The sequence below is a fragment of the Pinus tabuliformis genome, chromosome X, assembly GCF_031772625.1.
Source record: "Pinus tabuliformis cultivar Carrire ecotype Pingquan chromosome X, CPIR1, whole genome shotgun sequence".
In the NCBI taxonomy this organism is placed as follows: domain Eukaryota; kingdom Viridiplantae; phylum Streptophyta; class Pinopsida; order Pinales; family Pinaceae; genus Pinus; species Pinus tabuliformis.
Window position 1 is genome coordinate 901,762,700 of NC_142308.1, and position 288,358 is coordinate 902,051,057.

Genomic DNA, 288,358 nt, shown 5'->3' on the forward strand with positions numbered 1-288,358 from the left:
CACATTACACAATTCGATTGGTAAGAATTTATAAGAGAAAGTTCCCTAGGGGAAAGTAAATTTAGTTTTATCTTGGTCCTCGAGAACAATCTGTATTTGATTATACCCATCGAAACCATCTAGAAAGGAGAAATACTTTTCCCCTGCCAAAGCGTCCAAACTTGTTCAATAAATGGTAATGGAAAATTATCCTTCCAAGTAGCTTTATTGAGCACCTCTCCATAGTCTACATATATTCTCCATTTACCTCCTTTTTATCATAACTATAACAAGTGGTGAAGCCCATTCACTATTAGAGATGATATAAAAAATCATGCAGTTAAAACTTTTATAATTCCTCTTTTACAATGTCCTTAAGAGCTAGGTTCATTTAGCGTTGTGGTTGCCTGATAGGAAGAGCTCCATCTAAAATATAAATATGATGCATGCAAACTGAAGGTTCTATTCCTACCATGTCTTTGTAATCCCATGCAAATGTTTTTTTATTGTTTCTACAATAAATTTTTGCAGGTTTTGTTGTTGAATTGGCTATAGATGATTGTTGATATTAAGTGCCTTTACTAGTAATAATTCATTTTCTTTAAGTCTAGAATTTATAGATTCTTTAGTAAAATATTCTTCTAGATATTATTGTTCATTTCCTTCTTATGTAACAAATTCAGGATGGTCAATATATAATTTGTGTGATGAACTTGATTCATGAATTGGATTTTCTTGAGCTTTTTCTTCTTGGATATTGAATTCTTTGATTTCAACTGAAGAGGAATAAATGTTTTGCATATAATTATATATCAAACTATCTTTATTTGGACCTTTTAGAGCTAATGCTCTGTCTATAGTAAGGATTGGTGTGGAATAATCATCAAGACAATCATTTTCATCATCCGTTGGAATCCATAACGGTTCTGCAATTTCTTCAATAAATTTTGCAGGAGGGTATAACTTTATTTTCTTCATTGATTCTCCTTGAGAGATTGCCATATTTCCTAAGTGGCATTCAATATAAGCATCTACAATTGCTAACCAATGCCATCTGAAGATTATTGGATATCCTCATGTATTAGTTTTGGTATGCAAGATTAGAAAATCAATAGGATATTCCTATGAATCTACAGTGACAATGATATATTCAAGAATACCCTATGGTTTAACAATGTACCTATCAACCATTTGTAATAAAGTTGGGGTTGCCTTAGGATATTTTGAAGATTTAAACTCCTCATAATTTCAACAATCATTAAATTAATGGTTTCTTCAAGATCATTTAGAGTATTTGGAATGACTTTCCTTCCTATTTTTACTTAGACAACAAGAGTACTAGGATCCCCATATTTTTTATTTAAAGTTTTTCCAAGAATAATTTCAGATAATTGACTAGTTACTTGGATATTAGGAGGATCTCATTTCTTTCTTCCTAGTTTCCTAATACATAAATCCCTTATAGCCTTGTTATAAATTGGTATATCCTTGATTGCTTGGATTATAGGGATTTTTATATACAAAATTTTCAATTCTTCTAGGATATCAAAAGATGGATACACAATTATCCTATTCTTTGTAAGCCTCTCATGAAATGGTGGGGATTGAAAATGATCAGTTTTTATTTATTTATTTTATGTTTGATTTGAATCTTAAGAGTTCAAAAATAAAGATTCATCCTTTTCTTCTTTATATTTTTTCTTTTCTTCACTCACATCCTTAATTCTAAGTGGCTTTCAATCTTCTAAAATTTTGCCTGATCTTAAAGATATGGCTTGACAATTAATTACAACAACAATAAGGGTCAAAGATTCAATAGAGTCATTGGTCTAAATTACTTGAATTGATTGAGAAACATGATTAGATTGTGGTTATTGATTTTTGTTGGAAATAATACTGAGAGGGGGGGTGAATCAGTATTATCTAACTCTTTTAATAAATCTTCCTTATTTGTTCTTTGAATTAGTTTTGCATGTCAGTACCATAAAATAATGAGCATGAACAAAGAAAACAAATAGTCACACCAAAGAACACAAGATGTAAGGTGGAAACCCAATGTGGGTGAAAACCACCTGCTGCAATATGTCTCTATCTTCTTTCAAATTAGAAACTCCTTTTACAATGGTTTTGTACTAGTGCAGTCCTTTACCAGTACGCAGGCTGCAACCTGCAGAGAGCTACAACTCTCTCTCATTTTCCAGTCTCTCCTGGAAGGGAGCTACAACCCCCTACTTCTTTTCTTACAAGGACCACTTTTCATAAATTTTCAAACTGGATCCATAAGCATCAAATGATCATAAAGTATAAGAAAATCACCCAGTCAACTGTAGTAACCAGATCTACAATAATAGAACCAAACCCAGAACACAGCAATGATAAACAAAGATCTTAAGAGAAGTAAGCACCCTGCTCAACTGCTCGCCTGCTTACGTAAGCACCCTGCTCAACTGCTTGCCTGCTTACAGTAAGCACCCTGCTCAACTGCTTGCCTGCTTACAGTACGCACCCTACTCAACTGCTCACCTGCTTACAGTACGCACCCTGCTCAACTGTTCGCCTGCGTACCTCGCTCTGAGTCCATTGAACTGCCTGCGGACCTCCGCACCTGCAATCCTTCTGTGCCTGCGTATGTACGCACCTGCAACCCTTCTGTGCCTGCGTATGTACGCACCTGCAGCCCTTCTGTGCCTGCGTACCTCCGCACCTTCAACCCTTCTGTGCCTGCGTACCTCCGCACCTGCAACCCTTTTGTGCCTGCGTACCGGCGCACCTGAAACGCTTCGTTCCTGCGTACGTACGCACTTTTCTTTCACTGTACCTGCGTACCTTCGGGCATAGATGATTTCAAGACTTCAGAAATAACCCAGACAGTCAGATCTACAGATCTGAACATGCGCCGAAGAGATCTCAATCCATCAGTAGATTCGCCTTATTTAGATCTAGACATACTCCCAAGAGATCATAATATTTCAGATCTAGCCCTCATAAGATATTCAACCAAAAACATGCTCAAGCCAAATGATCTCCTTTGCTTTATATAGGAAAGCTCTTCCTTAAAACATGGACCAATACCACGAGCCGACACCATAATAACCCAATACCGTCGGCTAAATACCAAGAGTAAAACATAAGAAAACCCCACATGTGAATTTCTTTGCCTTGAAATGTGTGCATTGGGGGTACGCACCTCCTGAATGGCTGACCTGCGGGTATGTACGCACTCTATGTAACTCCGACCTGCGTGTACGCACCTTATGTAAGGTGTACCTGCGTACCCCTTATTTTCTTCAATATTTGATAGCTGATCATCAATCTCTGCTGCTGACTTGAAGTACTGTGATCTATCACCTGAATGGGTTGCCATCAAGGACAACACTTTAGCCATAATGCCAACAATCTCCCCTTTTGGAATTGATGGCTACCTCAAAACTTCAGCTTCATTCTCCCCCTTTGACATCAAGGGCAAAGGGTTATGCTCCCCCTAAGAACATGCTCCCCCTGAATATGAACCAGATCTGCAATAAAGAACCATAATCCACCATGAAAGAGATAGAGACATATTGCAGCTACTTCCAAGATCTCCTTCTGCACATCCCCCATAATGCCAACAATGCATTATATGCTCCCCCTGAACCTGTATCATCAATCAAAAGAGGTTCAGCAATAAGATGATGCATCAACAACCCCCAGCTTTTGCCTGAGGTATTCAAAAGTGTCCCTGGGCAATGGTTTGGTGAGAATATCAGCAACTTGTTCCTTAGAAGGAACATATTCCAACTTGACCTTCTATTCAAGCACTTGTTCCCGGAGAAAATGATACTTGATTGGTATGTGCTTGGTTTTTGAATGCATAACAGGATTCTTTGAGATGCTGATTGCACTTGTGTTATCACATAAGATGGGGATAGGTGGCGTACAAGTGATTTGAAAATCCTGCAAAGTCTGCATCATCCAAAGGAGTTGGGTGCAACAAGATGCAGCAGCAACATATTCCGCTTCAGCTGTAGACAAGGCAATCGAACTCTGTTTCTTGCTGAACCAAGATACCAGTCTGGAACCCATGAAGAACGCACCACCACTTGTGCTTTTCCTGTCATCCACGCTTCCGGCCCAATCTGCATCTGTATAAGCATGAAGTGTAAGATCTGTATCTCTAGGATACCATAAGCCATAATTTTGAGTCCCTTGAAGATATTTGAAAATTCTCTTCACTGCCTGAAGATGAGTCTCCTTCGGATTTGCCTGAAATCTCCCAACTATTCCAACTGCATGCATGATGTCCGGTCGGGTACCTGTCAAATAAAGTAAACTTCCAATCATAGATCTGTAGGTTGGTTGATGTACTGCTGCAGATTCATCATTTGCACTGAGGCTACATCCTGTGACCATGGGTGTACATACTGGTTTTGCATCTTCCATGCCATATTTCTTCAAAATCTGTTTGAGATACTTGGTTTGAGATAAAAAGATTCCTCCTTCTTTTTGTTGGATTTGCAAACCAAGGAAATATGTTAGTTCTCCTAGCAAGGACATTTCAAATTCTTTCTGCATAACCAAGGCAAAGCTTTGACTCATAGCTTCTTCATTGCTGCCAAAAATAATGTCATCTACATACACAACAAGTATTAGCAATTTGTCATTTTCAACTTTTATATAAAGATTGCTATCTGCTGATCCTTTTGAAAAGCCTTGTTGATGAAGATATTTGTCCAAGCGGTAGTACCAAGCCCTTGGAGCTTGTTTGAGACCATAGAGAGCCTTTTTCAATCTGCATACAAGATTTGGATCATTTCCAAGAATGAACCCATCTGGCTGTTCAATGTATACTTCTTCTTCCAAGTCTCCATTCAGAAAGGCTGATTTCACGTCCATTTGAAATACTTTGAAGTTTTGAAAACTTGAGAGAGCAAGGAACATTCGGATGGCCTAAAGTCTTGCAACAGGAGCAAAGGTTTCTTCAAAGTCTATTCCTTCTTGCTGCGCATACCCTTTACAAACAAGTCTGGCTTTGTTTCTAATTACTTCCCCATTTTCATTCAATTTATTTTTGAAGACCCATTTTGTTCCGATAACATTCTTATCCTTTGGTCTAGGAACCAGTTCCCAAGTGTTGTTCTTTTCGATATGCTCAAGTTCTTCATCCATTGCCTTCACCCAACATTCATCTTTGCATGCCTCTTTCACATTTTGTGGTTCAGTAGAGGAGAGTAATGCCAAATAGCTTGAAGCTTCTGCAACTGTTCTTCTTGTTTGTACACCTGCTTCTTTCTGCCCCATAATCTGAGATTCTGGATGATTCTTCTGGACATATCTGGATGGAGTCTTTTCTTCTATTCTTGTTTGCTCCTCTGGTTCTTCTTGGGTTTCTTCTTGAGGTTCTTCTTCTTCATCATTCTGTCGTTGGGGGTAGCCTTCATCTTCTTCGATGTCTTCATGATGTACTTGCCTAGGAATGTATCCCTTCTCATCAACCACTACATCAATGCTGTCAACAATTCTGCCAAGTCTTTTATTGTAGCATTTGTATGCTTTGCTATGTGGAGAGTAACCAAGAAGAATGCCTTCATCTGCTCTAGGTTCAAGTTTGCCAAGCTGCTCATCAGTATTCTTGATATAGCATTTGCTCCCAAAGATTTTGAAGTGCTTTACTGAAGGAGTCCTACCACTCCAGAGCTCATGAGGAGTTTGAGTGCTGTTCACTCGGACATTTGTTTTGTTGAGAATAACAACCGCAGCATGTGCAGCTTCACCCCAGAAAGTTGCGGGAGTTCCTGACTCATCAAGCATAGCACGAGCCATTTGTTGGACTGTTCTGTTCATTCTTTCCACAACTCCATTTTGCTGAGGAGTTCTTGCTGTAGAGAATTCTCTTCTTATCCCATGTTCTTCACAGAAATCGAAAAATTCATTTGAAGTAAATTCCCCACCTCTGTCGGATCTGAGGCACTTAATTTTGTGACCTGATTCATTTTCAACCAAGGCTTTGAAGGATTTGAATTTTTCGAATGCTTCATCTTTGCGCTTCATAAGTCCTAACCAGACAAACCTGGAGAAATCGTCAATGAATAATATCAAGTATTCTTCTCCTCGAGGTGTTCTTTTCCTGAAAGGACCGCATGTATCTGTATGTACTAGTTCAAGAGGCATGCTAGCTGATCCTTCTTTCTCTGGAAAGTTAGTTCTGGTTTGTTTTCCAAACTGACATGATTTGCATATGGTGTTGTCAGGAATTTTGATATCTGGAAGATCGCGAATTGCCTGATATTTGCATGCTTTCCTTATTTGTGAAAAGCTTAGATGTCCCAACCTCCGATGCCATAACCAGTGCTCATCATCCTTGCTCAGATAGCATTGTTGTTGTCCTTCTTCAAATATGTACAGATTATTTGGAGTTCTTTTGCCTTTGATCACTGTTTTACCTGTATCAAGATCACGAACAAGACATCCATTTGATCTGAATATAACCTCGGTTCTTTGATCACACATCTGGCTGACACTTAGAAGATTATGCTTCAATCCATCAACATACAAAACATTTCCAGCCTTGACCTTTTCTTTTAACTGAGCAATGCCTTTTCCTTTTATAGTCGCAGGTGTATCATTTCCAAAAGAGACTTTCTTTCCTTTTTCTAGAGCAGAAAATGACTCAAGTTTTTCTTTATCACCTGTCATATGCTTCGAACATCCACTGTCAATGTACCATAGATTTTTTTGTCCCTCTGCATAAAATGCTATCCCACATCTTTCTGTTTGTGGTTCCTTTATTCTCCATGTTTTGGTGCTTGAGGCTTGTTCCTTTTTCTGCTGAAACCTGCTCCTGCATTCAGAGTCTTCATGACCAAAGTTATTGCAAATAGAACATTCAACTTCATTTTCAAGAACCGAAAAGTTGTTATAGGTCCTTTTTGTAATCCCGGTCATACTTCTTTGTTTTTGAGCTTCCCTAGTCATGATCGTTTTATATGCAACACATTGAGCTGCTTTGTGACCAAAGTTATGGCAAGAAAAGCATTGTCCATTGAAGAAACTTCTGCGGTTATCGAATCTACCAGCCAATTGATTGTAATTTCTATTGTCATCTATTCTTGAACCAAATTGAGAAGATTTTACCTGTGGCTGGTTGTAGCTTTTGTTCACCCTTAAGATGGATTGCCCCTGATAGTTTCTGTTTGTAATTCGTCCCTGCTTTACCTGATGATTTTCATTGTGCTTTTGCTCATTTCTTCTTGCTGCATCAAGATAACTTTTTGAGGTGGATGCTTGAGAAGTTTCTCCATTATAGCCCAGACCTGTCTTGTTTAGTGGAGACCGCTGCACATTGATAATCTCATCCAAAGTTTCAGATCCTTTGACAAACTTGAGATTAATAGCTTTTGTTTTCTCAATCTCTTTTCTAAGACCAACAATTTCACCTTCTAATTTTTCAAGATGTTTTTCCTTTTCATCAATTTGAAATTGTAGAGTATCAATGATCATGTTCTTTTCTTCTATACATCTCTTGAGTCTAGTAATTTCATCATAAAGGTTATCCACATCTATAGCATCCATATAATCATCATCTTCAAATGCCATTAACAACTTATATTCATTACCTTGTTCATCTTCATCATTGTTTGATAGACCATCACTATCTTCATGAGTGTAGTAGCTTTTCTTATTTGCGTTCTGTTTCTTGTTCCATCTAGCAGGTTCCTTTCCTTTATCCTTATAAGGACATTTTGCAGCATAATGACCTACTCTTCCACAAGCAAAGCATTTAAAAGGTAACTTACCTCTGAACCTTCCAGAAACCCTTTGAAGATTTCTGACAAAATTTGATTCTTCTTCCTCTTCTTCTGGGACATGGCTTGCTTCATAATAATCTCCTTTGCCTGATGCCTTGAAAGCAGCTTCTCTTCTGTCTGATGGACCTCCCTTTCTCATTTCATAAGCAGTTAGAATTCCATGTAGCTGAGACATAGTAAGAATTCGTAGATTTTCTTTTTCTTCTATTGCAGATACTTTAGATTCAAACTTGGGGGACAATGATCTTAGAACCTTTTCAACCACAATAGCCTCTTTTATTTCTTCACCCAAATTTTTCATACAATTAACAACCTCATCTACCCGAAGAAAATAGTTAGCCACACTTTCATCATTATACATTTTGAGAGTCTCATACTGAATTCTGAGAGTTTGAAGTTTAGCACGCCTGTTCATCTCCTTCATAGCTCGTGACAATTTTGTCCCATATCTCTTTTGCGGATTTATAGTGCATTACCTTCATGAATTCTGATTGAGATATACATCCTAATAGAGTACTGACTGCTTTCGCATTTGTTTCATACTTCTTTTTCTCGGCTGCATCTGTAGGAGTAGCTGAAGGAAAAGCGTAGCCTGTCTCTACGATGTCCCAAACTTCTGTACCAAGAGATTGAAGATAGGCAGTAACTCTTACCTTCCAATAATTGAAGTTTGTCCCATCAAAAACCAGTGGCCTGATTGATGCTTCTCTCTCGTAGTTGCTCATGATGAACGATCTACCTTCAAGCGATCAAGCTTCTCTGAAGGACCTGCTCTGATACCAATTGTTGGAAATAATACTGAGAGGGGGGGTGAATCAGTATTATCTAACTCTTTTAATAAATATTCCTTATTTGTTCTTTGAATTAGTTTTGCATGTCAGTACCATAAAATAATGAGCATGAACAAAGAAAACAGATAGTCACACCAAAGAACACAAGATGTAAGGTGGAAACCCAATGTGGGTGAAAACCACCTGCTGCAATATGTCTCTATCTTCTTTCAAATTAGAAACTCCTTTTACAATGGTTTTGTACTGGTGCAGTCCTTTACCAGTACGCAGGCTGCAACCTGCAGAGAGCTACAACTCTCTCTCGTTTTCTAGTCTCTCCTGGAAGGGAGCTACAACCCCCTACTTCTTTTCTTACAAGGACCACTTTTCATAAATTTTCAAACTGGATCCATAAGCATCAAATGATCATAAAGTATAAGAAAATCACCCAGTCAAATGTAGTAACCAGATCAACAATAATAGAACCAAACCCAGAACACAGCAATGATAAACAAAGATCTTAAGAGAAGTAAGCACCCTGCTCAACTGCTTACGTAAGCACCCTGCTCAACTGCTTGCCTGCTTACAGTAAGCACCCTGCTCAACTGCTTGCCTGCTTACAGTACGCACCCTGCTCAACTGCTCGCCTGCTTACAGTACGCACCTTGCTCAACTGTTCGCCTGCGTACCTCGCTCTGAGTCCATTGAACTGCCTGCGGACCTCCGCACCTACAACCCTTATGTGCCTGCGTATGTACGCACCTGCAACCCTTCTGTGCCTGCGTATGTACGCACCTGCAGCCCTTCTGTGCCTGCGTACCTCCGCACCTTCAACCCTTCTGTGCCTGCGTACCTCCGCACCTGCAACCCTTCTGTGCCTGCGTACCGGCGCACCTGAAACGCTTCGTTCCTGCGTACGTACGCACTTTTCTTTCACTGTACCTACGTACCTTCGGGCATAGATGATTTCAAGACTTCAGAAATAACCCAGACAGTCAGATCTACAGATCTGAACATGCGTCGAAGAGATCTCAATCCATCAGTAGATTCGCCTTATTTAGATCTAGACATACTCCCAAGAGATCATAATATTTCAGATCTAGCCCTCATAAGATATTCAACCAAAAACATGCTCAAGCCAAATGATCTCCTTTGCTTTATATAGGAAAGCTCTTCCTTAAAACATGGATCAATACCACGAGCCGACACCATAATAACCCAATACCGTCGGCTAAATACCAAGAGTAAAACATAAGAAAACCCCACATGTGAATTTCTTTGCCTTGAAATGTGTGCACTGGGGGTACGCACCTCCTGAACGGCTGACCTGCGGGTATGTACGCACTCTATGTAACTCCGACCTGCGTGTACGCACCTTATGTAAGGTGTACCTGCGTACCCCTTATTTTCTTCAATATTTGATAGCTGATCATCAATCTCTGCTGCTGACTTGAAGTACTGTGATCTATCACCTGAATGGGTTGCCATCAAGGACAACACTTTAGCCATAATGCCAACAATTTTCCCGACGCATCCTAATATTTTGACTTGGATTCGATTGAGTAGGTAATTGATTTGGTTTAGGTGCTTGATTAAAATTTTTCATTTGTGGTGAAGGGAGCAATTGTTGTTTTTGTGGCTAATGTCGATATGGTCGGTTAAATTGTTGTGTAGGGAATTGATTAGGAAAACGTTGTGGATTGGAATAAAATTGTTGGTTGTAAGGAAGTGTATAATTCCAAGGATTTCGAACAGATGGTTGCCAAGGTTGTGGATTGTTGGAAAATTGAGAAGAAGGCAATTGTTGTCCTTGGTTGATCTGAGAATTATACAAATGTTGATTAAAATATTGAGATGAACATCATTATTATGTTCTTATTTCTATGAATTATTTGAGGAGTTACTATGAATTATTTGAGGATTTCCTTCCCCTTTAGAGTCAGCGACCTTGCTATGCAATGGAAAAATTAGAAGAAGGAGATATATCTACCCATTTGAACAGATCGTGATTTCCTCTAGGAAATGGTGGCTGAAATAGTCCAAATCATCATTGATTAATAAAATCAACTTGTTCAACATGTTGATCATTTATATGGTAAACTAATTTCAAGCTTATAAGTTGTGGGCAATTATTAACATTATGACTTTTAAAACAATGTTATAGACTTCTAATGTAGGTAATGGACATTCATTCCTAAGATGTTTATTGGTGCGTTGAGGACAAAATATATCCAAATATTTTCGTTATCTTCTTGTTTTTTATTTGTCTATAAAGTGTCTAGCTACATAGATAATGAATTTAATATATCATATTTCATAACTTCTAATAAATTTCCAATCTCAACTTTTGTTACTCTTGAACTATTCTTAGATGTATGAGTTACTGAACTTTTTGTTCCTCTACCTTTCCTCATGTTTTCTCTTGAGTAGTTCTTAAAGAGTTCCCTAATATCCTCATAAATGAATTGATAAATGTCTCCAACAACTATAAGATTTAAGGGCTCTATTAATTCCTCTCTAACTCCTCTAAACAAAACTAACTTAAGTTATTCATCATCCAATTTGCAGTTGATTGTACTTTTATAGTTGAATTGAAAACTTTCAATATAATCCTCCAAAGTTTCATCCGATCTTTGATTCATTCTAAAGATTTCATCTCTAGTCTCTCTTCCCTGCAATAATCCTTGTATTTGGTCAGAAAAGTATTTTTCATTTCTTCCCAAGGACCTATACTTCCTCCTCCTAATCACATGAACCATGTTAAAGAGACATCTTTCAAGGTTGAAGGAAACAACCTTAACTTCTGAGAGTTGTCTTATAGTCATAAACTCTACATAGAACTTAAAATTCAAATAAGAAAGTTTAAATATATTTTGTAGGTAATCCATAGAATACTAGAAGAATAAAGGGGTTGATATTCTTCATTTTGGCATTGTCATTACTTTCCGTTATTGGAAAAGGAGATCCTTCCTCTTCTTCTTAATCTCTTCTTTCCTTCTATTTCCTCCTCTATTGCCTTCCTCATGATCACCCATATTGAAATTAATGGACTCTAGTTCAAGGTTAGCAGGCTCACATTCTTCTTTTATATTTAGTCCGAAAAGACTTTATTGAGGAGGTTTGTACTTAATGATTGCTTGTGATTCTTCTTTAGATGCTCTTGATATAGAAGTAGTTTCTTGCTTTAATTATTTCTTTGTAATTGGTTTTGGATGGGTTTTTGGAATAAATTGTTAGAGTAGGTTAGTTTGTCAGTCGAAATGTACCTTGAGTTAATTATTTTCTATTTAGAAGAAGGTCAAAATCATAAAATTTTCTCACTGTTATGTTTTGACCTGTCACTGCTAAAAGCAGTCATCTTCAGTCGGGTTATCACTTTGTTCATCAAGGTCGGTCATTGGGAAGGAATGTCTAATGTTTTTCAAGGGTTTATTGTTGATTTTGGGTATTAGGTGATGATAGGTGGGTAACATGGTCTAAGTGTCATCTATTGAGGAAAGGATCTTGAAAATATCCTAATTATTAATGCTTTGACCTACACCTTTACTAAACATTTTATTAATCCCTCCACCTATATCCTTTCCCCTCATTTCATTCCTTCCCCTCATTCCCTAATGTTACATTACTCCTATCAATTTATTTTAGGCCTAAACCTTTATCATCGTTTTCACCTAAACCACATTTCCCTAGGCCTAAAACTATTCCCTTTCCTAAACATCATTACCCACCATGATTCATTTATTGTCCTATTCACCCCCGACATGTAGAATTTCCCACTGTAGATCAACAGATTATGCAATATACTAAAGCAAAATACAAGATCTACTTCTACAACAAACTTGCGGAAGCTTAATCGATTTTGAGCAAGATCAAATAGAACACATATAACTGAGAATGAGAAAGCAATCACACATGAACACAGAAGAATACTCTGGGGAAAGCCTCAGCTAAAAACCCTGATCTCTGTAATATCATACAAGTGGAAATATGTCTGGATTACACAAAGCTTTAGCTCACAAGCTATCCAGCTCTCAGTACAATCCTACAATGCTGCTCATAGACTGAATAGACACAACATATGCCTTCCCTCAGCCCTCCAAGCCTCCTATTTCCTTGCGCAGTTTCTCCTGGGGTCCAATGCTGCCACCTGTGTGAATGTTCCATTCACACAACTCATCAAACTCAAAAGTAACTGCGTAGTCTTGAAGGAGATCATTCCTTATGCATGGATGAGTTTCCTTTATAGGAAAATTCCTCCAATTGATAGTACACTGTCCCTTCCTTTAATCTCAACTGGGTCTTTCTCTGAATTGACATGCATGAGTTATTTATGAGAGAATATTCAGTTATCTAGAGAACATTAGTTGCATGCATGCATGCATTAACTGACTAAACTCACAATTAGTTCCTCCAACTGTTTGGAACTAATTTAACTAGACTTAACTCGGTTAACTGAGCTAACTAATTACATCTCAAATACAACTCATCCTTATCTCCTTAATTAAGGGATAACTTCCTCAGTCAAAGGGATAACTGTTGCATGTATTCACAAAGACTTCATGTTTTATTTTCTCCAACTAATTAACTCAAAATGAATTAATTTATTATTTTTCAAACAGCTAGTGAGACTAAATTCGAATTTTAGTTCTCAATTTTATTTCAAGGACTAATTAAAATTGGAATCTATCCCGAAATGCTATTTATAGCAATTCTATTTTTTGCTATTTCCAACAGAGTTGGAGTGTATCCTGAAATGTTATTTATAGAAATGCTATTTTTAGCATTTCTTGTTGCTATTTTCAACACTCCCTCTCAACAAGAAAGGCATTCAACTTGAACCCGATCCTAAACCTTTGGAATGTTTTGCATGCAACACTTCTCTCAAGTGTTGTTGCTCCAGAAACTCTAGGAACATAAAAAATATCCAACCTGAATTAGAATGATGCTTTTGTCATCAAAGTTTCTGACTGTTATTGTCTCTGTCGACTGAAAACTGTGCACCTTGGTGCTCTTCAGTATCTGACTGCTCTAGCCTCTGTCACTTTGATCTCTGACTGCATCAATCACACTGATTCCTCCTACTACATCTGTGCTACTACTGGTCCTGTCTCCTAGCACTGCATCCGCACTGCACTTCCTTTCATCATGTTGCATCGTGTTGTCCATTGCTGCACTGCAACTTAGTTACTGAGAAGTAAGTAACTGATCTCCCAACTAACTTCCCTATTGGGCTAGAAACACCCTCTGATGTTGAAGCTTCCTCTGCCATTCCATCCACACCTGTCTCTACCCACTCAGCCAGTCCTGCTACTCCTCATCGAGGCTCCCGTAGCAAGGTCTAATCAAAGAGGCTGGGTACCTCAAGAATCCTACCCCTATTTCAGCCTTCTTAGGACTATCACTCTACATCGCCCCACCTCCCACCTGGAGGTATGGATGCATGTGATCCCTCTGTGCACTTGGCTCAAAATTCCCCCCTACTAAAGGTCTATGCATGAGTGGATAACTCCACTCGATCTCCTCTCGGATTATCCAATTGTGGCTGCTCCACAGCCTCCTGGAGATGCTTCACCAATTGTGGCCCCTCCACAATTGTCTGAGACTTCTTCTGGCGCTGCATGTTGAGAGGTAATGTACTCTCCCTCTCAACCACCAAGTCTCCATCAGTTTCCTTGCTCCTCAAGGCTTTGCATGCATCTTGAACCTCAAGAGCATATAGGTTCTTCACTCATGAACTGATCTGCTTCACCTGTCTCGTGGTGATGTGTCTAAGGAAAACCTTTCCCTTACTGAAGACTACATCATAGCCTTTGTCTTCCAGCGTTGCGATCGATACCAAGTTTTTCTTCAATCCTGGCACATACTTCACATCTGTCAAGGTAATGCGAGCTCCATGCTCCCTCTGAAAAACAACAGTGCCTACACTTGAGACACTATACTTTTCCTCATTACCCATCGCTATGAGTATCTGGAGGTATTTCTCCTCTAAGGTACTGAACAAACTCTTATTGCCGATCATGTGGAATGAAGATCCACTATCAAGAAACCAACCACAACCCATCATCGATGAAACCATGCATGCGATGAGGGTGAAAACCAAATCGAACTATGAGGCCAATGCCTCACCTTCTGATCCTTCCAAGGATCCCTTCTTGGATTTATTCTGTGGACAATTTGTTGCATAATGGCCCACCTCATGACAATGAAAGCATCACACTTTTGATTTGTCAAACTTCTTCCCACCATGGGAAGAACTCGATTTGGGATGAGAATCCCTCTCCTTCCCTTTCTTTGTCTTACTCACTAAGGTGCAATTTTCTTCATCCTCCTTGGATGAAGAACCATCTCTGGTGCTTCTTCTTATCTCCTCCTACATTAGATCCGACCAAAGTCGTTCCTAATCTGGCCATTTCTCTCTTCCATTTACGGAGTCTTGGTAGCTATGCCAACTCTTAGGAAGACCGAGGAGAGCAAGACTCACCATGTCATCATCGACTGTCATGATCCCTACACCTCCAAGCTCATCGCTGCAGGTGGTGAGCTTGTTCAAATATGTAGAGATCATGTCGCCCTTTTCACACTTGATTTTCCGAAGCTTGTCTTTCAGCGCCAGCTTCCTCTGATCACTGCTGTTCTTATATAGAGCTTTAAATGTTTTCCACATTGAAAACGATGTCTCCTTCCCATGGAGACTCGAGACTATGTGGTCTCAAACTCCCTCCAGAAGGATTCTCCTCGCTCTAGCCACACATTTCTTGCATTCCGCCAATTTTGTAGCATTAGTTGCTGCCGGTGTTATCGGGAAATCTAGTGTCTATGCAGAGCTGTTAGTCCCACTAAGACTGGTAGCTATCTTAGAAACAAACAAACTAAAACTACCTTCGTTTTCCTTTATGAGAAGTAGATAAGAGGGGAACTAAGGAGACCAACCTCTGTCTTGCGCTTGGTTCCTTGCTTGATTCCTCTCCCTTCCGATAGATCTTTGCCACTCGCTTCCTCGTCTACCCAGCTTCAAAGAGCACCTGTGGAATCAAAGCAGCATAACACTATCCAAGAACAGAGATCTACTATCATAAACAATATAGGACTAGATATATATTGACCACACAAATGCATATATCATCAATCATACAAGAATGTGGAGGAAAACTTGAATAGCTTTATTAATATCAAGAATAACAAAGAGGATTACAACCAATTTTTCTAACCCAGCGCCATCCTCTCAGCAAGAAATCCCTTCTTCACCTCATGAAAAGATTAGATCACCCAACACTATGATGTTATACCAAGAAACCAGCAGCACTTCCTTATGAGATACAAAATTCCAGCCTTTGGATCTCTGGGATGAGGGATTCATATATAGATGATTGCAGGGAGGTGAGTTAGCTTCTGAGATTTGATTAGTGTCCTCTCTGATAGTTCTTGATTCCACTTGGAGATTGATGATCTCTTACTCATCCCTGGGCGAATGCAGAGAGGCAAGTGTCATAGGAGAAGTTTCTGGAAGATTCCATGATCCTCCACCTCGCAAATTGACTCTACCATTTGTCCACTCTCACCCATCGCACCCCATAGAAGGGATTTTTAGTATTCATCGCACCTCCCGTGTGCATTTAGGTGGGATGCAACGCACTTTGACCATGGAGCAGGTGAGATGGTTCAGTTTTGACCAGTTCTGAGTAGTTTTTCATGGAGAACTTCTGGGAGATGATGTAATCAACTGACCTTGTTCTTTTAGGGGATGGAACAACACTTTTAGGGACTTAGGAGTCCTTGGTTTATGGACATGTTTGATTGGGGTTGCAGTGCCCAAAAATGTCTATAACAGTTGCCCCCTAAAGCATGAGGTCCTTTAATCTTTTTGATGTCGGGTGAAATGCTTTATCATGAGGATCCGAAGTTTTTCGAGCTGGAAGGCGACTTGTAATAAGATACAATACAATACATTATATTTTCATGATCTAGCTGAGGTGGGCATTCCCATGCCCAACTTTATAAATTCATTTTCATGTACATAAGACAGACAATCGTCTGTGTGCAGACTGATGATTCTGGTAGAGCCATCATCCCTTAGATTGGATGATTATCTGTGCAGCAATGATGTACATTTGATGTCTTTATTTTCCTGAATATATATCACAGCCCGGATGGATGAAACTAGATCCGGGGTCTTCAATCTCATTCGATCTTCACTCAAAGTACAAGTCGATCCATGTGAGAGATGTTCTGGAGTCGAACATGGAAAGACATCGCCTGATTACCAACCAGTGATGTAAGCTGTTAACAGGCGCGAGAGGAATCACTGATAATGATGATGACCCTCAAGGTACGACAGTACAATTCACGTGGTGTGAAAAATGGACTTGGTGTCAAACACCACGCAAAATCTTTTGGTCGAAGGCCATTGATGTAAACCTGTCGCCGGAAGTGAGAAACTTGCCATTGAGGCATGCAAGCTTCAAAGTACTGAAAGGGTTGTTCCTAGATCGACTTCCTGGATAATGAGCTGATGTCGACAAGAAGTGATCTGTCATAGGAGGGCCTTAATGAATCCCACATCTACGACACGGAATGGAGCAAATGATTTTAATGGAGGTGAAAACGATCTGATGATATAAGGTTCAGGGTGGCGGTCATGAAAGAATGGAGCGTAAATGTATTGCAGTGGATGAGACACAGGTGAATTCTCTAAGCGACTTCTCTTGAACATATCAGCGACACTGACATGATGGATTGGTAGCGTTAACCCCAAATGTGGATGGTGTGATGGACCAATGGTGATATGACCAGTGAACGGAACAACCCAACCCGACTCGGATGCGGAGTGAAAGTGTCATGTTCAAGAGCGACTTGCTACCAATAAAGTTTCTTCAAGTTTTCTTCCCAATTTTTCCCCAGTCATTGCTGACCAGTACCTCTTTATTTTTGTCAAGCTTGAGGAGGATAACATATGCTTGTTCTATAATTTTCCCTTTGGGCAAACCCATCGCTATGTTTTAACGAGCTTAGCGATAGTGAAACTCGTTCTTGTCTGTATGGACAAGTTTGTCGCTATTCGGTTTTAACGAGTTTAACGACAAAGATAACTCGGTCCTTTTCAATTTTAGAGAGTCTGAAAGGGACGTAAAGAAAACTATAATAATCCTTTTTCGTCATATAATCCCTTAAGTCTGAAAAAGTATAAAATAATACAAAAGGGATGAATTTTCGGTAATTTTAACGAGCCGAACAAAACAAGCGCTCGATCTTTTTGTGTAATAATCCCTCAGGTCCAAAAAGATTAAAATCTAATGGAGGGATAGCACTTCTGGTCACTTTAACGAGCTAGAGAGGCCAATTACTTGGCAATATTTTCATATTTTACGAGTCAGATGAAAAGAGCTTAAAGGAGACTCGTTTTTCAAGGAACGAGTGATAAATTCGGGTAGCAGCTAATTCCAGGTAAGGTTTGGAATTTTCCAATCATGGCAGTGTCATAAGGATGGCTAACAGGATCACTCTTTGCAGCTACTCCTCAAAAAGGGTAAAAAATCAAGTGGATGTGAATGATCGGCCAATACAGAGTGGAGGTGATGATGAGAACATGACCAAGGCTTCAAAGGCTGATGATAATGCATTCACAATGGTTATTTACCGGAAATTGGTTCATTTTTTAATGAATGAGCTTAAACTCTGGGGAAAACATTTGCTCACTGCTTATGTTTAATTTTTAACGAGCTTGAACTCCACATAAAAACTGCTCGATATAATGGTCATTGATTACCTTGATTTTACCATTGACAACTTTGTTCCTTCAAAGGTTGTACTGCCTACTCAATTGCTTCATCAAACTAGTTAGAAACGAATAATATATGCTTGAAAAATGAGTCAAAACACTAATATTTTACTTGAATTACGTGAAAAGTAATTTAAAAGTGGTTTTTACCTCTCATTTTACCATTTCATTTGAACTTTGGTTTGTTGGAGCTTTGGAGGTGCTTTCCCCCTTGATTTTCACTAGCTGATTCCGGGAGATTCTGTGGACGATTCTTGGCGCCGTTTGGACCAGGTAAGAGCTAAACCTGAGCTCTTCAGTTTCATTCTTTCCTTTTTGAATTCTGAGCATGTTTCCTGGTTTTTCTGAGCCCCTGGGGTTTGAAGAATTCGCCCTGGCTCCATTGCACCTTTCCTATATCGAAAAGTGCGATGCATGCTGGCTTGGCCATTGGCCAGTCAGCATGCATCCCACCCAGTACACTGCTGGGGGTGCGATGGGCGCAAGGAGGGAAACTTGTGCACAATTTTTCATGGAATTTTTTGCCTGTTTTTCACCAAATCAGGATCCTAACTCTTCTCTTGTTTTTTTTCAGAGATTCATCGGAGCAAAATGCCTGTTACATGGTGAGAATGTGAGCATGAAGAAGAGGACATGCTTGCTTTGCATGATCTAGTTACGGTAAATGCACTGCGGAACTGTGGTCTGTTCAAGTTTTTCCGCATCTCTAGCATGAGGAAACAAATCAACTTGTTGCAATATTTTCTCGATGCATGGGATCCTACCAACCAGGTGTTCCAGATTAGGGGAAAATCCATCCCCTTGACTGTCATGGACATCTATTTTTTGACTGGTTTATCGAGGCGTGGTGCCCCTATCTCATTATCAGGTTCGGCCTGTGGGGGTGAATCTGTGAGAGATTACATTCGCCAGTATTGCAGAGAGGGATCTCAGCCGAGTAAGGACGACAAGATCAATATCCGAGATGTCACTGACAGGCCCTTGAGGACCATTCTATTCACTTTTGCTAGACTGGCTGGTAGTGTGGCTCTTCATGTGGCCAACAGGTCTTATATGCAGTATGCCTTGGAATGCCTTGAACCAAAGGTGTTCAACTGGTGTGATGCAGTACTCTCTGTGATGAAAGAACAACTGACCAAGGTAAAAAACGGAAGATTGAAGAACTTTGGTTATGGTTCCATTTTGACCGCTTTTGCCTTGGAAAAGATCCCACTGATGCAGCCACAGTATATTCCACTTGGTTTACCTCCACCGACCGAGCCACGGATGCAGAGATGGGTTGACTTCATGGCTCGACATGCGGGTCAGTCCTAGATTTCTTTCTTTGATACCTTCTTTGAGTGGTTCAACCATCAGCAGATGGTTTTTGCTGAGTGTCCATATGCTGGTATGGATTTCCGGGGTGATCCGGATTTGGTACTACCGGCTGGTGAGCAGTGGGGTGTCATAGGTAAATTCTCTGACCATATTCCTGTTTATTGCTTTTCATAATGTTCTTATATTTTCTTTACTCAAGACTAATCAAAACTCATGCGCTCATGCAGACATTGGACCAGTCCGACCAGCAGCACGTCCGAGAGCGCCAGCTGCCGCTCCGGCAGGAGAGGCTGTGGGGAGGGCTATCCTTCGTGACCTTGACGTGGCTGAGACTCTTTCAGCATTGCAGGATCAGGTCGAAGGTCTCACTCTTGGTATTCCGGACGTGAGGACCGACGAGCTGCCTCTTAGGCTGCAGCGACATACTACTGGCGTGCCAAGTCAATGGACTTGACTTTTACACATGATTGCACATTTGGTGACTTGTTATCATTAGCACCAATAGACTAGGGTGCCCCCTTAGCATTTTGAGTTTTGGGTCATCTGACCAATTTTGTCTTGGTTACAGAAAATTATGTGTAAACCATAAAAAATTATATATATATTTTTGATTTTCGGAGTTTTATTTTGGTTAAGTTACATGATCCTGATGCAAATATTGATGAAATGCTTCTTTTATAAATGTTGAAAATGTCTATCTAACACATAATTTGCCAATGAGTCTATTAATGTGTTTAAGTTTCTGGAAATATGCTGATATTGAATAAAATCAAACTGTCTTTCCAAAATCTTGACCCTTAGGAACATGCGATAGATAGCTGGATTCCATACAGAGTAGATACCAATGAGCTGTAGGATGACGAGTTGTGAGTCTAGCCTGACGACTAGTCGGAGTATGCCATGCATAATGGCATCATAGAGGAGTTCTATCAACGCGCTGTATTCAACAATGTTATTTGTAGACCGACCAATACATACCCCTCCGAAACTTATTAACTTGCCACTTGGATCAAAAATGGCCCAGGCCGTAGAAGATAGGTTCCGCGAACTACGTCTTGCCCCGTCGGCATATCCAACAAATGATTCCAATAGGTTCGACATCTGCAACAAATGTAAAAAATGGATTACCTGACCAAAATAATTACCCTTAGCAAAAACGAAAATTTAACAAAAGCATAGGGGTTACTACACTGCATCATGCGTAGTAACGCTTAAGATACAACCCGTTACGGGGTTGTGCCAGTGGAATTCCATCATAGTCCACTAACTCGTAGGCTCCTTTTGCTAATACACATTTAACAATATAGGGGCCCATCCATAAGGATTTGAATTTACCTGCTCCCAATTTATCGGATTCCTGGTCGTAAAGTAAGACCAAGTCACCTTCTGAGAAGACACGGGGTTTGAGATTCTTGTCGAACTGCGCCTTGACTCATTTCTTATGGGCTTCGTTAGCCAAAGTGGCATCATGATGGGTTTCATCCAATTGGATTAGTTCCAAGAAACGATCCTCCTCTTCTACAGTTCCAGGGAGAAGGTCGACTGCGAGTTTGAGGGACGAGATTTCACACTGAACTAGTAAGATTGCTTCTAGGCCATACACTAGTTGAAAGGGTGTAAACCCGGTTGCATTCCTTACCGATGTTCGGTATGCCCACAAGGCTGAGTACAGGATCAGGTGCCAACTCCTTTTGTGGACTCCAATCATCCTTTGCAGCATTCACTTCAGGACCTTGTTGATTGCTTCAACTTGTCCGTTGGCCTATGGGTAATATGGAGTAGAGCTGTCGTGGGACAACCCCAATTTGGCAGCCAATTCAACCATCATGTGATTGCGAAAATGCGATCCATGATCTGTGACTATGGCCTGTGGAACGCCGAATCTGGCGACTACATGATTGAAAAAGAAAAGGGCAGCCATTTCGCCGGTGTTGTTTAATGTAGGCATCGCCTCAGCCCATTTGGTAAAATAGTCTACCACGACTATGATATACCCATGCCCCCCGGTCGAGGTGGGGTTACATGTCATGAAATATATGCCCCATTTGGCGAATGGCCCAATAACAACTACTGGTTGTAGGGGTGTGGGTGGTTTTCTGGTTTTGCTATTGAAAATTTGACATGCATGGCAACTTCTGACTGCGGTTATGCAATCTTTGAACATTGTTGGCCAGAAGTATCCTGCTCGTAAAATTTTTTGTGCCGTAGCATAACCAGATTGATGCCCCCCACACACGCCTGAATGGCAATCATTCAGGACTTTTTCGGCCTCCTCATGGGTGAGGCACCTCCTCAGAACTGTATCGACACCACGACGGTAAAGCGTATCACCGACGATCATGTAGTCTTTTGATTGGTATCGAATACGTCTTTGTTCCGAGTGAGAGGTATTAGACCTATATTTTTGGGTTTGGAGATAGATAATTATATCCCCATACCATGGATTGCTTGAAGATATCAGAAACAAAGATTCATCCACGATGGTTTCTCCGGATGTTTCATCGTTGGACGACGATGGGAGATCGCATAGTAATTCCGCGAAAACCAGGGATTTCTTCGATTTGGATTTTACAAATTCCAGATCAAACTCTTGAAGAATTGCTATCCATTTTGAATATTTTCCCCCCAGCAACTGTCGCAACAAGATATAAGTCATGGGGTTGCAATCTGACAAAATGGTAGTTTTTCGAAAGAGGACATAGTGTCGAAATCTCTGTATCGCTTGAACAGCTACGAGAGCCAGCTTTTCAACGTAGGAATACTTGCTTTCTGTATCATTTAAGTTTCTACTCAAATAATATATAGGATGTTCACTTCCATTGTCTTCTTGAACTAAAACCATTGCGATGGTTGTATCCGCTACAGCCAGATACAGGTTAAAGTCTTTTTGATAATCAGGAGCGTACATTAATGATGCTTTTATTAGGGATTCCTTTAAAGCATCAAAGGAAGCTTGCGCGACCTGATCCCAGACGAAGGGTACTTCTTTTTTCAATAGACGTGTATAACCTTTAGCAAGTTCGGCGTAATTTGGAATGAACCTCCTCAGAAAGTTTGCTTTCCCTTGGAGTTTCTGAATCTGAAGCAAATTTGAAGGTGGAGGCAAATTTATGATTGCCTGAACCTTACATGGGTCGAGATGAATCCCATCCTTTGAGACTACAAAGCCAAGCAAATGACTAGAACTGACACAGAACACACATTTGTGTGGATTGAGTCGTATCTTGTAGTGTCGGCAACGTAGAAATATCGCTCTCAAATGCTGCAGATGATCGGTCCGCTTTCGCGAATGAGCCGGAAGATCATCGAGATATGGTTGAACGATGTTTTTGATGTCATGGAAGGCATAATTCATTGCCCTCTGAAATGTTTCCCCTGCGTTCTTTAAACCAAAGGGTAACTTGCGATATGCAAATGTGCCCCACGGACAAATAAATGCAGTCTTTGACTGGTCCTGTGGGCGGATATTTATTTGATTATACCCGGAGAATCCATCCATAAATGAAAAGATTTCACATCCGACGCATTCATTAATTATTTGGTCAATAAAGGGTGTAGGGTAGTTGTCTTTTGGACAAGCTTGATTTACATCCCTATAATCGACGAACACTCTAATCGTTCCTTGTTTTTTCATTACAGGAACGATGTTCGATACCCAATCGGTTAGAGGAATCAGGTAAATAAAACCAACATGGAGAAGTTTTTCAACTTCTGCCTTTATGGTAGCGGCTTTCTTGGGGTGCACCTGTCGTAGCCATTGTCATACTGGTTTGACATCTGGATACATCTTGATTTCGCGTTCAACTATACTTGAGTCAATGCCTGACATTTCATCATATGACCAAGTGAAGACATCTCTGAGTTTGCGAAAAAGAGCTTTGTATATTTCCAGTTCTGAAGGAGAACAACATTTTCCAACATAAATATTCTCTACAACATCTGTTTTGGTCAAGATATTTATGGCGATAGTCTCTTCGATATTGGACAAGTTTTGCTCGGAATCCACCGTGTTTACAGTATTTGATAGGAAATCAAAAACTGAAGGATGATGAAGGTCATCGGGAGTATCTTCTTGACAATCCGGAAGATGGGAACAATGGTGGTAATCTTCCCATGGTGCCCCATCAATTATCATTGACTGAACAATTCCTTCGTCTGTGTAATGTACTTGCGACCAAGGATCTGAAGGGGTGCCATATTCCTTAGACCTATCTATCCAAACGCTTGATGAGCGTTGATTTGGGTTTGCCTCCCATGCCAAAAACATTGATTGCTACAATATTTCTATTGGGCTTGGAGGCAATACCTGCAGATGATCCATGCTAATATCGTTTTCTGAGATCTTTTGAATAGAAGATATCATATTGCAGGTTCCTACCGTCGCCACTTCCGCCAGATTGATTGGAGGTGGGAGGGCAAAAGTCCCCATTAATATAGGGTCTTTTAGTAGGCATATTCCGATATTTTGAAGCGAATGGGGGCTTCCATGGATCATCGGAATGCTTCCTGTAACTTGGGAACTATTGGGGAGAAATGTTTGTTGGTCGACGATTGTAATTCCCCCTTGAAAGGGAAATGCAATCTTCCTGAAGTAGGTCGACACAACCGCAGCCATATCATATATCCAGGGCCTTCCCAGTAGGATGTTGTAATCGAGGTTTCCGTCGATTACTTCAACATCTATTTCTACCGTTTCCCCCCCCAGTTCAACTTGCAAGTTACTTAAAATCCCATATGGGGTATATGTTCGTCCATCAAATGCTTTTAATGTCGTTGAAGATCGTGACAAGGTTGGAGATCCTAAAGTTTTCCAGCAACTCATCGACATAATACATGTAGATGCCCCCTCATCAATAATTGTTCGATGAATAGTTTTGTTGAGGGCTTTCACTTGAATGAGGAAAGCTAGTTGAGCTGGTAACTGAGGATCATATCCTTTGTGATTAAAGGACACAAGATTAGAATCCTTTGGGTCAATCCCACCTATTGCTGATAATAAAGCCTGCTTTTGGGAGGGGCAATTTTGCAGTACCTCAAGTGTCGACATAGCGGATGGCGATTGGGCCAGATATTCCACTATATTATAATGTTGTGCTGCTCTAGCACGAGGATTAAATGTCGACTTGTGTACTACTCCCTTTGGCGGTTTTATTATTAGCTCTAGAATGATGGGCGGCGCAACTTCTGTCGAAGTTGTCGTCGAACTACTAGGTTGATCTTTATCCTTATTGCTCGACAGCTGTGGATTCCCGTAAAATTTATTTCTTGTTGTTATCAAAGCATCATTTTGTTGCTTCGAAACCGACAACATCAGCACTTGGGATGGGGAAGCATTGTCACCGGCAACCAGATTTGTTCCTGGATTTGGAAACGGATCAGTTAATACCGCCGAGGTTTTCGAATTCTTGAAGAATTTTTTAAGCTCAGCTTTATATGGACAATCTTTTACCCAATGATCCTCATCACATATAAGACATGGATGATTTGGTTTCTTATCTCCAGAAGGGTTTGCAGAAGATTTTTTAGGTGATGATTCCTCGTTTTTCTTCTTCTTCCCTTTGTTTTTCTTCTTGCCTCCTGGTTGTTTGGTTTCTTTGCCTTTTTCTGTTGAGACGTCATTTACTTCCGAGGCGAGAATTTCTTCTTTTGCATTTTGACTAGAAATCTTACGGGCCTTTTTAGATGTAGCCTTTGTTGATTTCGTGTCTGTCGTACCAATCATGCCATCGCCGGCATGAGAGTCATTGTTCGATTTAGGAGGAGGAGGAACGAAAAATTCCGGTCTGGGAGCGTTAGGGATTTTATCGTAGAGCGTGCCAGACTGAGTATAAATCAAGTCTAAATATTGCGCACGAGCAATAACTTGCTCTTAAGTGACGACTCCTCCCTTTTCCACATCTTCTGTAATGGAAGGTAATAATGACTTAATAAACCATTCAGCTAAAAGCTGATCAGGAACATATGTTTTTACCATTCTACGACGACGTTGCCACTCATGAATATGATTGGATATGTGAGTGGCCATCGTTTGTTTGAAATTGGTAAGAAGTTCTGTTCCCGTTTCATACCTTATGGGTCACTGAAAATGGGTTAAAAAGGTTGTGGCTAGGGCACTGAAGTTATCAAACGAAGCTCTAGGTAATTCGATATACCATTTTGCTGCCAGACCAATTAACGTTCTCTGAAAAAGGCGAAACCTAATCGAATCATCGTTTAGGGTGTTTGATGAACACCACAGATGAAAGGTCATAACATGATTCGACGGGTCTTCACCCGGATTTCCATTAAATTTAGGAATATCTGACGGAAGTTTATGCGGAATCGCTGGCCACCAAGGGGCGTAAGCAATTGGATCGTTCGTTAGCCGATTTAGATCCGGTAACTCTAAAGTTGCCACGAAGGGTAACTGTTGATTCAGGTTTGGCGAAGCATACCTAGGATAAGATGGAATTGCCTGAGCAGTTGGTCTTTGCATACCATCATAATGTATTTGATGCTGGTAACTTTGGTAAGGTTGATGGGCATAACCATTATAAAATGGTTGATTTTGACCGTTTTGAATATATGGCTGCCCATTATTTGCAAAGATTTGTTGCTCAGACCCTTGGTAAACTTGTTGGAATTGCAGTTGTTGATATTGCACCAGCCATGGTTGTGAAGCCATGTGCTGTTGTCCAATACTGGCTGTTTGACCAAGATGAGGGGTAATTGTACCCGTTTGGGCCTGTGTCATTCCACTAGTTGGCGATTGTGGTTGAGTCGCAAGGATAAGAGGCTGTTGCATTACGACCTGAGAAACCTGAGGTTGACATACAACAGGCAACACTTGTACTTGCGACACCATCACAATAGCCGGCGTAGTTGGTATATTTGACATAGGTAAACATTGTTGCATCGAGTATACAACTCTTGGTTGTTGAGGCAGTATTGGCACCCAACCGCTAGATGTAATTCCAGCATAACCTGAATTTTGTTGTGAACTCTCGTATGGTTGTTCTCCCAGAGGAGACAATGAAAGGGTGTATTTCCCCCCATACGGCAGTAATCTGGTACTCAAAGGAATTATTTACCCTTGAGGACCAGACTGCCCAAATTGACACCGTGAAGTATCAATTTGCTGAGACTCAACATAAGAGCTCCCGGATATTACTCCGGATGAACAAACGGGAACGGACCATACTGTCGAGATAGCCCCTGAGTGGGCCCCATCTAGCGATTGAGAGCTAGTTGGGACAGATGGTATGCCGACGAACATTGTTGGAGTGACAACAGGAAGTTCTGCCATCGCTGTGTTAGATGACACAATCCTAGATGTCGACGGTTGTTCAGACATTTCTAGTCTATCCAAAAGATTTCCTAGCGATTCTATAGGAGCTTCCGATAACGATAGACTAATTTCTGATGAAGAAGGATATAGGGTGATCTCGACACCAAATTGCGATGGAGTACTAGATGGAGGATCCTCCACAATCTCTTCTATAGCAATCATACCAGTTGGAAGAGGTAGACCGTTAGGTCCGTAAAATATTTCCGGTGTCGAAGAAGGTATAGATTCTGTAACGACAGATGTTTGGGGAATAACACCTTCCGAATCAGCTGTAGGTGGAGCTGGTTCAGTAATACAAGTGTTTACCTTCACACTAGGATTAACTCTACTGTCCTTTGGTGGCTGCGGAACTTCTTCTATAGAGGTAGGGATACCAGAAATGTTTGGAGTAACCAGAGTCTCCGATGGTGTCGGAACACTTGTTCCAACTTTACCAGGGGATTTCAAACCGGTTAAACAAGTTCGCTTCGTCCGTAACAGTTTTTATTTTGGAGACAAAGACGGTTGACTTGTAAGCCTCTGCGAACGACAGGGTTTCAATTGACTTTCTTCCACGATTGCAGATTACTCGATCAACTAAAAATCAAGGGGAAATATGTTTCCGAATTAAATGAATTTTAGACGCTTTGACACAACTTGTTTTTTCAATTTTTAAGAGTCGAGAAAAAACAAAAGATGACTCTATTCACCTTCGATTTTTAATGAGCCTGAAGTGACAAGTGCTCAGATGGACCTTTTCTTTTAAGGAGTCTGAAAAGGAACGAAAGAGACTACTTTGGAAATCTAGACAGAGGGATTACCAAACTAATCGCAAAACTGCAGAATACTTTTTACAGTACGGTAGTCAATCTTCCCGAATGCTGTGTTCAGTGCATTGCGATCGATAGGGCAGCAGATACGGCTTCCTATGGATAAAGGATATAGCCTATTTTGGTCTCCCAATATATACTCGACGGTACGTGGGAGCACAAGTCCGTACTGGCACTTGTCGTCTCAAAGTGGAGGAATCACCCAACAAGCAATGAAAACAACAGTTACGAGGCTTTACGACGCCGGAATACGTCTCTAGCCTAGACTTCTAAATGTTGTGCGTTAGGTTCCAAAGCGTTTTTAGATTCATTAAATTTATTTTACAGTTGATCTTGCTTAAGAAATTTTCCTTTCATGTTCACTGCGTGATGTAGATGTACAATTCCTAAAATGCAATCTAAGATGATAAACAATCGTTTAATCTTCTTTTTGCAATGAAAGTCCTAGCTACTAAAGAAAGAGAGATGATATTCTTTCAACATAGAGCAGAGAGCACACACTATATGCACTATCCTAAATCAAACCAACAAACAGTCTAAATGAAAATGCACATGCATGTATTTGTTTTCAGCCTTCTTAATGTGTGAATGATAAAAAGAAAGCTAAGCGCAAATCTGAATTATTTTTTGAAGCGACATTACTAACAAGCTTCTTTTCAAGACAAAGTGAAGACAATAACGACACTTTGCGATTTGGAATAGAAATCTTGCTTTCAACACTTGAAAAACTACTAATTCAAATCAAATACAAGAGTAATAGTGTAATCGACTATCAAGAACAATCGGATTCTCTTCTATGACTGAAAACGACACTTGCGACACTTCCAAATCAAGAAACGACAGTTCAATAACGCTACTTCTTTGTAAGAGAGAACTGAAAATGGCTCACAATAGATAAAAACATTTACAGTTCTTTGCACAATAGAGGTGGAATAATGGCAAGGAGGGGGTTTCCAACAGAGGTATACTAACTACAGACAGAATAACTCCTGAATAGAGCTGAAAAGAGTGAAGAAAAACCAAAGTTTGGAGGCAAAATTAGCTTTCTCTGATCAGCGCACCTATTACACAGGGATTCCAGTATGCATCTCACCTACAGCACATGGGAAGTGCGATGCATACTGATATCCTTGAAGAGAGGGTGCGATGGTACAGTGCGAGACTTTTGATCCAGCTCTTGATCACAGTTTGCAGTACAGTTCAAGGATTTAGGCTGAGAAAGTGATAATCAGTAAATAAATCATAGGGGTAGATCTAAGGAGGTTACTAGAGCCACCACAAGGGCAATTAGAGAGTTTGTAAATCGATTGTTCAGTTCATAAACAAAACCTGGAGATAGACTGAAGCAGCATTGATCTACTTTGCACTTGCATAGCAAATGCAGTTCGAAGGCTAGCTGGCTTGACTTTAGGCTCCGTCTGTAAGTTTATAAAGCAAACAAATATAGACAAACAAACAATCTATTCGCTCCCCAGCGGAGTTGCGATTTTGTTATCGGGAAATATTGTGTCTATGCAGAGCTGCTAGTCCCACTAAGACTTGTAGCTATCTTAGAAACAAACAAACTAAAACTACCTTCGTTTTCCTTTATGAGAAGTATATAAGAGGGGAACTAAGGAGACCAACCTCTGTCTTGCGCTTGGTTCCTTGCTTGATTCCTCTCCCTTCCGATAGATCTTTGCCACTCGCTTCCTCATCTACCCAGCTTCAAAGAGCACCTATGGAATCAAAGCAACATAACACTATCCAAGAACAGAGATCTACTATCATAAACAATATAGGACCAGATATATATTGACCACACAAATGCATATATCAGCAATCATACAAGAATGTGGAGGAAAACTTGAATAACTTTATTAATATCAAGAATAGCAAAGAGGATTACAACCAATTGTTCTGACCCAACGTCATCCTCTCAGCAAGAAAGCCCTTCTTCACCTCATGAAAAGCTTAGATCACCCAACACTATGATGTTATACCAAGAAACCAGCAGCACTTCCTTACAAGATACAAAATTCCAACCTTTGGATCTCTGGGATGAGGGATCCATATATAGATGATTGTAGGGAGGTGAGTCAGCTTCTGAGATTTGATTAGTGTCCTCTCTCTGATAGTTCTTGATTCCACTTGGAGATTGATGATCTCTTACTCATCCCTGGGTGAATGTAGAGAGCCAAGTGTCACAGGAGCAGTTTATGGAAGATTCCATGATCCTCCACCTCGCAAATTGACTCTGCCATTTGTCCACTCTCGCCCATCGCACCCCATAGAAGGGATTTTCAGTATGCATCGCACCTCCCGTGTGCATTTAGGTGGGATGCAACGCACTTTGACCATGGAGCAGGTGAGATGGTCCAGTTTTGACCAGTTCTGAGTAGTTTTTCATGGAGAACTTCTGGGAGATGATGTAATCAGTTGACCTTGTTCTTTTAGGGGATGGAACAACACTTTTAGGGACTTAGGAGTCCTTGGTTTATGGACATGTTTGATTGGGATTGCAGTGCCCAAAAATGTCTATAACAGCTTGCTTGGGGACTTTTTGATCATTGAAGTCCTTTAGACCGTTGTCCTCTAATACTGCTTCCATACGATCCTTCAAGGCTATATAATTCGAGCTGCCATCAAGGGCATACTCGAGTCTTAAACCGTTGAACGCCATTGGTGAAATTTGAGATGTGATAAGAATTCGATTTCTATAATCAGGAAAACTAAAACTTCGAACTTCTCCCTTCTTGTATATTGTTCTTCGCTTTGATCACCTTTGCTCCGATACCATGTAAAATTTTCCACTGTAGATCAACAGATTATGCAATATACTAAAGCAAAATACAAGATCTACTTCTACAACAAACTTATGGAAGCTTAATCGATTTTGAGTAAGATCAAATAGAACACATATAACCGAGAATGAGAAAGCAATCACACATGAACACAGAAGAATACTCTGGGGAAAGCCTCAGCTAAAAACCCCGATCTCTGTAATATCATACAAGTGGAAATATGTTTGGATTACAAAAAGCTTTAGCTCACAAGCTATCCAACTCTCAGTGCAATCCTACAATGTTGCTCAGAGACTGAATAGACACAACATATGCCTTCCCTCAGCCCTCCAAGCCTCCTATTTCCTTGTGCAGTTTCTCCCGGGGTGCAATGTTGCCACCTGTGTGAATGTTCCATTCACACAACTCATCAAACTCAAAAGTAACTGTGTAGTCCTGAAGGAGATAATTCCTTTTGCATGGATGAGTTTCCTTTATAGGAAAATTCCTCCAACTGATAGTACACCATCCCTTCCTTTAATCTCAATTGGGTCTTTCTCTGAACTGACATGCATGAGTTATTTATGAGAGAATATTCAGTTATCTGGAGAACATTAGTTGCATGCATGCATGCATTAATTGACTGAACTCACAATTAGTTCCTCCAACTGTTTGGAACTAATTTAATTGGACTTAACTCAGTTAATTGAGCTAACTAATTACAACTATACAACTCATCCTTATCTCCTTAATTAGGGGATAACTTCCTCAATCAAAGGGATAACTATTGCATGTCTTCACAAAGACTTCATGTTTGATTTTCTCCAACTAATTAACTCAAGATGATTTAATTAACTATTTTTCAAATAGCTAGTGAGACTAAATTCAAATTTTAATTCTCAATTTTATTTCAGGGACTAATTAAAATTGGAATCTATCCCGAAATGCTATTTATAGCAATGCTATTTTTAGCATTTTTTTTTTCTATTTCCAACAGAGTTGGAGTATATCTTGAAATTCTATTTATAGCAATGCTATTTTTAGCATTTCTTGTTGCTATTTTCCACACGACACACTTCGGTTATCAAAGCTATCATAGCTAAATCCTCCACCACCCTACAACATCTGAACAACACCTTTCGAACATGTGAAATTTCATAATAAACGTGGGTTACGCGTTCATCTTGCTTACATTAGCACCATAATTTCAAATCATTATGCAAGCCACCAATTTTCTGTATGGCTGCTTGCGGGTGATATGTAGAGGATGAGATGAGTGGTTTTGATTTGGATTTAACCAAGAACGCAACAAATTATAGAGATAACCATAAATATAGAGATACAATAGAAATAATACTTCATTTCATTTATCTAAAATACTGAAATATGCTTACAAACAGAAATGGAAATAAACTAGCTCGGGCGCTAATAGCTTATCTCTGAGGAGAGATGTGGCGGCTACATGCCTATGAACTATCTTACAATGAGGCTTGAAGGCCTATTTGTTATTGAGAAACAATGGAAAACCATAAACATCCAAAACCCTAACCCTAGGAGATGAAACGCCAAACTATGGGCCCCGTTTTGGGCTGTTTTTAAATGTTGGATGTGTCTGGTAATGGTAGAAAGTATGGCCGAAGGCGGTCCACATTGAACATTGGGTGCAGGCCAAGGAATGGAGGAATGCTGAGCTCAAATACATTGTCTCCCACAACCTTGGTAATGGTGTAAGGACCATATCAGAGTGGTCTGTGTTTCCGATAGGCTCCGGTAAGGCGTTCCTTTTGCAAATGCAACCAGACTTTGTCGCCCACCTGAAACTTGTGTGGCACCCGATGTTGATCATGTCGCTACTTGTAATTGGAATTTGATTTCTCCAAAATGTCATGGACCTACTGGCGGATATGTTGGATGTGCTCAATGAAGTTGTTTGCCTTATCTATTTCAGATTGGACATGAGCCAAATATGTTTGAGTAGCTGCAAATGGCATGGCCACATCAATGGGACATAGTGGCTGGAATCCCAAATGCACCTCAAAAGGGTTATGGCCAGTTGAGTTGAGGAGAGCCCGATTATAGTTGTGCTGAACATAGGGGAGGCTCTCATCCCATGTGCATGAATGCTTTGAGTTGTACATGCACAGAATGTGTACGATCATCATGTTGACAACCTCTGCCTGGCCATCAGTTTGGGGATGGAAGGCTGTGAACTTAGTGAGTTTGGTGACCAGCATCGACTAGAGATTGGACCAAAATGTACTGAGGAACCTGCTGTCCCGATCTGAGATGATAGACTGTGGGATCCCAAAGTGTACCCACACTCGTTCAAAGAAGAGTTTAGCAGTGGCTTCTGCTGTGATATTCTTCTTGTAGGCCGTCGTAATGGCTGTCTTTGAGAACCTGTCGACAACCAAAAAAACACAGTAATTTCCATGCTTAGTAGAATGAAGGCCCGACATGTAAGCCATGGAGATGGATTCCCAAGGTCGACTAGGGGTAGGTGGCGGAGTATAGAGGCCTTGCTTCTTGACGGTCTGTTTGGCAATGGCCCAGGTAGTGCAGGATCTGATGTACTTCCCGACATCCTATCAAAGATTCAGCTAATAGAAATACTTCTGCAATACTGCCATCATTTTCTCGACCTCGAAATGCCCAACAGCCCATCTGTAGTGTGCTTCCCTTATCATCTTGGCACGCTTGCTTAAAGGAACACAAAGGTGACCTGGGTGGCATAACAGGGCATCCTAGAGGTGAAAATCTAGAACGTGTCGACCCTCCAAGAGTGTCTGGTATGTGTGGCCGAATTCTAGGTTGCTTTTGTAGAGAAGGGGCCATTCAGAAATCTCGCGCCCACAAGAGTTGAGCACGGTTGTTAACGCCATGATCGGTTGTCAACTGAGGCAATCTGCAACATTGTTGGTGCTGCCCTTCTTATACTTGATATTCAAATGGGACTGTTGCATTTATGTGGACCACTTCTGATGGTGATCATTCTACAACTTCCCTTGCGTCTGTATGAACTACAGGGGCTGGTGGTCTGTGTGGATGACCATTTCCTTCCCCAAAATGTAATGCTTCTATTGTCGGCAGGCCTTTACAATGGAATACATATCTTTGTCATAAGTGGGATACTTTCAGACTATGTCTGAAAGTGTCTCACTGTGATATGCCACTGGATGCCCATGATGAGTAAGGATTGCCCCAATAGCATAGTCAGAGGCATCTATCTAGATCTCAAATGGTTGTTGCAACTCTGATAATGCGAGCATTGATGTCGAGCAGAGGTGATGTTTCAACACTGTGAATGCCTTCTATTGATATTCAAACCAAAAGAATTTTGCTTTCACTCCTCCCTTGGTGACTTGACTTAAGGGCCAAGTGATATGAGAAAATCACAACACGAACCTACAGTAGAAGTTGGCAAGACCCAAGAAGCTATGGAGCTCTGTCAGAGTGGTTGGAGACGACCAATCCCAAATGACTTGGATCTTTGCTGGATCCACGTGAACCCCCTTTTCATCAATAATGTATTCTAGATACTGAACTTGGGTCATGCCAAAAGTTCATTTCTCCAAATTAGCACATAACTTGTGTTGCTGCAGTGTTTGGAGAACCTGTCAGATGTGGTGTAGGTGATCTTCCCAACTCTGGCTAAAGATCAGGATGTTATCCAAGTATACCACTGCAAATGAGTTGGTGAATGGCCATTAGATGTCATCCATTAGCCTCATGAAGGTTTCAGGAGCATTCGTCAACTCAAAAGGCATAACCAACCATTTGAAAAGGTCCTCCTTAGCTTTGAAGGCAGTCTTCCACACATCGAAGGGTTCGATTGGTACCTGGTGAAATCCAGACTTCAAATCGATCTTGATGAAATATTTTCCCCCCTTCAGTTGGTCCAGAAGGTCATCAATCAGTGGGATAGGGTACCTATTCTGAACAGTGATCTTGTTCAACGCCCGATAATCAATACAAAGTCTCCAAGTCCCATCCTTCTTCTGTACCAACATGATCGAGCTCCCACACGGCGATGAACTCGGTTGGATGTGACCTTTCTGTAGCAACTCCTGAATCTGCCTCTTGATTTCATTGTTCTCCAGAACGGAGTGCTGATAGATTCGTCCATTGGACAATGGCTCACCTGGGGTCAGATTGATGGAGTGCTTGATCTGACAGTGCAGAGGAACCCTTGCAAGGGAGGTGAAGATGTCCTTGTACTCCTCCACGACCTTGTCCATCTATAGTTTTCATGCAGAGGGGCCCTGTCTATGTTGGGTTGTGTTATATTCTTTCCATGACTAGCCCACGTAGTTAACCGGGGGGTTAGAAGGGGGGCAGAGCCCCCCCTTCATTGCATCAATTGTGTAGCGGGGGGAGTCATAGGGGGTTTGAGGGTTGTAGGTAACCCCACTCTATGGGGTCTGGGGCAGCACCCTGGAAAATTTTGGTTTTGAACCCTATGTTAGGTTGGACAGACCTACCTATGGTTTTGTGGATGATTTTCGCACATGGTTTTGGACGCGATGGTTTTCGGTCCATGGTTTTGGATGCAATGGTTTTTGGTCCATGGTATTGGATGCTTCGGCATGCATAAATATGTATTGTAACATTGAAAGGAAAATAATGAAAAATCAAGCTGGTAGTCCCGGTTTTGGGATCCAGGGGAAAATCTCTGTGTATATGTGTTTTATGTTATATTCTCTTGCATTGTTTATTTTCTGTGTTTTAGAATTCGTATGCAGGTAATTTCTATATGGGGTTAAAACATACACCCACGGGGCGATGAACTCGGTCGGATGTGACCTTTCTGCAGCAGCTCCTGAATCTGCCTCTTGATTTCATCATTCTCCAGAACAGAGCGCCAATAGATTCGTCCATTGGACAGCGGCTCACTTGGGGTCAGATTGATGGAGTGCTTGATCTGACAGTGTAGAGGAACCCCTACGGGGGAGGTGAAGATGTCCTCGTACTCCTCCATGACCTTGTCCATCTATAGTTGTCGTGCAGAGGGCCCTGTCTGGAAGTCATTGCCACCGTCTTCTTCTTTCCTTGAGGGCGTATCATCAGGAAAACAAATTTCCCGGTTTTGGAAATGAGCTTACTGCATTGTTTTGCAGTAACCAAAGAGATGGCGGTAGGCGGTGCTACCTTCGGTATCCTGTACAACTTATTTCCCAAAGTAACAATAACAACACGAGGCCTTGACTCATATACAACATGTCGCTTCCACAAGTATGGTTGGCCTAATAATACATCACAAACATCAAAGGGAGCAACGTCACACAATACCTCATCCATGAAGGGCTTGATGTTGTATGGAAGGCGACACTGCTGGCTCACGCGAAGATCCCGTCCTTGGTGAAGCCACCCGATGGTGTATGGTTGTGGATGTGTTGTGGTCAGTAAGCCCAACCGCTTCATGACCTTTGCCGAAATGAGGTTCTTTTGGCTCCCGCTGTTGACAATGAACTGTAGCGGGGAACCCTTTACCCACATCTGGGAGTGGAAGAGGCGCTCCTCCTCCTCTGGATCTTCGAGTTCCTCCTTTTGGATCTTCATGGTGGCAATGGTGGCATTGGGCTCCGCATCAATAATCTGCTTCCCTTTGTCATTCCACTTATTGGGTTCTAACTCAAAGTCTGAACATGCATATGATTCCAAAGACTTTAGCTCGACCACCAGTGTCTGCTTGGCCCGACACTCACTTGTGTTGTGAGTGGAGCTCTTATGGAACTCACACCACTTTCCCATGTCCTTCTTCGGCTTCGCAATGTTGTTCTTTGCTTGCGACTTTGGCAGGTTGTCCTGGGCCACCCCGCCTTAGCTTCGTCCTTTATTCAACAGTTTTGGGTGCCTTTCCCTTACTTCAGATTTGCAGATCCAAAGTCTTGCTTCTTCTGTTTAAACTTCTGCTCGATCTTGACAACGTATCGGTACGTCATGCCGAGCGAGGAGATGTCCACGAACTCCATCTCATCCTGGATGTACCTGTGTAGGCAGCCATGGCATTTGAGTACCAAATGCAGTGCATAATCCTTGATACACAACTTTGTGCGAAGGGTATGAAAAATATTAGTAAATTCTGGAACATCTTGGTCCCTTCCCTACCACAACGTGGTCCACTTTATGTATTTATCCTCATAGCTTCTGACAAGGTAGTAATTCTCCTTGATGGCATTCTGGAATGAATTCCAAATGGGTGCGGCTGAAAACATTGAGGCCGTACTTTCATCCTTCTACTCGCAATAGGTTTCCCACCATTCCTTGATGTGGGGGGTAACTTTGAGAAGAGCGGAAGTATCCTTTCCTAGCCGAAAAAATCATGAACAAAAAAATACCCTTCTAGCAGATTTAACCATTTATCTACAACGTCTACATCTATCTGACCCTCAAATATGGGAATGTCAAAGTTAACTTGTACCTTAAAGGGTGCAGCACTTCTAGAGTAGCTGTTGGAAGTAGATGTGTCGCCCCTGGGTAGCCGCTCAAGGATCTGGGAAAAGTTGTCCATCATCATGTTCCTTTGTCACTCGAGGGCCTCTTTGAGCAAGATTTTGATAGGATCTCCTGCCCCTCATCTTTCTTTTCATCTGCCATGGGAGGCCATTTGGATTTGCGAGGCTGGTCTTGCAAAGGTTCGCCTGGTTCAAGTCCTAACTCCTTATATCCCAACCTCGTTGGGGACATGCAAAGAAAAACAGAGAAAGAGTAGACCGCTCTGATACCACTAATCTAAATTTAACCAGGAATGCAACAAATTACAGAGTTAACCATAAATATAGAGATACATCAGAAATAATACTTCATTTCATTAATGTAAAATACTGAAATATGCTTACAAACATAAATGGAAATAAACTAGCTCGAGCGATGGTAGCTTATCTCTGAGGAGAGATGTGGCAGTTACATGCCTCTGAACTATCTTAAAATGAGGCTCGAAGACCTATTTATTATTGAGAAACAATGGAAAACCCTAAACATCCAAAACCCTAACCCTAGGAGATGAAGCCCCAAACCATGGGCCCCGTTTTGGGTAAATTGGTACATCAACTTCCCGAGGTCGTAACTTTGGCATACGATCTCTGTTTGATGCGCACAATACCTCGTTAGAAATATCTATCCGAGGACTACCACTTTGGGATGAGAAACAAATGGGCCCATGGACCCATGTTGCTCCCAATTTTCCCAAAAAACATTGTTTAGGGCCTCAAAACGGCTACGGAAGTTCAAGACGCGAAAAACTGCCAAAAATAATAAATTCCGCTACAAATAAGGAACTGAAAAATTGAAAGAAATAATGTTGGGGGTCCAAATGGAATTGATGGGTGGCCACCAATATCCACCTAGATCAGGTTTATGTTTAGAGCAAAGGTCGCAAGAAAGTTCAAAGGCACAGAGAGGCTCAGGAGTTGTAGGGAGGTTTACAAGTTGCAAATAATTTGAGCATGGCGCGACATTTTTCCTATACAGAGAAATGATTAATCTCAAGCTACTCTTCAATGTACAAATTGAATGAAGAAATTGTAGAGGTAGGGAGTCAGTCATCCTTCCTATAAATTCTTATTACTAATTCTTCTGGTTGCAGTGCTAAAGGCTTGTCTGTCACTGTTAAAAAATGTGTGCTGTGCACACCCTGTCTTGTTTGAAAACAAAGTCTTACCTCTAAGAGCATTGTTTTACTACTTTTAGCTTAAATTTTGAATGATGAATGCTTCATGAATTTTTTGACTTAAATACCTTTTAAATTTTTAAAGCCTCTTGCTTGAATTCCATCGCTGTTCTATCACCTTCCTATTGTTACAACTGCCTGAGTGGAGTTTTGCCATCATTCGAGCCTATTTTCATTCCTTTGGGTTTGCACATGTAGCCATAACCCAAAAGTCAAAATCAATCAGCTAGTTGTTTAGATAGGATGGCTCCTGCTGGCAGCAAAAAAGGAGGAGACCTCGTTCGCACCGAACGTAGTACTTTGAGTCTGCTCAATTCATCCCCTCCCATTAGAGTGGCTTTTGAGAACACATGGTGCATTCATTTCTACTAGAGATTCAGAAAGTAGGTCATAATGCCAAAATGGCCAACTTATTTTCTCTAAATTTTCAAGACAACAAAGTGAAACTAGGAGACCTGGAGATCATATTGGGTTATAAGCAGTTTGTAAAACCAGAGTATCTTGACAAGTTTGCCTCCACCTTCCCTAGCATTTATCTCCAAGGGCAGTATGTAGAACTTTTGAAGGTTATCCAAATATGTTTCACTTGCAAGGGTAGGTTCAGTAGAATATGCTAGTATTATCTCAAGTTGGTATGGCATTTCATCAAAAGGAAGCCCATGAACCTCCCTTATTTCTTGCTTAAGAGTCTAGAAAGAATGGCCACCAAAGTAAAGATTCAAAAGGATAACCATGCTTCAAGTCTGTTTCATTTCTCTTTGATCAAAATCTTGGTTAAACATGTTGTTGAAATAAAGAAAATGCTTTGGTCTGATTTTCTTGCAAGTATTGACCTCTTGCCACAAACTGGGTCACCTTCAATCAAGGCAGATAAAGAAGAGTCCAAGCAAGAACATCCAAAGAAGGAGACCAATCATTCAATTATGGAAATGAAACCCATAAAGAAGGAAGGTGCCAAGTGAAGCAAGAAATTTGCAGGCAAGGAGCAAGAAAACTAAGTTGCAAGGCATAAAGGATGATAAGGTAGACAAAGGAACAGGAAACATCAGCTCAACAAGCTAGACTTAAGGTCAAAATTGAAGACACAATCCAAGATGAATTTGTGATGAGACCAAGAACAAGGTTTAGAGTTAAGAAAAAGTAGGAAGAGGCAGCCCCTCAAGCAATTGTAGAAATCTCTAAAGATAAGTAAACAGATGCACAGGTGGATGAGGTCAAGGATCTAGAAATGGTACAATCATATTATAAGAAAGACATACCACCACAAGAGATAAGTGGTGTACAATACAAAGAAGACGATCCTAAAATAGTAAAGATGAGAGAGGCACTGTTTAAAAACCAGATGAGGATAAAATTTCTGGAGAAGCATAATAGAGATATAAAACAGGCCATTAAACCAATAAAGGACAAGACAGAGTCACCCTCAAAAAGTGCCAAAGGGAAGAAGAAACATGTTACCTTTGCTGAACAAGCTAAGAATGTTGTAGTGGGGTCTAGTGAGCCAACAATCAGGGTGTTTAAATCAAAGTTTATGTATGTGCAACAGATGAAACAAATAACTAAAGCCCTTGGTACACCCCCATTCAGTCAATGGAAAGAGTATCAAAGGTGCCTGGAGGAGTTAGAAGAAAGAAAAGACTAGGTCAATCAATTCAGGCAACAAAATCTGGAGTATAAGAATTCTATTCAACATATTTTAGAAAATTGTGACCATGAAGTCAAAGAGGCATCCAAAGCTCTTGACAGGAGTAAGAATTTTGTCAAGTGGTCACAACCAGTTAGGAGATAGTGCAGAAATTTGTATGTAAGAAACTTGGTCCTGAATGCACAACTGAGAACTATGAGCCAGGATTTGGAGGAGGCACACAAATTGCTGAAGAGGTATGAGGGGGATGCTGTAATACCTCCGCTCATGAAAATGCCTAAATTTGATCCTAAATCCAAAACCACACCTGCTTTATTGCCACCTTTGAAGAAACAAGACCTCATTACTGCAGATCCCAAGTCTAAGACTCCTAGCATCAAGGCTTCTAGCAACAAATAATTAAGCAAGAGGAAAAGAAAACAATCAGGCTTTTCTTTTTATTCTCAAGTTTTGTTTTAATTTTCTGATGTAATATGTTAAGGTTGATATGATCGGCATAATAGTGTCATGACAATGTTTAGGAGCAATGAAGAGCATTCAAGGAACAATTGCAACAATTTTTCTATGCAGCCATTGTGCACTCGCTACGCAGCCCATGGTTTGATCATTTCACCTACACAGTAAAATGGTCATCTATTAGGTTTTGAAGATGCAGGCATGGAGTACATATGGTGTCCAACTCACCACCCTAGTTTCTTGCCACGTGTTGGTTCTAGAAGCATGAATATTTGGGCACTGCACACCTGTTGCTTAGGCTTTTCAGCAGTCACAAAAGCAACTTTGAGACTTTTTTCTATTTTAGTAAGTTTTATCAGTCTGAAGACCTTTTTAAGATAATTTTTATTTAATTAGGTCGTTTTTGCTTTCAAAAAGACACAAGGATGATTTATGCTTTATGTTTGGGTCAAAAACATGGAAAAAACAACAATTTACTATCTTTTCCCGGTTTTGAATCGATCCTTTGTGGGATCGAAGATGCAGTGAACTTGAAATGATTTTCCTCCATGTATCTACTATATATTTTGATAAATGAAGACAAAGAAGGTTGTTGTTGGTTTTCCCAATTGCTAGAGGAATTACTATTGTTATGCTTGTGGTTTGGTTTTAATGAACATGCCTGAATGTTAAAGGGATTCTAGTTGATTTATGCAGATTCTTGTGGTATGAATGTTTTTGGAATAAGTTTTTCTCTTAGTTTATGTACCTTTCTCTTGTATGTGTTCTTCATACTATTTTCAAAGGTCTAGGGGGCAGTTGTATTTGAATTCATCTTATATGCTCATGTATGACTGAACCAAGTATATTTCAGTTGCAAATGAAGTATGTGTGCCTTTAAAGTTCTGTCTTTTCTTCTTGATGGTCATCAATATGAGTTGCAGTGATAAATGTTGTTATTTCTTCTCTTTGATAATGTCTTGATAGTCTACGTTTTCTATACTACAATGTCGCTATTCATTCTGAAAACTCTGCTAATTAAGCCCCCATATATGAAGCTGGTTGGAGATACATGAGCATGTTACAATAGAAAGATCACTCATACTGTTAATAGATTTTCATAGAAACCCTCTACCACTTTCTTGATCAAAATCCAAATACTCCTAGAATTGGTCTTTGTATGTTATAGAGTAAAACCTTTAGTTTTCATTAGTTGAGGGAGCCCCCTCTAGCTAGAAAGACTAGTTTTCTAGCCTAAAGTGGTTTGTGGTTACCTTTGTGGTCCTTTCCTCATCCTAAAGGGATTTATGGAGTGATAACATAGTGGCGCCATTGTCGGGGATTCAAAAGTTTAAATTATCCTGGGAAGTTTCATGTCCAAAATGTACATCATAGGCTGAATTGTAAATATCCTTTTGATTATTAGGAATTTTCATTGCATGCATTCTTATCCGAGAATATCTGGCATCTAGGAGGTTCACCAGGTAGAACCCTGACCCAAATCCTCTTGTAGTGGTTTCTGATCCTAAAAAACTCCTCAGGAAGGAGAGAGTGGTGCTGGAAAGTCAAGCTAGCTATTGTCCTATCAGGAAATCTACTTCCTCACCCAAAATTTCTTCTGAAATCCCATTGTTTAGGATGAGTTCTTATTCTAGTATCCCTGAAATTATAGAAGATTCAGATAATTTAAGTTCTTGTGTATCATCCCCAAGAGATGAGTTTAGTCAGAATATCATCTAGCAGTTCAGTAAACTCAAAGGTCTAGTTAACAAAGTTCAGAAAGCTGCTGAAAACATAGTCTTATCTCAGAGAAATATCCGTGTTCCATCTATTTTCACTACTGGCTCTATTTTGACTTCAGTTCAAAATCCTTCATCCTTAGTTTTGACTTTCATTCACCCAATTCTTCCATCTTCTACTGTTGTTGTTACACCGTCTGTCAGTCACCAAACTACTCAAATAGTAGTTATGGCAGCAAGGTATGCTCCTTTGGTGTTTCTTACTCAACTTCATGATTTACCTCTCAATTATGGGCAGAGGCTTCCGCAATATGATGGCACAGGAGAAATCACTGCTAAGTAGCATGTTGACAAGGTCAGCGATTTTGTGGATTTGGAGGAAGTAGACCTTTGATGATGTTAAAATCAGATTATTTGCTCAGAGTTTTTCTGGTGATGTCAAGAAATGATTCAGGAGCTCTCTCCTAGGAGCCTTCGTAAATTATCAGGAGTTAGAAGATGCTTTCCATGCAAGGTGGGGTGAAAATAAGAACCCTTTGTAGATCTTGGTTGAGTACAACAACTTGAAAAGACAACACAGAGAATCTGTTCAAGACTTTTCTACAAGGTTCAACAAACTGTACAATTCAATTCCTGCAAAGATTAAGCCTCCTCCTGGGCTGGCCTTACTACATTTATTGGATGCTTTTGACCCTAAAATGGCTTATCATCTCATAGAAAGAAATCCGGCAACATTGGAGGACATGCAAAATTATGCAGTTAGTGTGGACGCTAATCTATTAGCAAAAAATTCTAAGTTTAAGTTCGAGAAGAGAGTCATCATAAAGGAGGATCCTGCCACTTCCTCAGATGCTAAATTCAAAACATTAGTTAGGAAAATGGAGAAGATGATGGAGAAGATCTCCCTGGCTAACGGACATCAATACGAGAGACCCAGATTGGTCCACAAATCATAAATCCTGGTTTCCGAAGGCAGCCACAGTTTCCTAACAAACCTCGAGAGCAGAAAGGTCCAGAACAATCACAACAACAAATAAGACCACCATTCCAACAAAATTTTGCTCAAGATCAAGATGAGGAAAATGAGCAAACTCTTGAAGATTAGATTTTATTTTTTGGTGATGGGCAGCAAGAGGTTTATTTGACCAAAGAGGATCAAGAATATGAGCATCTTGAAAATTTTGAAGCGGAAGAGGAAGAAATATTGTTGTCCCAATCCCAAAATGATGCATTGATGATTGAATTAGAGGAATATAGAAAGGGTTTTTAGAATTCTATAATGCAAGTGCAATGATATTATAATTTGAGAAATAGAACTGTGGGAGGTAATGCAGCAAAGAAGGACGCACCAATCAACAATGAAACAAGAAAAGAAGTGCATGCCAGTGGTGTTAAAAAGATCCTCTGTAGGGCAAGTGCTCAGAAGAAAGATATTCCTAGCACAAGTGCCCAAATGAAGGAGCCTCCCGTCACTATTTTACAATGGAAAAACAAGATACCCAAACACAAAGAAGTTGCAAATAAGAAGGATGTTGTTCACAAGGAGATTGAAAAGGTAACAAGTCTATTTAATGTTGAAGTTGAAGTTGCTAAGTTGAAGATTTCTATTCCTCTTGGTGAATTAGTGAGAAATGATCAATATAGATTTGAGATATTAAAGGCACTTAAAGTAGATAAAACCTATGATACCATAAATATGGAGGATGATCATCCAACTATCATCTTTGGGCCAAAAATTGAGGATAAAACAATCGATGGTGATGTTCCTCCATTTTATGTTAGTTTGAATGTACATGAACAAATCCTACACAATGCTATGTTGGACTTTGGGGCAACACATAATTTGATGCCAAAGGTGATTATGGAGAAGTTGGGATTAGACATTACATGGCCATACAAGGACCTTTATTCATCTGATTCCAGTAAGGTGAAATGTCTGGGCTTAATTAAAGACTTAGCAATATCCTTGACTCATATTCCTTTCAAATTCATGGTGATGGACATTATGGTGGAAGATATACCTCCAAAGTATGGTATGCTATTGTCTAGATCATGGATGGAAAAACTTAATGGAGCATTATAAACTGATATGTCATACATTACAATTCCAGTTTTTGGAGGATAGATGAGAAGGTTATACAAAGAGACTCTCATGCATTATATGATCAACACTAAGGATAAGCCTATTAACCAACCAGTGTGTGCTGTCCATTCTGATGTAGATTCATTCGTTTTGTTTAATTCAAGTTGTCCCGTTGATGAAGGTATTGTTTCATAGATTGAAGAAGAGGGGAATAACACTTAGGAAAATGAATTTCGCATGAGGATTTAGGAGAAGACAACCAAAGTAAATTAGATGTCAAAAAGAAGGAAGACATAGAAATAAAATCTGATTTTTTGATTAAGGATAAAGAGACATATGTAAAACAAATTTCTGAAGCAGACAACCTTAAGAAAGAAGGGCAAGACAACAATGAAAAAGAGAGATAGATCATCCAGTTTGCCCTCAAAAAATCTGCAAATTCCAAAGTTGAAATAGATGGAAAAGCAAGGAAGAAACATCAAGTTTGGACCATGCATTTTGATGGGGCAACAAGCAGAGAAGGAGCTGGAGCAGGGGTGTGGATTATTAGTCCAGAAATTGGTAAGTCAAAGTTGTGTTCATATAAACTAGAGTTTGATTGTACCAACAATATGGCGGAATACGAAGCTCTGATTTTGGGCTTGAGGAATTTAAAGAAATCAGGGGCTAAAAGAATTGTTGTTTTTGGTGATTCTGAGTTAGTGGTTAGACAAGTTAAAGGTGGATACCAGACCAAGCATTCTTTTATGCGAGTTTATCAAAATGTTGTACTTGATTATTTGCAGATCTTTTTTGAATACAAATTTTCGGTGATTCTGAGGAAAGACAATGTTGTTGCAGATGCATTGGCTACTTCGACCTTTGATTTTGACATGCCTGGGAATGTTTAAGGAAAGTATAGGGTAGAGGTAAGACATAGACCTGATGTTCCTGATAACAATGGTCATTGGCAAGTGTTTGAGAATGACAAGCAAGTAGAAAATTTCTTGCTAATGAAAGAAGAGTTTGCTAGAATGAGATGGGAAAGGGACAACGAGTGGGGAGATGCAAATAAGGAAAGTTTCATAAATTAGATGAAGGAGGAATTGGATCAACAAGGTTTTGAGCTGAAGATATTGCAACTTAAGGACAACATTCTTCCAAGAGGTATGGTACCTTTGGAAGAGTTGTTTGACCAAAATGATGTGGCCAAAAGACCGAAACTAGCACCGGCTGGAGAAGGAATTGAAGAATGCAATATAGGTACAACAGAACACCCCAAGATGATAAAGTTGTCCAAAACCTTGAGCCCTGATATGAAAAGAAGATATTTGGAATTGTTTACTGAATTCTCTGATGTTTTTGCTTGGGGGTATGAAGACCTGAAGGTGTATGACAAAGAGATCATTCAACATATAATACCAATAAAAAAGGATCAAAATCCATTCAAGCAAAAGTTGTGGAGGACCAATCCGGTATTGCTTCCCTTAATCGAAAAAGAAGTAAGGAAACTTTTTGATGCTTGTATTATAGTTCCCCTCCATTTTTCAGATTGGTTGTCCAATTTGGTACCAGTCAGAAAGAAAATGGGTGAGATTAGATTGTGTGTAGATTTCAAGAACTTAAACAGGGTGTCCCTCAAGGATAACTATCTGCTGCAAAAAATGGTCCATGTTCTCCAGAAAGTCGTGGGTGCCAGAAGAATGTCACTACTAGATGGATTCTCTGGGTATAACCAGAGGACCAAGACAAGACCACCTTTACAACTCCTTGGGGTACTTTCAAGTATGCTAAGATGCCATTCAGTTTGATGAATGCGGGGGCAACATTTCAGTGGCGATGGACATAGATTTTGTAGAAGAAAATGATAAGTTTATTGTCATATACTTGGATGACATTACTGTTTACTCACAATATGACGAGGAACATTTGCAACACTTAAGAGAAGTTTTAGAAAAGTGTAAGAAACATGGCATCTCATTAAATCCCAAAAATTCCTTGTTTGGCCTGGAGGAAGGCAAACTGTTGGGCCATATTATTTCAAAAGATGGCATAAAACTAGACCCGAACAGAATTGCAGCTATTCAAAAAATGAATGTCCTAGGAGTAAAAAGGAAATTCAGTCATTTTTGGGTAGAATTACCTTTTTGAGAAGGTGCATTCCCAATTTGGCTGAGATTTCTAGGAAAATTACAGACATCCTGAAGTGGGACAATGAGGTAAAATGAAATGAAGACGGTAAGAAATCATTCAATGAAATTAAAGCATCTTTGTCCCGTGCTCCTACTTTGGCCAACCCAAATTATACAAGGGATTTCATAGTGTTTTATTTTTCATCTGAACACAGTATCGTTGTGGTTCTTTTGTAGAAAAATCAGCAGGGAGTTGAGCAACCTATTGCATTTTTCAGTAGGGTGCTCAGAGATGTTGCACTCAAGTATGATATAATGGAAAAACAAGCATTTGCACTTGTTAAGGCCCTAAAATATTTTTGAGTGTACATTTTACATTCTCATGTTGTGGCTTATGTGCCTAGTGCTGCAGTTAAAAATATTTTGACTCAAAGTGACCCAGATGGAAGGAGGGGCAAGTGGATCGCAACAATTCTTGAATATGACATAGAAATCAAGCCAAAAAAGTTGATTAAAGGTCAGGGTTTGGCTCGGATGATGGAAAAATCAAATTTACAGTCCCTTCAAATTAATTTTCTCATTGTCCTAACAAAGGAAGAAATCTCAAATGTTGTTCAGCAAGTGCCAGAGAAATTCGTTGCTTCACCATGGTATGCAGATATCCTATATGTTTTACAACATTTGCAAGCACCGCCAGATTGGCCCAAAACTAAAGCCCGATTTTAAAAATTAAAAGTACTGAAATTTTGTATGATTGACAAATTTTTATACTGGAAAGATCCTAGTGGGATGTTTCTTAATTGTTTATTGGAGGATGAGCTTAAACATCAATAGAAGATTTTCATAAGGGTGATTGTGGTGGTTGCTTATATTGGAAAACTACAACAAATAAGATTCTCAGAGCTGGCCTTTATTGGCCTAGTCTATTTTCTAATGTTTATAAGAAGGTGGCCAGCTGTAAGGAATGTCAGATGTTTGAGGGTAGAAAGAAGTTGCTTCCCTAGCCTCTAAAGCCTATAGCAGTTGAGTCACCATTTCAACAATGGGGACTAGATTTTATTGGAGAAATTCATCCTTCCTCTTCTAGTCAGGACAAGTGGATTTTAATAGAAACAAATTACTTTACAAAATGGATTGAAGCAATCCCTGCTAGGTAGGCCACAAATACAACTATCATCCAATTTATGGAAAACAACATTCTGTCCCATTTTGGTTGTCTGTAAAATATTATCACGGACAACGCTACCGTATTCAAGTAAAAAAGGATGATTGAATTCTGCTACAAATATGACATCAGTTTGGGTCATTCCACAACGTATTACCCTCAAGGAAATGGCTTGGCAAAGTCATCCAACAAGAGTCTGATCAACATTATTAGAAAATTGCTACAAGAGAATAAAATGAATTGGTACAAAAAAATTATCCATGCACTATGGGCAGATCAGGTTAGTACTAAAATATCCATAGGTACGTCTCCATTTAAATTAGTGTATGGAACAGAGGCACTGTTTCCTTCATCTCTCAGTGTCAGTCATGATATTGCTACAAGAAGCAGAAAAAGATCCCAATGACATGCATCAGAGAATTGGTCAAATGATCCAGCTCCAACAGTTAAGAGAAGAAGTATTCAGGAACACACAATTGTTACAAGATTGGATAAAGAAGATCTATGATAAAAGAACAAAGGCAACAGATTTTCAGATTGGAGATTTGGTGCTGAAATGGGATGCCTAGAATGAGGATAAGGGAAAGCATGGGAAATTTGAGAATTTGTGGAAGGGGCCTTTTAAATTTGCTGCATTTAGAGGGCAAAATGCATATTTACTTGAAGATTTGTCAGATCATCCAGTTGGAGTAGGGCTTGTGAATGGCAGGCTGCTCAAACATTTCCTCTCTTAAGTTGGATGTTGAGAGATCATCTCATTGTTTATACCATTTTAGTTTTGAATAATGAAATTGTGGGTAGTTATAGTTAAGATTTGAAGCCTGAAGTGAAGGCCATGAGATCTTAACTGATCGTTGCCGTAAATATTTGAGTTAGTCAGTCAATTTTTACATCATTTGTAGTCAGTCTAGTTAGTAAGTTTGCATGATTCAGAGTGTATATTGGTTTTTGTATGTTATGGCTGTATTGTCCAATGGGAAGGCTACTAGTCTGATGTGTTGTTCTTGGCACCTCACAGGGAGGTTTCCATCCCCAATGGAGCTCATGTTAGAATAGGTTAGTTTGACAGTCGAAAGGTACCTCAAGTTAATTATTTTCTGTTTAGAAGAAGGTCAAAATCATAAAATTTTCTCACTGTTATGTTTTGACCTATCACTACTCAAAGGAGTCATCTTCAATTGGGTTATTACTTTGGTCATCAAGGTCGGTCATTGGGAAGGAGTGTCTAATGTTTTTCAAGGTTTTATTGTTGAGTCTGGGTATTAGGTGATGATAGGTGGGCAACATGGTCTAAGTATCATCTATTGAGGAAAGGATCTCAAAGATATCCTAATTATTAATGATTTGACGTACACCTTTACTAAAATTTTTAGTAATCCCTCCGCCTATCTCCTTTTTCCCTCATTTCATTCCATCCCCTCATTCCTTAAGGTTACATTACTCCTATCGATTTATTTTAGGTCTAAACCTTTATCATCATTTTCACCTAAACCACATTTCCCTAGGCCTAAAACTATTCCCTTTCCTAAACATCATTACCCACCATGATTCATTTATCATCCTATTCACCCCCAACACACTTTGGTTATCAAAGATATCATAGCTAAATCCTCTGCCACCCTGCAACATTTAAACAACACTTTTTGAGCATGTGAAATTTCATAAGAATTGCAGGGTGCACGTTCATCTTGCTTAGATCAGCCCCATAATTTCAAATCATTATGCAGGCCGCCAAGTTTCTATATGACTACTCCCAGGTGATATGTATAGGATGAGATGAGTGGTTTATGTTCAGAGCAAAAGTCGCAAGAGAGTTCAGAAGGCGCAAAGAGGCTCAGGAGTTGTATGAAGGTTTACAAGTTGCAAACAGTTTGAGCATGGCGTGACATTTTTCCTGTACAGAGAAACAATTCATCTCAAGCTAGTCTTCAACGTACAAATTGAACGAATAAATTGCAGAGGTAGGGATTCAATCATCCTTCCTATAAATTCTTATTGCTAATTCTCCTGGTCGTAGTGCTAAAGGCTTTTGTCACTGTTAAAAAACATGTGTTGTGCACACTCTGTCCTGTTTGAAAACAAAGTCTTACCTCTAAGAGTGTTGTTTTACTGCTCTAAGCTTAAATTTTGAATGATGAATGCTTCCTGAAGATTTTAACTTAAATACCTTTTAAATGTTTAAAGCCTCCTACTTTTATTCCATCGCATAAACTATGTTGTCACCATCCTATTGTTACAACTTCCTGAGTGGAGTTTTGCTGTCATTCAAGCCTATTTTCATTCCTTTGGGTCTGCACACGTAGCCATAACCCAAAAGTCAAAATCAATCAGCTAGGTGTTGAGATAGGATGGCTCCTACTGGCAGCCAAAAATGAGACCTCATTCGAATCGAACCCAGTACTTTGAGTCTGCTCAATTCATTCCCTTCCATTAGAGTGGCTTTTGAGAACATAAGGAGCATTCCTTTCTACCAAAATATTCAGAAAGTAGACCACAATGCCAAACTAGCCAACTTATTTGCTCTAAATTTTCAAGACAATAGAGTGAAACTAGGAGACCTAGAGATCATATTGACTGAAAAGTTCATAGTTGATGCAACCAATCTCCCAACAGTAGGGGAAAAATGGTTCAAGGGGATGAGTTAGACATTTTGGCTTATAAGTAGTTTGTAAAACCACAGTATCTTGACAAGTTTGCCTCCACCTTCCCAAGCATTTATCTCCAAGAGTAGTATGTAGATCCTCTGAAGGTTATCCAAAGATATTTCACTTTCTAGGGTAGGTTCAATAGAATATATTAGTATCATCTCAGGTTTCTATGGAATTTCACCGAAAGCAAGCCCATGAACCTCCCTTATTTCTTTCTTAAGAGTCTAGAAAGAATGTCCACCAAAGTACATATTCAAAAGGACAACAATGCCTCAAGTATGTTTCATTTCTCTCTGATCAAAATCTTGGTTAAACATGTTGTTGAAAGAAAGAAAATGCTTTGGTTTGATTTTATTGCAAGTATTGACCTCTTGCCACAAACTTGGTCACCTTCAATAAAGGCAGATAAATAAGAGTCAAAGCAAGAACATCCAAAGAAGGAGAGCACTTGTTCAGTTATGGAAATGAAACCCATAAGGAAGGAAGGTGCCAAGCCAAGCAAGAAATTTGCAGGCAAGCTGAGCAAGAAAACTAAGTTGCAGGGCATAGAGGATGACAAGGCAAACAAAGGAACATATGAACAAGAAACATCAACTCAAAAAGCCAAACTTAAGGTCAAAATTGAAGACACAGTCCAAGATGAATTTTTTATGAGACCAAGAATAAGGTCTAGAGTTAAGAAAACCCAAGAAGAGGCAGCCCCTCAAGCAATTATAGAAATCTCTAAAGATAAGTAGACAGATGCATAGGAGGATGAAAAAGTGGATGAGGTCAAGGGTCCAGAAATGGTACAATCAGATTATGAGGAAGACATAGCACCACTAGAGATAGGTGTTGTACAATACAAAGAAGAGGATCCTAAAATAGTAAATATGAGAGAGGTACTGTTTAAAAACCAGATGAGGATAAAATTTTTGGAGAAGTAGAACAAAGATATAAAATAGGCCATTAAAGCAGCAGATGACAAGACAAAGTCACCCTCAACAAGTGCCAAAGGGAAGAAGAAACAAGTTACCTTTGCTGAACAAGCTAAGAATACTATAGTGGGGTCTAGTGAGCCAACATTGAGGGTGTTTAAATCAAATTTTAAGTATGTGCAACAGATGAAATAAATAGCTAAATTCCCTGGTACATCCCTATTCAGTCAATGCAAAGAGTATCATAGGTGCCTGGAGGAGTTAGAAGAAAGCAAAGACCAGGTCAATCAATTCAGGCAACAAAATCTAGAGTACAAGAAATCTTTTCAACATATTTTAGAAAATTGTGACCATGAAGTCAAAGAGGCATCCAAATATCTTGACAAGAGTAAGAGAGTAAGGATCTTGTTAAGTGGTCACAACTAGTTAGGAGACAATGCAAAAATTTGTATGTAAGAATCTTGGTCCTGAATGCACGACTGAGAACTATAAGGTATGATTTAGAGGAGGCACATAAATTGTTGAATAGGTATGAGGGGGCTATTGTAATACCTTCACTCATGAAAATTCCTAAGTTTGATCCTAAATCCAAAACCACATCTGCTTTATCGCTACCTGTGAAGCAACAAGACTGTTGAAAATAGCAACAAGAAATGCTAAAAATAGAAATTCTATAAATAGCATTGCTATAGATAGCATTGCTATAGATAGCATTTCAGGTACCAGTGTTGAAAATAGAAACAAGGAATGATAAAATAGAAATGCTAAAAATAACATTGCTATAAATAGAATTTCAGGATATATTCCAATTTTAATTAGTCCTTGAATTAAAATTGAGAATTCAAATTCAAATTTAGTCTCAATAGCTGTTTGAAAAATAATTAATTAATTCATCTTGAGTTAATTAGTTGGAGAAAATCAAACATGAAGTCTTTGTGAAGACATGCAACAGTTATCCCTTTGATTGAGGAAGTTATCCCTTAATTAAGGAGATAAGGATGAGTTGTAATTAGTTAGCTCAGTTAACTGAGTTAAGTTTAGTTAAATTAGTTCCAAATAGTTTGTGGAACTAATTGTGAGTTCAGTCATTAATGCATGCATGCATGCAACTAGTGTTCTCTAGATAACTGAATATTCTCTCATAAATAACTCATGCATGTCAGTTCAGAGAAAGACCCAGTTGAGATTAAAGGAAGGGACATTGTACTATCAGTTGGAGGAATTTTACTATAAAGGAAACTCATCCATGCAGAAGGAATTCACTCCTTTAGGATTGCGCAGTTATTTCAGAGGTCAGTGTTGTGTGTGAGGTGAGAATCACACAGGTTGCAGCTGGAGGACCCAGGAGAAATTGCACAAGGCAATAAGAGGATTGGAGGATTGAAGGAAGGCATATGTGTTGTCTATTCTATCTATGAGCAACAATGAGGGATTGTACTGAGAGTTGGATAGCTTGAGAGCTAAAGCTTTGTGTAAACCTGAGATATTTCCACTTGTATGATAATATAGATAGTGAGGTTTTTAGCTGAGGCTTTCCCTAGAGTATTCTTCTGTGTTTCATGTGTGATTTAATCTTCTTCTCTGTTATATGTGTTCTATTTGATCTTGCTCAAAATCAATTAAGCTTCTGCAAGTTTGATTGTATAAGTAGATTAAGTATTTTTCTTTAGTACATTGCATAACTAGTTTAATCTACGGTGAAATTTCTACATGGTATCAGAGCTAGCTGATCTATAGAGAAAGTTCTACATGGTATCGGAGCAAAGGTGATCAAAGCGGAGAACATTATACAAAGAAGGGAGAAGTTCGAAGTTCGAAGTTCTTGATTGTAGGTACAAAATCGATTTCTTATCACATCTCAAAGTTCACCAATGGTGTTCAATGGCTTGAGACTCGAGTATGTCCTGGATGGTAGCTCGAATTACATAGCATGGAAGGATCGCATGGAGGCAGTATTAGAGGACAGTGGTTTGAAGGACTTCATTGATCAAGAAGTCCCCAAGCCAGCAGCAGCTAATGCCCAAGAATTGGCGGAATGGAAGAAATGTGTGGTGAGAGCGAGGATTCTTCTTTAGGGAGTTCGATACCATATTGTCTCGAGTCTCCATGGGAAGGAGACTCCATTTTCAATGTGGAAGACATTGAAGGATCTATATTAGAATAGCAATGACCAGAGGAAGCTGGCGCTGAAGGAAAAGCTTCGGAAAATCGTGTGAAAATGGGGTCATGATCTCTACATATCTCAGCAAGCTCACCACCTAAAGGGATGAGCTTGGAAGTGTAGGAATCATGACAACCGATGATAATATGGTGAGTCTTGCTCTCCTCAATCTTCCTAAGAGCTGGCATAGCTACTAGGACTTAGTGAACGAAAGAGAGACACTGCTAGATTGGGAACAACTGTGGTCGGATCTAATGCAGGAGGAGATCAGGAGGAGCATTAGAGATGGTTCTTCATCCAAGGAGGATGAAGAAAATTTCACCCTAGCGAGTAAGGCAAGGAAAGGGAAGGAGAAGGATTCTCATCCCAAATTGAGTTCTTCTCATGGAGGGAAGAATACTGAAAAATCTAAAGTTAGATTATTTAATTGTCATGAGGTGGGCCATTATGCAACTAATTGTCCATTGAAGAAATCCAAGAAGGGATCCTCAGAAGGATCTGAAGGTGAGGCATTGGCCTCTCAGTTCGAATTGGATTTTACCCTCATTGCATGCATGGTTTCATCAATGATGGGTTGTGGTTGGTTTCTTGACAGTGGAGCCTCATTCCACATGACCGACGATAAGAGTTTGTTCAGTACCTTGGAGGAGAAAGACCTCCAGATGTGCATAGAGATGGGTAATGATGAAAAGTATAGTGTTTCAGGAGTGGGCACGGTTGCTTTTCAGAGGGAGCATGGAGCTCACATCACCTTGACAGATGTGAAGTATGTGCCAGGACTAAAGAAAAACTTGGTATCAATCGTGATGTTGGAGGACAAAGGCTATGATGTAGTCTTCAGTAAGGGAAAGGTTTTCCTTAGACACATCACCACGAGGCAAGTGAAGCAGATTGGTTCACGAGTCAAGAACCTGTATGCTCTTGAGGTTCAAGATGCATGCAAAGCCTTGAGGAGCAAGGCAAATGTTGGAGACTTGGTGGTTGAGAGGGAGAGTACATTACCTCTCAACATGCAGCGCCAGAAGAAGTCTCAGACAATTGTGGAGGAGCCATAATTGGTGAAGCAACTTTAGGAGGTTGTGGAGCAGCCACAACTGGAGAAGCCGAGAGGAGACCGAGTGGAGGCATCCACTCATGCAAAGACCTCCAATAGGGGGAAATTTTGAGCCAAGTGGGTAAAGGGATCACATGCAGCCATACCTCCAGGTGTGAGGTGGGGCGATGTGAAGTGATTGTCCCAAGAAGGCTGAAATAGGCGTAGGATCCTTGAGGTACCCAACCTCTTTGATTAGACCTTGCTACAGGAGCCCTGACGAGTCGTAGCAGGACTGGCTAAATGGGTAGAGATAGATGCAGATGGAGTGATAGAGGAAGCTTTAGCATCAGAGTGTGTTTCTAGCCCAACAGGGAGGTCAGTTGGGAGATCAATTACTTACTTCTCAGTAACTGAGTTGCAGTGCAGGAGTGGGCAGCACAATGGAACATGATGAGAGGAGGTGCAGTGCAGATGCAGTGCTGGGAGATAGGACCAACAACAACAAGGATGTAGCAGGAGGAATCAGTGTGATTGATGCAGCTAGAGATCAAAGTGACAGAGGCTAGAGCAGTCAGATACTGAAGGGCATAGAGGTGCAAAGTTTTCAGTCGACAGAGGCAATAGTAGTCAGAGACTTTGATGACAGAGGCATCATTCTGATTCAGGTTGGATATTTTTTGTTTCTAGAGTTGCTGGAGCAACAACACTAGGGAGAAGTGTTGCACGTAGAACATTCCAAAGGTTCAGGATCGGTTTCGAGTTGAATGCCTTTCTTGTTGAGAGGGAGAGTTGAAAATAGCAACAATAAATGCTAAAAATAGAAATGCATAAATAGCATTGCTATAGATAGCATTTCAAGTACCAATGTTGAAAACAGAAACAAGGAATGATAAAATAGAAATGCTAAAAATAGCATTTCAGGATATATTCCAATTTTAATTAGTCCCTAAATTAAAATTGAGAATTCAAATTTGAATTTAGTCTCAACAACTGTTTGAAAAATAATTAATTAATTCATCTTGAGTTAATTAGTTGGGGAAAATCAAACATGAAGTCTTTGTGAAGACATGCAATAGTTATCCCTTTGATTGAGGAAGTTATCCCTTAATTAAGGAGATAAGGATGAGTTGTATTTGAGTTGTAATTAGTTAGCTCAGTTAACTGAATTAAGTCCAGTTAAATTAGTTTCAAACAGTTTGTGGAACTAATTGTGAGTTCAGTCATTAATGCATGCATGCATGCAACTAGTGTTCTCTAGATAACTAAATATTCTCTCATAAATAACTCATGCATGTCAGTTTAGAGAAAGACCCAGTTGAGATTAAAGGAAGGGACATTGTACTATTAGTTGGAGGAATTTTCCTATAAAGGAAACTCATCCATGTAGAAGGAATTCACTCCTTCAGGATTGCGCAATTATTTTAAAGGTCAGTGTTGTGTGTGAGGTGAGAATCACACAGGTTGCAGCTGGAGGACCCAGGAGAAACTGCGCAAGGAAATAAGAGGCTTGGAGGACTGAAGGAAGGCATATGTGTTGTCTATTCTGTCTATGAGCAGCAGTGAGGGATTGTACTAAGAGCTGGATAGCTTGAGAGCTAAAGCTTTGTGTAATCCTGAGATATTTCCACTTGTATGATAATACAAATAGCAGGGTTTTTAGCTGAGGCTTTCCCTAGAGTATTCTTCTGTGTTTCATGTGTGATTGAATCTTCTTCTCTGTTATATGTGTTCTATTTGATCTTGCTCAAAATCGATTAAGCTTCCGCAAGTTTGATTGTAGAAGTAGATTAAGTATTTTGCTTTAGTACATTGCATAATTAGTTTAATCTAACGTGAAATTTCTACATGGTATCAGAGCTAGCTGATCTATAGAGAAAGTTCTACAAAGACCTCATTACTCTAGATCCCAAGTCCAAGAATCCTAGCATCAAGGCTTCTAGTAGCAAATTATCAAGCAAGAGGAAAATAAAATGATCAGGGTTTCCTTTTTATTCTCAAGTTTTGTTTTAATTTTCTGATGTATTAATATGTTAAGGTTGATATGGTCGGCATAATAGTGTCATGACAACGTTCATGAGCAATGAAGAGAATTCAAGGAACAATTCCACCAATTTTTCTACGTAGGTGCTGCGCACTCGCTGCACAGCCCATGGTCTGACCATTTCACACACACAATACAATGGCCACTTGTCAGGTTTTGAAGGTGCTGGCGTGGAATACATATGGTGTCCAACTCACCACCCCAGTTTCTTTCCATGTGTCAGTTCAAGAAGCATGAAGATTTGAGTGCTGCACAGGCTTTTCAGCGGTCACAAAAGCAACTTTTATACTTTTTTCTATTTCAGTCAATTTTATTAGTTCGAAGACCTTTTTAAGATAATTTGTATTTAATAAGTTTTTTTTTTTTTTTTTTTTTTTTCAAAAAGACAAAAGTATGCTTTATGCTTTATGTTTGGATGAAAAGCATGGAAAAAACAACAGTTTACTTTCTTTTCCCAATTTTGAATCGATCCTCTGTGCGATCGAAGATGTTGTGAACTTGAAATGATTTTCCTCCATGTCTCTACTATATAATTTGATAAATGAAGACAAAGAAGGTTGTTATTGGTTTTCCCAATTGCTAGAGGAATTACTGTTGTTATTCTTGTGGTTTGGTTTTAATGAACATGCCTGAATGTTGAAGGGATTCCATTCGATTTATGGAGATTCTTATGGTATGAATGTTTTTGGAATAAGTTTTTCTCTTAGTTTATGTACCTTTCTCTTGTCTGTGTTCTTCATACTGTTTTTAAAGGTGTAGGGGACAGTTGTATTTGAATTCATCTTATATGCTCATGTATGACTGAACCAAGTATATTTTAGTTGCAAATGAAGTATGTATGCCTTTAAAGTTTTGTCTTTTCTTCTTGATGGTCATCAATCTGAGCTGCAATGATAAATGTTGTTATTTCTTCTCTTTGATAAATGTCTTGATACTCTACCTTTTCTATACTACAATTTCGCTATTCATTCTGAAAACTCTGCTAATTAAGGTTCCATATATGAATTTGGTTGGAGATACATCAACATGTTATAATAGAAAGATCACACATACTTTCAATATATTTTCGTAGAAACCCTCTACCACTTTCTTTAGCAAAATCCAAATACTCCCAGAATTGGTCTTTGTATGCTATAGAGTCAAACCTTTAGTTTTCATTAGTTGAGGGAGCCCCCTCCAGCTAGAAAGGCCAGTTTTCTAGCCCATAGTAGTTTGTGGTTACCTCTATGGACCTTTCCTCAGCCTAAAGGTATTTACAGAGTGATAACATAAACTATCACAACTTATCCCTATTTATCCTCATTCATTCTCAATTTACTCCTCTAACAAGTTTCTATATAAAAAAGATTCCAAAAATTGGCATTTCCCCGGCGATGACACCAAAAAGTGATGAGATTCTACAATGTTCTTGTAAATTCCTTACTTTAATACCAATATGGAGTCATATCACTTACAAAACACTCAACAAAATATATGCATTTTTGGCTTTATGCATTCCCTTAGATCGAGAAGTGAGAAAACTAACTACAATTATTTACAATAATTATAATTAATTACAGGAAAAATTATATAAATAATTGTAGCTAAAATTCTAAATTAGTTCCTATTTTAAGCATAAAAGTAAAGCAAAGAAAAATTAACTACATCAATTCTAACTAAAACAACAAAGAAGCTATGAAACCAATTAACACTAAAGAAAATAATTGTAAAAGAAAATTAACTATTAATAAAACTAATCAATCTTTATGATAGATTTTTCGGCGAAAATCACATGAGAAATCATTTGTCAACGCGTTTCGAACCAACCAGTGTGGTTCATCGTCAGGACAAGTTGAGAAAACTAATCAATCTATTGTAATGAAAGAAAATAAATCTAAAGCACGTTGCTACAGAAATAAACTACAACTATCTGAAAGTAATATGCAATTGAAAAACAAAATTTTCTAATTTTTTTTTTTGAAACAATTAAGAAGTACAAGGGCGATAGTGGACGCCAACCATCCATATGGGCTTGCTGGCAGTTAATGAGCTAGAGTCATGGCACCTACCTCACATGCTGAAGTGTGTGAAGGCATATGAGTGGAGTGTGAAAGTGTTGGTTTATTTAATAGTGGATATAGTTTTAATGGAGAGCCTAGTGTCCTGGTGCTATGGTGATTCTATTAGCTGGTGGAAGGTTTTGTCTGGTATGGGATGGAATAGAGTAAGAAGTCATTGTATTAATGGAGTATTCAGGGTGGTGAGTTTGGGAAGCAGTAGTTGGTATGTGGTTGTAGTGGAAACTAGTGACGTGCTTTGGAGTGGCGGAGGGGCAGAGCTTCCAGCTCAGATGATCCACATTTAGGATCCTGGGATAACAAACCATAAGCAAGTTTCTTTACCATGCCTCACTAGTCGGTGATCGTGTGATGGCCTTGGGAGCTTAGTTGTGCATGCACACTCTGGGTGTTGGGATTCTCTGCCTAGTATTTAGGTAAAGCTACAAGAACATTCCTTGTTATTGTTTTTCTTCAATTCAAATTCGGGTAGTGGTGGTGGCACTGCCTTGGAACGTTGGTCCTGTGCTGAGGTTTTAGCAAGTAGAATTTGGGTGGGTGGTGGTGGTGTGAGGAATCTAGTGTTGAGGTTAGAGGAGATGGAATGAGGTAATTCCACCACACAAAGCTCTCATCCTGCCCTGAATCACTCATCAGTATATGCAATCAAGCCCCTTTGGCCTCTTAATGGACAGGGTGGGAAGGGTTCCTCTTGGGAATGTTATGTTCTGAGTTGGTTGTTTTAATTTTTATGTTGCAGTGTTTGGAGATGTTGTGTGCCATGGTTCTGGGGGATGAAGCTTTGGCTAGGTTACCCTCTTAGGAAGCAAGCCATGCTTTGTTAGAGGGGTTGCGTGAGGAGAGGAGTAGGCTGACAGGGCCAGCTATATGGATACGCTAGCAAGGAGCATGGCCTTTGGGAAGTCATGAACCCAAACCAAGAGGCATTTATAGGTTCCGTTGTGTTGTTTCCTTCCCTAGACCATTTCAAGGGGCAATTAAGGTAAGAAATTACCGTAGTGGAGTGAACCAATGATGATAGACATAGGGATATGAACATTGTCATATAATTTATGAATGTGCTACAAACTCATCAATGGAGGATGATGGACCGTCTAGATACCCTGATTCAGAGGAAAAAAAAAACTTATGGAAAAAATGGATCAGGTGGAAGCTTGTCTTGCACACATGGAAACTCATGTACATTGTTCATTCAACCCACCCTCATTTCCTGGTAATGTACCTGAGAATCATGCTCTTGTTCACTCCTTGGGACCTGGATGATAATCAACAATTTTTGGTGGTATCGATTTACTAGTCATCTTGTCCTCTAGCTCTTTTCATGTTTCAGTTGTATTGGGATTTTGACATATGTTTTGGTTTTGCTCTCATGGCCAAAAAATTTGGTTGGAGTGAACCAAGAAGAATTTTGCAAAGATGTACCCAATGATGTCATCTTTTCTTGAATTAATAGAATCATCTAGACTTAGAAAAAAAATGTTTTGAAAAAATAAATAAAAAAATAAATAACTATATATATATATATATATATAGATAGAAATGATTTTTGCACTACGAAAATGGATGAAATATGTACGAAATGTAAAATGAGTAAATATGTGCAGTAAAATAAATTAAATAACAAAAAAGCATAGAAATATATACCAACAAGAAAAATAGCCACCATAGTTGTAGAGTGTGTTATCACTCAGGTTGTCCTTAAGCTCCTGAAAGGATACGACCGAGGTAACCACAAACCAATCTTTGGACTGCAGGTTCTAGCCCACCTGCAATCAGAGAGGGCTCTCTCTTTCTGATTTAGCTTTGTTGATGATGATTTTAGGCTAGTTATTGGGTTGAAGGGGTTTTGTTTGTGTTTTGGTGGGAAGGAGGATGCTTCCAAGTAGAGAGGCAGGTATGGCATGAAAGTTTTAGAACCATTGGGCGTGGAGTCAAGGAATAAGACTGCTGGTGCGTTTTCTTGGTCACAAGAGAGAATTATGGAACAAGACATTTGCATATGAAGCAATCATTCAAGGTAAAAGAGATGGATTAAAGGCTAAGGAATGAGGGGCAATTAAGAATCTCTCATTCAGGTTAGCAGAAAGAAGATAAATGAGCCCTATCTAGGAGCAGCTAAGAATTCCTAGATAACAGTCATTCATATGTGAAATAGATCAAACATGAGCCATAACAGAATTCATATGCCTAAATCAAGAAGAAAACATTAAGAAGCTACAAAAACTGAGCATAGAGTGCAGCTAAGCAAATTCTAAACCAATCCTTCATTCTGCAACTTGAGAATATATGAAATTGAAATAACAGAGGTGAGAAATACTTATTGATTCATATTGCAGCACAAGAATTCCAAATTCAATCCTTCAGAACCATTAATAACACACCAAACAGTCCATTCCCCAGGCTTGAAGCAGTCTTTGATTATAGAAAATATCAAATATATAGTGCGAGTCTCTCTTGGAGTACATTAGCCGACCAACCCTTTTTACAATGCAGAGGGTGGTATATATACAAAAACTAGATACAAAAATATCTAGATGATGAGTTAATAGCTCATAACTTCTTTACCAACTCCTAAGGGGTGGTTGATGAGAAAGTAAATGCTGAAATAAAGACAAATGTAACAACTGTTCTTTTCTGTTAGCGAATGTTGACCTTTGAGTTGATTCGAGTCGGCTGGACTGCGCTTTCAAAAATCCGCGCTCTTAGGCTTGCCGTCCCAGCTCTTTGCTTCGTGACTGCTCCGACCTGCTCTGCGCGCTCCTTAACTGCCCTGTCCGGTGCTTGCTGCTGACTCATAGCTGACCGATATTTGAAATAAACAAAAAGGGGCAAAAACTGGAATTACCTAGGCAAAATGGCCAGCATTGCCTACCACCAATCCTCGGGAGGCAACTGATGCTGTTATATCTTGACGAGTGCCTCATCAGCCTCTGTGTACTTGTAATAGTTGGGTGGCATCTCAAACAGATGGTTAACTTCATGTTCCATGTAAAATAAGTGTTCCAGCTTGTCATAGAGAGTCTGTCGTGAAGGTGGCCCTGACTCTGCTGCAGAGCCTAAGGATGCAGTAAGCTGATTTGTGACATAATTATTGAGCCTGGTTGCATACTGGTCACGTGTCAATAACCTTCCAGCGCCGGTCAGTAGGCTGGGCAATCCTTTAGTCTGTAGTGCTGCAAGCTTTATTTCAAATCTGTCTACATCCCTTTGTATTTCCCGACATCTTGCTTCTAGAGTTTGCACAAAGCTTTTCAATGTGAGCACCTTCTTTGCTGTCAATATTGCCTCTGTTCTGTTCATGATGTGCAGTGCTGCCAGCTCTTCCTTAGTCTGATGATTTAAAAAATTGATCATTTTGTTGGCCTGCTTAGGCATGTTTCCCAATGCTGCTTTGGCTCTCTGAGTTTCAAACTGGGCCAGGCCAAGTAGTTCTACTTGTTCATACATGGCCTGAATTGACCTCCATTGGCTTGTGACTGACTGATTAATCTTGGCCCAAAGAATCTTTTTTATTTTAGCCAAGGTTTTATCCAAAGGCAGCTCTTTCTCCAAGGCCTTTATTTTGTCCTTCAAGGCTTTAATTTCCCTTGTCTACTCAGCAACTGTCATTTTGGACTTATCATATTTTCCTTCCAGATTGGCCAACTTTTCTTTGGCCTCTTTTATCTCTGTTGCCTGAAGCTCTAGTTCCTTGACAGCTTTTGTCAATTCATCCATGCTCATGCTAGAGTCGGGGGCTGTTGTTGTTGCAGTTGTAGCTTCTGTAGCTGTGGTGGTTGCTGGAATAACTGGAGGGGCCGCTGCTGCTTGTATAAGAGGAATAGTGATAACAGTTGGAACTGTTTGACGTGGTTGGGAGGCCAACTCTCCCTGCTTGCCTTGTAGTGCTTTCTCCAACTCTCCTTCCATCTCAATTACTCTCTGGTTCAATTGCATCAGCAAATCCAATGTATCCTCAGCTTCTTTCTCTTTGACCAGTTCTCCTGTTTGAGGGTGCTCAGTAAGAAGCAACCTCAATCGCTTTTTTAATGCAGCAATATCATCATCTTTCTTCTTCATAAGGGTCCTCACACCCTTAGGATCCTTTGGATCGTGTCCTAAGTCAATAATGATCTCCTCCAATGTTTTGATCCTGTTGTCTTTAGCTGTGGAGGACATTCTTTCTAAATCCAGTTGAGTGTTTGTATTCTTTAGATATTCCTTCAACTCATGGGCCAATGTGGCCTTTTCTACCAGGGTGGCATAAACCATCTCCCCTGTTTGCTTATGTAACTCTATTTGATCCATGGGGTGAATGTCCTTGGCTAGGACCTCTAATCTTGTCCTGACATAATCTGCAACTGAATGTGGCTGCTGAACCTTGGGCTTGAAGTGGGTGAGAATCATCCTTTCTTCTTTGATGTCATATGCTACCATCAACCTTTCCTGCCTGGCAGGTGTTGCTTTTAGGAATTGGTCATACAATTGCACTCTTAGTAGCTCATTTTGAGCCTTGATTTCTTTAAAGCTGGCTTTGGTGCTAGTTGGTTTCTTGCCTTGCTGTGTGGAGGAAGACACCTCCATGGCATGCTGTTTGTCTTGCTCTTGCTGAAAAGATCTTGTAGGCGTATGCTGGCTTGCTTCCCTCCTCAGGCTTTCTATAACTTCTTCACTAACTTCCTCCTCAATTGGAGGATCAACTCTTTGTCTCTTAGCTTCGGGCTGCTGTGTAGACCCACTAGCAGGTGTGGAGTCTTCTCGGTCTCGTTTTCTGCCTCTTTCTTCATTGACAGGAGTCTGTAAGATTGGTATTTGGGGTGCCTGTGTTTGTTGTGGAGGGGCCTATTCTTGGGAGTATTCCATTGAAGTGATAGGCTGTTCTGTGACCATTTCTTGCTCTGCTTCCATTGGCTCTTTACCTTTAGCTGTACCTGTTGCTGATGTAGATGCTCCTTGGGCAACTTGTGAAGCCACAACTATAGATGTGCCCTCTTCAACTTGGTATGGCAGCTTGAAAGTTACCTGGTCAGCAGAATCCAAGTCAAGAGTTTTTTCAAGATCTTTAGCAGTTTGCTCCAAAATTTCCTCCTGAGTGAATTCTTCAACTAAAGTGCCTTGTGCCCACGCATCTTGATTAGCATATTTTTCAATGTGTGGGATTTTGCAGTGTTCATAGGGTGTCAATCTATATTTGACTCTTCTGGCATTAATAAAGCCAAGCGGGTCATAAGGGACCCACCAGAAACTTCTTTTCAACTTAAGTTGATCCTTGAGTATCAGGTCAACATCTTGCCAACCTTCCTTCTTGTTCATGATGAAGGGGCCTAGGTGGTCTTTAAATTTCAGTTGAGCCTTCTTCTTGGTGCTGTGAAAATGAGTCAAATCTAAATAGATAAGCTGCCTATACTATTCCAAGGCAAACAACCTCATTGGTACATATCTTGGGAGCCTGTAAGGACAAAGCTCGCAGCCATAGATTCTGATGACAATGTGATCCTGGTATAGGTACCAATCACCTAATTTGTAGTTCTTAGATAGCTGCAATATCTTCTGCATCTCATAAGTTATTCTGGGAGGGGGAGCTTTCATTAAGAGGCAGGAGACTGGATAAACAAACTGGTCAATGAACTCACAGTATGAGTAAGGAGAATGCTGGACTTGATGGAATACTGATGACCATAAGATAACAGATCTTCTTTCTCCCTTTGAATCCAATTTCTTGATGGTGCATTGGAAGCATTCAGATTGGTAATACATGAACAAATGATAGATGTAGGAGGAATATTTAAAAACTCCCTGCTTGTCTAGCTTTATGAGCTGGTCATGGATTTTATTTGCTATGAACTTGGCATAATTATACTTGACAGCAGGAGGTTGTCTGTGGCTGAATGATGACAAAATAACCAGCACTGTCTCATCCACATGTTCACTTGTTTTGAAGCCTAACACATAGGATATCATGTCTACAAGTAGCTTGCCTACCTCATTGAAATGGTCATAAAGGAATGGAGGTGGTTCTTTAGGTTGACAATCTGCCCTCATGAATGTCTTAGAAATTCTTTCAATCTTGGGGCCAGGGAGCCAGGAGGCTTCTTCCAGCAAGTTATTCATGGAGAAGGGAAATAGTATTTGAGTCTGCTTGAAATTCAACATCTGGTTGATGGAGTCAGGAGTGATGCAAAAAAGTATGCTCCCAGATGGAGACTTAACAGCCCTTTGATTTGGCTCATAATTTGCAGCACACCGGTGAATAATCTCAAGAAAGATATTGACTGAGGGGAGGAAATAATGTGGCAAATTGGACTCCCATATGCCATACATGTTAGTGTTGTTTATAAAGATGTTTCTTAGCTGACATTAGGTATGCAAATGATTTATGTTCGCAACCAGGTCTTGAATAAGATAATCTGAGTTAGCCAAGGCCATTGACTCAAGCTCTTTACTTGGTGGGTTCATGGGAGTGACGTTCAGAGTAGATGGGGTGGCCATTATGCAGCTTTTGAATGCTTGAGCTGAAAGGAGGACTAATGCAACAATTGGCTAACAAACTTTCTTGCAAAAACTAGCAGAAGTAGGTGGAACTGAACTCAGATGCAACAGTAGCTTGACTGCTTGGGAGCTTATGCTGTGAGAGACCAACTTTGCGGAGTTTTGGGTCAAGTTCCCTTTTCTTAGTGAATTCTCTGGAGCTAGAGACTGTGAGGCACAATGCAAAGGGGCTGAGGACAATTATAGTTTCAGTGGATTGATTTAAACAGTGGGCTAAGGTAAAATAGGGAAATGCTAAGCTGCTGCGAGATTTTTCCTGGAGGCCAAGCTCTAAACGGAACTCGTCCGTGAAATTGTAAATGGGCACAAGGTTTACGAGGCTTTTTCTGGAGTGAAGGGTTTCCAGTGGTTTTAAATGAAGATTTAAGCGAGGCAGAGCTGCCAATTGGGGAAATCTGCAGGCTTACAGTATGTGCAGTGGATAAAATGAAGAACAAGAGCGAAAAAAGAGGAAGATATGACAAATACCTGGTTCAAACAGCGCCGAGAGTGGACGAGCTGGAGCGAAGGTAGGCTATGAAGCCGAATTTGCAGGCCGCGGCAGCTCAGCTGGACGTTTTTAGCTTTGGGAATGCAGAGAGTAACAAGGAAGAACCAGTACTTAACCAACGGGTCAATAGAAATGAAAAAACAACGGTCATTCGCGTGCTTTTATGAAAAAATAGCTATTTGGCTCTTTTGGCGTTTTTCTCGAATGACGTCAGCATGATGGCCTTGGCGGGTCCCGGGTACGGACGGGTGATGTGGCAGCTGACATAGTTGGCAGGGTGGGGAGAGGTGAGGGATGAGGTGGCGGGAAGCATGGTACAGCAACGGGGTGCAGGAAGGTGACGCGTGGTGAAACGTGGCGCTGATGTCATGCAGGCGAGGGCAGTATCCGGGTTTTGTCGCACCGCTTTAGCGCCTGGGTGGTTTGGGAGGAGGGGGCTCTGCCACAGCCGAGGAGGTGACGCGTGGCGGGAGTACGACGGGAAAACTGCCGATCTCCCGGACGCTAACCCTCGGCATGTCGGGGCATGAAAACACCCGCCCACCGTAGATCTTGGGCGTGCCAGATCTGACGGCTGGCGGAACAGATGAGATGCCGGAGGGATAAGGGACGGGGCCCGCGGCGCATTTAATTAATTTATTATATGGCGGGGGTTTAAACATTAGGAAAGTGGGTTTACGGGGTTGTAAGCGAGCGGGGTAGATATTTACAGGCAAAACTTTAGGATAAGGGAGGGTTATGGGTGCTGTAGGGTTAGGGTTAAGGAGGAATGGTTATTAGTCTTACCAGATGTCAGACTAACTCCAATTAGGACGCGGATGGGTTAGTAGGAGCCCCAGACGGACTACTGCCTCTCGGACTTAGAAAATATGGCTATAGTGCCAAGGGGGGGGGGGGGTTATTTAATATTTTTGGGATTTTATATAGCTTTTTGCATAGTAGGGGATAGGGAAATGATTTAGGGAGCTAAATAATAGAGTTAGAGGTTAATATGAGTTTATGAGGTGAAAGTAGAGCGGAAGACTAAGTTTGAGAAGGAAAACTTAGAGATAGGGGTAAATGAGAGTGAGAAGTGATTTTACACAAGAAATGTGGCTTCTTTTCATTGAAGAAAGCCAACATTTACCTTGATGTTTCACAGAAATGAAGTAAGACTAGGACTTATTGGGTAGATCCCAAGGTCCCTTAGGGGGATGTTAGTGAGAGACTTTTTAGGGAGAGTGAAGGGAAATTAGACATGCTTCCAGGATTCTGCCATCAAAACACTGCTTTGCTACCTCTGCCACTGATGAGATGAGCTTTCTTTGTCAAGGCCAAGGCTGAAGATGATCTTGCTTCTGCAACCCCAGGCTACCTACCCAACCTAATACACCTAACATTTTTGTTACTTCAGGAAGGGTGCACTTAGACTTGCAAACCCTGATTGCTTCTTTCTTTTTAACTGCCCTCCGATCTAAAAACTACCCTTATTGCTTCCAAGGACCTAGATTAAGCAGTTGGGTGCCTTCATTCTCTACCTAGCTACTAATTTGCCAAGCTTAAACTGTTTGGACATATTTTCCTTCTCTATATTCTAAAACACGAAATTGAAACCTAGGGAAACCAAGATTAGGCTATTTGGAGTTCCCTTAACAGAAAATTCTTCAAAAATGGTTAACTCATCAAAATTTGGAATACAGTAGTGGCATTTAGAGTGGCACACTTTCATGGTCTCTTTTTTGACCTCTTTGTGGAAATATGGAGCATTGCAGCATGCAAAGTATGACATATTTGGCATGTAAAACTGTCAATCATGAAAGATGAACACCTGTTGCAACAGGAGGCTAACAGAGTGGTTTGCACATTTACACACTCACAAGAATCGAAATAGATTATTTATATTAACAAAAGGTAATAAAAACAAATTCGAAAAACATTGAACCCACATGTCGAGGAAACTGGTTGATCTATCATAACTAGAATTCAAGAGCACTACGCTAACATAAAACATAATTGTTCCAAAACTTCTGTGTTAGTCAACCATTCCAATAAAGCCAAACATCACCCTAGCTAAAATTGATCACTATCACCATAGAAAATTTAGGGAGGCCATCAAAATTGGAAAGTGCCCTAATAACCTTAATAGAGATGAAGAGTGGAAAATAAGTGAGAACTGGATTCCCACTTTAAAATCCAAATATCTCTCTGTCCAACCCCCTTTCCAGAGGACACCATCTTAATATTTTGAATTAATTTCTATATTCCTTCGAATACATTAATAATAAAAATAAAAAAATTAATATATTGCTTCCAATATATTAATATTTTAAATTTACATTATCTTAATATCACTTTATATACATCATAATTACCTTACATTAATAAATAACTTATACATAATGTTTGTAGTGACCAATCCAAGGGTCTAGATTAGACTAAATTTAATGTCAACCAAGGTAGGTAAACTTAGAGGCACGTGTCTAAAGTTTATAGACCTAAAAGGATCTCATCTATCTAAATAAGTGTCTATTGTGACAGGCTACAACACTCTTTTACAAGAGATTGAAATATGTTTCCTTTCACAATTTAAACACTTATATCATCTAATTTAATTAACTGTTCTAAAAACAGAGTGTTACTCGTCTGAGTTCTCAATCCTCTTACAAGGACATAATTCACAAAAACTCTTTCAAGACAACACACTAAGCATACCAAAGATCAAATTCATACTAAGCATACCAAAGATCAAATTTGTGGAAACAAAGTCCATAGAAATATCTTGAAATTCAATGTTCAATTAAACCTTTTACAAAGTCTGATTCAATAATTTTGCAATTGAATTTCCAAGGTACTACTACGAATCATAAAATAACAATCGCAAGAACTTCTAATCAAACTGATCAACTCACAAGCAATGAAATAACATCAAACGCTATTCAGATCTAAAGACTAAATCCTATGAAATAGAAACGAAAGTGTACCAATCTTCACGTAGGGCCCTTCCACGTTTTGATGGCACACTTAGAAAAATTCAGATGATAAGAACGCTAAGTCATAAACACCATATGAAATTCTGCCTTTTGATTAAGTTCTGAGAATCGATTAAATTCAAAACAGAGTTCTGGAATACGCTTACAGTCTCAAGTCTGCTCTTGTCTAATCTCCTTTCCTTACCAGCGTTCCTCTTATTTATTAAAATTTACAACCAAATGTACATTCATTATCACTTCAGATGTTTCTGCTTTTACAATAAAAAAGGCTATTTTCATTTTTCCTAATCCTAACTGATTTCTAAAACAAAATGAAATCAGTTTAGGTAACTTCAGATTTTTGCTGCTTTTACAACCAAAAAGGCTGGGTTTGACCAGCATTGACCATGTATTCAGGAGCTCCAAATTCGATGCTAAATAGATTTTCCACCATGTATGTACATCCTAGATCACATCCTTATCTTCTGTTCCGATTTTCCTGCCATGCCATGTGTCACAACATAAACCAATTACAGGAAGTCATGACATCACGTAATTTTGTTGAAAATTTCTAATTTTTTAACATAAAAATCCATAAATTAAATTTAATGTAAAATAACAATTATAATGCTTCATTAATCAATTTCAATGGACTATGAGGGGTTTATGGAAGAAAATGATAGATAAATGATGGATTTTTAGAAGAAAAGAATGGCAATAAAATAGTACCAACATCTTCCCCAAACTCAATGATTTAGCATGCCCTAATGCTAATCTTGATGTGCTCCCTTTATATTCTGTTCCTGCTTATGCCTCTACCGCTTGTAGCAATACATCTATATTCTTCTGAACTTGGAACTCATGTTTCATATTCTTATATTTTTCTTTGAGAACTTTTTTCTGAGTGTACCATTTTGTCGCCCATTTGCACGTTTCAGTTTGATCAGTCCTAAGTTCTTTGATTTTCCTCTTCAGTTTCTCATTTTTCTGCTGAATCTTCTTTCTCTGAGCTCTCAACATTTCATTTTCCTTCTTTATGACCTTCTCCAACATGTTTGCTTCCATCAATTCCTCTTTTAGCTCTTCAATCTGTTTCTCTAACCTTCTCTGTTTCTTGTTTGTAGGTGCTGGCTCTTTCCTTTCTCCCTTGTTACTCTCAATTTCCATTTCTGCTTCCTGTTCTGGCTGTGAATTAGTACTGCTTTCAATTTCCATTGGTGCATTTGCATTCGGCTCTGGTTGATCATCTTGTGTTTGATTCCTTTTTATTCTCCTTGATCTTCTCTTATAAGTAGTGAAGATTTTATATTTTTCAATTTTCTTGGCAGTTTCTTGCCTCATCCTTCTTGTCCTTACACCATTGCTGGGTTGAGGAACATTGCTTGACTTACGCTCAGGGATTTCCTCATCAATATCAATCATAAAATCTTTGTGTTCTTGCTGTTCCTATTCATCTTCTCTAATTTTAATTTGATTGTCAATCAAAAACTCTTTCCATGTTTTTCCTCTCCTCTGCAACTCAAATTCAATTAGAATTTTGATCAACCCAAAATGATACAAACTCCTATCTTCATTACCTTTTTGTTTCTGAATGGTATTTGACATTTTAGTCAAACTCTGTAAGAGAAAATAGGGTAGACTGATGGTGCATTGACCTTTTAAGTGCAACAAAAGTTTTATGTGATATAGGTATACTATACTGTAACGTCCTTCACATGTAACAAATTTCTGAATAATGTATACCATTTCGTCCCAAGGGTGAATTAGCCAACTTCTGGGAACACCCTTTTTCCAATTGACAGAGGAAACCCTTGACCTAGACATAAACTGAGTCCATGATTTTTCCCTAAATTGTTTGGTTTTGAAATACTTTTCCCCTTCTGGACTGATTCCCAATGTTTGTGCTATGGTATCCTTTGAAATTCTAAAATAGGAATTCCCTATTAAAGCTTTCTCTCCATTGAAGGAAAATGCAAATTGCTTCGTAACTTCTTCATTGTTTCCATTAAATTTCTCTAGAAAAGGTAACTAGTGTTTTTCCCTTAAAATCGTGACACAGTCTTCATGATATTGTGAACTATCAAATTTTTTGGGCTTTGCTCTATTGGTCATTTTGTTAAAAATCTCTGTTCTAACCCCTTTTTTTATGCTCAAAAATTCAATCAGGGTTTTTAACTTGTTACCTCTTTTCCTGCATTCCATGGAGCTGACCTGGTAGCGTCCTCGATTCTCTGAGTTTACTTCTTCAATTGCTTGAGCTGACCTAGTTAACGTCCTCAAATTCTGGGCAGAAGTAAAAAACTCGGGATAAGCCTATCTGCTATATGTTCTCCCTTTATAGCACCTACTATCTCGGCCCTCTTTAAGAAACTCAGAGTCTGAATACTAACGCCGTAACTAACTTTATGAACTCAGAGTTTTATAAAATGAAAACTCAACAACCGACCTTCATCCAATTGCTATGATGATAATGCAGAGTCAGAAGGCGCATTCAAATCATGAATACAGAGGAGCAATACTGATTTGCAGAAGCATAATCATGATAACACAATATGCAATTCATGTGATGATAACGGATATATTTCATAAGCAGACTTGGGTCAAAAGATTGTTTTATAACTCCAGCAGTCGAAATGAATGAAATCATTTGAGGACAGACGGTTTAACACTTGTCTTTCCATTGAACGGACTTGTACATTGAGTATCCACTACTTGTTGGTACTTGATTGCCAGAAGGCCGATTTAAAAATGATGAGTTGATGACAAGGTTTGAAGAGCGGTGTATGAAAAGGTTTGAAGAGCGTAGTAGGAATAAAAATAGGCTAAGGTGTGATAGGAAATGATAAGCAGAGTGATAATGAGGTGAGTATTTAGGAATATGACAAAGGTTATGGGGATAAGGATTTTTGAAATTGATAACAAGCAATAATAATTATCATTTTTAACACTAAAATAATTTAAGAATTTTAAATGTTAAAAATGAAAATTTCAACAATACATTACACTTGTTGGTTGACAAAATGCTGATTTGGCGTGCACAGGTATGACTGATCTTCATTGTCTAAAATAGGTCCCTTTGAAATGAAATTGAATATAACAGGTCCCTTTAAAATCTGAAGAACTCTGAAGAACCATGTTTGTGAAGCTTCTTTTATCCTTGGTGTTGATGTAGCCTTGATTATAATTCTGATGATAAGCAACCTTTGAAAACTTTGTTGAAGTAGCCTGATGTATCTTGAATGCAGTCTTTAACAGGTCCCTCTGATATTGGTGATGTTGACATAGCCTTCTGAACAGGTCCCACTGCATATTGGTAATGTTGACATAGTCTTCTGAACAGGTCCCACTGCATATTACTTGAACAGGTCCCTCTGATTAGAACAAAAACAACTCTTTTATTGAAATATTGAATTACTGAAACAAATTCCTTGAAGATTTAAATGAGGAGATGAGATAGGGAAAAACCACTATTTCTTCTCCCCCACTAAGTCTTTGACTTGTCCTCAAGTCATTATTGAATTTCTGAAAAATAGTAAACAAGTAGAACAAGGAATTCTTACTAGCCAAATGATTGGTTTTCTAGTAAGAATTCGGGTTTAGAGTGTGCCAGAGTCTGGTTTTCACAACAAAAGGAGGGAGAAGAGAAGCAAAAGGAACAGAACAAATAGGCAGAGATTCCCAATAACTCAGCAGAGGTTTCAATCCATGAGAACCAACATGAGGACAAGAGAAATAATCAAGGATCAGGTGGAACAAAGCAAACTCATGTTTTAGAGAGATCAGATTCTAATAAAGAAGTCCCAAACACTTTAAGAAATAATAAGTTGGCAATTGTTTCAAATTACCCATCACTTGGGGTTTGGCAAAAAGTCCAAAAGAAAAAAGGCAAAAAAGAAAAAACGAGTGTATCTAGCCAAATGTAATTTTAATTTTAATTTTTGTAGCCTGGCTACTGTGAGTGCTTAATGCACTTACTCTGGACCCTTGGGACAATACTTGAATGCAATTGTGCATCTGCTCAATGTAACTTTTTGTTTTTAATAATAGAAAGTTATGATTTTTCCTCAGTAAACAAAATTCTTAAATTTTAATAAATTCTATATTATTATTAAATTTTAATACATTTCTAACCTTACCTTTTATGTCTTTCTAGGTTTTGGCCGTCTATCCTAGAGTTTTCTTGGTTGGATCTACCTTCACACTCCTCCTTTACTCATATTCACACACACACACACACACACACACACACACACACACACACACACACACACACACACACACACACACACACACACACACACACACACACACACACACACACACACACACACACCTTTTGGTTTGATTAGCCTTTCATATCATTTTTTCATCTTGATGATGAACCACATAAGTCGGTTTGAAACATTGAGGAAAACAAGTACTAATGCGATGGATCCGTAAACCAATTTTCAACAAGAAACTAGTCACAAAAGTCTCAGATCTGAAATATCAAACCCTCTGAGTTTGGTTCTCAAAAATTTTATACAAAAACTAACACAATTGCTTGCTACTTTCGAGCAGTTCTTGCTAGGAATAAATAAGGCAATTTCTTTTAGTTATAGTGGTTAGGAGTTTCAAAACTTATCCAAAAACATAAACTAATTCAACTACTTTATGTTAATCACCCTACTTCAACCTGATTCCAAGCCTCGTGGGATGGATGGCTTGAAGTGGTTTGAGATAAAATAGGAAGTTTAAGCTGGTAAATAAAAAGTAAATGACAGTAATGAAAAGTAAATAATTACAATAGGAAAAACACATTGCTGCTAATAGAAAATTCAACGTCAATGGTTTCCTTTCTTGAAAATGATTTTGGTTGCGGAGAATGATTCTAGTATGGTTGTACAAATGGTACAAACTTTAATGACGTAGAGAAAATACTTTAGGGTGGGTTCCATCTAGGAGATCTATTCATCTTTGTGATTATTAACAAAAAATATTGCAACCATTCTTTTCACAATTGAAACTGTAAAATGGTGTCCCATTTGATACCTACAAACTCATAACCAACAACTGGATCCAATCGCTATAATTATAATGATTAAATGAAATAAGAATGGATGGAAATGGATGAGACCTGTGATTTTTTAAGGACAATGGTGATAAAGAGGTGATTAAGATTGAAAAATCTAGCCCTCATCAACTACAAGGATAAACATTCAAGTTCTCATTATCATTGGTGACTCTGCCATTCTTTTGAGACACCTCATCAATGGCTTTCTTCCATTCGACATCAAAATTGAAGATATTGTCAAAAATATCTATCATATATTTGGAAGCTTTCACTCTAGATCATTTGTTCATGTCCATAGGCATAAAAACAAGAAGGAAGACCTTCTCGCAAATGAGGGGACCCATCTAACAAAAGGAAACCTTAAAGTGGATTGGGTTTTAAGCTTAACCCTAATTCCTTAAACCTTCTTTCAAACCATGTTTTTAAGTACTTGTTTTTAGTTGGTCTTTTTTGGAGGATATACAAGCTAGCATTTTTAGAACACTGTAACACCCATGTGCCTACTCTAGGGCATAATTTTCGATCACAATTTAGAATTTTATTGCTTACTACAATGTTGATTAGTTTGGACCAACAAGAAACACTTGTAAAGATTGTAAAGATGTGCTCCCAACACAAATTTTATGAAATATAAATATATTTTCAGTTTGAGTTAAAAAAATATTTAAAATAATTAGTTAATTATATGAGACTACAATAACGACGTCTAACTAATAGGAAAAATGGGCCTTTTCTGGGCATTTTTTCCATTTGATTTTCCAAAATCACGTAGATATTTAAAAATATCATAAGTTTAAGTTGTTTAATTTGGAATGTTCAAGTTCCTTAGGGTTTTCTAGGGTGTGTTGGTAGATTAGTGTCAAGTTCATTGGGATCCTATTGAGTATATTAGTAGTTTGATACACCGATGATTTCATTGATGTCTTTGTTGCTTACTCAGTGTTGGTAGTCTAGTTTGCTTGCTGACTACTAGATGTGCAACCTAGTAACCTATCTTTAAAGGAATTTTCCCTATAGGTACTCGTCCAAAAGAGAATGTTTTTTTTTTGGTTAGATATCCCTCTCAAAGATATTTCCAATGGTATATGGAACTTAGTATAACTCCCAAGGAAGAAGAAGAAACATGCATTTTGAGTCAAGCAGTCCAGACACTGTTCCAAATGTGCAAGGTTCCATAGGCATGTAGGCCCCTCATCGAATTAGTGTAAAAAATTAAAAAACAAGCTCAGGAGGAAGCACTAATAATAAACGAGCAGTGAATTAACAAGTCGTCGGTCACAACGCTTGGTTGTAAGGGGCTTGGCAGTGAGTACCCATGAGTCTATTAGACTACCTGGCTTAAATGTTTTGCACAAAAAAAAAATGATCAACGAAGAGGTGATGATCACACATGTAAATTCAATGGAAATTTTGACGTGGATTCCATAATGGAGCATACATGACTTAAGCAATGATGTGGTAGTCTCAGGATAGTGACTTGCGACATTGGTTTTCGACACTTTTGGGTGCCCAAGTGGACATTTAGTGTGTGACATGTGGTAGGTTATTGACATGACACATGGTGGGTGATTGGCAGGATGTGTGGAAAGGTGTGAGGTGGAAATTTCTAATTGTTCCATAGAGCATCGATGTGACAAACTTAGATGTCTCGAGATTCGCACTAGGAGGTGGTTTTGTAATTCTTTGCAGTGGTAAACAATTTCAACCTTTCAAATAATTTTGAATTTGATTTGAATAAGTATGGAAGAAAGATTTTGCAGGTCCCTCATTAGATCGCCTGGTCTAAAAAGTGTTGCAGACATCAACGAGTGGAAAGTGGTGAAGTGAAAAATGAGAGAGTTTCCCATCATTGACAACAAACAAGAAAGTGAAGACTTTGTCCATTGGACGACCTAGTCTAAAAGGTGTTATGAACATTGAAGAGTAGTGAGCAATGAAATGGAAAATGGGAGAGTTTCCCATCATCGACAGTAAATGGGAAAGTGAAGACTCCATCTACCAGACCACTCAGTTGGAGGGTACTGTAGCATGGAGTGCCACGACGGATGAATTAAGTACACATGGATGCCATGTGATGATTTAAGAGTGACGTGTTTTGGGGTGGACCTTGCCGAAAATATAATGGTTTCGCTCCACACTCAGAGCATATTAGAACTCTTTTCAACTGGGGAAAAATCATTCTAATTGGCCCATAAACTTAGAGAGTAGTATCACCTTTTCACCCATGGGGTGGGTGTTAAACCCTAGAAAAGTTACTTGAGTGAAATCTCTTCTAGACCAAGATCAACGTTCGATGTTGATTTAGGGTTGAAATTAGAAAAGGTCTGAAATGAACAAATTTGTGAGGATATAATCTATAAATAGAAATAGAATGACATGAGAAGTGGGTGTTCTCATGCAAATTTCCTCATGAGACTGTTGTAGACGCACATAATAGAAGAATTTGATGCTAAATTAAAAGAGAAAGTTGTGTTGCTATCAATAAATATATGTGAATGGCAAATATAGTAGGTTTGACTAGAGCAGGAAAAGGTGTGTAGTGAATAGTGTAGAAATTATGATGTAGATTCGAAACTGCTCGTGAAATTTAATAAATCACAAGACTCAAAGCTACTCTACTGCTCTGCGAAATTCAATTCACAATCTAGAATACAAATCATAGACATGCAAAAGGAAACATCACACATACACAAAAATTTATCTAGGGGAAACGAATTTCTCAAAACCCCTTCCTATCTATATTTCATTAATCAAAGAATAGAGATGAATACATGTTGAAAATGCAACAATAAAATCTCATTTTGACTTTTCCTTAGTCAAACTAAAGAAAATTTGAATTTCTATTTCAGTGGAAATCTCGAAGCTAGTTAACCGAGGTGACATGGCATTTGTCACTTGGTTAAATTAGTTAATTCAAGTTGGGGAAGCTTGAGTTCAATTTAGTATGATTGATTGCTAATTTGTAGCAATCTATTTTAGTTAATTTGAGTTATTGTTAGTTAAACTAGTTCTAACTGTCAGAAGAACTAGTGGAGGTCAAGTTGTGGAAGTGGAACTTCAACCACACTCAGTGATCAACTAGTTAACTGATCAATCAATCCAAAATAATTGTTACATGTAGAGAATTTGAGTTACCTAGTTGAGATGGAGATTCCAAGGTAGTGTACTATCATTTGTAGCATATTCCAATGTGTACAGGTGGTGCATGCAGTTAGAGGAAGGACCTAGAGGAATTGCACAATTCAATAGTGGGAAATTCCTAAATAATATGTGCTAATTTCCTGGAGGAACAACACAAAAAATAAGAGCTCAGAGGGTTTGAAAATTGGCTGAGTGTTGGCCAGAGTTAGTTAGTTAGGCAGGGGGATAGACTATACACTTGTAGGATGTGCTCAGACTTGAGCAAGCATATGTATTACATCTCTATTCTTTGATTAATGCAATACAGATAGGAAGGGGTTTTGAGAGGTTGCTTTCCCCTAGATAAATATTTGTGCATGTGTTATGTTTCATTTTGCATGTTTATGATTTATGTTCTATATGGTGAATTAACTTCCGCAGATCAATAGAGAAACTTTGAGTCTTCTGATTTAGTAAATTTCATGAGAAGTTTCGAATCTACATATTAATTTCTACAATACATATGCTTGCTCAAGCCTGAGCACAACCTGCAAGTGTATATTCTATCTCTCTGCCTGACTGACTGAATCTGGCCAACGCTTAGCCAATTTTCAAGCCCTCCAATCTCTTATTTCCTTGTGACTTTCCTTGAGGAAATAATCCCCCATTATTAAGGAAATTCCCTTAGTTGGATTGCATAATTCCTCTAGGTCCTTCCTCTTATTGCATGCACCACTTGTACACATGGGAATAGTCTACAACTAATAATACACTACCTTGGAATCTCCATCTCAATTGGGTAACTCAAATTCTATGCATGCATAAATTATTTTGGGTTGATTGATTAGTTAACTAGTTGATCACTGAGTGTGGTTGAAGTTACTTTTCCACAACTTGACCTCCACTAGTTCCTCTAATAGTTAGAACTATTTTAACTGACCATAACTTAATTTTACTAAAATAGATTGCTACAAATTAACAATGAATCATCCCGAACTAAACTCAAGCTTCCCCAACTCGAATTTCCTGAGTTAACTGAGTGACAAGTGCCATGTCACCTCAATTAACTACCTCCAAAATTTCTGCTAAAATGGAAATTCGAATTTTCTCTAGTTTAACCAAGGCAAAGTCAAACTAAGATTTTCTTGCTACATTTTCAACACTCCCTCTCAACAAGAAAGGAATTATAAACCACCACTATCTTGCACTTATGGAAGTCGAACTTCCCTCTTGACAAGGCCTTTGTCAAAATATCAACATCTTGTTCCTACGTTGGAATGTACTGCAACAACATTATCTGCCTCTACACACAATCCGGTAAATGGTGATACCAGATATCTATATGCTTGGATCGATCATGAAAAAAAATATTTCCAGATAGCTTGATGCAATTTTGATTAACACAACAGATCACAACTGGATCCATTATCTTACCAAACAATCCAACAATTATCTTTCTCATCCAGATCATCTCACATGTTGCTTGACTAGCAACCATGTACTGTGCTTCTGTTGAGTTGAGTGCCACATATATTTTCTTCTTGTTGTACCAAGAAACTATCGTGGAACCAACACTAAAAATTCCACTTGATTTACTCTTTTGTTCTGATGGACTCCTCGCCTAATCTGCAGTTGTGATTTCACTCCCTTATCCGTCTGTACCATATTCCAAACTGGGTAGTGCCTTTGAGGTACTATAAAACATGCTTAGCTTCCCTCCAAAATAGTTTTTTTGGCCTAACCATAGCATGGCTCAACGGGTTGACTGCATAGCACATATCTATTCATGTGTTCACAAGATACATTAGTGAACCCATCAACTGCCGGTAAATAGTAGCATCCACTTCCTAACTTGAAGTGGCATCCTCTTTCCTCCATTTGGTCGCTAGAGATGTCTCCATGGGTTTTCATCTGTCCATGTGGAACCTCTGAAGTATCTTGTTGGCATAATTTCCCTAGGAGATAAACAGTTCCACATCACCTTGCCATACTTCCAATCTGAGGAAGTAGTGCATGAGACCCATGTCCTTAATTTCAAAATCTCTTGCAAGGTCCTCCTAGCAAGATCTAATCAACTTCATCGCCAGTCAAAATCAAGTCATCAACATATAAGATAATAATCAACTATTTAACTTCTACCAAGAGGTTTGCATCTGCTTCACTTTTGGTGAAGCCCAAATTGGTGAGTTAGCTATCGATCCCTGTGTACCAAGCATGAGGTGCTTACTTGAGAGCGTACAATACTTGCTTGAGTCTGCACACATGAGACTCTTGATTAAAAGTCTCAAAGCCTTCTGGTTTCTCGATATACACCTCCTCCTCAATAAATCCATTGAGGAATGTTGTTTTCACATCCATCTGGTGGATATTCCAACCCATCAGTGTAGCTAGAGCAAGGATTGATCTGATGCATGAGTACATTGCTACAGGAGCAAAGTTCTCCTCATAGTTAATCCCTTCAACCTGAGAGCACCCCTTGGCCAAAATTATGGCCTTGTACTTTTCTATGCTTCCATTTGTTGCATTCTTTACTTTAAAGATCCATCTCAAACCCACAACTAATTTGTATGTTGGTCTTGGGACCACTTCCCAAACACTGTTATTTATAATGGATTTGTACTCCTCCACCATTGCATCAACCCATACAAGTTTCTCTACTACTTCCTCGAAAGAGGATGGCTAAGTCTCTTCAAGCTCAATCATTAGAGCCATGTAGCTAGTGTACTAATATGGTGACCTTCTTTGCCTGCGTTGATTTGAAGGAGCATGCACATTATCCTTCGCATCATGCACAATTCTCTCAGCTTCCTTGGTCCTTTTCCTACCTTCTCTGAATGGTTCTGCTTGAGTGGATGTCTCTACTTTCTTCTCTTGAATTTGCAGCTGCTCCACAACTTCTTAAGGTTCATCATTTGGAACTAAAATCTCCTCTTCTGGTGGGATCTGAAGCTCCCTCTCAAGAGAGCACGGCATGGTGATGTCTTCATCAAATTTTACATCCCTTTGCACAACTGTCATTCTCAGGGATGGAAAGTACACTTGGTAGTTATGGGGAGTTCCTGTGTAATCATGCCAAGAATCTGATGAGGACTCCTGTTCTACAAATAGACTGCTATGTGCATGCCTCAACCCACAATTGCATAGGTAGGCCCTATTCATGCAACATACCCTTGCTGCTCCCATAATGCTGTAGTTCTTCCTCTCAACCACCCCATTTTGCTGTGGGTTGTGGGGTGCTGTCAACTCTCAACGAATGCCTTCTTTTTCACATAAGTTTTTAAATTCATTCAACACGTACTCACCTCCATTATCGCTCCTAAGAGCCTTCACCTTCTTTCTTGTTTCTTTCTCAACCAGCGCCTTGAACTCTACAAACTTGGACAATGTATCATCCTTCTTCCTCATGAAGAGGATCCAACACTTCCATGAGAAGTCATCAATAAAAATGACGAAATATTTATGCCTGGTAGTGGAGGTTGTCGAAAAAGGTCCACAAACATTAGAGTGGATCCTTTCAAGGATTACATGTGCTTTGTTGTCTCGATCATGGATTTTGGTTTTTTTTGTACTTCCCCAAGGTACACCATTTGCATTTATCCTGCTACTCTAGTGCTTGTATGGGGAGGCCTTTGGTTATCTACTACATAATATTCAAAGAGCCATGATGCAAATGGCCAAGTCTTCTATGCCAAAGTTAACCAACATCTTGACTCTACACCTTCTTTGCCTTTGTGCTCAATGTGGCACGATTCTCCACATCTAACTTGTACATGTTCTTCACAGAAACCCTGATCTGCTTTACCTGTCTCGTGGCTATATGTCTAAGGAATTCCTTTCCTTTGCTGAAGATCACATCATAACCACGATCTTCCGAAAATTCAATGGAGATGAGTTTTTTCTTTAGACTTGGAACAAACATCACATCCTTGAGTCTGAGAGGGGAGCCGACTCCCTTTGAAAGATGATTGTACCAATCCCGATTGTGCTATACCTTCCATCATCTCCCATCTCAATGTGCATCTAGAGATACTTCTCCTCCAAATCACTGAAAAATTCTCCATTCCCTCAGCCCTATCATATGGAATGAGGCACTTGAGTCCAAGTACCACATGCTACCCATCACTATATTGGCCATGCATGCAATGAGGGTAAAGTCAATCTTAAATTGTGAAGCCAAGGCTTCACCTGCTGCTCCTCCTAAGGTCTTATTTCTTGTCTTCATATGTGGACACTTCGTGGCATAATGTCCGAATTCATGACTGTGAAAGCACTTGATATTGGAAAAGTCATTCTTCTTTCCCCCTTGACTATATTCTAGTTTGGATTGGGATTTCTTCCCTTTTCCCTTCTTTTCCATTCCATCCAAGACACAATTTTCTTCATCTTTGCTCTTGGATGAAGTACCGTCCTTGGTATTCTTCCTTATTTCCTCCTGTACTAAATTAGACCATAGGCATTCCTAATTTGGTAGTTTCTCCCTCCCATTCATTGAATCTTGGTAGTTGTGCCAACTCTTGGGAAGGCCTAGAAGGGCTAGGCTTACCAAATCATCTTCTGCAATAGTAACACCAACTTGACCAAGTTCATCATGACATTGTGTGAACCTGCTCAGGTATTGTGGAATAGTCTCGTTCTTCTGCATCTTGATATTTTGAAGTTTATCCTTAAGCACCAGCTTCCTGTGGTCACTACTATTCTGGAACAAATATTTCAGTGCTTGCCACATTGCATACGAAGTCTCTTTCCCATGGATATTTTAGACAATGTGGTCTTGTACTCCCTCCAATATGATTCTACTCACCTTGGCTACACACTTCTTCCATTCTGCTAGATCCTGCATATCAGCTACTGGTGGTTTCAGGATGTCATTATCGATAAATTCCTTCAATCCATTATCTTCCAGCATTGCCTCCATGTGGTCCTTCCAAGAAACATAATTCGAGCTTCCCTTAAGGGCATACTCGAGTCTTAGTTCGTAGAAAGCCATCCTTCTAAACCTGAAGAATTGATCCTACAAATTCGATCCTCCCACAATAACAACTTCAAAATTTCTGCTCTACTGTGAATCCTGCTCTGATACCATGTAGAAATTATGATGTAGATTCGAAACTGCTCATGAAATTTACTAAATCACAAGACTCGAAGCTACTCTACTGCTCTGTGGAATTCAATTCACAATCTAGAACACAAATCATAGACATGCAAAAGGAAACATCACACATGCACATATATTTATCTAGGGGAAAGAAACTGCTCAAAACCCCTTCCTATCTATATTGCATTAATCAGAGAATAGAGATGAATACATATGATTTCTCAAGCCTGAGCACAACCTGCAAGTGTATAGTCTCTCTTTGTCTGACTGACTAAATCTGGCCAACACTTAGCCAATTTTCAAGCCCTCCAAGCTCCTATTTCCTTGCGTTGTTCCTTGAGGAAATTAGCCCCTATTATTTAGGAAATTCCCTCAATTGGATTGCACAATTCCTCTAGGTCCTTCCTCTGACTACATGCACCACCTGTACACATGGGAATAGTCTACAACTGATAGTACACTGCCTTGGAATCTCCATCTCAACTGGGTAACTCGAATTCTCTGCATGCATCAATTATTTTGGGTTGATTGATCAGTTAACTGGTTGATCACTGAGTGTGGTTGAAGTTACACTTCCACAACTTGACCTCCACTAGTTCCTCTAATAGTTAGAACTAGTTTAATTGATCATAACTCAATTTAACTGAAATAGATTGCTACAAATTAGCAATCAATCATATTGAACCGAACTCAAGATTCCCCAACTCAAATTAAATGAGTTAAATAAGTGACAAGTTCCATGTCACCTTAGTTAACTACCTCCAAGATTTCTGCAGAAATGGAAATTCAAATTTTCTCGAGTTTGACAAAGGCAAAGTCAAACTGAGATTTTCTTGCTACATTTTTGACAAAGAGTGTACAAGTGCAACTTTGACATGTTTTGGAACAGTTGCACAAATAAGTAAACATAGATATGAAGAGAGTATGACTGAATGGCTATAAATATGAGATGGGGTATGGACAAAGGTTGAGAGTGTAGATTGGTAGTGAACTGAAGATGCAATACAAAACAAAGGAAGCATATTTGAATAGATGAGAAATATAAAAGAGAAAAGATCAATGAAAGGAAGAAGATCTACGAAATAACATTAATGTATGTGATATTTTAATTAAACATACTTAGATATGAATTTGAAAATGAATGAAGAACGGATCTATGTGGATGGAGTAGGTTGGTGCTTGCAGATCAAGGGATTGGAGTCTCCTTCAGGTTGGTGCCTATAAATAATGGGAGTTGGTGGTTGCAACAAGTTGGTGCTTGCAAATTTTAGGAGGTTGGTGTCTCCTATAGGTAATGTAAATTGAAGTTCATGCTTACATTTACATTATAATTAAAACAATATTTGTTGTTTTCTCCCATATGGGTTTCTACATAAATATCTAGCATTTAATATATTATGAGAATTGTGCATCCTTATGTAATTGAATGTGTTTCATTAGTTAAATAATTTTTTAAAATTATGTAATATTGATTCACCCCCACCCCTCTCAATATTATCTTGATTCCCAACAAGTGTTATCCGAGTGAGTTCCTTCAGGAACAATTTAATAACTAGAAGGTAGACCTGAAAGGAATTAATGGACAGTTAGGATGGATTCTTCTCAAACAAAGCACCTATCTTTGATGGGACAAATTATGCATTTTGAAAGATAATGATGTAAGCTTATTTAATGCCTCTTGACATTGGTGTATGGAAATATGTTGAAGTTGGATGCACAATTCCAAGAACTCCTCCAACAAATCTAGATGAAAGAAGGGTCTGCTCAAACAAGGCAAAGGAAATAAATGCAATCATGTTTGGTGTTAATCAATCTAAACATTTCAAGCTAATGAATTGTAAAATGGCAAGAATATTTGGGTTAAGCTCTAAAGCAACTATGAGGGAGATGCTAAGGTAAATAAAGCTAAACTTCAACAAATAGAATGAGATCTCAAGCCTAAAGATGAATGAAGATGAAAATATTGCAAAATTATGTCCTAAAGTTGGTATTATACTTAACACCATTAGAGGTCTTAATGAAAAGCTTGATGAAGAAGTTGTTGTTGAGAAAGTATTGAAATCTCTTCCCATGATATTCAATGCCGAGATTTTTTTCCATTGAGGGTATGAAGGACATGGACTCACTAACAATGGAAGAACTACATAGAATTCTTATAACATATGAAATGAGGATTCAAAAAGAGAGGTCAAAATCAAAGGAGTTTGCCTTCAAAGTCTCAAAGAAAGATAAATAACGTCAATATTGCTCCAATCATGAGTTATATCCAAAGGTAGCCCAATTTGTGAGGAAGAAAAAAAGGGGACCTGGCAAATATAAAGGTAAGTTGCCTCTTAAATGTTTTGGTTGTCATAGAATTGGCCACTTTTCTTCTCAATGTATATACTATAAAGCTGAAAATAAATAAAAGGAAAGAGATGAAAAGAGTAGAGGTAGATCCCATAAATATAAGAAGGGAGAATCTCAGAGAGAAAAGAGCTTCTACTCCAAAGAAGACATTGGCTCATTAGATGACAAGGATTAAACTACATATGATGAAGAGAAAAATGAATGCATGCTTATGGCCATAGAGGCTGAATACAATTACAAATATAATTCAGATACTAAGGAACAAGTTGAAGGAGTAGTTAATCTTGAAGAAGAATTGATTAGTGCTTTAGATACACCACGAAAGACTAGAAGGAATAGTGGACAATTGAATGAACAATTGTTGAATGTATAAAAAAGTAAATCATTATTATGATGAAGAATCCATTAATCTTCAAAATAATTAGTTAGAAGAACAAAAAAAAACTAAATAAATCCTCCTAAAGTAGCTAAAGGATAGGCAAAAGAGTCATGAAAGATTAAAGGATGAGAATGTATCCCTAAAAAATGAGTTATCCAAGAAGCATGAAAAGGGAGATCTAAATTCATATGGATAAACCATCATCTCTTAGAAAACACAACTTGAAGAGGTAAAGATAAAAGAAGAGATCCTTACAAATTATCTGACGAATGGGAGAAGAACTATGAAAAATTAGAAGTAGAGGTTGTTTCTCTAAGAAAATATCTAGAGAGAAAGGAGGCTAAAATGGATATGAACCTCAAATTTTCTAAAGGATTTGAAACATTATGCAAAACCTCCGAAATTCAAAGCTATCCAACAATCAAAGCAGGTATGGGTTATAGAGAGCCCCATGAGATCTCAAAAGGTGAGTCAAGCACAGAGTCCCTAGAAAATGAATAATCCATATGCTATGCAATTGCACTCAAATCAAGATCTAGTGAGGTAAAATAAGGAATTGAAAAAAGGAAGAATCATAAAATAAATGATCCCATCAGATCTAAGAATGATCCTCAAGGAATATCAAAGAATCACCAAGATAAGAAGAAAAGGTTTTGCAGAACCACTCCTCCACAAAGGGAGTACACCTTCAAGTAACTAAATCTCTTTTACGAATACCATTACTCATGTCATAATTTTGGTCATAAGGCTGTAAATTGTAGAGCCCATAAATTTATTAGAAATGAAAATGTTAGATCTAGTCAATTTTCAAATTCTAGATCTAGAAATTCCTACACTAGTAAGAAAAATGCATTTTCTCCCCTCTTGGATGAAATTGAATGCTATAATTGTAATAATTTTGGGCACAAAGCAAGTCAATGTAGAAGTAGATTCATCAATCCTCCAAGGCAATAATTCCCTAAGAAATTTCAATAATAAGAAAGCACAAAGTGGTGGAAAAAAAATAGGAAAATTTTGAAGAATGTGGATTCACATTATATGCCCACAACCAAGAAATGAAATGTTATATTGACAATGGGTGATAAAAAGCACATGATGAGGAAAAGAGTACATTTATCTATTTAAAGGAAGATAAATGAGGAAGTTTCACATTTAGTAATAATGCACTAGAAAAGATAAAAGGAAAAGTGAATATCAACCTCAGTGAAAAGAATAAGTCTCAAAACGTTTCATATGTTGATGGTTTGAAGCACAATCTATTAAGTGTAAGTCAAATGGGCGACCAAGGTTATGATGTCACATTTGGCTCTAAAGATAGTGAAATAAGGAAATTAAGTTTGGTAAAGTGAAAACGAAAGAAATTACAACTCCCAATAATGTATATACCTTTGATGGAACCAAAGACAAATGTTGCATGGGAAAAATGGATGAAACCTCATTATGGCATAGAATAACGGGACATATAAATTTTGACAACTTGGTAAAAATCAGTAAGACAAAAGAAGTAAGAGGCATGCTAAATTTATTAAAGCCAGATGATTCCATATGCAAATGATGCCAGTTTGGGAAGCAGTCAAAGGTCCACTTCAAGACAAAAGAACATTCATTGTCTATACCATTGGAGCTAGTTCATACAAATATATGTTGTTCTACAAGAAAACAAACCTTAAGATGAGATAGGTACTTCATCCTTTTTATTGATGACTATACAAGGGAAACATGGATCATGCTACTTAAAGAAAAATAAGAAGCTCTTAGTAAGTTCAAGGTATTCAAATCTCAAGTTGAAAACGAAATGGACTTGAGGAGAATTTTTTTGAGAACTAACAGAGGAGGAGAATTTACCTCTAATGAGTTAGAGGAATTTAGTTACAAGAAAAAAATTAAAAGACAATATTCAATAGCCAGAACCCCCCAACGAAATGGAGTAGTTGAAATAAAGAACAAATCAATACAATAGATGGAAAGAGCTATGATGGATGAAGCAAAGGTTCCAAACACCTTTTGGGGAGAAGAAACTCAAACAACTTTATACTTATCAAATATAGTTAAACTAAGATAAAATAGTGATAAGACCCCCTATGAGTTGTGGAAAGGAACACCAACTTTAGTCAAGCATCTAACAATCTTTGGAAGTAAGTGCTATATAAAGGGGAACGAGGACAATGAGGGAAAATTTGACTCTAGAGTTGATGAAGGAATCTTTCTTGATTAATCATTAGGATGAAAAGGCTACAAGTGTTAAAACAAAAGACTAAGAAAGAAAGTGGAATGTATTTAAGGGTAGATGAAGCATTGCCACAAACAACAAAGTCTCAACAAAATGAAAAATTAGATGAGATGGAAAGTGTCTATCAAGAATACGAAGAACAAGAAGAGCAAGATGATGAAGAAGAAGAAATGGCATATCAACAACACAAAACTCCATATAGGCATGTGAAAAAATTCCATCCTCAAATTCAAATACTTGGAAATAAAGAATTGGGAGTTCAGATTAGAAGAAAAATTATTGACACCCCAAACATGTAAATTTGACACTGTTGTCCCAAGTAGAACACAATTTTTTTGACAAAGCTAGTGAAGATAAGTATCAGGTTAAGGCTATGAATGAGGAACTAGATAAGATAAATGAAAATAACATTTGGGAACTGGTACGTAGGCCAAAAGGAAAAAAAATCATTGGCACCAAGTGGGTCTTTATAAACAAGTTGAATGAAGATGGACAAGTAGTGAGAAATAAAGCCAAATTGGTTTGCAAAGGGTATGCACTAGTAGAATGCATTGATTTTGAAGAGACCTTTGCTCCTATAGCTAGAATAGAGGCAATATGAATGTTTTTAGCATTTTCAAGTCACAAAAAATTCAAGGTATATCAAATGGATGTCTAGTCATCTTTTCTAAATGGTGATATAGGTTAGAAAGTGTACGCTAAGTAGCTAGAGGGATTCTAGTTCTCAAAAGATACAAATGAGGTATGCATAATAAAGAAATAACTCTATAGATTAAAGAAAGGTCAAAGAGCCTGGTATTCAAGGCTTGATAGATATCTACAATAGTAAGGATTTAGAAGGGGCACAATAGACAATAATATTATATTAAAAATAATAATGAGAATCTTCTCATCATGGTTGTGTATTGGGATGATATCATATTTGGAAGTGATGTGGATAAAATGGGTCAACATATTTTAGAAGACATGTAGAAGGAATTTGAGATGTATATGTTGGGAGAATTGTCATTTTTTCTTGGCTTACAAGTTGCTCAATCATACAAATGTATTTTTGTGATAGCCCTTTTTGCTAGTCCCTCTTGTAAATATTGCTATGAATTACAATCCATGTAAATAATGTGGAAACATAACACATTGATTGGTAGAGGAAGTGGACACAGATTCAAAGGACTAAGGAGGAAGAGCTGCTTGTAAACCTAGGACACTATATTTATTTCACCATCTATATCCCTGATGGATTTATGGCACTGCTAGTGCATCACTGAATTTAGGGAGTGGGCTTGAGTGAAGGATGAGCACGCTGTCTCAGTTCTCGAAGAGATGTGGGTGTGGTCAACATGCATGATGTATGAGAGGATAAGTCCAAGAGAGACAAGGGTGGAAGAGGAGAGTGATTCAAAGAGGATGCATCATTTTTCCAAGAGAATAGACTACGAAGTAGACAAGCAAGAGATAGCTCATTGGAAAAATAATGCAGAGCATAAATCGACAATTGATCTGAATATGCTAGGAAGAGACAACTTGTGAAATCCTGTGTTCTACTTTGGGAATGGTATTCCCTATGTTTGATGAGCCCTATGAGTGTGTCTGTGAATTTATTTGCTAGAGATAGTTCAATGGAGTTGTGACACATAGGTGCTAGCTGCGGTTGATAAAACAATTAAGTGCTTGTCTAGAGAGTTGATAAAACACCTAAATAATGGCTTACCTTAGGGATGAAAAACTACTAGGATACTAGTTGGGTTGATAAACTACTTGATAAGCTAAGGAACCTAGGAATTTGTTGAAAGGCAGGATAAACCCTTGAGTGGCTAGCCTTGGGGTTGATAAATCACTTAGGTACTTGATCATTAAGTTGATAAAGCTCTTGGAAGTGGACTCTTTACTTTTGCAGTAACTAATCCAGTTGATAAACATCCATTTATACATATATGGTCCTTCTTGTATATCTAAGCTAAAATTCCCTAAGCCTTAGCATAACCCTTGTGGTTGATGTTTTATCAAGCAGGGAGTCACTGTGGTGTTATAGCTGGGGGGTTGTTGAGAAATCAGCTAAGATATGAACTTTGATTCTTACCATCTATTGATTGGGTGTTGGTGAGAGTAATCTTGAGAAATTACATGCTCAGACTCTGAATCTGGCTCAGGGGTGGTCAACTACAATAAATATTGCAATTTAGCTAGCATATGTGGTGGGTGGAGAGTTGAAGTACCTCCCTTAGTTACCAGTCATTAAGTTATACAGATAATTATATCTACTTGTATTTCTGTTGCATTATGAATGTTGAATTTTATTGTTATGGGTTATAATAATGAATGTACTTGCATTGCTTATGGAGGAATGATGATATTCATGGTTGGCAGTTAAGTTACATGTGTGACTGCTTTCATGGTTTGGAAGGGATTTACAATGCCCTTGTGACTATTGATAAACTCTTGAATGCATCATCACATGCCTAATATGTATGATTACTTGCTTAGATAGATGCATAGTGTGTGTGTGATTTTATTGATGATATGCATGAATAACATGGATAACGGTGATGTGTGTACTATTAGAACTTCTACGGTCAATGTGTGTGAGGCACACTGTATTAGTGAATATAGAAATGCTTATTGTGAGGATGAAGATAGTTTATGTCTTTGTTATGGCTATGTTTAACACCTAAGGTGTTACTGTGAGACTGGGGGATGGATTTATCCATGTTATACTAATGTACAAAGCAATATTGGTCATCTAGAACAAACCTAGATCATGTTATCTCTGGATCTACCAAGCACCAAGAGGGATCAAATCTCTTTTCACTTTAAAAGATGTTTGTATCTCAAGAGATTTGATCCCTCTCCACGTTTGGTAGATCCACAGATAAAATGGATCTAGGCCGGTTTTAAATATAATATAATTCATAGTTTTAATTTCATGTCTCAAATGTACTTAATTATTAAGTATTAGTGCTTTTTTTTCTAGATATTGTTTTTATAAGTTAATATAAATGATAATATATTAATAGTAATAAAAATTCATTCTTATCTTAAATTTAATTGGATGAATGACTTTTTGGCTAGAATCTGGTAATACAATTTCTAGCAAGATTGTGATTGTTGTTGTTTAAATTACACTTTTGAATGCATAAATGGATTCTACAGTGGAAAAACCCAACACTTGATCTTTGCAAATTAAACAACTTAAAAATATGATTTTTAAAAATTTGTACTACATTTTGAATAAAATTGACAAAAAAATGCTTCGAATTAACTTAATTCATAATCCTGATAAAAAGAATGTTAAACCTTTAATTATTAATCTATTTATAAATTATTGTTTAGTTATTGATTTATAATTTTTGAATTTCACTTATAAAGTGAGATGTACATTTTCTTATAGATTATTTACTATAATTATTGTTAAAGTGTTTAATAGGTCTCTCATATACAAATATTTGCATATATATATATATATATATATATATATATATATATATATATATATATATATAGATATGGTTATCTTTTATATTAATTATTTTAATGGACCACACACATAATTTGTATAATAATTTATTACTATGTTAAACTTTGATGGCCAAATTTAACTACCCTACATTAATATTAGTTATTTTTTTTATAAATCTTGATCGATTTTTAAAATATTGTTAAAAGACGAATTTTGCAATTCCTATTAAATTAAATATTATATATAAATATATGTTGAGTCTATAACTTACTAAATCATTCATTTATAGTTGCTGGATTTGATCGTCACTTAAAGTAGCTTTTAAGAAAAGTGTTATGGCCCATGGTTTGGTTATAGATGGTTTTGTACTTTATATTTATTTAATCTATTAGTTTCTTCCCATGGTTTTGTTAGAACCCATTTTATTGTACTTTATATTTATCCAATTTTCTTTTATAAATTAAGATGACAGAGATAGATCATTGTCACTAAAATTAATATTAGTTATTTTTTATCACTAAAATTAATAGTAGTTATTTTTTATCAATCTTAATTGATTTTAAAAAGTTAGAGACGAAATGGTCTTTTTCACTACCATTTTTCTAGTTAATTTTAATCAAAATCCTACATAGTTTTTTAAAAACTTGAGTTTAAATTGATTAATTTACACATTTCACGACCATTTTTCTTGTTAATTTTAATCAAAATTAGACATAGACTTTTAAAAATTTGAGTTTAAATTGATTAATTTGCATAATTCGAGTGCCTTATAGGTTTTTCATGGTGCTGATTCAAAAATATATTTCAAACAACAAAAAATCTTTTCATCTATAAGTTAGACTATGTCTTTTAAAAATATTATTAAAATATGATTTTTTTAATCCTATTAAATTAAATATTATATATAAATATAAGTTGAGAAACATGTTATCACATGGTTTGGTTATAGCTTATGGTTTTGTATCTTATATTTATTTAATCTATTAGCTTCTTCCCATGGTTTTGTTAGAGTCCATGGTTTTAATTAGACTATGTCTTTTAAAAATATTATTAAAATATGATTTTTTTAATTCCTATTAAATTAAATATTATACATAAATATAAGTTGAGAAAAGTGTTATCACATGGTTTGGTTATAGCTTATGGTTTTGTACTTTTTATTTATTTAATCTATTATCTTCTTCCCATGATTTTGTTAGAGTCCATGGTTTTAATTTTTGTTTGTTGATTTTTCTTTTATAAATTAAGATGAGCAAGATAGATCATTGCCAGGTGAAATTATTTCAATTCGTATACATTTTACATTTCATATTTATATATGTTTTAATTTGAATATTAATTAAAACATACCAAATTGACATTTTTTTTTCTATATAAAATTTTCCCAACTTTAAAATGTTGACAAAATTTCTTACATTACACCTACACATCTCCCCTATACTCAGGTGTAAAGTGCCTCTTAGCTCAATGACTTTGTGAGTCATCAGAGTCCTTGAGACTCCATGTCTGGTTGTCATTGAATGACAGGCTTGCACTCGAGATGGATAAACTTGGTTAATACTTGCAAAGGGTCAAAGCCTTGGAGGCTGAAGAATGTCTATCTATTGGTAAACACATTTATATCTTAGGGGACAGAGGTGTGCCTCTACGGGATGGAAGACTGGGTGTCGCTAGTAAAAAATCTATGAGTTGACAGAGTGCGGAATGGGAAAATTCCGTTACTTGTCGCGTATATTCACATCGTGTTATGCCAAGGTTGAAAAGATAATTCAAGAAGAAGTGGGCATGGTTGATGGAGGGTGCGGGATGGGAAAATTCTCATCATCTACCGCAACATTTTCTGTCGCACTGCGGAGGAAGAATGAGGGTGTCACCTCCCATACGAATAGAGGTGTTGTTGATAGGGGGTGGGACAAAAGGTACTTCCCCATTTTTGAATGGAAAGTGATGCTTTGCATGGAGATTCGAGACCTAGTGGGGCCCAAGACTTGAGTTGATGTGGAATTAAAGACATGTAGCATAGGAATTGTGAAACCACTTGGTTCGTGGTTTCCATATGGTGTTGATGTGGTGATTCATGAGGATGGAATGCCACGTCATCATGGAAATCAGAACCTTGGAGGAAACTTGGTGGTGCCATTCTCAAGTAGGCCACAGACTTAACAAAACTTGTGGAGTAAATAGAAGTCAAGTAACAAAAGTTATTCCATTATCTAACAAAGATATTCCCAATGCACTACAGGAATATTTAATAGAGTAACTCAAAGGGATGACGTGGTGGTGCTGTGACACAGGGAGCGCAACGATGGACCTTAAGTGAGGTGGTAGTACTGCATGGTTAATTCTTTGTTGATGTGGCAAGGTAAAGGGGTCCAACCTTCAATTGGGCATAACGTTTGATCCATGTAGCAAATTGGGGACAAATTTATATCTTTTTTGTGTAAAGGTTCACCTTTTCATTATGCCATCAATAATTTACAACTAATTTGTCCTTGCATTATTGATCTGCCCAATGGGAAACCAAACCAATAACACAAGTTTAGAGTCTTGAGATTACTGAGGTTTTTCTTTACAAGAGAATCTGACATGACAAAGACTATGTTATAGGTGTGCGGAGGATAGGCACGCAGGCCTTCACTCATGATGAATTTGTTGTTATCTTGGAAACTGCTATCAAAATTGAAGTTGTTGTTACCTTGGAGGTTGTTGTTTCCTTGGAAATTGTTGTTGCCTTGGAGGTTGTTGTTTCCTTGGAAACTGTTGTTACCTTGGAGGTTGTTGTTTCCTTGGAAACTATTGTTGCCTTGGAGGTTGTTGTTTCCTTGGAAACTGTTGTTACCTTGGAAGTTGTTGTTACCTAGGAAACTGTTGTTACCTTGGAAGTTGTTGTTTCCTTGGAAACTACTGTTGCCTTGGAATCTACTGTTACCTGGGAAAATGTTGTTACCTTGGAGATTGTTGTCTCCTAGGAAACTGTTGTTACCTAGGAAACTGTTGTTACCTAGGAGGTTTTTGTTTCCTTGGAAGCCGCTGTTGCTTTTGAGACTACTGTTCCCTTGGAAGCCATTGTTGCTTTAGAGACTACTGTTACCTTGGAAATTGTTGTTACCATGGAAATTGTAAGTCCTTGTCACCATATTCTCAACCGACCATAATAGATAGCCCAGCTCCCTGTGGATAAGGAAATCTATATTATTCTCGCTCACATGAACCATTATGGCCCTAAACCTGCTATAATGTCGACCCTTGTGATTATGATGGCCCTTCATCATTGGATCAAATTCAATGTGCTCTTCATTTGCACTGAATGAGATGCAAAGAAAGATCGTTTTAATGGCTTCATGATTCTGGGTAGCCTTGGATGTGTGATGATCCACCTATCGTGTGCAACAATCCTTTGCCATCATTTCAACAAGATTAAATTTGTTCATCCCTCCATGGGGGAAATGTCTTGCCTAGTAATATCCTCATAGGTCACTTTCAGTGACATCATTTTCTGGGAACAATTTATCTCCAAATAAGTGGTGTGAGTATTCAGAGCATGGTTGGCCATATGATCAACTAACTTATTATTGGTCCTTCGAACATGAGAGAGAATGGGAGCCTTGATCCTTTTGAGAAGATCAAAGACCCTTTGGAGATGGGATTCCAAGCACCAACTCGAGGAGGCCTTAGATAATGGTGTGCCATTCTATGCTTTTTTCAAAATGGAGATGAGCAAGAGTGAATCACCCTCTATAATCAGCTGGTGTTGATTCATTTTCAGAGTGGCAGACATACCAAATTCTAAACCCCACAGTTCTGCTTCATTATTGGTAAGGACACCCAACGTGCCAGCGTAGACCAAATACCTCCAACAATGTTACAGAGAACTCCATGATATCTAGCAGGACCAAGATTTCCCCTCGAGGCCCCATCAAAGTTTAGTTTGAGGAGGCCTTTTGGAGGAGGAGTGTTACAGGGAAAAGTGTCTATATAGAACTGCTCTATCCCACTAAGGTGTGACAACTGCCTTAGAAACAAACAGAGAAAAGCTACTTTCGTTTTTCCTTTATGAATTATAGATAGGGAGGAACAAAAAGACCAACCTCTGTCTTGCACTAATCTCCTAATTTGATCCCTCTCTTCTTTGATAGTCCTCAGCTACTTGCTCCCTTGCACGCCCAGCTTCACAAAGTACCTGTAAGATCACAGAAGCATAGCACTATACAAAGACATGGATCTATAACCATAAACAATCTAGGATCAGATGTAAATTGCCCATACAAATGTAGCAAGCATCAATGACACAAAAGCATGGAGGAAAACTCGAATAGCTTTTATTGATAAACAAGAAAAGAGCCAAGAGGAGTTACAACCAGTTGTTCTGACCCAGCATCAACCTCCCAGCAAAGAAGCCCCTCTTCACCTCAAACAAAGCTTAGATCACCCAACAATCTGATGTTTGTCTCAAGAAACCAACAGCAATTCCTTACAATATGAAAAATTCCAGCCTCTGGATCTCTGGGATGAGGGATCCATATATAGATATCTGTAAGGGGGATGAGTCAGCTTGTGATTTGATTAGTGTCTTCTCTCTGATAGTTCTTGCTTCCACTTGGAGACTGATGGTCTCTTACTCATCCTTGGTCGAATTCAGTGAGGCAAGTGTCACAGGAGAAGATTCTGGAAGCTTCCATTGCCTCTCCACCTCGCGGAATGACACTGCCATTTGTCATTTCTCGCCCATCGCACCCCACAGAAGGAACTTTTGAAATGCAACGTACCCTCACAGTGTATTTAGGTGAGATGCAACGCACTTAACCAGTGGAGCAGCTGCAATGATCTTGTTTTGACCAATTCTGAGCAGTTTCTCATGGAGAACTTCTGGGAGAAGCTGTAATCTATTGACCTTGTTCCTTTAGGGGTTAGAACAACACTTTTAGGGACTTAAGAGCCCTTGGTTTATGGACATTTCATGCTTGGGGTTGTAGGGCCCAAAAATGTCTATAACAAGGAGACCAAAGCGATGGACTTTAGGCCAGGGGTTTAGAGAGTGTTCTGGTAGGGAATGGAGAGCACTGATGGATATTTAATTCATGAAGAATTGATTTCTCATTAAGGGGGAAGTCCCCATGTTGAGATTTCAATGAATGGGTTGCAATGGTTTAGTCCAGATGAGTAGTAGTGGCCTTCCAAGATCTATCAAGGGATGGGGCTTGAGAAGTTGAGAATTTATTTCTTTCCAGATGATCCAAAGAGTAAATCCGGGATTGAGTTGTGTAGAATTTCCCATTGTAGATCATCAGATAATGCAATATACTAAAGCAAAATACTTGATCTACTTATACAAACAAAATTGCAGAAGCTTAATCGATTTTGAGCAAGATAAAATAGAACACATATAACAAAGAATAAGAAATCAATCACACATGAACATAGAAGAATAATTTGGGGAAAGCCTCAGCTAAAAACCCCGATCTCAGTATTATCATACAAGTGGAAATATGCCTTCTCACAAGCTATCCAGCTCTTAGTACAATCCCCCAATGCTCCTCATAGACTGAATAGACACAACATATGCCTTCCCTCAGTCCTCCAAGCCTCCTATTTCCTTGTGTAGTTTCTCCTGGGTCCTCTGGCTGCCACCTGTGTGAATTCAACTCTCACAAAACTCACCAAACTCAGAAGTAACTACGTAATCTCCAAGGAATGAATTCCTTCTACATGCAAGAGATATCCTCAATGGAATATTCCTGCAACTGATAGTACACTGTCCCATCATCTGATCTCAACTGGGTCTCTGATTGAACTGACATGCATGAGTTATTTAAGAGAGAATATTCAGCTATCTGAAGTGCAGTAGTTACATGCATGCATGCATTAACTAACTGAACTCACAATCAGTTCCACAAACTGTTGGAACTAATCAAATTGGACTTAACTCAGTTAACTGAGCTAACTAATTACAACTCAAAGTACAACTCATCCTGATCTCCTTAATCAAGGGATAACTTCCTCAATCAAAGGGAAAACTGTTGCATGTCTTCACATAGGCTTCATTTTTGATTTTCTCCAACTAATTAACTCAAGATGAATTAATTAATTATTTTTCAAACAACTGCTAAAATCAGATTCGAATTTTAACTCTCAATTTTAGTTCAGGGGCTAACTAAAATTGGAATGTATCTCAAAATGCTCTTTATAGGAATGCTATTTTTAGCACTTCTATATTTAACATTTATTGCTGCTATTTTCAACACTCCCTTTCAACAAGAAAAGGATTATCTATCAGCCCAATCCTGTCTTTGTGGATCTCGAACTTGCATTTCGACAATGCCTTAGTCAAAATATTTGCATCTTGTTCCTCGGTTAAAACATACAACAACAACATGATCCTCTTCACCACACAGTCTCGAAGATGATGATACCAGATATCGATGTGCTTGGACCTGTCATGAAATAATGGATTCTTAGAGATTTTGATACAACTCTGATTATCGCAATAGATCACAGTTGGATCCATCCTTTGACCAAACAATCCAACTAGATTTTTCCGCATCCAAATGGCCTCACATGCTGCCTGACTGGCAGACATGTATTCAACCTCTGTTGAGCTAAGTGAAACTAACCTATGTTTCCTGCTGTACCAAGAAACTGTAGCTGAACCAAGGTTGAAAATTCCTGCTAAAGTGCTCTTCCGGTCTGATGCACTCCCTGCCCAATCTGTATCTGTGAAGCCCTGAAGTTTCACTCCCTCTGTCCGTCTATACCACAATCCATACTGAGATGTGCCTCTAAGGTATCTCAGCACATGCTTCACGGCCTTCCAAAACATCTTGGTAGGTTGAACCATAGCTTGACATAGCTGGTTCACTGCAAAGCACAAATTTGGTCATGTGTTCACTAGATACATCAATGAACCCACAAGTTGCCGATAAACAATAGCCGCTACTACCTCACCTAAAGTAGCATCCTCCTTCCTCCAGTTACTTGATAGAGGAGTCTGCATGGGTTTGCACTTCACCATGTGGAATCACCTGAGTATCTCATCGGCATACTTGCCTTGAGACACAAACACTTCCCCATCCTTTTGCCACACTTCCATGCCTAGAAAGTAGTGCATAAGACCCATGTATTTCATCTCAAACTCTCTTGCAAGGTCCTCCTTGCAAGACTTGATCAACTGATCATCACCTATCAATATTAGATCATCAACATAAAGAATAATGATCAATGGCTTACCTTCTACCATGATGTGGTAAAGGTTTGCATCTTCTTCACTCTTTGTGAAGCCCAACCTGGTGAAATAGCTGTCGATCCTGGTGTACCAAGCACGAGGTGCTTGCTTCAGCCCGTACAAAGATCTCTTGAGTCGGCACACATGTGACTCACGATCGAAGGTCTCAAATTCTTCAGGCTGCTCAATGTACACCTCTTCCTCAATCTTGCCATTGAGGAACGAAATCTTCACATCCATCCGATGGATATTCCTACCGATTCGAGCTGATAGTGCCAACATCGATCTGATAGATGAGTACCTTGCTACAGGAGAAAAAGTATCATCATAGTCGATCCCCTCGACCTGTGAGAAACCACGGGCAAGAAACCTTGCCTTATGTTTCTCAACACTACCATCAGCTGCTTGCTTTACTTTGTAAAGCCATCAGGAACTCACTACTGACTTGTCCTCTGGTCTTGGGACAACATCCCAAACATTGTTCCAAATGATGGAGTCGTACTCCTCCACCATAGCATCAACCCAGACTGGCTGCTGCACTGCTTCCTGAAAGGAAGAAGGTTCGGTCTCTACACACTCCCCAACCAGGGCCATGTAACCAGTGTACTGCTCGGGTGATCTCCTCTGTTTGTGCTGAGAGAATGGCTGTCCCACATTCTCTCTCACATCCATCACTAATCTATCAAATTCCCTTGAGCATTTCCGCCCATCTCTAGAATACTCTGCATGAGTGGATGTCTCCACTCCCAGATCCTCTGCATGCAACTGGAGCTCCCTCTCAAGTGATACTCTCATGGCTTTCTGCTCGTCGAACTTCAGATCTCTGCGTACCACTATCCTCTGACTGGTAGGAAAGAACACCTGATAGTTGTGGGGTGTATCAGTGCACCCCACAAGTATTCCCAACTCAGCGGTTGGATCTAGCTTCTTCCAGGCATATTTGGTCACATGGCAATAAACCGATGATCCAAGGATCCTGAAGTGACTCACATCTAGTCTCTTCCCTGAAAAAGCGTCCACTGGTGTCCTCATTCCCAGTATATGATGCAAGCTTCTATTCTGTAGGTATACTACTATATTGCATGCCTCTGCCCACAAATGAAGTGGTAGGCTTTGGTCATGCATCATCGCTCGAGTTGCTACCACAATCGATCTGTTCTTCCTTTTGGCCACCCGATTCTGCTGTGGGTTATGGGGTGTCGTCAACTCCCGTTTAATTCCTTCTGCTGCACATAAGTCCTTAAACTATTGGGAGACATACTCTCCACCATTGTCGCTTCGTAAGGCCCTTATTTTCTTTCTAGATTCTTTCTCTGCCAAGGCTTTGGACTCACAAAACCTTGAGAAGGTTTGATCCTTCTTCTGCATAAAGTAGATCCAACATCTACGAGAAAAATCATTGATAAAAATAACATAGTACCTTTGTTTAGAGGTGGAAGCTGTAGATAATGGTCCACATACATCTGTATGAACTTGCTCCAGGATTGCTCCAGCTCTATTGTCTCGACCCTGAAAGGAAGATTTTGCATACTTACCCAAGGTACAACCTTTGCATGTATCCACTTGCTCCATTTTTCCCTTGGGAAGTCTGGTAGAAATCTGCTGCATGATCTTCAAGGCCCCATGGTGCAAGTGGCCCAATCTTCTATGCCATAGCTCGCCAACATCTTGGCTCTGCACCAACTCTGCTTTGGAACTCAATGCAGCACAGTTGTCTACCTCTAGCCTGTAGAGATGCTTTACTCGAATCCCAATCCTCTTGGTCTGCCCAGTGCCAATATGCCTCAGGAATGCCTTTCCTTTGCTAAAGATTACATCATAGCCTTTTTCTTCCAACATAGTGACAGATACAAGATTCTTCTTTAGACCAATAACATACTTTACATCAGTCAGGGTGAGAGGAGCTCCATGCTCCCTCTGAAACACAATCGTACCTTCACTTGAAACACGGTACTTTCCATCGTTGCCCATCTCGATGCGCATCTGGAGATCCTTCTTCTCCAAGTTACTGAAAAGATTCTTGTCGCCTGTCATGTGGAATGAGGCTTCACTGTCTAGGTACCAAACACATCCCACCATTGATGAAACCATGCATGTGATGAGGGTGAAATCCAATTCAAACTATGAGGCCAGTGCCTCACCATCTGATCCCTTCTTGGATTTCTTTTGTGAACAATTCATAGCATAATGGCCCACCTCATGATAATGAAGAAATCTCATTTTCGATTTGTCAATCTTCTTCCCAACATGGGAAGAACTAGATTTGGAATGGGATTCCTTCCCTTTCCCTTTCCTCGCCTTACTTGCTAAGGCTAGATTTTCTTCATCATCTTGCTTTGATGAAGATCCATCTCTGATGCTTCTCCTTATCTCCTCCTGCATCAGATCCGACCGAAGTCGTTCCCAATCTGGCAATTTCTCTCTTCCATTTACCAAGTCTTGGTAGCTATTCTAGCTCTTAGGAAGACCGAGGAGAGCAAGACTCACCATGTCATCATCGGCTGTCATGATCCCTACACTCCCAAGCTCATTCCTACAGGTGGTGAGCTTGTTCAGATATGTAGAGATCGTGTCACCCTTTTCATGCTTGATTTTATGAAGCTTGTCTTTCAGCACCAGCTTCCTCTGATCACTGTTGTTCAGATATAGATCCTTCAATGTTTTCCACATTGAAAACGATGTCTCCTTCCCATGAAGACTTGAGACTATGTGGTCTAGAAATCCCTCCAAAAGAATCCTCCTTGCTCTAGCCACACATTTCTTCCATTCCTCGAATTCTTGGGCATTAGCAGCTGCTGGCTTGGGGACTTCTTGATCAATGAAATTCTTCAAACTGTTGTCCTCTAATACCACTTCCATGCGATCCTTCCAGGCTATATAATTCGAGCTACCATCAAGGGCATACTCGAGTCTCAAACCGTTGAACGCCATTGGTGAAATTTGAGATGTGATAAGAATTCAATTTCTATAATCAGGAACTTCAAACTTCAAACTTATCCCTTCTTTGTATACTGTTCTTTGCTTTGATCACCTTTGCTCTGATACCATGTAGAATTTCCCACTGTAGATCACCAGATAATGCAATATACTAAAGCAAAATACTTGATCTACTTCTACAAACAAACTTGCGGAAGCTTAATCGATTTTGAGAAAGATCAAATAGAACACATATAACAGAGAATAAGAAATCAATCACACATGAACACTGAAGAATACTCTGGGGAAAGCCTCAGCTAAAAACCCCGATCTCTGTATTATCATACAAGTGGAAATATGTTTGGATTACACAAAGCTTTAGCTCACAAGCTATCCAGCTCTCAGTACAATTCCCCAATGCTCCTCATAGATGAATAGACATAACATATGCCTTCCCTCAATCCTCCAAGAATCCTATTTCCTTGTGCAGTTTCTCTTGGGTCCTTTGGTTGCCACCTGTGTGAATTCACCTCTCACACAACTCACCAAACTCAGAAGTAACTGTGCAATCTCCAAGGAATGAATTCCTTCTGCATGTAAGAGATATCCTCAATGGAATATTCCTGCAACTGATAGTACATTGTCCCATCATCTGATCTCAACTGGGTCTTTGACTGAACTGACATGCACAAGTTATTTATGAGAGAATATTCAGTTATTTGAAGTGCAGTAGTTACATGCATTCATGCATTAACTAACTGAACTCAAAATCAATTCCACAAACTGTTGGAACTAATCTAATTGGAATTAACTTAGTTAACTGAGCTAACTAATTACAACTCAAAGTAAAACTCATCATGATCTCCTTAATCAAGGGATAAATTCCTCAATCAAAGGGAAAACTGTTGCATGTCTTCACATATGCTTCATGTTTGATTTTCTCCAACTAATTAACTCAAGATGAATTAATTAATTATTTTTCAAATAGATTCTAAAATCAAATTCGAAATTTAATTCTCAATTTTAGTTCAGGGACTAACTAAAATTGGAATGTATCGCGAAATGCTATTTATAGCAGTGCTATTTTTAGCACTTCTATTTTTAGCATTTCTTGTTGCTATTTTCAACACTCCCTCTCAACAAGAAAGGGATTATCTGTCACCCCAATCCTGTCTCTGTGGAACTTGAACTTGCATTTTGACAATGACTTAGTTAAAATATTTGCATCCTGTTCCTCGGTCGAAACATACAGCAACAACATGACCCTCTTCACCACACAGTCTCGAAGATGATGATACCGGATATCAATGTGTTTGGACCTGTCAAGAAAAACTAGATTCTTAAAGAGTTTGATACAACTTTGATTATCACAATAGATCATAGTTGGATCCATCCTCTGACCAAACAATCCAACTATAATTTTCCGCATCCAAATGGCCTCACATGCTGCCTGACTGGCAGCCATGTATTTAGCCTCTGCTGAGCTAAGTGTAACTAACCTATGTTTCCTGCTATACCAAGAAACTACAACTGAACCATGGTTGAAAATTCCTCCTGAAGTGCTCTTCCGGTCTGATGGACTCCCTGCCCAATCTGCATCTGTGAAGCCCTAAAGCTTCACTCCCTCTGTCTGTCTGTACCACAATCCATACTGAGATGTGCCTCTAAGGTATCTCAGAACATGCTTCGCTGCCTTCCAAAACAACTTGGTAGGCTTAACCATAGCTTGACTGAGCTGGTTCACCGCAAAGAAAAAACCTGGTCGTGTGTTCACTAGATACATCAATGAACCCAAAATCTCTCGATAAACAATAGTAGCTACTACCTCACCTGAAGTAGCATCCTCCTTCCTCTAGTTACTTGCTAGAGGAGTCTGCATGGGCTTGCACTTGTCCATGTGGAATCGCCTGAGAATCTCATTGGCATATTTGCCTTGAGACACAAACAATTCCCCATCCTTCTGCCACACTTCCATGCCTAGAAAGTAGTGCATAAGACCCATGTCTTTCATCTCGAACTCTCTTGCAAGGTCCTCCTTGCAAGACTTGATCAACTAATCATCACCTGTTAATATCAGTTCATCAACATAAAGAACAATGATCAATGGCTTACCTTCTACCATGATGTGGTAAAGGTTCACATCTACTTCACTCTTTGTGAAGCCCAACCTGGTGAAATAACTATTGATCCTAGTGTACCAAGTGTTAGCCTCTTGCTGCAGCAGGTTAATCATCTTTCATGATCGACATTTTTACATGCCAAATATGTCGTACAATGCATGCTGAATTGCTCCATATTTGCTACAGATGGCCAAAGAACTGTCCATGAAAGTGTGCTAGTCTAAATGCCACTGCTGTGTTCCAATTTTTGGTAAGCAATTCATTTTTGGTTTGAGGCAGTTTTTCAGTTGGAGGACTTCAAGCGAGGCATGTTAACTCCCCTTCTTCCTCTTTCCCCAAATCACTCACTAACTTCCCCCAAAGAGGTCAAGATCTGCTTGATACCTCTTAGTTTCATCATTCTCCATATCATTTGCCTTGGTGAAGATCTGCTTCACTCAAGGAAGGTCCATACTGCTTCTATGAGTCATTTTCCCTCTTAATAGCCTAAGATTCACATACTTAGCGCTTTCTTATCACTTTTCATGTTAACTACTAACTTTACTATGTAGCTCCCTATCTATTTCCCCTTCCCCTACTAAAACTATGTATATTACTCCCCTATATACTTATCCCCTCCCCCTGGTTGAAAGATAACCATATACATCCTCGAGAATTGCTAAGTTTATCTGAAACTTAGCAAGAGCCCTCAATACCCCCTCTAACCATCTCCCAAATGCATAAGGACTCATTCCTTTGCATAGTTTCCCTTCATATGTGTTATCACTGAAAATTCCAATGCCAAAATTTCAAAACCGCTCACGTTAGTTTGATGCGCATAAAGCCTTTTTGTAGTTTCGCAGCGCAACATGTTTAGGTAGTTTCGTAGCGCATAATTCATATTTTGCACTGGCTGTGCTACGAAATTGGGGAAATGGCTGCAAGAGTTGGAGAGAGAATTTTTTAGTGATTTTGATGAAGCAAGTATCATTAGCCCCGCTCAAAGCACATATATTGACAGGGAATGGGCAGACACAATAAGAAAACCTCCTGTATGAGGATTCCCCTATGCATTCTCCGATGGAGAGCACAACCTTGAAGGATTATTCTAATGGAAGCATAGGTTATCCCAGTGTTGCAAATATCTCTAATTCATGTTCTGTTTCACAAACTAATTCTTTGCAACAAGAAGCATATGCATAAACTGGTCATCGGCAAAATAATATTCATACAGGGAGCTCTTCCAAGCAGCTGTTAGTTCAAGGTGCTTTTAGTTATCTTCTTAAAACTCATCCTATTGCCAGTGAAGATTTTGAAGAAATCACATGGAATAAAGGTGACATGGATGTTGAAGAGAGTAATGTCACACATTCTACAAGGCAAAAACCCTGTTGCTGTTCAGGTGCGGCCGCATCTCTTTCGAGCAGTGGGAAGAATCTTGTGAAATTTGTAAATAGGTGTTCCAGCAGTCATGGCAATGCTATTCCAGAAAGGCCAACAAATGTTAGCGCAGAATTTACTTCAAGTAGCTACAGTAATGAAGTCATTGGCCAACCTTGATGGAATTGAGAAGGTTGCTCCCTTCCTGAAACCAATAATGGAGGTGAAAATTATCAAGTCATTTCTTCAAGGATTTCTACCAAGATACCAAAGACTATTGGAGTTTCAATACCTTTCATCACTTATATCATGGTTGATGGATGGGCTTGCATTGCTGGTGAAATTCTCCGATTGAAGCCATTAATCATTTTTATCTGAAGAACATGTTTTTGATGAAGACTGTGTTTTTGAAATTACACAGCAGTTTCGTAGCGCGCTACGAAACTGCTGTAGGTGATGTTTGTTACAGGCATATTTCTCTGTTTTAAGCAGTCAACTTCCAGGAGGTATTTAGCGCAGCTGAAAGAATATTTTCGAAAATTGAAAGAGGTTTTTATTCCTAACATACTGAACTAGAAAAACCTCTTTCAGTTTCTTCAAATTGATTATGAGCTGGGAGAAACGAGTGACTAAACGTTGCACTACGAAACTGCTGTAGATGCAGTTTTTAATTTCCTATTTTACACATCTTTTCCCAGGATCGATTCTGGGCAGCTGGAGTAGTTTTTCAAAAAACCAAAAGAGGTTTTTGTTAAGCACGGATTGGTTCACAAAAACCTCCTTCAGTTTTTCCAAAGACGTTTTCTGTGAGAAATTATGAACTCTGTCCCAAGACATATTTTTCAGCCAGAACAGCAGTTTCGTAGCAGCTGAAGCTAAACAATCCAATCTCAGTCACTAGTTTTGAACTGCAAGTGGAAATGTTGGAAAGGGAATATCTTCAAGGGATAGGCCTCAAGATTCAAACAATGGGATTTTAACTGAGAAGAACAGCTATATGTTTGCCATATGTTTGAAGAGTAGAGCAGTAAACCTTGGATAGGAGTGTAAATGCTCAAGCATGTGTTTTCGAGATTTGCAAGATTTGATCAATAGATGCTGGATAATAATAACATCTGGAGGAAAATATTTGCCTTGCGGCATCATGGGTGCCTATATCTTCAGATTGATGCCTATCATCATACATGAGTCATTAGAGCACTATAACAGCATAATCGACTGAACATTTGAAGTCTAAAATAAAAAAAGTAGACCATTCTCCATGTAAAAGCCCATTTTCAGGTCACATTATAAATTTGTGCAGGATTACTCTTCAGCTTCGAAACTGAGAAAAAGACCAGAACTGACATTGTGTCTGTCAACCATTTAGGGTGCTTTTGGAATTATAGGCATACTCTGAATTCAAGAAATACCAAAGTCAATGGGTGTATTTCCTTCAGTAATCCCTGTGAGGGGAAAAATGGCTCAGTGGTTATTTTGGCTTTTAAGGATGAATACTGATCTGTTGTATGAAGCTCAGGAAGCCTATGATTTATGGTGCTTCCAGTCATCGTGGAAGAACAAGGATACTGTCTCGGGTCAGAAGCAAGCTATTTTAAAAACTCAGCAGTTTCGTAGCGCGCTACGAAACTGCTGTAGGTGGTGTTTTCAAAGCAAACAAACAGTTTGGTAATATGTGCGAGATTTTTCTAAAAGGGAACACCTAAAGGATATGTAAAAGATCAAATGAAGACATCACAGCCATTCTGATCAGGACAGGTGTGCCTTCAAAAAGGTGAAATGTTTAATTCAAGTTTAAAAAGTTTCGGTTGTAAAGCTACTTTATTACCGGTCATAGGGTATTGAATGAATTACATACATGGAATTTTGGCTTGCACACTTGGCTATTGATGAAGCATCCAACTCAAAGGAAACATGATGGTGTTCTATATTATTGGGGTTATTAAAGGGACTTAAAAGACATGCTGCTGCATATTCGAAGTGCTGGGGGACCAGAACCGGAAAGTAAGGGATATTCCCTAACATCGCTGAGCAGTTAAAGCTTTCAGCATTCCAAGCCAGCATGGAGCATTAATTGCTCATCTCAGCCATCTCAGCCAAACGAAAAGGAAACCAGGTGTCAAAGCTGCAAGGAGGAATCATTCTACGAAGAAGATAGAGTTAGAGTTATAATTAAATTAGAACTTTTTAGAACTTCAGTTAGTGGTTATTGTATTAAATAGTTTGTTGCAAAGCAGATAGGTGTCATTAGTGACAGTCATCGAGCTCCCCTCATGCTGGAGGAGGAAGCTCTAAGTAGTTAGAAGTATGTGTCTATATATAGCTGAAACCTCTATGAAATGAGGGTTGGATTTTTGAGAAAACAGAGTTTATTTTGGCTTGTGTAAAAACTTATTTTCAGTAATACAGATGACTGCCTTTCTTCTCAGGATTCACACGGTGTTTCAAATGCTCAAGATATATGTGGTTTTGTTTTATCCTTCATGTTTTACAACTGTATAGATACACAATCACTCAGAATTCACTTTGCTGCTCTGATTTCCTGTGTGTATTTGTAAGTTGAGGTTTCTATGAGAGGTATTTTGAGTGTTTAAACATTACATGCCCTGACTTCTATGAATGAGTAGTTTTATAGTTTGCTGAAATGATGATTAATGCCCAATGGAAGTCTTTGTAATGTCTGTCCAACCAACATATGTGTTAAATTTACTTTGTAAGAGTTAGCCATCTCATCAATATTTAAAATCAATAACCCTTTGAGAGAGCCCTCTCAGGCTAAGGAGGCTAAGCCTTAGTCAAAAGTCTGGTTTGAAATAGTTACACAGAGTCTAACTGATCAACAGCCTTTCAGTGCTTGATTTTGTGATAACAATATGTATAAAAATCCATCTTTGGGCCTTGTTTTACCTTTCCAAAGGCATGAACCCCTTTTTTATAGGCCTAAACCCTCCTCCAATCCGAATCCCCTCCCTCCGACGCGATATCGGTGTCGGAGGTGCTAACAGTGTTGGCCGCATATATATATAACACCATTTCCCTCTCCTCCGATGCGATATCGCTATCGGAAGCCCCCCTTATCATATCTCCCCTTTATCGCATTATACATATCGCGGCCGTCCGATCAAGCCTCAGATCCGACGGCCCGTATTAAGTCGCAACCCCCATTTCGGCGATCGCAACAAAAATGAAGTCACACCCCATGCTCTCCTCCGACGAAAAATGCTGACTTAATCTCAGTCGCCCATTCAGGCCCAGAGATCAACGACCCATATTTAATCGCATCACTCCCGTATGGCTCCGACCAGTGGAGCCGAAAAGTAATATAGCGCGGCATAAAGGTATTTCGGGTCCGATGGGTTCTGGCGTTTCTATGTGGCAACCCCATGACCCTACCGATAGCGAAATGCCGACTTAATCTCCACCGTCCATTTGGGCCCTTAGATCAATGACCCGTTTTTGATCGCATTGCCCCATATATTGCTCCGACTGGCCGGAGCCGAAATAATAATAAGGCACGGCATATATATTTTTCGGGTCCGTAAATGGCCCCTTGTACAGCGAAATGGAAAGGCTCCGACGGGCCGGAGCCGAAAAGTTATAAAGAGCAGTTTGAATGGGTTTCGGGTCCGCTTATCATTTTTATTAAAATCCGCCGAGTTGGGTTCACCGATGGGCCGGACCTGATCTCCATAAAGAAAGAGCCTATAAGCATTTCGGGTCCGCAAAGATTGGTACTGTGCGCCCCATATCTGGATCCGATAAATTATAAAGACCAATTGAAAGGGATTTCGGGTCCGATGACCCATTTTCATTCAAATCCACCAATAAGAGTTCGACGATGGGCCGGACCTGATATAAATCAAAAGGGAGCCTATAATGCATTTCGGGTCCGCGGGGTTCATCGCTCATCAGAGGCATTATGGTTTGGGATCCGCCGATCCGCCGATCGCTGATTTAGCGCCAGTCGTTGGATCGGCCCGCACCGGATCCGACAACCAGGATTTAGTATTTTGCACAGTGTTCGCCTAGCCCCAAATTTTGATGAAATTCATGTTTTAAAGGCATTTCGCCTGTTCATAATAAAAGAGCCATTTTTAATGTTTTGTGTGCGGCGCCCGTGCCCGCCCAGGTATAAAGGAAATGATGGTTTCCTTAGCCATTTTGAGATTGCTCCAGGCCCAAATACTTCCAAATGCAAGGATTTCTCCTCGGCATGCCGCCAGAGCTCCTTTATTTGACCCAGTGTTGCAAAATTTATCAGTTTAAGGACCATTTTTGATCGGCCATGCGCCGATAGCATTCTAGGGGCCACGGAAAGCACTTGCAGCAGTTATTTTGCATTCAAAGAGCAGAATGGGGCGATTTGATAGTTATAGAGTATCAATTCAAAATATCAGCAGCCTAAAAGCAGGAGAACATTAAAGAGGCCTCCATCAAAGTCAATAAAGCAGCTCAGAGCCATCAAAGCCCACCAGATCACAGTTATGAGTATTAAAGCCAACATTAAAGCCACTTTGCAGTAGCAAAACCACCTAAAGAGGCAATTCAAGTGTTTAAAGCCCAGTTATTGCCAGAATAGTGTATAAAGACACCTGAGAGCAGCGCTGCAAGTTCCCAAGGCGCAGTTATGGCAAATTGCCAGCACAGAGCTCCAAAGGACCATATTAATTCATTCTTGAGGCTGCTGTCCCTGCGCAGCTGGTAGATAGGCATTCTTTCATTTATTTTCAATAAATGTTAGGTTAGAAGCATTCATTTCTCCAGATTTTCTATCAGATCTGCTGTTGTAGATATTTTGTAGATATTTTCTCTATTTATACCACCCTTTGGATAGTGTAAAGGGTTGGTTGGTTGTATTGTTTTCATTATCTAGATTTGCGCTGTAAGCCTGAGAGTTTCTATAATCAAAGATGCTGGAATGCTTGTTTCTGAACTGCTGGTTGTGGATTTGATGGCTTGAAGAGTATGCTACAGATTTCGGGTGTTTCTACATGACTCAATAAGTCCTTCTCGCCTCTGTTTTTCAGTTTATATGTGTCTGTATCATCTATATATCACAATCTAAGCTACAGAAAGAAAGAATAGCTCAGAATTCCTTCTATGTGCTCTGTGCTCAATTTCTGTGGTTTTTACATGTTTTCCTCTGAATTAGTGATGGATATGAATACTTTATTGATCATGTTCAAGCTATTTCTCTCATTTCTGAATGCTGTTTAGGAATCCTTCATTGCTCCTACATAGTCTTCATTCACTTTCCCTCTTTGGCCAGATGAGAGATCCTTAATTGCCTCTCAACCCCTAACCTCCATTTCATCCTGGTTCCAGCATTTAACATTGTGCCATGTGTAGCTATCCTGCTCTGTATTCCCCTCTTTCTACCAAAGAAAACACACTCTTCAGTTCACATTCATTGACTCCATGCCCAATGGTCTGAACTTCTCATCCTTTGCATGCCAACTCTATCTGAAGCATCAACCATCCCACCAAACTCAAACAAACCCATGTGCATCATATCTAGCCTAAAATCATCCCTTAAACAAAGCTAAATCCTAAAGAGAGAGCCCTCTCTGACTGCTGGTAGGCTAGGACCTGCAGTCCAAAGACTGGTTTGTGGTTACCTCAGCCGTATTCCCTTGGGAGTCAAAGGGAACAACCTGAGTGATAACATAATGGCGACTCCGCTGGGGACCTGAAATCATTTGTTTATTACTGTATACCCCCAATTTTGATCAGTTTGCCTTGTTTTCTGGAGAAAGTGTCCCTTTTCTTCAGAGCTTCTCATGTTTAGCTCTGATCTGTGACGGTGGACAGAGATCAGGCACTTCAAGGTTAATTCATCCACTTGGCGACTCCACTCAGAATAAAGACTCCACTGGAGAAATGAACCCAAAAGAGATATATGAGCAGATCAGGCTTTTGACCTGGATTACTATCCAAGAGGTCATGTTTTTTCTCCATAAAGTTTTGCTGTGTATATTGTATTTTAAAGACGATTCTATATCAGATTTTTATGTTTTTCCTTTGGAAAATGTTGCTGAAAAGCCTCCTTGCACATTAGAGCAGCAGTCTTCAAATGCTGTTGAAGATCATCATACAGCCAAGGAGGAACCAAAAATAGAGCCCAGTCTTACAGTTCCTGTATATACTCCTGTGTCTCGTAAAGTTCCTGATAGATATAAGCCTCTCATTTTGCCTCCCGTGCTCAATCCTCTGCCTGCAAATCATCCTGAGTATCTCCCTAGATTTGATGGAGAGTGTTAGGCCCCTATACTACTAGTGTAACCCCTTATTATGAAACCAGCTCAAGAAAAGATAGAAAAGATAGATCAACGCCTTAGAATTCAGCCTCTTCGAGGGGGCAACCTCCTTTACATTACATAAATGAACAATTCTTGGATGATTCAAATGACAAAACCTCCTTTCTATATATAGGAGTCTAAGGAGTCACAATATAATCCAGCCGACCTAACAATAATAATATAAAGCCACAATAATAACAATAGTGGGCTTCTATGGGGCACAATAGTAATAATATGGGCACTACATGGGTACATCAATATAATAAGTGGGTTATACTAATAATAATAAGGGGTTACACTAGTAGTATAGGGGCCTAACATGCCCCTCTCCTTCAGAAAGCGTTGTCCTCAACGCTTGAGTAGTTCTTGATGCTTCTGTATAAAATTCTTGTCCTCCCATGTGGAATCTTCAGCGGGTAAGTTCTTCCACTTGATGAGATACTCTGAAATTGATCGATTTCGTGGCTGTCGGGTTCTTGTTTCTGTGACTGCTCCAGGTTCTAATATGATTTTTCCTTCTTCTTCAATTTCTGGAAATATTGTTTGAATTGGGATCTTTTGCAACTTTTGAATAAGTGGCCATACTTCTTCGTCCTTCTTCCATTCTTCCCTTGCTTCATTTATCCAATCTGGTTTGATAATATAAATAGCAAAAACAATGCTTCCACATCCTCATCCTTGAAGAGTCTTCCCATTCGGTAATGTCGCCATTTTTTAAGTGCATGTAGTATTGCCAACATTTCCTTCTCATAAATAGCTTGCTTGAGATGTAGCAGTAAAAATACCCAATCACCTACATCAAAACATTTTTCACTACGATGTTGATCTACCTGTTGTTTCGTTTGATTTTGCACCGAAGTGACGTTATCCTTTAAAAGTTGGAGAACTTGTTGTTGATGCTCGATGTGTTCTTTCACTGCTTGAATCTTTTTCTTCTTCATATGTCCTTCTATCTCTAGAGTTTGAGGAGTGGTAATTTCTTCCAATCCTTTACAAGATATGGTAGGATTCATTTCTTGATGCTCGATGTGATCTTTCACTTCTTGAACATTTTTCTTCTTAATATGTCCTTCTATCTTGATAGTTTGAGGAGTGGTAATTTCGAACAATGAATTAAAAGATATGGTTGGATTCATTTCTTCTTTCTCGATGTGATCTTTCACTTCTTGCACCTTTTTCTTCTTGATATTTCCTTCTATCTTGAGAGTTTGAGGAGTGGTAATTCTTGCCAATGCTTTACAAGATATGGTCTGAATCATTTCTTCTTTCTCTGGGGTGGGGTCCTGGCATATATCTTCTTCTTTTGATGTTTCTTGATCCTTTTCTTCCTCCTCTTCGTATTCTACGTAAAATAATTTCTTCTCAGCACACTTATGACCTTTAGTGCATTTGCTATCACAATTGTAACAAATCCCTTTTTCTCTTTTTTCTTCCAATTGTTGTGGTGTAACCCTTGTAGGTTGTGGAAGGCTAGGGGAAACAACACTTCCATCTTTATAGTTGTGAGGGGTATGCTTCCTAGTTTCCATAATTTTGCTTTCCATTATGTCACAAAGCCCTTTTACTCTTTCCAATTGTTGTGGTGTTGCTCTTTGTATCCTCATAATGTGCTATCATTTCCTCCGTGACAATTGACCATGTAACAAGTTGTTTACGAGAACAAAGCCCTTCATACCATAAAAATTGATCTGGTTCTAAATATGAAGATGCAATACATACCTTTTGTAACAGTTGTACATGTAGATCAAAATATTGCTCCATCTGAAGTATCCAATTTACCGGATCCTTGCCATCAAACTTCCTCATCTTGCTTTTTCTTGATTTTAGGAGCTCGACCTTGAAACGACTGTAATTCTGTACTTTTGGATCTTTAAGTTCTGAAATTGTGAGCTATAGTAGCCCTCTGTGTCCTCTTTCCAATGCCACTAGTTTGATCCAAATTGGATTCTCTAAGAAAACGTTATGCACAATCTCCCAAGATGACCTGATTATAGACCTTTCCAGAAGAGCGAAGTTGTATGAAGTGCCACGTGTACAATTTTTGATATTTGGTTATGAAAATGATGTACAAGAAACTACAGTCCGTCCTCTTTCTGTACCTTCTTACGAAATTTCAATCTGATTCCGAGAGAGAAAGTTATGAAAATTTTCCCTAGGTCACCTGTTTTGAATGTAATTCAAGAGTCTGTAAAAAGACCAACTTCCTCAGATCATATCTCCAAAAATATCGCGCAAAAAGCTCTGAAATTCGGACCCAAGGTTCAGCGCGATTTCTTCTCAAATGGGTTTTTTTTTGCGACTTCTGAAACGTCACAGAAAAAAAGTTATAGCGAAAATTCCACGATGACCTGTTTGGAGCAGCGAAACCCTAGAATCCAAAGCTCTGATACCAAATGTTATGAAACCAGCTCAAGAAAAGATAGAAAAGATAGATCAACGCCTTAGAATTCAGCCTCTTCGAGGGGGCAACCTCCTTTACATTACATAAATGAACAATTCTTGGATGATTCAAATGACAAAACCTCCTTTCTATATATAGGAGTCTAAGGAGTCACAATATAATCCAGCCGACCTAACAATAATAATATAAAGCCACAATAATAACAATAGTGGGCTTCTATGGGGCACAATAGTAATAATATGGGCACTACATGGGTACATCAATATAATAAGTGGGTTATACTGATAATAATAAGGGGTTACACTAGTAGTATAGGGGCCTAACAGAGAGAATGGTATTACTGCCCAGAAACATATCCAGGATTTTGAAGATTATCTTAATATATTCAAAGTGGAAGATGAAGATGTTAGTCTTAGACTGTTTGCCCTTTCTTTGCAAGGCGAAGTTAGGACTTGGTTTAAAGCATTGCCTGAGGCCAGCATCTCAAATCTTCAGCAGTGTTCCAAGCTCTTCCTTGATAGATGGATGATCAAAGTTAGTTTCCTCTCACTCATTCAAGACTATGATGAGTTAAAAAGGCTTCCAAATGAGTCGGTTCAGCAATTTTCTGATCGATTCAATCAAGTCTATCTCTCTATGCCATTGAATATTAGGCCTCCCCCTGATCTGTCTCTATTGCAATATCCAAGAGCTTTTGATCCAGAAATGGAATTTCGTTTGAGAGAAAGATGCCCGTCCACTTTGAAACATATGTAGGACGTAGCCGTGGACGTGGAGGCAAATCTAAAGAGGAGGGAAGAACAACGCAAGACAGAGCAAGAAGAAAGACTTCATAGCATGTTACAAAAGTCAGAAGAAATGATGCAGTTGATCACAATGAAAGTTGAATGCTTAGAGCACAAGAAGACATCTGTTGTGCATGAGGAAAGTAGTGACATTCACGAACAAACCTACCACAAATTAGATGACATATTCATACAGCCATATGTGAAGGAGCAATCTCCTGATATACTATGTGAATATGGCAGCTTCTCTTCTTTCAACTGCTTGCCAAAATATGATGAGTATGATGATTATTATGAGCCTAACGACCAAATTAGCCTTGCAGAGGAATCAGATCCTATTTTGGCAGGAAGCAAAGTTCAGGCTCAGTAGCTTGAATGTAATGATCAGTTTGCCCAGTTCAGCTATGAAGTAAAGGAGGAAAGCGCAGAAAATTTTGATTTCAACGAAGGAACTTTACCATTTTGTTTTGAGTATTTTCAATTTATCAGGGATAATTATCATGCTGTGTATGATCAAGTGTCACCTTGTGTTGCTATTGACCGCCTGGAGGTTAATCAAAATATTGTTCCAAAGATATTGCCTCTAGTTTTGCAGCCCCAAAGAGCCATCGAATATCAGATTGAGGAAGACTTAGAAGCAGCAGCATATGATCAAATGGTCCAAGTAGATCCCCTGCCTCTTTGTTTTTAGCCATCTGAGTTATTCGAAGAAGAAGAAGAGGAGCAGCCTGCGCAGATCAGTCAAGTCCTATTCAAGCCAGATTGTAATAAATTGCAAGCACCTCTGCAAGTTTTGAATGACCTATCTGCTGACAGGCAGAATGATGAAAGAGATCAGCGCTTTTCTCCATTAGAAGGCTGCAAGGCTCAATATCAAGTTGCTGATGATCTCCCAATTCCAAAGCATGATAGCTATCCCGAACCTTTGTATAGTTCTTTAATTCAGCCCAGCAAGAATGTATATATGTTGCAGGACAGTTTTGTACAGTGTTTAAACATAGCGAAGGAGATCAGTAGCTTCCTGATCTTCTCAAAGATTAACAAAGCCACATCAGATTGCAAGATCTTAGTTGGTCTTACCAGCAAGCACAAGCAGCAAAGCCCACTCATGTTTTTATTACTTAAGTGGCTGCATTGGCTATTTCACTTCACCTAATAGCAAAGTAAGTGCTGGTTAGGGTAGGTAGGTAGGTAGGATCAATAAGGCATCCAGCCAAGGGAATTTTGCAGAGCACAGCAACAATTGAATACAAGGCAGTCTGACCTGCTGTTCTTGGCTTTTCATAAGGAAAAGCCATCCCCAAGTGGAGCCACTGTTAGCCTCCTGCTGCAACAGGTTAATCATATTTCATGATCGACATTTTTACATGCCAAATATGTCGTAAAATGCATGCTGCAATGCTCCATATTTGCTACAGATGGCCAAAGAACTGTCCATGAAAGTGTGCTAGTCTAAATGCCACTGCTGTGTTCCAATTTTTGGTAAGCAATTCATTTTTGGTTTGAGGCAGTTTTTCAGTTGGAGGACTTCAAGCGAGGCATGTCTAACTCCCCTTCTTCCTCTTTCCCCAAATCACTCACTGACTTCCCCCAAAGAGGTCAAGATCTGCTTGATACCTCTTAGTTTCATCATTCTCCATATAATTTGCCTTGGTGAAGATCTGCTTCACTCAAGGAAGGTCCATACTGCTTCTATGAGTCATTTTCCCTCTTAATAGCCTAAGATTCACATATTTAGCGCTTTCTTATCACTTTTCATGTTAACTACTAACTTTACTATGTAGCTCCCTATCTATTTCTCCTTCCCCTACTAAAACTATGTATATTACTCCCCTATATACTTATCCCCTCCCCCTGGTTGAAAGATAACCATATACATCCTCGAGAATTGCTAAGTTTATCTCAAACTTAGCAAGAGCCCTCAATACCCCCTCTAACCATCTCCCAAATGCATAAGGACTCATTCCTTTGCATAGTTTCCCTTCATATGTATAAAAATCCATCTTTGGGCCTTGTTTTACCTTTCCCAAGGCATGAACCCATTTTTTATAGGCCTAAACCCTCCTCCGATCAGAATCCCCTCCCTCCGATGCAATATCGCTGTCGGAGGTGCTAATAGTGTTGGCCGCATATATATATAACACCATTTCCCTCTCCTCCGATGCGATATCGCTATCGAAGGCCCCTCTTATCATATCTCCCCTTTATCGCATTATACATATCGCGGCCGTCTGATCAAGCCTCAGATCCGACGGCCCGTATTAAGTCGCAACCCCCATTTCGGTGATCGCAACAAATATGAAGTCACGCCCCATGCTCTCCTCTGACGCGAAATGCCGACTTAATCTCAGCCGCCCATTCAAGCCCAAAGATCAACGGCCCATATTTAATCGCATCACTCCCGTATGGCTCCGACCAGCGGAGCCGAAAAGTAATATAGCGCGACATAAAGGCATTTCGGGTCCGATGGGTTCCGGCGTTTCTATGTGGCAACCCCATGACCCTGCCGATAGCGAAATTCTGACTTAATCTCCGCCGTCCATTTGGGCCCTCAGATCAACAACCCGTTTTTGATTGCATTGCCCCATATATTGCTCCGACTGGCTGGAGCCGAAATAATAATAAGGCACGACATATATATTTTTCGGGTCCGTAAATGGCCCCTTGTACAGCGAAATGGAAAGGCTCCGACGGGCTGGAGCTGAAAAGTTATAAAGAGTAGTTTGAATGGGTTTCTGGTCCGCTTATCATTTTTATTAAAATCCGCCGAGTTGGGTTCGCCGATGGGCCGGACCTGATCTACATAAAGAAAGAGCCTATAAGCATTTCGGGTCCGCAAAGATTGGTACTGTGCGCCCCATATCCGGATCCGATAAATTATAAAGAGCAGTTGAAAGGGATTTCGGGTCCGATGACCCATTTTCATTCAAATCCACCAATAAGAGTTCGCCGATGGGCCGGACCCGATATAAATCAAAAGGGAGCCTATAATGCATTTCGGGTCCGCGGGGTTCATCGCTCATCGGAGGCATTATGGTTTGGGATCCACCGATCTGCCAATCACCGATTTAGCGCCAGTCGTTGGATCGGCCCGCGCCAGATCCGATGGCCAGGATTTAGTATTTTGCACAGTGTCCGCCTAGCCCCAAATTTTGATGAAATTCATGTTTTAAAGGCATTCCGCCTGTTCATAATAAAAGGGCCATTTTTAATGTTTTGTGTGCGGCGCCCGTGCCCGCCCAGGTATAAAGGAAATGATGGTTTCCTTAGCCATTTTGAGATCGCTCCAGGCCCAAATACTTCCAAATGCAGGGATTTCTCCTCGGCATGCCGCCAGAGCTCCTTTATTCGACCCAGTGTTGCAAAATTTATCAGTTTAAGGACCATTTTTGATCGGCCATGCGCCGATAGCATTCTAGGGGCCACGGAAAGCACTTGCAGCAGTTATTTTGCATTCAAAGAGCAGAATGGGGCGATTTGACAGTTATAGAGTATCAGTTCAAAATATCAGCAGCCTAAAAGCAGCAGAACATTAAAGAGGCCCCCATCAAAGTCAATAAAGCAGCTCAGAGCCATCAAAGCCCACCAGATCACAGTTATGAGTATTAAAGCTAGCATTAAAGCCACTTTGTAGTAGCAGAACCGCCTAAAGAGGCAATTCAAGTGTTTAAAGCCGAGTTATTGCCAAAACAGTGTATAAAGACACCTGAGAGCAGCGCTGCAAGTTCCCAAGGCGCAGTTATGGAAAATTGCCAGCGCAGAGCTCCAAAGGACCATATTAATTCATTCTTGAGGCTGCTGTCCCTGCGCAGCTGGTAGATAGGCATTCTTTCATTTATTTGCAATAAATGTTAGGTTAGAAGCATTCATTTCTCCAGATCTGCTCTCAGATCTGCTGTTGTAGATATTTTGTAGATATTTTCTCTATTTATACCACCCTCTGGATAGTGTAAAGGGTTGGTTGGTTGTATTGTTTTCATTATCTAGATTTGCACTGTAAGCCTGAGAGTTTCTATAATCAAAGATGCTGGAATGCTTGTTTCTGAACTGCTGGTTGTGGATTTGATGGCTTGAAGAGTATGCTACAGATTTCAGGTGTTTCTACATGACTCAATAAGTCCTTCTCACCTCTGTTTTTCAGTTTATATGTGTCTGTATCATCTATATATCACAATCTAAGCTACAGAAAGAAAGAATAGCTCAGAATTCCTTCTATGTGCTCTGTGCTCAATTTCTGTGGTTTTTACATGTTTTCCTCTGAATTAGTGATGGATATGAATACTTTATTGATCATGTTCAAGCTATTTCTCTCATTTCTGAATGCTGTTTAGGAATCCTTCATTGCTCCTACATAGTCTTCATTCACTTTCCCTCTTTGGCCGGATGAGAGATCCTTAATTGCCTCTCAACCCCTAACCTCCATTTCATCCTGGTTCCAGCATTTAACATTGTGCCATGTGTAGCTATCCTGCTCTGTATTCCCCTCTTTCTACCAAAGAAAACACACTCTTCAGTTCACATTCATTGACTCCATGCCCAATGGTCTGAACTTCTCATCCTTTGCATGCCAACTCTGTCTGAAGCATCAACCATCCCACCAAACTCAAACAAACCCATGTGCATCATATCTAGCCTAAAATCATCCCTTAAACAAAGCTAAATCCTAAAGAGAGAGCCCTCTCTAACTGCTAGTAGGCTAGGACCTGCAGTCCAAAGACTGGCTTGTGGTTACCTCAGTCGTATTCCCTTGGGAGTCAAAGGGAACAACCTGAGTGATAACACCAAGCACGAGGTGCTTCCTTCAACCTGTACAAAGCTCTCTTGAGTTGGCACACATGCGACTCATGATCAAAGGTCTCAAATCCTTCCGGCTACTCAATTTACACCTCTTCCTCAATCTTACCATTGAGGAACACAGTCTTCACATCCATCTGATGGATCTTCAAACCCATCTGAGCTGATAGTGCCAACATCGATCTGATAGATGAGTGCCTTGCTACAGGAGCAAAAGTATCATCATAGTCAATCCCCTCGACCTGTGAGAACCACGGGAAACAAACCTTGCCTTATGTTTCTCAACACTACCATCAGCTTCTTGCTTTACTTTGTAAAGCCATCGGGAACTAACTACTGACTTGTCCTCTAGTCTTGGGAAAACATCCCAAACACTATTCCAAATGATGGAGTCATACTCCTCCACCATAGCATCAACCCAGACTGGCTGATGCACTGCTTCCTCAAAGGAAGAAGGTTTGGTCTCTACACACTCCCCAACCAGGGCCATGTAACCAGTGTACCGCTCGGGTGATCTCCTCTGTCTGCGCTGAGAGGATGGCTGTCCCACATTCTCTCTCGCATCCATCACCAATCTGTCAGCTTCCCTTGAGCGTTTCCGCCCATCTCTGGAAGACTCTGCATGAGTGGATGTCTCCACTCCTAGATCCTCTGCATGCGGCTGCTCCACATCAGTTTGAGGCTCCTCCTCCTTAGGAACTAAAAGTTCCTCCTCTGCATGCAACTTGAGCTCCCTCTCAAGTGATACTCGCATGGCTTTCTGCTTGTCGAACTTCAGATCTCTACGTACCACTATCCTCTGACTGGTAGGCAAGAACACCCGATAGTTGTGGGGTGTATCAGTGTACCCCACAAGTATCCCCAACTCAGTTGTTGGATCTAGCTTCTTCCGGGCATCTTTGGTCACATGGCAATAAACCGATGATCCAAAGATCCTAAAGTGACTCACATCTGGTCTCTTCCCGGAAAAAGCCTCCACTGGTGTCTTCATTCCCAGTATACGATGCAGGCTTCTATTCTGCAAGTATACTACTGTATTGCATGCCTCAACCCACAAATGAAGTGGTAGGCTTTGGTCATGCAGCATCGCTCGAGCTGCTCCCACAATCGATCTGTTCTTCCTTTCAGCCACCCCATTTTGCTATGGGTTATAGGGTGCTGTCAACTCCCGTTTAATTCCTTCTGTTGTGCAGAAGTCCTTAAACTATTGGGATACATACTCTCCATCATTGTTGCTTTGCAATGCCCTTATTGTCTTTCCAGATTCTTTCTCTGCCAAGTATTTGAACTCACAAAACCTTGAGAAGGTTTGATCCTTCTTCTGCATAAAGTAGATCCAACATCTACGAGAAAAATAATCAATAAAAGTAACATAGTACCTTTTTTTAGAGGTGGAGGCTGTACAAAATGGTCCACACACATCTGTTTGAACTCACTCCAGGATTGCTCCAGCTCTACTATCTCGATCTTGAAAGGAAGATTTCACATACTTACTCAAGGTACAACCTTTGCATGTATCCACTTGCTCCATTTTCCCCTTGGGAAGTCTGGTAGAAATTTGTTGCATGATCTTCAAGGCCCCATGGTGCAAGTGGCCCAATCTTCTATGCCATAGCTTGCCAACATCTTGGATCTGCACCAACTTTGCTTTGGAACTCAATGCAGCACAGTCTTCTACCTCGAACTTGTAGATATTATTTACTCGAATCCCAATCCTCTTGGTCTGTCCAGTGCCGATATGCCTCAGGAATGCCTTTCCTTTGCTAAAGACTACATCATAGTCTTTGTCTTCCAACATAGCGACGGATACAAGATTCTTCTTCAGACCAGGCACATACTTTACATCAGTCAGGGTGAGAGGAGCTCCATGCTTCCTCTGAAACACAACCGTACCTTCACCTGAAACATGATACTTTCCATCATCGCCCATCTGGATGCGCATCTGGAGATCCTTCTCCTCCAATTTACTAAAAAGATTCTTATCGCCGATCATGTGGAATGAGGCATCACTGTCCAGGTACCAAACACATCCCACCATTGATGAAACCATGCATGCAATGAGGGTGAAATCCAATTCGAACTGTGAGGCCAGTGCCTCACAATCTGATCCCTTCAAGGCCCTTCTTGGATTTATTCTGTGGACAATTCGTAGCATAATGACCCACCTCATGACAATGAAAGCATCTCACTTTCGATTTGTCAATCTTCTTCCCACCATGGGAATAACTGGATTTGGAATGGGACGCCTTCCATTTCCCTTTCCTTGCCTTACTAACCAAGGCTAGATTTTCTTCATCATCTTGCTTTAATGAAGATCCATCTCTGGTGCTTCTCCTTATCTCCTCCTGCATCAGATCTGACCGAAGTTGTTCTCAATCTGGCAGTTTCTCTCTTCCATTTACCAAGTCTTGGTAGCTATGCCAGCCCTCAGGAAGACCAAGGAGAGAAAGTCTCACCATGTCATCATTGGCTGTCGTGATCCCTACACTTCCAAGCTCATCCCTGTAGGTGGTGAGCTTGTTCAGATATGTAGAGATCGTGTCACCCTTTTCACACTTGATTTTCCGAAGCTTGTCTTTCAACACCAGCTTCCTTTAACCACTGTTGTTCGAATATAGATCCTTCAATGTTTTCCACATTGAAAATGATGTCTCCTTTCCATGGAGACTCGAGACTATGTGGTCTCGAAATCCCTCCAGAAGAATCCTCCTTGCTCTAGCCACACATTTCTTCCATTTCGCCAATTCTTGGGCATTAGCAGCTAATGGCTTGGGGACTTCTTGATCAACGAAGTCCTTCAAATTGTTGTCCTCTAATACTACTTCCATGCGATCCTTCCAGGCTATATAATTCGATTTGCCATCAAGGGCATACTCGAGTCTTAAACTGTTGAACGCCATTGGTGAAATTTGAGATGTGATAAGAATTCGATTTCTATATTCAGGAACTTCAAACTTCAAACTTATCCCTTCTTTTCATACTGTTCTTCACTTTGATAACCTTTGCTTTGATACCCAGTAGAATTTCCCACTGTAGATCATCAGATAATGCAATATACTAAAGCAAAATACTTGATCTACTTCTACAAAAAAAGCTTGTGGAAGCTTAATCGATTTTGAGCAAGATCAAATATAACACATATAATAGAGAATAAGAAATCAATCACACATGAACACATAAGAATACTTTGGGGAAAGCCTCAGCTAAAAACCCCTATCTCTGTATTATCATACATGTGGAAATATGTCCAGATTACACAAAGCTTTAGCTCATAAGCTATCTAGCTCTCAAAATAATCCCCCAATGCTCCTCATAGACTAATTAGACACAACGTATGCCTTCCCTCAGTCCTCCAAGCCTCCTATTTCCTTGCACAGTTTCTCCTAGGTCCTCTGGCTGCCACCTGTGTGAATTCACCTCTCACACAACTCACCAAACTCAGAAGTAACTGCACAATCTCCAAGGAATGAATTCCTTCTACATGCAAGAGATATCCTCAATGGAATATTCCTGCAACTGATAGTACACTATCCCATCATCTAATCTCAACTGGGTCTCTGACTGTATTGACATGCATGAGTTATTTATGAGAGAATATTCAGTTATCTGAAGTGCAGTAGTTACATGCATGCATGCATTAACTAACTGAACTCACAATTAGTTCCACAAACTGTTGAAACTAATCTAACTGGACTTAACTCAGTTAACTGAGCTAACTAATTACAACTCAAAGTACGACTCATCCTGATCTTCTTAATCAAGGGATAACTTCCTTAATTAAAGGGAAAACTGTTGCATGTCTTCACATAGACTTCATGTTTGATTTTCTCCAACTAATTAACTCAAGATGAATTAATTAATTATTTTTCAAACCGCTGCTAAAATCAAATTCGAATTTTAATTCTCAATTTTAGTTCAGGGACTGACTAAAATTGGAATGTATCCTGAAAAGCTATTTATAGCAGTGCTATTTTTATCACTTCTATATTTAGCATTTCTTGTTGCTATTTTCAACAAGTTGTCATATATTATTAAGGATGGGGCTCTTGTAGGGAAGGGTGTTGAAAGGGATTGAAGAAGGGCATTGGTCAAGTTCTTGAAAGGCCTTGGTAAGATGATCCCATATATTAGCCATCAAAATGCAATCCAAAAAGAGGTGCTAAAGAGTTTCCTCTTGTGATTTGCATAGAGGACATGCTGAAGGACCAATGAAACCTCGCTTCCTTAGATTCTCCTAGGTTAATGTTTTCTTGTTATTGAGAAGCCAAAGAAAAAGGGTTACTTTTGACCAATGCTTCAATTTCCATAAATGTCTCCAATCGAGGTCAACTTCCATACAACGATTTGAGCTTAGGAGTTTATAGGCTTCCTTTATGTTGTAGTTCCCTGTCATGCCATATCCCCATCTAAGTATGTTAGGATTTTCATTGACAACAATGTTCCTATTTGCTAAAATTAGTGCTAAAATTTGATACTCATCTTGGTGGTGTTGTTGATGGTGTTGGAGGAGAATTTTCCATGTGCGCCATTTAGCTTCTGAAGAAGAGTTATTCTCCCAGAAGTGGGCCACAACTGATAGACTTTGCAGAGCATGAAAATTTCTAATCTAAAGAGAATTGGGCACAAAGGAGAGTCGGGGCCATTGGTTCCAAGAATCTTCCCAGAAAAGGGTCAAATTTCCATCCCTGATTTCCCATAAACAATGGTCTTGGATGAGAGATTTATTACTACAAGCCACTTGCTATAGATGTGATCCTTAGGGATACACAACCAATCTGATACTATTACACAATATTTTGTCACACCTCCTGTTCACTTCCTGTTCCATATCTCGAAGTGCCAAAACATTGACAACTGTGCAACATATCCATCATGATATACAAACCAAAACCTCCCTAAAGAATCAAAGGAAAACATCCTCGAGTTAATTCTGAAGAAGGTTTACTAAAAACCTCATTTTAGGGCCAACACGTTTTGCCACATTTCCTGCCCATGCTGATGGCAGGTTGCACTGTTCTACCCTAGTGTTGCCAGCGTGGGTTTTGATATGAAAATCCATGCTGAACTTCTTTTGGCATGTTTTCCCAAATTGGAGGAGAAGCTTCGTGCACTAGAACCTTCGAGAAAAACGAGTTGTATATTGGTTGTTGTTGATATGGTCGAGCTCTCCCATTTGGACCTGTTGATCTTATCATTATAGGCTTTCTTCTTGAGATGTGGACCTTCCTCCCTCTTTTGTGGATCCCTAGCTCCCTTCCTATAAATCAACTCCCTTCCATCCCTAAATGGTTGGTCATTGATTGTTGCATTCCTACATTGAGATTATGCTTACATGCTACCCATTCTAACTTCGAGAAGGAGTGCTTGAAGAGTCTTTGCTTGGACTTGGACATCCACCAAAAGGAGGTCTCCAACATCAAGGAATATGTTGTATGCTTCCATTTTTAGCTCATTAATATATACATCTGATGTTCACTTTCCATAATTGTGTAAATGTTTATGTTATTAGCTTAATACTCCTTGATCTATTAAGTAGTTTATCTTTTATGCATGCCATATATGCTCTTGTATCTTGCATAGCTCTTTTATCTTTCTTGTAGGTACTTGGATGTGAAGAACAAGTAAGAAGTGAACCTGGAAGCGAAGGATTCAAAGTCATATTCAAAGGATTGAGCAATTAGCATAAGAGCGAGGTAGGTTTCTCCTTCTCTCTGCACCCGTTAAATATAAGCTAGAAAAGTGTATGTTATTTAGTTTAGTTTGTTGCTAGACCCACTCATTAGGCTAGTGGGATCACCTATGTTCGCAAAGGGGATTTACCTTCACAACAAAATGATGGCTCCGTTGGGGAAGCTATAGCCTTTTCATCCTCTTTTTCCATCTGATCTCTTGATCAGTTTGACTGACCATCAAGTTCTCAGTTAGTTTGAGTCTGTATAGGTCTGCACAATCACTGATTGCTACCTTAGAGTGCTAAGTTTGGAGTGTTTGTGAAATCTATTTTTTATTTTTCCCATATTCCTCGCTCAACGCAAGTTTTATTAGTGACAGTCGCGTTGGCAGTGCCTCTTTTACCTATACAGTCGTGTTGGAAACCCTGTCTTCCACTGTTTACCTGCGCTGAAGACCAACATGAGTTTTTCTATGAAAAGTAGCACTGATAGCACATGTTTTGCTATGAAAAGTAGCACTGATGACCCTATCAGCACAAGTTTTGCTATATAAAGTAGCATTGATCCTTGAATGTGAGAATTTTTAGGGTTTCTCTGTCAAAATCTAGTGTGTCTTGGTCCCTGAGGTCTTTTCCCGTCCTATTTGCTTAGATTTGTCAGTGCTTTCATTGATTGTCTTGATTCATTTGCAAAAATTATCTCATTGGCTTTGAAGTGAAATTTGATTGAGTTCTACGATTTCTAGTCAATTGGTCTTCGCTTGCTGCTTGTCGGTGTCATTGAGATGATGGTTTTGCTGATTGATTGAGTGTTGTTTTCTGTGGAAATCATTGAAAACATCGTTTTGCATTTGTTTTATCTTGTCTTTCAAAATTTACTTTTTCGTGAAAATGCATTAGATTAGTTGCATTGAAAAGTTATTTTTTGAGATTCATCATTGAAAATAGATCACATTTTTTGGTGATTGAAAGCTAAAAACTGTATTAAGTGCATCAAATCATTCAAAACGAAAAGAAAAGCATAATTCATATAAGTGCATCTTTGTAAAGTAAAATCATTTTGCTTTCGAAAAAGTTGCATTTAGGATAGTGAAAAGTGAAAATCATTTTTACTTTTGGCATTGCATTTGGAAGACAAAAGTGAAATTTAGTGAAAGGCATTTTTCTTGATGCATTTTGTTTGATGCATTATTGATTGAAATTTCTTCCCTTGATATTATAGCTTTCATTGAAATGAAAAGTTTTCTTTTTCTCATATAGTTGCATCTTAGGCATTCAAGTGACATCGTTTTGAGCCCAAAATTGAAACATAATTCAAGAAAAACATTAAAATTTACTCAATCAAACTAAGGAGCATTTGGAACTTAACACAAAAATTTATAGGTCTAGGTTGGAGACGTGTTTCGACGTCTATAAACCTAGTAGTTGTTGTTATCTGCCAGTAGTGTATCCCAGGGGTGAAATCTCGTTCCACATATGGAAGTATATAGGATCGTTCTTTAATACTTTTGGGTATATCAGAGGCGCTCCACGTATGGAAAGTATATGGGAATTCTCTCATCGAACGATTATGCATTAGACAACACTAACACAGATTTGTGCTCCCCATATTGTTGCATATATATTGGGAGACCCCACTAGGTTGCTATCCTTTAGCCACAAGTAACCAATTCAGTTGCTTTGTAAACATGAAACACCGAACAGAACATTCGGGGAGATTGGCCACCGTACGTTAAGTCCTTGGTTTTGGCTAAGGTGTATATTGCGGTTCATGGATACTTGGTAAACTCTCTTGCCTAGCTTACCCCTCGTTTATTTTGTTTTGTTAATTTCTAAAATCAATTAATTAACTGCAGAACAACATCCTTCCTATGGAAATACTCCTTCGTAGATCTTAGGTTGATACTGATGGCAACATTTCTTGAGTTTACCAGTCAAGAAAACCCCTTTGATGGGAATCCCAGTCCTTTTCCTTCTTTTGGAAATACTAATGCTCCCTATATGGCATAGTTGTCCCTTCTTGGTTTTACCATTGGTTTGCTAGATTGGTTATTTTCGGCCTCGATGATTTCGAGTGTCCAAACTGCTCTTCAACCGAGTTATCCTCCACCTGAACAACACCAACCTAATGTTGATTCTAAACTTGACCCCTCACCTTCTTCGCCTATTTCTTCGCCCCGTTCTTCCTTTTCGCTTGGTGAAAGTCTGGATTCTAGTAACTAGGAAGCTAAGAAGAAGAAGAACAAGACAAAGAAGAAGAAGCAAAATAGGCAAGGGGGCAACCAAACAACTATTGTTACCGATGCAATTAAGGAAGAAAAATCTTCCAATCAGGCCCATAAAGTGAAATTTCCTTGCATGCTATGTAAGTGTGACCACCTTATTAGGAACTGTCCGAGTATCCTCAAGGTCTTAGAAGTGTGGTCCACTTGTTCACATCAACCATTTTCATAAGCTTATGGTGATCATGCTGGTGATAAACCTTCAACTAGTAATAATAAGGTCCATGGTAAAAAGTGAAAATTCAAATTTCCCTATAATTTTTGTGAAGGTAATCATCCTATTCACTTTTGGCCTCTTCTGGATTAGGTTTCCAAAGATTTGGAAAACCTTATAGCTTCCCAACCTTGTATTCTAGCTGGTTATCGGAAGCTTTCCCTTGATCCTTCGCTAGTTGATCAAGTGATTGATCAAAATCCATCTTTGGTCAACCCTGCTCTCTCTGAAAGTGAGTCTCGTGAGTCCATTCTCAACCAATCATTGGTTGAGAAAACGTTAGAATTGGCTCCACCTTTATTTAACCGTATCTTTTCATAGAGAGTGAACCTCGTATTGCTAAGGTTCTTCTGGTTTCTTCTGTTTCAAATGAATTGGAGGGAAATACTCCCATTCCCGAGGTGCATGAGAGCAATTCTCCTTCTCTGATAGAGCAAGAGGGCGTCTCTCATGTTCCTATGACACCCCCTCCGAGTAGTTTAGTCACTTCTTTTGATTGGAGTCGACTGGCAGGATATCATCTTCCATCTTATGTGCCTTTCTAGATTACAATACAAGCCTACAATATGGCCATACCTAGCATAGTCATAGATGAGGTAGCATCTGTTAGAATTTTTTCCTCAAATTCTTTGCAAGCTTTAGGTTCTCCTAAGCTTGTCCCCATCACCCAGAATTCGTTAGCTTTTAACAGAGGAACCAATCAACCGTTAGGGATTCTTCCTAAGTTGCCTATTACTTTGGGAAGAAACACTACCTATATAGATGTGATGGTTGTCCAAGGCCCATTGGATTTTAATCTACTCCCTGGTCGTGAAAATGTTTACGTCCTGGGAGATCTTGTCTCTTCCCTATTTTGAGTGATGTGTTTCCCGCATGAAGGAAGCATTGTGATCATTGATCAACTTACATTCATTGGTCCTGAACCAACTCCCAATAAACCATCATCCCTAAATGGTTCTTATGTGCAAGTGGTATCTCCCCCGCCATAGGTTACTTACGTGGCCACTTGTTCCATGCCCACATATACTGATGGTCTAGTAGGTGATGTAGTACATCATGTACCGGGGGCATTGGAGCTTGATTTTTCATTTGGATCCCTGAACATGTATCCATTCCAAAGTGTTGTTCTCCCATCTAATGAGAACCTCTTGGAAGCTAGGACAGTTCTTTTACTATGTCAACCTCATTAAAAAATGAAATACATCTCCATGAGGATAGTTATTTTACTATGTAAACCTTGTTAAAAATGAAATAGGTCCCCATGAGGATAGTTCTTTTACCTTGTTAACCTCGGTAAAAAATGAAATAGGTTCCCATGAGGATAATTATTTTACTATGTCAACCTCGTTAAAAAATGAAATAGGTCTCCATGAGGATATTTCTTTTACTATGTCAACCTCATTAAAAAATTAAATAGGTCCCCATGAGGATAGTTCTTTTACCTTGTCAACCTTGGTAAAAAATGAAATAGGTTCCCATGAGGATAGTTCTTTTACTATGTCAACCTCGTTCAAAAATGAATTAGGTCTCCATGAGGATAGTTCTTTTACTATGTCCATCTCATTAAAAAATGAAACAAGGTGTCATGAGCATGGTTATTTTCCCATGTTAAGCTTGCTAAAAAATGAAACAAATCCCCTTCCAATTCGAGTCTTTTATTAGATCTCGTAAAATCCCATTTGAGTTTTTTACTTGATCTAAAATCCCATTTGAGTTTTTTACTTGATCTCGTAAGTAAACTTTCATTCCATCCACATGTTAGTAATCAACAGTCTACTTAGGTGAATGAAATGAAGCTTGGGGGGGCATGTACCTTGAATTGAGTCATTATGCTGGGGGCATGCAAACTGATCTCAAGCATAGTTTATCTTTGTTTCAAGCTTGTGTAAAAATGAAGCCAAACCCAAGCATAGTTTGTTTCCATTTCAAGCTTATGTAAAAATGAAACCAAATCCAAGCATAGGTTTTTATCATGTTTCAAGTTTATGAAAAATGAAACGATCTTCAAGTATCCTCGAGCATAGTTTCCCATGTTTCAATCTTCTGTAAAAATGAAACCCTTCCCACTTCACATCTCGTGATTGCCATTTTTATTAGCCGATTTTTGCTAGATGAGCCTTAGTATTTTCATTCCACCATCACCATCTCTTTGGCCGATCATACGCTTTCACTTGGTTGTTTTACCCTTGCTTGAGGAACATTTGTGATGAGTGGTATTATTAGCCAGCCTCTTGAACTTTACATATTTTGAGAAGTTCCATCATGACTGAAACTAGTTGTTATCCTTTTATACCACTCATTCCTCCAGGAGGAGTCCTCTTTCAGCTCTTTTCAGACTCCAAAAATATGAAAATATTGTCGATCAATTGTCTTTTTGAACTCGTAAAAGTAAATGAAAAGACGTCTACTCAGTATAAGTTTAACTCTTTTCCAGACTGAGATGGACTAGCTATAAAAAAGGAATACCTTAGTCGAACATGGCTAAGAGGTTCTATTGGATATTGTTTTCTAACTTATCGGGTTTAAGAGATAATTTACAAAAAGGGACCTTTGGAGTTTTATTTTCTTCTTCTTTTTCAAACTCTGTAAACATGAAAAAGGTGCCGAGTTTCCCCTTCATTAGAGTCGTAAAACATAAATGACGTAGGAATTGTCACCATGACAAGACCACGTTTCTCCTTCCTAAGGCTCATAAAAATTACTAGGATGGATTCATCCGAAGGATGAACTTATATGGAAAGCATGTGCTATCCCCTTCAAGCTTGCAATTTAAAAATAATGGGGTAGTCACTAGAAATGGTGGGGAAAAAAGTGAAAGAGATCATCTCTTGTATTTTATAAAGGAAGCATGTGACTCTTGAACATGAAACTCATATGTTTCTGATGTCGAGTTTGGGAGATCCTCACTTAGTCACTTTCCTTCCTGAGTTTGGGAAATCCATTTTTCCTCTCATTTGATTATACCACTTCATCATCAAGAAGTATGATCCTATGTTGAGTCAAATGCTTCCAAACTCTAGAGTTGTGTCGCCGATATGTTCAAGAGAAGTCCTATCTTCAATTCTTTACCACTTATACATTGTTTGACTTTCTGTCACAGTCCTAAATCACACTTATCTACTCTACTACATCCTTTTTTTTAAGTCGATGATGTGGGATTCATTATGGCCCTCTTTTGATGGATCGCTTCCTGTCAACTTCAGCTCTTTATCCAAGAAGATTATCTAGAAACTCCCTTCCAGTACCTTAGATCTTGCATGCCTCAATGGCATGTTCTTCACATTCAATGACATGTTTACATCATTGACTTTCTATCAGATGATTCCATGAGTGTTTGACTTCAACTTCATTATTCATATTCGTGGATTGTGCTGATTGTACCTTGAGAGACATTGTCATTATTGGTGGTTTCTCTCGCACCTATTAATGGTTTACATCATTGAATGGTAATCAAGTGGTTTTCTATCATGTTCAACTTCGATACATCTATTCACATGTTAGAATTCGTACATTGATCGGGTCAAGACGGAATGTAAGACCCTGTATTTTGTCTGATAAAATCCAGTTTGCATGGATTTATGAGTTATTCATGATTGTATACATGTTTCCTCTAGACGGATGGCTACAACCATACCATGGGTCCATATTCATGATCCTCTTTATTCAGATGGTTGCGACCATACCGTGGGTCCATATTCATGATCCTTTTTATTTAGATGACTGCAAACATACCGTGGATCCATATACATGATCCCTTCTATTTCAAATGGCTGCACCCATACCATGGATTCATGTATTATTAGATGCCTATTTATGTATCATTAGGCAAGATCATCAGAGATGTCAGATATGTATATGTATATGTACATGCTTGATTTGTAGGTCTCCCAATGGTGTTGTTCTAGTCCTTCCACTGACTTGTAAAGCATCTCAACCATAAATCCCTGTTCTGCCTTCAAGCTTTAGGGGGCTTTTGTTACACAATATTTTGTCACACCTCTTGCTCACTTCTGTTCCATATCCCGAAGTGCAAAAAACATTGACAATTGTGCAACATATCCATCATGATATATAGACCAAAATATCCATGAAGAATCAAAGGAAAACTGCCCTGAGTCAATTTTGAAGAAGGTTAACTAAAAGCCTAATTTTTAGGGCCAATGCGTTTTGTTACACTGCCTACCCATGCTGAGGGCAGGTTGCACTGTTATACCCTAGCGCTGCCAGTGTGGGTTTTGATATGAATTTATGCACTGAACATCTTCTGACAGGTTTTCCCAAACTAGAGGAGAAGCTTCGTACACTAGAACCTTCGAGAACAATGAGTTGGATATTTGTTATTTTTGATATGGCCGAGCTCTCCCATTTGGACCTCATGATCTTATCATTATGGGATTTCCACTTGATATGTGGACCTTCCTCCCTCTTTTTTGGATCCCTAACTCCCTCTCCCTTCCTATAAATCAACTCTCTTCCATCCTCAAATGGTTGGTCATCGATTGTTGCATTCCTATACTGAGGTTATGCTTACATGCTGCCCATTCTAACTTGAATAAGGAGTGCTTGAAGATTCTTTGCTTGAACTTGGACATCCACCAAAAGGAGGCCTCCAACATCAAGGCATAGGTTGTATTCTTCCCTTTTTAGCTCATTAATATACACATCTGATGTTCGCTTTCCATAATTGTGTAAATGTTTATGCTATTAGCTTAATACTACTTGATCTATTAAGTAGTTTATGTTTTATGTATGCCATATATGCTCTTGTATCTTGCATAGCTCTTTGATCTTTCTTGCAGGCACTCTGATGTGAAGAACAAGTAAGAAGCAAGCTTGGAAGTGAAGGATTCAAATTCATCTTCAAGGGATTGAGCGATTAGCATCAGAGCGAGGTAGGTTTCTCCTTCTCTCTGCACCCATTAAACATAAGCTAGGAAAGTGTGGGTTAGTTTGTTTAGTTTGTTATTAGACCCACTTATTGGGCTAAAGGGATCACCTCTGTCCACAGAGGGGATTTACCTTCCAACATATACATTGCATGCTTGGGACTCTTGGAGAGTATTTGTTTGACCACATCTTGCTTCAAATAGTTCCAGGAAATTTAATCCATCTCCACTAGACTTTTGTGCTTAATGCTTTGCTTAGAAGTGTCAGATCCCTCAGATCTAAACCCCCTTAAGACTTGGGTAGGAATAAAGTGTCCCAAGTAATTAGAGCCTATTTATTTTGAAGATAAGCCCCACCCCATATGAAAGAGTTCTGGTGCTTTAGATCTTAGCTAGAATGTCTTTGGGTGCTACCAGAGAAGAGAGAAGATATACAGGTAAAGATGATAGAACTTGTTAGAAAATTATATATTACAGAGAAATGGAACACATAAATATATTGCAGAAATATAAAAACAGAAAACACATAAAACAAGAGAGACACAAATATACATGGTTCACCAAATTTGGGCTACGTCCACAGAGAAATAGCCAATCCTTCCTTTTATACTATCCAACAAACTAAAGAGATACAACCTACAGTAGATCCGCTGTAATTCCCTCTTTGCTCTCACACAATCTCCTCTCTCTTTCTCACTCAGAATACATATCTACATAGATGCAATACAATTCCCTCATATATAGTGAGGGGTTTCCTTCTAGGGAAAAAAACCCTAAATTAAACATAACTTCTACCGTCAGATCTTGCCTAATGAACGTCCCAGATTGACTACGAAATTACAACATTTTACAAGGAAATTTTATGTCTAGTTTTAGCTTCGGGGGCGTTGCCCCCGATCCCCCCTAAGGGGGGTCTCCAAATGATCACTGTCGCTCCCCTTAGATCCCCTTGACAGTGCACATTAACAGGCGGTAACATTATGAACTGGGGTCTAATGCGGCAATACCTCTCAATAAAGAAGATAATCAGGCTCCACATCCAACAGAACTAACTTAAGAAGAGCGAATCAACCTACCAAGTTCAGAGAATGAAAAGTCTAGCTTGATAGCTTCGCTTCAAATTTTAGCAGAAGATATTCCCATACTGAACATATAAGCGTATTGAGATTGAGATGGGTGCCAAAGTATTTGGGCAGAAGGGAGCTCCATTGAAAACCTAGGAAGTGAGAAATATTGATCTGCACTGCCAGAGGAGTGTTGAAAAAGAAAATATGGGATTTTCCTTTATTGATTTTAGTTCTTGAGGCAAAAGAGAAGGTGTCCAAGATGTCCTTGAAGGAATCAGATTCACTGATGGTTGGGGAACCCATTAGTAATGTGTCATCCACAAACTGTTGATATGCAATAGTTTCAGTCTAAGATCCTAGGTCAAGGCCTTTGATTTTCTGCATGGAAAGAGTTTGAGAGATGGCATGCCCAAGGCCTTCAAGAACCAGAAGGAAAAGAGAGAGAAGGTCTCCTTTCCTTATACCTCTGGATGGAGAAAAAGTAGTTGTTGGGGATCCATTGACCATGATTGAAAAGAAATCTTTTGTGATGAGGGAAATGACCCAAGAAATCCACATCCCATGAAAACCAAAAGTAGAAAGAATGTGAAAGATGTATTGCCAACGAATTTTGTCAAAGGATTTCAACATGTCCAACTTAAGGATCATACCTGGATTTTTGGTAGTACAAAGAGAATGCAACTGCTCTTGGATTAGGGTAATGTGTAACACCCTCCTCCCACATCTACCCAAACCATTGGCCAGACGGGGTAAACATGCAATGAGAGGTCACTATGATATGATTCAACCTCCTAAGTCACGTTAAGGAAGTGGAACTGATGGAAACACACCATACATACATTCAACATCAACATTAGGACCCTCAGGAACCAATCCAACCTTTCTTCCAACTAGCCCCTGGGTCCCACTGAGCTTTTGGACCACTTGACCTCTGGATGCTCTCATGCTATTGGCATACCAACGTCGAGGGACCTCTGGAATCTTTCACAGGCTTGCAAGCTAGTGTCCAGGGAATTTTTTGCACAATGTTTTGCCAGCATCCCCGAGATTTGAGTCACTTTTTTAGGCCCAGAGCCTAGGTCACTACCTAGAATAGAATGACATCTTCAAAATAGTAAGATAACAGGGAAATGACAGTGCAAAAATAAATACTTGAATAATACCTTGACTAGACCCCTACTAGCCATGACAAACATTTCGTCAAACATATCACGAATATGTAATCTACAGGTGTAAATAACATATCTGAGCATAGGGGTCTCATACTTAGTTGAGAATTGCTAAGAGACATTGATGCCTCAACACATTGACTGCCATTTCATCCATTAGGTCATAGATACATTATTCATTCATTTACAAGTAAAAACATGATGAGAGCCATACATAGCTATTGTCATAATATATATATATATATATATATATATATATATATATATATATATATATATATATGTATGTATATATATATATATATATATATATATATATATATATATGTATGTATATATATATATATATATATATATATATATATATATATATATATATATATATATATATATAACTAGCATAATAGCAATAGAAATACCAATGAAATCACAACCATATGGTCCACATATGAATATAATAGTCATAGAAATACAAGGAAAAATAACCTCATATTGTTGATGCAAAATCCAAACCCAGGATGGGACTTCCATATTCCACTCGACCATAGAATGGTTGAGCTAAATCTCTCTTCAACCATTCGCCCTTGTGCCATATTCCCAGCATGAATGTGTGATCTCATAGAACATATCAATCCAAAACCATTTAGGGCTTCCAGAGGCCATCCACATCAACCCATTAAACAGTGATTCCACCTCATGGTTGGAAATCACAAAACCATCATCAGATTGGTCTCTATCTAAGCCTTCTAGGGCTTCCTGAGCATTTGTTCCAACCAAGGCTTCCAGGAATAGTAACTCAATCCACATATGCCGCCAGGATTCCAGAGCATTTGCCCAATCAAGCCTTCCAGGACTAGTAACTCAACCCACCAAGGGCTTCCAGAGCGTTTGTCCAACTAGGGCTTCCAGGAACTAATAACTCAACCCAAGCTAAGGAAACATGAGAACCAACCAAAATAAAACATGGAAATAAACCCACAATATCCATGGCTATCTAGGAAATGGCAAGGTTAGGCAATCCACTGTCACTCCAGGCAATCCTCCATGCCAGTGACAGATCGTGACAAAAAATCCACAAACATATGCCATGCATGCCAAAACTAGTGAGGAAAACATACATGCAATTCGGTACCTGCAAGTAAATCCTGTTATAGGTGTGGATTCTGATGTCCTCTTGTGCTTTCCTACCCCTCCTTTGCCTTCTTGCTCCAAAAATCCAAGTATGCCACACCCTCCAAGAGTTCTCCAAGAAAAACTCAAACTATCCAAGAGTATGAGAGGGAGAGAATAATGAGAGAGCTTCAACACTAAACTAACAAAAGGTTACCAACTAATCCTCATAAGCCTTTTTATGAATGAGGCCTATGTTTTCTTCATTTCCATTATTTTCTTTCATTATCCTCCTCACATACAACCTGTGACATTTCACCTCCCTTTTCTCCTAATTTCCATTATTTTCATAAATAAATGTGCCAAAATACCATTTTGCCTTTTTCAAAGGCTTAGCCATTGCCTTTGCCAATTTATTGAGCCATTAAACAATCACAAGTGAACCCCATCACTAGGATTTTTCTCAACATTCAGCTTGGAATAAGTGTCCCATCAACATTTGTTATTATTTTTCCTTTATTAACTTTTATTACATGGAATTTTCACTAGGGCTATTACAAAACCCTCCCCCTTGGGGTAACATCATCCTCGGTATTCAACAACACCTATAACCAAAAAATTGCTATAAGCAAAATATGTTACCAGTGGAGCTTTATAACTTAGCTCAATGCAATATTTACAATGATCAACCTACTAAGAAGCAAACCAACATGAAAATATCACAACATAACATCATAATGACATGACACCCATACCGCTTATTGGAGCTTTATAACATATCTCATGGCGGTATTTACATCTATATACATATGTATATATACAAAAATCACCAAACATATACCAAGACATATACCAAAACACCATACCCAAACACCATGCCAAAACTGCTTTGCCTCAACCGGTAAACAAGGAAGGATACATAGCTTGCATCTGATCCGCCATCTCCCATGTAGTTTCATTTGACCCAAAGCACTTCCACTACACTTTAACTTGCTCGATTGCTCGATTTCGGAGCATGAGCACATTTTTATGCAATATACACTGAGTCTCCAACTCGAATTCTCCATCTAGTTCCACCTTCAATATATACCATTCAATCACATGATCAACATATTTAACATACTTCTTAAGAAATGACACATGGAAAACATCATGGACTTTCACTATCTGAGGAAATGCAAGTCGATAGGCTACTGGCTCAATCCTCTCAACAATACTGAAGGGTCCACAAAACCGTGGTGTTAGCTTGGCACATTATCCAATATGTAAGGATCTCTTCTTCAGTTTGATGTGCAAGTACACCTGTTCCCCAACCTGGAACTTCTTGAACAACTTGTTTCAATCTACATAGCTCTTCTACCTATCTTGTTCCGCCTTTAGATTTTTCTTGTACCAACATTTCTTGCTCCATTCTTCCAACAATTTTGGTCCAATCACCACCCTGTTAACTAGATCACTCCAACTGACACGAGTATTTCAACTTCTCCCATACAATGCCTCAAACAGACTCATCCTAAAAGATTTTTGATACCCATTGTTGTAAGCGAACTCTACTAGTAGAATATACTCTTCCCACTTTTGCTGCTGATGCATCAAATACATCCTCAACATGTCCTCATGTTAGGAAATCAACTCACAAAAAGATAGAAAAGATAAATCAATGCCTTAGAAATAAGCCTCTTTGAGGGGGCAACCTCCTTTACATTACACAAATAAACAATTCTTGGATGATACAAATGACAAGACCTCCTTTCTATATATAGGAGTCTAATGGGTCATAATATAATCAGAGGCCACATAACAATAATAATGTAAGGGAACAATAATAACAATAGTGGGCTTATATGGGGCACAATAATAACAATATGGGACTACATGGGTACAACAATATAATAAGGGGGTTGTACTAATAACAATAAGGGGTTACACTAATAGTATATGGGCCTAACATGCCCCTCTCCTTCAAAAAGTGTTGTCCTCAATGCTTGAGTAGTTCTTGATGCTTCTGTATAAAATTCAATCTTCAGCAGGTTAGTTCTTCCACTTGATGAGATACTCTGAAATTGATCGATTTCGTAGCTGTCGGGTTCTTGTTTTTGTGATTGCTCTAGGTTCCAATATGATTCTTCCTTCTTCTTCAAGTTTTGGCAATATTGTTTGAATTGGGATATTCTGTAACTTTTGAATGAGTGGCCACACTTCTTTGTCCTTCTTCCATTCATCCCTTGCTTTGTTTATCCAATCTAGTTGGATAATAGAAATAGCACAAAACTGAATGCTATCACATCCTTGTGACCCTTTCTTTCTGACCCATTTTTTCTGTTCTTCTAAAGATAATATTTGTTCTAAAAGGTATTTAAGACTATCATGATCCATTTTTACCTTGAAGTGTCTTCTCATTGGGTAAGGTCACCATTTCTTAAGTGCATGTAGTATTGCCAACATTTCCTTCTCATAAATAGCTTGCTTGAGATGTAGCCGTAAAAATACCCAATCACCTACATCAAAAAAAATTTCACTGCGATGTTGATCTACCTGTTGTTTCATTCGATTCTGCACCAAAGTGGTGTTATCCTTTAAAAGTTGGAGAACTTGTTGTTGATGCTCGATGTGATCTTTCACTGCTTGAACCTTTTTCTTCTTGATATGTCCTTCTATCTTGAGAGTTTGAGGAGTGGTAATTTCTTCCAATGCTTTACAAGATATGGTCGGATTCATTTCTTGATGCTCGATGTGATCTTTCACTTCTTGAACATTTTTCTTCTTGATATGTCCTTCTATCTTGATAGTTTGAGGAGTGGTAATTCCGGCCAATGTATTACAATATATGGTTGGATTCATTTCTTCTTTCTCGATGTGATCTTTCACTTCTTGAACCTTTTTCTTCTTGATATGTCCTTCTATCTTGAGAGTTTGAGGAGTGGTAATTCTTGCCAATGCTTTACAAGATATGGTCGGATTCATTTCTTCTTTCTCTGGGGTTGGGTCCTGGCATATATCCTCTTCTTTTGATGTTTCTTGATCCTTTTCTTTCTCCTCGTCATACTCTATAAAATAATTTCTTCTCGGCACACTTATGACCTTTAGTGCATTTGCTATCACAATTGTAACAAATCCCTTTTTCTTTTTTTTCTTCCAATTGTTGTGGTGTAAACCTTGTAGGTTGTGGAAAGCTAGGAGAAAAAACACCTCCATAATTATAGTTTTGAGTGGTGGGATTCCTTGTTTCCATAATTTCACTTTCAATTTTTCTTGCCCACCTGAATGCCTTCTCCAATGAATCAGGTTCCCAAAGATGAACCTCATGTTGAATGTTATCCTTTAAAGTACCTATGAAGACATCAATCCTTTGCTTCTTTGGAATATCATTTACCCTTATATTCAATTTTTGAAAGTCCTCAATGTTGTTAAATAATGAATCCATACAGGTGAGGATTGTTTTATAGATGAGGAATGACCCGTTATAGAGTTTTGTGAACCCAACATTTCGAACTACCAAGTGAGTCCATCATCAGGGGATGCGTCAATAGATATTCACAGATTTTAATGATTTATCCAAAAGTTCTATTTAGGGTATATATAGGTTTTCAAAGAAAAGATATATGAAATTTGGTCAGCCATTATCTTGTTAATTTTTCATTTTTCATTTATTATTATTATTTAATTAATTTATTAATTTGTTTATTTAATTAGTTAATTAATAAGTTAAATGGATTAATTAATTAATTTTATTATCTATTGAATTAATTATTATGTTTATTAATTTTATATAAAATTAATTATTTAAATAATTTGTTTAGTTAATTCATTAATTTGTTTAGATGATTAATTAATTTATCTAATTAATTAGTTAAAAGAATAGATTAATTAATTAATTTTATTATTTATTATTTATTAATATGTTTATTAATTTATTAATTTCACTAATTAATTAATTAATCAATGAGGTAAAGGGATAAATTAATTGATATAATTTTATTATTTATTGATTTAATTTTTTTATATAAAATTAATTTTTAATTAATTTGCTTAAAAGATTCATTGATTTGTTTGATTAATTAATTAAAAGAATTAATTAATTTTATTATATTATTAATATGTATATTAATTTAATTTCATGTATTTATTTGTTTGATTAATTATTTATATATTTTATTTGATTAATTTATTTTATTGATTAATTAATTTAATTAATTAATTGTTATTTAATAAATTAATCAATTAATAACTTAATTAATTAATTAATTAATTAATTGATGAATAAATAAATAAATTAATAAATTGATGAATTAATTAATAAATTAATAAATTAATAACCTAATAATGAGTTATTTATTGATTTTTTAGGATTTCAAGTAAAGGTTTCCACGTGTTGCTTAGTTTTAATCCATCGTCCCGGTTCAAGTTATTCTTCCTTTTTCTATTTCAATGGCTTCTTTGATTTTCCTTTTAAGATAGTGGTCTTCTCTTCTAATCAGTTTGACTTCTTCCATGCAGATGTAATGAGAGGAAGAATGAACATGTTCTGCTAAGGCCGATTTTGAGGTCCTTTCTCTTCTTAAGTCAGCAGTGTGTTCTTTAATTCTAATATTAAGAGACCTACGTGTTTCACCTATGTATTCCTTACCGCATGAGCAAGGAATCACATAAACACATTTTTGAAGGTTAGGGTTTATGGGATCCTTGACTGAGTTGAATAATTGTCTAATGGTGTTAACAGGGGTGAAGGCTACATTAATGTTATGTTTATTAAGAATTTTAGTAATTTTATCAGTGGTGCCTTTTATGTATGGAAGAGAGACCTTAGGAGTTGATGAATTTTGGTCTTTGATGTCCTTGTTATTCTTATTTAGGGATAGGTGCATGGCTTTCTTGATAGTATTTCTATTATAGCCATTTAGTTCAAACACTTTGTGAAATACTATCAAGAAAGCCATGCACCTATCCCTAAATAAGAATAACAAGGATATCAAAGACCAAAATTTATCAACTCCTAAGGTCTCACTTCCATACATAAAAGGCACCACTGATAAAATTACTAAAATTCTTAATAAACATAACATTAATGTAGCCTTCACCCCTGTTAACACCATTAGACAATTATTCAACTCAGTCAAGGATCCCATAAACCCTAACCTTCAAAAAGGTGTTTATGTGATTCCTTGCTCATGCGGTAAGGAATACATAGGTGAAACAGGTAGGTCTCTTAATATTAGAATTAAAGAACACACTGCTGACTTAAGAAGAGAAAGGACCTCAAAATCGGCCTTAGCAGAACATGTTCATTCTTCCTCTCATTACATCTGCATGGAAGAAGTCAAACTGATTAGAAGAGAAGACCACTATCTTAAAAGGAAAATCAAAGAAGCCATTGAAATAGAAAAAAGGAAGAATAACTTGAACCGGGACGATGGATTAAAACTAAGCAACACGTGGAAACCTTTACTTGAAATCCTAAAAAATCAATAAATAACTCATTATTAGGTTATTAATTAATTTATCAATCAATCAATTTATTAATTAATTCATCAATTAATTAATTTATTAATTAATTCATAAATTAATTAATTAATTACTTAATTAAGTTATTAATTGATTAATTTATTAAATGACAATTAATTAATTAATTAATTAAATTAATTAATCAAATAAAATATATAAATAATTAATCAAAGAAATAAATACATGAAATTAAATTAATAAACATATTAATAATATAATAAAATTAATTAATTCTTTTAATTAATTAATCAAACAAATTAGTTAATTAATCAAACAAATCAATGAATCTTTTAAGCAAATTAATTAAAAATTAATTTTACATAAAAAAAATTAAATCAATAAATAATAAAAATTTATCAATTAATTTATCCCTTTACCTCATTAATTAATTAATTAGTCAAATTAATAAATTAATAATTAATAAACATATTAATAAATAATAAATAATAAAATTAATTAATTAATCTATTTTTTTAACTAATTAATTAGATAAATTAATTAATCATGTAAACAAATTAATGAATTAACTAAACAAATTATTTAAATAATTAATTTTATATAAAATTAATAAACATAATAATTAATTCAATAGATAATAAAATTAATTAATTAATCCATTTAACTTATTAATTAACTAATTTAATAAACAAATTAATAAATTAATTAAATAATAATAATAATAAATGAAAAATTAACAAGATAATGGCCGACCAAATTTCATATATCTTTTCTTTAAAAACCTATATATACCCTAAATAGAACTCTTGGATAAATCATTAAAATCTGGTGAATATCTATTGACGCATCCCTTGATGATGGACTCACTTGGTAGTCCGAAACGTTGGGTTCATAAAACTCTATGACGGGTCATTCCTCATCTATAAAACAGTCCTCAATGTGCTCTGCCATTGAACACTTTTGTTTGAGATTTATCAATTGGATAAAGAAGGTGTTTCTCTTTGTATCCTCATAATGTGCTATCATTTCCTTCGTGAAAATTGACCACGTAACAAGTGGTTTACAAGAACAAAGCCCTTTATACCATAAAAATTGATCTGGTTCTAAATATGAAGATGCAATACGCACCTTTTGTAATAATTGCACCTCATGTAGATCAAATATTTCTCTATCTGTAGTATCCAATTTACCGGATCCTTGCCATCAAACTTCCTCATATCGTCTTTTCTTGATTTTAGGAGCTCGATCTTGAAACGACTATAACTCTGTAATTTAGGCTCTTCTAGTTTTGAAATTGCAAATTGCAGTAGTCCTCTATGTCCTCTTTCCAATGCCACCAGTCTAATCAAAATTGGATTCTCCAAGAAAGAGTTATGCACAATCTCCCAAGATGACCTGATTATATACCTTTTCATAAGAGCGAACTTGTATGAAGTGCCACTTGTGAATGTTTTGAACTTTGGTTCTTAAAAATATACACAAGAAACTACAGTCCGTTCTCTTTCTCTAACTTCTTATGAAATTTCAATCTAATGCTCAGAGAGACAGCTATGATGATTTTCCTAAGGTGACCTGTTTGGAATGTAATTCAGGGGTCTACAAAAACCCTAACTTCCTCAGGCTATATCTCCGAAAATATAGTGAGACAGGATCTGAGCTATATCGAAAGCGTTATAGTGAAAATCCCACGATGACCTATTTTAGTTGAAATTCTGGAGCTTGAAAAAACCCTAACTTCCTCAGATCATATCTCCGAAAATATAGCGAGATAAGATTTGAAATTCAGACCCTAAGTTCAGCACCATTTCGTCTCAAATGGATTTTGTTTTTAGCTTCTGAAACTTCGTAGTGAAAAAGTTATAGAGAAAATTCCACAATGACTTGTTTGGGTACAACAATATAATAAGGGGGTTGTATTAATAACAATAAGGGGTTACATTAGTAGTATAGGGGTCTAACACCTCCACTATCCCGTTGACCCTCTATGTCTGTCCATCTATCCATGGATGATAAGCTGTACTGAAGGCCAACTCTATGCCCAAACCTGCAAATAACTCCTTCTAATACTTGAAAGTGAACTTCGCATCCCTGTCTAACAGAATATTCTTTGGAACATGTTGAAGGATAAAAAATGTCTGCCTACAACATTATAAGGGAGACCACCCAATCGAGAAATTAGAGCAGCTCCTTTTCTGTTGAAATGGTGGTTCCAACTGGTTAAAATAGGTCTAGTTACCTTCTCTCTATATCCACTGGCTTAAAATATGACTTTTACCTACTAATAAGAAGAAACATTAGATCAATCCTCTTGCTGATCAGGCAAGAAAGTGATCCTTAAGCTGATTTGGGGCTCAACCAAGCTACAACTAAAGTTTTCCTCTTTGATAAGAGGACTTCTAGGAATGTAGAATTAAATCTAAATGCTAATCAATCCTAAAATGAAAATAATAGAAAAATATCCTAAGCCTATCTCGATTAGGAAGATGTATATTTAACCCAACCGAGAGAAAAGTAATTAAATGATTGAGATTTAAATATGTTTGGCTTATAATAAATATCAAACTAACGAAGTAGTTCAATTAATTGATATTATGAATACCAAAACACATTCTGTTCAGAGATCTATTAATTACGATAATTAATCAATAACATTTAGGAAGTAGTTCACAAAATGATGCTGATTATTGAATCAATAACTCGAATGATTAAACAATAATATAAGGAAATAGTTCACTTAATATTACTGTTTGTTAAGACAGAATTAAAAGGCTGATCTCTGAGTAAGTAGTTACTCAAAAATCAAAGTTTAGCACATAAGAGCAGAGATAAATAACAAATAATTGCAATAAATCAATCACATATACAATAGTGCACAAATATGACTGAAAATGACACATTTATGCTATTGTTAAATGAAACCAGTATTAAAACAATAGTATTTTAAATACCAATTTATTAAAACTTTTTCTCTCGCTCTGATCTCCAATAGTCCTTTACAATGTTTGAATTCTGCTATTAAAACAAGAATTGAAATAGTGCAAGCTCTGCTTTCCATACATAGTTCAAAATGCAAAAGAAAAATCTCAATAATCCCCAAATTTGAGTTTTATCCTCTCTCTAACTACAAACTAAAATCCTTATTACAATAGCGCTTTAAGCATTACAAAATTGCATAAGAGAGAATCCCTTTTTCATTTTACAAACCACTATTTATAATTTACAAAAATAATTTCAAATAGGAGAGTTGTTGAAGAGTAATTCTGCTCCAACAAATTTCATTGGTTCAAATTCCTATTCTTCTATTGCTGGAGCAATCCCATTGATTGAAATTTTCTTTTCCTCATCTCTTCAATTATTTTCCTGTCAAAACCAATCAGAATTCAATTAAAATACAAATTAAAATCAAAATACCAAATTTGGACATAAAATATTTCCAATCAAAACTTAATTACATAAATAAATAAATAAAAGAAAACCTGAGCTTTCTTTTGATCCTTGTAAATATTTAATTGGTCAAAGAGAACATAGTTGAATGGATGTTTGTTCAGTAGAGACTATGAGCAAATGAAAGTGCATAAAATCAAACTTATAAAATTAATTTTGTTTAAAAATTCGGAGCTTGATCTTCTGCTTAATTTTAGACCCATTAAATGATCAAATCTGATTATGAAATCACTTTAAAAATATTCTCCATGAAATTATCTATCTAATGAGCCACATAGGCCTCATCTGGCCAAATAAAACTCAATTTATGAGCTTCCAAAGTTGAAGAATTAAAATTGCCAGAATTCCGGAAAATTTTTTGCTTGGGCTAAAAAAAGATTTCTTTTTAATTAAAAGTAATCCTAAATCAGATTATAATTATTTCTTAATTAAACTATTTTAATTGTACTTACACTATCAAATTTATTTAATTATAAACTAATTATAAACAAAATCTAATTAATTAAAAAATAAAATATAAGTTTAATTGAAATATAATTATATTATATTAATATTATAATTTAATTATCTTAAAATTATAATAATTAAATTAAAATAATAATATAATATATTATAATAAAAATATAATATATTTTATATTAAAAATCATATTCATAAAACCCAAAACCCTTTAGTTAATATGGTGTTTGTAAATGGAGGAGGGAGTTTACCGTGAGGTGGAGGGAAAAGGAGGTGGGGTGGAGGGTGAGGTAAGCGTGAGGTGGAGAGATAAGGAGGAGGTCGAGAGTCATAAGGAGGTTAAATGAACCTTAGGTTAAAAACAAATAGCCAATCACATAAAATTAAAATTTGAGATCGACAGTTTTGAAATATTAGAGTTTTTTTAGAAGTGTGCAATATAAAATTGCTGATACGTCGATGTTCCGATATTAGAACATCAGAGCTTTTGAAAAATTAGAGATTTAAAAATTAGGGTTTCAAAATCGGAAGTTTTATTTCAAAAGGGAGGAGGATTGGTGAAGTGGGGTCCAGTGGAACAAAAAATTCTACCAAATGAACTGCAACCACTTTGCTCTTTTAAGATTTCGGATTTGGTAATTTGTTTTAAAATTAAAAACTGGAATAAATTATCGAGATCCCGAAAATGCATTATTTTAAGTGTTCTACAATTTGGCGGGGTCATTTTGTAGGACTGTTAGTGAAAAATGAAGAAATTAGTAAAAATTAGCTAGAGATAAATATTTACAATGAATTATTAATTTAATTACAAAAATTAAAATAATATACATTTTGCACAATTTTTAAGGGAAGTGGTAAAAAATATGGAACTTCGAATGAGCACCATTTTCAAATCGTGTAACCAAATGAGGCGAAACAAGTACTAATGGAAAGCTAGTGAAAAATTGAACTCAATGAAATGATTAAAATAGAAATCTGATGAACTTGAAAAAATGGAAAAATTGTAGGACACTTAACCAAAAGAAAATAATAAAAATGTGATTTAGCCAAAAATCAATGGAAAGGTCATCATTATTTGAAATAAGTAAAAAATGGGGGGTGTTGGGTTTTCCCTACAACAATTGGCGACACACTAGGAGGAACCAATTATCTCTAGTTAAAGATAATGAACTTTAATTTACCCAAAGGTTAAAAATAATGGAGTCCATTGAATTGTCAAACAGTAAAACATTTCCATTGGTGCCACATAAATAGATTAAGCAATATGAGTTTGAAAAGATAAGTACTCAAAGAAGAATTGAGTAAAAGCATGAATCCAAATTTGAGAATTTTTTTTTAATATTACCTCATATGAGAAATAGAAGAAGATACAGATAGGAGTTTTTTGATAAATCATATATCCATTGTTATGAATGATCTCTAACATCGCTTCACTACCAGTGAGCTTGAACAATACCTCGACGAAGTTGTCTTTTATGCCATACAAGCCTAGCCCCACTGCTAGCGAGCGTCCATAGCCCCGATGGGTTTACTTGTATTTCCCATGCTTCCTCTTTTAATCACCCTTTTGATAAACACATTTTTGAGCTTTTAGTTTATGATGTATTTGAGTGAAAGAGGTGGGATGGTAGTAGAGACTTATGTTAACAGATAAAATATTTTTATAATGTTGACTCCAAAAATATTTCCTCATGACTATCAATCAAAGGTTTTATAAAGTGGAGGGGTGGTTAGGATACATTGAGTTGAACTCAAATGAGTTTTTTCCTTGAAAAGGTAAACCCTATCACTTATAAAGGATGTATGTTCCTCCATGAAAAAATATTTAAATCAAGAGGGCTTTGTGGTTCCATAAATATATACCTTTAATGATAAATGAAATTCACTGAAAATAGACAGAGTAAATATTTTCCATGTATGCCAACCATTGTTAGGTGAAGAAAATGCCTTCCACATAAGTCATGGCAGAGTCACCAAAATCAAACCAAAACCAAAAGGAAAAGAACTCCAAACTGAATTAGAAAAAGAAATCAACAAACTCTAAAAAAATGAAGAAAGCAAAAGTTAAATGAAAAATCCAAATTTTTAAAGAACCAACTCCAACAAGTTTTAACTATAAAGTGTCTCAACAAAAGAGTAAAAGAAGATAAGCATGTGTAGGTTCCTTCTTATGTTGAGATTTTAAATTTTTTATCTTGCAGAGTTGTAAGAAATGAGGCTCTCAAAATGTAAAGAGTGAATAGCAGTTATGAGGTGAATTTAGCTCAAATGAAAAAGTCTTTGTCCACTTCAAATTTTCTTGTTTCAAAGAAAACCCTGCATAAAAGCATCTCAATCATTTTTTAATAAAAGAAATGCTTTAAGAAACATACTAAAAGTTTGGAAACTCAATAGTTTAGCTGATGTGACGAGGACCGTTATTGCTTCTCCCAAAAACTTGAAAGCAAACAAACAAAGGAGAATCAGATCCAAATATTATCTTGTAGAGGCGTGAAAAGTTTATGGAGAGCTGCAAAAATAGAGTTTAAGATAAGCAAAAACAAAAATCGAAACGAAAAGTAAAGAAGATAGAAATAAATGAAAGTGGGCATATGAAACTTACCATTGAAGAATTTCATTTAATCTTACTTGAGAGATATCATCTTCTTCAATAAAGGATAACTTCCTTAACCCAAAATCACTATTTATTAAATCTAATCTAAAGAAAGCAGTAAACTAGAAGAAAACAATGTTTCATGTTCAAGGAATCAGAAATAAACCAAATTCATCAGAAAAGAGAATGAAGATATATATATATTTTTTATGAATTGTGGCGATGATTGTTCTCTTTGTTTTTTTCATTCTGAATTTATATTAGCTCCAATTTTTTCTTTTTGTACGTTTGGTAGGACTACATCTTCATCTTGTCCAACTTATCACCCTGATTGGGGGGATAACACAAGATTTGAACTCAAGACTTCCGGTTCAGTGAGACTTCATTTCCACGACCATTGCCAATTGAGTTATCCCAAGCGGACATATCAGCTCCAAAATATTGAAATTGATTCAAAATCCAAATAATGTAGCAATTGTGTATATGAAGATGATTTGAATATTTATATGATAAGTATGGAGCGATATATAAAAAATTCAAATAAAAGAGAAATAAAAAATGATTTAACCATGTTCTATTACCTTTACTTGTTCCATATTCTTTATGAATTGCTGCATTACCATAGTGATTGCTCAAGAGTGCCTTTATAGTAAATGAGGATGCTCACTAAAAGATGATTAAGATAAGAGAAAATGTGCATCAAATAATGAGTTAAAGGAAAAAAATGTGAACAAACCATAGGTGAGGAAATTTCTCATTAGCCAAGTAGATTTCTGAGAAGAGTAAAAAGGCCCATGTGCATACATCATGGATAATGTATATTCTTATAATCACAAAGTCATCCCAATCAATGAATACTTGGATTTGACGAAATTATGATTAAAATATATCCAAGCTCTTGACCACCATGATAACATGAAAGTATCATATATATGATGATAATCAAGCAAGACTTTATGTGAGCACAATGAAAGATCATAATGAATTGAACAAAGACCTATGAAAATATTTAACTCGATATTCTGAAGTTATGATTTTTCGAGAGAATCAAAGTGAAAGGTAAGGGTTCAAGTTTTCCAAAAAAATTTGTTAATGAACAAAACTCAGATAAATAAAGACTTTTCTTCATAACATTTCTAGTAACATTTGTTTTCAGAAGTTTTAATTGAATTTCTCCTTCGATATAAGAAGTTTCGTTATTTAGAATATTAAAGGGAAGCAAGATCTTGGAATAAAAGTTTTTTGTAACTTTCATAAACAAAAATTACGACATTGATCATGCCTGATAACGAATGCTTTTAAACTATGTAATGTGGGAACTTTTCCTTTCTAGTACATGAAACATTCATGTAAGAGTTTATAAATTAGTTGCGATGACTTTCATTTCGATAATGAGATAATTTGAAGTTTTATAAAAATGATTGCAAGAGAACTTACATTTACCTGTAAATAAGCTTCCGAGGAGAGGAGTTCGATATTTAATAGATATGAGAATAAAATCAGGAGTCAAAGATCTCAAAAACCTTTTTGAAGCAAAACTCAACTTACAAAACTTAGAGACCACAAAATTCCAGCGAATGCAATGAAATAGGGGCCATTTTATTTACTAAGTATAATGGAAATGACAATTAAGGAAAAGGAAATGTGGATCTCGGAGAGGTAAATATCAGAATTTACTTTAAATGCTTATGATATAATACAAACTCAAGAGTCCAATAAGCCAACAAATCTGAAATTCTGAGGAAAGATCTCAGAAAAATTAAAAAGAAGATGATTAAGATTCCAAAATTGACCAATTTAGAGGCTCTGAATCCCTTCAAAAGAAAGGAATATCACTAAAGGGAAAATAATATGAATGAGTGTGATGCAATGGTTCAAATCGACTTGGCAATTGTAGGATTTGGAAGAGGCATAAATAAAATCATGGATAAGATCATTCACTGCAAGAGTTTTGTGCGAAATTTACCTTCATTTGTAGCAACCGTGAGCAATAATGAGTGTAAGCATTTTCATTTTAGTTGTATCGATGAGAGGCAAAATATGATTATTGACACAAATTGCCAAGTGAAAAAGCATGAATTCACATGGGTCCGCACACATGAGAGTATTGGAAGAAAAATATCGGTGAAATCTTATGATTGTATCTTTGAAACATGCGATATTCTTACCTTTCGATAGGATCTTATTATGTAACAGCGAAAAATATGAGCGGGAAGGGACATCAGAGGTCCTATATCAAAGATTTGATACTGGGGGTGTAAAAGGGTAACAACTGATTGGAAGTCCTGATATGAAAGTTTCGATATGAGTAGTGGGAAGTTTATAGAAGATCAGAGAATTGGGAATATCATAGATCAACGATTGGAGTATTGGAGATGTTATATATCGGATGGTGGGAAAAAAGGGATATAGGAAGATTGATGGATCGAGATATCAGAGCATTTTATTGATGCTCATATGAAATGTTTAATATTCAGAAGCTCCGATAATGCTACGTGGCAATCCTATGGGGTCAGACCTTTTATTATTATATTCATAAAGAAGTGCTTAGCTCAACTTGGCCTTTTAACAAAAACCCCTTTAATATTTATATTAATTATCAGAAATATTAGATCGGAGAATAACTTTATCGGAACTTTTGAATGAGGAGAGTTACGATATTATAATGCTCCGATATGAATCTTCTGATACTATATTAAAGGCCTATCATGGTTTTAATGAATAGAAAGAAAATTAAAGAATCCTCAAATTTTGATGAAACAACAAATACTTCCCTGAACATGTTACAGATTTAGAAATGGTTGGCTGCTTGCTTATCTCAAGTCTCCAAAATCAAGCCAATGAAGACCTACAAAAAGAACAAAACAGAAATAAGAAATAAACTATGAAAAATAAAAACTAACAATAGATGAAGATGAACTTGTAAAATGTATATCTAAAAGAATTTTGAGTATAAGTTTACCTCATGAATCTTCAAGTTCTCCCCTATTTTCTCAAAATCTTCATATGTTCAAGATCATCTACTTATTAAATCTAAAAGGCTAAGTAATGAATTTTGAAATTGCATCCACCTAAAATTTACATTGGAAGACAAGAGTGGTGAAAAAGAGCTTTTTAGAGATACTCGTGAATCGAAGATTTCCAAGCCATAACAATTCTTTGGAATTTCTTCATACATGATCAATGTGATGAAGTTTTACAAGACAATCAGGTGCTTTCACAAGTGTGTATGATCCGACTATATAAGAACTCTGACATATTCTAAGCCACTTTTCCAGCAAATGAAAGGGGATGCCAAAAACTTGGATTCATTACTTGCTTATTAAAAACCTGCAATAATAAAATAAATGCAAACAGAAAAGGAATCTAAATCTAAATTAATCTATTCCTAATGTTAATTGAATGAAAAGAAAACATGACTAAGTATAGTCATACTTCCAATGTAACCATGTAAGCATTTTATTTCCTGCATGTATGTACAAATCAAACATCAGTAACAAAAATACAAATATAATTAAACTAAGAGAACTAAATCTGAATGCAAAATGTACATTTATTGCTAACATATTTACAGAAAGAAACTTATTTACAATTACCTTCTCTTGAAATGTCCCTTCCAACTGAATTTCAATTGGATCATAGAAATTTGGATGGATTTCCATTAATGATTGGAAGAGATTCAAAAGAGGGGATAACAGGCCAAATTGTGGAAATGAATTTTTAGATACAATGGCCTGCAAAAATTTGTTAGTCTTATGTACATATGTTAAATTATTAATAATCTTCTGTGAAGGAAAACTTTCCAAATGTATTTCAAATGGGTCTATGAAATATGGATGGAAATATGATAGATTCAATAGAAGACTATTAATTGAATTAGATTGTTGGTCATATTGTGAAAATACACTCTCTTGATGGCACTGCTTTTGAGAAGAAAGAAGTAAGTGATAAGAGATGGGCATCAATTGTAATTAGAAGAGCAATAGATTTTGATGTTCATGATTATGATTAGGAACTTCATCTTCCCTTCTAGGCAATGCATTAATTGAGTGTTCAATACTAAATTGTTCAATATGCTAGCATAAGATATCTAAAAAATGGAAAATGAAAACATAAAAGAAATTTGAAATTAAACAAAATAAATTAAGGAAAACTAATAAAATTAAATCATAATTTAAATTATTGTTACAACAAAACTGCAGTTAATTTAAAACAATTTCCCCTTGACAAGCATTGGCCAAAATAATAAAATATGAAGGATCATTGTCATCAACTTATGGAAGAGGAAACGATTCTAGACCAAGAACAAGTGTAAGAGCTTGATGATAATATGAATTATAAATTGGAAAAGACTCTTCAATGTTGAAATCATGAAGATCATTTTTTGCTTGAGAATGATAATTAGTTGGAACAATTTTTGAGTTAGAGTGTTCTTCATTCCAACATATGATTAATCTCTGATCATGAAGATTCAATTGAAAAGAAGACAAATCAAAATCCTCAATGTCAGAATAATTATCATATGTAACTTCATGAATTTAATTGAAATTTTCTTCATTGCCATATGAAAAATCAAAACAAGGAGGAAAATTAAGCTCAAGTTCATTAATATTGGAAGAATGATCAATAAATAATTCTTTATCCTAATAAAAACTAATAGAGAATTTATTTGGATCAACCTCTCTACTTTCTAGAACAATATTCATGCAATGAGAAGGCAAATTACTATCAACAAAATATTGGGATAAAGGGAAAAATGTGAATTTGAAGAAATGAATTTGAAATATTCTCTGTTTGTATTTTCTTCATTGCAAATTTCAAATTTAAGATCATTCAATTGATTAACTGTGCTTTCTTGAAGAATATTGTTTGGATGCCCTAAATTTTGTACTTGATCAACATGATCAAATTCAGAAATTTATGTGGTAGATTGCATATTATTGAAAACTTGAATTTGTTTCTGTACTTGCTGATCTATTATCTGATTTTCTGAATTTAATTAAGAGTGATTCTCTAATTTCAAGGCAACTTTTTTCAAGATTGTTGCTAGTATCTGTTGGGTTGTGTTATATTCTTTCCACGTAGTTAACAGGGGGTTTGAAGGGCACCTGTAACCCCACTTTATGGGGTCCGGGGCAGTGCCCCAGAAAATTTTGGTTTTGGACCCTATGTTAGGTTGGGCGGACCCACCTATGGTTTTGTGCATGATTTTCGCACATGTTTTTTTTTTGGACGCGATGGTTTTCGGTCCATGGTATTGGATGCTTAGGCATGTATTGTAACATTGAAAAGAACATAATGAAAAATCAAGCTGGTAGTCCCGGTTTTGGGATCCAGGGGAAAATCTCTGTGTATATGTGTTTAATGTGTTCTGCTCTCGCATAATTTATTTTCTGTTTTAGAATTCATATGCAGGTAATTTTTGTATGGGGTTAAAACCTACATTTGGTATCAGAGCAGTTTTGGCTTCAAGGGGACGCCTTTGTTGCTGAGGGGTTTCGCTCGGGCCTGTGGTAGACCCTATTCAGTGGGAGATTTGCGAGATTGATTCTGGTGGTGAAAGAAGATGGCAAGCAGTGGAAAGATAGAGATCGAGAAATTTAATGGTCAGAGTTTTGAGTTGTGGAAACTCAAGATGGAGGATCTATTGGTGGATAAAGATCAGTGGATCGCGGTAGATCTGGGTACTAAACCAACGAGAGTGTCCAATGAAGAATGGAAGAAGTTGGATCGAAAGGCAAAGAGCACAATACGATTGTGTGTCTCAGATTCAGTATTGCTAAATGTATCAGGGGAAGCTACGATGAAGGCTTTGTGGGACAAGTTAGGGACTTTGTACCAATCTAAGTATCTGGTGAATAAATTGTTCCTACGGAAAAAGCTATATAACCTGAGGATGAAGGATGGAGACTTGGTGACAGAGCATCTGAATGCATTTAATACTGTGATAAGTCAGTTAGCATATGTTGATATTAAAATTTCAAATGAAGATAAATACATCAGTTTGTTGTGTTCTCTACCAGATTTGTGGGATAGTCTGGTTATTGCAATAGGTAGCAATGCAACTGCCTTGCAGTTTGATGAAATAGTTTCATCTTTGCTAACGGAGGAGATGAGACGGAAAAATATGGAGAGTCAGAATGGTGATGCCTTGTCTGTACGAGGATGGTCCCAGAACAGAAATAAAAATAAGTCATCGAGTGGGAGATCTAAATCTAGAGGGAGATCTAAATCTCCAGGAAAACTTGTAAAGGTGATGTGCTGGAAATGTGGAAAGGAAGGCCACTTTAAAAGGGACTGTAAATCTAAAGTTTCTGACAAAGGAAAGGGATCTGATGAGGCTCCTTCTGTAGAGGCAAAAACCACCTCAGATGAAGGTGGGGATGTGTATTTGGCTTCTTCAAGTACACATGTAGATCACGAGGCATGGTTGATTGGCTCAGGTGTATCCTTTCACTTCACTCCCCATAGTGAGTGGTTTTGTGAGTATGAGAAATGTGATGGTGGTGATGTCCTCTTGGGGGATGACAGGAAGGCTAGAATCATTGGTCGCGGAAAAGTAAAGTTGAAGTTGCAAGTTGGAAGGGTTAGAACACTTCCGGATGTTGTACATATTCCTGCATTGGTCAGAAATCTGATTTTTGTAAGCAAGCTAGATGATGTAGGTGTAAAAACAGTGTTCGAGAAGGATACCGGCAAGATGGTTCGGGGAGCACTGGTATTGATGCTGGGAGTTCGGATTGGAACTCTATACAAGCTGCAAGGTAGCACTGTTATTGATGGGTGCAATAGTCCTATGATTCCTGAAAGTGGAGCAGAAAATCTAGTGGTCTCTGGAGAGAAGACCATGCTGTGGCATCAAAAACTTAGACATATTGGAGAGAAGGGCATTCGAATACTTCATGGTAAAGGTATGGTAGAAGGTATGAGTAATAACTCTCTGGATTTTGATTTCTGTGAAAATTGTGTATATGGGAAGCAGAATCGGGTGAGTTTCCCCTCTGGTGGTAAGAGGGCGAAATAGATATTAGAACTTGTGCATAGTGATGTGTTTGGACCTGTGAAGGTTCCATCACTGGGTAAGTTTATGTACTATGTATCATTTATAGATGACTTCTCAAGGAATACATGGATATATTTCCTTAAGAAGAAATCTGAAGTCTTTGACAGGTTTAAAGAATTTAAGGCTCTGGTGGAAAACCAGACAGAGAAGAAGATAAAGGTGCTGAGGAAAAATAATGGTGGAGAGTTTTGCAGCAAGGAATTTGAAGAATTTTGTAAGAAGTGTGGTATATCATGGTAGAAGACTACTCCATATACACCTCAGCAAAATGGAGTTGCAGAAAGAATGAAAAAGATGTTGATGGAAAGGGCAAGAAGCATGCTCAGTGGTGCCGGGTTAGGAAAGGAATTCTGGGCAGAGGCGGTGGATACTGCATGTTACCTGGTCAACAGGTCACCTTCATCATCTTTGGAGGATAAGACTCCACAAGAGGTATGGACTGGTAAGAAACCCTCTCTTTCACATCTAAGGGTATTTGGATGTGATGCATATGTACAAGTTCGAAAGGAGAAAAGAACCAAGTTGGATAGTAAATCTGAAAAGTGCATCTTTATTGGGTATAAAGATGGTTTAAAGGGTTATAAGCTTTAGAACTCAGTAACAAGGAAGGTTGTGTACAGCCGAGATGTGGTGTTCAGAGAGGTGAAAGATGTTATTAAACATGAAGTCCAACCAAAGGAACCTGAGAAGATAGAGTTTGAGCTAAGGGAGGAAGAATCAGACTCTACAGCAGAGGAGGAATCAGAAGATGAAGAGCCACAAACTCCGGCTGTGAGAAGATTAGTTCGAGAAAGAAGGCAGCCAGAAAGGTATAGTCCATCTACTTTCTGTTCAAATTTGCTTTGTCTGTTACTGATGATGATCCCAGAACTGTGAAGGAAGTAATGGATTTAGAGGATGGAAAACTCTGGAAAGAGGCCATGGTTAATGAAATGGCATCTTTGCACAAAAATGAGGCTTGGGATCTAGTGGAGTTGCCGACAGGAAGGAAACCCATTGGCAGCAAATGGGTGTTCAAAAAGAAGACAAATGCAGAAGGAAAAGTTGAGAAATACAAAGCTTGGTTGGTAGAAAAAGGTTATTCCCAGGTGCCAGGAATTGATTTTGGTGATATTTTTTCTCCTGTTGCCAAGGTAACTTCTATTAGATTACTTTTATCTGTTGCTGCTGCTTTTGATTTTGAGGTAGAACAGATGGATGTAAACACAACATTTCTTCACAGGGATCTGGAAGAGGAAATCTACATGAAGCAACTTGAAGGCTTTGCGGTGAAGGGTAAGAAAGAATTGGTATGCAAGTTAAAGAAGTTTCTGTATGGGTTAAAACAGTCACCAAGGATGTGGTATCATAAATTTGATACATTTATACGGGGACTTGGCTTCACCAGAAGCAAATCAGATCACTGTGTGTATTTTAAATTAATTGGTGACCGTGTTATTTATCTGGTCTTGTATGTGGATGATATGTTGCTGGTTGGAAATGACAAAGAAATTATCCAGGATTTGAAGACCCAATTGTCCTCCAAATTCGACATGAAAGATCTTGGTGCTGCAAACTATATTTTGGGCATGGAAATTAAAAGAGATCGGGCAAAGAGGAAGCTTTGGTTAAACCAAAGGAAGTATGTCGAGATAATACTGCAGAGGTTTAATATGCAGGATAGTAAACCGGTGAAGGTTCCTATTCCTGTAGGTGTGAGGTTATCTGCTGAACAATGTCCCAAGACACAAGAAGAGGAAGAGGACATGTCCTATGTTCCATATGCAAGTGCAGTCGGTAGCCTGATGTATGCAATGGTATGTACTAGACCAGACATTGCACATGCAGTGGGAGTATTGAGTAGGTTTATGTCAAAACCTGGAAAGGAGCATTGAACAACAGTGAAGCGGGTTTTCAGGTATTTGCGTGGCACTAGTGATTATGGTCTATGCTACCAAGGAAGACCAGGATTGAACAGAGTGTTGGATATTCGTGGCTTTGTCGATGTAGACTGGGCTGGAGATCTGGATCAAAGAAGATCTACAAGTGGGTATGTGTTTAACCTATTTGGAGGTGCATTCAGTTGGATGAGTAAGAAACAATCTGTAGTGGCACTATCAACTACAGAGGCAGAATACATGGCAGCCACTCATGCAAGCAAGGAAGAAGTTTAGTTTCAGAGATTGTGTTCAAGTATGGGGTTAGTACAGGAAGCTATAAGGATAGACTGTGATAGCCAAAGTGCAATTTTCTTGGCAAAGAACCCCGCATATCATTCAAAGACAAAGCACATTGATGTTCAGTATCACTTTGTGAGGGATATGATAGAAGACAAAAAGGTGTTGCTGGTAAAGGTGGACACTTTGAAGAATATTGCAGATGCATTGACAAAATCTGTGAGCTCTTAGAAGTTCTCTTGGCGTAGAGAGATAATGGGCATTTAAGGGTTGAGAAAATGACTAAGCTCTCTTGTGGCCCCCTGTGGAAAGAAAAAAACAAGTGGGAGAATGTTGGGTTGTGTTATGTTCTTTCCACGTAGTTAACAGGGGGTTTAAAGGGCACCCGTAACCCCACTTTATGGGGTCCGGGGCAGCACCCCAGAAAATTTTGGTTTTGTACCCTATGTTAGGTTGGGCAGACCCACCTATGGTTTTGTGCATGATTTTTGCACGTGTTTTTTTTTGGACGCGATGGTTTTTTGGTCTATGGTATTGGACACGATGGTTTTCGGTCCATGGTATTGGATACTTCGGCATGTATAAATATGTATTGTAACATTGAAAGGAACGTAATGAAAAATCAAGCTGGTAGTCCCGGTTTTGGAATCTAGGGGAAAATCTCTGTGTATATGTGTTTTATGTGTTCTGCTCTCACATTATTTATTTTCTGTGTTTTAGAATTCACATGCAGGTAATTTCTGTACGGGGTTAAAACCTATATTTGGTTAAAACCTACATAAGATCATTCAATTGATTAACTATGCTTTGTTGAAGAATACTGTTTGGATGCCCTAAATTTTGTACTTGATCAACATGATCAAATTCAGAAATTTATGTGGTAGATTGCATATTATTGAAAACTTGAATTTGTTTCTATACTTGCTGATCTATTATCTAATTTTCTGAATTTAATTAAGAGTGATTCTCTAATTTCAAGGCAACTTTTTTTCAAGATTTTTGCTAGTATCTTCTTGCATTTGAATAGTAAAATTTTCCAAGATTTGTGATTGAGATTCACTGACATATGAAGGTGAATCTTGATCATTATTAATACTATATGAAGTGTGCACTAAATGAAGGAATTGATCGTACATGGTAGAGGCAACTTCATCATGATTAGTCTGCACCTCCATATTGGAATTCTCAATTATGTTAATAAAATTTGAAGAGGATCGATCAAAGCTTGTAATAATTCCATGTGGATTGTGAATGGGATGAAGAGAGTAAATATATTCAAATTAATATAATAATTCATCTTTCAAAGGTTTATTTTCAATTTTAAATCTCAAACAATTTAAACGAAATCTAATGGTAAAATCAATAAAAGAATCATTTTCGAACCTTCACATATCTTCGATTTCGTCACATACATGTTCATTGTCATAGCCTTCAAATTTACAAAGGAACATTGTAGTAAAATGATCCCAATTGTAAATTGAGGCAACTGGAAGAGATTGACACCAACTTATGGCTTTTCCTAAGAATGTAAGAGTAAAAATTCTGCATAAAATACCTTCATCAATTCCATGAAAATAAGAATTTGTAAATTTTTGAATAAATTGAAAGGCATGATAAAAAAAAGAAGCATTCATCTTACCATTAAACTTTACCTTTGACAGGTGTCTTACTATTTCTGGTGGAGTATTGGTAGATGCATGTCTAGAAATACACCTGCAAATGGGAGGTTTACAAGGAGCCATTGTGATTAAATAAAACTTTAAAATACAAAAACTCCAATAGACAACAAGTCAAAGGCCCTCCTTCTAGCACCAAAAATGTTGAAGGCTTGAAAATCTCTGCCTACAACATTATAAGGGAGACCACCCACTCGGAAACTTAGAGCAGCTCCTTTTCTGTTGAAATGGTGGTTTCAACTGGTTAAACTAGGTTCAGTTACCTTCTCTCTATCTCTACTGGCTTAAAATATGACTTTTACCTACCAATAGAGAAGAGACATCAGATCATCCCTTTTGTTGATCAGGCAAGAAAATGACCCTTAAGTTGATCTGGGCTAAGCCAAGCCACAACTAAATTTGCCTCTTTCATAGGAGGACTTTTGGAAATGTAGAATTAAATCTAAATTCTAATTAATCTTAAAATTCAAACAAAGGAAAAATATCCTAAGCCTATTTCAATTAGGAAGATGTAGATCTAACCCAACCGAGAGAAAAGTAATTAAATGATTGAGATTTAAATATGTTTGGCTTATAATGAATATCAAAATAACGAAGTAGTTCAATTAACTGATATTATGAATATCAAAACAAATTATGTTCAGAGATATATCAGCTGAGATAATTAATTAATAACATTTAGGAAGTAGTTCACACAATGATGATGATTATTAAATCAGTAACACGAATGATTAAACAATAATATAACGAAATAGTTCACATAATATTACTATTTGTTAAGACAAAATTAAAAGACTGATTTCTGAGTAAGTAGTTACTCAAAAATCAGAGTTTAACACATAAGAGCAGAGATAAACAACATATAATTTCAATAAATCACTCATATAGACAATACTGCACGCTAATGATTGAAAATAACACATTTATGCTATTATAAAATGAAACCAATATTAAAACAATAATATTTTAAATATCAATTTATTGAAACCATTTCTCTGGCTCTGATCTCCAACAATACTTTACAATGCTTGAATTATGTTGTTAAAACAAGAGCTGCAATAGTGCAAGCTTTTCTCTTCATACATAGTTCAAAATGCAAAAGAAGAATCCCAATAATCCCTAGATTTGAGTTTGATCCTCTCTCTACCTACAACCTAAAATCCCTATTACAATAGTGCTTTAAGCATTACAAAATTGTAGAAGAGAGAAACTCTTTGCTCATTCTACAAACCACTATTTATAATTTACAAAAATAATTCTAAATAGGAGAGCTGTTGAAGAGTAATTCTGCTCCAAAAATTTTCATTAGTCTAAATTCTTATTCTTCTATAGCTGAAGCAATTTTTTTCCCCTCATCTCTTCAACTGTTTTTCTGTCAAAACCAATTAGAATTCAATTAAAATACAAATTAAAATCAAAATACCAAATATGGACAAAAGGTATCTCCAATCAAAACTTAATTAAATAAATAAATAAAAGAAAATCTGAAATTTTTATTGATCCCTGTAGATATTTAATTGGTCAAGGAGAACATAATTAAATGAATCTATGTTCAGTAGAGGCTATGAGCAAATGAAAGTGCATAAAATTAAACTTAGAATTTTTTTTTTTTTTTTTAAATTCGGAGATTGATATTTTGCTTAATTTTAGACCCATTAAATGATCAAATCTAATTATGAAACCACTTTAAAAACATTTTCCATGAAATTATCTATCCAATGAGCCATCATGGGCATCATTTGGCCAAATAAAACTCAATTTATGAGCTTCCAAAGTTGAAGAATTAAAACGGCCGAAATTCCGGAAAATTTGTTACTTGGGCAAAAAAGAAAATTTTTAATTAAAATTAATCCTAAATCAGATTATAATTATTTCTTCATTAAACTATTTTAATTGTACTTACACTATTAAATTTATTTAATTATAGATTAACTATAAACAAAATCTAATTAATTAAAAAAGAAAATAAAATTAAAAATTTAATTGAAACATAATTATATTATATTAATATTATAATTTAATTATCTTAAAATTATAATAATTAAATTAAAATAATAATATAATATATTAAAATAAAAATATAATAATATTATATATTAAAAATCATATTCATAAAACCAAATGCAGTATACCTAGGGGGGATAATATGGGGTACAAAGGGAGGTACCCAAGGGAATAATGTAATAATGGCATGGGCCATAGTAATAAATAAGGTGGTTAACTCGTATCATGTAAGGGACCACAAGTAGTTAGTAATAATGTAATGGGCCCATGGTATTAGATAGATGGTATTGAGGGAACCATGGTAATGACCCATGGTATTGTATGTATGACGCCTATATAGAGGCTAGAGATTCCCCATTGAGAGATGTCAAAGATTATTGTATGAATAGGCATATGGCTTGTAGAGTGTTTTCCTTCCTTAAGGAGTGAATGTATGGTGTTGCCCTACATTAAAAGTTTGATCAATAAAGAAACATTTCTATTTATTTCTATCTTATTATTTCTGGATATTTGTATTCTCATATATTTTCAGATTAGATCTATAACAAGTGGTATCAGAGCACTTTCTTGGGCAAAGTGGGGATTTTATTTTTTTTATTTATTTTTCAGGATATTTTTGGGACGGCGAGTTTGCGGATCAGATCTGTATGTTTTGGTGAAAAATCTGTAAAATCTAATTGCAGTTCTGGATTGTTTGTGAAAAAATACCCAAGTTGAAAAAAAAATTGGCCGAATTGGAGTCCGGATGAAGGAGATCTCGCTGATTTAAGAATCAATGCTGTTGTAGACATTTTTTGAGCGGCGAGTTTGTGGAGCAGATCTGTACGTTCTAGTGCAAAATATGCAAAATCTAATTGCAAATTTGGATTTCTGGTGAAAAATACCCAAATTCAAAAAAAAAAAACAGTCAAATCAGAGTCCAGATGAGGGAGATATCCCTAATTTAAAATCAGAGGTTTTTTTGTTTTGTTTTTTTTTTTTTCTCAGAATTTTTGGTGATGGCGGGAGAGTTGCAGCGCGGATCTGAAATTCCAGTGCCTAGATCGAGATTTCTATCATATGGGAAGATGCAGAATGGCCATTCCATTTTCGAAAACAGGTCATAATAAAGATTCTGAGCAATATTGACTAAACTGCGACCACTCTAAATTTTCACCAAGTGATTTATTTATTTATTATTTTTTTTTTTTTCGTGCTGTCTAGCAAATGTTTTTTATAGGAAAAGATAATGGCCCTACTATTGAAAAATTCATAGCAAGAGAAAAGTCATTATATAAAAAAAATTGGAGATTTTTCCTAGGGCTTGGTATGAAAGCTGAGGCTTCCAGATGGTGGTTTTCACTTAACTGCAAGTCATGGCTCAAACTTTCAGATGAAGAATTTGAAAGAGTCCTTTTAGACAAATGGTTTCATGCTAGAAAACAGAAGAATGAGACATGTAAGGGGTTATTTTCTACTGGTATATCATTATTGCAGGCTTAGGGATTGATTCAGAAGGAGAAGATCACTGTGTCTATAAATCCTAGTTGCAAGCAAAATCTCATAAATGTCAATTTGGCAAAAAAATTGCAAGTGCCAGCCAAACACATTGAAAACACATAGGTTAATGATGAGGATGTGCAAGTTTATAAATATTTGAAGCTTTCGATGGATAAGTATGTGTTGCATTGTGATTTTTATACTTCAGATATGGATAACATGGATGTTGTTTTAGGATCCTTGGATGGAATCTGTGGGTACTGTCAATAGTAATGCACAGAAGAAATTCCTGAAGCTCTGGTATAAAAAGAAGAAAATTACATTGCAGGATATTTCCACTAAGACCCAAGCAAAGACTATGGAGGCAGAAGCACAAGATCTAATGACACTTACACATTAGATGATGAGCCTTTGATGGTTGACAATCAAACACAAACATAGGATGAAGCAGAAAATGTTACAGGTACTGATACATCAGATGAGGACTCAGTGGTTGAAGTAATATTGGAAGATAAGAAACCACAACAGGCACAACAACATGTACCAAATAATAATTAGGCTCCATTAGGTGGTAAATTAAAGAATGATACACTGTTGGTTAAAACTTCAGCATATCAACACCCACATCACCTAGTAAGAAAACAACCGACAAGATGGCAACAAATTAGCTACAAGGACAACAGCCCCGGCATGGCATATAGAGAGGGGCGACGATACACCTACTATACATCAACACAGAAGAGCTACGAGGATCAACTTCCATATTAAGCGAGCGAGGCACTAGCTAGATCGAGAGTTCACCTTTCTCTTAGATGGCTAGATGCACGTGCATGGTACCAGTGGACTACTCTTTTGAGTAGGTCTTATTATTTGTGTTTTCCCATGTTTCGGGACGAAACATGTTAAGGGGGGTGGAATGTAATATACCTATGGGGGATAATATGGGGTAAAAAGGGAGGTGCCCAAGGGAATAATATAATAATGGGATGGGCCATAGTAATAAATAAAGTGGTTAACCCGTATCATGTAAGGGACCATAAGTAGTTAGTAATAATGTAATGGGCCCATGGTATTATATAGATGGATAACATGGATGTTGTTAGGGATTAATATTTACAATGAATTACTAATTTAATTACAAAAATTAAAATAATATACATTTTGTACAATTTTTAACCGAGGTGGTAAAAATTATCGAACTTCGGATGAGCACCATTTGCAAACCATGTAACCAAATGAGACGAAACAAGTACCAATGGAAAGCTAGCGAAAAGTTGAACTCAATGAAGCGATCAAAATAGAAATCCAATGAAAATGAAAAAATAGAAAAATTGTAGGACACTTAACCAAAAGAAAATAATAAAAAGGTGATTTAGCCAAAAATCAATGGAAAGGGTCCCCATTATTTGAAATAAATAAGTAAAAAATGGGGGTGTTGGGTTTTCCCTATAACAGAACACCATGCAATCTGACCACATCTCTAAATAATACTTTTGCTACATCGCTAACTGAGATTGTAGACTTCACTAGAATGAAATGTGCAACCTTTGTCAATCTGTCCACAACAACCATGATGGAATCATGTTGTCTCACTATCCTCGACAAACCTGTGATGAAGTCCATGGAAATGAATTTCCATTTCCACTCTAGAATTGCAATCATCTGTAGTAGTCCACCTGGATGTTTACACTCTCCCTTCACATGCTGACAATCAAAACACCTAGCCACAAACTCGGTTACATCCTTCTTCAAGTTCGGCCAATAATAAAATCTGTTCACAGCTATCAATATCTTCTGATAACCTAGGTGACCCGAATATGGTTTCACATGAAACTCCCTCAAGATCACCTTCTTGAGCTCACTACTATCTAGGACATATATCCTCTCTCTGAATCTTAGCAATCCATTTGCTGTAAGGCAATAGTCCACATCCTATGCACTTATACCTGTGCCTATACCTGTACCTGTCCTATACTTGTACATGTACATGCACCTGTACCTGTACCTATACCTATACTATCACCTGTACTCTACTGCAATCTATGCATAATCTCCATATATTTCACATCCTACTGACCTGCCTGCAAGATCCTATCTTGTAAGTCTATCCCATAGGAGCTCATATTTGCTAAGTGATTTACCTGTATCCACTTGCTAAGAGAATCTGCCACTCTATTTTCTTTTCCTTTGATGTACCTAATCTCAAAATCAGACTCACTGATTGTAGCCAACCACTGAGCCTGCCTACCATTCATATTTGGTTGGTCAAATAGATACCACAAACCAATGTGATCACACATCAATGTAAACCTCCTACCCAGAAGATAGTGTCACCACATCTTCAACGCATGTATAATCCCAACCAGCTCAAGATCATGCGTGGGATAGTTCTGCCCATGCTCATTCAGTTTCCGCGACTCATAGCATACCACCTATCCATCCTGCATAAGGACTCCACCAAGTCCTTTCTTGCAAGCATCTGTGCGTACTACAAATTTTTTGTCCAGATCCACAATCTTTAACACTAGTTCATGTGTCAAAAACTGCTTAATTTGATCAAAACTAGCCTCACACTCCTCTGCCCATTCAAACTTCTTAACTTTTCTCTGCAATTATGTGATAGTATAAGCAATCTGTGATAAGTCTACGATGAATCTCCTATAATAGCCTTCCATCTCCATGAAAGATCTCACCTCATCTACATTCCTGGGAGCTACCCACTCCATGATGACCCTTATCTTTTCTAGATCTACTGCAATTCCCCCCTTGGAGACAACATGTTCCAAGTAATGTATCTTAGTCTGAAATAAACTACACTTGTTGAGCTTAGCATACAACTGATGCTCTCTCAACAACGTCAACACTGCTACTAAATTCTCAGCATGCTCTTCCTCATTTTTAGAATATATCAATATGTCCTCAATGAACACAATAACAAACTTATTCAAACACGAATGCAACAAACTATTTATCATGCACATAAATGTAGATGGAGCATTAGTTAAACAGAATGGAACTACAACAAATTCATAATGCCCATACCTGGTCTGAAAAGCTATCTTGTAAATGCCGAGAACAATGCTTCTCCCTTCAACTGTTCGAACAAGTCATAAATCCTCGACAACAGATACCTGTTCTTGATGGTCACTTTGTTCAATTTTCCTATAGTCAATACACAATTTGAGAATACTGTATTTCTTCTTCACAAATAATATCGGTGTGCCCCAAGGTAATACACTTGGCCTAATATATCCCTTGTCCAACATTTCCTTCAACTGTAGCTTCAATTCTACCAACTTAGGCATGCTCATCCTATAAGGAGCTTTTAATGCCGAAGCTGCCCCTCGCACCAACTCAATAGAAAAGTCTACCTCCCTGTGAGGTGGAACTCTATAATGTCCTCAATAAATACATTCTTGAACTCTTGTAAAACTGGGTACCTTCTCAACACATCTGCATCCTCAACTACCTTACCTTTGTCACTAGAAATGTGCATTGCAAATAACATACACCCTTTCCTGCAACTATGCTTTTCTTGCATAGCTATCACCATCCTAACTGATGTGGCTTTCTTCTTTCCTTGTAAGACTCTTGGTTTTCCATTATTATCAACACACTCAATGACTTTATCATAACAATCCACGTTGCTTTTATGAAGATACAACCAATCCATGCCCAATAACATACTGTATGATCCCAACGGTAATAAATTCAAATGTTACGGTAGGAATACCATTCAAATCAAATGCGCAAGCTCTTACCCAATGGTGAACTCACTTCTTGATTCCTGTAGTCGACTGCAGTAACCAAGATTCTGCATGCAATTCCTTACTCAAACCACACTTATCCAACAATTCAGGACTAACATAGCTATAATTAAATCTAGGGTCAATCAAAATAGAAATAACTTGATCACAAAGCTCACAGTCCATCTTAATGATAGTTGCATGATGGTCTGCCTGTTTGTTATCCAATGCTGCATAAATACGAGGAAACCCTGACCAACATCCACAACAGTATGTGTGCCCTTGGCATTATATATCTAAGGTCTACCACCCTAATTCTGTGGACAATCTCTCATGCGATGATCTTTTACACAAGTCCAACACTTTATAGGCTTCCAACTTACACCCTTATTCTACTCCTCAGATCGATGTCCCTATCCTCTATCTGATGCATTGAACTTCTTAGATGGTGCAACATTCTCTTTTTTATCTGTACCCTAAGGTCTTGTTGGGTGCAACCCAACTTGGCTAGATTTTGGGCAAGAAACCTGAGTTTTGTGGAGCGCGTAGTAGAAAAGATGTCATGGAGTATGAAGTGGATAGCGCAGTAGAGCAGCGGAGCACAACAAAGATTGCGCAACATAGGGGCTTCATGACGAAGCCCCTCCCCTTTTGTAAAAAACATAAATATTGTAAACGTTGATGATTTTGGACCATATTCCCTTATATTTTGGAAACCATGGTATTGGGTCCATGGTAATGTAGAGATGTAATCGCTCATGTAATAATATATATATGGATGAATAGTAAAGAAGGAAGTTATCAAATATATTGAATTGATCTATATCTATGTTTACGGTGATATTTTCATGATTTGTACTTTGGAGAAAGGGTGAGGCTCCGTAACTGAGTGCGTGGAGGCTTGGGTCTACAACTTAGTGCATATACTCTCTGCAACTTAGTGCGCAGTTACCCTGCAACTGTGTGCGTAGGAAAGAACTGTTTGTTGAACCAATTATCTATTATAAGCAACTTTTCTTGTGGACATAGTCCCACATTGGGATGAGCCATGGTAAAATCTCTGTCTTCATGTGTTGATTTTCTTATTATCTACGCTTTATTTCAGTACTGTGAAGTTTATGGATTTTTATGTTATGTTTAAGTGATGAATGTAATTCTGTGAAGTAATATATAAGTGTGAAGTAGTTAATGTATGTGAAGTAGTTTGTAAGTATTAAAGCATAAAGAAAATACAAAAGTGCCACATCGTAGCATCCCTCAGGTTGCAAACCTGGTTCTCCAACCTCCCATAGTTCCTTCGGGTTAGATTGTGACCTTCTTTCAGGTTGTTGCCGAAAGGGTCGGTGATTGAGGGTTTTTCTGGTGTGCAGTAAAAGTCGAACCCGGGTCAGCCCAACCTAAGCCAACAAATGGTTGCATTGTCGAGACTGGGATCTATTTGACGGATCTTTATGTCGCATCCATCGAAGAAAGAAATTCAAGATTGGGTAGAATAGAAGGAATGAGAATTTGCAGAACAACAAAATAGAAGTCCTCATCTGTCAACTAGAAGGTGGTTGGAGAAGTATATTTTCGAAGATCAATACAAAATATTCTTCAGTTCATTCCATGTGGAGCTATATGAGTGGATATTAAGGTTGATTAAGAGAAAAGACTATTTTAAAGGAGATGAACCTAAGGAGTGGACTCCTGAACTAATATAACGACTCAAGAACACTGACAACAAGATCTCAAGAGTTGTTGACTTCTGGATTGACAACATCTTGGGAGGATTCATTACTGAGTTTATGGTAGACTCGATTGTGTCCTATAGTGAAGCAGAATGGAAATTTTTCAAAGGACCGTGAGGTAAGTTCTTGAAATATCTAAAACTTTGGATTAAGATGCTTTTGTGTGAAAAGGGAATTTTACGAATGTAGTCAGATTATTAGTTACTTATGTTTGGGAGAAGATCCGAAGAAGAAACTAGAACAACGTGAAGTGGAAAAAGATATAGAATAGACACTAGGAAGAGATCTCATGGCCAAGATCTAAAGACTTTTATAGAAATTGACTATAGCCCCCTATTGAGTGAGTCTGAAAGTGAAGAAAATCACCTTGAGAACCTTGAAGGAACTCTGCAGTATTCACCCTTCCAGCCTGAAATTTCGCTGAAGCCAGAATCAAGTAGTAATTAGGGTACTTTTGGTTTTCCCCATCCCCCTACCCCACCTATCTCTCCTACCCCACATCCCCTTCCCTTTATGAATCCCTTTCCCCCACCCCTCCCCCTCCCCCTCCAATAAGAACTATGGTTGGTGATATTAAGCTACCTATATTTAAAGGGATTGAATTAGAGGATCAAAAGAAGTTTTGGTTTTTATGCGAAGCAATATGGACAATGAAGCAGGTCCATGACAAAAATATAAATAAAGTGAAACTTGTCACAACATTCTGGGATAGAGTATTGGCATGGTCGACAGATCAGATCATTTGTAGATGTTAAAATAACACTGGTAAACAAATTCAAGAAGATGAAGTTTGAGTTACGGTGCATCACAAAGCCAAAAGAAATCAAACAAAATCCTAATGAGTATGTGTGGTAATTTGACTAAAGATACAAGATATTATTGGATTAGGTGAGCATCGAAATAACTCCACATAAGCATAAAGAATGGTTTATAGCTACACTGTTGCCACATATAAGATTTCCTTTTTCACAATAGAAGACCGAAACTCAAGCTGAAGCTTTAGAACTTGTAATGAAATTAGAATCTTCGCCCATGGGGGATACCAATGCAGGTATGCAGCAGATCTAGAGTCAGTTGAAAAATTTGACTTTGCAGATACAAGATATGAATAAAAGTAAGGAAGTTCACGAAGAAGTATGGTGTACAAAGTGCAAACCAAAAGGTCACTTTAAGGAAAAATGTCCTCTCTTTAGAAATTACATGGTTGGTGGATGGCCTAATCCTTTGAATGTCAGATCTAGCTTATGGTGCGAGATATGTAAAACTATATGTGAAAATTGCGCAAAAAATATTTCTACCTATTGCAGAAGTATGTCCAGACTCCAAGAGAACTATGTTGCAAATTCTGCAACTCAGTAGGGCATGATGAGAACGACTGTCGAGCTTATGAATTGATGATAGAGCGCAGTACTGATGCCTATAGAATGCAAGATGAAGAACATGGAAAGTATAGTGGTTGAGGTGGTTATCAAGGCCGAGGTCGAGGTACTAGTCGAGGTGGTGGAGCTGGTCGAGGTTGTGGACAAATTACAACTGCGTCCAGGAAGGTCACTTTGCAAGAGATTGTCAGAATCCTACTATGACATGTAAGTATTGAAAATAATTTGATCATGTAATTGAGGAGTGTTTGGTACTTATGGAAAAAATGCAAGAAAAGAAAAATCAATAGCTGACATAGAACATTCAGATGGTGACTGTAGAACCAAGGACCGATGAAACTCATATTAATATTATAACAAGGAGTGGAGTTGCGACTGGAAATGATAAAGAAAATGGAAAAAAGGAAGTTGAAGCTACATGGGTTAGAAAGACTATTGAAGAATCCCTTGTTTTTGATATTCAAAAGGAAAAAGAAGTCTTCATAGGAGCAAAGCGAAGCTTTATGTATGCAGGAGCTTCGACATCTAACACGTAGCATAATCAAAAGAATAACTGTGGTTTATCATCTTCGACACAAAACCAAGCTTTGGAAATATAGGAACAAGATGCAACATATAAGGTAGATACTTTAAAATATTTCCTTCAAACTTGTATGAAATTGTTGCGAGATCAAAGAGCTATAGAAGGCCTTCAGGAATTGGTAAATTCCTACGCATCTAAAGAAGTGTTACAGAGTGAGATGCACGAAGTTAACAACTTACATAGATAGAAGAGAAGGAAAGGAAATGAAGCTTAGTGCACAGATAGGAGAATATGACATGGAACAAGTTATTTTCGATCTAGGATATGAAGCTAATGTCCTGACAAAGAAAACATGGGAGTTAATGGGTAAACAAAATTTGCAATGGTCATGTATTCAGCGAATGACGAATCAACAAAATATTATTCCTCTAGGGAGATTATCAGACATTATTGTGGACATTGAAGGGGTGTGCACTACTACTGATTTTTACGTAATAGAAATTGTGGCTGACAGCAACCCCTATCCTGCATTACTTGGACTGGATTGGGAATTTTCCAACATGGCTATAATCAACTTAAAGAAAAGAAAAATGATATTTTAAAGAAACAATATGAGAGTGATCGTTCCCTTAGATCCATCAGAAGGAGCAAGGTATACTGAAACAATTAAAGAGGAGTACAACACATTTGATATATATAACATCCATCAGATGACAACAAAAGAACAAGACTGTGTCAACCCTACTGAAGGCAAGTTGAGTTGGGTGCATGGAAGTTCATGTGCTTCAGATTCTGCAGAAGAATTGGAAAATTGGAAAAAAAGGTTACATGAAGTATCTACAAGGTGATGTGCAAGAGTTACTAAAGTAGTTCGATATATGACAATTGATGTATGTGACTTACCTTTTTATGATGGTTTGGGTGATATAAATAATTTTCTTGAAGAATATGAAGAACAAGTACTAGAGTGTCAGAGATTGTTGGCTCTAGATTTAGCCTTAAGAACTACTACTGCTAGATGGTGGGGTACACATAAGAAGAATATAGGAACTTGGAAATAATGTCGAAGGTTGATATGGATAAGGTCCAGTTAGGTAGAAATATAGTTGGAAGATAAATACGATGGTCAAACTGATCCTAGAGAACACATCCAGCTCTGCATGACAGCATGGAGGGAGATTCCACGAGAAGAATGGGTGCATGGGTTCATCCATACATTAGAGACAATTCCTCAAAATTGGTACTTAGAAACATAACTTCAACATGGTACTACGAACAAGGCATAGATGGTTGATGGGTTTATATTGAAATTTATCTTTGAAGATTATTATCCATGTATAGATTCAAACATTCACGTAGTTAAAAATAATATTTTTAAGAATGAAATTTCACTCACTTGGCATCCTGATTGGGCTATGCAGCTACAGAATGTACTAGAATACTACAACATCACTGCAGAAGAAGATGAAGACCCTTGCAATATTGACGAAATTTGAAGGCTACTACGAAGTGAATGGACCTACGTTGGAAATGCCTAATATAACAAAGCCATTGAAGACAAAGAAGGTGAATATAAGATCAGAAGAGGAGCTGAAGTTTGCAACTATAGGAGATTATTGGGATGAAGAAACAGTCAACAAACTGACAAATATTATACATGAAGACGAGGATTTATTTCTCACTAAGTTTTTCAGATATGAAGGGCATAGTAGGATATTTAGGAGTTATGAAAATTCCTTTAAAGGCTCATGTGAAGCTAGTTAAGAAAAGGCCTTATAGACTGAATCCATAGTACAAAGAAAAAGTGAAGAAAAAACTTGACAAAATAATAGCAGATGGAATCATTGAACCTATGGGTAGGTCCTATGGTAGTACAAGAAAAGAAAACACAAGTAGAAATCAAGATTTGTGTTGATTTAAGGAAGTTAAATGGTGCATGTCTATATGACCCATTCCCTACTCCCTTTATTGATGAAGTATTAGACAATGTAGGAGGTCATGAATCCTATTCATTTACATATGGATTTTCAAGATACCATCAGATTAGTATTGCACTAAAGATCGACATAATACCACCTTCACTACAGAATGGGGTTCATATCAATATACAATGATGCCTTTTGGATTGAAGAATTTCCTTTCCATATTTTCAAGAGTGGTGGTTGCAAATTTCAAAGAATATATTTACAAGTTTTTAGAAGTATACTTTGATGATTGGACAATATTTAGGTTATTTAAGAAACATGTTGCGAGCTTAAGACTGATGCTTGACACATGTAGGAAGTATCATATTTCTCTGAATATCAAAAAGTGCATATTTTGTGTACCTTTTCGTATATTACTAGGACATATTGTTTGCAAGCAAGGATTGATGTTGGATCCTGTGAAGATTTCTATTATTGTGAATTTACCTCCAGCAAAGACAATAAGACAACTTCAAACCACATTAGGACATACAAGACATTACAGAAAATTTATCAATGGATAAGCACAGATCACTGCACTTATGGAAAAACTACTGAAGAAAGATGTAACATTCCTATGGAATGAATAATTTCAAAAGAGCCTCGACACACTAAAAGAAAAGATGGTAACTGCTCCTATACTAGTATTCCCAGATTGGAATAAGGAATTTCATGTTCATGTGGATGCTTCATGCATAGCTTTAGGAGTGGTATTGGCACAACTTGGTGCAAGAGAAATCAATCACCCTATAGCTTTTGCAAGTAGGAAATTGTCTAAAGCAGAGAAGAACTATACAACTATAGAGAGGGAAGGACTGGCTATGGTATATGCTTTACAAAAGTTTAGACATTATTTGTTGGGATCACATTTCAAGATGTTCACAGATCACTCTGCACTAAAGTATTTGGTCAATAAGCCTGTTTTAGGAGGAAAGATTTGCAGAAGGGTACTATTGTTTTAGGAGTATGATTTTGAAGTTTTTGTTAAGATAGGAAGACTAAATGCTACACCTGCTCATTTATCAAGGTGGGAAACATGAGAAAAACCAACAAATATAGAGGATAATATTCCTGATGCACAATATTTTGTAATTAGGATTATAGATGATCACTTCGATGATAATATTCAATTATTAACCACAGGGATGACCCCTTTAGAATACACTACGCATCATAAGAAAGAATTGGAGGTTAAGGCAATATATTTTTCACTAATAGCAGGACATTGGTATGAAAGGGGACCAGATGAAATACTACACAGGTATGTTCCTGAGGACGAAAGACATACAATCTTAACATAAGCTCAGAGTGGCGTAGTTGGAGGAAATTATGCAGGAAAATCTACCATGTAGAAATTTTTAAGAGCAAGATTATGGTGTCCTACACTACACAAAGATGCAAAGGAAAACTGTCGAGCTTGTGATATCTACCAAAGAATAAGAAAACCTTCGAGAAGAGATGAAATGGCACTAGTGCCACAAGTAACATTGCAAGATTTTCATAAATGGGCTATTGATTTTGTTGGACCTATCAATCCACCAGGAAAAAGGGCTGGTGCGAGGTATATAATCCTTGCAACTGATTATTTGATAAGGTGGGCCGAAGCACAGCTAGTGAAGGATTGCGACGCAAAAATTGTTGTGAATTTAATATTTGAATACATACTATCTAGATTTGGGTGTCCAAAGATATTGATGAGTGCTCAACGATCACATTTCTTGAATAAGACCATTGAAGCATTAACTGAGGAATTCCAAGTTTACCACCAAAATATAACTCCTTATCATCCTCAAGCAAATGGAACTTTTGAAGCATTCAATAAAACTTTGGAGAATGCACTGAAAAAGGTATGCAATGTAAACATGAATGATTAGGATCTTAGGATTCCAACATTATTATGGAATTATAGGACTACATGCAAGAAGTTGAAAGGTCATATGCCCTTTAGGTTAGTTTATGGGCAAGAAGTTATGATTCCCATGGAATACATTGTACCTAGCCTAAGAATTACAAATTTTACAAATATGGCGTACCCCGACATTATGGAAGAGAGGGTGTCACAGTTACTTGCTTTGGAAGAAGACAAGTTTATAGTAGGATTTCATAAACAAGTATAGAAAGCAAGAGAAAATGCTTGGCATGACAGGCACATTAAGCAAAAAAAGTTCCAGATAGGAGACCTTGTTCCCCTATATGACAGTAAGTTTGTGAAATTCCTAGGGAAATTAGAAACACATTGGTTAGGCCCATATGTTATTATGAATATTACTGATGGAGGTGCAATGCAGTTAGCGAAGTTAAATGGAGAATTAATTTAGGGAAAAGTAAATGGTAGTAGGTTGAAGTTGTATAGGGATAAACTTACCCCTACAACTTCTCCCTAAAGAAGAAAGAAGGAAAGTCTTAGTGTCACATGCAGTTGAAAGTGGGCACTAGACTATAAACTATGCTGCCGAAAGAGCTTCAACGAGGAAAGTACTTCGCTATAGGAAGAAATATGTCGAAGTTCGCAGGAGGCTACGACGTAAGACAAAGGTGTGCTACAATAGGGGACATGTCAAAGTTCGCTGGAAAAGTAGAAATATGATCGTTAAAAGGGAAAAGACAGGTGCAAAGTTGCATTTAAGACAAAATTTGGCAAAATTTAATGGTAGATACACATTTAATGACAAAATATGAACAAAATTGGGACAAAATAAAATCTAATGATGAGTTCTGAAGGTCGGAATTGTTATAAATATCCAACTCCCACTCATATTAAGAACTTGGATGAATCGAGAGCTAGAGTGATTAATAGTGCAAAGAAGTTGCAGGAGACTTTGTTGTGTATGTCGACTGAGTGATCTTGGGAGGAGATTGTGTGGATTTTTCGTGAGAAGGGAATGTCTGGAGTTATGGAGTCCACACTAGTAGTTGAAACACCCACAGTAGTAGCACCTCTGCTAGAAAAGTCACAAAAATCACCAAGGCAGAAGTAAGCCAAGGAAGTAAGAACCAAGAAAAAGCAGGACAAGAAGCCTGCCAAACCTGTGAAACCTCAGAAGAAACTGGAGTAGGTCAATATTGGAGAAGATGAGGAGGAAATTCAAGCATAGGAAGGTAGCACAATGTTCATCTCACCTCTCCAATCATACCTCCCACCAAGGAAGCCAAATTCCAAGCCATTAAAGGATTCCAAGGATGCAAATTATGGGACATTTACACCATTACTGCTGTGAGATGTGCTGTTTGAAGGAGAGATTTTAGGAAAAATTCCGTAGCTGAAATTCACAGACAATGATTTTAATTATTGAACAAAGTACCCGTAGTTCACACCATACCCGTACTTGCAGTAGGAGCCACAATGGTGGGAAAATGGGTTGGCATAGTTAGGACTGCTCAACATGTTGAATGTGCTGCACTTCAGCAAAAGCTCAACAAATACAACGTGCGTGTGAGAATTAGTGGTAGTAATACATGATGGACACCTATGGATGAGGAATAAAATCACCATAGACTAAATGTTGATTTGGAGGATCACTAGATTACCGGCAGAACCGCACGGAGGAGTTCATGGGAAAGGATCAAGACCGCATTGTGGCAGCCACTATGAATAATAACTAAGGGTTGGTCATAGGAAATATGGGCTATGACATAAACTCGATCAGCGATCAAGCAGTCCACTTAACCGCACATATTTTTTTTTGGCAAAATTATGAGGAAGTGCCGTGCAAATGAAGTTCCTTTGTCGATGGTGTCTTTAGACGCGCAGTTCACAATTGGAGTCCAGTATAACTGGGCTGCATATTTATGTAAGGAATTCTTGGATGAATGCCACAAATTCCAAAAGAAAGGTACATCTTTCCACTGCGTCTGGCTAATATTGATCATTGCTATGTTGGCATGGAAGGAGCTGGAGGATACACAATTTCGTCTGATAAAAGAAGATGTATGTGAGACCGCAAGGTATGCTTTGTTGTGGCATACCACTCAACCATTGTGTGAACATGAAAATATTTTTCATTTAATATTATAACAGATGAATCTACACACGTTGGTAAATCAACATCCACATCTTTCACTAAGTTTACACAAATAGTACAACACTATGGTGAGGTTCAAGGCGAATTTTCATAGATTGTACATACAGGCACGCAGAGATGTGAAGAAGGAATGACATGCATTTTCATACATAGTCAAAGAGTATGATATGGTAGAAGTATTACAGACATGGCTCACAGATTGTGTTATCACTTAAGAATTCTAATGCCAAAATTTCTCATACTAGCTTGATGGTAAAGATTCGGTGCTATTCCAAGTTTGAGTTTTTGTTTGCCTTAGAGTCTGAGTCTTAGGAGTCCACTATGCATTCTCATTCACCACTGGTCTCATAATTCACACAATTTCCATGTGTCAGCTCTGTCCCAAGCCCTATTTTTCAGCCATAATAGAAGCTTATATCTCATGTCATCTTCACTTATTGGCAATGCAAGAAAAAGGAAGCAAGGCATCATGATTCAGTTCCAGAAAAGGGTTGGGAAATCAATATAGATCAACTTCATACAATTGCAGACAGCAACACAGTGGCAATGGTTGTTATCAATCCAAGCAACCCATGTGGCACCACTTTTACTCATGATCATTTGGCTAAGGTTGCAGAGACAGCTAAAAGGTTAGGTTTGTTAATAATCTCAGATGAAGTATATGCTCATATTGTCTTTGGTAAGAAGCCATTCATTCCAATGGGATTCTTTGCATCAACTATATCAGTAATTACTCTTGGGAGCATTTCGAAGAAATGGATGGTTCCTGGTTGGCAGATTGGTTGGTTTGTGACATGTGATCCAGATGGTATTCTGAGGAAATCTCAGATAAATGAAGGCATTATTGCAACCCATTTAATTGACTAGGCACTAGATAGGTTTGTTGTTGCAGCTGTCTAGAATCCTATGTGTAATCTCTCATTAATGGTTGGCACAACAAATGATTGGTGTTATGTGGAGGCATATGGAAAGAATGGGGTCCATATATATATTCAGTTTGAAAAGCTCCAAGGCACATGAGAAGGAAATTTCAAGATGAAGAAGCTCAAGACAGTCAAATTTGGCATGTAAGCTGTGTTTTTGAAATTACACAGCAGTTTCGCAGCGCGCTGCGAAACCCCTGTAGCAGCCTGTTTCAGCAGAAAAAACTCTGTTTTCTGCGTTTACTAGTAAATTTCCAGAAGGGTTTTTGAGCAGCTGAAAACTTAATTTTTAAAACTGAAAGAGGCTTTTATTCCTAACATACCAAAATAAAAAAACCTCTTTCAGTTTCTTCAAATTCGTTCTGAGGTGGGAGGAATTTATGGTTAAACTTGCACTACGAAACTGCTGAAAGTCAAGCTTTGTCTACTGGTTTTAGCAGTCTTTTTCAAAATCAGTTTTTGGTTACAGGAAGACGTATTTTGGAATTATGAGGGAGGTTTCTCTTCATAAAATGTCCAGATACAATAACCTATCTCACTTTATTCATAAGTGTTTTCAGTTGGGATATACTAAGCTTTCATTGAGACCCTAATTTCAGAAAACGGATTTTTCCTGTTTGCCACGTGTTTTTCAATGACAATTTCTGGACAGCTGGAGAAATGTTTTCAAAAAACAGGAGAGGTTTTTGTTCTGGAAAACATGGGATACAAAAACCTCCTTCATTTTCATAAAATGTGTCATGGATGAAGAGATAAAGGCTCTGCAATTTTCAAGGATCTAAACCTAAAAACAGGGAAACATGTTCCCTAATTTCTAGGGTTTGTCATCAGCAGTTGGGTGACCACGTGGGAGGCTTCATCAAATTCGACTCCTTGAGGTTGCAAGTTGTCAAATAATGCTTTAAATGCTTAGATAAGGTTGTTGAATCATGATAAGGAGTTACACTCCTAGTTGTATTAGGTCTCTAGGACTGCTAGTTAGGTGTCATTTGCATTTAATAGTTAGTTTTGAGTATCAATAGGTGTCATAGTAGGATGAATTCGAATTTCCCTCATGCTGGAGGAGGAATCTAAGTTGTGTAAAGAGCTCTATATATAGCAGAAGAGCTGATGTACAAAGGGTTGGAAATTTTTATGGAAAACTTGTATTTGGCATATGTATGACTCATTTTCAATAATACATGCTTGACTTTGCTTCTCAGGATTCATGAAGGGTTTTTCATGTTCAGAATATGTGATGTTGTCCTTTTTCTTAATTCTTACAGTGGTATGGATGTATAATCACTCAGAATTCACTGAATGTGCTCTGACTTCCTGTATACATGCATAAACTGTGTGTCCCATATGAGTTTATGTTCTGAATATTTAGACGCTAAATGCCCTGACTTCCATGTAAGGTTGAGTTCATTGTTTATTGAGGTGTTGTGGACTCCATAAGCCCAATGGATAGTTTTTTTTAATGTGTTTCCACCATTCATATTTTTCATACTTGTTTCATAGAGTTAGCCATCTAAGCTTTATCAAGATCATTAACCTTTGAGAGAGCCCTCTCAGGTTGAGGAGGCTAAGCCTCAGCCAAAAGTTGGTTTGAAATAGTTACTTGAAGTCTTCCTGGTCTGCAGCCTTCCAGGGCCTGATTTTGAGATAACATTTTGGTGCGTCTGCCGGGAGTCTGAAGATTATTCATTCCCGAAATCAATGGCTGAACTTCTGAAGGTAGCAGGAGCTCAAACATCATTTTGAGGCTGCAAAACTACCTTGGCGACTCCACACATCAAATAACAAATTAGAAGGTGACTCCACTGCTAGAAGATCAGTAGCTTGATGAAGTTTCAAAATGAGTTCCACTGCAAGAATGAATGCCAGGTATGCTCCTATGAATCGGTCTCATATCCCTGGCTTTCCAAATCCTATGCCAAAGGTTGATTGGTTAGATGATCTTCCAATATTCACAGATGAAAAGAAATACAATGCTGCTCTTCATTTGGTTAGGTTTCATATGCATGTACGCAGTCTTAAGGTTCACTTTCCTGAGGATTGTCTCATGAGGATGTTTATGACTACTTTAGAAGGAAAATCATGGTCTTGGTATAAAAGTTTGGAAAATGGTTCATTATATTCTCTTGCTGATTTCCATGATGTGTTCTATGACATGTATAAAGAATGTCATCCTTCCTTATTGTTGCTCAAAGATTGCTGTAGACATTCTTTAAGTCTTATTCAGTACTTGGAGGATTGTTATGGTGATGATGAATTTATGGATGATGAAATTTTAGAGGCTCTTCATAACAATGCATTTCAGCACCAAGAAGAAAGTATAACATCTCATGAAACGCAGCATGAAGAGCAGCAGGGGTTTACTTGTGAAAACCATGTTTCATCCTTTGATATGAATGAAGAGATGCAACAGTATTCTCAGTCTTCGAATCATAATGAAGATAAAAATGATTGCAAACAGCAAGAAGAAGTACTGGAAGATAGCTTTTACGACCCTCAGGCAGAGGAAAAGGTTGGTTTTTTATGTCAAACTTCTCAGCAGCTTACAACAATAAATGATCATAAGAAAGAGAAAAATTACATTGTTTGTAGGCAGCATTCAGAAAAGCAGTTCGATAGCATATCAAAAGAATCTTGTGTGGTTGAGAATCAGTTGTCTAAAGATGTAGAATGTTATGATGATCATCAACATAACCATGTATTCTTTGACCCTATAAGTGAATATATGGACAAGCTTTGCACTCCGGTCTTTCATTTTCATTTGCATTATGAAGATCAAGTATATTATGAGTTGATTTGGTCATCTCACTACCATGGTTATTTTGAGGTTGAATGCAGTCAAGAGCCTCCAATATCAGAGAAGACAATTGATTGGTTTTATTGGAAATATCATGTTGCTTGAGCTACAAGTGGAGCTTGTAGCTGATAGGGTAGGTAGGTAGGAAAGTGCAAATAAGCTCAAGGTTGACTGAGCATTTTTTCAGTAGTGGTAGATTTCTTTTTCCCACAGTGATCATCAAGTTTAAGCCTGAGGTGAAGGCCCAAGAAACTTAAAGGAGATGCTTGTCAAGCAAATTTCTGTTTGTCATAAATGGATAAGGCACTGGACATACGAGTTCTTAGTGTACTACAGGAGCACACTATCCCAAGTGGAGCCACTGTTATCACTTAAGAATTCTAATGCCAAAATTTCTCATACTAGCTTGATGGTAAAGATTCGGTGCTAGTCCAAGTTTGAGTTTTTGTTTGCCTTAGAGTTTGAGTCTTAGGAGTCCACTATGCATTCTCATTCACCACTGGTCTCATAATTCACACAATTTCCATGTGTCAGCTCTGTCCCAAGCCCTATTTTTCAGCCAGAATAGAAGCTTATATCTCATGTCATCTTCACTTATTGGCAATGCAAGAAAAAGGAAGCAAGGCATCATGATTCAGTTCCAGAAAAGGGTTGGGAAATCAATCTAGATCAACTTCATACAATTGCAGACATCAACACAGTGGCAATGGTTGTTATCAATCCAAGCAACCCATGTGGCACCACTTTTACTCATGATCATTTGGCTAAGGTTGCAGAGACAGCTAAAAGGTTAGGTTTGTTAATAATCTCAGATGAAGTATATGCTCATATTGTCTTTGGTAAGAAGCCATTCATTCCAATGGGATTCTTTGCATCAACTATATCAGTAATTACTCTTGGGAGCATATCGAAGAAATGGATGGTTCCTGGTTGGCAGATTGGTTGGTTTGTGACATGTGATCCAGATGGTATTCTGAGGAAATCTCAGATAAATGAAGGCATTATTGCAACCCATTTAATTGACTAGGCACTAGATAGGTTTGTTGCTGCAGCTGTCCAGAATCCTATGTGTAATCTCTCATTAATGGTTGGCACAACAAATGATTGGTGTTATGTGGAGGCATATGGAAAGAATGGGGTCCATATATATATTCAGTTTGAAAAGCTCCAAGGCACATGAGAAGGAAATTTCAAGATGAAGAAGCTCAAGACAGTCAAATTTGGCATGTAAGCTGTGTTTTTGAAATTACACAGCAGTTTCGCAGCGCGCTGCGAAACCCCTGTAGCAGCCTGTTTCAACAGAAAAAACTCTGTTTTCTGCGTTTACTAGTAAATTTCCAGAAGGGGTTTTGAGCAGCTGAAAACTTAATTTTGAAAACTGAAAGAGGCTTTTATTCCTAACATACCAAAATACAAAAACCTCTTTCAGTTTCTTCAAATTCGTTCTGAGGTGGGAGGAATTTATGGTTAAACTTGCACTACGAAACTGCTGAAAGTCAAGCTTTGTCTACTAGTTTTAGCAGTCTTTTTCAAAATCAGTTTTTGGTTACAGGAAGACGTATTTTGGAATTCTGAGGGAGGTTTCTCTTCATAAAATTTCCAGATACAATAACCTATCTCACTTTATTCATAAGTGTTTTCAGTTGGGATATACTAAGCTTTCATTGAGACCCTAATTTCAGAAAACGGATTTTTCCTGTTTGCCACGTGTTTTTCAAGGACAGTTTTTGGACAACTGGAGAAATGTTTTCAAAAACCAGGAGAGGTTTTTTTTCTGGACAACATTGGCTACAAAAACCTCCTTCAGTTTCGTAAAATGTGTCATGGATGAAGAGATAAAGGCTCTGCAATTTTCAAGGATCTAAACCTAAAAACAGGGAAACATGTTCCCTAATTTCTAGGGTTTGTCATCAGCAGTTGGGTGACCACGTGGGAGGCTTCATCAAATTCGACTCCTTGAGGTTGCAAGTTGTCAAATAATGCTTTAAATTCTTAGATAAGGTTGTTGAATCATGATAAGGAGTTACACTCCTAGTTGTATTAGGTCTCTAGGACTGCTAGTTAGGTGTCATTTGCATTTAATAGTTAGTTTTGAGTATCAATAGGTGTCATAGTAGGATGAATTCAAATTTCCCTCATGCTGGAGGAGGAATCTAAGTTGTGTAAAGAGCTCTATATATAGCAGAAGAGCTGATGTACAAAGGGTTGGAAATTTTTATGGAAGACTTGTATTTGGCATATGTATGACTCATTTTCAATAATACATGCTTGACTTTGCTTCTCAGGATTCATGAAGGGTTTTTCATGTTCAGAATATGTGATGTTGTCCTTTTTCTTAATTCTTACAGTGGTATGGATGTATAATCACTCAGAATTCATTGAATGTGCTCTGACTTCCTGTATACATGCATAAACTGTGTGTCCCATATGAGTTTATGTTCTGAATATTTAAACGCTGAATGCCCTGACTTCCATGTAAGGTTGAGTTCATTTTTTATTGAGGTGTTGTGGACTCCATAAGCCCAATGGATAGTTTTGTTTAATGTATTTCCACCATTCATATTTTTCATACTTGTTTTATAGAGTTAGCCATCTAATCTTTATCAAGATCATTAACCTTTGAGAGAGCCCTCTCAGGTTGAGGAGGCTAAGCCTCAGCCAAAAGTTGGTTTGAAATAGTTACTTGAAGTCTTCCTGGTCTGCAGCCTTCCAGGGCCTGATTTTGAGATAACAGATTGGATGACTCGCCTGGAGGAGGTAGGAGACAACACAACAAAAGAAGAAGATCTGGACACTTTGCACCATGGAGAAGGTAGTGGAAAAGACAAGGAGAAGGAAGCAAAGGAAGAGGAAGAGGAAGAATAAAACCATGAAAGAGAGCATGAGGAGGAACCTGAAGGAGGCGAGGATACGACGAAGCAAATAGAGAAGGCAGAAATAGAGAAATCTGCCATAGAGAAAAGGAAGAGCCAAGGTGAAGCTTCCATCAAGGCTAGAAAGAAGCATAAGGCAAATAAATCAAAAGAGATCACACCAATGGTTCTCACTGAGGGATACTTGGACCAAATTGGAGACAAGGTTCAGGAGATCACAATGGAATCTTGGAACAGGGTGGAAGATCGCTACGATGAACTTATCGCAGGTGTGCAGGAGAGGATTGTGGAGTTGAAGCTTTTGGAATTATTAGTTAGAGAACCTACACAGATACAGGAAATTATTACAAAATTAAGGCCGATCATGCCTACCCTTGCAATGAGGCTGACATAGATACCTACAGGGGATCTACAGTTTGAATCAGTAGAAATTTAGCAGTAGGCCAAGGAGTGGACACATATAAACATGAACATCACAACAATGCCGCTGCCAAGGTTACATAAGCTACATGAGGAGATTATAGAGGAATTAAAGCTAAGGGAAGAGCGCACATAAAAATTCAACATATAGGTGGAAAAGGAGCAGGCTGCGTTGTCACAGAAGCTTGACCAGACAATACAAGAGAGAGATCAGATAACAAATGAATATCAGTAGCTGAAGGACGCAGTAGAAACAACATGTAATGGAATTCCAGACATGGAGGTTCGCGAAGAGGAATTGGTAGTAGATAAGGTCGCGAATCTTGGCCTTGTAGTTAAGGAATCCAAGAAGAAAATTGTAGATGTGGAGTTTGAGTATGAGGTAAAGATTAGTGAGTTGTAGTTAAAGTTGTAGCCATCTACGCCACCAGAAGTAAGAAGTAAAAGGGTGGCTGACCTAAAGTTAGTCATGGTTAGCATCTCCGTAGCATTGGTGAACTACAACAAACTACTCAATTAAAGTTTTCAAATTTGGACTACGCAGCAGGAAGATCCAAATATTTAGAAACTATAGGAGTAAATGCAGCAGAGGCAGTAGTAGTTAGAGGAGAGTCGAGCAGCTGTGAAGACATTTATTATATCGCAGAAACTCACAAAGATCAATGTATCGAAGGTGCTATAGAAGAAGATCGAAGAGATGAATAGGGAAGAGCAAATATTGATCGAAAGAACTCAGCCTTGGCAGGATGATGCCCTTCAGCTCTCACATATAGTAGATGAGAAGCTTCAGGAGCTTCGACAGAAGGAGGGAACATGCTACAGAAGGCTGCAAATCAGGAAACCAAATCATTGTTGGAGAAAGCACACAACGCGGATAAGAAAATAGAGTTTAAGATAAGCAAAAACAAAAATCGAAACGAAAAGTAAAGAAGATAGAAATAAATGAAAGTGGGCATATGAAACTTACCATTGAAGAATTTCATTTTATCTTACTTGAGAGATATCATCTTCTCCAATAAAAGATAACTTCATTAACCCAAAATCACTATTTATTAAATCTAATCTAATGAAAGCAATAAACTAGAAGAAAACAATGTTTCATGTTCATGGAATCAGAAATAAACAAAATTGATGAGAAAAGAGAATGAAGATATATTTTTTTATGAATTGTGGTGATGATTGTTCTCTTTGTTTTTTTTCATTCTGAATTTATATCAGCTGCAATTTTTTTTTTGTAAGTTTGGTAGGACTACATCTTCATCTTGTCCAACTTCTCACCCTGATTGGGGGGATAACACAAGATTTGAACCCAAGACTTTCGGTTCAGTGAGACTTCATTTCCACGGCCATTGCCAATTGAGTTATCCCAAGCAGACATATTAGCTCCAAAATATTGAAATTGATTCAAAATCCAAATAATGTAGCAATTGTGTATATGAAGAGGATTTTAATATTTATATGATAAGTATGGAGCGATATATTAAAAATTCAAATAAAAGAGAAATAAAAAATGATTTAACCATGTTCTATTACCTTTACTTGTTCCATATTCTTTATGAATTGCTACATTACCATGGTGATTGCTCAAGAGTGCCTTTATAATAAATGAGGATGCTCACTAAAAGATGATTTAGATAAGAGAAAATGTGCATCAAACAATGAGTTAAAGGAAAAAAATGTGAACAAACCATAGGTGAGGAAATTTCTCATTAGCCAAGTAGATTTCTGAGAAGAGTAAAAAGGCCCATGTGCATACATCATGGATAATGTATATTCCTATAATCACAAAGTCATCCCAATCAATGAATATTTGGATTTGACGAAATTATGATTAAAATATATCCAAGCTCTTGACCACCATGATAACATGAAAGTATCATATATATGATGATAATCAAGCAAGACTTTATGTGAGCACAATGAAATATCATAATGAATTGAACAAAGACCTATGAAAATATTTAACCCGATATTTTGAAGTTATGAGTTTTCGAGAGAATCAAAGTGAAAGGGAAGGGCTCAAGTTTTCCAAAAAAAATTGTTAATGAACAAAACTCCGATAAATAAAGACTTTTCTTCATAACATTTCCAGTAACATTTGTTTTCAGAAGTTTTAATTGAATTTCTCCTTCGATATAAGAAGTTCCGGTATTTAGAATATTAAAGGGAAGTAAGATCTTGGAATAAAAGTTTTTTGTAACTTTCACAAACAAAACTTACGACATTGATCATGCCCGATAACGAATGCTTTTAAAATGTATAATGTGGGAACTTTTCCTTTCTAGTACATCAAACATTCATGTATCAGAGGTAAAAGTTTCGTAAGAGTTTATAAATTAGTTGCGATGACTTTCATTCCGATAATGAGATAATTTGAAGAGGTAAAAGTTTCATAAGAGTTTATAAATTAGTTACGATGACTTTCATTCTGATAATGAGATAATTTGAAGTTTTATAAAAATGATTGCAAGAGAACTTACATTTACCTGTAAATAAGCTTTCGAGGAGAGGAGTTCGATATTTAATAGATATGAGAATAAAATCGGGAGTCAAAGATCTCAAAAACCTTTTTGAAGCGAAAATCAACTTACAAAACTTAGAGACCACAAAATTCTAGCGAAGGAAATGAAATAGGGGCCATTTTCTTTACTAAGTATAATGGACATGACAATGAAGGAAAAAGAAATGTGGATCTCGGAGAGTTAAATATCAGAATTTTCTTTAAATGCTTCCGATATAATACAAACTCAAGAGTCCAATAAGCCAACAAATCTGAAATTCTAAGGAAAGATCTCAGAAAAATTAGAAAGAAGAAGATCAAGATTCCAAAATTGACCAATTTAGAGGCTCTGAATCCCTTCGAAAGAAAGGAATATCACTAAAGGGAAAATAATATGAATGAGTGTGATGCAATGGTTTAAATCGACTTGGCAATTGTAAGATTTGGAAGAGGCATAAATAAAATCATGGATAAGATCATTCACTGCAAGAGTTTTGTGAGAAATTTACCTTCGTTTGTAGCAACTGTGAGCAATAATGAGTGTAAGAATTTTCATTTTAGTTGTATCGATGAGAGGTAAAATATGATTATCGACACAAATTGCCAAGTGAAAAAGCATGAATTCACATGGGTCTGCACACATGGGAGTTTTGAGAGAAAAATATCTGTGAAATCTTATGATTGCATCTTTGAAACATGCGATATTCTTACCTTCCGATAGGATTTTATTATGTAACAGCTAAAAATATGAGCGGGAAGGGATATCAGAGGTCCTGTATCAGAGATTTGATATCGGGGGTGTAAAAGGGTAACAACTGATTGGAAGTCCTGATATGAAAGTTCCGATATGAGTAGTGGGAAGCTTATAGGAGATCAGAGAATTGGGAATATCAAAGATCAATGATCGGAGTATCGGAGATGTCATATATCGGATGTTGGGCGAAAAGGGATATCGGAAGATCGATGGATCGAGATACCAGAGCAGTTTTATTGATGCTCATATGAAATGTTCAATATTCAGAAGCTTCGATAATGCTACGTGGCAATCCTATGGGGTCAGACCTTTTATTATTATATTCATAAAGAAGTGCTTAGCTCAACTTGGCCTTTTAACAAAAACCCCTTTAATATTTATATTAATTATCAAAAATATTAGATCAGAGAATAATTTTATCAGAACTTTTGAATGAGGAGAGTTACGATATTATAATGCTCCGATATGAATCTTCTAATACTGTATTAAATGCCTATCGTGGTTTTAATGTATAGAAGGAAAGTTAAAGAATCCTCAAATTTTGATCAAACAATAAATACTTCCCTTAACATGTTGCAGATTTAGAAATGGTTGGCTACTTGCTTATCTGAAGTCTCCAAAATCAAGCCAATGAAGAACTGCAAAAAGAACAAAACAGAAATAAGAAATAAACTATGAAAAATAAAAACTAACAATAGATGAAGATGAACTTGTAAAATGTATACCTAGAAGAATTTTGACTATAAGTTTACCTCATGAATCTTCAAGTTCTCCCCTATTTTCTCAAAATCTACATATGTTCAAGGTCATCTACTTATTAAATCTAAAAGGCTAAGTAATGAATTTTGAAATTGCATCCACCTAAAATTTACATTGGAAGACAAGAGTGGTGAAAATGAGCTTTTTAGAGATACTCGTGAATCGAAGATTTCCAAGCCATAACAATTCATTGGAATTTCTTCATACATGATCAATGTGATGAAGTTTTACAAGACAATCAGGCACTTTCACAAGTGTGTATGATCCGACTATTTAAGAACTCTGACATATTCTAAGCCACTTTTCTAGCAAATGAAAGGGGATGCCAAAAACTTGGATTCATTACTTTCTTATTAAAAACCTGCAATAATAAAATAAATGCAAACAGAAAATGAATCTCAATCTAAATTAATCTATTCCTAATGTTAATTGAATGAAAAGAAAACATGACTAGGTATAGTCATACTTCCAATATAACCATGTAAGAATTTTATTTCTTGCATGTATGTACAAATCAAACATCAGTAAAAAAAATACAAATATAATTAAACTAAGAGAACTAAATCTGAATGCAAAATGTACATTTATTGCTAACATATTTACATAAAGCAACTTATTCACAATTACCTTCTCTTGAAATGTCCCTTCCAACTGAATTTCAATTGGATCATAGAAATTTGGATGGATATCCATTAATGATTGGAAGAGATTCAAAAGAGGGGATAACAGGACAAATTGTGGGAATGCATTTTTGGATACAATGGCCTACAAAAATTTGTTAGTCTCATGTACATATGTTAAGTTATTAATAATCTTCTGTGAAGGAAAAATTTCCAAATGTATTTCAAATGGGTCTATGAAATATGGATGCAAATATGATAAATTCAATAGAAGACTATCAATTGAATTAGATTGCTGGTCATATTATGAAAATACACTCTCTTGATGGCACTTCTTTTGAGAAGAAAGAAGCAAGTGATAAGAGATGGACATCAATTGTAATTAGAAGAGCAATAGATTTTGATGTTCATGATTATGATTAGGAACTTTATCTTCCCTTCCAGGTAATGCATTAATTGAGTGTTCAATACTAAATTGTTCAATATGCTAGCATAAGATATCTAAAAACTGGAAAATGAAAACATAAAAAGAAATTTGAAATTAAACGAAATAAATTAAGGAAAACTAATAAAATTAAATCATAATTTACATTATTGTTACAACACAATTGCAGTTGATTTAAAACAATTTCCCCTTGACAAGCATTGGCCAAAATAATAAAATATGAAGGATCATTGACATTAACATATGGAAGAGGAAATGATTCTGGACCAAGAACAAGTGTAAGAGCTTGATGATCATATGAATTGTAAATTGGAAAAGACTCTTCAATGTTGAAATCATGAAGATCATTTTTGGCTTGGGAATGATAATTAGTTGGAACAATTTTTGAGTTAGAGTGTTCTTCATTCCAACATATGATTAATCTCTGATCATGAAGTTTCAGTTAAAAAGAAGACAAATCAACATCCTCAATGATAGAATAATTATCATATGTAACTTCATGAATTTCATTGAAATTTTCTTCATTGCCATATGAAAAATCAAAACAAGAAGGAAAATTAAGCTTAGGTTCATCAATATTGGAAGAATGATCAATAAATAATTCTTTATCCTAATAAAAACTAATAGGGAATTTATTTGGATCAACCTCTCTACTTTCTAGAATGATATTCATGCAATGAGAAGGAAAATTACTATAAACAAAAATATTGGGATAAAGGGAAAAATGTGAATTTGAAGAAATGAATTTGAAATATTCTCTGTTTGTATTTTCTTCATTGCAAATTTCAAATTTAAGATCATTCAATTAACTAACTGTGCTTTGTTGAAGAATATTGTTTGGATGCCCTAAATTTTGTACTTGATCAACATGATCAAATTCATAAATTTATGTGGTACATTGCATATTATTGAAAACTTGAATTTGTTTATGTACTTGTTGATCTATTATCTGATTTTATGAATTTAATTAAGTGTGATTCTCTAATTTCAAGGTAACTTTTTTTTCAAGATTGTTGCTAGTATCTTCTTGCATTTGAATAGTAATATTTTCCAAGATTTGTGATTGAGATTCATTGACATATGAAGGTGAATCCTGATCATTATTAACACTATATGAAGTGTGCACTAAATGAAGGAATTGATCGTGCATGGTAGAGGAAACTTCATCATGATTAGTCTGCACCTCCATATTGGAATTCTCAATTATGTTAATAAAATTTGAAGAGGATGGATCAAAGCTTGTAATATTTCCATGCGGATTGTGAACGGGATGAAGAGAGTAAATATATTCAAACTAATATAATAATTCATCTTTCAAAGGTTTATTTTCAATTTTAAATCTCCAACAATTTAAACGAAATCTAATGGTAAAATCAATAAAAGACTCATTTTCGAACCTTCACATATCTTCGATTTTGTCACATACATGTTCATTGTCATAGCCTTCAAATTTACAAAGGAACATTGTAGTAAAATGATCCCAATTGTGAATTGAGACAACTGGAAGAGATTTACACCAACTTATGGCTTTTCCTAAGAATGTAAGAGTAAAATTTCTGCATAAAATACCTTCATAAATTCCTTGAAAATCAGAATTTGTAAATTCTTGAATAAATTGAAAGGCATGATCAAAAGCAGAAGCATTCATCTTACCATTAAACTTTACCTTTGACAAGTGTCTTACTATTTCTGGTGGAGTATTGGTAGATGCATGTTTAGAAATACAACTGCAAATGGGAGGTTTACAAGGAGCCATTGTGATTAAATAAAATTTTAAAATACAAAAACTCCAATAAACAACAAGTCGAAGGCCCTCCTTCTAGCGCCAAAAATGTTGAAGGCTCAAAAATCTCTGCCTACAACATTATAAGGGAGACCACCCAGTCGGAAACTTAGAGCAGCTTCTTTTTTGTTGAAATGGTGGTTTTGACTGGTTAAACTAGGTCCAGTTACCTTCTCTCTATCTCTACTGACTTAAAATATGACTTTTACCTACCAATAGAGAAGAGACATCAGATCATACCTTTTGTTGATCAGGCAAGAAAATGATCCTTAAGCTGATCTGGGCTAAGGCAAGCCACAACTAAATTTTCCTCTTTCATAGGAGGACTTTTGGGAATGTAGAATTAAATCTAAATTCTAATTAATCTTAAAATTCAAACAAAGGAAATATATTTTAAGCCTATCTCGATTAACAAGATGTAGATCTAACCCAACCGAGAGAAAAGTAATTAAATGATTGAGATTTAAATATGTTTAGCTTATAATGAATATCAAAATAAAGAAGTAGTTCAATTAACTGATATTATGAATATTAAAACAAATTATGTTCAGAGATATATTAACTAAGATAATTAATTAATAACATTTAGGAAGTAGTTCACACAATGATGATGATTATTAAATCAATAACACGAATGATTAAACAATAATATAAGGAAATAGTTCACATAATATTACTGTTTGTTAAGAAAAAATTAAAAGGTTGATCTCTGAGTAAGTAGTTACTTAAAAATTAGAGTTTAACACATAATTAAACAACATATAATTGCAATAAATCACTCATGTAGACAATACTGCATAATAATGATAGAAAATGACACATTTATGCTATTATAAAATGAAACCAATATTAAAACAATAGTATTTTAAATATCAATTTATTGAAACCATTTCTCTGGCTCTGATCTCCAACAATACTTTACAATGCTTGAGTTATGTTGTTAAAACAAGAGCTGCAATAGTGCAAGCTCTGCTCTTCATACATAGTTCAAAATGCAAAAGAAAAATCCCAATAATCCCTAAATTTGAGTTTGATCCTCTCTCTACCTACAACCTAAAATCCCTATTACAATAGTGCTTTAAGCATTACAAAATTGTAGAAGAGAGAAACCCTTTGCTCATTCTACAAACCAGTATTTATAATTTACAAAAAAAATTCTAAATAGGAGAGTTGTTGAAGACTAATTCTGCTCCAACAATTTTCATTAGTCCAAATTCTTATTCTTCTATAGCTATAGCATTTTTTTCCTCATCTCTTCAATTGTCCCTGTCAAAACCAATTAGAATTCAATTAAAATACAAATTAAAATCAAAATACCAAATATGGACAAAAGGTATCTCCAATCAAAACTTAATTAAATAAATAAATAAATAAAAGAAAATCTAAACTTTTTATTGATCCCTATAGATATTTGATTGGTCAAGGAGAACATAGTTGAATGAATCTATGTTCAGTAGAGGCTATGAGCAAATGAAAGTGCATAAAATTAAACTCAGAAAATTAATTTTGTTTAAAAATTCGGAGATTGATATTTTGCTTAATTTTAGACCCAATAAATGATCAAATCTGATTATGAAACCACTTTAAAAATATTCTCCATGAAATTATCTATCTAATGAGCCATCATGGGCCTCATTTGGCCATATAAAACTCAATTTATGAGCTTCCAAATTTGAAGAATTAAAACGGCCGGAATTCTGGAAAATTTGTTGCTTGGGCAAAAAAGAAAATTTTTAATTAAAATTAATCCTAAATCAGATTATAGTTATTTCTTAATTAAACTATTTTAATTGTACTTACATTTTAAATTTATTTAATTATAAATTAACTATAAACAAAATCTAATTAATTAAAAAATAAAATAAAATAAAAAATTTAATTGAAATATAATTATATTATATTAATATTATAATTTAATTATCTTAAAATTATAATAATTAAATTAAAATAATAATATAATATATTATAATAAAAATGTAATAATATTATATATTAAAAATCATATTCATAAAACCCAAAAGCCTTTAGTTAATATGGTGTTTGTAAATGGAGGAGGGAGTTTACTTGAGGTGGATGGATAAGGAGGTGGAGTGGAGGATGAGGTGGAGAGATAAGGAGGGAGGGTGAGGTCACCATGACGCAGGGTGGAGGAGGTTGTGAGTCATAAGGAGGTTAAACGAACTTTAGGTTAAAAACAAATAGCCAATCACATAAAATCCGATCGATAGTTTTAAAATATCAAAGTTTTTTAAAAGTGCGCAATATAAAATTGTCGATATGTTGATGTTACAATATCAGAACATTGGAGCTTTGGAAAAGTTGGAGATTTCAAAATCAGGGTTTCAAAATTGGAGGTTTCAAAATCATAAGTTCTATTTCGGGAGGAGGATTGGTGAAGTGGGGTCCACGTGGAATTAAAAATTCTACAAAATGAACTGCAACCACTTTGTTATTTTAAGATTTCGGGTTTGGTAATTTATTTTAAAATTAGAAACTAGAATAAATTACCGAGATCTCGAAAATGCATTATTTTAATTGTTATACAACTTGGCTGGGTCATTTTGTAGGACTATTAGTGAAAAATGAAGAATTTAGTAAAAATTAGCTAGGGATTAATATTTACAATGAATTACTAATTTAATTACAAAAAAATAAAATAATATACATTTTGCACAATTTTTAACCGAGGTTGTAAAAATTATCGAACTTCAGATGAGCACCATTTGTACACCATGTAAGCAAATGAGATGAAACAAGTACTGATGGAAAGCTAATGAAAAATTGAACTCAATGAAGTGATCAAAATAGAAATCCAAAGAAAATAAAAAATGGAAACATTATAGGACACTTAACGAATAGAAAATAATAAAAAGGTGATTTAGCCAAAAATCAATGGAAAGGGTCCCCACTATTTGAAATAAATAAGTAAAAGATGGGGGAGTTGGGTTTTCCCTATAACAGAACACCATGCAATCTGACCACATCTCTAAAGAGTACTTTTGCTACATCGCTAACTGAGATTGTAGACTTCACTAGAATGAAATGTGCAACCTTTTTCAATCTGTCCACAACAACCATGATGGAATCTTGTTGTCTCACTATCCTCGAAAAACTTGTGATGAAGTCCATGGAAATGAATTTCCATTTCCACTCTAGAATTTCAATCAGCTGTAGTAGTCCACCTGGATGTTTACACTCTCCCTTCACATGCTGACAATCAAAACACCTAGCCACAAACTCTGCTACATCCTTCTTCAAGTTCGACCAATAATAAAATCTGTTCACAGCTGTCAATATCTTCTGATAACCTAGGTGACCCGACTATGGTTTCACATGAAACTCCCTCAAGATCACCTTCTTGAGCTCACTACTATCCAGGACATATATCCTCTCTCTAAATCTTACCAATCCATTTGTAAGGCAATAGTCCACATCCTATGCACCTATACCTGTGCCTGTACCTGTACCTATCCTATACCTGTACATGTACATGCCCCTGTACCTGTACCTATAATACCACCTATACCTATACCTATACTATCACCTATACTCTGCTGCAACCTATGCATAATCTCCATATATCTGACATCCTATTGACTTGCCTGCAAGATCCTATCCTGTAAGTCTATCCCATAGGAGCTCATAGTTGCTAAGTGATTTACCTGTATCCGCCTACTAAGAGAATCTTCCACTCTATTCTCTTTGCCTTTGATGTACCTAATCTCAAAATCGAACTCACTGATCGTATCCAACCACTGAGCCTGCCTACCATTCAGATTCGGTTGGTCAAAAAGATACCACAAACCAATGTGATCACACATCAATGAAACCTCATGCCTAGAAGATAGTGTCACCACATCTTCAACGCATGTATAATCGCAACCAGCTCAAGATCATGCGTGGGATAGTTCTGTCCATGCTCATTCAGTTTTCGTGACTCATAGCATACCACCTATCCATCCTGCATAAGGACTCCACCAAGTCCTTTCTTGCAAGCATCTGTGCATACTACAATTTTTTTGTCCAGATCCACAATCTTTAACACTAGTGCATGTGTCAAAAACTGCCTAAGTTGATCAAAACTAGCCTCACACTCCTCTGTTCATTCAAACTTCTTACCTTTTCTCTGCAATTATGTGATAGGATAAGAAATCTGTGATAAGTTTACGATGAATCTCCTATAATAGCCTTCCATCCCCATGAAGGATATCACCTCATCTACATTCCTGGGAGCTACCCACTCCATGATGGCCCTTATCTTTTCTGGATCTACTGCAATTCCCCCCTTGGAGACAACATGTCCCAAGTAATGTACCTTAGTCTAAAATAAACTACACTTGTTGAGCTTAGCATACAACCGATGCTCTCTCAACAACGTCAACATTGCTGCTAAATTCTCAGCATGCTCTTCCCCATTTTTAGAATATATCAATATGTCCTCAATGAACACAATAACAAACTTATTCAAACACGAATGCAAAAAACTATTTATCAAGCACATAAATGTAGATGGATCATTAGTTAAACAAAATGGAACTACAACAAATTCATAATGCCCATACCTAGTCCGGAAAGATGTCTTGTAAATGTCGAGAACACTGCTTCTCCCTTCAACTGTTCGAACAAGTCATCAATCCTCGACAACGGATACCTGTTCTTGATGGTCACTTTGTTCAATTTTCCTATAGTCAATGCACAATTTGAGAGTACTGTATTTCTTCTTCACAAACAATACCGGTGTGCCCCAAGGTGATACACTTGGCCTAATGTATCCGTTGTCCAACATTTCCTTTAACTATAGCTTCAATTCTACCAACTCAAGCATGCTCATCCTGTAAGGAGCTTTTGATGCCGAAGCTGTCCCTAGCACTAACTCAATAGAAAAGTCTACCTCCCTGTGAAGTGGAACCCTGTAATGTCCTCAAGAAATACATTCTTGAACTCCTATAAAATTGGGTACCTTCTCAACACATCTGCATCCTCAACTACCTTACCTTTGTCACTAGAAATGTGCATTGCAAATAACATACACCCTTTCCTGCAACTACGCTTTTCTTGCATAGCTATCACCATCCTAACTGATGTGGCTTTCTTCTTTCCCTGTAAGACTCTTGGTTCTCCATTATTATCAACACACTCAATGACTTTATCATAACAATCCACCTTGCTTTTATGAAGATACAACCAATCCATGCCCAATAACATACTGTATGATCCCAATGATAATAAATTCAAATGTGTTGTGGTTGGAATACCATTCAAATCAAATGCACAAGCTCTTACCAATGGTGAACTCACTTCTTGACACCTGTAGTCAATTGCAGTAACCAAGATTCTGCATGCAATTCCTTACTCAAACCACACTTATCCACCAAGTCAGGACTAACATAGCTATAATTAAATATAGGGTTAATCAAAATAGAAATAACTTGATCACAAAGCTTACTGTCCATCTCAATGATAGTTGCATGATGGTCTGCCTGTTTGTTATCCAATGCTGCATAAATACGAGGAACGCTCTGACCAACATCCACAACAGTATGTGTGCCCTTGGCACTATATATCTAAGGTCTACCACCCTAATTCTGTGGAAAATATCTCATGTGATGATCTTTTACACAAGTCCAACAGTTTATAGGCTTCCAACCTACACCCTTATTCTGCTCCTCAGATCGATGTCCCTGTCCTCTATCTGATGCATTGAACTTCTTAGATGGTGAAACATTCTATTTGTTATTTGTACCTTAAGGTCTTGTTGGGTGAAACCCAACTTGGCCAGATTTTGGGCAAGAAATCTGAGTTTTGTGGAGCGTGCAGTAGAAAAGATGTCATGGAGTATGAAGTTGATAGCGCAGTAGAGCAGCGGAGCACAACGAGGACCCCGCAGCATAGGGGCTTCACGGCGAAGACCCTCCCCATTTGTAAAAAACATAAATATTGTAAACGTTGATGATTTTGGACTATATTCCCTTGTATTTTAGAAACCATGGTATTGGGTCCATGGTAATGTAGAGATGTAATCCCTCATGTAATAGTATATATAGGGATGAATAATAAAGAAGGAAGTTATCAAATATATTGAATTGATCTAGATCTATGTTTATGGTGATATTTTCGTGATTTGTACTTTGGAGAAAGGGTGAGGCTCTGCAACTGAGTGCGTGGAGGCTTGGGTCTACAACTTAGTCCATAGAACATATGCAACTTAGTGCGCAGTTAACCTGCAACTGTGTGTGTAGGAAAGAACTGTTTGTTGTACCAATAATCTATTATAAGCAACTTTTCTTGTGGACATAGTCCCACAATGGGATGAACCATGGTAAAATCTCTGTCTTCATGTGTTGATTTTCTTATTATCTATGCTTTATTTCAGTACTGTGAAGTAATTTGTAAGTATTAAAGCATAAAGAAAATACAAAAGTGCCACATCATAGCATCCCTTAGGGTGCAGAAACCTGGTTCTACAACCTCCCATAGTTCCTTCGGGTGAGATTGCGACCTGCTTGCAAGTCGTTGCTGAAAGGGTCAGTGATTGAGGGTTTTTTTGGTGCGCAGTAAAAGTCGAACTTGGGTCAGCCCAACCTAAGCCAACAAATGGTTCCATTATTGGGACTGGGATCTATTTGAGGGATCTTTATGTTGCATCCATCGAAGAAAGAAATTCAAGATTGGGTAGAATAGAAGGAATGAGAATTTGCATAACAACAAAATAGAAGTCCTCATCTGTCAACTAGGAGGTGGTTGGAGAAGTATATATTCAAAGATCAATACAAAATATTCTTCGGTTCATTCCATGTGGAGCTATATGAGTGGATATTAAGGTTGACTGAGAGAAAAGACTATTTTAAAGGAGATGCACCTAAGGAGTGGACTCTTGAAGTAATATAATGACTTAAGAACACTGATAACAATATCTCAAGAGTTGTTGACTTTTGGATTGACAACATCTTGGGAGGATTCATTACTAAGTTTATGGTAGACTCGATTGTGTCCTATGGCGAAGTAGAATGGAAATTTTTCAAAGGACATCAAGGTAAGTTCCTGAAATATCTAAAACTTTAGATTAAGATGCTTTTGTGTGAAAAGGGAATTTTACGAATGTAGTAAGATTATTAGTTACTTATGTTTGGGAGAAGATCTGAAGAAGAAACTGGAACAACGTGAAGCGGAAAAATACATACAATAGATACTAGGAAGAGGTCTCATGGTCAAGATCTAAAGACTTTTATAGAAACTGACTATAGCTCCCTGTTGAGTGAGTCTGAAAGTGAAGAAAATCACCTTGAGAACCCTGAAGGAACTCTGCAATATTCACCCTTCCAGCTTGAAATTTAAATGAAGCCAGAATCAAGTGGTAATTAGGGTACTTTTGGTTTTCCCCATCCCCCTACCCCACCTATCCCTCCTACCCCACATCCCCTTCCCTTTATGAATCCCTTTCCCCCAGCCCTCCCCCTCCCCCTGCAAGAAGAACTATGGCCGGTGATATTAAGCTACCTATCTTTAAAGGGATTGGATCAGAGGACAAAAGAAATTTTGGTTTTTATGCGAAGCAATATGGAAAATGAAGCAAGTCCATGACAAAAATGTAAATAAAGTGAAACTAGTCACAATATTCTGGGATAGAGTATTGGCATGGTACATGAAGTATTCGAGTAATCCGATCAAATCATTTGTAGATGTTAAAACAAAACTGGTAAACGAATTCAAGGAGACGAAGTTTTGGTTGTAGTGCATCATAGAGCTAAAATAAATAAAAAAAAATCCTACTGAGTATGTGTGGTAATTTGACTAAAGATACAAGATATTATTGGATTAGGTGAGCTTCGAAATAACTCCACATCAACATAAAGAATGGTTTATAGCTGCATTGCTTCCACATATAAGATTTCCTTTTTCACAACAAAAGACCGAAACTCAAGCTGAAGCTTTAGAACTTACAATGAAATTAGAATCTTCGCCCATGGGGGATACCAATGCAGGTATGCAATAGATCTAGAGTTAGTTGGAAAATTTGACTTTGCAGATACAAGATATGAAGAAAAGTAAGGAAGTTCACGAAGAAGTATGGTGTACAAAGTGCAAATCAAAAGGTCACTTTAAGGAACAATGTCCTCTCTTTAAAAATTACATGGCTAGTGGAGCACCTAATCCTTTGAATGTCGGATCTAGCTTATGGTGCGAGATATGTAAAACTAGATGTGAAGATCGTGCAAAATATTTCTACCTATTGTAGAAGTATGTCCAGACTCCAAGAAAATTATGTTGCAAATTATGCGAATCAGTAGGGCATGATGAGAACAACTGTCTAGCTTATGAATTGATGATAGAGCACAGTACTGATGCGTATAGAATGTAAGATGAAGAACATGGAAAATATAGTGGTTGAGGTGGTTATCAAGGCCGAGGTCGAGGTACTAGTCAAGGTTGTGGAGCTGGTCGAGGTTGTGGACAAATTACAACTGCGTCCAGGAAGGTCACTTTGCAAGAGATTGTTAGAATCCTACTACGACATGTAAGTATTGAAAATCATTTGATCATGTAATTGAGGAGTGTTTGGTACTTATGGAAAAAATGCAAGAAAATAAAAATCAACAACTGACACAGAACATTCAGATGATGACTGTGGAACCAAGGACCGATGAACCTCACATTAATATTGTAACAAGGAGTGGAGTTGCGACTGGAAATGATAAAGCAAATGGAAAAAAGGAAGTTGAAGCTACATGGGTTATAAAGACTATTGAAAAATCCCTTGTGTTTGATATTCAAAAGGAAAAAGAAGTCTTCATAAGAGTAAAGCGAAGCTTTATGGATGCAGGAGCTTCGACATCTAACGTGTAGCATAATCAAAAGAATAACTGTGGTGTATCATCTTCGACACAAAGCCAAGCTTTGAAAATATAGGAACAAGATGCAACATATAAGGTAGATACTTTAAAATATTTCCTTTAAACTTGTATGAAATTGTTGCGAGATCAAAGAGCTGTAGAAGGACTTCAGGAATTGGTAAATTCCTACGCATGTAAAGAGGTGTTGTAGAGTGAGATGCACAAAGTTAACAACTTAGATAGAAGAGAATTGGAAAGGAAATGAGGCTTAGTGCACAAATAGGAGAATATGACATGGACCAAGTTATTTTAGATCTAGGATCTGAAGCTAATGTCCTGACAAAGAAAAAATGGGAGTTAATGGGTAAACCAAATTTGCAATGGTCACCTATTCAGCTAAGAATAAGGAATCAACAAAATATTATTCCTCTAGGGAGATTATCAGACATTATAGTGGACATTGAAGGGGTGCGCACTACTACTGATTTTTAAGTAATAGAAATTGTGGGTGACAGTAACCCCTATCCTGCATTACTTGGACTGGATTGGGAATTTTCCAACACGGCTATAATCAACTTAAAGAAAATAAAAATGATATTTTAAAGAAACAATATGAGAGTGATCGTTCCCTTGGATCCATCAGAAGGAGCAAGGTATATTGAAACAATTAAAAAGGAGTACAACACATTTGATATATATAACATCTATCAGATGACAACAGAAGAACAATACTGTGTCAACCCTACTGAAGGCAAGTTGAGTTGGGCGCATGGAAGTTCATGTGCTTCAGATTCCACAGAAGAATTGGAAAATTGGAAAAACAGGTTACATGAATTATCTACAAGACGATGTGCAAGAGTTACTAAAGTAGTTCGATATATGACAATTGAGGTATGTCACTTACCTTTTAATATGGTTTGGGTGATATAAATAATTTTCTTGAAGAATATGAAGAACAAGTACTAGAGTGTTAGAGATTGTTGGCTCTAGATTTAGCCTTAAGAACTACTTCTGCTAGATGGTGGGGTACACATAAGAAGAATATAGGAACTTGGAAATAATGTCGAAGGTTGATATGGATAATGTTCGGTCAGGTAGAAACAGAGTTGGAAGATAAATACGATGGTCAAACTGATCCTAGAGAACACATCCAGCTCTGCATGACAGCATGGAGGGAGATTCCACGATAAGAATGGGTGCATGGGTTCATCCTTACATTAGAGACAATTCCTCAAAACTGGTACTTAGAAACAGAACTTCGACATGGTACTGCAAACAAGGCATAGATGGTTTATGGGTTTATATTGAAGTTTAGCTTTGAAGATTATTATCCATGTATAGATTCAACCCTTCACATAGTTAAAAATAAGATTTTTGAGAATGAAATTTCACTCACTTGGCATCCTGATTGGGCTGCGCAGCTACAGAATGTACTAGAATGCTACAACATCAATGCAGAAGAAGATGAAGACCCTCGCAATATTGATAGAATCTGAAGGCTACTGCAAAGTGAATGGACCTACGTTGGAAATGCCTAATATAACAAAGCCATTGAAGACAAAGAAGGTGAATATAATATGAGAAGATGAGCTGAAGTTTGCAACTATAGGAGATTATTGGGATGAAGAAACAATCAGCAAAGTGACATATATTATACATGAATACGAGGAGTTATTTCTCACTGAGTTTTTCAGATATGAAGGGCATAGTAGGATATTTAGGAGTTATGAAGATTCCTTTAAAGGCTCATGTGAACCCAGTTAAGAAAAGGCCTTACAGACTAAATCCATAGTACAAAGAAAAAGTGAAGAAAGAACTTGACAGAAGAATAGCAGTTGGAATCATTGAACCTGTGGAATCATTAAACTTGTGGGTAGGTCCTATGGTAGTACAAGAAAAGAAAAGACAAGTGGAAATTAGGATTTGGGTTGATTTAAGGAAGTTAAATGATGCATGTCTACATGACCCATTCCCTACTCCCTTTACTGATGAAGTATTAGACAATGTAGGAGGTCATGAATCCTATTCATTTAAATATGGATTTTCAAGATACCATCAAATTAGGATTGCACTAAAAGATCGAAATAATACCACCTTCGCTACAAAATGGGGTTCATATCAATATACAATGATGCCTTTTGGACTAAAGAATTCCCTTTCCATATTTTCAAGAGTGGTGGTTGCAACTTTCAAAGAATATATTCACAAGTTTTTAGAAGTATACTTTGATGATTGGACAATATTTGGGTTATTGAAGAAACATGTTGCGAGCTTAAGACTGATGCTTGACACATGTAGGAAGTATCATATTTCTCTGAATATCAAAAAGTGCATATTTTGTGTACCTTTTGGTATATTACTAGGAAATATTGTTTGCAAGCAAGGATTGATGGTGGATCCTGCGAAGATTGCTATTATTGTGAATTTACCTCCACCAAAGACAATAAGACAACTTCACACCACATTAGGACATACAAGATATTACAGAAAATTTATCAAAGGATATGCACAGATCACTGTGCCTATGGAAAAACTACTGAAGAAAGATGTAACATTCCTATGGAATGAAGAATGTCAAAAGAGCCTCGACACACTAAAAGAAAAGATGGTAACTGCTCCTATACTAGTATTCCCAGATTGGAGGAATTTCATGTTCATGTGGATGTTTTATGCATAGCTTTAGGAGTGGTATTGGCACAACTGGTGTAGGAGAAATCACTCACCCTATAGCTTTTGCAAGTAGGAAATTGTCTAAAGAAGAGAAGAACTATACAACTATAGAGAGGGAAGGACTGGCTATGGTATATGCTTTACAAAAGTTTAGACATTATTTGTTGGGATCACATTTTAAGATGTTCACAGATCACTCTGTACTAAAGTATTTGGTCAATAAGCCTGTTTTAGGAGGAAAGATTTGCCGAAGGATACTATTGTTTCAAGAGTATGCTTTTGAAGTTTTTGTTAAGATAGGAAGACTAAATGTTGGACCTGCTCATTTATCATGGTTGGAAACATGAGAAGAACCAACGAATATATAGGATAATATTCCTAATGCACAACTATTTATAATTAGGATTATAGATGATCACTTTGATGATAATATTCAATTATTAACCATAGGGATGACCCCTTCAGAATACACTACACATCATAAGAAATAATTGGAGGTTAGGCAATATATTTTTCACTAATAGCAGGACATTTGTATAAGAGGGGACAAGATGAAATACTGCATAGGTATGTTCCTGAGCACGGAAGACATATAATCTTAACATAAGCTCAGTGGCATAGCTGGAGCAAATTATGCAGGAAAAGATACCACGTAGAAAATTTTAAGAGCAGGATTATGGTGTCCTACACTACACAAAGATGCAAAGGAGTACTGTCGAGCTTGTGATATCTACCAAAGAATAAGAAAACCTTCAAGAAGAGATGAAATGACACTAGTGCCACAAGTAACATTGCAATATTTTCATAAATGGGCTATTGATTTTGTTGGACCTATCAATCCACCAGGAAAAAGGATTGGTGTGAGGTATATAATCCTTGCAACTGATTATTTGACAAGGTGAGCCAAACCACAACTAGTGAAGGATTACAACGCAAAAATTGCCGTGAATTTAATATTTGAATACATACTATCCAGATTTGTGTGTCCAAAGATATTGATGCGTGCTCAAGGATCACATTTCTTGAATAAGACCATTGAAGCATTAACTGAGGAATTCCAAGTTTCCACCAAAAGATAGCTCCTTATCATCCTCAAGCAAATGGAACTTTTGAAGCATTCAATAAAACTTTGGAGAATGCACTGAACAAGGTATGCAATGTAAACGTGAATGATTGGGATCATAGGATTCCAATATTATTATGGGATTATAAGACTACATGCAAGAAGTTGACAGGTCATATGCCCTTTAGGTTAGTTTATGGGCAAGAAGTTATGATTCCCATGGAATACATTGTCTCTAGCCTAAGAATTGCAGCTTTTACAAATATGGCGTACCCCGACATTATGGAAGAGAGGGTGTCACAGTTACTTGGTTTGGAAGAAGACAAGTTTATAGTAGGATTTCATCAACAAGTACAGAAAGTAAGAGAAATGGCTTGGCATGATAGGCACATTAAGCAAAAAAGGTTCCAGATAGGAGACCTTGTTCTCCTCTATGACAGTAAGTTTGTGAAATTCCCAGGGAAATTAAAAACACATTGGTTAGGCCCATATGTTATTAAGAATATTACTGATGGAGGTGCAATGCAGTTAGCGAAGTTAAATGGAGAATTAATTTAGGGAAAAGTAAATGGTAGTAGGTTGAAGTTGTACAGGGATAAAATTACCCCTACAACTTCTCCCTGAAGAAGAAAGAAGGAAAGTCTTAGTGTCACAAGTAGTTGAAAGTGGGCACTGGACTATAAACTATGCTGTCGAAAAAGCTTCGATGAGGAAAGTACTTCGCTACAGGCAGAATTATGTCAAATTTCGTAGGAGGATGCGACGTAAGACGAAGGTGTGCTACAATAGGGTACATGTCAAAGTTTACTGGAAAAGTAGAAATATGATCATTAAAAGGGAAAAGATAGGTGCAAAGTTGCATTTAAGACAAAATTTGGCAAAATTTAACGATAGATACACATTTAATGACAAAATATGAACAAAATTGGGACAAAATAAAATCTAATGATGAGTTTTGAAGGTCGTAATTGTTATAAATATCCAACTCCCACTCATATTAAGAACTTGGATGAATCGAGAGCTAGAGTGATTAATAGTGCGAAGAAGTTGCAAGAGAATTTGTTGTGTATGTCGACTGAGCGACCTTGGGAGGAGATTGTGTGGATTTTTCATGAGAAGGGAATGTCTGGAGTTACAGAGTCCAGACCAGTAGTTGAAACACCCATAGTAGTAGCACCTCCACTACAGAAGTCACAAAAATCACCAAGGCAAAAGTAAGCCAAGGAAGTAAGATCCAAGAAAAAGCAGGACAAGAAACCTGCCAAACCTGTGAAACCTCAGAAGAAACTGGAGTAGGTCAATATTGAAGAAGATGAGGAGGAAATTCAAGCATAGGAAGATATCACACCGTTCATCTCACCTCTTCAATCATACCTCCCACTAAGGAATCCAAATTCCAAACCATTAAAGGATTCCAAGGATGAAAATTATGGGACATTTACACCATTACTGCCGTGAGATGTGCTATTTTAAGGAGAGATTTTAGGAAAAATTCTGCAGCTGAAATTCACAGACAATGATTTTAATTACTGAACAAAGTACCCATAGTTCACACCATACTGGTACTTGCAGTAGGTTCACTACCTAGACAACAGAGTGATGAGATTGGAGCCACAACAGTGGGAAAATGGGTTGGCACAGTCAGGACTACTCAACATGTTGAATGTACTGCACTTCGGCAGAAGCTCAACAAATACAACGTGTGTGTGAGAATTATTGGTAGTAATACATGATGGACACATGTGGATGAGGAATAAAGTCACCATAGACCAAATGTTGATCTGGAGGATCACTAGATTACTGTACCAATGGCAGAACTGCACGGAGGAGTTCATGGGAAAGGATCAGGACCACATTGTGGCAGATACTATGAAGAATAACAAGGGATTGGTTACAAGAAATTTGGGCTATGACATAAACTTGATCAATGATGAAGCAGTCCACTTCACCACACATATTTTTTTCGGTAAAATTATGAGGAAGTGTTGTGCAAATGAAGTTCCTGTGTCGGTGGTGTCTTTAGACGCGCAGTGCATAAATGGAGTCTAGTATAACTGGGCTGCATATTTATGTAAGGAATTCCTGGACGAATGCCACAAATTCCAGAAGAAAGGTACATCTTTCCACTACGTCTGGCTACTATTGATCATTGCTACGTTGGCATGGAAGGAGCTGGAGGATATACAGTTTCATCTGATAAAAGAAGATGTATGTGAGGCCACGAGGTATGCTTCGTTGTGGCATATCACTCAACCATTGTGCACACATGAAAATATTTTTCTTTTAATATTATATCAGATAAATCTACACATGTTGGTAAATCAGCATCCATGCCTTTCACTTAGTTTGCACTAACAGTACAACACTATGGTGAGGTTCAAGGCGAATTTTCATAGATTGTACATACAGGCACACAGAGATGCGAAGAAGGAATGACATGAATTTCCTTATATAGTCAAAGAGGATGATATGGTAGAAGTATTACAAACATGGCTCATAGATTGGATGACTTGGCTGGAGGAGGTAGGATACAAAACAATAAAATAAGAAGATCTGGACACTTTGCACCATGGAGAAGGCAGTGGAAAAGACAAGGAGAAGGAAGCAAAGGAAGAGGAAGAGGAAGAATAAAACCATGAAGGAGAACATGAGGAGGAACCTAAAGGAGGTGAGGATATGACGAAGTAAATAGAGAAAATGAAGAGCCAAGGCAAAGCTTCCATCAAAGCTAGAAAGAAGCATAAGGCAGATACATCAAAAGAGATCACACCAATGGTTCTCACTGAGGGATACTTGGACCAAATTGGAGACAAGGTTCAGGAGATCACAATGTAATCTTGGAATAAGGTGGAAGACAGCTACGATGAACTTATCGCAGGTGCACAGGAGAGGATTGCGAAGTTGAAGCTTTTGGAATTATTAGTTAGAGAACCTACCCAAATACAAGAAATTATTACAAAAGTAAGGTCGATCATGCCTACCCTTTCAATGAGGCTGACACAGATACCTACAGGAGATCTACAGTTTGAATGAGTAGAAATTCAGCTGTAGGCCAAGGAATGGACACATATAAACATGAACATCACAACAATGCCGCTGCCAAGGTTACATAAGCTACATGAGGAGATTATAGAGGAATTAAAGCTAAGTGAAGAGTGCACATCACAATTAAACATACAGGTGGAAAAGGAGCGGGTTGCGTTGTCACAGAAGCTTGACCAAACAATACAAGAGAGAGATCATATAACAAATGAATATTAGTAGCTGAAGGACGCAGTAGAAACAACATGTAACAGAATTCCGGATGTGGAGGTTCACGAAGAGGAATTGGTAGTAGATAAGGTCGCGAATCTTGGCCTTGTAGTTAAGGAATCCAAGAAGAAAATTGCAGACGTGGAGTTTGAGTATGAGGTAAAGATCAGTGAGTTGTAGTTAAAGTTGTAGCCATCTACGCCACCAGAAGTAAGAAGTAAAAGGGTGGCTGACCTAAAGTTAGTCATGGTTAGCATCTCCGCAGCATTGGTGAAATACAAAAAACTACTCGATTAAAGTTTTCAAATTTGAAATTCACAGCAGGAAGATCCAAATATTGAGAAACTATAGGAGTAAATGCAGCAGAGGCAGTAGTAATTAGAGGAGAGTTGAGCAGCTGCGAAGACATTTCTTATATCGCAAAAACTCACAAAGATCAATGAATCGAAGGTGCTATAGAAGAAGATTGAAGAGATGAAGAGGGAAGAACAAATATTGATCGAAAGAACTCAGCCTTGGCATGATGATGCTCTTCAGCTCTCACATATAGTAGATGAGAATCTTTAGGAGCTTTGATAGAAGGAGGCAACATGCTACAGAAGGCTGCAAATCAGGAAACCGAAGCATTGTTGGAGAAATCACACAACGAGGATAGGAAAATGATAGAAGTGCTCCAACAGTTCAACAGGGCCTACAATAGCATTGCAGAAAAAATTAGAGGCAAAGCAAGTGAGTGGCTCGGGATGAGTCCCATACGAGTTTTGGGGGCCTATTTGGCGCAACCCAAATTTGCCATATTTTGGGCAAGAAATTCAAGTTTTTTGGAGCGCGCAGTAGAAAATATTCCATGGAGTACGAAGTGGACCTTGTAGTAGAGCAGCAGAGTACAATGAATACTGCGCAACATAGGGACTTCATGGTGAAGCCCCTCCCTTTTTTTAAAAAGCATAAAATATTGTAAAATTTAATGGTTTTGGACCATAGTCCCTTCTATTGTGGAAACTATGGTATCGGGTCCATGGTAATGTAGTGATGTAATCCCTCATGTAATAGTATATATAGGGATGAATAATAAAGAAGGACGAAATCAAATCTATTGAATTGATCCAGATCTATGTTTATAGTGATATTTTTGATATGTACTTTGGAGAAAGGGTGAGGCTCTGCAACTGAGTGCGCAGAGGCCTGGGTCTGCAACTTAGTATGAAGATGATCTGTAGCTTTGTGTGTAGACAACCTACAGCAGTGTGCATAGGAAAGAAATATTTTTTGTACCAATTCTCTATTATAAGCAAAAATTCTTGTGGACGTAGTCCCACATTGGGATGAACCATGATAAAATATGTGTCTTCATGTGTTGATTTTCTTATTATCTGCACTTTATTTCAGTACCATGAATTTTATGGATTTTTATGTTCTGTTTAAGTAATGAATGTGATTCTACGAAGTAATATATAAGTTTGAAGTATTTGATGTATGTGAAGTAGTTTATAAGTATAAAGCATAAAGAAAATACAAAATTTCCACATCGCAGCATCCCTCAGGCCAGAAAAGCCTAGTTCTGCAACCTCCCATAGTCACTTCGGGTGACACTGCAACATGCTTGCAGGTTGTTACCAAAAGGGCTGGTGATTGAGGGTTTTGCTGGTGTGTAGTAAAAGTTGAACCTCGGTCAGCCCTACCTAAGCCAACATGTCTTGCTTGCTTTTTGTCCCATTTTCCTTTGTTCTTTGCATTAACTTTCCAGTCTGGCTTAGTCTCAAATCTGCGCTTCGATTGTTCATAGCAATGCCTTAAATTTTGAATGGCCTCCTCCAATGATATAGGCTCATCAAACTCAATCCCATCTTTGAATGAAACCAAAAATCCACTAATGAACCTATGAATCTTGGCTTTCTCCTCCATGAGATAAGGCACATACCTCAGTAACTCCAAGAACCTACTAGTGTACTCCTCATTTGTCATGGATCCCATCTTTAGCTCATAGAATTATTTTTCCTTGTCATCAAAGTATCTCTCTGACATATACTTCTTCTTGAATAGCCACTCAAACTCACTCCAAGTCAAGTCTTCCTCATGAATGCATATGACATTCTTCACATCTTTCAACCAAATGTCTACTTTACCTTCGAGACTGAATGTAGCTACTCTAGCTTTCATGTTCTATGAATAGTCATGCAACCTGAATAACTTCCTCATGCCAAGCAACCATGCCCCTGCATTCTGATGTTTCTTCATCTCTCCATCAAAAGTAGGTGCATTTTCTTTCTTAAAATCATATGGAAAGTATCCCCTATCACTCCTCCTATAAGGGTGATAATGATGACGATCATAGTGCTTATCTGAATCAGAACTAGAATAATACTTTTGTCTATCCCTTCTCCTCTCAGGAGTGTCCAAAAATCTACCATATCTAACTGTATCATCTCTATCTGACATGTGACCACCATGCGACCTATTTCCATATGCCCCATTAGTTTTGTCTTCCTTCTCATAGCTGATCTGACATGGTCCTTGTAGCTACAAATCTAACAAACTCTGAAGTATCATTGCAATTACATCTGCTTGTTTCTCCGGTGGCTGCATGATTATTTCATTATCTGCCTTACAACTCCTTATTTCTTCATTTAAGCTTCTCAGTGTGTCTACCAAATTTGAAGAATTCCCAACACCATAATTTTCATTTGATTCATAGGGAGAGTCTTTGTAGTCTACCAACTTGCTAACCATTTCATATTTCTTCCTATAAGGTATATCATGTTAGCTAAACCAAATCACAATAAACCAACGTACCTTAGTATATCTTGGGGAGGATACCTTGTCTACAAGATCAAAAAATCAGCGTGATACATGTATAACATAATCATGACAACATATAGAAACATAACACATAAGCATATAACCATGCAACCATCATTCTAGCTAGGGTCCAGTCATCAATGCATGACCTTAACAACAACACACACCATGACCTCATGCATGAAAAAAATCATTACATCACTATACACTTGACCACATGAAAACATGAACATGCATAAGAAACACGTAACCAACCACACACATGCATAAACACATATGATCAAGCATGAATGAATGATACTTGAAACCAAACCTACAAGAATGATACATGAAAGCAAGCATACAAAAATGCAACCCAACATACAAGAATGTAAACAAGCATACAACAATAATACATGTAAGTGTCATATAACAATATGTAACCAGTAATACACTCACGATGATGCATTCCACAATAACAACATCAACTTCCACATGGCGACATCACTACAACCATGATCAACATTATGCAAATGCAACAATCACATGGAATGCAAGTGTAAGAGACACACATGCAACTGACATGCATGCATGACCAACACACAACCCATCTAGTTTGAGGGGTGAACCATGCTTTGATACCACTCTGTAACACCCTCCTCCCACATCTACCCTAACATCAACTAGTCGGGGTAAACATGCGACGAGAGGCCACTATAATATGATTAAACCTCCTAAGTCACATTAAGGAAGTGGAACCGACGGAAACACACCATACAAATATTCAACATCAGCATTAAGACCCTTAGGAACCAATCCAACCTTTCTGCCAACCAGCCCCTAGGTCCCATTGAGCTTTTGGACCACTTGACCTTTGGACGCTCTCATGCTATGGGCATCCCATCGTCCAAAGACCTATGGATGCTCTCACAGACCTACAAGCCAACGTCTAGGGACTTTTTTGGACAGTGTTGTGCCAAGATACCTGGGTTTTGAGTCACTTTTTCAGGCCTAGAGCCCAGATCACTTCCCAGAATAGAATGACATCTTGAGAATAGTAAGATAACAAGGAAATGACAATGAAAAATAAATTACTTGAATAAGAATTTGATTGGACTCCTACTAGCCATGACAGGCATTTCGTCAAACATATCACGAATATGTAATCTACAGGTGTAAATAACTGATATGAGCATAAGGGTCTCATACTTAGCTAAGAATCACTAAGATACATTGATGCCTCAACACATTGATTTCCATTTCATCCATTAGGTCATAGATACATTGTTCATTCATTTACAAGTAAAAACATGATGAGAGCCATACATAGCTACTGTCATAAAACATGTATATAACCATCATAATAGCAATAAAAATACCAATGAAATCACAATCATATGATCCACATATAAACTAATATAATACTCATAAAAATACAAGGAGAAATAACCTCATATTGATGATGCAAAATCCAAACCCGGGATGGGACTTCCACATTCCACCCAACCGTAGAATGACTGAGCCAAATATCTCTTCATCCATTCACCCCTGTGCCATATTCCAAGCATGAATGTGGGATCTCATAGAACAGATCAATCCAAAACCATCTAGGGCTTCTAGAGGCCATCCACCTCAACCCATCAAATAGTGATTCCCCCTCACGGTCAGACATCACAAATCCATCATTAGATTGGTCTCTATCTAAGCCTTCCAAGGATTCTATAGCCTTTGTTCCAACCAAGGCTTCCAGGACTAGTAGCTCAACCCACAACTGTCACCGGGCTTCCAGAGCATTTGCCCAACCAAGGCTTCCAGGACTATTAACTCAAACCACCAAGGGCTTCCAGAGAATTTGTCCAACCAAGGCTTCCAGGACTAGTAACTCAACCCAAGATGTTATAGGGCTTCTAGAACATTTGTCCAACAAGGGATTCCAGGAACTAATAACCCAACTCAAGCTAAAGAAACATGAGAACCAACAAAAAAAAACAAGGAAATAAACCCACAATCTCCATGGATATCCAGGAAATGTCATGGCTAGGAAATCCATTATCAATCTAGGAAATCCTCCATGCCAGTGACATATAATGACCAAAAATCCACATGCATATGCCATGCATTCCAAAAATAGTGAGGAAAACATACACGGAACTTGATACCTGTAAGAAAATCCTACTGTAGCTACTGATTCTGATGTCCTCTTGCACTTTCCTGCTCTTCCTTTTCCTTCTTGCTCCAAAAATCCAAGTATGCCACACCCTCCAAGAGTTCTCCAAGAAAAATTCTAAGTATCCAAGAGTATGAGAGAGAGAGAGAGAGATAATAATGAGAGAGCTCCAACACTGAACTGACAACAGGTCACCAATTGATCCTCAGAAGCCTTTTTATGAATGAGGCCTCTATTTTCTTCATTTTCCATTATTTTCCTTCATTTTACTCCTAACATGAAACCCGTGACCTTTCACCTTGCTTTTCTCCTAATTTCCATTATTTTAATAAATAAATGTGCCAAAATTCTATTTTCCTTTCCAAAGACTTAGCCATTAAACAATCAAAAGTGATCCCCATCACTAGGAGTTTCCACAACATTTAGCTTGGAATAAGTGTCCCATCAACCTTGGTTATTATTTTTCCTTTATTAACTTTTATTACATGTAATTTTCATAAGGGTTGTTACAATTTGTCTCCCTTCCACATATCCTGTTTATTGTGGAGAAATCAACTGTGCAAGAAGAGGTTTAAGTCTGTTAGCTACAATTTTTAATATAATCGTGTATATCACATTGCATAAAGAAATGGGTTGAAAGTCTGATGGGGTAGTTGCCTGACTGGACTTGGGCATTAGGGCAATAAAAGTGGCATCAAAGGCTGAAAGTAGAGAGGCTGACAATCTTGAATCTTCTACGACCTGCCAGATATCATGACCAAGAATAGGCCAACAGGCTTGATAGAATTTGGTTGTATATCCATCTGGGCTAGGAGCTTTGTTCCTTGGTAGTCCCATGACTACTGCTTCTACTTCCTGCAAGGAGATGGATTTTAAGAGCGTCGCATTTTGTTCTTCAGTAATCAACCTGGGGATGTGTTGTGTAATTCTTCTGATTGCAGAGGCTCTATCTCTTGTGGGCTCCATTAAGAGATGGCTAAAGTGCCCTGATAGAAGATTTGTCATGTCTGAGTGATCCTCTACCCATTGATTGTTGGGTCCCTGAAGCCTGTGGATTTTGTTTTGATGCCTATAGTTGATCATAGATCTATGAAAAATTTTAGTATTATGCTCACCTTCTTTCAGCCACTTAACTCTTGACTTCTACTTGTAGAGTATTTCTTCTTGGGCCAATCTCTCTTGTAGCTGGTGCCTAAGGGTGCCCTCTTTTTCTTTTAATTGAGTTGTGCTACCCCCCAAAATTATGCTCTGCTGAATTTGCTCCATTTGGTTTTCAAGGGCTCTTTTGTCCTTGAATATATCTCCAAAGTATTGTTTGTTCCATTCCTTAATCTTGTGCTTAATGAATTTCATCCTTTGCTGAAATCTATACATCACCCTTCCTTGAATGAAGGTCGATTCCGACCACCATTTTTGCATGTTGGGGAGGAAATTAGGGTGCCTGAGCCAAAATGCTTCGAAGAAAAATGGCTTATTTCTTAGGGATGTTGACCAGTCCAACTGTAGAGTGATGAACCAATGGTCAGATCCATAACTTGGGAGAATTGAAGCATCGAGCTTAAGGACTGACATTAAGAGCTCCTCAAAAGTCAAGAAGTGATCTAGTCTTGAGGCAACCTGGTGATTGCCTCCTCTTCTATTGTTCCAGGTGTGAGTACCATTTGATGTTTGGACATCAATTAATTTGTAAGAATCTATGAAAGAGTTGAAGGAGTATGCTGCTTCCTCCAATTTCCTTATTCCACCCTTATTTTCTTGAAGAGAAATTTCTAGCTACAATCCAGGAGTTTGGCCTAACCATCTTATGCATAGAATGAAGGTTGGAAATGAAGAGTTTCTTGTCAGAAGGGAGGATCAACCCATAAACATTCAAGAGGAAGCTGGACTGGGAAGAACCTACTGGCTGGAAAAGAACTGTGAGAATCCTAGGAAGGGAGAACGATTCCTGAATAGAAACCATGGAAGGATTCCATAGAAGGGCTAAACCTCTCAAAGTGCCTACTGCACAATGTGATAGGAATTCACAGTTTCTCCATATTGAGGGAATGCTCTGTGAAAGATAATGTTGAGAGCATTTGGTTTCTTGAAGCAAAAGAATGTCAGGCTGATTCATGGAAATTATATTTTTGAGGATGCATCATTTAGATTTTCCATTTGATAGGATCTTGATCATTACGAAGAAGCTTGGGAGGGAAATAAAGTTGTCATTGGTGTCACCCTTCCTGAGTTAACCAGAAATTGTTCCAAAGCTTGGAGCAGTTGACTACTGGATTTTCATCACTTTTTCTTTGGTTCTTTCATGTTTGGTGGGAGTTCTTGTGTGGCATTCCTCTTTATCCCTTGCAGTGAGAAGGATGTTGAAGGGGAAGTAATAATACCTAGATTTTTGGCTTGTTGCAAGATCACATCTTGGTGTTGAAGATAAGCACTAGCTATCATCTGGATTTGGTCCTCAAGGATCATAGCAAGGTCTTTTTGTTGCTACTCAGCTATTTTTTGCAGGTCCATTGCTTATAGCTCCAAATATTTTAGGTCCTCTTCCTCCATTGGGGATGGATACTCCCTCGTGGGATTGAGAGCATTTGAAGTTGGGTTTAAAGTCTCCATGATTTCCTTGTTCTTCTGCAGTTGAACTTCGTCTACGTGGCTTATAGCTTGAGCCACCTCTAGTTCCTTTATTTCATCTGATTGAAAAACTAAGAATTTATTTTCTTTTTGTACATTCGAAGGGTTAGAAGGATTGCCCTTTCACTTAGTAGTTCACTTTCACAAAACTGCTATTTTAAAGCCCTCATCTCCTATCTGCGAATTCATGTTGGCTTGATTCACCTCCAAAGCCGCTGGTTTCTTATGGAAATCTTTGCGGATATGGCCGTAATCATGGCAATGCCTGTATCTAAACGAGATTTTCTCATAGCCTATCGATTATTCCCAAATCTCATATCCACAACTGAGTTGAATGCTAGAAGGGAGGGGTTTCGTGAGATCCATTTAGACATGCAATATTGCATGGGAAGTATATCTTCTTACCTTCATTATTTCTGAGAGCATAATAAAATATCCCAGCTTGTTTCCAATATGGGCTAAGATTTCTGGGTCCTAGTATTCCTGAGGCAAGGAATATAATCTAATCCATACTGGAAGATTGGAGAAGTCTTCCTTCTCCAGATTGAATTTTTGAACCCATGGTTTGATGAAGAGACCAACAAAGTTTAAGAAATACAGTCCTCCCTACAAAATATTGTCCCTATCTTCAATGTTGTTGAATATTACCGTGAAAAAACCCTTTGAGCCTAATCTTAGTTATGCACCTCCCTTAATGGTCCAATTTCTCTTTAGCCAGTTGAGCAGAGTTTTTTTCTGCTGGCGAGGGTCGATGAATTTGTAGATCAACACTCTTTCATATTTTTTCCACCGAGATCTCAAGAATAGGGACATCCTGAGCTTTTGGCTGACAGGGACCCAAATTTTGGTTGGATTTGGTAGGTGAATCCTGCATTGGAGTGAATATTGGTTTGTGGCCAAAGCTAAACGACGCTATTGGCTTGGCTTGCTAAGAATGCATTCGAGGAGTGACGATTCATAGTGGTTGTTGGATAGGGTGATTGGTAGTCACTGACTTGTAAGAGGGGTTGACATTGGCCCCCTAGGGGTGCCATGCTAGCCAACACAGAGGTTGCAGAGGCTTCATATCAGTGCAGGTTAAAGAAACCATAACAGAGCTTGTCGAGATAGCTCTTCACATAGCATAATAAAAAACGGGGACAAATTTATATCGCTAGAAATCTCTTGATGAGATGGATGGTGATCCAAAATTAAATAGGAACCCAACAACTTACAAATATAATCGTAAAGACAGAGATGCAGCAGAAAAACACTTCATTTCATTAATAGAAAAATATTGAACTATGCTTACAAACATAATGGAAATAAGATAGCTCGGGCGATGGTAGCTTATCTCTGAGAAGAGATGTGGTGGCTACATGCCTCTGAACTATGTTACAATGAGGTTCAAGGGACTATTTATTATTGGAAAACATGAGAAAACCCTAAACAACCAAAACCCTAACCCCAGGAGATGTAACACCAAGAGTTTGTGGGCCCCGTTAGGGTTATTTGGGCAGCCAACTTCCCAGGGTCATAACTTGGTAATATTATCTTTGATTGGCACATGTGATGCCTTTTTGGAAAGGTCTCTCTGAGTACTATAGGTTTTTCCGTAGGCCCATAGCAGTGCCTACGACTATTGACCTGTTGCAGACCCAAAAAAAAATGCCATTTAGGGGGTCAAAACTGCTCTGGAAGTTCATGACCTGAAAAACTGCTAAAAATAGGAACCCAACAACTTACAAATATAATCGTAAAGACAGAGATGCAGTAGAAAAACACTTCATTTCATTAATAGAAAAATATTGAACTATGCTTACAAACATAATGGAAATAAGATAGCTCGGGCGATGGTAGCTTATCTCTGAGAAGAGATGTGGTGGCTACATGCCTCTGAAATATGTTACAATGAGGTTCAAGGGACTATTTATTATTGGAAAACATGAGAAACCCTAAGCAACCAAAACCCTAACCCAAGGAGATGTAACACCAAGAGTTTGTGGGCCCCGTCAAGGTTATTTGGGCAGCCAACTTCCCAGGGTCATAACTTAGTAATATTATCTTTGATTGGCACGTGTGATGCCTTGTTGGAAAGGTGTCTCTAAGTACTATAGGTTTTTTCGTAGGCCCATAGCAGTGCCTACGACTATTGACCTGTCGCAGACCCAAAAAAAATGCCATTTAGGGGGTCAAAATTGCTCTGGAAGTTCATGACCCGAAAAACTGCTAAAAATAGTAAATGTTGAAATGAACAAGGAAACATATGAAACTGACTGGGGGGTCTAGGTGGAATAGGCGGGTGGCCACCAATATCCAACTAGATCAATGTGATGGTGAGATCGAAAGTGAGTTTTGCACACTTTGGGAAGGATGGAAATTTTGTAACCCTTTTTCGATAATGTGACCATGGAGGTTGGGTTAGTTGAAAGTAACACCTTTCATTTAGTCTGTATTAGCTCAAGGGGGTGGGGGGGAGGATTACAAATACTTTTTATTAGAACACACAGGCTCAACACTTGGACTAGATGGGCTCAAGGATGATGAAATGAAAAGTGAAGGTTTTACACTAGACCTTTGGAGGAAGATTTTGAGCTCTATTACAATATGGAAACATAGTACCTGAGTTTAGCATTTGGGCTAAAGAGGTCTAGAAGGAAGAAACATAGAAATTTTTCACAAAGTGTAGTAATTATGTTGATTATCTATTATGGACTTCTTGTATCATTTGATCATGGACTGCATGTTGTATGCAAGTATTTATTTTGATGTAATTATTATTTGCTAATAGTTATACTAACTTGAAATGTGGTGTTTCAGATAGCCTCACAACCATATGCTTATGGAAAATTTTCTAAGGTGATAATGAGAATGTTTTATTTGTATTATGGATTGGATAACATTTATATGTGTATGAAAACACATAAGAAGACACCAAGGATGAACACATGAAAAAAAACATGATATTAAGAAGTTCCAGCATTGTCAGGAGGAAGAGTCAACTGGAAAGAGGATAGAGGAATACTCTCACGACTGGATGGACACCCCTAGAAGCATAATAGCTCAAATGAAAAGTTACACGACTGATAATGAAAGGCTTGTTATGGCTTAGGAGAAGCAAGCAAAGGTAAATTCCATCATATTTTAGAGTTTATTAGACTTGCAAAGGAAGAGGGAACATGATCTAGGTGTCAGGCACCTAGGAATAGATAAAGATATGGAAATTACATTAGGAATTGGAAGGCATGAATTGAAGATTGATGGTGTTGAAGGAAACATATCCAAGAAAATGCCTAGGTAGGCACGTGAGGATTTAGTGAGAGGTGAAACTCAACTAAGTGCCCCACAAACGAGATTAGGAAGTCATGAAAAATCATCTGATGCTGCTACTAAGAGGCACTGTCAATAGAAAAGGAAAGGAAAGGATCTCATGCCAAAATAATTGAAGAAGGCAAGACCTCCTACATTCAATGGAGAGGTTAGGAAGGCCGAAGAAGCAGAGGCATGGATACTTGGGATGAATAATTTTTTCCGGGTGAATTATTACTCTAAAAATATGAAGGTGAGATTAGCCACCTTCAACCTGAGAGGCAATGCCAATATTTGGTAGCAAGACCTGAAGAATGTCAAGAAAATTCATGGGGAGCTATCTTGGAGGATATTTGAGAGATATTTGTGGGAGAATTACTTGTCTGAGAGGTAATATGATAGAAAGAAGACCAAGAATTTTATGAGCATAAGCTAGGGAAACTGAAAGTTGATGAATATAAAACCAGATTCTTGGAGTTTCTGAGGTACATGCCTTACATCAAGGATGAGAAGATGAAGATTGAAAGGTATCTCAATGGATTTCCATAATAATTCATGGATATAATATAATTTGATGAGCCTAAAACCTTGGAAGATACTATTAGTGTTAAACACATATGGAAGAGACAAAATAGGAAAGATAAACATGAGATTTTATCTATTATTTGACAATGATATACATTTATAGTACATTCTTGTGATCGTTGGGTTCCACATCCCAAGGTCTCTTGGACTCATGAGGGAAAAACGTTAATTTTTTTCTATATTAGGACAATGGACAGAGGTACAAGACTGACATCTATATAAAGGCCGCAAAGAAATAAGCTCACATAAACAAGTGGCTCATCCTTGAGCAGGGAAGGAGAACGCCCACTCTGATACCATGTTAAACACACATATGGCAGAGACAAAATAGGAAATATAAGCATGAGATTGTATCTATTATTTGACAATGATATACATTTATAGTACATTCTTGTGACCGTTGGGTTCCACATCCCAAGGTCTCTTGGACTCTCATGGCTGTTCACATTCTACACCAACCCATAGAGGATTAGGTGTCCAACATTCCCCCCCCTTAATCCGAAGGGTTATGTATGAGTCCAAGAAGAGAGTTGTAATACAAAATGTGCAAAAATGCATGGAAACACTAGGCTGAATGTGCTCTTTGAAATGTTGGTATGAAGGGCGGTGGTTTAAGGATGACCGTCAACACTAGAATGCTTAGTGTAGTTCCTAGAACTCTTCCAAGTCTGGCATGAAGCTTAGGTCTTCTGCTAGAGGAAGTGCTCCTGATGTTTTGAAGAGGGAAACCTTCAACCATGAAAGGGAGGTCTCACCCTACATAAAGGGGAGAACCTCAACCTCAAAAGAGAGGTCTCAACCTGTGATGGTTTAAGGATTACCACCAACTCTGGAATGCTTAATGCAATTCCTAGAACTCTTCCAAAACTGGCAAGAAGATGAAGTCTTCTGCTAGAGGAAGTGTCCCCAATTCTTTGAATATGTATCATCGATTGAAAGCATGCTCATGGGCATATTTATCTCAGGCTACAACCCTAAATCTCGTATGGAAGGTTGTGGCTTAGGCTTGCTTGATGTGGCTTTGAAGCTTGTAGACGACCATCACTTCCCCCCTGTATGAGTGAAATATATTTTTGGCTGTTGAAGTCCATTTCCAAGAAGCGATCCATCCAAGATGAATCTTTGTTCTTGCAGGATGTTTGTTTCTGAAGCATCTGTTTTAAGAATCATTGGTTTTATGACAGTGCTTACATGGATGAAGATCAAAACAATGATCTTTCATGTGGCCAGCTCGGTCATAGTGTTGGCATTTCACAGTTTGTTGCTGTTGCTGTGGAAGAGGGGTAGAATTTGGAATAGATGAAGGTGAATGTCATGAAGAAATTCAACACTTTGGAGTTGGATGGGCTTTGAGTAATCTGGAATATGAAAGGATACATCCTTGTCATATCCAAGACCAGTTTTGTGCTTGTTGTGGACAAACTCTTCCCAAGGTTTGATGATGGGCTTGGAAAGTGTATACTAAACTTCTGCATCTGCATGTGACTTTGCTGCTTCATTAGGTACTGGATCTGGATCAACTTGCTGCTTATGGGAGTCTATTTCAATGTTCTGAATAGAAACGGATTCAGAATGATGACTCCACTGCTGTAATTCTTCCTTCTGCAGTTGAGATTCAAGCTGCAAAAAATCAATCTGTTCTTGTGCATTTTTCAAATAAGTTTGAATGTCAAAAAGAGTTTCTTTGTTGAATTTTACCATCCCATCAATAGTGGAATGAATTAGGATATTCAATAACTTTAATGCATCTTCAAGTCTAGCCATTGTCTCAATAGATAAACCCTGATATGCAAATGATTTTTTCCACAATGTTCTCCACGGTGGGTGATTTTCGTAAGTTTATTCACTGTACATTGTTTTTAATGCTTCCACATGTAGTAACAGTCTCCAAATAAACTTATATTTTCCAATAGAAACTTCAGAAATTAAATGCAATAGCCATTAAGTGATAGCTCCTACATAATGGACATTTCTCATTCAAAAACTTAACTATACAATGAGCAGATTGGAAGATAGAACCTGATAATTAAATGATAGCCAACACAAATTAGTACATATGCAATTATCAGTCCCCAGAATGGCACCTCAACATTTGTTTATGATGTACGCTGCCCAAGAAATGGAAGCATAGGTTCCCTTTTCACCATAGTCCTTGTATCATCATCAAACCACACTCATTCAACCTCTGAGATAGCATGCAGTCCCTTTAATGCAGCTACAACAATAACAGAAGGTGGAATGATGACTTTAGGCCCCTCAGAAAGAACTCTAGAATTCGTGGTTATGCCCATAAATGGAGTGCGACCTCTTGATAGTTGGTTTCACACCCCAAACACATGACAAGACCAAACACATTTAACACAAATGTAGTCAAAATATTCTAGATGGAGGGACGAATTCAGTGAAATGTTGAGAAGCACACGTGATGCAAAGACTTGACGAGGATTATAGTTCAGTTGCAGCGAAGAAATGCTCTTACAACATCAGCATTGACATCAATATCCAAGCAACAAGATGTGCCCTGGATAATTCCAAATGTTTTGCTTCCCCCGATGTGCTTCCCTAAGTTTCACGCTGAGTAAGAGGAGAGCAGAGTTATATGAACGACGTTCAAGATTCGGGTCCCACATCATTCAACGTGGGTGGAAGAGTCGTAATAGTCACCATGGCGAAGATATATTATGGCATTCAACGTAACATAATGATAACAATGTATGAATAGAGTCGGGTGATACCACGGTGTGAGGGGGGTCAATGTATGACCCAGATTATGAAACAGTGGAGTGGTGGTGTGATGTGATAGCGCAACAGTCATGGAGCCTCAGAGCCACGAACACACAAATCTGCAACAGCAAGTGAATGAGTCATTCGTTGAGTAAGCATTGAGTTTCCTTGACGATTCCCGATTCGTTCTTTAATTTCCTCTTCTAGTGGAATGAATGGAAGAATGAACCAATTGTATTGCTTGGAAACCACAGCTAATACTCATATAGCTTGTTAATAACAACATAGGGCTGCTTAGACCTTCAATACATGTGCATGGTCTTCATATACTCAGTTAAGCACATATACATGGTTCAAATCGTGAGCACTGCGATCAATCAAAGAACAAAAACACCAGTGCAATACACGTTGCTTCAACGCTCAAAATACTGTACCATAGTTTAATTCTTGCCCTGAAAACTTGTAACAGAGGCTTTGTATACGTTATAAAATAGAGGAGGCGGTTTGGACCGGTGGTATGCGGAGGAGTATGTGTGGCGGAAGTTGCTCCTGCTCCTGCTGTCAATGCTAAGGCAAAGGCACCCAAGGACAAGAAGCCCCGAGCTGCCAAGGGCTCGAAACAGGCTCCTTCTCACCCTATGTATTTACTGATGATCATATAAGCAATTTCAACTTTGAAGGAGAGGACGGGTTCCAGCCAGTTCAAGATTTCTAAATTTATTGGTGCAAAATATAAAGTTGTTCTCCCTGGAAATTATGAGAAATTACTGTTGGTTCAGCTCTGCAAGTTATCTAAAAGCGACAAGATTACCAAGGTTAAGGGTTCATACAAGCTCTCAGATGAGTTGAAGGCATCCTCTAAAGCTGCAGCCAAGCCTAAGAAAACAAATTCGTCGGACAACAGACAAATCCACAATTGCCCAATGAAGCAGAAAAATGTTATGTCTATAACTGACAAGTTCAACAGAGAAATTAATGGCAGGCAGGTTCTACAGAGTTGACAGGTTTTAAAAATACCTAGGACTCTATTTTCAGATTGCTGGAATGTACGTAACAATCAAAATTGCAGAACCAACAATTATATGAATGTAGAAAGGACGTTTCCGAGTTGTGAATCATTTCTGACCCGTTGAGAGAGAACGATTAGTTTTAAATGTCATAACTAACGACTAAGAATAGTAGAGTGAACCGGTAGAGGCATAGGCGAGGTACAGATGGTGATAATTCAGGCTAGTGTGTAGATGTCAGGATCATCAAAGTCGAGGTATACATTTCAAAAGAGGTAACGTTTGAATGCCGAGCTATATGTTACAAAGGAGAATGATTTCACAACAGTAAATGAGACATAATGCCAGAAAAGTTACAAAGGCAAAGATCTAAGACTTGCGACCTTGCGTATGAGGGAAAAACGTTAATTTTTTTCTATATTAGGACAATGGATAGAGGTACAAGGCTGACATCTATATAAAGGCAACAAAGAAATAAGCTCACATAAACAAGTGGCTCATCCTTGAGCAGGGAAGGAGATCGCCCACTCTGATACCATGTTAAACACACATATGGTAGAGACAAAATAGGAAAGATAAGCATGAGATTGTATCTATTATTTGACAATGATATACATTTATAGTACATTTGTGTGACCATTGGGTTCCACATCCCAAGGTCTCTTGGACTCTCATGGCTGTTCACATTCTACACCAACCCATAGAGGATTAGTTGTCCAACAATTAGGAAGATGAAGCATTGCTATGAACAATCCAAGCATAACTTTGAGTAAAAGGTTTATTAAAAAGAAAGAGGCAAGCCCAAGTATAAAGGAAAGGGGCAAAAAACTGTAAGATGTCAACAAGGTGGAAGTGGAGGTTCACTACTTCTGTAAAAGGTGAGTTTTAACAAAAACCCACTATTTCTAATCAATACCATCTCTCTAAGTCTATAAGAGAAGAAACAAATGGGTCCATGAGGAAACCCATGAAGTATTGGAATTTTGTGGAACACCACTTATAGAGGGATTGTCCTTAGCTATAGAGGAACCATCCAAGATTGTATAATGTGCAGGAACTAGAGATAATAAATGATGTGTCCTTGAGCATATCCACCATGTACACAACATTGGACAATAAGTATGTTGATCACCAAGCCTTAGTGATCGAAATGGAAGGTATTATAAAAAACCAGTTTGTTTCAATTTTGATTGACCCTAGCTCCAATTTTATTTATGTAAGACTGCAAGTTGCAAAAAAGTGTGCGTTGTAGAGCACAACCCATGATAGGTTGTGGATGGTTTAGTTGGCCATAGGGACTAAGAAACAAGTTCAATGTGTGGCAAAGTCATGCCTAGTGATGCTAAATGACATGCCCTTGACTGCAGACCTAAACATATTACCATTGGGCTCATATGATGTGCTGGTTGGGATGGATTGGCTAGCTGCCCATAGAACCAATGTCAATTGCTACAACAAGTCAATAGAGTTTCTTAATGAGGAAGGAGAAAATATGACATCAAAAGGAAAGAGGAAGCCCATGGTTGTTTGAAAAATCATTGCACTTCAATTGAAGAGGTGTAGTAGGAAGGGATATGAACTGTTTTCTATTCAAGTGGCCATCGAATCAAACACTGATATGGAAAAAGTTGAAGAGCACCCAATAATAAAATAATTTTGTGATTTATTCATTGAAGAGATCCTAGGACTATCACTAAGGAGGGAAATTGACTTTTCAATTGAATTACTACCTAGATCAACTCCATTATCCAAAGCTCCATACAAAATGAGTACACCAGAACTAATAGAGTTGAAGCTGAAATTGAAAGAGATGCTAGAAAAGGGATATATCAAACCCAACATATCCACTTGGGGAGAACCTGTATTATTTAAATAAGAAGGATGGATCATTGAGGTCGTGTATGGACAACAAAAAATTACAAAAATCCACAATTAAGAATAAATACCCCCTACTAAGGTTTGATGATTTGTTTGACCAATTGAGGGGAGATACAGCCTTTTCGAAGATCGATTTCAAGTTTGGGTACCACCAAGTATGCATCAAAGATGAAGACATTAATAAAACGACATTTAGAACTAGGTATGGGCATTATGAATTTGTAGTTGTGTTGTTTGGGCTCAAAAACACCCCAACAACATTTATTTGTTTAATGAACAGTGTTTTAAGTCCATATTTGGACAACTATGTGTTGGTTTTTGTTGATGACGTCTTTTTCTATTAAAAAACCAAGGAGGAGCATGAAAAACATTTAATAGAATTATTGCAAGTGCTTAGAGAGCACAAGATCTATGCTAAACTCAACAAATGCGATATTTTCAGACATAGGTTCAATATTTGGGACACATGGTCTCCAAAGAAGGAGTGGTAGTGGATCTTGAAAATATCAAAGCCATTATGGAACAACCTACTCCTCAAAAAGTTATAGAAGTTAGATTCTTTATGGGTTTGGCTGGTTACCATTAGAGGTTCATTCAAAACTTCTAAAAGATTGGGAATCCAATCACAATGCTGCAAAGAAAAGGAGTTAAATTCTAGTGGACACCAGAATGTGAAGAGATATTTGAGCAATTGAAATATTTCCTTACACATTCACCAATATTGAGAATAATAGACCCAAAGAAATATTGTGTAGTGTGCATAGATGCTTGCAAGGAATTTCTTGATGGAGTTTTGATGTAAGAAGGTCAGGTTGTACGATGGCTCGAGAAATCTAAATGAGCATGAGCATAATTATGTCACCCATGATATGGAAGTAACAACTATAATGCATGTGTTAAAAATGTGGAGGTATTACCTCCTCAGAAGAAAATTTGTATTCAGGTCAGATCATGGAGGGTTGAGGTATCTGTTTGATCAACCCATGCTGGATGCAAGACAAGCTAGATGGCTAGCCTTTATTAGTGAGTTTTATTTTGAAATCAAGCATATCAAGGGAAAGGAGAAAAAAATAGTTGATGCATTCAGCAGAAGGCTATAGGTAGCTCAAGTGGCAACTAGAATTTCTTGTGAGGTTGACATTCAAAACAAGATTGAGGAGGCCATATAGTGAGATGAGTGCTATCAGTAAATCAAAGAACACTTGTAGCAAGAGTAAAAAGAACAATGAGTAAGAACTTCTCTCTCACTTAGGGTGCACTATGGAAGTTCTAAGGAAGGTGCAATATACCTTACGTGGGAAACTCGAAGAAGCTTATTTATGATGAATTTCATAAAAAAACATATTCTGGTCATCCAGGCTATCAAAAAATGATAAAAAACATGAAAAATATGTATTATTGGCCATGGATGAAAATGATATGGTAAAATATATTGCTAGTCTCCTGGAGTGCTAACAAGTAAAAGTGGAATGTTGACACGCGGCGGGATTGCTTTAGTTAATCCCCATTCGTGAGTGGAAGTGGGAATTCATATAAATGGACTTCATTACTAGAATACCAAGAACATCTAGGAAGCATGATGCCATAGTGGTGGCGGTAGATAAGTTGAACAAGGTAGCTCATTTCATAGCTATTAAATCCACTAATAAGGCTAGTGATATTGCTCATATTTCAATAAAGGAAAAAATGAGATCACACAGTGTACACAAGAAGGTCATCTCAAATAGGGATGCTAAATTCACCTCCAAGTTTTGGAAGACATTATTCATTAATTTTTGGAAAAAGTTAGTCTTCAACATAGTGTACCATCCTCAAACAAATGAGAAAATTGAAAAGATAAATAGTGTGCTAGAGGACACGCTGAATGTATGTCATGCATCATCCAAAGAGGTGGGAAGAGTTTCTTCCTTTGGTAGAGTTTTCTTATAACAACGGTTACCAAGAGTCAATGAGAATGAGTCCATTTGAGGCTCTTTATGGTATGAAATGAAATGCATCTATCATCTAGAGTGATTCAGTGAACACGGTGCATGTCAATCTTGATATGATGAAGTAAATGGAATAAGAAGTTATTGCCATCAATAAGAAATTGAAAATAGCTCATGATAGGCATAAGATCTATGCATATCAATATAGAATGTAGAAGGAGTTCCAAGTCGGGGTACATGTTTATCTTTGCATCAGACCAAGGAGAAGTTCACTGAAAATTATGTCTTGTGCAAAGTTAGCACCCAAATTTTGTGGACCATTTAATATCATCAAAAGAATGGGGCCATTGGCCTATAGATTGACATAGTGAAGGCACATGATGTATTCCTATTTTCTTGAAAAGTATGTGCATGATGCTAATCATGTTGTTGAATGGTCTATGATACAGGTGGAATATAGGGGAGAATTCTAGCTAGATCCATTGAAGATTCTGGATCAAAGGAAGATCATGCTCTGGAATCGAGCAATCAAGCAGGTCATGGTGTAGTGGAGGCACTTTGTACTAGATGAAGCCACTTGGGAGATGAATGAACTAATGAGGGCATCATTCCCATTTTTGTTTTCTCAATAAGAAATTATAAATGTAAAAGTAAATTTAAAAGAGATGTGCATATAAAGCTCTTGTAAATTGTGTGTTCGAATATAGAACATTGAGGACGATGTTCCTCTAAGGAGGTGGGGTCTATGAAAACCTTTTTTATAATCCCTCTTGTAAATATTGTTATGAATTATAATTCATGTAAATAATGTGGAAATGTAACACATTGATTGGATGAGGAAGTGGACACAAATTCAAAAAATTGAGGAGGAGGAGTTGCTTGCAAACCCAATACATTGCATTTATTTCACCACTTATCTCCCTTGGGGGTGGTCAATTGTAAGAAATATTGCAGTGTATCTAGCCTATGTTTGGTTGGAGAGTTCAAGTCCCTCACTCATTTTCCAGTCATTAAGTTATACATATAAGTATATCTACTTGTGTTTTTGTTGCATTCTAAATGTTGAATGTTATTGTTATGGGTTATAACAACGAATGTAATTGTGTTTCCATGGAGGAATGGTTATATTCCTAGTTGGTTGTGATAAGTTACATGTGTGATTTATTTCATGGTTTGGGAGGGATTTGCAGATCCCTTGTGGCTGCTGATAAACTGCTAAATGCATGGTCACTTACCTAATATTAATGAATACTTTCTTAAGTAGTTGAATATCACTGTGTGTGTGATTTTATTTATGATATGCATGAATAACATGGATAATGATTATGGATGGAAGTTTGGAAATTATGTGGTTGATGAGTGTGAGACACGTTGTATTAATGAATCTAGTAATGGTTGTTGTGAGGCACCTAGATAGTTTATTTATATGTTGTGGCTATGTTTAATGCCTAGGGTGTTATTGAGAGGTTGAGGGATTTATCCCTCTTATACTAATGATACAAAGCATTTTTGGTTATCTAGAATGACTTCATGAGTCATCAGAGTATTAGAGACTAATTTTTATCGTCACTGAATGATGAGATTTCACTCGAGATGGATAAACTTGATTAAGAATTGCAAAGAGTTAGAGCCTTGGAGGCTAAATAATGCTTGTCTGTTTTAGGATACATTTATGTCCCAAAGGACGGAGGTATGCCTCTATGGGACAAAAGAATGGGCATTGCTGGTAAAAAAGTTGTGAGTTGATGATCTAGGTGGATATTGGTGGCCACCCACATATTCCACCTAGATCTCCTGTTGGTTTCATCTGTTTCCTTGTTTATTGCAAAATTTACTATTTTTAACAATTTTTTGCGTCCTAAACTTCCGGAGTTGTTTTGACCCCCTAAATGACATTTTTTAAGTCCTACAGTAGACCCATAGCCATAGGCAGGGCTTTTCACAAATCCTATAGTATTCGGAGATATCTTTCCAACCCCCAGGAAGTTGGCTTCCTAACTTACCCCAACATGGCCCATAAACTCTTGGTGTTCCATCTCTTGGGGTTAGGGTTTTGGTTGTTTATATATTTCTCTCATTGTTCAGTAATAAATAGGCCCCTAAGCCTCATTGTAACATAGTTCAGAGACATGTAACCACCACATCTCTTCTCAAAGATAAGCTACCATCGCCCGAACTAGTTTTATTTCCTTTCTATTTGTAAGCATATTTCAATGTTTGATATTAATGAAATGAAGTGTTATTTCTACTGCATATCTGTATTTATGGTTATATCTGTAATTTGTTATGTTCTTGTTTAAGTTCAGATTAGTGGTATAAGAGCAATATGCTTTTTCTTGTTTTTTCTTTGCACATCTCCAACAAGGTGGGGATATAAGGAGTTAGGGCTCAAACTGGTTGAACATTTGCAAGACCAACCTCGCAAATCCTGACGGCCTCACATGGAGGAAGAAAATAAAGATGAGGGGGCTAGAGTTATTTTCAAAATCTTGATCGAAGAATCCCTCGAGCAATAGAGGAATGCGATGATGGAAAACTTTGCCTAGTTCCTTCAGCAGCTTCCCAAAGGTGACACATCTTCTTCCATAAGCTACTCTAGAAGCACCACACCCTTTAAGGTAAAAATTAAATTTTACATCCCCATATTTGAAAGTTAGATAGATGCAGATGTTGTAGATAAATGGTTAAATCTATTAGAAGGATATTTTTCTGTTCATGAATTTTCCAGTTGGGAAAAGATTACTTTTTCATTTCTCAAAGTCACCCCCTACATCAAGGACTAGTGGGAGACCTACTGTGAGAAGAAGATTGAAAGTACATCTTCACTATTCTAGGACACAATCAAGGAGAAGTACTACCTTGTCAAGAGCTATGAGGATACATACATAAAGTGGACCAAGCTGTGATAGGGAAGGGACTAAGACGTGCCAGATTTTACCACTGTTTTCCATACCCTTCACACGAAGTTGGGTATCAAGGATTCTGAGTGACAGTTGGTACACAAGTACTATGAATGCCTACAAAGATACATCTAGGACGGGATGGATTTCCTGGACATATCCTTGCTTGACATGAAGTACTGATACATTATCAAGGTTGAGAAAAAGTTTAAATAGAAGAATTGAGATTATGGATTTGTGAATCCGAAGTATGGGAAAGGCGTCCCCAAACTGCAGAGCAAGGGACAATGCCAAGGTGGGGCAACCCAGGAAAACCAGCCAAAGCTACAAGCAAATAAAAACACCATAAAGACAAAGAAGGACACGAGAAAATGGTGTGAGTTCCATAGGAGCTCCACTCACAACACGAGTGAGTGTCGGGCCAAGCAATCACTAGTGGCTAAGCTGAAGGATTCCAAATCAGACGCATGTTCCAACTCAGATTCAGAACTCGACACGGGGATTGACAAAGGGAATTAGATAATTGATGCCAAGCCCAGGGCCATTGTGGCCACCATAAAGATCCATAATAATGAGCCTAAAGATCTAGAGGAGGGGGAATGCCTCTTCCACTCAGAAATGTGGGTGAAGGGTTCTTCGCTGTAGTTCATTATCGACATCAGGAGCCAAAAGAACCTCATTTCAATAGAGGTCATGAAGCAGATGGGCCTACTCACTACAAAATATTCACAGTTGTACACCATCGGGTGGCTTCACCAACGACGATATCTCCAAGTTAGCCAATATTTTTTCCTTCCCTAGAACATCAAGCCCTTCATGGATGAGGTACTGTGTGATGTTTCCCCTCTTGAAGTTTGTCATACATTATTAGGAAAACCATACTTGTGGAAGTGACATGTTATATATGAGTCTAGTCCTCACTCTGTGATATTAATTTGGGAAATAAGTTGTATAGGATACCAGAGGTAGCCTTGCCTACCACCATCTCTTTGATCACTGCAAAGAAATGCAACAAGATCATTACACAGTCTAGGAAATTTGTTTGCCTTATGATTCGCCCTTAGGGAAAGAAGAATATTATGGCCATGACTTCTAGAAAGAGCTTCTCCACAAAGGAGTAGCAGATGAACAAGGTTGTGGAGGAGTACAAGGACATTTTCTCCTCACTTACAGGGGTGCCTCTACAGTGTTAGGTCAAGTACTCCATCAATCTGATCCCAGTCATATCACTACTTAATGGACTGATCTATCGACACTTTATTATGGAGAATGATGAGATAAAGAGGTATATTCAGTAGTTGTGGCATAAAGGACACATCATTCCAATCTAATCACCCTATGGGAGCTCAATTGTATTGGCACAAAAGAAGGATGGAACCTAGAGACTCTGTATTGACTATAGAGCACTGAACAAGATCACTGTATGAAATAGGTACCCAATCCCGTGGAATGATGACCTTCTGGTGCAACTCAAGGGGGATAAATATTTTAGAAAGAATGATTTGAAGTCTGGTTATCACCAGGTGCTTATCATACCCTTGGATGTGTTGAAGACTTCCTTCAAATCCAAGGAGGGCCTTTTCGAATGGTTGGTCATGCCTTTTGGGTTGATGAATGGCCATGCAACCTTCATGATGTTGATGGAAGACATCATGTGACCCTTCATCAATGCATTTGTGGTGGTTTATTTAGATGTCATCTTGATATTCAGCCATAGTTGGGAAGAGCACCTCCACCATATTCGATAGGTCCTCCAAACCCTGTGAAAACACAAATTGTGTGGCAATTTGGAGAAATGCACTTTTGGCATGACCTAGGTTCAATATCTGGGGTACGTCATTGATGAGCAGGGTGTGCACGTGGACCTAGCCAAGATATAAGTAATTCAGGATTGGCCAGCCCCAACCACTCTAACAGAGCTCTGCAAATTTTTGGGTCTTGCTAATATCTACCGCATGTTCATGTTGGGGTTCTCTGATATCACTTGGCCTTTAAGTCAAGTTAGTAAGGGTGAAGCGAAATAAACATTATTTTGGTTTAAAACCCAACAGAAGGAGTTCGCTAAGTTGAAGCATCACCTTTTCTCTGCAACGGTGCTCACATTACCAAACCTGCAATAACCATTTGAGATTGAGACAATGCCTATGACTATGCTATTGGTGTAGTTCTTACTCAATAGCGGCATCCAGTGGTGTTGGGATGGGGTCCCCTGGGTCAAATTTTGTAATTTTTTGTCAAATATTGTAAATTCTCCACATTTTGAGGAGCGAAGCACGAGTAATGCAAGTAGATAGAAGTCAAAGGGGGCTTTTAGAAAGTCAAATCCCCTAGTTTTTTAAGAGTCAAACTGTTTTGAGAACCGCCCATGGTTCACAGACCATGGTATCGTAATGAAGAAGGATATAAAAAGGAGTCATAGAAGAGTCATAAGGAGATAGAAGAGTCATGAAATAGAAGATAGTGCATGATTTGAGTTTGTTTTTGTACTTGGGTAAAGAGGAAGGCTCCTATAGCTGTGTGTGCAGGGACCTTGGTAAGTATACAGTTGAGTGCATGGGCCCCTGCAGCTATGTGTGCAAGGTTGGAAAGAACTGTAATTGAAGATCTATAGCATAATAAAGGCTTGTTTTGAAGAACTATCTGTGTATATGCGTATTTATGTTTATCTCTGAATTTATTGTATTTATGATCTGTTGAACGCAATTAATCAGGAAAAATAATTATTAGATTCACGAAGATGTAGATTTGTTTATTTATATGATGTTATGCATGTTTAGTGTAATCGATGAAGGGCATAAATTTTCTATTTGTTAAATACTGTAATTTTCAGGTTTTTAGAGTTGAGGGTTCACGAAGGTCAAGATAAAGCCCTAAGTTTGAAATAACACATCACATAGCCCTTTGGAAGCAGAAACCTGGTTCGGGCATCCCCCAATAATGCCTCAGGTGAGACTGTAGCCTGCACTACGTAGGTTGTTGTCGAAAGGGCCGATAGTGTAGGGTTTTGTTGGATAGCGCAACTAACTTTGAACCTGGGTCCAAGCCCCCTCAAGCCAACAAATGGTTCCGCTGTCGGGACTAGCATCTGTATGAGGAATGTGTGATGTGGCATAAGTGAACACCGACTAAGAAGGAGATAGGAAATTAGATAGATAGGAAGCTGCATGAGTTTGCAGCCTAAAGAAACAGGAATCTGTGCCTGTCAAAAGAAGAGTGGTTGTAGAGATATTTGTATATAGAGGAACACAAAGTTTTCTTATGCTCTTTTCCGTGTGAATTATACAAGTGGTTTGCTAAACTGGCGGATGGTCAACCTACTTAGAAGCTGGATAACCCCATTATGTGGACTCTAGAGTTAGTGAAGCAATTGGAAGGATAAGAAAACAAGGTCATGAAGGCTGTCGATTATTGGATCGATAAAATTTTGGGCGGATTCATTAATGAGTTTGCGATTGATATGTCTGCTAGTTATAGCAAAGATGAAAGTTGATTTTTCAAAGGACAAAGAGGTAAGTATCTAAAGTCTCTGAAAACCTTGATTAAAATGATAATGTGTGAAAAACGAGTTATGCCACTAAATCGATGTTTAGACAAGACTCGATGGGAGCTAAGCGAAGTGGGAAACCACTAAGAAGAGATATAGATACAAGTGCTAAGTAGAGTCCTTTGTTGAGAGAATCTGATAGCGATGAAGAAAGTAATAGTCTGAAGACCCCTCAAAGTGCACCACAAATGATAGATCAGGGTATTGTAGGAATACCACCTCCATCCACTCCACCTTTGCCATCACCTCTGCCTCATGCACCTACGCCTCCACCTCTGCTATTCAATATGGCGAACACTATGAAGATGCCTATATTCAAGGGTATAGGGATATAAGACCCTGATCAATTTTGGTTTGTAGCAGATGCTGTGTGGAAGTCACAACAGATAATGGATGGTGATTTAAAGAAAACATAGCTAGTCACAACATTGCAAGACAGGGTGTTGAGTTGGTATATTAAGTACAATACAACTCATCCAACTGTGTCATTAAAAGAAACAAAAGATTTACTGAATAATGAATTAAGGAAACCTAAGTCTCAAGCCTATTCTGTGATTGAGGTCAATGAAATTAAGAACAAGGTGAATGAATCTGCATGGGATTTTGATAAAAGGTTGAAATGTCTGATACAACAGGATAATCTATAGATATTAGATGAGCAACATAAGGATTGGTATATTTCTTCATTATTACCTCATTTGAGATTACCATTGTCACAATAGAAGGTTGGATCGCAGGTTGAAGCATTGGAAATTGCTATGAAGTTGGAGGCTTTGCCTATTCAGGATATGAATCTGGGAGTACAACAGATTTAGTCACAGTTGGCTAGCCTACATATGGAGTTGCAAGATCTCAAAAAGGGGAAAGAGGTCCAAAATGAGACTCATTCTGAAGTATGGTGCTTAAAGTGCAAAGGGCATGGTCATGACAAGGATCATTGCTCGGTATATCAAAACTATCTAATTTGGGGAGGTCATATCCCCCTGAAGCTAGAAAATACCACTGGATTGAGTAATGGTGCAGTTCCATGGTGTGATATCTACTAAATAACAAAGAAACACTCCACATACAATTGTCACTTGCTATAGAAGTTTGTACAGACTCCCCAACAACTGTCCTGCAATTTTTTTAAGTCTGTAGGCCATGATGAGCACAATTCCTGTAGCTATGAGTTAATGATGGATATAACTCTAAAATAAAGAGTACAGGATGAGACACGCCCTCAATAGGATCAAGGTGCAGCTACAGTGCGTGAAGGATTCCAGGGACGAGGAAGAGGACAAGGGGGAGGAGATAGAAGAGGTCACGAACATATTATTTGTTACAATTGTGGGGAACCAGACCACTTTGCATGAGATTATTAGAACCTAACACACCCCTCTTGTCAATATTTCCTACAGTTTGACCACATTATTTAATATTGTCCCATACTCATTGCAAATATGCAAGAAAAGAAGAACCAATAACCCACTCAGAACATACAAATGATGAGATCAAAACCATGTGAAGATGGGCCCAATGTTAATATAGTTACATGAAGCAGTATAGCTACCAGGGAAGATAAAACTACAGGGAAACATCCAAAAGAAAATATCTGGGTATGCAAGGTTGCTGACAAGGGTGTTGAATTTGATTTTCACAAGGCAAATGAAAATTTTATGGAGGTGAAAAAGTCCTTTGCAGATTCAAGAGATTCCACATCAAAGACTCAAAGTGCATTAAAGAAGAAGCCTGAAGAGGTCATTACTGTGTAGGAAACGAATGCCTCAATGTTGACATCCTTTTTACAAACTTGAATGAAACTTCTAAGGGACCAGAAATAAGGGACCGGAAAGCTATGGAGGGATTGCAAGAGTTAATTGAAAACTGCATTGACAAGGGTAAGCCACTACCTGAACAATGCGTAGTGCATAAAGTAGACAAAGGTAAGAAAAGGACTGGTCAAGAGATGAGATTGATTGCACAAATCAGAGAATTTGAAATGGACCAGGTGATCTTAGATTTGGGATTTGATGTGAATGTTTTGCCTAAACAAACTTGGGAAATAATGGGAAAGTCAATGCTACAGTGGTCCCCAATTCAGCTGTGAATGGTGAACCAACATAAGATTATTCCTATGGGGCGCTTACATGGAGTAACTATAGACATTGAAGGGGCATGCACTATAGTTGATTTTGAGGTAATAGAAATAGTGGATGATAGTAATCTATAACAGGCATTGCTTGGAATTGATTGGGAGTTTGATATGAATGCGGTCATCAACCTGAAGAAGCGCAGTATGACATTTGAGAAGAAGGAATTGAGAGTCATTTTTCCATTAGATTTCGCTAAGGGTGTGTGGTATACTGAACCAGTCCAGGATTACTATGAGGAGGATGATATTGACTAGATCTATAAGTTTATTGTGCAGAATGAAGATTGGATCAACTCTACAACGGATGGAAAAATTACTTGGGAAAAGGACAACTCTTGCTTAGATTTAGATGAGGAGCTTGAGCATTGGCAGAATAGATTGCATGAAATATCAATGCTACGATGAAATCGACTTACTAAATCACTCCAATGTATATCCACTGAGGTACACAATTTACCATACTATGATGGATTAGAATATGTAAATTTGTTTCTTGATAAATTTGAAAGGGATGTACCGAAGGAGCATCGGTTCCAGGCATTAGACATCGCGCTGAGAGCTATGCTTGCTAGATGGTGGGGTACACATAAGAACAATTTTGTAGACTGGAAGGAGTACCGAAGGATGATGAAGCTGCGGTTTGGATATGCCAATACCCGCATTACTGAAAAATATACAGGGAAGGATGATCCACGTGAGCATTTGACTCGTTGGATGAAAGAATGGGGAGAGGAACCACAACTTGAATGGGTACATATATTATGCCACACTTTGGATACTATTATGATGAACTGGTATTTAGAAACAAAGTTGCGACATGGAACCGTAGAGTGGGACTTCCTGAAGGAAAGATTTTTGTTAACATTCAGTTTTGAGGATGGATTCAAATGTATTGATGAAGCATTACAGGAAATCAAGGCTACAATATTTAGAACACCTATAGAACCTATCACATGGGTACAACCAGACTGGAGTATGTAGCTACGCCATGCTCTAGAGTGCTACAATGTTACCACAAAAGAAGGTGAGGACGATCCCAGGAATATCAGTATCCATGAGTTAGAGGGACAATGTGAAGTCGTTGGGCCTAAGGTAGAGGTTCCTGACATTTCCAAACCATTGAAGACCAAGCAAGTGAACATTGGGTTAGAAGCATAGCTGAAGTTCGCGAATATAGGTGATTACTGGGATGAGGACACATTTGATAAGGTCGAGGAGTTATTGTGGGAATATCAGGACTTATTCCCAACAAATTTCTCTGATATGAAGGGGATAGTAGGTGATCTAGTTGTTATTAAGATCAATCTAAAGCTAGATGTGAAGTGGGTAAAGCAAAACTCATATCAGTTGAATCCTAAATACAAAGAAAAAGTGCGCAGAGAATTGGATAAGGTGCTTATAGTAGGAACTATTGAACCTATAGAGGAATCAAATTGGGTTAGCCCTATGATGGTTTAGGAGAAGAAGACAAAGGGAAAAATAAGAATTTGCATAGATCTAAGGAAGTTGAACGATGCTTGTATACATGATCCATTCCCTACGCTGTTCACAGATGAAGTTTTTGAAAATGTTGGTGGTCAAGAAGCCTACTCTTTTACAGATGGGTTCTTAGGATATCACCAGATCAAGATCATGCCAAAATATTGAATAAGACTACCTTCGCTACAGAATGGGGCTCTTTTCAGTATAAAGTTATGCATTTTGGACTTAAGAATGCCCCGACGATCTTTTCTAGGGTGGTAATTGCAACCTTTAAAGAATTTATTCATAAGTTTTTAGAGGTTTACTTTCATGATTGGACGGTGTTTGGTTTAGTTAAAAAGCATGTTTCAAGTCTTCACCTGATGCTGGATACTTGTAGGAAGTATCAGATCTCCCTCAATTTAAAAAAGTGCATATTTTGCATACCATATGGGATACTTTTGGGCCACGTTGTTTGTAAGCAAGGGTTGATGGTGGACCCTGCTAAAATTGTAGTGATTATCAATTTGGAGCCTCCAAGGAATGTAAAATAGTTGCATGCAACATTGGGCCATACATGATACTATAGAAAGTTCATCAAGGCATATGTGTAGATCATCGCACCCACGAAGAAATTATTGAAGAAGGATGCGACATTTTGCTGGGATGATGACTGCCAAAAAAGATTAGATGTGTTGAAGGAAAATATGGTTACAACACCTATTCTAGTGTTCCCTGATTGGAAGAAGGAATTCCATGTACACGTGGATGTGTCCTACATAGCATTAGGAGCAGTGTTAACCCAATAAGGTGTAGGAGATATCGACCATCTGATTGCATTTGCAAGCAGAAAAATGCCTAAGGTGGAGAAGAATTACTCAACCACGGAGCGTGAAGGGTTGATGATGGTATATGTGCTCCAGAAGTTTAGACATTATTTGTTGGGTGCATACTTCAAAATGTACACTGACCATTCCGCTTTGAAGTACCTGGTCAACAAGCTTGTGTTGGGGGGGGGATTTGTAGGTGGTTATTGTTGTTTCAGGAAAAATACTTATTAGATTCACGAAGAGATCTATTTATTTATATGATGTTATGCATGTTTATCGTAATTGCGGAAGGTCATAAATCTGCTATTTGTTAAATACATCAATTTCTAGGTTTTTAGGGTTAAGGGTTCACGAAGGTCAAGATAAATCCCTAAGTTTGATAGAACACATTAGATAGCCCTCTAGATGCATAAACCTGGTTCTGGCATCCCCTAATACTACCTAGCGTGAGACTATAGCCTGGGCTATGCGAGTTGTTGCTGAAAGGGATGGTAGTGTAGGGTTTTTTTGGTTAGCGCAGCTAACTCTGAACCTGGGTCCAAGCCCCCTCAAGCTAATACTTGGAAAAATTTCCCTATGATTTTTCTGACATAGCTACAACTATCTACGTACCCTTTCCACCATTCTTTTTCTCTAGAAACTATGAAGCATAGTGCGCCAAGTTATGGCATGAGAACACTTGTTCTTATTCAAGTATTTTTTCTTCTTGGGCTATGAGATTGAATCCTCACCCCTATTTCTCAAACCTTTAATCCTCGTTTCTCAACTTACAAGAGAAAGACTCTCATCATCACTACTCTTCTATTGTTTTCCAAACAATGATTCCTCCCACATATCCTTCTAGGTGAAGTCATCCCATAATTTGTTCAAATTTAGTAGCTTTTATCGTGGTAGGAAACTTGTCACAAAGGTATCCCAAGTTTTGGAGAATCCACTCATGGATTTCCTTACAAGTTCCTAATCTTCCAAGGCTACCCTAATAGCTCCAAACTCATCTTCAACTTGTTAAATCCTAGTAGGTATGATATCATGATGTCTAATTCAGTCATCCTAGTGTTCTTAAGATTCTCCTTCAACACCATTTTTTTATTTTGATTGTCACTCTGATATATGTTCATTAGAGAATTCCACATCTCATGAGAACTATTATTCCCTAATATGTGAGGGATCACATGATAACTTTGCATGGTAAGTAAGTTACTTAACATTTACTTAACATTATGCAACTAAAATTAGATCATAAAAAAAAATTAGTATTTAATTAAACAAAATGTGCAACTAAAATCTCAAATTGGAAACCTGGCAACTATCTCTTTACTGCAGTGCATCACTCTTATCCTTATAACGTCTAAAACAGTGGGATGAATCCATATAAACTACAACCACAATTTGAGAAATTTGAGCGATTTGAGCATGTAGATATTGATCCACAATTTGAGCGATTTGAACATGAAGATTTTGGGGCATGATTTGAGCGATTTGATGATTTGAGGATTACATGCAGATTTTGTGAAGCTATTAATTATTTTGTGATTGCATGCAGATTTTCTGCCATTTCACCAGAATAGAGATTCGATCTGCAAACATTTGTAGTCAATATCTTGATCTTAAGAAAAACAAAGGGAGCCACCATCTACTCCAACATTTCCTAAGTTGTTAATCATTAGTTAAAGCTTGAATTCATTGTTCTAAACTTGGTTTTTGATCCATCAATCTTCTCAGTTTTATGTCTGCATTTTCAATTTTTTTAAAAACTTTAGTGGATTAGAGAAATTGTGTGGTAATTTTCAAACTTATCTTTCTTCTTGCTAGGAGCCTAAAATGGATATATCTGAGGATGACATACGCGATGCATTGAAGATTTTACTTGATATAAGAAACCATCCTCTATTAATTCATTGCAAAATAGGGAAGCGCCCTACAAGTTGATTGGTAGGATGTTTACGTAAAATGCAGAATTGGTGCCTTGCATCAGTATTTGATGAATATGAGCAATTTGCTGGAACAAAAACCCGAGTATCAGATTTGCAATTCATAAAACAGTTCAACGTAGAAAATAAATAGAATCACAGTTATTCTTGACCAATTTTCTCAATTATCAGGGGATAAAATCTGGGGGATTGTGGCAACTTCATAACAAATATGATTTTCATTTCACTGAGTGCTGTGAAATGAATGCAAAGGGAAAGTAATTTCCTTTCAACATTGCTCAGGTTAATCAATTTCCATCATTGTTTGAGTGGGCAGTTGTTTAATATGAACTATGCATATGATCAGTAGTAGATTTTTGTGTAGGTTGTGCCAAAGTACCCTATATTTTACTGTGTCAAATGAGATGTTTTTGAGGAAATCCAAGGGCTTTTTCCAATGTGAGCCATACAATGCTGTTGATCTTATTCGTGGCTTCCATACCAGCTTGTATATCAAACATCCATGATGAAAAGTGCAGATTTCAAAGGGTATATCACGCAACATTTTAGTGAAAGCAAGATTTAGCTCAGCACTTAATCTATGCTTTTATTCTTGTTGTATGCTTTTATGTAACGTACTAATTTGTAGGACACAACAAATCTCTAAGCCATTCCATGAACCATCTGACACAAACAGGAAGTAATTTATTTTTCATGGGTATTTATTAAAAATGGACAATTATCAATATTAGGAATTGGACTAAAATTACACTTTTGATTCTCCTTAATCTGTTTCCTTTGGCATTAATTTTTGTGTAAGAATCATCAAGGAATTGGCCATTCTTTTTGAGCACACATATGTTCTTTATGCCAAGTTTTTTTTTTTTTTTTTTTTTGTAGATTTCGGATGATCAACTGATCATTAAGGAAACTAATTGTGCACACAATTGGTCTGCAAAACACTAATTTCATGAGAAATTCTAAAGAACAAGTCCATGGACATAAACAAAATTTCATGAAAATTACAAGTTCTTGCAAATTTCTGTAATAGCTTAATGGTTTGACATGTTGCATGACAGATTAGCAAATTCTAAGATATGGGGTATATTCTTAAATGTCTAAGGATGGTGAAAAACCTATCCACTCATGAATTAGAAGTCTACAGGTGGCTAGTCAACGATGGTCAAACTCAGCTATTTTAGCAGAAATTCCCGAAATAATGAGCAAATTTGCTATTTTTGAGATTTTGCTTGAAAAAATTGACTTTTTCCCAACAAGATTCATTAACCATTTCTCATTATCCACATTCACTTCATTACATTTTCATCAAACCTAACCCACCAATAAAAGCAATGAAGCTCATTTAGAAGCTTTTTGTTCCACATTACATATTCACTGTCAGTTTCCTTTTTCCTACCCTTGAAAATAAAACCTTGCTTCCATACACCATTGAGTCCATAGTCCTTGAGTCGAAATATTTTTCTAAAAACACCTTGAAGCTTGCATGCCTTAAGGGTAAGCTATCATGTCGCTAAATAATGGAATACATCAATGTCCCTTGTTCATTGGATCTTCTAAGTATTCGACAACAACAAATTCATTCATACTTAGAAAGATTTGTTCGGGGCATTTTGTCTCTCATCCACATCAAAGATGGGAGATCTCAGGTTAACTAGTGGCATCCATCAATGGCCACTAAGTTAACAATTTCTTGTTATGTTCGACACCAAAACATTTATTCACATGACAAGAATTGTGCCAAAGAGTGTTGAAGACTTGAAGACCAAGCATTTTGTAGCAGAGGAAGCAGATTTACTTTCATTACTTTTCAGTTTTTGATGTAAATGACTTGAGGACAAGTCAATAAATAAGGCTAGGGGGAAGTGTAAATTATAAATTTTGTATACCTTCCAAGCCTTATACATTTTCAGCCACATTCAGCAGTAGATTCTGAACATTCAACAGAAGATCCAACAACAGATTGAGCAGCAGATGCAACAAAAATAACAGATTCACTTTTTCAACTTCATCCACCATTTTCACAACCAAGAAAAGAAGACTATGATCAGAATTTTGCAGTCACACATGCACAAATTTCATTTATTTTTGAAAGGGTAAGTTGAGGTATGATATTTTCTAGCTTTTAACCATTTAATGCCTTGAAAGCTAGAGTGATAATTTTTGGAAAAACTTCCTTTCCTCATTTCATAAAATTGCAAAAACCATCAGTTTGGGTGGGGATACATCTACATTCATACTTTTTCACATTCCTATTTTTTCATATTCATATATCAGATTTTAAAACCCACATACCTTCAAAATATATTCACTATTACATGAGCATATAAATGGCATTGTAAAAGGTACTTAAAAGCTAATTGGATGCAACCCAATCATGGTTGTTACACAAGAACCAACCATGATGCATCCCAAGAAAATACTTTGCAATAAAAATCAAATTATCATTATGCAAAGTTCATACATTGAAATTGAATATAACAAACAAAATATGGTTGAAACACAAGAACCAACCAAGTTGCAATTCATCAAAAACACTTTGCAAAAGTTAAGTAAATGATATCATGCAAAGTTTAAGCCAAAGCTCAAGTATCAAAAAGTAATGTAATAGATTGCATGAGGACATGCAATACCTTCAGTTTGGGGGTATGTTGGGCCTAAGAATTATCCTTAAAATACATCCACTTTCACTCCATTCACACATTTTCTCACCTCTATTCCACCACCATGTCACCACATCAGCTTCACTTTCATCATTAAATGGGTTACCATTGTGTTTTCCAAAACATTATTAATTCTTAGTATTTTTAAGAGAATTTGTGGTTAAACTTTAGAAAATAATATCCATATACTTATACCTAACAATTAGAATGAGTTTGTTGACATGTGTAGGTACAAAGGAAGCTTCTAAGGCACCCTTATGTGGCACTCTATGTTCAAATTCGAATTTGAGGAGATCATGGACCTCATGGAGAAGATCATGGAGGATAGGGTTATGTGTCACCATTGGTTGAGAGATATGTGGATTTGAAGAGGGAATAGTGGATCCACATTTATGAGTTTGTTATCATAAATTTTGTATAAATAGGAGTTTTATCTCCTTCCTTTGTAATTTAGAACTTTGGAATTTATAATTTAGAATTGAGAAGTTAGAATTTAGTACCTTAGGATCTTATAAGTTTGTAATGAGAAGTTAGAATTTGGAATCATTGTAATGGAGATTTTAGAACCTCTTGGAATGTAGAACTTGTAATTGCAAATTGCAATTGAAGATAAATAAAATGGAGCTTCTTTGATCTTCTACATTTGACTTCTCTTTTGATGTGCTTGTGAATCCTTGGAAGGGCCCCCATTGTCTAGCAAGTACACTTTTGTTTTGGTAAGCTTTCATTTTATGTTTGTTTGTAAATTTCATTAGGTTCATATGTTTGAAATATTAATGAATGACCTTTCGTAAGAAAGTATTAATGTTTCTTTCAATGAATTTGATTTGTTATTTAATGTTTAATTTCATTAGTTTAAATAGTTTGTTGATTAAGATGATTAGAAATATTAATGAGTAGTAAATGTAAGGGAGCTTTAATATTTCTTACACTTGTCACAATGTCTTTAGATTTCATTTTCTTAAATGACTAAATAGGTGTTGGATATCCCAATGAAAGACCTCCTATAAGGGAGCTTTGGCATTTCTTCACCTAGCTTAGTTTAGCTTGTCTCTAAGTCCATATATATTGGATGTTCCTCGAAGTTTACTTACCCGGATTGATAGTAAATGAAACTCTAATTTGCATCCGCATTTTAGACCCAATAGAACTCTATAATTTTTTTGTGAAGTTTCATGCTTTATTTCCTTCAACATATTTAAAAAGGGTTTTAGCCTCATATGATCATAGTTGAACTTGGCCCCTGTGACCTTACACGAACCTGGCCTCCTATGATTTCAAGATCACTACATCATATTTTATGCTCTAATACCATATTATTTTCTCTACAAAAATAGCACCTGACACTTAATTACTAGAACATTACTGATCTACTAATTAATTTCCAACTAGGTTCATTAACATTTTAATTTGAATAGAAGAAAAATATACCAATATGAATTAGTAAACAATTTACACAATAGAATCTACTCAATCACAATTCTTAATTAAAATTCTCAATTTACTTGGCTTCCATTCTGGGAAAATGGCCCAACTAAGGAAATACATATAATTTGATCTAATCTAGCTTATTAACCCATCCTTGTCTGATCTGGATCTCCTTGCTTCCTACTTCCTAAAACCCAAAACACTTATTGAGATGCCTTTCTCAATATTTTGTTGTTGTATGGTGTGCCTTCTCCCTCTCCTTAGCCTTGCTTTTATAACTTTACATTGAGATAAATCCCTAACTTTAATATCTGAAATTATTGATGGCCTAGATTAGATCTTGCCTCACTTAAGATCAAGGGATGATATTAAAACATAATCAATAAAGTAATTAATTCACTTTTCCTAAGTTTACTTGAGCTCAATACGCCAACATAATAATTATGTATTTTTCCTAAGTCGGCCTTAGGCTTAGTAAAAAATTAAAATTGCTGACAACTAAGGAATTCCTGATGGAGGATCGTAGCAGGAAGTTTGTCGGCAGCAGGCGATGAGCCAGACCTAGGCCCGTAGGGCCGAGGTTAGGGCCCATCACCAAACGGACAGGGCGTAGGTAGCAGCAGACTGAACCCGTTCAGGTGAAAGGTAGGCAGGTTTCGGCAGGTGGAGGTCCTCGTTTCGCAAGGAAGGACACCTGGCGATCACAGTTACAGTAAATAGTGAAGGTTAATCCCTCTGGGGTAAAAGGAACTGCATTGTTACAAACAACGACTTCTCAGCACTCGACAAGCCGACAGCAAACCGTGATCTGCTCTGTAACCATGGTTAATCCGGAGGAGGGTATTGACCTGGACCCAACTATGGAAGATATTCTCTCTGTCTGGGGGAAGGACCCAACATCTGAGAACGTTGATCGCTACTTCGGAACGGTGGAAAACCTAGCACCTTCTCCGTTCTGTTCGGACTCTGTTAGATCCCCTCATACCCTCTCACTCGTGACCAAAGAAACGCATGAGACGGCAGCAGAACTCCCAAAAGGAAAGTTTCAGCACCAGTTGCCAAGATCGCCCAAGGGATTTCAACAGACAAGCTCGATCATACCCCACTTCGGAAATAAAGGGAAATCAGGGTTTCCAGGGTCGTTTCTTTCAGGCGGCTTGGAAGATATTGTAAACCTTGGCTCAAAGCTAGGGCAAAGGCCGGGAGGAGAAGCCGGAAATACAGCACCCATTTCAAGAGTATCTTTAGCATCTAGCAGGAACAACCCTAAAGAGACTGAGAGACCGGATCAGAGCTACGAAGGAATCCAGGAGTCAAGGGAGGAAGAAAGGCGATCTGTTCAAGGGTCTCAGGTAATTAATCCCTCTCTGATTGAATCCCTAAATCCTTCGATTTCTTATGAGAAGGAGATTAGCCCGGAGCTCGGAATTTCTCCCCAGATCGCTGGGCCAGATCCTCATAGAGGATTGCAGACGGACGAAGCCCTAAGAAACTCCACAAGAGGAACCAAAGCTTCAGAAGGGCAGAGGAAAAAGCAGAAACTGATCAAATCCCAAGGGGTAGAAGGGAATTTGGTGCTTGGAATGGATGTCCAGATTGAAGAAGTATTGGAGGTCGCTGAATGTACCCTGGTTGGCAGAGTCAGAGGGAAGAAATTCTCTTCCGAGTTCATTCAAGCCCGAGGGAAGTAGAATTGGAAATGAGATTTAATTAGAGATTTCCGGGTTATGACCTTACCTAAAGGATGGTTCTCAGTCAGGTTCGACAATAAAGAGGCAGCAGATTGGGTTATGAAGAGACATTGGTCGCTTGGAAACATCCCGGTGCTTTTTAAAAACTGGAGTCCAATGTTTGATGCAGACCACGAAAAGGCAGATGTCTTCCCGGTATGGGTTAGAGCACCAGGGCTGCCATCGTTCCTATGGGTCGAATCGGTGTTCAAGGCGATCGGGAACCGGCTAGGCACTTATTTGGAGGCTGATATGTCTTTTCAGGAAACTCACAACAGGACAATGGCTCGGATCCTGGTTAATCTTAAGCCCAGTGGAGGATTGGCAGAGAAAATCATCCTTCAGTACAAAGATTATGTTTTTGAACAAATCTTGGACTATGAATATTTACCATTTCGCTGCCATAAATGCCATGAGTATGGGCATTTGGCAAAGGAATGCCATTTAGGAAGACGCTGGAGAAGGTTTCAGAGAACAAGGGAGAGGACGGAAAAGACCTACAGGCGCCCTCATTTCCATCCAAACAAGGAGATCCCAACAGCTCAGGAGGATGATCATATGGATATAGACATGAAGCAGGGGAGCCAAGGCCAGGAAGCAGGAACCCAAGCTCCACCAAAGGAAAGAAACGTTGCAGATCCGGAACCAGGGGAATCTCTGAAGGCCGCTGAAGAGGCACCATCGACCGAAGCCCCAAGCCCTGTAGAGGATCAAAAGGGTATGAATTCAAATTCAATTCTCTCTTCTCCTTCTATTGTGGAAAATAAAGACAATTGTATGGATAAACGTTCATCTGATGATCCAACAATTAAATCTCTTTATTCTGATTTAAATGCTAAAAATGTAATGATGGAAGATGGCAAACTGGAAAACTCAATTGAAAATTTATCAGCCGCTATCCCCTCCCTGGATTTGAATCGTGATGGGTGCTGCCTAATCTCCCCTGCCCCGGACCAACAACCCCTATGTCCCTATAACCTCCGCTCCCTTGTAAGCAAGCCTGGCTCCATGACAGCTGTAGGGGGCATCGACCCAGCCTCATCTCTGAACCAGCCAGGGAAAAAAAGGGGTAGGAAATCCAAGCTCTCTGAAGCCAAAGTCCAGGCTATCTTCGATGTGGCAGATGGGAAACAACTTTCAATAACAGGGGCACTTAGAGCAGTGCAAAGCCCCGCACCTGTTTCAAAATGATAATTACCTCCTGGAATTGTAGGGGTTTAGCCAGTAAACCCAAAAAACTGGCCCTTAGGGAGTTAGTGATGAATTCAAAAGCGGATGTTCTCCTTCTTCAGGAGACTTTGGGGAAAGGGGAGGACATTGAATCAATGCTTAATGCTCTCCTTCCAGGATGGTCCTTTATAGCCATGGATTCTGATGGCCACTCTGGAGGCTTGGCTGTTGGTATTAGAGAAGGTAAAAATAAGATCTGGAACCGGTGGGGAATGAAGCAGGTGCTGGGGATAGAATGCCAGTCCACAGAATTCTAAATTCCCTTAACAATCATCAATATTTATGGGCCGTGTCAAGGAAGGATTCCATTCTGGAATAATTTGATGGGAAACTCGCTTATGAAGAATAACTACCTGGTGATGGGAGGAGATCTAAACTTCTCTTTAGGAAGAGCGGAAGCCTGGGGCCCTGCTGCAAGAGAGGACCCGCAATCAGAATTTTTTATGGATCTCTTAGCCTCAAATAATCTTATTGAAGCGAATCTCATCAAGCTGAAACCAACATGGAGAAACAGAAGAGTTGGAGCTGCCAGAGTGGCGAAGAGATTAGATCGTTTCCTAATTAATGAGGCCTTATCTAATGCAATTCCTTTATTCAGGCAATGGGTAGAAGAAGGGGGCCCTTCGGATCATTTTCCGATTTATCTTGAGCTCTCCATTGGCCCCTCAAAGCCTCCAGCTCCCTTCAAATTCAATGCCTCCTGGCTTCAAGAAGAATCATACATCAAACTTTTCCAAGAAACATGGATTCATCCTGCCAGAGGTTCTCAAGAGAATAAAGGATTTCTACTTATGGAAAACCTCAAAAGACTGAAAAAGGCAACTATATCGTGGGCTAAGGATAGGAAACTAAAGCAGAATGAAGACCTATCCAAGATAACCGAGGAACTCCAAAATCTCGAAAGCATAGAGGCAGATGGATATGCGACTCATGAATCAAAGGAGAAAATTGTAGCCCTGGAAAAGCACAAGAATCAAATCCTGCTGGCTAGAGAGGAAGAATGGAGACTTAAGAGCAGAGCAATCTGGCTCAAAGCTGGGGATGACAACACCAGCTTCTTCCATAATTATGCAAAAGGAAGGAAGAGTGCAAACACAATTTGGCACCTAAAGTCTGAAGATGGAAGGGAGGCTAAGACTTTTGAAGCCCTATCATCCCTTGGGGTAAATCACTTCCAATCTTTATTCAAAGACAATGGTGAGATTACCATTGCGGAAGTCATCCAAACAGCGCAATGTTTTCACAGATATGTGGAGGAGGAAGATGCAGATTTCCTAATGGAGCCAGTCACGAAGGAGGAAGTGGAAAATGTCATAAAATCCATGGCAAAAGAGAAAAGCCCCGGGCCGGACGGTAGAGCTATTCTTGCACTTCTTTGAGCAGATAGGAGAAGAAATATCAGAAGTTGTGGAGGAATCAAGACAAAAGGGAGAAATTTATAGTCCTTTCAATGCAACCTTCATTGCTCTCATTCCAAAAAAGGAAGCCCCAGAATCCTTTGAGGACTTTAGACCCATTTCCCTTTGCAACAGTATTTATAAAATAATTGCAAAAGTGATAGCTCTCAGGATCAAACCAATTCTATCAAGGCATATCTCTTCTGAACAATTTGGGTTCCTGAATGGGAGACAAATTCATGAAGCAATAGGGGTGGCCCAGGAGGTCCTTCATAGTGTAAAGATGAAAAACAAGAAGGGAGCTGTAATAAAAATTGACCTATCAAAGGCCTATGACAGGATAAACTGGTCATATATTCGCCTGCTCCTAACGCACCTTGGATTCAAAGTGGATTTCATCAGATGGGTCATGGGGTGCATCACGGATGTTAGTTATGTAATTCTCATAAATGGAGCTGCTACCCCTTTCTTCAAAGGACAAAAAGGACTGAGGCAAGGTTGCCCTCTGTCCCCCCTGCTGTTCCTCTTGGTGGCTGAAGGTCTAAGCCAGCTGATTCATAAAAGCATAAGGGAAGGTAAGATAAAAGGTATAGAGGTAGCAATAAACCTATTCATATCCCATCTTCTCTTTGTAGATGATATTCTGGTTTTTACTAATGGCTCCATAAATGATTTAAAGGAGCTAAAAAATATCTTTGACCTCTTTTTGAAAGCTACCGGAATGCAGATAAACCCCAGGAAATCACAAATCATTATGGAAGGGCTAAGTAGACAGGAAAAGGAACAGTTCAGCTTGTATTTTCCATATGAAATGTGCAATATGGCATCCCCGTTCAAGTATCTGGGTTTCTGGTTGAAGCCAAACGATTATAAGAAGGAGGACTGGTCTTGGCTAATTGCAAAAATTGAAGCTAGAATCAGGCATTGGAGCTTTAAATGGCTTTCTAGAGCAGGGAGACTGACCCTGATAAAATCTGTGTTACTAGCCATCCCAGTATACTGGGCAGCTTTAACATGGGTCCCTAAAGGTGTGCTGGAGAAAATTAGGAGAATCTGTAGCAGATTTTTGTGGGCAGGATCCAAAGAATCTTCGGTTCTCCCTTGGGTTGCATGGGAGAAAGTGGCGAGACCAAAAGACTGGGGCGGTTGGGGGATAAAAAGTTTACCCGATTTCAGACTTTCATTGTCAGCAAAATCAGGGTGGCGCCTCATTAAGATGGAAAATCTCTGGACTAGAACAGTTAAAAGGAAATACATAGATCCAACTCCTTTGGAAGTTTGGATCAGGAACCCAGTCAAGAGCCATAAGAATGTGTCGGCAATCTGGAAAGCAACTCTGGAGTCTTTTAAAGTGATTGAACAAGGTCTAGCATGGAAAGTCGGGAATGGAGAAAAGGTTAAGATAGGAAAGGACCCTTGGGTCGGCTGTACTGAAAGTTTTGCCCTTACCCCTGAACTGGTTCAGCAGTTAGAGGATAAAGGGCTTCTTTACCTTAGCCAAGTGGCAAATCCGGGATCTTCAACCATCTGGGGCCAAGCTTGGAAGAATGGTGAAGAGTTGGATCTGGAGCAAAGATGGTGGAACGAATGGAGTACCTTTACTCAAGAACTCTTCAAAACAAATGTTCGGCTGAATGACAGAGAGGATGAGTTAATTTGGGCCCATACAGACTCTGGGGAATACACTCCAAAGAGTGGATATAACTTCCTCATGTCAAGAAAAGGATGGGGAAATCCTGAGTGGTGGTCTAAACAACTATGGAAACTTAAGAGCCCCCCAAAGTCAAAAATCCTGTTCTGGTGTATCTTAAAAAGCAGAATCCCAACTTGGGACTCCCTGCAGACCAGATTTATGTATGGGCCTGGGAGATGCACTCTATGTAAATCAGAAGCAGAAACTATAAACCATCTCTTCTTAAAGTGCTCAGAAGCTATTAAAATTTGGGGCGAGGTAGGGAATCTCATGAACAAAAAGTTAGAATGGGATGGACACACTGTGCAAGAAGCTTGGCAAAAGTGGTGGGACTCTCATCCAAATGGGAATCTGCGCAACCTCCCTCTCATCATTAGCTGGGGTATTTGGATAGCTAGGAACAAGAGTATTTTCCAGGATAAGGAAATTCCTATAGCTATCACCGCAAGCCAGAGCGCTGCCATCTTCTCTAGTATCCCTGAGCCTAAGGAAGCTCATTCCCAAAGAATCATCCCAGAAATGCAGATCACAGAAGGAATCCCCTGGGCTTTCTTTGATGGTGCATCTCAAAACAATAAAGCTGGAGCAGGTTTAGTCATCAATGAATCCCCATCTCATGTTTTAAAAGCTTCTGTGGGACTTGGAACTGGCTCTAATAACTATGCTGAACTACTTGCCCTGAAACTCCTTATATGCTGGCTCATTCAAAGGCGCACCCTCACAATTCAAATTTTTGGGGACTCCCAAATAGTGATCAGATGGGTAAATGGACAAAGCACCTGCAGAAACCAACTATTAAAACAAATCCTGGGAGAAGTTCAGAGATTAAAATCTTATTTTAACAGTTTCTCTCTTCGCCACATTTTCAGGGAAAGAAATGAATCAGCGGACCAGCTTTCTAAAGACGGTCTTCAACAGGATTTGGGCAGCTGGAAGATCGTAGAAGAAGACCAAGGACAAACCAGAAGAATGGATCAGCCGCCCTATAATCAGCCTTCCTGACACTCTGGCGGTTTTTTGTGTCACTCTACTGTTTCCAAAATTTTCGTAATTCCATACAAACATAACAGTTTTGGTAGATCGGCTTATAAAACTCCATATCAGGTGTCGGGTTGTTTTCCTCTATGTTGAGGAGGCCCGGCATGCTGGTTTATTTTTTGTGCAAACAGTACTTTGATTTTCAGCTTTTGAATGGCACCTCGGTTCAGAGGTAACAGAACAGTTTCAGCAGTTTACTAAGGAACAGGTGATGTATAAGACAACATGTTTTTGTAAAACAGTTATGGTAATCCCTCAGACGGATCAGTGATGCTCTGCATTTACAATGTAAACTTTTTATAAATCTTAATAAAAAGTTTCGCTTTTTCCTTTGGAAAAAAAATTAAAATTTCTCACACTAGAGAAAGCGTCTAAGGAGACTTTGGGTGACTTTTGCATGTAATACATACATAAGCCTATGAAAAATTGTTTTCTTGAGATGCAAACATCAACCAAAGGAAATCTCTATAACTTCCACCAAAAGTTTAATAAAAAAAATGAAAGAACCAACCTGAAGCGTAAAGTTTCATAGAGGATTTTCTATCACCTTGAGACCCTAAGCCAAACTAGACATACCAAGAACCACCATGATTTCAATCATCAAGCTTGCAATATGTCTCTTTTTTAGGTGGAAAATTCTCCCTCCAAGCGTTTGAATGAAGCTTGAACTTTCCATGGTAGAGGATTGCACCACTTCTAAACCTTGGAACTTATATCCTAGAGATGAAACATATATGAAAAACTTGATAATATTGAATATTCCTAGGAATATTAAAATAAATATTTAACTTTTGAGTCAACCAAAATCCTTATGGCTTATTCATAATGATCCTTTGGGGTGCTCTAAGGTGAGGCTACTCTTCTCTATTTTGTCTAAAATTGAAATAACACAAGTATAGAGGAGAAGGTATTGCCTATGGAGTTACTTGAGACCTATGGCCTTTTAGGCTACTATAGAATAGTAACCCCTTCTATATTCTCTCTACTCCCACTCCTAGTTTCTCAACTCTACTATGGAACAAGATATAGTTAAATAGAATGGAACCCCCTTTTTCTCATGGTGGCACAATTATAATATATCCTCATATCCAACTAGGGGTCATGTTTGACTCCTTGAACTTCAACTAGAGTTACAAATTTGACGCTTTTAGATCATTCTTCATATTCCTCATATCACAAGCCCATTTGTTGTGAGTAACATGGGCTAACGTGGCATCATCCATGTCATGGTGGTCAAACATGGTTGGTCCACTTTTAGAAGGAATGGATATTGCATACAAATGTACATTCACATGATTCTTGCACTGTTGGAAAGGTCTCTAAGTGTAAAATAGCGACGCAGGGTCCAATTATTAAGAAATACAATTTTACTTCATAAAAACTACATGCCTAAACTTGCCTACAAATGGTTTTAGACCTTAATTCTCCAAATAAAGCCCTGTCGATTAAACTATTCCTCCAAGTTGATTCCTCCAATTTTTCTACTCTAAAGGAACTGAGATAGATGCCAAGTTATATAATGATCCAATATGGATCAAAATGTGTTATGATAAGTTGAATTCCATTGGTATTATATTTCTAATTGAATCATGGGTGCGCGAAGAGGCTAAAGTCCCTTATACATAAGTGTTTGTCTTTTACTCAACATATAACAAGAGATCCAATTATAAAGGGATCTGATGCATAGATTTATGCATCAAAAAGAAAATATCTCCTCACATTCGACTTCATGAGATAGATGCTCACAATCAATAAATTTGGATAGATATCTCAAACATTAAATATAAGAAAATTTGTATAGCACTATATTATTTCACACTCATTAATTTTAATTTGTATAAGAAAAATAGTTTAGATAAAAAATGTCCCTATATTACCATAAAACAAGATATTTAAAGTCTTAGAAATACAGTTAATGTCCACCTATTACGAGATGTTAATTCTAGCACTGCAACTCACCAAGCTATGTTTTTAAGAAATGTCACCAACCATAATACTTTATGAATACAGTATGACTTGTTTTAGCTAGAAAATGCAAACGAAACTTTTAAAACCTAGCAGATAAGTTGTTTGGCACCAAGTGCCCCATTGAAGAAAATTTCAATAATCAAAGGGACTTGCATTTTTACAATAGTAAAGCTAATATTTTCTTGAAGGATTTAAATAGTGAATTAAATCTCTTATCATATAAAGACCACATCATATACCTTTATCATAATTTTAAAACAACACTTTCTACTTCCGTTTAAAAGTTCTCTATTGAGTAGTTATGTGAAAAGAAAAATAGAGTAACCAACTCTTTGTATGACGACAAGTGTAAAATTTCTAGGAAATCCATTAAGCATGCTTCTAATGAGTCCCTAAAACTTGATAAGAGAAATATGTGAAAATACACAATTAAAAGGAGAAAATGTTCTATATTAATGGAAAAGAAGAGCATATTTTCCACCTATATAAACTTGATACTAAGAAATTTTGAAGGAAAATTATGACTCGTAAAATTAAAGGAAATAATATGATTCCCTTGCAAGACTAATATTTCTATTTTATTTTTTCTTACAAATTCCACAATGTCATGGTCTCCATTCCAATTATTCCTATATATGATGAAGTGTTTTCAATGGAATACATAGGGATTTTGGTTAAGCAATGTGCAAATGGAAATTTAAGAATGTTAAATGCTACAAAGTTGAAATCCTAGAAATCAAAGGGCCTATCCTCATCCATCACATGCACATTCTCTTAAATTTAGTACTCAAGTAGGGCTTCCATAAGCCCCATATGTAAAGTCTCATTATATCTAATTTTAAAAGTGGGGATAAAATAATTTTCTTTAGCTACAGGACCATTGTGATTAGCCCTATTTTAGCCAAGTTTTATGGCTTTCAAAAAATATGATTAACATATGTCTAGAAATCCATGGAAAAACATCTAAATGATAGGATAGATTTGGGACCTATCACTCAACTATGGATGACATGTTGATGAGTGAAACTTTTTATGCTTTGCCAACAACCTCCTCGAATATCATAGAGTGAGTGAGATAATGGGATATATCCCGATGCTTATTACTCTAATATCGATTCTAATTATGTACAATAAACTAGAATGTTGAAATAAAGAAGAAAACTATGTCTAGCAGGTAAACAAACAAGAAAATAAGAATGTATACAACATGTGCACTATACAACATAGAGGAAATGTAAATTGAATTGTGTAAAATAAACTAATAAGAAAATTTGATGGCATATTTATAATTATAAAACATGAGACATAAGCCCATGTGAGTATATCAAGAACTAACATAAATTAATCAACAATTTCAGAAATATATGCCAGCGGGTCTGCTCTTGAAATTCATGAAATATTAAGTAGAAATTTTAGAGATGTATGCCAGAAAAATGAACACTGTAAAATGTTGGTTTTATTAAAAATTGTAAGAGTATAATATAATCTTTTGGTCAATTCTTGTGAAAATATAGACTAAAATTCTATTCTAAAATGTCTAAGATGTTATAAACTCATACACAGACACCTAAATGCCAGAAATTAAGCAAGGTAATATGCCTAGGAACACTTGGACCTCTTTGATAGGATTGAATCAACAAGATATCATGCTAAAAGTGCACCAATTAGCACTAATATAATACACGTCAGGCCTTCTAATAGCACAAAATGATGTAAGAAATAAATAGAAACTTCAATCAAATCGATATGAAATTGATGTGCTTCATTGCTTCTTGTCACTTGAAAGATTTTGTTGTCACCAAAACATGTTAGAAAATTATATATTACAGAGCAATGGAACACATAAAATATTGCAGAAATATAAACACAGAAAACACATAAAATAAGAGAGACACAGATATACGTGGTTCACCCAGTTTGGGTTACGTCCATGGAGAAACAACCAGTCCTTCTTTTTATATTATCTAGCAAACTGAAGAGATATAACCTACAACAGATCCACTGTAATTCCATTTTCACTCTCAAGCTCCTCTCTCTTCCTCACTTAGAATATAGATATACATAGACGCAATAAAATTCCCTCATATATAGTGAGGCATTGCCTTCTAGGGCAAAAAAACCCTAAATTAAACATAACTTCTATCGTCAGATCTCTGCCTAATGAATGGCCCAGATTGAATACAAAATTAAAAAATTTTACAAGGTAATTTTACATCTATTCTTAGTTTCGAGGGCACTACTCCCGATCCCCCCGCCAGGGGGGGGGGGCTCCCGAAGGTCATAGCCAGCCCCTGGACCCCCCTTGCCGCGAATATTTTACAGGCGGCGTTGCCGCCCCATTATGAACTGGAGTCCAATGTGTTAGGTAAACTTGACTCGGGATAGAGTCAAAGTTGACCAGGTTAAACAATGATGGTTTTGGGGGACATGGTATTGTGCACCCATAGTATTCTGCCCGTGGTATTATATATAATGGAGCTTATAGAAGGTTGGAAGGACTTCATTGTAATGCAAGACCTGGAGGTGAGCGGTGAAGGCTCACTTGGTTGGGTTGGCCAGGTTTTTGGCCAATGCTAATGAGATCTTATTAGGTTGGGTTTTTCCCTGGATTTGGGGTTTTCCCGGATAAACATTTGTGTTTATGTGTTTATGGTTGTTGCTGGTTATTTCCTTATATATATTCCTCTCAGTAATTATTTATGTTATGTAGTAAATTTCTTAACAACTGGTATTAGAGGCAGATATTGGCTTCAAAGGGATTCTTTAATGCCAGGGGTTTATAGTGCCTGATGAGATCAATGCAGCCTTTTTACAGATCCGGGTCTGAAAATAATGGTGGAACAATCATACGTAGAAGAACATCGAGGAGAATGTGTGGAAGATAGTGCCGTAACTGCTAGGGATTGTAGTGCATTTGCGATATTTATCGGTTTGGAACGCTGATGAATTGTTTGGGATTCATGCGGCTATTTAAAGGAGGTCAGCAGAAGAAAATTGTTCATGCGGCTTCAAAAATTGTTCGTTTTTTGCTACGTGAGGCCACCGGTGCTGGAATCTACGAGGTTCTCGTCGAGCTCGCAGTTGGAGCGGTTTGATAGAAGTTTTTGAGAAAATCAAATTGAGAGAGGATGGATTAGAATCGTAGCAGCTAAAAAAAAATAAAAAAAATTAATGAAGTCAAAATTATTGCATGTAAATGGGCATACTACTGTAAGACCTGGTAAGGCATGTGTACCCCTCGGTGATCATCGGTAAAGTTTGGGTTAGACCTAGGTGATAGGGGGATGTCGGGTTAACAATACCCTGGGTAAAAACTCTGAGGGGGGTAAGAGCTAGAGTGAGCGGGATTGTCTCACTTACCAGGTTTGGCTGGAGTTAGTCAAAGAACCCCAAGTCAAGTTTAAGGGGGGAATTGTTAGGTAAACTTGACTCGGGATAGAGTCAAAGTTGACCAGGTTAAACAGTGATGGTTTTCGGGGACATGGTATTGTGCACCCATAGTATTCTGCCCGTGGTATTATATGTAATGGAGCTTATAAAAGGCTGGAAGGACTTCATTGTAATGCAAGACCTGGAGGTGAGCGGTGAAGGCTCACTTGGTTGGATTGGCCAGGTTTTTGGCCAATGCTAATGAGATCTTATTAGGTTGGGTTTTTCCCTGGATTTGGGGTTTTCCCGGATAAACATTTGTGTTTATTTGTTTATGGTTGTTGCTGGTTATTTCTTTATATATATTCCTCTCGGTAATTATTTATGTTATGCAGTAAATTTCTTAACACAATGTGGCGATACCTTTGAATAAAGAAGATAATCAGGCTCCACACCCAACACAACATGTAAGCCCTTGTACTCAAGAATGAAGCTATAAGGGGAAATTGACAACTTAGAACTTATACATACATCTTCTCACTATTATTTTTTTCGTTACCTTATGTGCCCTTTGGTTGATTTTGTATCCCCCTTGGGTTGTTAGATAGTAAGATTGTTTTATAATTAATCTCATCATCAAAATATATATATCTATATATTTGAGGTTTTCCCGGATAAACATTTGTGTTTATTTGTTTATGGTTGTTGCTGGTTATTTCTTTATATATATTCCTTTCGGTAATTATTTATGTTATGCAGTAAATTTCTTAACACAATGTGGCGATACCTTTGAATAAAGAAGATAATCAGGCTCCACACCCAACAAAACATGTAAGCCCTTGTACTCAAGAATGAAGCTATAAGGGGAAATTGACAACTTAGAACTTATACATACATCTTCTCACTATTATTTTTTTCGTTACCTTATGTGCCCTTTGGTTGATTTTGTATCCCCCTTGGGTTGTTAGATAGTAAGATTGTTTTATAATTAATCTCATCATTAAATTATATATATATATATATATATATATATATATATATATATATATATATATATATATATATATATATATATCTATAATTCAGGATAGGGATTTTAGAATAAGTATTTAATTAATTTAATTTGTCATGGTAGGTTGGGTCCCTGATCATGTATATGATCTTCAAATGTTCCCATAAACCTTGTGATTCCCATGAAAATAAATCATATATAAATATGAAATCATCAAGAAGTATCATCATCACCATAAAACTACGCATATAAAACATCACATCACCCATCATAATATAAACAACCATATGAAACAACCTAGTGCCTCTGATAAACAATAACATCATAAAAATATGCATGATAAAAAAAAAACACGCTATCCCAAAAATATAATGTGTACTATAAATTGTAATATGCTTGTGTAAAGTCAAATTGAACCATAAAAGTAAAATAAAATTGATATATCAAGATAGCTCGGGATGCCTACTAGAATCTTCCCTAATCTCTTTTCCTCCACACCACTCTTTTCCTTGTACCTTTTGATGTATAACTTTGAAATAAAAATATCTTTTTCCATCTATTCTTGATGCAATGGTGTGGGAATGTGCAGATGTAGCCTTAGAATGGGAATGCATAGGAACACAAAACAAATGAAGCTTTCCTACCGAAATGTGTGGAGGAAAGTGAATAGGATGGTTATCACATGAGCACATAGCTTGTGATAGTGTAGTAGGTGTATGTGGTTCATTAATTAGAGGGGAAACTCAATAATGAGATAAAATGGGATAATGGAAAAAACATATGTTGGTTTAGTGGGATTAGGATCACAACCATCTTGTTTCATAGGTTTTCGTTGTGGTAACTAAGGGTCCAAGATCTACTCAACTGGGGCATCGACTAGGTGAATTTTGTGAAGCAGGTAGAGTAGGAAGAGGAGGAGGAGCACCCCTAGGTTATAGATGGTATGTCTAAGTAAATTTGTTGAACTCCTTGAAGTTTGCATAAAAGTGTATGGAAAATTTGATCTGTTTGCTTCTATTTTCCCTCTAGGACACAACTGTCCTTCTTCAATGACCTCTTCGATCACCTTGAGAACCTTTGAAAAAAAAATCACTGTGCACTGTAAAGAAAAAAATATTTTATGCAACCATTAATCTCAGAGCATAACCATACAATCAATAAAGTAAAAGTATTGTAGGATATCATGTTCTATGTAATTGATAGAGTGCTTGATAAACACACACAAGTAAAAAATGACTAATGCAGGGAAATGAACTGATCATATAGATGAGCCTCATCATTGAGTAACTATATGGGCCTTAATTGGCCTTAATTTACCTCCTAGCTTAGTCAAACCAACTCTTCTCACAACTTATTGCATACTTTTGATTATATTTCGTTTTTGAAATGAGTTAGAGTTGGATATTTGGCTTTGTGGTCTAAAGTGCATGTAATGTAGGAATAAAGGATGAATGCAAGGAACTATGGAAAATACCTTGGGTAAAACTAGAATGGGACAAGGGAGAGTAACTATAGGAGGTAAATCCTCCTCATTTACTACCCCTCTATTAAGATATTCCACCATCAGCTTGGAGTGCACAGAGTCATCACTTTGAAGACCAGAAGACAACCAAGCATGTGAAAAGGATGGAAAACAATTTACCTTAAGTTGGGAGCCAAGCCTCCCTAATGGGAAGGAAGTCGTTAGAGACTTCAGATGTATAAATAGAGAGGCTTAGGTCCCCATTAGGATTCAGACTTCTATTGTAAAACTCTGTTTTATTTCTAAGCTGCAAAGACTTGTGACAATTTGCTTTGTAATCCATGGTTTTTTTAATAAGAATGAGTTCTGTTTAATCCAGCTCTGAGTTAACTTCGAGGGCTAAAGCTCTTGGGTTAGGGCCTGACCCAAACAACCACAACTCCTCTTCATTGTACATATCTGCTAGCGTAGAGTTATGTTCTGTTTATCTGCTTAAGTAGTTTCATGGTTTTCTATTCATTTGCTCAAGTAGTTTTCTAGTTCTGATTCATTTGTTTAAGTAGCTTTCTGGTTCTGTTCATTTGTTTGAATAGCTTCCTGTTTCTGTTCATTTGCTTCAGTAGCTGCATTGGCTTTCAGTTTTTATTTATTTATTTATTGTTTTTATTTTTTATTTTTTATTTTATTTTATATATTTTTATTTATTTATTTATTTTAATTTTATTTTTTGTTCTATTTTATTATTTTTTTAAAATTTTAATTAATTAATTATTATTATTATTATTATTTATTTATTTATTTATTTTCAGTTCACAGGTTAGTAAGAGGAAAAACATCACTATTAGGTTGTGTGCAGGTGTCTCGGCCTCATCTCCTCCCTTTGGGACCATGACTTGAGGAAGAGACCCTTCAGCAACCCCAAAAACACAGTTTCTGGTTCTCGCATGAGCTATGGAGTTCGCTATTTAATACAGTTGTTTGTTCACCCGCACTGGTTTTCTTTGTTATTTTCATTTGAAATCGCCTCCAGCATGTTCCTCATGTATCACTTCCTCAATGTATGATCACCAACAAACCTTCACAATCACCATCCGATTCACTATTTTCTCCAACTGCTACCTTGCGTGGAGTCCACCACTCATTTTATGAACTTTAAGTCCCCACCGTCGATCTGCCTCACCTGATCCGATGACCATCGCGTCACCTCCACCCCTTTAGGTGCTTTAAATCCCCATCATCGATCTGCCTTGCTTGATCTAATGGTTGTCACTTCACCTGATCGCTCATTAGCTTAGTCGATCTCCACCATTGATCAAACCCACCTGATCCAACGACTCTCGTGCAATCTCGCGTGGACGAGTGCACAAATGTTATTTTCCTAAGAGTAGGCGAGAAAAGTGGTTTTCTCGTTCTACATGTCACGCAGTAAGGCTAATCGTGTAAAATTTCTGAATACTTCTTACAGCCTAAAGGGCGCATGAGAAACTAATTACCGCCTTAGAAACCCACTCCCTCATTTCCGCACGTTTCTTTTCCCCGCGATATGATCTCCACCGTCCATCTCTTGACTTCATCCATGCGATAAGATCTTAGCCATTAATCGCTCCTGTTAGCCTCGTCTGTCCATCTCTTGACTTCATCCACGCGATTAGATCTCGGCCATTCATCTCCTGTTAACCTTGTTCGTCCATCCACTCACCTAATCCCTCGCAACACGATCTCGATGTTCATCTGCTTTTTTCCCTTGTTTGTCCATCTATTCACTTAGCCTTTGCGATAAGATATCCATCGTTCATCCTGTTAGTTAACCCTGTTTTCCCATCTATATGCATAACCTCCTGCGATCTAATCTTCATCGTTCATTTGCATTTCACTCGACTGATCCAACGATTCTTATGCACTATTGCTCCCTCACATCCTTCTTTCATTGATTTCGACATCCGATTGCTTTTTCTGCTTGAAACCCGATTTAGCCTAAGTTTCCTTGTTACACCTTAGTCTAGTTTTGATGCTCTTTACTTCTGCAACTTAGATAATTAGCATTAGGTTAGTGTTAATTTAGCAATTTTGCTTAGCATAGCTGTTTAATTGGTTAGTTAGGTTATGGTGTAAGTTTAGCATTTCATGATGTTTTCTTCATTTTTGTAGTATAGTAGCTCTCTCTTAGAATAGGTTTTCTCTCCTTCCATCAAAGAATTAAGCTTCTTCTAACCCTATAGAAGTTTGGCTTGGAACCCCTGGGGTCTCTTGCTAGACAAACAGTGACAACAGGCAGGACCTTCAATTCTACTTGTGCATATAACACTGTCACCTCCAAGTTTGTACGAACCCCTGGTTGATCAGTAAAGTTGGTAGCCCTCGGAGTTGCAGCATTATTTTTGCAATACCTAGGCTCATCACTTTTTGGTGCCGTTGTCGGGAAGGTGTCTAAGTAGAAGTAATTACTACTTTCTCCTATTTTCTAGTCTCCAAACTTCTTTTCTTCTACTTCTAGTCTTCAATTTTCCTCCATTATTTTATTTCTAGAAAAGAAATCTAGCTTTCTTTCTTTCATTTGTCATTATCAAGAATTTCTATTCTGCCAGTACTTTCTAGCTTTAACAAAATATTACAAAAACCAACCCAAAAACATTTCCTTTCATGCTTCATAGGAATAGGGACAATTCAGGTAAATTATTGACAAATACCCCCACTACAGCCAATAGTCAACCTTCTCTCTTGTTTGGTGACTATGAAGTGGAAGAACCTTTAGGTGAGGAACCTTACATATTTGAAGAACCTACAAGGGAAGAAGAAGAGGAAGAACCCATTCCTACTAAACCAATTGTTGGAAACCAAAATGACAGAGGAGATAGAGAGAGAATTGAGAGTGCCTTCCCCATCAGGGAAACCAATGGGGACACTAAGATGAAGAATATAAGCCCCTCTGCTCTACCTCATTTCCTATCTACCCTCAAGGATGCAGTGTTGCACCAGTTCATGGGTTTACTTGGAGACAACATCACAACTTGGGCTCAGATGAAATTTTTTTTTAACAACAAATATAGGGACTATTGTAGGTCAAATGATACTAAAGAAGAGATTTTTAGGATGACCATAGGCTAGGATGAATCCCTAGAAGACTATGAAGAAAGATTCTAGCTCAGTTACAAAAGGTCCAGCTGCACACTTACCTTGAGTCACTAAAGCTGGTCCTGCTTAGAGGAGTAAGGGAGGACCTTATGGTTACCTCAAATATGACAGTAGGAGGAGATGTCTAATAATTACCGTACAAAGATATTAAGACTGTCTTTAGAAACCATTCTAGGGCATCCAAGAAAAAGGGTAGGGGTAGTCAACCTATGGCCAATACATCATCCTCCAACTTATCCATTAAGGGTGAAATTGGAAATATGCTGGAAGATTTCAAAAGTGACATGATGAAAACCATTTCCTTGAAATTGGACACCATGGACATCAAAAGGAAGAAAGAGGAAGTAAAGAGAGCCTTGGCCATCTTTTGTCCTAGATGCACTAGGAGGCATCCTAGGAATGAATGTCCATTGAACTGTATTAAGATTTGCTCAATCTGTGAAGAAAACCACTCCACAGACAAGTGCCTTTCTTTACCTGGACTTAAAGCTGTATATCAAGGAGATGAAGCGGTTACTGAGTAGCTTTGCAACATCAACCAAAGGAGACCCTCTGGGCCTAGACCATACCAGTAGGGTATGCAAGGGTCATCCCATGCATATTACAACCCCAATTAAACCACAACTATGCCTTCTTGGGGACCCCCTGTTATAGACATATTTGGGCACTACAACCCCAATCACATATGTCCATAAACCAAGGGATTCTAAACCCCTAAAAGTGTTGTTTCATACCCTAAAGGATCATGGTCAGCTGATTACATCATCTCCCAGAAGTTCTCCATGAAAAACTACTCAAAACGGGTCAAAACTGGACCATATGGGTTGCTCCATGCATAGGGTGCGATGCATCTCACCTATTACACACAGGGGGTGCAATGCATATTGGAAAGCCCTTTTGTAGGGTGCGATGAGCGAGAGCAGAAAAATGGTAGAAGCAGTGTGCTAGGTGGAAACCCATAGAATCTTCTAGAAACTGCTCATATGACACTTGCCTCTCTGAATTCGCCTAGGGATGAGTAAGAGATCTGAAATCTCCAAGTGGAACCAAGAACTATCAGTGAAATGACACTAATCAAAATCCCATAAGCTGACTCACTCTCCTGTAAACATCTATATATGGATCCCTCATCCAAGAGATCCAGAGGTTAAAATTTTGTAATTTGCAAGGAAGTACTGTTGGTTTCTCTTTGAAGACATTGTTGGGTGATCTTGCTTTGTATGAGGTGAAGAGTTATTTCATGCTGGGAGGATGATGCTAGATCAGATAGCTTGGTTGTAATCCTCTCTTCTACTACTTCTATCAATAAAGCTATTTGAGTTTTCCTCCATATGCTTGTATATCTCTGAATCTTGTTTGTGTATGTATTTGTATGGTTAATGTACATCTAATCCTACATTATTTATGGTTATAGATCTCTATGCTTTGATGGTATTTTGTTGCCTTGGCTCTACAGGTGTTCTTTGAAGTGGGACAAGTGAGGAAGGAGTGGCGAAAGCTCTATCAAAGGAGAGAGGAAACAAGCAAGGAGACTAGCGAAAGACTGAGGTTGGTGCTCTATGCTTCTCTCTCATCTATCTCTCATAAAGGAAAACACAAGTAACTTTAATCTATTTGTTTCTAAGATAGCTACCCATCTTAGTGGGACTAGCAGCTCTAAATAGACACTAGTTTTCCCGATAACAAAATGGCGACTCCACTGGGGAACGAATAGTTTGTTTGTTTCGTTACTGTTGTTTTCTTTATAAACCACAGATGGAGCCTGAAGTTAAGCCAGCTAGCCTTCGAACTGCTTTTGCTATGTAACTGCAAAGTAGATCAACGCTGCTTCAGTCAATCTCTGGGTTGGTTTATGGACTGAACATCTAGCTTGCAAACATCCTAAGTGCCCTAGTGGTAGCTCAAATAACCTCATTAGATCAGCCCCTATACTTTGTGTTTACTGACAATCATTAGCTCAGCCTAAATCCCTGAACTTAGCTGCAAACTGTGAGCAAAAACCAAGCTCAGTCTCATCCCTGGACCATCGCACTGTCTCTTCTTGGTAGTCTAGATGCATCGCACCTCCCATGTGTTGTAGGTGAGATGCATCCCTGTTTCCCTGTGTTACAGGTGCAATGATCAAATGAGACTGTTTCTGCCTCTAGATTTTGGTTTTTTCTTCATTGTCTTCAGCTTTATTTAGTAGTTTTGTTGTCTATGATCAGTATATCTCTGTTGAAACCATCTTCCTTTGCATTATTCAGCCTCCATTGATAAAGAATTGTGAATGTTTTTTTATGTATTTTTCATCATTTACAGTTCTCTTGTGCAAATAGTAGCTTAATCGAACTGTCGTCTTTTGATTTGAAAGTGTCGCAAGTTTCGTTTTCAGTCAAGAAAAAGAGTATTACAAAGAACTCCTCTTTTAGACAGTCGATTACACTTTTACCATTGTATTTGATTCGAATCATTAGTATTTCAAGTGTCCAAAGCAATTTTGAATTCGAAATCGCAAATTGTCGTCTTGGCTTTACTTTCGTTTTTTGAAAAGAAAATTGTTAGTACTGTCGCTTTGAAAACATATAGTTCAGATCTATATTTTGTTTTCTTTTTGTCATTTTCAAATTAAGGAAACTGAAAAACAATACATGCATGTGCATTTGCATTAAGACTGCATGCTGAAGTTGATTTAGGAAAAGTTCATCTTGTGTGTGCTCTCTTCTCTATGTTGAAAGAATTTCATTTCTCTTTCCTTAGTAGCTAGGATTTTCATTGCAAAAAGAAAATAAACGACTGTTTATCATCTTAGATTGCATATTTAGGAATTGTATATCTACATCACATGGTGAACCTTAAAGGAAAACTTCTTAAGAAATATCAACTATAAAATAAACCTCAATGAACATAAAAATGCTTTGGAACCTAACGCACAACATTTAGAAGTCTAGGCTAGAGATGTATTCCAGTGTCGTAAACCCTGGTAACTATTGCTTTCATCGTAGGTTGGGTGATTCCTCCTCTTTGAGACGACAAGTGCCAGTACAGACTTGTGCTCCCACATACCGTCGAGTATATATTGGGAGACCACAATAGGCTACATCCTTTATCCTTAGGAAGTGGTGTCTGCCGCCCTATCGATCGCAATGCACTGAACACAACATTCGGGAAGGTTGACTGGCATACCGTAAAAAGTATTCTGCAATTTTTTGATTGGTTTGGTAATCCCTCTATCTAGATTTCTAGAGTAGTCACTTTCGTTCCTTTTCAAACTCCTTAAAAGAAAAGGTCCATCTAAGCACTTGTCACTTCAGGCTCATTAAAAATCGAAGGCAACTAGAGTCATCTTTAGCTTTTTCTCGACTCTTAAAAATTGAAAATGCAAGTTGTGTCAAAGCGTCATAAAATTGATTTTAATCGGAATAACATTTTCCCTTGTTTATTTTGAGTTGATCAAGTAATCCGAAATCGTGGAAGAAAGTCAATCAAAACCCTGTTGTTCGCGGAGACTAATGAGTCAACCGTCTTTGACTCCAAAAACGAAACCATTCTGGGCCAAGCGATCTCGTTTAACTGCATCAAAGTCCCCTGGATTGTTCGAAACTCGTGTTTCAACATCCTCGGAGACTCCAGTTACTCCAACTATTTTTGGTAACCTTTCCTCTACAAAAGAAGTTCCACAGTTACAAGAGGACACTAGAACTGATCCTACTGTAACGGTAAACAAATCTATTCCTGAACCAGTTCCATCTAGGTCTGATTCGGAAAGTGTTAACCCTCCAACATTTGTCGCTGGAGAGTGTGCACCTTCTTTGGCACCAGAAATATTTTACGGACCTGACGGTCTGCCTCTTCCACCTAGACTGATTGCGATAGAAGAGATTGTGGAGGATCTTCCATCCAGTACCCCATTACATTTTGGAACTGGGATCCACCTATATCCTTCTAATTCAGAAGATAGTCAACCTTCATCGCAAGTTCTTGTAGAATCGCTAGGAAGTCTTTTGGATAGACTCAATATGTTTGAACAACCATCGACATCTAGGACTGTGTCATCTGATACAGCAGTAGCAGAACTTCCTGCCACTACTCTGACAATGTTCGCTGGTGTACCATCTATCCCAACTAGCTCTCAACCGCTAGATGGAGTCCACCCAGGGACTGTTTCGACAGTGTGGTCTGTTCCCGTTTGTTCATTTGGAACAATATTGTTATAGACAATTTTGTGCCTTACAACAACAAGCAAGAATTGTCAATAATCCAAGGGATCCAAAGTTCCCTAAACATGATGTTCCTACCCCTAGAGGAACAAGGTCAGCAAACCAACAGCTCTCAGATCAGTTCTCCACCTGAAAACACTAAAAAACAAGCAATCCTGAAATCAAAGCAGGTGCTCCACTAGGCTTCTGCGCTGAAACACAACTGCTCCATGGTGTACCTGCGTTGCAAAGCAGGTAGAACAAAGCCCACCTGCGTTGGGCGAGTTTGGACATGTGGCACAGTGAGTCATTGCTTTGGAATCTTCCAAAAATGACACTTGGATCAGGTATTTCGCCTTGTGATGAGTCAGAGGCTTTGTTTCTCCAAGTGGAAGCAAGGTTCACCAAGTGGACTCAAGAACTGAAGATCAACTAAAGATTAACTGAGGAGAGAGAGGACACAAGGCAGCTACACATCAGTTGCAAGCTGACTCATCCTTTCTCAATTCATCTATATATTGAGCTCTCTCCTATGAGCTCAGGGGGCTGGAATTTTGTGCAAAGTAATGATATGCTGTTGGTTTCACTATTGAGTTATTGGGTGATTGTTTGAGAGAGGTGAAGAAGAGCAATTCTTTCTGCTGGGAGGTGTTGCTGGGTTGGAGCCTTCAATGGTTGTAATACTCTCAGAACCTTTATTTCTTCATTAATAAAAGCTATTGAGGTTCTTCTATGTGCTCTTGTTTCAATTATATATTGTGATGATTGCATGTTTGGTTTACACTAATCCATGAACCAGTTATGATTGCATGCCTCTTGTAGTTTCCTTCTTTGTTATTTTGCAGGATCTCATCGTAGCTAGGCGAGCAGAAGGACAAAGAGCTAGGAGCAAGCGGTCAAAGAGAAGAGTTTGGATTCGACATTAAGCGCAAGGCAACGGTTAGTGCTTTCTCCATTCTCTTTTGCTTTCATAAAGAAGTAAACCTTAAGTAGTTTGTTTTACAGTTGTTGCTAAGGAACTGTCACCCTTAGAGTGGGATAGGGTCATCCGAGTCGGATACTTTTCCCTACAACAAATATCTGGAATTTCTTATGTTGAGTCTTAGTAAATTGATCCTCCTTAACAATATCAATTTGGGCAGTCTAGTCTACAATGAGCAATTTTTCCTTTGAATACTGGATTGCCGCCATATGGGGGGTAGTATGCCTTTTCATTGTTCCCTCCAGGAGAACAACCATATGAGAGTTCACAAAAAAATTTGGGTCAAGTCAGAATTGCATCCAGTGGTTGGGTGCCAATACTGCCTCAACAACCAAGAATTGTATATTCAATGCAACCAAATCTACCTGTGTCGAATATTCCCACTACACCAGCTATTGTAACCGTGTCACAAGTACAAGCGCTGCCTATTGTATGTCAACCTCAAGTCTCTCAGGTCGTAATACAACAACCTCTTGTCTCAACGACTCAACCACAATCACCGATTAGTGGCTCCTTAACTGAAGCGACTTAGGCTCAAACAGGTACTATCACCCCTCATCTTGGTCAAACATCCAGTATTGGACAACAGCAAATGGTTTCACAACCATGGCTAGTGCAATATCAACAACCACAATTCCAGCAAGCTTACCGAGGACCTGAGCAACAAAGCTTTGTGGGTAATGGGCAACCGTATATTCAAAATGGTCACCATAAATCATATCATAATGGTTATGCCCATCAACCTTATCAAAGTTATCAGCATCAAATACATTATGCTAGTATGCAAAGACCCACTGCTCAGGCAATCCCATATTATCCTGGGTACGCTTCACCAAACCTGAATCAACAGTTTCCTTTCATCGCAACGTTGGAATTACTAGATTTGAATTGGCTAACAAATGATCCAATTGCTTATGCCCCTTGGTGGCTGGTGATTCCTCATAAACTTCCGTCAGATATTCCTAAATTCAATGGAAATCTAGGTGAAGATCCGTCGAATCATGTGATGACATTTCATCTGTGGTGTTCTTCCAACACTCTCAATGATGATTCGATTAGGTTTCGCCTCTTTCAGCGAATGTTAACTGGTCCAACAGCAACATGGTGCATCGAATTGCCTAGAGCTTCATTCGATAACTTCAGCGCCCTTGCCACAACCTTTTTAACCCATTTTTAGTTACCCATAAGGTACGAAACAAGAACAGAGCTTCTTACCAATTTTAAGCAGAAGACAACCACTCACATATCTGATCATATTCATGAGTGGTGACATCATCATAGAATGGTAAAAACATATGTTCCTGATCAGCTGTTAGCTGAATGGTTTATTAAGTCATTATTACCTTCTATTACAGAAGATGTGGCTAGGGGGGGGGTTGTCACTAAAGAGCAAGTCATTGCTCATGCGCAATATTTAGACTTGATTTATACTCATTCTGGTACGCTCTATGACAAAATTCCTGATTCTCCTAGACCAGAGTTTTCCGTTCCTCCTCCTCCTAAATCAAGCAAAGACTCTCATGCCGGCAATGGCGTGATAGGCACAACCAGCATGAAAACCGCAAAGGCTACATCTAAGAAGGCCCATACGGTTTCTAGTCAAAATGCAAATGAAGAACTTCTTGCCTTGGAGGTTAATGCCATGTCGACCAACAAAGGCAAAGAACTGAAGCATCCAGGGGGTAAGAAGAAAGGGAAAAGAAAAAAGAAGAAACAAGATGATTCGTCTCCTGAAAAATCTTCTGCAAACCCTTCTTGACAAAGAAACCTAATTAGCATTGTCTCATATGTGATGAGGACCATTGGACGAGAGATTGTCCATACAAAGCTGAAGTTAAAAAAATCTTTAAGGATTCAAGAACTTCAGCGGTATTGACTGACCCATTTCCAAACCTAGAAACCAATCTGGTTGCTAGCGACAATGCTTCCCCATCCCAAGTACTTATGTTGTCCATTTCGAAACAAAAAAAATGATGCTTTGTTATCAACAAGGAATAAAGATTACGGGAATCGACAGCTGTCGAAAAACAAGGCTACAGATCAACCTAGTAGTTCGACAACAACTTCAACCAAAGTTGTGCCACCCATCATTCTTGAGTTAACAATAAAGCCGCCAAAGGGAGTAGTACACAAATCGACATTTAATCCTCGTTCCCAAGCAGCACAAAATTATAATATAGTAGAGGATCTGGCCCAATCGCCATCCACTATGTCGACACTTGAAGTACTGCAAAATTGCCCCTCCCAAAAGCAGGCTCTATTATCAACAATAGGTGGGATTGACCCAACGGATTCCAATCTTGTGGCCTTTAATCATAAAGGATTTGAACCTCAGTTACCAACTCAACTCGCTTTCCTCATCCAAGTGAAAGCCCTCAACAAAACTGTTCATCGAACAATTATTGATGAGGGGGCATCTACCTGCATTATGTCAATGAGTTGCTGGAAAACTTTAGGATCACCACCCTTGTCAAGATCATCAACGACATTAAAAGCATTCGATGGATGAACATACACCCCGTACAAGATTTTAAGTAACTTACAAGTTGAACTGGGGGGAAAGATAGTAGAAATTGACATCGAAGTTATCGATGGAAACCTCGATTACAATATCTTACTAGGAAGGCCCTAGATTTATGCCATGGCTGCTGTTGTATCAACCTACTTTAGAAAGATTGCATTTCCTTTCCAAGGAGGAATTACAATCGTTGATCAACAAACCTTTCTCCCCAACAGTTCACAAGTTATAGGAAGCATTCCAATGATCCATGGAAGCTCTCATTCGCTTCAAAATGTCAGAGTAGGCCTACTAAAAGACCCTACCTTGATGGGTACTTTTTCCCTACCGCCTCCGAGTAATCTGGTGGAAGTGGCAACAGTAGGAACCTACAATATGATATCTTCCATTCAGAAGATTTCCAAACATTTTGTTAGCATGGATCATCAACAGGTTTTGCCTCCAAGCCCAATAGAGATTTTGTAGCAATCAATTTTCTCAGCCTGGGTGACAAATCCAAATCAACACTCATCGAGTGTTTGGGTGGATGGGTCAAAGGAATATGGCACCTCTTCAGATCCTTGGTCACATTACGTTCTACAGACGAAGGAATTATTTAGTCGATGATGATAGGAGAGGCACCATGGGAAGATTACCACCATCGTTACCATCTTCCGGATTACAACAAAGATTATTTCAACGACCTTGATCATCCTTTAGTATTTGATTTTCTATCAAATACTGTAAATACGGTGGACTCTAAGCGAAACCTATCCAATATTGAAGAAATCGCCATAAATATCTCGATCAAACCTAATGTTGTAGAGAATATTCATGTCGGCAAATCTTGTTCTTCTTCAGAACTGGAAATATATTACACTCTCTTTCGTGAATTCAGAGATGTCTTTGCATGGTCATATGAAGAAATGCCATGCATTGACTCGAACATAGTTGAACACGAAATCAAGATGTATCCAGATGTCAAACTGGTACGACAACGGCTTCGGCAGGTGCACCCGAAGAAAGCTGCTGCCATCAAGGCAAAAGTTGTAAAACTTTTACATGCTGGTTTCGTTTACTCGGTTCCTCTAACTAATTGGGTATCGAATATTGTTCTTGTGATGAAAAAGCAGGGAACAATTAGAGTGTGAATTGATTATAGGGATGTAAATCAAGCTTATCCAAAGGACAACTACCCTACACCCTTCATCGACCAGATAATTGATGAATGCGCTGGATGTGAAATCTTTTCATTTATGGATGGATTTCCCAGGTATAATCAAATAAATATCTGCCCATAGGACCAGTCAAAAACTGCATTTATATGTCTGTGGGGCACATTCGCCTACCACAAATTAACTTTCGGTTTAAAGAACGCAGGGGAAACCTTTCAGAGGGCTATGAATTATGCCTTCCATGACATCAAGAACATCGTTCAACCATATCTTGATGATCTTCCGGCTCATTCGCGAAAGCAGATTGATCATCTACGACATTTGAGAGCTATATTTCTACATTGCTAACACTACAAGATATGACTCAATCCACACAAGTGTGTGTTTTGTGTCAGTTCTGGTCATTTACTTGGCTTTGTGGTTTCTAAGGACAGAATTCGACTCGACCCATGTAAGGTTTAGGCAATCATCGATATGCCTCCACCTTCAAATTTGCTTCAGATTCAAAAACTCCAAGGGAAAGAAAAATTTCTGAGGAGGTTCATTCCAAATTACGTCGAACTTACCAAAGGTTATACGCATCTTTTGAAGAAAGAAGTACCCTTCAACTAGGATCAGGTTGTGCAAGCTTCCTTTGATGCTCTAAAGGAATCCCTAATAAAAGCATCATTAATGTACGCTCCTGATTATCAAAAAGACTTTAACTTGTATCTAGCTGCAGCAGATACAACCATCGCAATGGTTTTAGTTCAAGAAGAAAATGGAATCAAACATCCTATATATTATTTAAGCCGAAACTTAAATGATACAGAAAGCAAATAATCCTATGTTGAAAAGCTGGCTCTCATAGCTATTCAAGAAGTACAAATATTTCGACACTATATCCTCTTCCGTAAAACTACCATTTTATAAGATTGTAACCCAATGAATTACATTCTGTCGTGTCAGTTACTTGGGGGAAAATATTCAAAATGGATAGCTATTTTTCAAGAGTTTGATCTGGAATTCGTAAAGTCCAAATCAAAGAAATCTCTAGTTTTCGCAGAGTTATTATGCGATTTCCCATCGTCGTCCAACGATTCAACATCCAAAGCGAAAATTGTGGATGAATCTTTGTTTCTGATATCGTTAAGCGATCCTTGGTATGGAGATATAATCATCTATCTCCAAACCCAAACATACAGGCCTAATACCTCTCGCTTTGAACAAAGACGTACTCGATACCAAGCAAACAACTACATGATCGTCGGTGATACGCTTTACTGTCATGGTATCGATACAGTTCTGCGAAGGTGCCTCACCCATAAGGAGGCCAAAAAAGTCCTGAATAATTGTCATTTAGGCACGTGTGGGGGGCATCAATTTGGTTACGCCATGGCACAAAATATTTTACGAGCAGGCTACTTTTGGCCAACAATGCTCAAAAATTACATAACCGCACTCAGAAGTTACCATGCTTATCAAATCTTCGACCGCAAAACCAGAATACCACCAGCACCTTTGAAACCAGTAGTTGTTGTTGGGCCATTCGCCAAATGGGGCATAGATTTCATGACATGTAACCCCACCTCGGCCAGGCGGTATGGGTATATCATAGTCGCAGTTGACTATTTTACGAAATGGGCCAAGGCAATGCCTACATTAAACAACAACGGCAAAACGGCTGCTCTTTTCTTTTTTAATCATGTAGTCTCTATGTTCGGTGTTCCACAGGCTATAGTCACAGATCATGGATCGCATTTTCGAAATCACATGATGGTCGAATTGGTTGCCAAACTAGGATTGTCCCATGACAGTTCTACTCCGTATAATCCGTAAGCTAATGGACAAGTTGAGGCGATCAACAAAGTCCTAAAGCGCATGCTGCAAAGGATGATCGGAGTCCACAAACGGAGTTGGTACCTAATCCTGTACTCAGCCTTATGGGCGTACAAAAACTCAGTAAGAAATGCGACCGAGTATACACCCTTTCAGCTGGTGTATGGCCTAGAAGCCATCTTACCAATTCAATGTGAGATTTCATCTCTCAAGCTTGCAATCGACCTTATCCCTGGAACTTTAGAGGAAGAGGCTCATTTCTTGAAACTAATCTAATTAGATGAAACCTGTCATGATGCTGCCTTGGCTAACGAAGCCCATAAGAAACGAGTTAAGGCATAATTTGACAAAAATGTCAAACCCCGTGTCTTCTCAGAAGGTGACCTGGTCTTGCTTTACGATCAAGAACTCGATAAATTGGGAGCAGGTAAGTTCCAATATTTGTGGATGGGTCCCTACATTGTTAAATGAGTGTTAGCAAAAGGAGCCTACGAGCTAGTAGATTATGATGGAATTCCACTAGCGCAACCCCGAAATGGGTTGTACCTTAAGCATTACTATGCTTGACTAGGTATAGTAATCAAATAATATGCTTTTGTTACATTTTTGTTTTCGTCAAGAGTGATCTTTCTGGTTAGGTAATCCATTCTTGCATTTGTTGCAAATGTCGAACATATTGGAATCATTCGTTGGATATGCTGACGAAGCTAGTCGTAGTGCGCGAAACCTATCTTTTGCGGCCTAGGCCATTTTTGATCCAAGCAGCGAGTTAGTGAGTTTCAGAGGAGTATGTATTGGTCGATCAACAAACAACCTCGCTGAGTATAGTGTGTTGAATAACTTCTCTCTGATGCCATCGCACGTGGCATACACCGACTTTTTGTCAGGCTAGACTCACAACTCATCATCCTACAACTTATTGGCATATATTCTGTTCGGAATCCGGCTACCTATCGTATGTTCCTAAGGGTCAGGATTTTGGAAAGGCAGTTTGATTCTATTCAATATCAACACATTTCTAGAAGCTTAAACACATTAACTGATTCATTAGCAAATTATGTGTTAGATAGACATTTGCAGCATTTATAAAAGAAATCATTTCAATCAACATTTGCATCAGGATCATATAACTTAACCAAAATAAAGCTCTGAAAATAAAAAATATATACAACTGTTTATAGTTTATCAAAGATGTTCTGTGTCCAAGACAAAATTGGTCACATGACCCAAAAACTCAAAAAATGCAGAGAAGCACCCTAGACTAATGGTGCTGGTGATAAAAAGTCACCGCCTGTGCGATCATACGTAAGAGCCTAGTCCATCGACTCGGCATGCCAATAGTATGGTGCTGTAATCTCAGAGGTAACTCGTCGGTCCTCACATCCTGGATACCAAGGGTGAGACCCTCAATATGATCCTGCAATACTGCAAGGGTCTCGGCTACGTCTAGATCGCAGAGGACAACCCTCCCTACAGCCTCTCCTGCTGGAACGGCAGCTGCTACCCTTGGGCACACTGCTGGTCGCACGGGTCCAATATCTGCATGAATATATGAGTTTGATTAGTCTTGATAGCATTAAAAGACATAAGAACATTATAAAAACAATAAACAGGGATATGGTCAGAGCATTTACCTATAACACCCCACTGCTTGCCACCCAGCAGCACCAAATCTGGGTCACCCCGAAAATCCATCCCAACATATGGATACTCAGCAAAGACCATCTTCTGACGGTTCAAGTGAAATGTACTGTGGCTGCATCAGTGGGATCTTCTCCAAGGCGAAGGCGGTGAGAATAGAACCATAACCAAAGTTCTTAGATCTTCCATTCTTCACCTTGGTGAGCTGTTCTTTTATAACCGGAAGTACTGCATCACACCAGTTGAATACCTTTGGTTCAAGGCATTCCAGAGCTCCAAAAATCCCAAATTCGAATGAAATGGTAAAAATGAGAGGTAAAAACTATTTTTATGTTACTATTCACATAGTTCGAGTAAAATATGGTTGTTTAACTCATTTTTCAAGCATGTATTCAAATTTCTAATCAATTTGATGGAGTAATTGAACAGGCAGCACGACCATCAAAATAACATAGTGCTAACAATGAAATCAACGTCTACGACTATTATCGTGAGCGGTTTTACGCAAAGTTCAAGCTCGTTAAAAAAAAATAAACCTCGCCATGAGCATTTTTACGCAAAGTTCAAGCTCATTAAAAAATAAACCTTGCCATGAGCAGTTTTACGCGAAGTGCAAGCTCGCCAAAAAATAAACCTAGCAATGAGCAAATGTTTCCATAGAGTTCAAGCTCATTAAAAAATGAACCCCACCTCCGGTAAATAACCATTTTGATCGCATGACTATCAGCTGTTGAACCTTGGTTGTGTTCTTACCATCACCTCCACTCTTTTTTAGCCGATCATATGCCTCCATTTGATTGTTTACCCTTTTGAGGAACAGCTGCGGCGAGTGATTCTATTAGCCACCTCCCTTACACTGTCATGATTGGAATGTTCCAAGCCTTACCTGGAACCAGTTGCTATCTAAAACATCACTCGTCCCTCAAAAAATGAGTCTCCTTTAAGCTCTTTTCATCTGACTCGTAAAATATGAAAATATTTCCCATAAATTGGCCTCTCTAGCTCATTAAAGTGACCGGAAGTGCTATCCATCCTCTAGATTTTAATCTTTTTGGACCTGAGGGATTATTACACAAAAAGATCGAGTGCTTGTCTTGTTCGGCTCGTTAAAACTATCAAAAAGTCATCCCTTTCATATTATTTTACACTTTTTCAGACTTAAGGTATTACATTACGAAAAAGGACCAATGGAGTTGCCTTTCTGTCCTTTTTAGACTCTCTAAAATTGAAAATGACCGAGTTATCTTTGTCGTTAAACTCGCTAAAACAATAGTGACAAACTTGTCCATGCAGACAAGAGCGATTTTCACTATCACTAGGCTCGTTATAACATAGCGACGAGTTTGACAGAAGGGAAAATTATAGAACAAGCATATGTTATCCTCCTCAAGCTTGACAAAAATAAAGAGGTACTAGTCAGCAATGACTGGGGAAAAAGGGAAGAAAACTTGAATAGCTTCATTGGTAGCAGGTCACTCTTGAACATGACACTTTCACTTCGTCACCATGATTGAGTTGGGTTGGGTTATTCCATTCACTGGTCATATCACCATTGGTCCACTGTACCATCCACCTTGGGGTTAACGCTACCAATCCATTTCAGTGTCACCGGTATGTTCAAGAGAAGTTGCTCAAAGAATTCACCAACCTAGCCAACGTCTCATCCGCTGCAATACCTTCACTCTCCATTTTTCATGATCGCCACCCTGAACCTTATATCATCAGATCATTTTCACCTCCACAAGATCATTTGCTCCATTCCATGTTGTAGATGTGGGATTCATTAAGGCCCTCCTACGACGGGTCACTTCTTGTCAACATCAGCTCATTATCCAAGAAGTTGACTTAGGGACAACCCTTTCAGTACTTTGAAGCTTACATGCCTCAATGGCAGGTTTCTCACTTTCGCCGACAGGTTTACATCAATGGCCTTCGACCAAAAGATTTTATGTGGTGTTTGACATCAGCTCATGTATTCACACCACGTGAATTGTACTACAGTACCTTGAGGGTCATCATCATTATGGGTGATTACTCTCGTGCCTGTTAATAGCTTACATCATTGGCTAGTAATTAGGCGATGTCTTTCCATGTTCGACATCAGAACATCTTTTCACATGGATCGACTTGTACTTCGGGCGAAGATTGAATGAGTTTGAAGACCCCGGATCTAGTTTCATCCATCTGGGCTGCCATATATTCAGGAAAATAGAGACATCAAATTTACATCACAGCTGCATAGATAATCATCCAAAACTAAAGGATGATGGCTCTACTAGAATCATCAGTCTGCCACACAGAAGATTGTCTGTCTTATGTACATGAATATGAATTTATAAAGCTGAGCATGGGAATGCCCGCCTCAGCTAGATCATGAAAATATTATGAAGATATTGTATTATGTTGTATCTTATTACAGGTCACCTTCCAGTTCGAAAAACCTCGGATCCTCATTATAAAGCATTTCACCCGACATCAAAAGATTTACAACCTCATGCTTTAGGGGGCAACTGTTATAGACATATTTGGGCACTGCAAACCCAATCACATATGTCCATAAACCAAGGGATTCTAAACCCCTAAAAGTGTTGTTTCATACCCTAAAGGAACAAGGTCAGCTGATTACATCATCTCCCAGAAGTTCTCCATGAAAAGATACTCAAAACTGGTCAAAACTGGACCATACAAGCTGCTTCATGCATATGGTGCAATACATCTCACCTATTACACACGGGGGATGCAATGCATACTGGAAAGCCCTTCTATAGGGTGTGATGAGTGAGAGCAGACAAATGGCAGAAGCAGTGTGCCAGGTGGAAACCCAGAGAATCTTCTAGAAACTGTTCATATGACACTTGCCTCTCTGAATTCACCCAGGGATGAGTAAGAGATTTGAAATCTCCAAGTGGAACCAAGAACTATCAGTGAAATGACACTAATCAAAATTCCATAAGCTGACTCACTCTCCTATGAACATCTATATATGGATCCCTCATCTAAGAGATCCAGAGGCTAGAATTTTGTAATTTGCAAGGAAGTGCTGTTGGTTTCTCTTTGAAGACATTGTTGGGTGATCTTGCTTTGTATGAGGTGAAGAGGGCTTTCACGCTGGGAGGATGATGCTGGATCAGACAGCCTGGTTGTAATCCTCTCTTCTACTACTTCTATCAATAAAGCTATTTGAGTTTTCCTCCATATGCTTGTATATCTCCGAATCTTGTTTGTGTAGGTATTTATATGGTTAATGTCCATCTGATCCTACATTATTTATGGTTATAGATTTCTATGCTTTGATGGTATTTTGCTACCTTGGCTCTATAGGTGTTCTTTGAAGCGGGACAAGTGAGGAAGGAGTGGCGAAAGCTCTATCAAAGGAGAGAGGAAACAAGTAAGGAGACTTTAAGTATGGGGGATTTACGCAGTGCATTATATTAGATATCATTTTTGGGATTCAACTGCGTTAAGTAAGTCATTCAAAGTATGACCATTTCCATGAGAGGTAGTCGTAAAGTGACTAATATCTCATGATTTTTGAATAGTTCACTTAGCACTCATTGCATCGGGTGATGCTCACAGGGGTGAAGAAGTGGGATTGAAACTAGTGAAATGTGGAGAACGAATCACATAGCATCAATCATCACTTCCGGGGCTTGCACCCGGTAACCAGGACTTCCCAGGAGGTCACCCATAAAGGAAAACACAAGTAACTTTAATCTGTTTGTTTCTAAGATAGCTACTCGTCTTAGTGGGACTAGCAGCTCTGAATAGACACTAGTTTTCTCAATAACACTCCCTGCTCATCCTTCCTAGCCTACAACCCCTCCATGGTCCTACGCATCTCAATATCAATCCTAACCAACCAACCAGTCATTTCAACCTTATGTTCAACCAAAACACCAGTAGAATACCCCACACCAGCGGTGGAGGCTCGAATTCAACAATGTTCCAGTCCTATTGCCTCCACCACCTACCTAATGACAACTCTTGCACTCTGCTCCACCTAAGCAACCCCAGATGCCTTCCTAGCCAAATCTGAACCCAAACAATAGGCAGGCTCAACAAGCATACAGTGGAGAGACATCATACCCAGCTTATGCTGTAGAAATCCAGGAGATCAACCTAAGATCTAGGAGAATTCTCCTAGACAACCAACCTCCCTCACCACATAGGGAGGTTGAGGAAGAAAGAGAGGAAAGTAGCCTTAGAGTAAACCCACCCTTTCTTGAGAGATTAACCCAACCACCCCATCCTACCCCAGAAGAAATTGAACTTCTGGGAGAATTGAAAAACCTATGTGTAAAGATCCCCCTTCTCCAGGTGATCAAAGATGTTACTATTTACAATAAATTGATTGAGGAGAAGTGTTTCAATTATCTAGGAAGAAGAAAAAGGGATGCCCCTACCATTAGTGTCATTGGGCAGTTGTCTGACTTAATGTTGGGGCAGGTAATATGTCCAAAATATTTGGACCCTGGAAACCCTGTAGTAGATGTGCACATCAATGGCACCATTGTCCCACACATTCTGATTGATCTTGGGGCTGCCATTAATGTGATGACTAAGGACACCATGCTCAAGCTCAACCTCCAAGGGTCACTAAGGAAGACCACAAGAGTTCTACAACTTGCAGACCGTTCCACAGTTACCCCTGAGGGAATTGTGGAGGGTGATGGTATCCATTGAATCTTGGGAGTGCCCTGCAGATTTCCTAGTTCTCTAGCCTAAGGCTAAGATTACTGGTTACCCTCTCATCCTTGGGAGGCTGTGGTTGGCCACAATTGATGCTTACATTAGCTGCAGAGCTGAGAATATGACTGTCAAGAATGGGCATATGTCCAAACAATTAGTCCTATACTGTCTTGCTCAACCTTCTCTAGAGCATGATTTACCTTTATGGTTGGAGGAGGAGGACGAAGATGAGGGCTATTTTGCCCAACTTTGTACTTTGGAAACAATCATAGGAGGAGGACAACAAGATGAGGATGAATTAATTGAACACCTGCTCCAAAGTCCAACTCCTAGATCATTACCATTAGAAGAAGAGGTAAGGGAAACCCAGAGAAATCATCCCATTGAATTATGATTTGCCAATTACAACCCACTCCATGTTAAAACCATAAAATTTGGCCCAAAGAAAACTTTGCAAATTAATCCATCTCTTTCTGCTTTAGAAGAGGAAAAGCTATGCAACATGTTGAGAGAGAACCTAGAAGCCTTCGCTTGGAGTTATAAGGAAATGAAGGGAGTACATCCCTCAGTGTGTACTCACCACATATACAGCAAAGAAGGTTGCAAGCCAGTCAGGCAACCACAAAGGAGGATGACTCTAGCTTTTAAAGACAACCAAAGAAGAACTACAAAAACTGCTAGATGTAGGATTCATTTACCCTATCTTAGATAGTGAGTGGGTCTCTCCTTTAGTGCTAGTTCCCAAGAAAAATGGTAAGTGGACAATTTGTTTTGATTATAGGGAGTTGAAAAAAGCCACAAAGAAGGATCATTTTTCCCTACCCTTCATTGACCAAGTGCTAGATGGCCTGGTAGGGAAGAAATTCATTTCTTTCCTAGATGGATTCAATGGGTATAACCAAATCCAAATCTACACAGAAGACCAAGATAAGACCACATTCACCTGTACTTGGGGTACTTTTTCCTATAGGTGCCTTCCTTTTGGCCTATGCAATTCTCCTGCCACCTTCCTGAGAGTAGTCTTCAGTATTTTTGCTGAATTAGTACATGATGCAGTAGAAATCTATATGGATGATTTTACACCTTATGGCTGTGATTTCCAAGAAGCCCTGACTAACCTAGGCAAAGTATTACACAAATGCATTGAAATGAATCTGTCTCTCAGTCTAGAAAAATGTGAATTCTTAATGACTAAAGGGACTATGCTAGGTCATTCAATATCTCAACAAGGATGCAGGTGGACCCAAACAAAATAGCAATCATCCAAAAGGTCCCACCTCCACAAAAGTAGAGAGATGTCAGGAGTTTTTTAGGGTTAGATGGATACTACCAAAGGTTCATAAAGGACTTCAGCAAGTTGGGCTCTCCTTTGTTTGGTTTGTTGGCCAAAGATTTTGAGTTTATATGGTCAAAGAGCTGTGAAGAAGCCTTAGACATTCTCAAGGGTAAGTTAACCACTGCACCAATCCTTAGAGGCCCAAACTGGGCCCTCCCTTTTCATATTCATGCTAATACCTCACACAAAGCCATAGGAGCAGCCTTAGGTCAAGAAGAGGAGAAAGTGCCTTATGCCATCTATTTTATTAGTAAGAACTTATCAAATGCTGAGCTAAACTATAGTGTGACCGAAAAGGAACTCCTGGCTATTGTGCATTCATTGAACAAATTTAGGCATTACATTACAAGATATCAAACATTTATGCATACTGATCATGCCGCAATGAAATATTTAATGAATAAATGGGATGTGAATGCTAGAATCATAATATGGTTGCTTTCATTACATCAGTTTGATCTAACTATTATTGATAAGCCTAGCAAGGAAAATGTTGTTGTTGACTTTCTATCTAGGATGAATCTGCCTGCAGGTGAAGAAGGAATGGTGGATGACCAGCCACCAGATGAGCATTTGTTTGCTATTTCAGTTCTCTCCCCATGGTTCACTGATATAGTAAACTATCTGGTATCATCACAGTTCCCACCAAACTTGCCCTCCAAAGAAAAGAGAAAGATAGTGAGAAAGAGTGCTCCCTTCACCTGGATTGGGGGCAATCTGTTCAAACTTTGCCCAGATAAAATCTTAAGAAGGTGTGTAAGGGAAGAGGAAGTCTTTGACATCCTTCTGACCTGTCATGATGGGCCTTGTGGAGGTCACTTTGCAGCAAAGAGGATAACATTCAAAATGTTGCAAGCAGGCTATTATTGTCCTACTCTTCATTAGGATTTGAAAAACTATATTAGTCAGTGTGATCGATGCCAGAGGATGGGAAAGCCTACTCCAAGAGATGAAATTCCCTTACAACCTCAAGTGACTTTCGAGCCATTTGACAAGTGGGGCATGGAATTCATTGGTTATATCAACCCTCCTTTAAAGAGAAAACAACACATCATTGTGTGAATTGATTATTTGACTAACTGGGCTGAAACCAAAGCAATTAAGGCAGCAACAGAAGTAAAGGTGGCTAAGTTCCTAAGGGAGAATATATTCTACAAATTTGGGTACCCTAGAGAGCTAGTCAAAGACAAAGGCAGCCAATTTACCTCTAGCATGATTGAAGAACTGCTCAGCCATCACAAAATCAAGCATAGGACCTCCACTCCCCATCATCCACAAGCTAATGGGCAAGTGGAGGTGACCAATAGGGCACTGGAGAACATCTTAACCAAGGTAGTGAGAAGTAGCAGAAAGGAGTAGGCAAAGAGACTAGTTGAGGCCACCTGGGCCTATAATACCACATGGAAGACAATCACTGGATTTACACCCTATGAGCTGGTCTATGGGAAAAAGGCTTTGCTGTGCATTGAGTTTGAATATAACACCTTGAGGATGGCAACCCAACTAGATTTGGATCTCAGCCATGCATAGAAAGAAAGATTGTTACATTTGAATGGTTTGGATGAATTCAGAATGCAGGCCTTCCTACATACAGAGATAGTCCAGCTTCAGAGGAAAATCTGGCATGAAAAGAACAGCAAGGAGAAGTAATTTCAAGGAGGAGACTGGGCATTGTTTTATGATTCTAGGTTTAAAGACTTCAAGGGCAAGCTAAGGACAATATGGCTCCGACCTTATATGGTGGAAAGATGCCATGACAATGGTTCAATGCAAATCAGAACTATTGATGAAGAAGCCATCCCATTGCTAGTTAATGGACACAGATTGAAAATGTACAAGAGGCCTTTACCAAAACAAGAGTTCATTGACACTATCAATAAGATAGTGATGATGGTAGAGCAATTTATAGCTCCTCCCTCATCAGGTCACTGAGAAAGGAAAAAGCAAAAGAATAAGGATTCAGGTGAAAACCTCCATGAGGTGCCTGAGTCCCGTCTTTGGGTTGAAAACCTCATGAGGCGGCCCAAGTGTTATGAAACCAGCTCAAGAAAAGATAGAAAAGATAGATCAACGCCTTAGAATTCAGCCTCTTCGAGGGGGAAACCTCCTTTACATTACATAAATGAACAATTCTTTGATGATTCAAATGAAAAAACCTCCCTTCTATATAGGAGTCTAAGGAGTCACAATATAACCCAGCCGACCTAACAATAATAATATAAAGCCACAAAATAACAATAGAGGGATTCTATGGGGCACAGTAATAACAATATGGGGATAATAGGGGCACAACAATATTAATAAGGGATGCAACCACAATAGTAATGGGGTAATCACTAGTATTATAGGGACCCAACATGCCCCTCTCCTTCAAAAAAGTGTTGTCCTCAATGCTTGAGTAGTTCTGGATGCTTCTATATAAAATTCTCATCCTCCCATGTGGAATCTTCAGCGGATAAGTTCTTCCACTTGATAAGATACTCCGAAATTGATCGATTTCGTAGCTGTCGAGTTCTTGTTTCTGTGACTGCTTCCAGTTCCAATATAATTTTTCCTTCCTCGTCAAGTTCTGGCAATATTGTTTGAACTGGGAGCTTGTCGCCTATAACCTTCTTTAAACATGAAACATGGAAAACTGGGTGCAATCGAGAAGCTGCAGGAAGCTCCAATTTGTATGCCATAGTACCAATCTTTTGCAACACCTTGTACGGACCATAATAATTTGGTGATAATTTATTATCCTTCTTAGCTTGCTTGAGAGACATTTTCTTATATGGTTGTAGCCGTAGGAATACCCAATCACCTACATCAAAACTTCTTTTGTTGCGATGTTGATCTGCCTGTTGTTTCATTCTATTCTGTGCCAACACGAGGTTATCCTTTAAGAGTTGGAGGACTTGTTGTTGATGTTCGATGTGATGTTCCATTGCTTGAACCTTAGAATTTTCTCTTAAATATGATGTGATGGATGGTGGTTGATATCCATAAAGTGCCATAAATGGAGTCATTTTTGTTGCTGTATGGAATGAAGTGTTATACCACCATTCAGCCAGAGGCAACCATTTGACCCATTGTGTCTGTTTATCAGATACAAAGCAACAAAGATATCCTTCCAAACATTTGTTTACTATCTCAATTTTCCCATCAGATTGAGGATGATAAGATGAGCTATGAGCTAACTGAGTACCAAGACAAGAAAATAATTCTATCCAAAAATTTCCAGTGAAAATGGGATCTCTGTCACTTACAATAATCTTTGGGTTTCCATGTAGCTTTTGAATTGTTTCCATAAATGCAATAGAAATTGTACTGGCTTTAAATGGATGTGATAATGCACAAAAGTGTGCATACTTGGTAAGTCTATCAACTACCAGCATGATGACACTCTTTCCCTCAGACTTGGGTAAACCTGTGATAAAATCCATTGAAACCTCCTCCCAACGTTGCCTTGGAATGGATAAAGGTTGTAATAGACCCGGTGTCTTAATTGTTTCAAATTTATTTTGTTGGCAAACCAAACATTCCGCCACAAATTTTTGAATATCCGATTTAAGGCCATCCCAAAAGAATTCCTTCTTAACCTTGTGGTAAGTTTTTAAAAATCCTGAGTGCCCTCTGAAGGGAGAAGTGTGCAATTCCATAAGAATCATTTGTTTTAGTTGGGAATTCTTACAGAGGTATAAGCGATCTTTGTACCATAAATAATCATTTTTCCAGCTAAATGTATCAGACGTACTGGAAACTTGTTGTAACTTTCGAATAAGTGCCCACACTTCTTCGTCATTCTTCCATTCCTCCCTTGTTTCATTTATCTAATCTGGTTGGATAATAGAAATGCCGCACAATAATTCTTCCACATCCTCATCCTTTCTTGAGAGTGCATCTGCCACCACATTTTGCTTCCCTTTTTTGTAGATGGTTTCAAAGTAATAACCCAACATCTTTGTGACCCACATTTGTTGCTCTTCAGAGGATAATCTTTGTTCTAAAAAGTATTTAAGGCTATCATGATCTGTTTTTACCTTGAAGTGTCTTCCCATTAGGTAGGGTCGCCATTTCTTAAGTGCATGGAGTATTGCCAACATTTCCTTCTCATAAATAGCTTTATGTAAAAACTTTCCCTTGATTGGATGACTTTCAATAGCAATGGGTCTTTCATCTTGCATTAAAACAACACCAATTCCATTTGAAAGAATAACTTCGGCGTAAATCACATGTAGACATACATTTGTCGACACGTTTCGAACCAACTAGTGTGGTTCATCGTCAGGACAAGTTGAAGAAACAGATCCAGCTTAGCATGATAAATAGTCTGAGCAGAGTCTCCAACGGCTAAATTGAATAACGACTAATTTTGACCTTAGGACCTAGGTCAAATTCTTATTTATTAATTTATTATTATTATTATTTTTCTTATGGAAATAAGTTAAATTAGGTAAAAAGGTTGGTTTTAAAAGGGAATTTAAAATATATATATATATATATATATATATATATATATATATATATATATATATATATAATACAAATAATAATTATTTAATAATTTGAATATTATAAGGTTTAAGGCCCTTTTGTTACGTTCGTGGTCTAATTCTATTAATTTTCGGTTTAAAAGAGGAAGTAGATGAGGATACTTTAGCCTTAGCCCAGACAGAACTGCATAATAGATTACAAATTGAAACATTGTGTCTCACAGAAGCAACAAGGTTGGGGAAATTAACTGAGAATAAAGGAAGACTAATCCGCATAAAGGTGAGCTCCACTGATCATAAGCACGACATACTTAGTAAAACCTCAAGTCTAAAAGGAACAGGAATATTCATAAATGAAGATCTCATTCCAGAAGACCAAGCAGAATTAAGAAAGGAGGTTCAAAAGGTAAAAGAAGCTAGAAAGGAAGGAAAATGGGCAGTAATCAGAAATAGAAAAGCCTTTATTCGAGATAGAAACCAAAAAGATAGTAATCAATAGCAATTAAACATGCTCCAGATCCTTTCTTGGAATTGTCAGGGCTTCCCATGGAACAAAGGCCCCAAGATAAGTTGGATTTCAAATGATGTTGATATTATTTTGCTTGTTGAAACTTGGGAGCACGAAGAATCTAAGGTCCCTAACATAGATGGCTTTACGCTATGGTCTACCTGGAACAAGCGATCCTCCCGTAGAGGCATTGGGGGAATAGCTTGTTACATTAAGAAGAACATCTCCCCCCATGTTAGGATTTATAAAAATGACCCCCACAACCAATATATTTGGATAGAGATCAAAGACATTAATAATAAAAAGTCCTACATAGCAATATGTTATTTTCCCCTCATTAATTCTAACTTCTATAAGAAGAAGAATCTAGATAAAACTAACCCTTATAATGGTTTAGAGAATGATATTTCTAGCCTAAGGAATGACAGTAATATCCTTTTAATAGGTGACTTTAATGCTCGAACTTCAAACAACCAAGATATTATTCTAAGCAATCATTCCAACCCTAATCCTCTTTGGTTAGACGAAGACCCTACTCTGGCTAGCAGGTACAGAAGGAACTCTGAAGATCTCGGGGAAAATTTGGTTGGGTCGGAGCTAGTCAAGCTCTGTAGTGCTTAGGATCTCATAATTTGCAACGGTCTAAAGAAGTGGCCCAATTCTAGCAAGATGACCTGCATCCATGGACTTGGTAGCAGTGTGGTAGACTACGTTATTTCCGATCTCCCATTATACAACGAAATTATAAATTTTGACATCTTAAACGACCATGAACCTGACTCTAATCATAGGCCTTTACTTATAACTCTGAATTTTTTCATGCATAGAGTTCCCATAGAAAATAATACTTATAGCCAAAAGAACTTAATATTTGATAGAAATAAAAATGATCTCTTTCTAAATGAATTAAAAACTAATTTGCTTCCTTTATCTAATATAGAAAACATAGAAGACCTCTATCATAATTTTACTACAACCCTTTCATATTCTATTAACAAGTTCTCAATTGAAGTTTCAAATAATAAAAGAAATAGCAAAACCAATCCATGGTATGACAAAGATTGTAAAAGTGCAAGGAGAGCAATTAAGGAAGCTGTTTATGAATCTCTTAAAATGGACAAGATAAAAATATACAAAGCCCTAACTAAAAGGAAAAAGAGGCAGTACATTCGTCAAAGACAGGAGAATCTCTTACACCTCTCTAAGGTAGCTCCTAAGAAATTTTGGAGGCAGATTCTAACTAGGAAGACTAAGGATAATAATAAAATTGCTCTTCACGATTGGAATTCCTATCTTAAAAAGCTTTATGAATCTCCAAATGTCATGGATAATTTAGAAACCCTTCTCACAACGAAAGAAGTTTTCTCTTTAGAAGACATTAAGTTTGGGGTTAATCACCTCGCTAATGGGAAAGCTAAGGACATTGAAGGTTACCAAGCAGAAATCTTAAAAATTGGAGGTCCTGTCCTCATCCCCCACATCCACAAGCTTTTCAATCAAGCAGTCAAGCAAGGGTTCCCTAAACCTTGGACTGAGAGCGTCATTATCCCTATTTTTAAAAGTGGGGATACAAATAACCCCTCTAATTATCGAACAATTATGATCAGCCCTCTCTTAGCCAAGTTATATGGTAGTATTTTGGAAAAGAAGTTAAGCATATGGCTTGAAAGTGAAGGTAAGCGGGCTAAAGGCCAAGCAGGTTTCAGAAGGCATCACTTAACAATAGGCCACCTTGTTACGCTTAGGATCATTGCGGAGGAATGTCGTAATGATAAATCCAATTTATTTTGTTGCTTTGTGGACTTTAGAAAGGCTTTTGATACGGTTCCTAGATACAACCTTTGGGATAGATTAGAAGAGCTAAAGGTTCCTCTCGAGTTGAGAGCTGCTACTATAAGGTTATACGAGAATGTAATTTCCAAGCTAAAGAGAAATGAAGGGTGGTCGAAAGATATTAAGTGTAACATCGGAGTTAAACAAGGTTGCCCCCTCTCCCCTACCCTATTTGGCATTTACATCGATAAGCTTGAAGGCTATTTAGAGGAAGCAGGATGTGATGGCACGATCTTAGCTGGGATAGTCATCATCCTTCTTCTTTATGCTGACGATATTGTTCTTTTGGCAAGGTGCCCATCTGATCTTAATAAGCAACTCAAGCTTCTTAAGGATTTCTGCTCTACCATGGGTATGACTGTTAACACTGACAAAACAAAAGTTATGATTATCAAATCCAAGAAGGACACTTACGCTAATTTTATGTATGACAATAATAACTTGGAGGAAGTGTATTCTTACAAGTACCTAGGAATTGATATTCATCACAAGCTCAACTGGAACCATAGCATTGAGAAAAGGATTAATGGGGGGTGGAAAGCTTACTTTGGTCTTGAAAATAATTGTAAAATAGCAGACCTTGTAATGTGGGATAAAAAGAAGTTCCTCTTTGAAACTTTAGTCACTCCTGTTATCTTATATGGCTGTGAGGTTTGGGGTTGCAGCATCTCTAGAGAATCATGGAGAAAGATTGAGAAAATCCAGGAGCGTTTTATAACTTATAACCTGAAAATTAAAAGTAATACACCCTATCCTATTCTCCTTATAGAAGCAGGTCTTTCCCCTATTGAGAGCCTAGCTATGCTTAGGTTTCTGTTGTACAAGCACAAAATCAGTAACATAGATGATCATAGACTTCCTAAGCTAGCTTTAAATTCTATCCAAAACCACCTAAGGCTCAATCGAGGGTGGCATAAAGACACAAGGGCCTGGTTAAACTATTGGGAGATCAACGAAAATGATGCATTGCAAAACATAAATAACATTAAAGACATTGTTACTTCTAAGTTCAAAGAAAAAATGTGGTGTGAGAAAGACTTAGCGGCTAAAAGAAAATTAAGTTATTATAAGAAGGTCATCAACCCCACCCTAGAAGATCAAAAGTATCTCTCTATTTTAACTAGCTCAAAGAAGAAAATTAATATAGCAAAGATTAGAACGAATTCTCATGAGCTCCATAGTGAAACAGGTCGTTGGGCAGTTCCTAAAACGCCATGGACGGAAAGGATCTGCCATATATGTGAGAATAGGAACATCGAGGATGAAAACCACTTCCTCTTAGAGTGCCCCGCGTATAACCACATTAGATCTCAGTTTCACAATCTTTGTTACAATACTGACCTTCCTAGCCTTTTACAATGTCAAAATTATAGTGAGCTCGGGAGGCTTCTCTCCAAGCTTTTTGAGCATAGGAATAAAATCTTAAATCAAAATAGATAATTTGTTTATTTAGGTCCGATAGACCATTATTTGGTCTCAGCGGACGTTAACCATCATCATCATCATCATCATCATCATCATCATCATCATATATATATATATATATATAGTAACTAAAATCATAATATTAGGTTGACTAGTATTTTTATTCAATAATAATTTAATGGTTAGTTTATTTTTATGGAAATTAGTTAAAATATAAAAATAAAATAATTTTAAGGTTAAAGATGTAATTATTTATTTATTTAACTTATTTATTAACAATTATATATATATATATATATATATATATATATATATATATATATATATATATATATATATAATTAAAATTATAATATTAGGTTATTAAGGTAAAAGTTAGGATTAATGGTTAGATTAAAAAGATAATTTATTAATAATCAAATAAATATATATATATATATATATATATATATATATATATAATTTAAAAAAGTAATTTAATAACATATTTATTAATCAAATATATATAAAATAAATAAATAAATTAATTAATTAATTAATTAAGTTAAAATAAATAATGTAAGATTAGTTTAAAAAGGTAATTTATTTAATTATTTATTGCTAATATTATATATATTATAATATTAGGATGCTTAAAAAAAAATTAATAATAATAATAATAATAATAATAATAATAATAATAAAAAATAAAAAAAATTGGAGGGGCAAAAAAAACGACTAAGAAGAGAGTGCTGGAATCCAGCACCTACTGATTTTCCAACCATCATCTCTATTGAGATTGCTCGGCCTCTTCTCAATCTCAATAGCGTCCCTCAATTTACGATGGTGAAACAGAGCAACTTTGGCAACAACCTTGGCCTCCTCAATACACACCTGATGCTTGGTATTTTCCACATGCTCTGCTAATGCTGAAGACTTGGATCTCCCATGTTAGGTTGGCTGCATGTTCGTAGATCCTTTGATGGATGGAGCGTTCTGTTTCCCCAATATAGGGGGTCCCACAAGAACAGGGGATCAAGTAGACACCCTTCATGTCCTTAGGGTTAACGGGATATTTCACCGATCGGAGGGAATTGCAAATGGTGTTGAGGGGCCTAAAGGTTGAGGGAATATCATACCTTTTAAGGATCTCGCTACTCGTGCCCTTAGGATCTCCGATTGTGAGAGCTTTGATAAGGAGAGATCCCATCTCCTTAATGTCTTTGTGGAGAATAGATACAACAAACGCTTGGGTCAGAAGGCTTTCTAGAAAGCCTCAAAAAACGCATTATTTAAGAAAGAGCCAAAAGAGCGTCATCGAGGTGTCCACCTTCCCTATGTTCAAGGAACCACAGACAAGATTGCTCGGATCCTTAAAAGGTATGATATTCCCTCAACCTTTAGGCCCCTCAACACCATTCGCAATTCCCTCCGATCGGTGAAAGATCCCGTTAACCCTAAGGACATGAAGGGTGTCTACTTGATCCCTTGTTCTTGTGGGACCCCTTATATTGGGGAAACATGACGCTCCATCCATCAAAGGATTTGCGAACATGCAGCCGACCTAAGACATGAGAGATCCAAGTCTTCAGCGTTAGCAGAGCATGTGGAAAAGACCAAGCATCAGGTGTGTATTGAGGAGGCCAAGGTTGTTGCCAAAGTTGCTCTGTTTCACCATCGTAAATTGAGGGAAGCTATTGAGATTGAGAAGAGGCTGAGCAATCTCAATAGAGATGATGGTTGGAAAATCAATAGGTGCTGGATTCCGGCACTCTCTTCTTAGTCGTTTTTTCTGCCCCCTCAATTTTTTTTTAAATTATTATTATTTTATTATTATTATTATTATTTTTTTTTTTTAATTTTTTTTTTTTTTTAAGCATCCTAATATTATAATAAATATAATATTAGCAATAAATAATTAAATAAATTACCTTTTAAAACTAACCTTACATTATTTATTTTAACTTAATTAATTAATTAATTAATTTTTTTATATATATATTTGATTAATAAATATATTATTAAATTACTTTTTAAAATTATATATATACATATATTTGATTATTAATAAATAAATTATTAAATTACTTTCTCAATCTATGATATTTAATTATTAAATAATTTAAATAAATAAATAAATTATCTTTTTAATCTAACCATTAATCCTAACTTTTACCTTAATAACCTAATATTATAACTTTAAATATATATATATATATATATATATATATATATATATATATATATATATATATAATTGTTAATAAATAAGTTAAATAAATAAATAATTACATCTTTACCCTTAAAATTATTTTATTTTTATATTTTAACTAATTTCCATAAAAATAAACTAACCATTAAATTATTATTGAATAAAAATACTAGTCAACCTAATATTATGATTTTAATTAATTTATATATATATATATATATATATATATATATATATATATATATATATAGATATATATATGTATGTATAATACCAATAATAATTATTTAATAATTTGAATAAATAAATAAATTATCGTTTCAAACCAACCATTGAAATTATTAATCCTAACTTTTATCTTAATAACCTAATATTATAATTTTATTATATATATATTAATTTTGAATTCCCTTTTAAAACCAACCTTTTTACCTAATTTAACTTATTTCCATAATAATAATAATAATAATAATAATAATAATAATAAATTAAATTAATAAATAAGAATTTGACCTGGGTCCTAAGGTCAAAATTAGCCGTTAGTCAATTTAGCTGTTGGAGACTCTGCTCAGACTATTTATCATGCCAAGTTGGATCTGTTTCTTCAAATTGTCCTGACAATGAACCACACTAGTTGGTTCGAAACGCGTCGACAAATGTATGTCTACATGTGATTTACGCTGAAGTTATTCTTTCAAATATTATGGATCACAGAAGCCTCAATTCAACCAATTCCATTTCCTGAAGCATCACATTCCACAATAAAGGTTTTTGTGAAGTCCGGTGTAGCTAAGACCGGTGCTTGGCACATTGCCTCTTTAAGATGTTCGAAGGCCTTTGTTTCTTCTGGAGTCCATGAAAATGCATCTTTATTCAATAATGTTGTTAGAGGTGCTGCTATTCTCCCATAATTCTTTAAAAAATTGCGATAATACCCTATCAACCCGAGAAATCCTCGCAGATGCTTTATGGATGTGGGGATTTTCCATTCCTTAATGGCTTTAATTTTGCTAGGGTCTACCTTAACTCCTTCATGAGATACAATATGACCCAGATATTCCACCTCTTGTAATCCAAAGAAACATTTGGATCTTTTTGCATATAATTGTTTCTCCTCCAATAGTTGTAGCACCCTGTCAACATGTTCAACATGATCCTTCCAAGACTTGCTGTAGATTAGTATATCATCAAAAAATACTAACACAAATTTTCTAAGGAATGGTTTGAAAATGGAATTCATCAAACCTTGAAATGTTGAAGGTGCATTGGTAAGGCCAAAAGGAATGACCAAAAATTCATAATGACCCTCATGAGTTCTAAATGCTGGTTTCGAAATGTCTTCAGTCTTCATTCTTCTTTGATGATATCCTGAATGAAGATCCAACTTGGTGAAGTAAATTGATCCATGCAATTCATCCAGTAATTCATCAATGACGGGAATGGGAAACTTATCTTTAATAGTGAGCTTGTTGAGCTCCGTACAATCCAGACACATGTGCCATGATCCATCCTTCTTGTGCACTAATACTACTGGAGTAGAGAAAGAACTTTGACTCGGTTGAATTATACCAACCTCTAGCATTTCTGCAATCATACGTTCAATTTCACTCTTTTGGGCATAGGGATATCTGTACGGCCTGATGTTTGGAGGAACAGTTCTTGGAATCAGATGAATAGCATGATCATGATCACTAATAGGTGGGAGACCTTTGGGAGTCTCAAATACCTTGGAATGATTGTCCAAGACTTTTTAGGGATCTGGAGAAATAGATGATTCCAATGTGGAAACATCTAGCGAACATAATTGTGTAATTACACCCCTTTGTTCCTTTTTTAGAAGATTTGTCATACTGTTAGAGTTGATTATCTTTCCTGGTTTCCCTACAATACCCCTTAATTCAACTTCCTTTCCTTCCACATAAAATTTCATGAGAAGTTCTTGAAAATTAAAAGCTATTGTACCCAAGGATTGTAGCCATTGGACTCCTAGTACAACATCAACACCTCCCATTGGAATGGAAAGCATTGGGCTAGTCAATACATATTCTTCCATCGATAGGTTGATATTATGGCACTTTCTAGAGCAATTTATTGTTCTTCCATTTGCAACCATCACTTGACACTCTGGTGCTGGATATAAGAAGCAATTCAATTCTTT

The 288,358-nt window shown here is 37.8% G+C and overlaps 2 protein-coding genes across 2 annotated transcripts; both read left to right on the forward strand.

The window, feature by feature from the left end:
• The first annotated feature begins 65,274 nt into the window (after nt 1-65,274).
• On the forward strand, nt 65,275-218,721 carry LOC149142598 (histone H1-like). Its single transcript, XM_089451523.1, has 3 exons — nt 65,275-65,355; nt 218,215-218,292; nt 218,401-218,721. Exons 1-3 carry the CDS (start codon nt 65,275-65,277, stop codon nt 218,719-218,721), a joined length of 480 nt encoding a protein of 159 aa, XP_089307649.1.
• Nucleotides 218,722-242,719: 23,998 nt separating this feature from the next.
• LOC149142599 (uncharacterized) lies at nt 242,720-243,760 on the forward strand. Its single transcript, XM_089451524.1, has one exon. The coding sequence runs from the start codon at nt 242,720-242,722 to the stop codon at nt 243,758-243,760; it is 1,041 nt and encodes a 346-aa protein (XP_089307650.1).
• Nucleotides 243,761-288,358: the final 44,598 nt, after the last annotated feature.

Excerpts from the sequence above, each read along its gene's own strand:
- LOC149142598 (XM_089451523.1), top strand. The coding sequence starts at position 65,275 with ATGAAGCCGAATTTGCAGGCCGCGGCAGCTCAGCTGGACGTTTTTAGC. Across the intron at positions 65,356-218,214 it reads AGAGTAACAAGGAAGAACCA|AGGAGGCGGTTTGGACCGGT; the intron begins GTACTTAACCAA and ends GTTATAAAATAG. Across the intron at positions 218,293-218,400 it reads CTCCTGCTGTCAATGCTAAG|GAGAGGACGGGTTCCAGCCA; the intron begins GCAAAGGCACCC and ends TCAACTTTGAAG.
- LOC149142599 (XM_089451524.1), top strand. The coding sequence starts at position 242,720 with ATGAAGAATAACTACCTGGTGATGGGAGGAGATCTAAACTTCTCTTTA.